The sequence below is a fragment of the Equus asinus genome, chromosome 15 (assembly GCF_041296235.1).
Source record: "Equus asinus isolate D_3611 breed Donkey chromosome 15, EquAss-T2T_v2, whole genome shotgun sequence".
NCBI lineage: Eukaryota > Metazoa > Chordata > Mammalia > Perissodactyla > Equidae > Equus > Equus asinus.
The window spans coordinates 29,983,674-30,228,554 of NC_091804.1; the positions used below are offsets into that span (position 1 = coordinate 29,983,674).

Here is a 244,881-nt window from a genome sequence, read left to right on the forward strand (position 1 = left end):
GAAATCCAAGACCAAGATGTTAGCGGGTTGGGTTTCTCCTGAGGCCTCTCTCCTCACCTTGCAGACGGCTGCCTTCTTGCTGTGTCCTCACACGGCCTTTCCTCTGTGTGCACACACTTCTGGTATCTCTTCCTCTTCTTAAAAGGGCATCAGTCCTACAGGATCAGGGTCCCACCTTTATGACCCAATTTAACCTTAATTACCTCCTTCAAGGCCTTATCTCCAAATACAGTCACATGGGGGGAGGGGTTAGGGTTACAACCTATGAAATGTTTTTTGGTGGGGGGACAAAATTCAGTCCATTAAACTACTCAGCAACTAAAAGGAAGGAATTAATGATAAGCAAGAGAAGGCAGATACAAAATGTATACACTATATGATTCCAACTATATGAAGTGCCAGAAAAGTCAAAATGAACGTATAGTGACAGAAAGCACATCTGTGGTACCTGGGACTGGGGGAGCTTTTGTGGGGCAATCAGTGGGGGCATTGACTGCCAAGGGGCATGAGGCAGCTTTCTGGGCGGATGAAAATGTTGTATCTTGGTTGGGGTGGTGACTGCAAGCTTGTATGCATGCGTATGCATTTGCCAAAACTCATTGATCTGTACGCTGAAAATGGGTGTGTTTTATTGTATGTAAATTATACATCAATAAAATAAAATTTTAAAACCCTAACTCAAAGGGTTAAGAATAAGGTTCGAGTTGGGTCGTTGCTGGGCGTAGATGAGCTAATGCCTGCAAAGTGGTTGGATGGGAGCCTGGCACAGAATGAGTGTGCAAGTAAATGGTCACCACGGAAACCTGAAAACAAGACTTTTGCTCAATAAGTGGGGCAAGAGAGAGAAATAAACGCAGAGGGTGCACACAGGGAGGGGGAGGGGTGAGGGGAGAGGAAGAGCAGATGGGCAGGGGATGTGAACTTGGCTTCCTGGGCTCCAGCGAGGAGCCCTCACCTCACGTCAGCATCTTCTAGGCCCAGGGACCAGCCCCTGCAGCTTAGCCGGCTCAGTCCCCATCCTGGTTTTCTCCATTCATCCATTCACTGAACGCACACACTGGATGACCACCCAGTGCAACAAAAGACATCATGAGCTGCTTCCGTTTGCTGTGTGCATTTTACGTGCACGACACTGCTCGGGGCTTAACTTTTTAGGTTGAAGCAAATGAAAGAGCGGATATTCGACAGTTTTCACCCACAGAAGCAGCAGCTTATTATGGTTCAACCTAATACGCGATGGCTTTCATCCTCATGACAAGTCTACAGAGGAGACATTATTTTTCTACTTTTTGTGGCTGAGAAGACTGATGTTCAGGAAGGTGAACCAACCAGCCCAAGGCCACACAGCTGTAAGTGGCAGGATTTGAATCCACATGTTACATGTTCCTTGCCCTTAAAGAGTCAGTCTAGTGGGGAAACAAACACATTGAATGTGTCTCTCTGGGTCTCCCCCCGGTGTCCCCTGAGTCCCCAGAAAGGCTGCCCTCAGCTCTTCAGACTGTGGATACGAGAGTCCTCGCCGAGGATCCTGCCACCCCTGCACACGGCTCCCGTGCCCACAAGGACGTCTTAGCCCTGCCGGCCTGCTTCTCCCTGGGCCTTGAGGGGCTCGTTGTACGGGCCGTGCTGGCTGGCCCTGGTCCGGCCTGTATTTGTCCTTCTCTGTTGCCCCAGGAGTCGGCCTCATTCTGCCCATCATGCCCTCCCTCTAGGCCAGCCCCTCACCAGCCTTGCCCTCCTTAGAGCTTCCCTCCAAGTTCAGGTTTGTCTTTAATTCACAGCTCGTCAGCAGATCAAAGAAGATGGAGATGCCCTGTGTCCACAAGACCCTCAGGCAACCCCTCCTCACACTCCACGAGGTGTCTCCCTTGGCAGGAGGCATGGGACTCCCCCTTGGTTGCTCTTTGTGAAGCAGGAGAGGGGCTGGGACCTGGCTGCAGACCCCCCATCCATAACTGGGCCAGAGATTCAGCTGGTGGCGGGTGGGGGGTCTGAGGCTGAGAGGCTGGGAAGCAGCATTGGCCCCTCCTCCAGAGCCTGAGCAGGACAAGGACAGTTAATTCCTCTGGTGTTATCAGCTGGGCACAGGCGCTGGTTGCATAGCAACCCAGATTGCTCTCTGTCTCCAGTGCTCCAAAAAAAAAAAAAAAAAAAATCAGCATTTTCTCCAACTCCACATCAATGAGATGGAAATGGGCCTGGGGCAGCCCAGACTCCCTGCCCCCAGGAGGGGCTCATTTGCAGGAAACCCCCACCTATACCCATTGGTGGGGTTTCCACTCTTAAGGTCTGCACTGCCTCTTGGCTCCCACATGCCAGGCGGAGGGGAGGAATTCACCAGTCACCCTATGGCTGGAGGAATTCACCAGTCACCCTATGGCTGCAGTGTGGAGCCTGGTCAGCAACTAGGGCTGAGTTTCTGCAGAGGAACCCTGGGCAGGCCTGGGGTACGGGTGACACGGCATGAACTGGGGGAGGCCCAGCTGGTCCTGGCAATGGAACTGATTTATCCATTCATTAAGAAATATTTATTAAGCAGCTTCTGAGTGACATAACCCTGAACTCTCCAGATTTGGTGGGTTAAAGATGGCTGCGAAATCTTTGCTGCTCCCACCATGGAGAGGTGCAGCCTATTTCTCTTCCTCTTAAATCAGGGTGGGCTCTGTTGCCTGTTTGACCAGGAGAATGTGACAGCAGTGACACTGTGCAACTCTGAGACTGGGTGCCAAGAGATTAGTAGCTTGTGCTTTTGACACTTGAAATGCTGCTTCTTGGAACTCAACCACCATGATGTGAGGAAGCCCAAGCAGCCACGTGGAAAGGCCCCCATGAAGTCTGTATCATTTGCCAGCCCCGTGAGAAAGCTGTACAACGCCGTGTGAAGCAGAAGAGTCATCCAGCCAACCCTGACCAATCCTTGACCCGCAGAATCACAAGCAAATAAACTATTCTCGCTTTAAGCTAGTAAGTTTGGGGTAGCTTGTTAAGCAGTAATAACCAATAACCAGGAGAGCTTACTTTTTCATTTGTAGACTCTTGGATATCAACATACATGGTTTAAGTACCCAATGTAGGCTAGGCCCTGTGCTAAGCTCCAAGACAAAATGCCACTCAGGAGAGCTGAAGTCTAAAATGCTGATGAGCTGGGGGCATCAGGAGGTGGCACAGAGGCAGGAGAATGGAACTAAGAGCTTGAAGACAGGAGCAAATAATGAAATATAAGCAATTTACAACTAAAAGGGTGAAGAGAGGAGGTGGGGAAGGAACCTCAGTTCCTGACTAGAGCACACAGTTTTGAATTCAGGTAGTAACTCTGCTTATTTAGAAATGGGTGCTTGGACCATAATGCAGAAGATTCTGAGGTTGAATTTGAGCTCCAGGGTAAAGAGAGCTGTAATTGATTAGTGATGTCTGCAGTGGGTGAGGCAAGGAGAATAAAGGCACATGTGTCATACATGTGCCTCCTGACCCACAATGTCTGCTGGCCTCTGTGACTAATTTTCTGGGCCACTTGTATGTGGAGAAAGGCTGGAAAAGAGGTTGTTCAGGCAGGTCTCAAGGGAGCTGGAGCAGAGAGGCCCCGAAGTGTGCGTTCACACCTTGAGACCTGGAGCTATAGACCTCCATAGAAACCAGGGGGTTTGTGTTTAGTTTAATTTTTGTTTGGTTTTATTTTGTTTTGATCATGTCTCCTAGTCAATTCAGTTCAGAATTGTCCCATTGTCTCACTTGTATGCTTGGGCCAGATTTTCTTGACCCCATTGCACATCAAAACCACCCGGCTTTTTTGTTCTAGTACTGATCACCGGCAATAGGCATAGGTGGGGCAAAGATAGGGTGTGTAGAGGGCCTGGGACGGAATGGGAGAAGATGAGGCTGCAGAACTGGGTTCTCAAAGTGTGGTCCACGGACCAGCAGCATCAGCAACTGGCAACCAGGGAACTTGTTAGAAATGCAAATTCTTGGGCCTCACCCCAAATGCACTGAATCAGAAACTACAGGGGTGGGGCCAGAACTGTATTTTAACAAGTCCTTCAGGCGGTGCTGACGCTCAAGTTTGGGAAGCACTGGGTTAGGAGGAGCGGAAGGAAGCAGCCATGGAGGGTCCGATGTGTGGCAGGGAGGCATTCCAGGCAGTTGGCAGGTCTAGGACTCCCGCTTGCTGCCTCCTTCCTGGAGACCCCTGGACAAGAGCTCAGCGGGGAGGCGGGGCTGCCCTTTCCCTCCATCTCTTTCGGGAGCTCCCTACTCTAATGTCTGTCCTTACCTCTCCCACTCAAGGACACTCTCTCCATATGTTACAGCATCAGTCACAGTGACACAATCGTGGGTAATTGTGGGCAATTCCCTTGTTCATGTGCCCATGTTGCATACAAGTGTCACATCCACCATGGCTGCAAATCCCCAAGTCTTGATTTCTGGGAGAGATGGCCAACTTTTTGTGTGTAATGACTGGAGAGGGCTCTGCTGAGCACGGATGGATTTGCTGATGGGGCAGTTATGGAGAAGGAATCCTCTGGAAGCATCCTCCACACCACCCTGGTCTTTGTCTAACTCACACTCCCAGCGTCGCTGGGATGCTTCTTCTTCCATGAAGCCCTCCCTGCTTGCCACTCCCCCCGCATCTGGAGTATGCTCCCTCCCCATCACTGTGAACCCACGGCCCCCTCCTCCTTCCCCATTATAGTACCTCTCATGCTGTTCTCTAATCGCTTGTTTAACTGTCTCTTTCTCCACCACGAGGCAGGGGCCTTGCCCATCTTACTCACCATGACATCCCCAGCACCCTGCCCAACTTCACCGCCATTCCAGCAGCTCGTCCTTCCAGTATCCTTCCAGTATCATACCGAGGGCTTTACAGCACTGTGTCCTTTAAACCCGATAACTGCCCTATGAGATGGGCACTACTGTGTTCATCCCCATTTGACAGATGAGGAGACTGAGGCACAGGAACTAAAATACACTGCCCAAAGCCACATGGCTGACGAGGCACGGCAGCCTGCTTCCAATTGATGAACACATTTTGTTTTTGTGAATACTGCTGTTATCTTTGTTGTTGTTCCAGGGAACCAGGCAGGGAGGGAAAATGAGAAATTTTCCTCAGCGTCTTCATCGCCCCTGGAGTCTGCAGCCCCCTCCTCCATTGGCCTGAAGTCCTGGCTCTGAGTCCTTCACTCCGAGGGACGCTGAGGAAGGACCTGGCAGAGCTGAGTCTTGTCTGGGACCAGGGGCCATTACGTTTTGGGGACAAGGAGCTAGTGTCTCTGCTGTGACTCGGCTGCGGTCTGGGCATCTCAAGGGAACGGTCCCTGCAGGCCCTGGCTGGCAGCTCCCGGCCTAAGGCCTCTCAGCCCCCCTCACTCGGCTGTAGCCATTAGTGCCGCAAATTAGCATCGTAATTGCCTTTTAACTATTCATAGCTGTGAGAGAGCCAGGCTGGCCCCGCCTCTCCCACCCTCCCCGCTCGGAGAGCGCTTTGGCCCCCCTCTCTGGCCTGGAACACCCCCTGCCCCGCCTCCCAAGAAGGCTCTTCACAACTTGAGCCTCAGTTTCTCCATCCTGTAAGTGAGGGTGATGATCCCAACCTCAAAGTCTTGATGACCCATGTAAAATGCCTGGCACGGCTCCCGGCACACAGCCAGCGCTTGCTGTTGTTGCATTGTTGCATTGCTATTGTTGCGTTGTTGCATTGCTGTTGTTGCATTGTTGCATTGCTGTTGTTGTATTGTTGTTGTGTTTGGAGACCCAGGCAGGGCAAGCAGATGCCTGTGAGCAGCAGGGCCAGGGCCAGCGCTTTGGTCCTCTGGACTCTGAGCTCAGGGCTCTTCCTGTCCCATGATGTCAGTCCTTGAATTTACCTTTCCCTGCCAACGACGACTAGATGGTTTGTAATCGCATGAGCAGCCAGCAAACGAGACCTTGCCTAAAGACGTTCAACTTTCTCATCGTAATTAGAGGGTTTTTACTATAAACCAATCAGGGCTCAATTAAGAGAGGAGATTGACTCCGACTGTGTTGCAGCTCCTGGGTCTTCCAGTTTGTCTGTTATAAATGTGAAGATGAAGCAGAGTGATGAAGGGGATGGATGCTGAAGCCCAGCCGCCTGGGTTCAAACCCAGCTCTGCCACTCCCCACAGTGTGACCCTGGACCAGTTGCTTAACCTCTCTGTGCTTCAGTTTCCCGCTCCGCAAAATGAGGATGAAGATAGCCATGCCTTTCCCATACGGTTGTTGTGAGGTATAAATCTGTCAATATGTGTGCGCTGGCTAGAATGGTGCTGAGACACAGTAAGTACTAGGTGTTTGTTCTTTTTACTTATTAGGCATCTTTGACTACTTGCTTGTGTGGCTTCTAAACTGCATTTTGGGAGGGACTTTCCGCAGTGATCATCGGCAAGATGCTCTTAGGCTGGTCACCACCACATGGACCAGGGACAAAGTGCTTTCTTGCCCTTGCTTTCCTCCTGAATCTGAGTCAGGCCAGGAGGGGAAACCCCCAGCCTGGCCCCATCTACAGAGGGGAAAATAGAGGCTCAGGAAGGTTAAGTGACTTTCCCAAAGTCACACAGATTGTAAATGGGGGAGCCTGGTCTTGAATGCAATCAATCCTCCAGTGCTGGGAGCCAAGTGGCCATGCCCTTCAGCAGGCCCTGCATCTTCTCAGACCTCCTAGCAGCCCTTGTCACCAGCATCTCCATGTCTGATGCAAACACTGTACCCTTCCTCCAGGTGAGAGGCAAGAGGTCAGGCGGTGGTTAAAATGCAAAGAAGCTGAGGTTGATGTGAGAGTTAAATGAACTAATATTTATAGTGACCAGCTCAGTGCAAGGCTTGTGATAAGCACTCAACAAGTACTCTCTATTATTAGAACTACTGCTATTATTTAGCTCAGAAACTCAGCTCTGAATGACCGCTCCACCACTTCCAGGCCTGGGTTTTCAATCCCCTGCACCATTGTGCGCTGTGTCCTGGCTTTGAACACGTGTGTCCTGCTGTGAGGAGGATGTCCCCTCTCGAGTTACTTTGCAGCTCTGGGCAGGCAGAGAGGAGAGCCCCAGGGTAGCACCAGTGCATCTTTACACCCCAAACACTTCCAATCTCCCTCTCGCAGGGGTAAGCAGGCGCCTTGCCTGGCTGTGGGGCTCCCGTGGTGTTTTTCCTTATAGGTATTTTACATTGGTCTTCCATTTGTGGTAGTGATAAAATTTCCCTTTTAAATAAACGCAAAAATAGTAAATAGTAATAGTTGAAATTCAGGAAAGTAGTTGACAATAGTAAAATAGTTGTGTCAATTTAAAGAAAAATACTAAGTAAATAACTAACAGTGTGGGTGGCACACAGATACGGTGTAAATTATGATGGGGATTTGTAAATGATTAAAGTAGGGAGTGTTGCCTCAATCCAGACGGTGAGAAGGTTGAGCTTTCAGAGAGAGACCGGAGGAGATAAGGGGGCTGTCGGGGGCCCTCAGGAGCCATGTAAGCCAGGACTGGGGTCAGCCAGGCCACTGCCTTCTTCCCCTGTGCGTCCTCTTGTCAAAGATAAACCAAGCCAGACAGTGTTTGAAAGTGGTCAGGACACATGTTAACCAGTAACACACCGGGGAAAGAGTCCGGCGTGAACTGAACTCCGCTTCAGTTCGCATGGAGGCGACTGGGAGTTATTTACTTATTTATTTTTATTGGGGTCACACTGGTTTATAACATTACATAAATTTCAGGTGTACATCATTATATGTCGACTTCTATATAGCCTACATCGTGTTCACCACCAAAGTCGAGTTGCCATCTGTCACCTTTCAAATGTGCCCCTTTACCCCTTTTGCCCTCCCCCCATCCCCTTCCCCTTTGGTAACGACCAATCTGTTCTCCTTATCCACGTGTTTGTTTGTTTAACTTCCACAGACGAGTGAAATTATATGGTAATTGTATTTGTCTGACTTATTTCACTTCGCATAAGGCCCTCAAGATCCATGCACGTTGTCACAAATGGCAAGATTTCATCATTTTTATGGCTGAGTAGTAATCCATTGTATATATATACACCACATCTTTATCCATTTATCTGTTGATGGGCACTTAGGTTATTTCCATATCTTGGGTGTTGTAAATACATCTTTTCCAGTGAGTGTTTTTGTGCCCTTTGGATAAATAGCCAGAAGTGGAATAGCTGGATCATATGGTAGTTCTATTGTTAATGTTTTGAGGAATCTCCATACTGTTCCCCACTTTACATTCCACCAGCAGTGTATGAGGGTTCCCTTTTCCACACATCCTCTCCAACACTTGTAAAGGGAGAATGAGGGGCTCTGGAGGGGGGTGAGTGTGGCCTCAGTAGAGTCAGGGAAGTGAAAGTTATAAAAAGTGACAAGGGGGGCTGGTCTCTGTGAACCCATCTGGGTTTGCTCCCACCCTCCCACAGAGGCTGGGGGACAGGGGCTCTGTCCTAAGGTGTTGGCTGGAAGAAACAGTCAGTTCCTTTGCAGCTCTGAGTTTTCTCAGGCAGGCACGTTACGGGGGGCCTAGGGTTGTCCCAGGGATGCAGCCTTGAGCCGTAGAAACTGTGTTAGTGTTTGCTCGTCTTTATAGGCCAAGTCTGAAACCTAACCAAGAACGGGGCTAGCACCATCTGTGCTGTGCTTGGGGTATGTGGGAGCAGGCACTGTCTCCAGCTCCCGCTTGTCCTCACTCAGTTTCCACTGTGTTTGTTGAAGTTCCCCTGGGAGCCCAGAGAGTGAGAATGGGGGTAGGGGTAGAGAGGGTGGAGGTCATCCCCTGAGATGACCTTCAGAGTGTTTTAAATAATATAATGATGCCCACTACTATGAGGGCTCACTGTGTTAAGAACCATCCACAAGGGCCAGCCCAATGGGTAGTGGTTAAGTTCGGTGTGCTCTGCTTTGGCGGCCCAGGTTCACAGGTTCAGATCCCAGGCATGGACCTATACCACTCATCAGCCATGCTGTGGCAGCAACCCACATATAAAGTGGAGGAAGACTGGCACAGATGTTAGCTCAGGGCTAATCTTCCTCAGCAAAAAAAAAACAAAAACAAAGACAAAACCACCTACACATCATTTAATCCTCCAAACAACTCTGTGAGGCAAATAATATTACCCATGTTTCACAGATGGGGAAACTGAGGCTCAGAGAGGTGAAGTGACTTGTCCAGGGGCACACAGTGGATATGCAGTGGAGCTGATTTGAACTCAGATCTTCCTAATCCCCGAGTGTTTTTACTTGGCTGGCAGAGAGCCAAAGGATACTGTGGTGGCTTTAAAACTAGCCAGCAAATGCTTCCACTGCAGACATAGAGTTTAATCCCCTCCCTTTGGATATGGCTGGCGGGGGTGGGATCACAGGGGGGCCACACCCTTGGGGTAAATCAGAGGCTCTCTTGAGCACTGTCCACAGGAAACATACTGCAAGCCACCAATGTGAGCCACATATACCATTTCACATTTTCTAGCAGCCGTATTTTTAAAAAGAAACGGGACAGGTGAAATGAATTTTAAGAATATATTTTATTTAACATAATGTATCCAAAATATCATTTCAACAGGTAATCAATATAAAAAGTTATTAATGAGCTATGTTACATTCTTTTCTTCATACTGGGTCTTTGAAATTCAGTCTGCATTTTATACTTGCCTCACATCTCAAGCGGGATTCACCACACTTGGCCAGTGGCTGCTGGAGGGGACAGCATGGCCCTACAGGGCCAGATGCTCAGAGCCTAGGCCGGATTTGGGGTGGGGGCCTCAGGAGCCAGGTCAGAGTCCACACTAAGCACCCACATTCCCTGGGGGGACCTGCCAAGAGGATGCCCTTTTCACTCTGTCCACCATCTCTGGCATCACGACTGGCTCCCTCGAGCAGTCACCTCTCATTCATTCATTCAGAAGAACCTAAGACATGCCAGGCACTCCGCTGGGTACCTGAGAAAGGAGTAGTGAACAAGAAAGAGGCAGCCCCTGCTTTTATGAAGGTTTAAATAAATGTCTAATTACAAAATGTGATCCACGCCTTGAAAGATAAGGGAAGGAACAGGGTAACACAGAGAATAACAGAGGAGTGGGAATTCCACTTCTGACCGGATGAGCAGGTAGGATGGTGAAGTCTCCCAGGTCGTGATCTTAGGCTGACACTGAAGGAGTCAGCCATGCCAAGAGTAGGTCAACAGCTTTCCAGGCGGAGGGAACAGCACGCGCAAAGACTCGGACAGGAAAGCCACCGGCTTGTCTGAGGAACAGAAGGGAGGACAGTGAAGGCGTGGGGCACCTTAAAGGGCACCCTGGTAGGGATGAGGATGGAGCAGTGGCACGGCCAGATCACACAGGGTCTTAAGGCCATGGTTAATAAAACGGGATTTTATTCAACCCTGAGGGTTAGACAGGATGGCCCAACCCCACTACCCCATAAGACACTGCGTCCGGAAATACTGGACTTTGGGCCCAGTCTGGCAGGGTCCTGGAGCCTTTGGGGCCCCGAGAGGGACACTCTATTGCAGAGCAGCCCAGGCTGCGCCCCCTTCTCTGGCCGCAGTACCTTCACCCCTCTACCTTCCCGCTCCCCACCTCTCCCAGCGCGGGGAGGGAGGGGACGCTAATGGTGGCCCCGCCATCCAGTCCTCGCCCCTTCCCGCCATTGTTTGGTCACAGTGCTCTCATTTTCTCGGCAATAGGCAATTTTCTGCTCAGCTCCGCGAGGCCGGCCAACGCAGAATGGGGCTGGTCCCCGCCGGCCTTCGCGCCTTCCCCGGGCCCAGCCCACCGCTGTCGCCCCTCCATCACCGGCCTTCTCAGCCGCTGGCGGAGGCGGACACCCCGGAAGCACGCGCTCAGGCCCTGACCCCCGAACCCAGACTAGAGCCGAGACCCCCAACCTCCTGCAGTTCCCGATCCCCGGCGAGCGCCCACCCAGCGCAGGCGCAGAGAGTGGAGCACCAGGGAGGTGGATGCTGGGGGTACCCGGACTCGCGGGCTCGGTACCGGCCCTTTGTTCTCCCCGGGCCCCGGGGAATGCCAACGGGTCGGCCACCAGCCGCGAGCCCCCGTCCCCAGCCCCCTTTTCAAGCCTGGGGGACGCGGGGGGTGGGGGTGGGGGCGGCGGGAGGGGGCGGCGGGGGGAGGGCGCCGGGTTTGAGTTGAGTTCTGCTTAGTCCTACGCCAAGCCTCACTCCCTGCCCAGGGCTCACCTGCTCCGTCCATTCCTTCCACATTTAAGATCCAGGAGGTATTCTCAGACACTCTGCGAGCCCCAGAGCAGGGGCCCCAAACCCAGCTTGTGGAGTCTGGGAAGGCCTCCTGGAAGAGGCGAGTCCACGAGGCCTGAAGCCGGTGTGGGCGGGGTTAGGGATTGGAGGGCTTTGGATTCCATTCAAAGGACCTGGGGCCGGACCTGAAGGCAGCATCTCCGAGGGAGACTGGGGGTGGGGAGGGTCCTGATCACATTTGTGTGGGCGGGAGGGGAGGGGAGGGGAGGTGAGACCGGAGGCAAGGGGACCAGGGTGGAGACTACTGCTGTTGTCTGGTGGGAGAGGATGTTGTGACGTGGGAGGGGTGAGTCTGGGGGACAGAGAGAAAAAGACTTGAAGAGCTGTTTAGGAAGTAAAATCCACAGCACTAGTGGCTGGTTAGGTTCGAGGAGAGGGGAGGAGTTGAGGACACCTGGAGATTGTGACTTTGATGGCGGCCCTGTGGAAGGTGGCACCAGTCCTGAGGAGCAGGGAAGGAGCAGAGCATTGCCGCGTTCAGCAGAACCTTCCGCATCCTTCCCCGGCCCACGGTTCTTGGCAGCAGTGACCACCTGCAGCTGTGTTTGGACTTGTCTGTTGGTTTCTCATCCATCTCCTCCCCTAGACTTCGCACTCCTTGGGGACAGGGGCTTGGTCCTGCCCTCTGCGGTATCCCCAGGTCCTGGAGCAGCACGGGCTGATGCTTGTTGAATGAACGAATGGGGCAGTGCAGGGACCAGGCCTTGCAGGTTTATCACTGCATCCCAGGCCCAGCGCTCAACGGCAGTTCTTTCTGTAAATGCATGGATGAATGGATGGTCCTTTCAAAACCTGGCAGAGTCAGAATGTGAGAAGTGGCACCATGAGACACCATCGGGATAGTAGATAACTAAAGCCAGTGGTTATGAGCGCCTCCTTCACCCCAGGGCTGTGCCCCCTGCTGTAATGAGTTGTCTCATTGAGTCCTCCTATCAACCCTCTGAAGCAAGGATTATTGGTGGCCCCATTACACGGATGAGGAAACTGAGGCTCAGAGAGGTGGAGTAATGTGCAAAGTCACATAGCTAGTAAGTGGCAGGGCCAGGATCTGAACTGAAGCAGTCGGCTCAGAGGCCACACTATTACCAAGTCACCGCTGAGTAGGTGAATGCTGTGGCTTACTGGAAAGGGTCAAAAGCATTCTCACAGCCACGTGCAAGGCTCCCCCCAGCTAAGATGATCCCTTCTGGAGGAATAACAGGCCTCATGTGGCCCCCAGTCAGCCCAGAAAGGCAGGACAGGTCTGAGTGAACAGAAACACTGGCACCCAGTCAGCCGGCCGTGGCCTCCACTGGGACCACCACTTTACTACATGTGTGTTACAACACGTAATCTTCACAGCAAACTCAGGGGAACCCCATTGTTATCATGATTCCCATTTTCCAGAAGGAGAAAGTGAGGTGTAGTGAGGTGAACCAGCTTACCTAAGGGCGCGCAGCTGTTACGTGGGAGAGCCAGCATCCAAACCCAGGCAGACTGACTGCAGGTTCTGTATTTCCTCTGTGCTGACCAGTGGGAGACCTGGTGCTGCCAGGCCTGTGCAGCCAACCATTCTCTGTACCAAGTGATGGCTGCCAGATGTGGCTGGGGCAGTGTTTACTCTGTAGCCATCCTGCCTCTGCTCCGTGAAGGGGCAGCCCCTGGGAGCATCATCAACCCAGCTGAGGCTGAACCGAGACAGCAATCTGCGTCTTCCATCCCCTGTCACTGGACATCCTGTATTCAGTCACCCACATATTCATTTCTTCTAATCATTCTCTTCTTGACTGTGATAAAGTCATTTTTATAGTGCTGAGAACGTGCATTTCATTTGAATGAAGCCTGCTGGAGTCTTGTTGGAGAATCAGGCTGATAAAGGAAGACGTGTTTCAATGGTCCCCTTCCTTTTAACTGATTGTTCTCCAGGGCACTGTTGTGATCTCATTCAGAGCCTGTGTGTGTGTGGCTATCTGCACACCCACTCCAGAATTCTGGGATGCTGAGGAAGGCTGCCTGGAAGCCTGTCTGTAGAAAGGGCACCAGGGTTTTTAGACCCAGCGAGGGTCCCTATGTCCAAACTTGGAACTCAAGCCTCAGAACCACCCATCTTCAAGGACTGTATGAGTTTTGTATGAGTTCGGACAATGAGTATTTCAACAGCAAACAGTGGGAACGGAAAACGAGAGGGTTCTCCCCAGATGAACTGCTCTGAGTAAACCCTTGTGACCTTAATTCAACTGATAGAGGTGGAGGTGATGGGGAGGAAGCTAAATTAGGACCAGTTCAATTTCCTTCTTGGCCAACTGGATGTGGATTTGAAACTGACCACATTTGATTTAAGGAAATAAGAGATGTGACCACTCTGACTCCCCAAATTGTGGAGTTAATTCAACTTATTTCGTGGATGTTAAATGGGGTGGCACAAGTACCTCTGGTCCTAGGGAGACCTCTTTTAAGTTCTTCTATCTGTTAAGCTGATTCCTTTGTTATAAGAGCTGGAATCTCCAAGAGGCCAGATGTGCTGGGCCTCACAACCAATGATGCAATGGACAGCCTGTGGCTGAAGGGGGAGCCCTTCTAAAGCACCAGCTTGGGCCACAGCTGCCATGTCTAGGGGCAGCAAGTCACCAGCTCCTATCGCTCTGCCAGGGCACCCTTCCTCATCTCCTCTAGAGTTACCTCCTCCCCTCTCCCCGCAAGGAGGGTCTTCAACACGGAGTTCCCCAGAGCAAGGGATGATCTCAGGTATGTGATTGTGCATGTGTGTGCAAACCCATGTGTGCTGCTATGTGGGTGGGCTCTTGTGTGCATGCATTTTTATGCCCTGTTATGGATGGGCATGTGTGTGTGCATATGTGGTCTAGACTCTGTCTTCATGTTTGTGCATGTCTCTGCATATGCGTGCAGAGTTGTATACATGTATACCTGTGTGATCACAGGAGGTGGGACCCTTTGATGATGGGACGAACTTCCCATCACCTCACCTGCTCCCACAGCCAGAAGGCTTGTGTGTTGGCTAAGGACTGACCTTCTGTAGGAAGGACTTACCTACTGGATGGCCCAAGAGGTCCCAGTCACAGCCTGGGGTCAGCTACTTCTCTGTCACAGAATTCTCCTGCATGGTCAAACCACTGAGAAGGATGTCATTCCCACACCAGGAGGAAACAGTGACAACCTCAGTTTACCTTTTTGAAGGGAGAGTGCAGCCCAGCATGACCCCAGACTGTCCAGGATTCTAGTGTGTGGATGGGGTGGTATCCCCCAGGACACCCTCTTCTTTTCTCTCCTCCACCAGCGGGAGAGGGGATCCATCATGCAAGAGGCCAGCAGTTTTCACCCGGCTCTGCTAAGACTTTAGGAGAGTCATTTCGCCACTCTGAGCCTCAGTTCTCATATAAGATAGAAGACCATACAAGGTTGTTGAGAACTACATGAAATTAAATTCTGTACAAGATGAAAAAATGCCCTCTGACTGAGTGTTCCTGAGGGCATGGGACATGTTCTTCTTATCTTTGTCCCCTACTGCTTTGTAGGGGGCCTGATGAATGGCAAACTCTTAGTTCATGTTTCCTGGAGGCATGAATGAGTGGAGGAGTGAAGAATAATGTCTGCAACACGGTGGGAACACAAAGTTTGATTTAATTTTCATGTGCTCTAAGGCTGAATTTCTCAATTGTATTCCCCAGAGTATTACTGTTCCTTGAAGGATCGATAGGAAAAAGTCACGGTGAAGGACTATTCTATAGTTAAATAATTTTGGAATATGGGGGCCCTTGGAGCTTCCCAATATTAGTTATTCAGTACACTTTTACTGAGCATCTACTGTATGTCTGGCACTGTTCTGGGTGTGGGGGACAAATAGAGCTGTCAATAAAAAAGACAAAAATCTTGTGTTCATGTCGCTTCCATTCTAGTGCATATTAGCATCTCATATTAGGCTCTCAGAGGTTCAACGTAAAGAAACCTGATAAACTTTGTTTCATCCAACATTCTCCATATTTATTTAATTATGGAATCTCTGCCCCGCTTTTTTCTGAAATGAAAATTTAATCCTGCATCGTTTCTCATTAGCTGTCCTGCTCCCAACTCAAAGCCCCCCTCAGAAGGTCTGTGGAATATAGTAACTAAAATAACCAGTTCTTGAGTCAGAATACCTGGCTTCTGAATCACATCCCCACCACTTACTAGCTATACGGCCCTAGGTAAGCCTCATTTCCTCCATGTGTAAAATGGTGATAATAGCAAGGACTAAACGAGATAATGCAGCATCTCCAACGGTCAGCAATGTGCCTGGTATGTAGTAATTATTCTTTTAAATAACATTTGTCACTCCAGCTTTCCTCAAAATCTACAGGATAATGGCCAAGTCCCCTACATGGTACTCAATGCCCTGCTCACCTCCCAGAATCATCTGAAATCTTTCTCCCTCCTACGATCTGGTCTTTCAGAACCACTTGCCAACCTCCATGGTTTCCAAACAGCCCCCATTTGGTTCATACCTTTGCTTACATGCTGCTGCTTCTTCCTAAAATGTTCTTGTCCGTCCTGCCCACCTGGAAGACACAGCTTCCAGACTCATCCCTGGCATCACCTCCTCCATTAAATTTGTACTCACTGCTTGACCCTCCAGCCTCAATGGATCCACTAGCTGGTTACAGTTGCATGAGTTACCCAGGAAAGTTCAGTGGAAGAGTCACCCAGTCAACAGAATCCCGAAAGTGTTATTTTATGTGACATTAAATTTTGGGGGTGGTTTATTATGCAGCGATAGACAGCTAATGCAAGTTCCTTGCAACAACTGGCTTCAATTCATCTTCATCTTGACCGTTGTCATGTAGAGGAGTACATAGGTATCCCCAGAACCACTGACGAAGCCAGGAGAAGTGAATACCCTGGATTATCCCCACTCCAGATTATATATGGTATAAATGGGGGCTGTCTCCTAAATCATCAATGGAAGAACCGTAGGAAGAACGAGAACCGTCTGAGAGTGTACCCACCAGCAGATCAATGGCAGATACCATGAGCTGTCCAGGGTTCTGACTCTCTTGTTCTAGGGGAACCCAGTACCATTCTCTGTACCTGGCCCCTCCTCCCCGAGGGCCACCCTACTCAACCCCTACCTTAGTTTTGACAGCATATGTTCAAATCAAATTTAGGTGGAACGTTTGCATCTTCACCTTCCCTTCTCCCTTCCATCCTCCCTCTCAGGAATCATCTGACCGTTATAATAAAAATCCAGCTTTATGTAAATACCCTAACCTCCAAGTAATAAATGCCATTATCTTAGCCTGTCTGAGCAACCACAGGCTTTTAAACATCCATTTGAAGATCTTTGAAAGCTCTCTCGAGGCTCTTGCTCATAATTCACTAAGTGGGAATTGGTAATAACTGTGTTAATAGCTGGGCCCAGCAATTCACAGGAGGTGTGTCTATTTGTGTGTTGGTGGTGGGGGTGGGGGATGCGCTGGGAAGAGGATGCCCTTTCTTCCATGCTGATCGGTTACTTATTTTTAAGAGTCCCCCTGGGTGCTCACAGTCCTTTGATGAGCTACTAATGAAAGAGTCAGACCTGACAATTAATTTCCCCAGAGTTATTATTTGTTGTTTTGGCAACAATTCTCTGAAAAGCCTTGATACTTACCTGGCTTCCCAATGGTTGAGGGGAGCCATGAGTTGAGAGGAGAAATGGATTGTACTTGTTCATCCAACAGTCATGTATTGAGCACCTACTGAATGCCAGGCACTGCATTAGATCAAGACACATCCCTTGCCTTCAGGGATCCCTCAGTCTGGTGTGAGGGGTGGGAAGACAAGCAAGTGAATAGGGAGTTACCATACAATGTAACACACACTATTGAGGGGATGATGCAGGGAGCTATGGGAATACAGGGGCCACATAACCCAGATTTAAGGAGTCGGGGAAGGCTGCCAGGAGGAAGAGTCCTTAATGACCACCTACAGTTAGTGAGATAATAAGAAAATAGGGAAAGAGAACACTCTAGGAAGAAGGATCAGCATGTTCAAAGACTCTGAGAAAGAACATCTATAAAATTCTGGTGAGAAGCTGGAGTACTAAGAATTCTCAGCCACTGCTGGTGGGAGTGTAAATTGGTACATTTCAGAAAAGAGTTGGGCATTATCTAGCAAAGTTGGAGATATGCAAGTCCTGTTGCCCAGCAATTCCATTTCTTTCTAGAGAAACTTGTATACACAACATTAGGAGACATATACACAATGATCATGGCAGCATGGTTGTAATAGTCAATGACTGGAAACGACCCAAATACGCAATGAGTAGAATGATTAATTGTGGTGTAATCATACAACAGAATACTATACAGCAATGAAAATGAATGAACTATAGCTACACATAGCAACCTGAATAAATCTATTTTATATTGACCCCAAAGAATACATACATCGTGAATCCATTTATATTAAGTTCAAAGTAGGCAAAACTAAAATGTTGTTTTTGGATGCATACAAAGGTGGTAAAGCCAGAAAAGCAAGGAGGGAAATGATTGACCATAGCAGGTGGGACAGTGATTTATTCTAGGGAGCAATGGGGGCGTGATTGGAGAGGATCACATAGGGAGTTCCAGGCAAGGTTCTATTTCTTGATTTGAGTGGTAGTTACATAGATGTTTACTTTAGAATTATTAAATAATTGTGCACATTTATATCATGAATTTTTCTAGATGTGTGGTATATTTCATAATTTTTTTTAAAAGCGGGGAAAATGAGAGCATCACTGTAGCCTCAGTCCCTGGGTCTTTACTGTGGTCACGTCCATGAGAAGCCTGGCATGCCGATGGGAGGGCTTGAGGTGGCCCTCAGGGACTGGAGCAGCATCCTGCTTTGTTGTGTGTGTCCCATAGGCAACTCTCATAATGGTGGTGCCAGGGTCTTCCTGGGACCTGAAGTCCTTGGGAGTCCCGTTAAATCATCATCATAAAATATAGCATGGCTAAGTCTCCAGAGAATCTCAGGTGGACTTGGGTGTGAGTTTCACAGGTTTGAAAGGAGCCAGGTGATGCTCTGGGAGAAGCTGAGAAGGTGTAGGACATTGTTTTGTCTTCACCAGCAATTTCCCAGGATGGGTTAGGATCTGAAGGTGCAATCTGGCCATGAAATCCAACTTCAGGGACCTGGGTCTTTCCTGTGTGGGCTCTGAGGTGGGTGCACTAGAATGGACATCACCATGAGAAGACGGTGTGGTGCTGGGTGACTTGGAATCCTTTATGTAAATGGACCTTGATGCAGAGTGGGGGAAGGAGATGGGTGTCTCAAAGTGGGCAAAGCTGGAGGGGATCTAAGTGATCTGTGGAGTACAGCCCTTAATACTATGTGTTTCTTGATTAAGTCTACAGTCAACTTTAAAATAATTCACTTATAAGAGTAATACATTCTTTTGGAGCAAGTTATACTCTCTCTCTCTCTCTCTCTCTCTGTATACATATATATATATACATATATAAAATATATATATATATATTTTAAGATCGACCCTGAGTTAACATCTGTTGCCAATCTTCATTTTTTTCCTTCTTCTCCCCAAAGCCCCTCAGTACATAGTTGTATATCCTACTTGTAGGTCCTTCTAGTTGTGGCATGTAGGATGATGCCTCAGCATGGCCTGACGAGCGGTGCTAGGTCTGCGCCCAGGATCCGAAATGGCAAGACCCTGGGCTGCTGAACCAGAGTGCGTGAACTTAACCACTGGGCCACGGGGCCGGCCCCACAAGTCATACAATATGGAAGTGAATAAAGAAAGTATTAGAGTTTCCCCAACCCCCTCATAATGTCATCCTGTGAGGAAATCAATTAATAGCTCATATATTTTCTTCCACTTGTCATGCCAAGCTTATACACATATATAAACACAGTCTGGGGCTTTCTTCTTTTTCTTCTTCAAAAATGGAATCATATTACATCATTACTCTGTAACTTGACATTCCACATTACAATGTATCATGAACATCACTCAAGATGAGTCTTTCCAGATCTAATAGATTTTTTTCAATAACTGTAGAATATTCCTCAGTTTGGATGTAGCATAATTTACTCAGTCAGTCCCTTGTTGATAGACTTTTAAGTAATTTTCTCTTTTGCTACTAACAATAATGTTCAATAAGTATCCATTGCTTATATCCACATGTCTTGATACACTTTTTCAAAGCCAAACTGCTGAGTGAAAAAAAGGCACTTTTTGATTTTAAAAGTTCCTGACAGATTACTTTCTGTCAATGTTGTAGTCATTCACACTTTCACCAATGACATAGGGGAATTCTCATTTCTCCACTCCCTTTCTGATCCTGGCTGTTATCAATTCACAGGGTCTCCTTCCTCCATTATGATGAGCAAAAGAAGAAAAACAGAGAAATCAAAACAAAGAAACACTACCATAAAAACACCTGTATCGTTATGTTGATTTGCACTTACCTGGTCGTTGTTAAGGTTGATTATCTTCTCAAATGTTTGTTCATCATTTGTATTTTCTTCTAAAAGAAATGCTTGTTCATATCACTTATCCATCTTTGTATCAGGTGGTTTCTCTTTTTATTATTTATTTGCAGAAGATCTTTGCATATTAAGAGTATTAACCTGTTGTCTATCTCATGATCTTTCATTTATAAAGATAGACAAGTGATAACACAGGAGAACTGAGTTGCCAAAGGACGCTAGAATGCAAGTGTCAGAGCTGGACAGTCACACTTCTAGATTCCCTGTACAGGGTTTCATCCCTGGCCCTCTCCATAGCTTAGACCCTTGTGGTAATGGGAATTGCTAGAACAAACTTTCTCAGAATGTGATCTTCCTTCATCAGAGTCATCTGTTGCATCATCAAAATTCGGATTCTGGGGTTGTACCCGAAACCTATTGAATCAGAATCTCTAGAAGTGGAACCAATTAATCTGTTAAGAATCTGCAAAGCTTTTTATATTTGTCTTTTATTCGCTAAAGTTAGAGAACCCTTACCCTTAAAGCTCAAAGTCCTTGCATAGGCACAAAGGGCACTGTCCGGGAAGACAGGGCTGGAGATGTCAATGGGAAAATGGCATAGTAATTCTCTCCCACTCCCCACGCACACCAGCTAGAGAGAGAGCCCTTGAGGCTGAAGCGTTGAAACAGAGCTATCACCAGAGACCTGTTGGCCTCTTGCTGCCCTTAAGCCAAAAGCAAGCTTCGGTGGCAATAGAGGTGAATCTAATATATCACTTTCTGGCTGGTATAAAGGTGTAAATGTCAATTTCTCCTCGTTTTTGTGAAGATTTGACAAAGCACTTAGAACAGCACCCATTTTAATCAACAAACCAGCCAGAAAGATCACAGGGCGGCAAGTGTGCCATATCCTTTCTGAGCTTTGGGTGGATTTGAAAATTGCACTTTTAATTAAAATTGGCATTTCTGAAGCCCGAGTTGGAGCTGGCTGTTTTGCTGGGGAATTGCAGACTGAGAGGCAAATAATCTGAGAGGGAGGTTTAAACGAGCAAAGAGGAAGGCTTGTGTATGAACAAGAGGCGCTTGTTTAAATAATGAAGTGGAGAAAACATAATGTAAAAATGCCTTTGTGTTTAGTTAGGTCTCCTCAGAGACCCGCGTAATTGTAGCTGAGCTGTCCGAGGTGCTGACGGCTGGATGAGAGGCGTGCTTGCCAGAAGTAAATGCCTGGTCCACACTTCTCAGTCCATCAAGTTTGGCTTCTTTCATCAGTTTCTTTCCAGTCAATGACAAACACACTGCCAGATGTTATACTACAGTATCATTCATACAACCCGCAAAAGTTACTGATCACTTGCTACATGTAGGGGTGGTGTTCTGAAGAACGAAAAAAAAGTCAACCCAGAATCTTTGGATCCTGCTCTGTAGATGTTGCAGTGAACCCCAAAGTTGACGTTATTCCAAGTTTTGAGGATTTTGTGAGCCAAAAGTTTAAAAACAATCAAGGACAATTCCAAGTAAAAACATTTAAGAACATCAATTATCACCTACTCTCTCCGTCTTTTAATAATTAAAAAAAACAGGAAATTTTAAAACTGAAAAAGTAGGAAGGCCATAATTTCAGTATAAAAAGTAGTTATTTAAAATGGCTTTATAAAAACTCACTTCATTGCCCTTATTTTTCACATTTCACTAAGATCCACAGAAAATTTCATCATCTGATGGCATCAGTTTCAAAACTGGCATTTGGGAGTGATTGATCCATCATGTAGGCCTTCAGAAAATAAATAGAATCTCTCTATAAACATCTTAATCGGAGGTCATCTAACTTCTTGTACACATCTGACCTCCATGGTCAGCCTGTTGGAAAGTCTTGTTAGAAAGTTCTTCCTCTTTCCATAGTTCTAGTGCCTTCGATATGGATGGGGAGAGTGTCTCTGGAAGTGGGGGTGAGGGGATGGAATTAATACTTGTTGAGACTCTACTCTGTGCCAGACCTGTGACTGTAACAGGTGCTCTACTTTCTTTGTCCCATATAATCACTCTCATTTTGTGAGCCGGGCATCATTAGCATCCCAATTTGGGGATGGGAAATGTGTTACATGTAAGAATTTAATTTATAATAAAATAACTTTCAAAGATCAATTTAGAGGGGAACAGTTAGTCAATAAATGGGAAAAGGTAATTGATTAGAAAAATCCATTTCAACCTTCACGTCAGAGTAATCATCAAATAAACTCCAACGAATTACTTAAATATAAATAGTACAACATAAAAAGGATTTTTAAAACAGAAAACATGAAATTGAAAAGTTATATCTCAGAAGGAAAATGGATTTTCAAAGCTTAGAAATAATTGAAAAAAACAGAAAGCCAGACAATTTTAATTTCCAGGATGGAAGGAATCTATTACACTTTTAAACCACATTTTGCAAAAGTCGATAATTTAATAGTGGATATTTAAGACTGAGAAGTGAAACCCATCCATAGTGATTACTTCTGCAGTAGAGGAGTTGACTGGGGCTCTTATAGGGAAAACGTTCTCTATTTTCATCTGGGTGAAAATTAATTGAGCTGGAAATATACTTGAGATTATTACACCTTACTCTGTATTAGTTATATCTTGATTTAGAAAAAAACAGAAGAAAGTGAAATCCAATTTAAAGGCAATACCCCTGCTTTGGACTGCTTAGGAGAGGGATGTGAAGTCCCTATGGTAGTTAAGCCTCTTGAGACCATTGTGCTTTGTGTCAGTTCAGGGCAGACAATATTGACTTGATGACAATTCATATGAAAAATATTTGAAGCTTCTAGTTGACCACAAACTCAGGAATTTCAACCATGTAATTCAGCTAGTATCAAGAGAATGCACAACCCAAGGTTTTAGTGGTAAAGCATAATGGCCCTCCCCACACAAAAGAGAAGTAACAGACACCTAGCTTAGTGACCATTACCCCACCAGACTAGCTAATTTTAAGTAAATTAATGAAACTGACTTATTGTCTTACATAGCAAAGCACAAGGAGGGATGCAATCTAGCCTAGACTTTGGAGTAATACTGGCATGGATTTGAATCCCAAATCTACCAACTACATGTTGTGTGACTTTAGGAAAATAACCTCACTTCTCTGAGCTCAGTCTCTTCATCTATATAATGGGAATACTAATAGTACAAGCACTGAAAGGCTGTTGTAAGTGTTAATGAGGTACTGTACGTAATACACTTAATGTAGTGCCTGACATAATAACCCCCTTCGGTGTTAGTTATTATTAGTGGTATTATTAACCACGAGTTCCAGGGCAGGACTCTCCTTGTACATTATCCCCATGGGATTCCTGAGGAAGCTCCTTTTTTGAGGAGCTGGAGAAGTTGTACAATCATTTGCCAAGAGAACCAAGTTGCCTAGAACACCCTCATCATCACTGCTGACCTAGAGATACCCCAGAGCCCACATGGTCTCATTTCACTGCATGAGCTGCTGAAATCAATGTTCAAGGCAGCTAGCAAGGCGGGGAAGGGGGCTGTGCAGGAGCGAGAAGATGAAGAAATCGAGAAGCCAGCACAGCAGCGACAGGAGCTCATTGACTCCTTCTCCCCAAGGGCCAGCTCAACCAGCTGGGGAGGCTTGTCATTAACTCTCTTTATTGTCTACATTTTCCGCCTCACTGGCTCATCGGAGAAGGGAAATGGGACTGGCTTTAAGTCACTCCTTGCATGGACATTGCTTCATTGGCTTCTGGAACTGGGAGGAGCTGGAATCACTGAAAACATTGACTGCCCAGGAGGCATTCAAATGTGTGAGATGAGAAACTGAGTGTGACATAACTTGGTGTTTGTCCTTGGAACTCATCCTAAAAGGATCATCGTAGTTTCTGCTCAACCATACGTTCTTCTGAGCCCAGAGTCTCCTACCACCACCACTTGGAGGGTCAGCCTGCTTCGTTCTGGCTAGACTCATATAGCTCACCACTTGAATTTATTTTTTTTAATGTGTCTTTGTGGCATTTTTCCACAAGGACAAGGGTAGGGGGCATGTGGCATGGACTTTGCATGTAGACACTGATGTGCTGCTTACTAGCCATGAGAACTTAGACTCTCTGAGGCTCAGTCTCCTGGTTTGTAAAATGGGGATAATTACACCTGCCTTGAAGTGCTGGGTGAAGATGAATAGTATTATTCTCCATATTGAGCATTTACCAGATCCTAAGTGCTTGAACACTGGTTATCCCAATCCACTCCTCAGAACAACCCAATAAGGCAGATATTATTATCATTCTCATTATAAGGATGAGGAAACTGAGCCACAGAGAGGTTAAGCAACTTGTCAAAAGTAACACATCTTCCTGCACAACCTCCCCCAGGTAACTCATTCATTCCCAAGGCTTTCAATATCATTTATAGACAATGCTTCCTATATTTCTTTTTCAAGCCATATCCTTGCTTCTGAGGTTTGGCTTTGCATCTCCACTGGCCTACTTGACTGCCAACTTGGAGGTTAAACAGATCTCTTAAATGTAACTATCTCCAGAAAAATGAGGACACTGAAGTGACTTGCCCAAGGTCAAACAACTAGGAAGTCATTGAGCCAGAATCAAAAACTGGGTCTCTGTCTGCAAAGCTTGTACTCTTTGGCATACGTTATTTATCTATGAATTTATTCTCTCTTCAAAATATCCCTCTTCAATCTCTGGCCTACCCCCTAAGTCAGATTTACAAGACCTTACCCCTGGACCACTGTGATATTCACTATACTAACTACTCTCTCCTCCAAGCTAAGGAGGTGTTAGGCAATAGCCTCATAGGGTGTTAAGAAAGATCTTATCCATAAGGACACAGAGGAGCCCCAAAGAGGACGTATCTGAGAAAGTCGTGGGGAGGAAAAGCTGTGAAGACATCTTCTCTCCTTCTATCAAACATTACACCCCCATATTCTGTGGCCCAGAAATTATGTCCCTGAGAATTCCAATGTGTGTGAGATATTAGGGAGGATCTCTGAGCTTCCCCCAAAGAGTTAGAGTGTGGTAACTCTCATTTATCCAGGCTACTCAAAGCTTCTGCCATCTTCCATTCACCTACTCACCTCTTGCCCAGGGTTAAGCTCCCCTATAGCAGATGATCTGTCATCTCCTTCTTCAGTTTCATCCTCAGTGTGCAGCACAGGCTCAGGCACTCAGATGGGGCTATGCTACAAGGCAGTGAAGCCCTTCTTGACTTGCCAAATAAAATTAGATGGAGAAAACTCACACTTAGTCAATAACATGTGCCATGTGTCTGCCCTGTTTGAAATTGTGGGGCCTCTGTGATTTCCCTCTATAGCCTAGAGGGAAGAGGTGTTTTGCTCAGCATCACTGAGGGTTCACAGCAAAGCTGAAGCTTGACCTTGGATGTAGGCTGTTTTCTGAATATTTCTTTCATGTTGGATCAGCCAAATGCACACTGAGCTTTCCTGAGATAACTTTATATTTGACAATATCAAAGGTACAAACATCCATCTACATCATGTGCATGCGTTTGAGTTTCCTTGGAAATTAGCCACAGTGTGACTACGGGCAGCATGTCAGACTTCAGGGCCTTCCACGATCCACTCCATCTCTGCCTCAGAACATATGGAACCCCCATGCGCTGGCTGATTCCAGCCCAGGAAAATCTAAAAGAGCTCATTTAAGTTAAAAGATAGAACCCAAGACTCTCCTTTTGCAAACATGGGAATTCACAAGCTAGTAAGTTAAAGAGAGGCCAGCCCTGGATTAAAAGTTCAAAGAGACACTGGGCACACAAAGTGGATAGAGGAGGGTCAGGAGGGGGCGGAAAGAATGGGAAGCTAATTGTGGATCTAATTCCTCCCTGGCCACAGGCATTGCCATCTGATGGCAGTGTGACTTCAGGCTACTTATTAAAACTCCAAATTCTGTCTCCTCATTTGTAATATGCAGGATATGATAGCACTGATATCACAAGTTTGGTGGGTGGTTTAAATGAGTTGTAGCATAATAAGAACTTAGCACGGAGCTTGGCACAGTAAACTCTTACTTTATTATTGTTACTGCCGCTTCTATCAAGTTCCTTCTTTGGCCTCTATTGGTGTGGAAAATCTAATTGCCCCAAGCCCTTCTTGCCCAAGATCAGAAGGACTTCTAGGCTCACTCTGTCTTGGCCAAATAGTGCTTTCTTCGACCACTGGGCAAGTTGAAAAGTACAGACCCAGAAATAACACATGATTACTTACAAAAGAATTCTCCTTCCCATTTCCCTCGCCATTCTCTCCCTTTCCCTCATCCCTCTCGGGTTTTCTCCCTTTCCTCCCACCTTCCCTCACTCCCTCCTTCCCTTCCTTCCAGCTATAGGCAGAAAGCCTCACGATGCGCTGTCCTTGGTGCTGACTCACTTCCCCCTCCTTGTTCAGCTGGGGAAGGAAACAGGGTATGCAAATAAAAGATCTGTAAAGCCACACAGCTGGCTGAAAGCGGAAGCTGGGGACATTCTCCAAGCTAAGTTCTGTGCCTTTAGTGTGGTCAGGGTTGCCACAGTGCCCCCAGAAAATGCCTAGAGATGCTGACCTGGACCAGAGATGGCAGCCTGGATGTTGCCCCTCCCCACAGCCATTGACTTCAGAGCTCAGGGCACAGACAGCTAGTGCCTTATCTGGCTACCCAAGCGACTGCTATTGGCACAGTGATGGCTCCACTGGGACCATGAAGCTGGAGCCCAAGCAGGATACACAGGCCAGAGATAAGGCCAAGAACAGATTCCCTTTGGCGCTCAGGTGCTGTTCATCAGAAATCAACAGCCCCACAGCCCTGGATGGTGACAGGCACAGGGTGATAACAATGCCATGTGATCAGCAGCCTTGGAAGACAGGCTGTCACTGGTTCCAAGAGATAAGGGAACAATGAGCAACCCCTCCACCTAGGGAGAGGCCTGCACAGAGCCTACAGGCCAAAGCAGCAGGAACTGAAGCTTGTCTTTGACCCCTGCACCTCGAGAGGGGCCCCTCCTCCCAGTAGGCCGCCAGCATTCCCTCCAGTCACCCAGGGACCCCTGACCCCCATTATGCACCCGCTCTTCTGACCCTTGTTCTCTGTAATTAATCATGTTATCTCTAGAACACAGGTGTTAACGGATGATAACAGACAAGAAGTTTCCTTCCCACCTCACTGCCCATAGAGGCTGCTGAGGGACTGGAGTAAGGGGTGGTCAGACCTTCCTCCAGATGGTTTATCCAGGCCATGGACTCCACGTTAACAACTGCGTTTCATGATCAGACCCTTCAAGTCAGCCTCAGAGGAAAACCTGAGGACTTGAGGAACCAGGAGGGTGGGCAGGGAGGGTCTGCAAGCATTATTTTCTGGTGTCTTCCTATCCCACCCGCTATGGAGCAAAGCTACTGACCCCACACTTGGGTCCTAGTTTTGGGATAAGTTCTGCTGCCCCTAGCTCAGCTCTACCCTTCCCCTGCTCCTGCACACCCATTTCCCTACCATAGTCACAATAGCCATGAAGGGGGAGTCAGGATGCCCAGGTTCTAACCCTTTCCCTGGCCCAATTTTGATGCGTGATCTTGGGGTCACAAGCAACGCACTCAGTGTCTGGCCTCAGTTTCTTCACCTGTAAATTGGGGTTGCTAATATGTGACTATCAGATCTGCCAGGTGGCATGAAATTCCAGTGAGATAAATATATGTGTGGAGGAGGGAGAGCTGAGGTTTACCGCCCCCCATGAAACAGGCCCATGGAGCAGAGCTGGGTCTTGACCTGGGTGTCAGCTCTGCCTGACTCCACAGCGGGTGAGCTCACCCTCCTCCCGTTTCCCTTTCATGTTCTTCCTGCTGCTCTTCTCCCATGCCTGTGCTGTGATTTCTCATTGGTCCAGCCTCTAGGCTTACCTCAGTGAAGCCCTCCTGTTGTCTTTCCTTCCATTTCTGTCACTCAGTTGCTTTTCTGCTCATTGTTTGTGTGCATCTCTAAACCTCACTCTGCTTCTTCATTTGTTGCCGCTGGGGATGTATGCAAAGGATTACTTATCCAGCCCATATTTTAATACTGTTATGGATGACTTTGATGTTGCTGTGGATGACCATCCAACATCATGGAGTTGACCTCTCAACTCCAGTGGCCTCCACTACCCTAACCCCTTCTCTTTGTACCCATGGATACATTCTGGGCTTTGTTATCACTCCTTACCTGCCTGTCTTTGAAATATTAGACTTTCCGATGATATCCTCCTATGTTCTCAGTTCTCTAACTCCACTCTGCTGTCTCTTTAACATCACTAAGATCTCCAGTTCCTTACCACCTCTGCTTCCTACCAACATACCTGCCCCTTGCTTGCTCTCTTCCCTTTCTACCTGGCCAAGAGTCCCTAATCCATCATATCAAACATCCTCCTGCCAATAGCTCTTTTGTCCTTCTACTGCCCTCATTTGCTCACTCACTCACTCATATATTCAATACATCTTTATTGAGCATATACTATGTGCCAAGCACAGTGTGAAGTCCTAAAGAAACTATGGTAAGCAAAACAAACATTAGTTCTCCTCTAGAGTGCCAAAATTTAATCCAATCCAATTCACTCTTGGCTCTTATATTTGGAGTGCTGAGCATACCTGCAAATTTCTGGATTCCAATGTTCTCAGGACCCTCATTGTTGCCAGAAGTCCTTCTACATGTTCTCTACATTCCTTCTTCCATTCCCCGGTGACTGTCTCCAATATCACCTCATTCTTAAGCTTCTTCTGTGAAAACTTTCCTGAATCTCTCTGATCTGATGACCTTGCTTTCCACATCTCTGCAAAAACAGAGGCCACTAGGTCTACTAATTCTGAACACTGTGTGTGGCAAAAGAGCAGAGGAGGCCATCCCCCACAACACGTGGGTTCTAGTCTTTCCTCTGATGTGGTCTTACTGGACAATCTCAGATGAGTCTCAGTATTCCCCACATCTTTTAAATGGGTGCTGCATTGGGTCCATGGTTGTAGGTATTTCAGTGTCCCAACACCTTTAGAAATGTTATTGAAGATATAGACTCTCATCCCAGAGGAGTACCTTTGCACATACATTATTTCAACAATTTCAAGAAGTCTATGGCCTCCCTGAAGCCCAATTAAGAGCCTGTGGATTGGATGAACTTCACGGACCTTTCCAACTTTTTGGCCTAAGAATTGCTGCTCTTACATTGCCTTCAACTCACACACCAACCTCGTCCCACATCAGGGTGCAGAGGGCAAAGGGCAGAGTTCAAGGGCTCAACTGGAGGAACAGAGATAAGCATGAAGATGGGGCCAGTATTGTTCATTTTCTCCAATGGGCAAAATAGCATAAAAGAATCTCTCTTCCTTCGTCACTTCCCAAGAGTACTGAATTGGAAAATTGGGTGTATTGTCTATTGCTGGGTAAAAAGAAAAATTACCTCAAACTTAGCAGCTTGAAACTAAAATAAATATTTATCATCTCTCATAGTGTCTGTGAGTTAAGAATTGAGGATTGGTTTAGCCAGGTGGTTCTGGTTTGAGTCTCTCAGGAAGTTGCAGTCAAGACATCAGCTGTCACCTGAGGGCTTGACTTGGACTGAGGATCTACTTCCAAGGAGACTCCTTCACCTGGACAGCAAATTGGTTCTGGCTGTTGGCGAAAGGCCTCAATCCCTCCCTCTACGGGCCTTTCCCTAGGGCAGCCTGAGTGTCCTCGCAACATGGTGACTGGCTTCCTCAGAGTGAGTGATCCAAGAGAGTGAAGGGGAAACTGCAATGTCTGTTCTCACCTAGCTCCAGGAGTCCCATGTCATCATTTCCACAGTAGCCCAATTGTTATATGTGTCAGCCCTATCCACCATGAAAAGGAACTGACAAGGGGATGAATTCCAGGAGGTGAGTATCATGGGGGCCATCTTGGAGGCTGCCTGCCGCAGTGGGAGCTGTCCCCAAGGGGGAACCACGAGGCTTGTTCAGAATTTGGGAGTTTCCAGGTCATATCTGCCTGTGCTTTGGGGGACGTCTGTTAGCCTTTAGTTGTTCATTTCCCTTTGCACTCAAGCTCCATAAGGCTAACTAGCAAGTATATTTCTCTTTTTTTACAAATCTAAGTGTGTAAGTTACCACTACGTCGGGGGTTATGATAACAGCCACCCCACTGCAGCAGTTACTATGTGCCAGGCATGTCCTAAGAGCTTTACGTATATTAACTCATTTAACCATCAAAATGTCCTTTAAGGCAGAAGTCACCATTGCCCCAATTTTGCAGGTGAGAAAACTGCGGCACACAAAAGCAAAGTAAATTCCCCAAGGCCACACAGCTAGCAGGTGCCAAAGCAAGGGCTTGAACCCCCACCATCCAGGGAGTACAAGCTCCACCTGCAGAAGGGGTAGTGGATGGCATGGTGTGTGGGAGTTTCCCTTTCTCCTGGGAGCATTTAGAGAGGGTCAGTGACCGGGAGCTAGAGAACACCAACATGTCAGGGCAGCTGTCAAGGCGGAGTTGGGAAGGGGCAAATTAAGAGGCAGGAGAAGGAGCTGGAGATGCGTGTATACTGGGAATCAGATGTGGGAAGACAGAGTTGGGCCAAAAGCTACACAGCCTACCAAGTGGTTGAGGAGAAAGAGGATGACATTACAGGCCCTGTATGGAGACGTTTGGGAGAGTGGTGTGTGGCAGCCAGATTGCAGCCGGTTGGGACTGGATGGGAAATGGCAGCAAGTGTCTTAGCAAGTCTTCTCTTAGGAGAAGCCAGCAGGGAAGGAAGGGGCCTCGAGGCAGTGTGGTGACGGCTAGGGAGACAGAGAAGGGCCATCCCGGCAATACCTGAAGGGTCCCAGACAGATCCCAGCCTGAGCCCCCGGCCTCCTGCCCAGGCCAAGCCGAGCAGAATCTGCCTGGCAAAGGCTTATTCTCAGTTCCAGAAGGAAACCCCCATCCCAGTGAGTGCCAAGTGAGGCCTGAAGACACAAATATTTGCTCGGCTTCTGCCCTTCTTGTTCAAATAGGGCATTTGCTCTGGGTATGGAGGCTGGCTGCTGGATTAAAGAAGTGGGAACTCAGTGAGGGTGGGGGCGTGAAGGAGGAGCAATTGCTCTCGGGGCCACTAATCATTTCCCCTGGGCTCCTCGGAGCTACTGGAATGCATTAGCTCGTCAAAGCAGCTAAATAACACCCAGCTCCTTTACAAGACATCTGTTCAAACAAAGCCAACCTTTCCCCTCACCATCAGTCTCCATTGCACCCCCGCGCCTGCCCTGCTCTGTCTGACTGTGGCTGAATCAGTCCAGTCGGGTTGTGTGTTACTGCCTCTCTGCGCCCCAGGCTGTAAGATGCAAGAGGCGGTGTTGTTATGTTAACACCATGTGTTACTCTGTGGCTGGGCCCTGTGTGGGTTTCTTCTGGCCAGTATGTAAGAGTCTGTGTGTGCTGCTGTGGATTGCTATTGTGTGTGTGTGTTTACGACATTGTCTTGCTGTGCAGCGGTACTGTGTGGTGTGTGCCTGCGTCACCAAAAGACTCTAAAGTGCTTCTTTCCATGCTGTGACAATTCATGTGCTGTGTGTTATTGTGAGATGGTGTGCTACTGTGTGTGATTTGATGGTTCATGTGAGACGCCCCCTCTGTGTGTGTGTTGGGGGGGCACACACTGTAAAATTGTCACTGAGTTTGCATGCGGCTATTTATGTTTCTGGTCACATAGAAAGGCACTTGAACAATGGTATGGCTGTGTGTAGCTCTGTGAGCTGGGTCCTGTGCTACATACGGCAAAGTCATGTGGGACACTGTATTTTAGTAGGATGCCTTCTTGTGATTGCTGGTGTGAACAGAAGGAGCTAAATCTCTGATTTCCCTTCCCAGTGGACCAGGGACCCCGAGCAGCATCTGGCCAGATGTGGCGGATGTGACTGGATGGCAGATGGGGCAGGGCACCACTTCTCATCAATTGTTGGATGGAAGCCCAAGCCCTAAAGCCTAGGAAGGACCGGTCAAGGCAGAGGCAGCACCCAAGAGGCAGCCAACCCAGCCGCTGGATGAGAGAGGGACCCTGGAGAGAAGCGAGGTGGTCAGATATTGGCAAGCAAGCCCAGGGTCAGGTAGGGGCAAGGGCAGGGCCTGGAGATCCCCGAACTGACCAGCAAGTCCCTGCTGCCACCGCGATGTAGCGGGTTAGACCAGCAGCTTCCACCTGCATCAGGAGCACTTGGGATGCTTGTTCCAGTGCAGAGTCTTAGGTCCACAACCGAAGATTCTGACTTAGTAGGACTGGGGCAGGAGCTTGATGTTGGCATTTTAAACAAGAATCCAGAGTAATCAAGGAACCGCAGTTTAAGAAACATTAGATTTCAGACACCAACTAGGAAAAGAGGCTGAGAACATGAGGCACAGTAAGGATCTAGAGGTGAAGAGGAGGAAAGCAAAAAATGGGGAAAAAGGAGAAAGGGGAGGAGCGATGGAGTAGGGTGAGGGAGCAGGTGTCTCGGTGCGGTGCCCGTATCTCCCGTGTCATTCCAGTTTGCGCTGAGTCCTGGGGGCTCCTCCCCTGAGCTGTGCCTGGGAGTTAACCCTCCACACTGAGCAGCCCTCAGCCAATGACGGATGGGAGTGGAGGGTCAATGCCCCGTCATTCCTTCCTCAGGTGGTAAGTTGTGCACTGTCCCGCAGAGGTCCCCCGTGGGACTGAACCCCAGTTGCCCTCAGCAAAACCTGCTTAATAACCGCCCCCTCCCATTTATTTTTTGACTCTCTTCCCTTCCCTGTCTCACTTGTTCTCCAACTTCCTGGAATCCCCCGCCATCTAAACTACTAGCACCCACATCCTTGTTTTAGGGTTGGCTTCTCGGGGATCCCAACCTAAGATGAGTGAGGAGAGGAAACCCCAAAGCTCCTCATCCTGAAGAATCAAGGGGTGCTGGATGGAGCTGACCAGGGAGAAGAACAACTGGGGGAGGGGAGTCCTCCCATTGGCTGTTTGAGACCCTCCCCTGCTTTGGTGGGGTGGCTACTGAAGGCTGCTCACACCTCGCAAGGAATAAGTCGTGGAAGTTCTCTCAACATACCTCTGCACCTCAGTGTGCCTCCTCTCTGGTCTTTGAGGTGCCTGATCAATTTGATTGACCCTCGGAAGTCTCCACTTCTAAAATGTTGTTCTTGAGGCCACAGGTTGTGGCCCCCAGGCCTGGCAGCCAGCAGTTCCACTCAGAGGCACCTTCCAGGGCCACCTTCTTAGCCCCTGGCCTGGGGAACAGCACTAGGGCTGGGCAGGATCTGGCGAGACCTCCAGCAGCTCCAGTTCTCGAGGCCTCCTTCCAGCTCCATCTGGACGGAATTCCTCCGCTCAGACTGTTTGGAAGCGGTGTCTGCACTGTCGGATGCTGATGCTCTTTTGTCAGCCCAGCCTGCCTCCCTTGGGCAGCCCCTCCATCTGCTTTGGCAATTTCCTGCAGGAACGTACACGTGAAAAAAGACCCCTTTATGATGGGACCCAGCTGCCCAAAGGACAGCCCCTGTGAGTAGAGAGTTTGGTCTTTGTTCTGGGGTCCTTTCACTGACAGTCTCTGAAAAGTGCCCAGCATTTCTCAGTATGTACAGCACCATTCCAGCCTTTCACCCCAGCTCTGGAAAGTGGGAGCTCTGGGCCTGATCCATGGGTTTATGGGTCTTCACTAGAACAGCAAATGTTTCATTGTGAACGCCACCTTGATGAATGGATGGCTGCCCAGGGCACTATGGTGAGAAGGATTCTGAAGCTGCATCTGAACTCGGAAGAAGGTTGTGGAGTGGCTTGGTGATGGCCTGGAGTCTGGAGTGGGGAATGGTAGCAGACTGTTGGTGCCCTGCTCCACATTCCCTCGGCCACCTCCAAGCTCCTCTCCAGCCTCAGTGGACAGTTCTAGGGCCCTCTGGCAGCTTCTCATCTCTAGTGCCTGGTTTACTCTTCTCAGCCTGAAGGCTTTCTCTAGTGTCACCGGAGTTAGCCCAGCCCACTCACAGGGCAGCCCAGAAGTGCTGGGGGTTACGGAGACGGGTGGCAACCCTCAACCTGTGAGGCCAGGAGTCAGCGGATCAATACTCCAGGCCCCCTGTCTCTTGGTGGGACAATTCTGAGGCACATTCTCCACGAATCCTTGGAAGGTCTCCAATGGGACTGAGCCCCGGTGGCCCACAGCGGCACCTCTCTCATTAGCACACCTGTCCTTCACCGGCTTTCACCCTCACCTGCTTCCTGGGATCACCGCACAGATAAACCGCCTGCACCCAAGTCCATACTTTGGGAGAACTCAAACTTAGTCAAGACTGACAGCAAACGTGTCCATCCCCCGATCTCTAATGGGGCCATGAAAACAGCACTGAGAGGCATCAACTCTTTGCTGGCACCAGGAGCTGGGGCTGGGGGAGGGGACAGAGGCAAATGGGTCGGTGCCACAGCCTTGGAGAGGCCCAGCCTGTTGCGGCTGCTGGACACCTAAGGAAGCCTCACCAGTGCCGTCCTAAGTAACAGAAAACAGGGGAGTGTGGAGAAGGAAGATTTGCCTCTGCAGGAAGAGGCCAGGGAAGGCTTTCCGGAGGAGGTGACATGTGAGCTCAGCCTTAAAGACGGACATTACTTCTTCATGTGCAGGACATAATCAGCTTTCCTTCCAGGAGGACTGTCTTCTCCTACTTCCCGGACTAGGTCACATCCCCCTGGCATTGGCTGCTATACCTGAACTTCTCCATCGTAGCACTCCAGGGCACGTCTGGCTACCCCACTAGACCACAAGAGCCATGAGGGCAAGGACAAGGCCTGGGTTTGCTGACTTATCAGTCTCTGGCGTGAAGGGCACCTCCTCTCCCTCCCCGCCTAGGCCCTAGGCCTGACTTCATTGCGTCTTACCTGGTGACTGTACCCGCCGCCTCACTGGCCTCGCTTCCTCCTCAAAGCCACCCTGCACAACCACTGGTGCCAGCTCCTGCTCCCCCAGCTCCCAGTGGCTATAGTCCTCCTCCCCCACCCCCGGGCAAGGAACCAACTCAGATGTAAAGGGGTGGGAGACCCCACTCCCACCAGTGGGACCAGCTGGGATTATTTCTACTGCCTGAATTGTTCACAGGCCCCAGGCAAGTTCTGGACATCTACCCACTGAGCCACAGCCTTGCCCCGAGAGTGCCCCAGTGTACAAGTTAGTAAACTGAGGCAGAGCTCGCTCCTTTTAATTCTGCAGAACCCTCAGATTTCTTCTCCTCCAGGAAGCCTTCCCAACCCCATCCCCTTGGGCCAAGTTGGGTGTCTCCTTGGTATGCCCTCAGTCCCCTGTGCTTCCCTCTAGCATAGCCCCCACCATGCAGTGTATTTCATTCATTCATTCATTCATTTGCCAGATATTTACTGAGCCCCTATTATATGAGAGACATTGTTCTGGGAGGTGGGATACAACAGAGAAAACATTCCTGCCTCACGGAGCTTCATTCCAGTGGGCGAGACGGATATTAGACACTATAAATCATTTGAGTATGCACTAGGTCAGGTGGTGACAGGGGCCATGGAGAAGAAGAAAGCCAAGACAAGTAATAGGAAGTATGGGTGCCTGTGGCAATCTTCAAGGGGCGGGCCAGGGAGGGCGACACCAAGAAGGTGGTATTTGAGGAAAGATTGAAGGAGGAGAGGGAGTGAGTTACGTGGATACTGGAGGAGAGGCTGCCCAGCGAAGGAATAGCCAGTGCAAATTCCTGATACAGAAGAGAACTGGCGTGACAAGTGGCAGCTGTTACTCTGAATGAGATGGGAGCCACCACGGTTTGGGCAGTGGAGGACAGGATCTGACGAAGTTGTAGCAGCCTCATCCAGGCTTCCGTGTTGAGAAGGGGAGACTGCATGAGGGACAAGGGCAGAAGCAGACAGCCAGGATAGGTGGCTTTTGCAATAATCCAGCTAAGAGATGCTGCTGGCTTGGACTGGGGGCTAGTAACATGCATTGACCTACCTCTACCTCGTTGAGCAGGAAGACTGGCTTTCTCAGTTTGCCCGCCAGGACCCTACAAGGTCTGGATCTCTGCTCACAAGCCCAGTCAGCCCAGCCCTCTCCAGGCCCCCTCTTTGCCCCTAGGCAAAGGAGGTAGCCCCTTTGCCCCCCAGCCCTGGACCGCCCCATATGGTGGGGTCACAGCTCTGCCACTCCTCACAGACCCCTGCTGTCATCCTCACCCCGGGGTGGACTCCTAGGGCTCCGAGCCCCAGTCCATCAGTCCCCTCCGACCTGAGGTGCTGGCTCTGCACCAAGCCAGCTCCCCAATCCCAGCGTCCCCTCTTTAGCAGCACAAGCTGCTTGGCCCTCCCTTAGGTACCAAAGGCCCTGTTCCCTGTCCAGGTCTGTCCCCAGTTCCAGCCACCGAAGTACTTGCAGTTTTTCAAACGCACCAGGACTTTTCCATCTCTGGACTTTGCTAGAATGCCCTTCCCCCACCTCTTCACCTGGACCACTCCTTATAGCCCCTCAGGACTCAATTCAGGTGTCACCTGTTCCAGGAACACTTCCGAGAGTGCCCTCAAGCTAGGACATCCCTTTCCCCCATTCTGGTCACGAGACTCTTTGGGGGATGACCTCTCCCTGACATTACTCTACACCTAAGCTACCTAAGGTGACCCTGGCTCTGTGACCTTGCTCCAGAACAGTCAATAGCTCCCTGATGCCTGATGTTTAGAATGCAATGTGACCTCATCCCAACTCACAGCTCTATCTTCCGGCCTTGCTTTTTCCATTCCCTCCATTCCCTCCACACTTGACATCCCCATTCCAAGACCTTGTCCTGAGCTTTCCCAGGTCAGTGGATAAGAAGTGGCCCAGGGGCCAGCCCAGTGGCACAGCGGTTAAGTTTGCACGTTCTGCTTCTTGGTGGCCTGGGCTTCGCTGGTTTGGATCCCGGGTGCGGACGTGGCACCACTTGGCATGCCATGCTGTGGTAGGCATCCCACATATAAAGTAGAGACTGGCACAGATGTTAGCTCAGGGCTAGGCTTCCTCAGCAAAAAGAGGAGGACTGGCGGGGCTGGCCCTGTGGCCGAGTGGTTAAGTTCGCGTGCTCCGCTGCAGGCGGCCCAGTGTTTTGTTGGTTCAGATCCTGGGCGCGGACATGACACTGCTCATCAAGCCACGCTGGGGCGGTGTCCCACATGCCACAACTAGAAGGACCCACAACAAAGAATATACAACTATGTACCGGGGGGCTTTGGGGAGAAAAAGGAAAAAATAAAAAAATCTTTAAAAAAAAAAAAAAAAAGAGGAGGACTGGCAGTAGTTAGCTGAGGGCTAATCTTCCTCAAAAAAAAAAAAAAAAAGAGAAAAAAATAAAAAGAAGTGGCCCAGCATGCTCCCAGTGCCCCCTCAGCATGTACCCAGCACAGAGAGGGGTGGGCTGGACTTTGAGATGCTGGGGGTTGAGAACTGAGACACATGAATGGGAGTGAGATGAGGCTCAAGCCCCCAACTTTTGGTGCGGAAAGGACTCCCTTCTGGGAGCTCTGGCTTCCATTGGGTAAACTCACCCCTGTATCCTATGGGCTTCTGTCTGGCTCTACTTTTAGGTTCTGCATTTGCTTATAATACCAGAGGTGTCACTTAACCCTGAGTGTTCATATCCAACCCAGGAGAGTGAATAAAGCACGACCAGTACATAGCACCATCTCCTCCTACACCAGGGCAGACATCACTAATTAATCAGACAATCCTTCCCACTGAGGATACACTTAGCCTCAGAATGCAGGGCTCCTGCAAGGTGCTGCCAAATGATTGGGAAATCCATTTGCATCTGAGCAAATGTCTTTGGGCCCGGGTGATTGCAATGATAATGATGATGGTGGTGATGATGATGGTGAGGGTGTCGGTGATGATGATGATCCTATTTACAGATGTACCTTGTGGTTTGAGGCTTGCAAAGTGCTATCCGCCACATTACCTCCCTAGCTCACCCCTACAATCTTCAAAGGTAGGTAACTGTATTATTCAGGGCTCTTTAGGTCGTAAGTTACAGAGGATTTTTTTCTTCAATGTGCCATAAAAAAGCCCCATAGAAAATGCTGATGTCTAGGCATGGGTCATGTCTCTGTCCTTTGGGTCCGCAGGGTTGGCCCCACCCATATCAGACGTACTGAGGAGGGTTATTATGAAATGGGGAGGGAGGCAGGTGATTCTCCAACGGAGTGGATTCTGGATGTTTCAAAAAGCAGGGGCTGGCCCAGTGGCCGAATGGTTAAGTTCGCACACTCTGCTGCAGGCAGCCCAGTGTTTCGTTGGTTCGAATCCTGGGTGCAGACATGGCACCGCTCATCAAACCACGCTGAAGCAGCGTCCCATATGCCACAACTAGAAGGACCCACAACGAAGAATATACAACTATGTACTGGGGGGGCTTTGGGGAGAAAAAGGAAAAAAATAAAATCTTTTAAAAAAAAGGAACAACAAAAAGCACAAGTCCACAGGAGGATAATTGCTTCCCCTGGCCTATTTTCCAGAGGAGGAAAGTGGTTGCTCAGAGATGGCAGATGCCTTGCCCAAAGTCACACAGCCAGCAGGTGGAAAAGCCAGGACGAAAAGCCAGGGTCCTAAAATTCTGAGTCCAGGATAGTTTTCTCTTCGCCAGGGCCACCTCTCTCAGAAGCAAAGGCAAAATGGCCCTTGCTACCATCAAGAGAGCCCCCAAGACAGCGCTCTTAGGCCATCTCTGGTACTGCTGGCCAGGACCGCATGGTCTTTGTATCAAAGCAGGCAGAAGGGGCCTCTAGTGCTGCCACAGTCCCTCCGCAACTGGCCTGGGCATGGATTCAGAGGAGACAGTGGAGGCAGGACAAGCAGAGACACTCCCCTGCCAGCAGGCCCAGGACAGGCGGGAGCTGATCTGCATCCTCCATCCAGGCGACAGCAGGAGGCCAAATAGGCAATTAATTACTGCCTGGCGGCCGCTGGCTCCCCTTCCCCTCTGCTCAGCCGAGTGTGTAATGGAAATGGGACCAAAACAGACTCCCTTGCCCAGAGGGACCTGGCACGCTCAGCAGAGGATGAGCTCCGGGGGAGCCGGGGAAGGGGCTGAGACTCAGAGGTGAGTTTATTACAACAATGAGCTTCTCCTGCCACCCCACCGCTCACCTGTCCCTGACTCCCCGCTGCAGGACCCCGCTTCTTCTCAGGACACTGCTGAGAAGTGGTCCTTTCCTGGCAGTCTGAGTATAGGAGTACTGGTGATGTTAATCTTAGATCATATTAATGAGAGTGTATTAGGCAGTGTCCTACATATTTTATAAGCATTATCTCTTTCAACCCTCAAGTCAGTTGTTTGATGTAATTTTTCTTCCCTATTTACAGATGAGAAGGGTTGAGGCCCAGAGGGGTGAAATGACCTTTCAGGGGATGGAATAACGCAGTGGTTGGAGCACAGGCTCTGGAATCAGACAGACCCACTTATGTCCCTTACTACTCATTTGGCCTAGGCAAGTTCCTTAACTTTTCTGTGCTTCAGTTTCCTGCCCTACGAAGTGCTGATGGTGGGCATACCCACTGCCCACGGTTGCTGGGACAGTGGTCGACATGAAGCGTTCAATAAACGGTAGCGACGTGGCTTTAGAGGTAGGCGCTGTTATATCCTTGTTCTACAACAACGTTAAAATAGTAAATGCATTTGATGCATGAAGTGGATCATAATACATACTGTTTGCATCCCACGCACGTGACAAACATTACAAGTAACTAAGGAACTTTTCATTCACAAAATTTCAGGCACATTTGAATCTTCTCCGTCTGCCTTCTCTATCTCTCACCAGCCAACACCTCAGCTGGGTGTCATTTCCTGCGCTTTGTATTGAGAACATAATGGGTATTTTCATTTGTTCCCAGAAGAGCCATGTAAATTCTGAGGGTGAATTTGCTTTTATAAAACTTAGACACACATCCCTGCTAGAGGTTCTTAGAAATCCCCCAACCTAGTTGAAAAATCGCTGCCCCGGCGTAGCTGAGATGGGCTCCCTGGACATCCAGGTGAGCACCTGGCAACTTTAGTGCGCTAAAGGGGAGAAAAGAGAAAAACCCAGTCCAGATCAGCAGCGTACAAAAAACAAGTCACTCACGACTGAAGTGAGCCAGGGATCACCCCGTCCCCACTCACGGCTTGCTGGAGGTGTCTGGGCCGCCCCCAGCCTCTGAGCCCTGGAGAAGAGGGCCTGGGCTAATTCATTCCTGCACCACCGGCACCTTGCAAGGGGCCCAGCACAGAGCAGGGGGTTGGGGAACGCTGAAGAAAGGAAGGAACGAAAGAATGGATGACATATCTATTGGGGAGAAGCTGTAAAGTGTAAAGAAAAAAGGGAAAGAGAAATAACTAGAGAGTGCTGTCTATGCTCATTTGCTTTAGAATGCTGAATAATCTCTACATTCTGATGTGAAAGGTCTCCAAAAATAAATAAGTACAAAAAACCATACGGCACAACAGGCTACTTTTTGTGTAAAAAAAAAAAAAAAGGAAGCGGACAATGAGAAAATATATATGTATTTGTTCATATATTTGCACTTGCTGTATGGGCAAATGGAAGGCTACTTAAGAAACTAGCCACTGCGGTTAAGGGAGAATCAGAAGGTGGGGGGTGGGAAACGGGAGTTAGACGGAGACTTTTCACCATGTGCATTTTAAAATGTCTGAACCATGTGAAATAAAACATAAATCAAGAAAAGAAAAATGAGAAAATATAGGAAATTTCTGCTCCAAGAAAATATCGAATAAGAGCGGCCCCCTTGCTTGACGCCAGTGGAGGGGAAGGAATGCTTAGTTGATTCCTAGCTACCGCTCAGCTTCTCACGTCTTAGTTTAATTAAGGGATTGGAGATCCCCTAACCTATTGATCTTAGACCTGAAAGCATTAGGTGAGTTCCCAGGAGCCCTGAGCTTTCTGAAATGGTTCCCCTAAACTCCACGTCTCTCTTGTCGCAGCCTCTGCTCCCTCCCAGGATGGCAGAGGGTAGAGTTGGTCATGGCTACTGGGGCGAGAGAGGCAGGAAGGAACTCTTGGAGGGGTCGGAGGCCATCCTGGAGAAGGGGAAAGGGAAGAGGAGAAGCTCAAAGGCCTGAATACAAGAGGCTGAGGAGGCAAAAAGAACAAAGCCTTGTCCCTGCCTTCGCTGTCCCTCCTGATAGCCACCTGCTGAGAAACAGTGAAACATCCAGGACCTTGGAGAGAGACTCTACCAACCATGGAATCGGGGTACAGGCAGTCATGTGGGGCACCCTCTCCTGGATCTCTAGGGGCAGGGAGCACCTTGCTGATACCACGGTTATATTTACAGCAGCCAAATGTAGTAAGGATGCTTTCATGCAGCATCGAGCACTGAGGGCCCCGGGGGTGCTGAGCCCCAGCACCATGAGCTGGGAGAATGGGGGTGGTCTGCAGCACCTGAGGTACGAGTTCATTCTGGAGCCAAAGAGAGGAGGCCAGTGGCTTGGTCTGGCTGGCCCAACTCTGAGAGGCTTGAATGCTATCCAGGCACACGGATTGCTCCCTGTCTGTGGGATCCAGACTCAGAGACTCCAGAGAGAGAACCTCCGGCCTCAAATAGGCCTGTGGCCTTCGGATTTCTGACATTGAGGGACACCCTCTATTTGAGGCCCTTTGGTAAGCACATTCCTTTGGCTTTTACATCTTTGCAGGGAGGAGGCCTCCAAACCTTTCAGCGGCCTTCACATCGCAGAGAAAGTAGCCTAGGCTGTGAGTTTCTAAGAGGAAAACCCCAGCCTTGGCCTGCAGCTGCAAGGATCCAGGCCAGAGGGAGGTCTCCCGAAGGCTGCAGAGAGCCCCATCCTTTGAGCCCAACCCTGGGGCCTGGTCATCCTCCTGGCTGAGGTGACAGGCCAAGGCTGGGCATGGTCTCCTGTGTGAGCAAATGCTCTTTTCAGAACAGGATTTGTTCATTCTCAAAACAGACCCATATCTCACGGGCTCCAGCCTCACACACCCACCTGTGAGTGCCATATCCTCCTGGACTGAACATAGTATAAACTTGTGGTAATAATAATAATTATCATATTAACAACAATATTAATGCCATGTACTGAGTGCTTACTAAAAGGCACAGGACATCATGTGCATTATCACATTCAGTCCTCACATTGACCCTACGAGGAAGGTAGGCACTTGATTCCAGCTGGCTGGGACTTTTCATGCTTAAGACAGACAGCTGGGCCCACTCTGGTGACAGCTATGACATGGGGGGCTTGGGGGCTGTTGCAGTCGTGTTTCCCTCAACATGGACAAAGTCAGTCCCAGCAGAAGCAAACCACGATGTCAAGCTGGGAGAAGCAGAAATGCAACACGGAGAGGGGTCCCTGGTCCCAGCTGTCCTGAGGCCACGCTACTTCCTGCCCTTCCCATGATGACCTGAGCCCGTGGCATCCTCCCAGGAATGTCCCTCTGGACCTCAGCCAGCGAGTTAGGTTGGGGATAAATGAGATAATACATTTAATGAGACTGTACATTTAGCACATTAGATGGAAAAAATAAGTCCTCAATAAGTGTAGCATGTAGCTATTATCACTATTATTAAGAGAGCCCAGGCTCAGCTCATATATACACCCTGAGAGGCAGTCTGGGGTGGGGCAGAAGGGCAAGTTCTGTTTTCTATACGTCACTGTGAGCTAAGGGTCCTAGAAACCCTGTGGACAAGACAGGCTTGGGAGGCCAGGGGGAGGGGAAGGCGTTATGGTAGGGACAATGCAGTCTGGACAATGGTCCCGGGCCTGGAATGAGGAGACAGGTCCTCGGGAGTATAGGGTAGCTTGGGGACTCAGACCCGTGTCCCCCAGTCCAGGCCCTTGGGGGCTGGGGCTTGGCATCCCCACCTGATCCTGGCTGTCAGCACAGTGCTTTGTCCAGAGACCTGTGGAGAGCCTCCTCCACAGCAGGCTCTGTGCTGAGCTCCAGGATACAAGGACGAGTAAGATACAGACCACGCCTGCACGGACCTGCAACACGCCAGAGCAAAGCAGAGGGTGGCAGAGATACTTAGGAGGGGAATACTCCAGACTTGGGGAATCAAAGAGGGATTCCTGGAGGAGGTGACATCTAAGCAGTGACCTAAGAAGGCGTAATAATACAGGCTAACATCCATGAAGGATGTACTACATGCAAGATCTTTTTGATGCTTTATCTCCCTTAATGTAATTCTCTCTGCCACCCTGGGAGGAAGCTCTGATTATCCCTATTGAACAGATGAGGAGACTCAGGCTCTATTAGGTGAAGCGAGTCTCCTGGTCACACGGCTACAAAGTGGTGGCGATTGGATTTGAACTCGGCTCTGCCTGCCTTTAGGTGTGTGTTCTGAAGCACAGAGATGAGAGTAAGTGGGAGCGGGGGTGGGAAGCAGGTCACTCCCTGTAACAGGAACAGAGATCCAGTTGAACTGCTGGAGAGGAGGCTGCTGAGGCCACCCGGGGTCAAGGCACGCAGGGCCTTGTAGGCTGTGAGTCGGGGCGGGGAGTTCCAACTTCACTATGAGGGCAGTTGGATGACTGAGAAGCCCAGACCTGGCTTTAGAACTCCACCATGCAAGCATCATGCCCACATAAGCGGCCTTCAATGGCTGGGGACAGCAGCACACAGACCTGCGGCCCCACCTGCCTCTCACGGCCCCCTGGGGTCGGGCCTGGAGAGAAGGAGCCAAAGGATTGGGTTTCCGGCCACTTTGCTCAGATCCTCTTCATCTTGAGTGAGGAGCAAGCTGGGGCTTGTCAGCCAATCTCCAGCCCACTCTAAATGAGCTGTAATGACTCCTGATTGCTCCTTTGTCGCTGGGCTGGCTTGCAGCTCCACTTCCATCTGAGGCCATGGGGAGGGGAAAAGGGGGCCTTGTAGACCAACGCATGATGCTGGTTTCCTATTTTAGCACGAATGCGTGTAGTAGGGGGCTGGGCACCCCCTGAGCTCTCAGAGATCCGAGTGTCAGGCACAGATGAGTGGGGGTGAGTGTGGAGGGAATAGAACCAGTTCCCGTGGTGGGCAGGACTTTACAGTTTCCAAGGCATCTCTCTGACCATGGGGCAGGATCATATCCTTATTTGACTAATGAGTAACCGAGGCTCGGAGAAGGGTTAGGGTACAATCACAGAGAGCACATAATGGAAACAAGTGAGGTTTCACTGTTAATTCAGTCGACAAACATTTATTGAGGACCTACTATGTGTCAGGCACTGTTCTGGGCGTTAAATATAAACCCGGAGCATGTCCACCTGTGACAACAATAACGATCGCTAGTTCTTAATGAGCATTTCCAAGGCGCCCAGTGCTTCGCTACCTGCTTTTCATGTCCCGTCTCACGAGTCCTCCCACTAACGCTGTGAGGTAGAGTGGAGCAGTGCTGGGATGCGCCGGGAAGTGTCTTTCTGTCTCCATCCTGAAGTGGCCTATGCCGAAGTCGGCTCCTGAAGAGGGGCATTTGGAGAGAACAGGGACTGAGGGGCCAAGGAGACAAGAGAAAGGGTCCAAAGGGAAAGGGTCACCTCAAGATGGATGACCACAGGGGGCGCTCTAGGAGGTCTGATCAAAGAACTCACATCCCGCAGAGCCTGGGTGAGCTGACTAGAATAGAACAGAGACAGACAGACAGACACACACACACACACACATACAGCTTGTGTTGTATCGAAGACCCTACCTGAACACAGAGTAAAAACTTCCACATCTTCCTTTGGACTCCATGTGCAGCTCCGCACACAGTTTAGTAATGAACGTCCCACCCCTTCCTCCCACCGCCAGGACATAGTTCTAGGACAATCATTTTTATCCCCATTTAACAGACGGGTAAACTGAAGCTGAAAGACCCTGAGCCACCTGCCCAGGAGTGGCGGCGTTGACTCCAGAGCTGAGCTCTGAACCAACATCCCCCTCAGGCTGTCCCTGGACCCATTGGTCGTCATAGCAGCCTGGGTGCCCTCAGTGACTGGCAGGCAGTGGGTGGAACGGCCTCTGCCCCTCACTGTAAAGCAGCAAGCCCCTCCCCCTCCCTCCTTCCTCCTTCCTCCTTCCTCCCTTCCTCCCCACGGCCCAGCTCCGCTCAGAGCTATTAACCAGGTCACGCTGGCTTGTCCCAGTCCAATAGTTCTCTTAATTGCCTTTTTATAGCACGTCGTACAACTGTTCATTACGCTGTCATATTTCCCCTCGAAGGCAGCAGTGGGGGAGCCAAATGGCGGATGGGGACCCGTGCAGGTGGCAGGGGCTGTGTGTGGGGCACCAATGTGCGAAGCTTATTTGCTACTCGGTCAGAATGAATTAAACGTGTGCTTCTCACACTTGAGCAATACACAAGCCACTTTTAAGGGGGAAAAAATCACAGCCCCCTCCCAACAACTGACAAATTATCTTTATTACAATTTTTACCGAAATACATAGAAACATAAGGCTGGGTATAAACTCTCATCCTTTTAGCTCTGTACAACTGGAAAAGCTAAGACAACGGACTGTTATTATACAAACAAAGCTACGAAATCAGAAATTTCAAAATGACACGATTTATTTAGTGTGATGGATGATGTGTTGCTGAAACCAAATCGCCACTTGCACAGTGCGCATGGTTCTGTCTGCTTCCACACTTAGCCCCCTCTGTTCTTTTGTCAGCAGCCCCATGACAATGAAAGCAGTACTCAGTCATCCAGGGGATCTAGAGGCTCCTGGGAGAGTTTTCAGATATAAAATAATATAATATAAAATGAACCAGTTCTGGGTGGGAGCTCACACACCCAGGTTAGGAAAGCATCAAGGTCCCAGGAGCCTTTCTCAGCTGTGCGGGGCTAAGCCATCCTGTGGGGAAGAGCCATGTGCTCTTGGGGCTGGGAAACCCAAGGACGCAGGGCCTGGCCCTCCGAGGCCAGACCTCACCCAGACTTCAGCGAAATCCACAAGCTCTTCTGAGAGCTTGCCCTGAGCTACTATATGCCTGCCCTGTGCCCCCCCTCGCCCCACCACCTCTCTGTCCCAAAGGAGTTGCCCTTGTAGTTGGGAGGAAGATGAGGGCGGCCAGAGTGGACATATACACCGGTCAGTGCAGGGAGAATGCCCGAGAGCAGACATGGAGATGGGTTTGGCCAGTGGCAGCCAGATCTGGATTGTAGCCCCTCCCTGGAGCCCACAGGCCCAAGCCTTTCCTGGCTGACTCACCTAGAGTGCTGAGATTATAAGTCCGGCTCTGATCTTGGGTTTGAATCCTGGATCTGCCACTACCTGGCTGTGAGACTTTGGGCAAGTTACTTAACCTCTCTGTTCTCCAGGGTCCTCATCTGTAAATGGACATGAAACCAGCCCAAGCTCCCAGGGATGCTGTAAGGCTATAATGACAGAACACACACAAAGCACTTATCCTAGAACCTGGCGTAGAATAAGCATTAGTTAAATGTTAATGTGGATATCTTGCCTGACTCCAGCTCTCAGCAGATTTGGAAGAGAAAGAAACTTCCAGATTAGGCTTTTAGGCTAGCGGCCATGGAGTCATGGTAGATGGCCTTTAGGGGATTTGAAACCTCGCGTTTTCTTGTGTGTGTTTCCAGAGAGAGAGGATCAGATGTCTAAAGGGGTCATGACCTAGAAAAATCTTCATCCTCTCAGCTGGTGCTGGTCACGGGCTGGCAGAGGCACTCAGTGTCTTAGTGGGCCCAAAAGCCATAACGAGGTCCCACAGACCGGGTCACTGACGCATGGGCCCTTATCTTCTCACAGTTCTGGAGGCTGGAAGTCCCAGACCAAGGTCTGGCAGAGTCAGTTTCTGGTGAGGACTCTTGCTGGCCTGCAGATGGCTGCCTTCTCGCTGTGTCCCCACAGGGTGGAGAGAGTGAGTCCAGAGTCTCTTCTCACAAGGTCACCAACCCTATCTGAGCAGGGCCCCACCCTGATGACCTCACTTAACCCTAATTAGTTCCTTAGAGGCCCTATCTCCAAATGAGTCATATTGGGGGTTAGGGCTTCACCGTAATGAATTTTGGGGGGACGTAATTTGATCTATAGCACTCAGTGAGGCAGACTGTTCTAGATCTGTGTGAGGGAAGGTTTTGACCAGCAAAGGCTAACCCTTCAGGCTTCTACCTAAAGCAAGGCTCACCCCCAGCTCCCTTAGCCTCAGTAACCCCACACCTCCCAGCCCCCATCACTGTCCCTCCAAACGCCCCCTTTGCTCTTCTGGTGCCCACCCAACAGCACCCCCCTACTCCAGTCCCGTAGTCCCTGCCTGCAGCCTCCTCAGATGACAGTTAACTACCCTCAGGATCGTAGGGATTTAAGGGGACAATCCCCAGAGTGCTTTCACAAGTGCCTGGCACACGAGAGCACTACTGAAGGTTAGTTCTGCACCAACAGGTTTGAGGGTCCAGGAGGTCAGACGCGCAGCCCCCTTGCACTCCTGGGGTCCAGGGTCTGTGTCGCAGGGCTCCCTGGAGTCAGAGCCTCCATCATGGCTGTCTCTCTCAATTGTTCTCACTGGTGACCCACAGATTCCTAAGGGGCATGGAGTGGTCTTGCAAGGAGTCCCTGAATCCGGGGGGCACACCCTAAGCCCTCTCTGAACAAAAGTCACATCTCGCACGTGTTTGTATGACTGCTTTCAACTATGCAGCAGGTGCCATGAGCGTCAAGGATGGATCCATTTAGAAGAGCTACAGATCTCAGAAGTCAGGGCTGGGTTTCAGCCATTGTGGAGGTATGTTGCCTCAACCAATCACGCTCAAAGTTCAAGGGGGAAAAACGATTTTGTGACTTCAATTTAATTCAACCCCATGGCTATTTATGGAGTGTCTACTGTGTGCTGGGGACCCACTGGGAAACAAGGTCACCATGCTCCCTGCTCCCCAGCATAATAGGGGGCTGTGTTCTCAGAAAAGGGCAGGAACCATTCGTCTAACCCATCAAGTCTGGTCCAGGTTTCCTCCTTCAGTTCCTGGCAACTTCCGCTGGTTTCAAAAGCTGCAGAGGGAAGGCCTGGGTCCCCATGCCCCCTGCTCCCTTGGCCCTTAGAGCCATCCACACAGAAGGTGTGAACCTGGAAACCCAGAAGTCATGAAATCCAGCCTTTCTTGCCCTGAGGCAGGACTCCCCGGACAATGTCTCTGGTAGGACATCCAACCTCTGCCTGCATACCTCCAGAGATGGGATGCTCACGACTGCCGCAAGGAAAACTGCTAATATTTACAGAGCCATTAGTGTATTTTAATACGTTTTATTCTGAGCTAGCAGAGGAGCACCTACAGACTCCCACCGAAGGCAGAAGAATCAGGGTCTTTGTTCCAAGCACGTTCCATACACACTTGGAGGCCTCAGCCTTGCTGCCCCCTCCCTTCCCTCATGCCCATGGACACAGCATCAGGAAATTGGGTTCTGGTTTGGGGCACGGTGGGCATGGCTTTCTCCAGCTTAGGGAAACCTCACCAAGGCCCCAGCTGGAGCGGGACAGGGTGATGTATAGAGCCAGCGTCTGTCCCCTCAGCAGGAAAAGGCTCACAGACAGGACTTGCTCTGGAAAAGGAAGGGGAGGGGGGTCTGTCTGTGATCATTCAGCCCAGAAATGATGCTCATGATGTCGGCTTTCCAGGCCATTAATTCAAGGGCTCCATGACCCACCCCACCCCACCCCCGTTGCTGCCTGCTCTGGGAGATAAGCCCAGTTCTATTTAACCCTATTTATTCCCCCAAAGTGGCCTCCATCTCCATTAGCCAGGCATTTAACCCCTTGGGTACTAAAGGCATCAAAAATAGAGAGATTGATCTTGTGTTGGGAGTGGGGCGTGCATTTCACCTGGGTCCAGGCTGCAGGACTGATCCAGAATGCAGTCCTTGATTCTTGGGGCTTGGCGGGAGTCCTGGGGGCCCCTTACTTGCTCCCTCTTGGGCAGAACAGGCCCCTCAAGATAGTGGGAACTTGTGTGGTCCCGGGAGGAGAGCCCCTGCCACCATTCCCAGTTAGACAGCACAGACAGACAGCTCCTGCTCCTTCACCACACACCCTCCCAACCCCCATCTTCTTGTCACAAGATCTGGGTTCTGGCACTGGCCAAGAGGAAATCTGTGGCACCTCTGCCTCCTTTGTGCCCTGCTGGCTGGGGCCTCTGCCTGGCATGTCCTGCTCTGTCTCCCGGCTGCCCTCTTCTAGCACATTCCTTTTTACGTCTCCTAGGCCCCTTCCCTCCTTTTGTCCTCTCCTCTTTTCCCCTTCAGTGATCATGTAGGGGTGTTCTTGCATTCGGGGGTAACCGACTACTGGGCTCAGTATAAATCTGTGTGTGTGCGTTCCTGTGTGTGTGTGTCTGTCAGTGTGTGTATGACTGTCTGTGAGTGCCTGTCTGTGTACTGCTGTGTGTCTGAGCCAGTTATCCAGGTGACTCTGCCCATGGGGATGGATCCACAGTGTCACTCCGAGTTTCTTTGTGTGGCAGGCACTCTTGGTACAAATCTTGTGCATGTCTATCTGTGTGCCAGCCTGTCCTTGACCTGTGTGTGTTGCTCTGTCAATCTGTGTAAATCTGCCAATGTTCTTGAATCTGTGTGTTGGCCCTCATTTCTCTGTGCATCTGTCAGTTGGCTTGTCATTCTCTGTGTGTGAGTGTACATGTGTGTGTGTGTGTGTGTGTGTGTGTGTGTGTTGTGTTTCAACTCAGGGGGCCAAGCTGCTGCAAATTCCTCTCATGAGGGTGCCCCTAGAGGAGCTGTTAGGAGAATGTGGATGTTGATGGCTTCCTGAGAGCACAGCCCAGCTCATTATCAGCTACGGAGGTTGTCCAGATTGCCTCCTGGGGCGGCCTGCCAGGTCGCCTGCCCCCTGCCTTACTCCTGACCTTCATTCCTTTCCCTTCAGGTCAGCTCAGGGCTGCAAGGGGTGAGGACAGGGAGCTGGGGCAAAGACAGAATAGTGGACATTCCAACTCATACTGACTCTTAGACCCAATCACAGGCTTTTCCTTGTACACTCACTTTTCCCTAAACGAGAAATGGCCACTGGGTGTAGCAATAACAACAACAACAATAATAAAACAATTGCTACCACGTACTGGGCACTTAGTATGTGCTAAGTATTTTATATACAAGATCTCATTGAATCCTCTCAGGAACTCTGAGGCCGTTATTATTATTTTCACATTTTAGTGATGAGAAAGTGCAAGCTAAGAGAAATTAGGTAAGTAGTGCAATGTCACACAGCTAGTACACGATAGAGTAAGATTTTCCCATAAGGGAAGGGCTGCTTGGGAGCTAGCCACACTGGCCTTCCGCCTGGGAAGAGGTATTTATTGCAAACAGCAAGAAAGTGGGGAAGCAGACGCCTTCCTCCTCCAAATGCCGGCATCTAACAAAGCCGGAAGGACTGGGGTCTGATTTTGAATTTTATCTCTTTTGACAGTGAGGTGGCCAAATACCAAACCACAACCAGGGAGGGGGGTGGAAGGACAACACGAGGTCATGGAGGGGAAGGCACAGGAGGAGCATGAGGATTCCCGGGTCCTAGCCTGGCTCTGCCCCGGACTCTGTGTGACCTTGAGCAGGACACTTCACTGCTGGCCCCAGGTTTGCTTGTCTGTATGATAAGGATAAAAGTGAGGCTCTGTGGGGATGTTTTAGGGCTGGTTTAAGCATCACAGGAAGGAGGACTGGACTGAATGCTCTCTGAAGTGCCCCCCAGACCCAAGAATCAGGGTGGGGAGCATAGATAGGGATCATGCTTGGGTCATCTTGGTGATTCCAGTGACAACCAGAAGAGAGTCACATGCATAGTCAGGCTGTGAGAAGGTTCGCCCGAATGAATGAATAAATAAATGACCTCATTTCTCATAAATGAAAGAACTACCCAGCCCACCTTGGGTCCTACAGCCCTGAACATCACAGGGGAAAAGGAAAGAGAGGGTAAGTACTTTGAACTCTCCTAAAACCCAAACGTGAATTGGCAATGACCAACCGATACATGTCTGTCATTGATTCACCTGTCAAAGAGAGCATCCCTGGCCATCTTCGGGTCTGGGCGTGTATGGGGTAGAGGGGAGCACCAGGGAACCCTAGTTTCTGCCCAGATCATCTGACATGGAACCAAAGAACTCCACCAGGAACAGAAGGGGTGGAGTGAGGACTGAGAGGTGGAGATCTTTGTCTTTAGGAATCTGTAGGGAAAAGGATCTCTCTCCCCAGCATCTGGGAATTGGGGTGGAGGAGAGTCTCTGGGATGGGCGACCAGTTCTATTTCAAAGCCTCTTTGGAGGAGACAGTCTCTGTGTTTGGGAAGGAAGGACCTCTGTCCTGTCTTTGTTCCAGGTCATATCATGACTTGGAGGGTCTGTGTTTGGGGGAGGGTTCTGTGGAGAGGTTTTCTTGTCTTAGTGGTTCCGGCGGGGGAGTTGGGTGGGGGAGGTTCTTCAGGTAGGGGGAGAGCTTCTGTCTTGGTTTCCACTAGGCAGCCTCTTGGGGAAATTTACGGGGGTACCTGGGGAGAGATTAGGAGCATCTCTGTCCAACTTGGGGGAGGTTTCCTATCTGGAGAAGAGCTCCCTGGAGACAGCGATGGCTGGAGGTGGGGAGAGGGGGGTAGCAAGAAAGCCTGTCTTGTTCTGGCAGCTCCAACTGGCTGGTCAAAGCCCTCAGGCCGCCCTACTTGTGCGCTGACGTGAGCTAATCCAGAAATACTGCAGGGGAGGGGGAGAGACAGGGGCTTGGGAAGGGGAAGCCTGGGGACCCCTTTCTTTTCGTGTCCTTTAGTTTATCCCCACTCCCAGTCACAGCCGCTAGTCCTCCTTTACCTAGGCTGGGACGGTCAGGTCACCAACACTGCTGTTTACTCTTTAGGAGTCCCGGCGGGAGCCCAGCTGGGAACACAGGCAGGGACCCATCCGGAGCAGCGGACCCGCACGCAGACACAGCTACAAAAGGACTCACACAAGCAAAAACGCAGGCAACCCCTTCGCGAACGTATATACACACAATGCAGCACACAAGCTCTGTGTACACACAGGCTCAAATGCGCACAAAACTACACATTCACAGAATAAACACGGTTACCAAATCTCGCCCTCGGAATCCACTCAGCTCCAGCCGGTAGCGATATCGGATACAGTATTAGTCTTTGTCTCTGTCTCTCACTCACGCGCACACACGCGCACCCCTCTCGACAGAAACAGGCTAGGTTTTCACGGCCCCCGCGGTCGCTGGGCGAGCAGGGCCCGAGCGCACCGCGCGCCCCCGCGCCCTGGGCCTGCTGCGAGCCCTTCTTTCCCGGGCGCCGGACATCAGCTGCGCCCCTCTGCGGGATGGGCATTCGCAAACCCGCCATGAGGCTGTCAAGAGGGACCCTCACAAAGTCCTGCCTCCTTCCAGACGCCCCAAACGAAAAAAAAGCGAAAAGCCAACCTTTCGCCTCCTTTCCGCACACATTTGGAGAGCGGTTGGTGGCGAGCTTCCATCGCGGCGTCCCTGGACAGGCTGGGACAGCCCCAGTGACCGAAGCGGGGGTTGAGCGTTCTTGAGAGCGGTCCATGACGGATACTCCTGCCTTCAAGGGGGGCTTGAGGCCAGGTTTAAGTGCAAGTGATGGGTACCACGGAGACAGATCGACGTCCAAACGGCCCGCGCCGCCGGAGACAGGTAACTGCCCTGCTGCCCTTCTGGGCGTCTAGACCGGTCTTTGGCCAGAGGATGGGGCCAAAAGGCTCCCGGACGCTCGAGGGGGTAGTCGGGGACGTGGGACCGGGAAAATCAGCACGCTAGGGCCCCCTCCCTCCCTCCCTGCGGCGGGGAGGTGGGAAGGGCCAGGATCCGAGCTTAGCGCCTCCCCCAGAAATGCAGCACTTCAGCCCCCACCCCCGGCCTCCGAGCCCCCTCCTTCGCGTGCTCCCTCTGGCTGCCTTCCCTCGGGCGCCCTTCTCCTACCCCCATCTAAATTCTCCTGAGTCCCTTTGTGCCCCCTTTCTCTTCTCCTTGCCCCCTCCTGACATCCCCTGCTTCGGGTGTTTCCCCCTCTCCAACACCCCCACCCGCCGGATTTCGAGGAGCGGGAGCGCATTGGGCTGCGCAAGGGTGGGGGCGCCGCGCCAGCTTCGCGTAGCTGCTCTGACGCCGCCGCCGCCCTCCGCAGCCCAGCCCGCGCCCCGCGGCAGCTCCGCAGTGCACTCGCCGCCGCCGCTCCGCCAGCCCCGCTGCCCGCCCGCCGGGTCGGCTCGGAGCGAGGCTCGAACGCCAGCCGAGGGGGTCATGAGCCAGAGCGCCCCGGGGCGCCGCCGGGAAAGCGAGCGAAGATAGCGGCCTCGCGCCCACCCGGCCCTCGCCGCCTTGCCGCGCGTCCCCCGCGTCCCCAGCCCCTGGTGTCCTTTCCTCAGGCCCCGCCGCCGCCATGGCCACCCTGCTCCGCAGCAAGCTGTCCAACGTGGCCACGTCCGTGTCCAACAAGTCCCAGGCCAAGGTGAGCGGCATGTTCGCCAGGATGGGTTTTCAGGCGGCCACTGACGAGGAGGCGGTGGGTTTCGCGCACTGCGACGACCTCGACTTTGAGCACCGTCAGGGTCTGCAGATGGACATCCTGAAAACCGAGGGCGAGCCCTGCGGGGACGAGGGCGCCGAACCGCCCGTCGAGGGAGACATCCGTTACCAGCGCGGCGGTGGCGCGCCCTTGCCACCCTCGGGCTCCAAGGACCAGGCCGTGGGGGCTGGTGGCGAGTTCGGGGGCCACGACAAGCCCAAGATCACGGCGTGGGAGGCGGGCTGGAACGTGACCAACGCTATCCAGGTGAGCGCGGGATTCCCAGCTCGGTCAGCCCCCCCCACTCCCTCCAGCTGTGCGCACCAGACTCGACCCCTAGCCGAGTCGCCACCTGCCTCTTCTCCCCGCAATCTCGGCCCCGAGACCCGCTCCTGTACCCGGGATCTTCCCCCATCCCTCTTCTCTCTCAGCCCCGAGCGGGGATCTACCCCCACACCCCCACCCCGCCCCGCCCCGGCGGCGTCTCCCCTCCCGCCCTGATCCGCTCCTGCTTCCGCGGCCCCAGCCGCAGGACAGCTTGACTGAGGTTCGGTCGGAGACACTTGCCCTGAGACCCTGCAAAAGCGAGGGAAACAGGAGGAGGAGAGCGGGGAGGGGTGAGGGAGAAAGAAAATCAGGATCGGAAGGGACGGTAACGCCTGGGACTCCGGAATGGATTCACAGCTGCATTTTCGGGAGGAAAGGAGAGGGGGAAATCGCTGATGTGGGAGTCTCCTCCCGTCACACACGCATAGACACGGGCACAGGGACAAAGGCAGGCACGCATGCCCACAGCCCCGCTCCCGGACGAACAAACGCACGGCACAGGTGCACATGACATGCCTCTATATATAGACCCACCGCAGGGTTATCCTCAAACGCACCTTCACACACTCCTACGCCTCCCACACACAGAAGCACATACCTGTACATACCAAGCACACACACAAACCCGTGTGAACATACACTCACACAAGCACGGACTCAGGCGGACAGGATGCAGCCGGCTCTCTCAGGGGCAGCCCTGTTGGGGACACACAGGTGTACACAAGCATACGCACACACATGTGTGCCCACACAAGCACATATGGTCTGTGGTAACTCAGCGCTATCTGCACAGACTCACCCTTCTGGCCCGAAATCCCGGCTACACTGCAAAGAGGCGACCAGCTTCTCCGCGTGTGACCTGGCGAAGCTGCCCATAGATGCAGTGAACGGCCTCTGGTCGCCAGGCCCGCTACTCCTTCACCCCTACTCTCAAACCCCCACTCCCCACCAGGCGGCGCCGGACTCCGCCGGGAGCGGGTTCGGAGCTGGTGCAACGACCCCAGGAGCTGGCGAAGGAGGGTAGGCCGCGGCTCACCGGGCAGAGGAGGCCTCCCCGCTAGGCGTCCCCGGGCCCCACGGCTTGGCCTCTCGGCGTCCCCAGAGCGCAAGGTCGTTGGCGCTCAGAACGTGGGTTTCCCGGCAGCGGGAGATCACAGCGGGGTTGCTCGGCGACCCGGGCTCTGCAGGCTGCGCGGGGCTTTGCGCACTAAGTGGCTCGGCCCGAGGCGCCTCCCGCTCCAGGGCCCCGGGGGGCTGCCCTGCGAAACAAGGGACGGGGGACCGCGCCCGCCGCGGTTGCCGCCCGCGCCTTCTCCCTGGGCGTCTTTGAAGGTCCCGTTCCATAGGCCCGGAGGGAGGCCAGGGCGGGAGGTGGGAGGCTTGCAGGCTTCGGGAGCCCTGGATTTCGTTAGCTTTTCTTCCCCATGTGGATTCTAAACCTTCCCTCCCCAGCTCTGCCCTCCCGATCCCGCGGCTTCGGGTTTACGCTTGCACGCAGCACCCGCGCCTCCCCCCCGTAGGCCCCTTATCCTGCTGGCCTCTACCACTCCCACTTAGCCCCCTTCCTTAGGGCTCGGCCTCTCCGACCCAACTCCGGCCTTGCCCTGAGACTCCCTACCTTCAACCCCGCCTCCCCCACACCTCCCGCGCCTCGGGCCTCGCCCCCCAGAGCCCTTCGAGAGCATCCCTACGTTCCCTCTGTTCTTGACTCCCTGCGGCTTCGCCCCACACTCAGCCGCGCTTCCTCCCTGCCCTATCTCCTTTCCCTCCCACTGCCGCCTTTAACGTGTCCTTCTCTGGTTCGGCCCTTAGGCGCCCGCATTTCCCTCCTTAGCTTTCCTGCACCCCATTCCAGCCCCACCTTAATCCTGTGCCTCCTCTTCCTAATGGCTCAGGCCCGGCTCTCTACCTCGATCAGCGCCCTTTTCCGGCCACGCCCCCTCCAGCCCGCTCTTATCTCGTCAGTGCGTCCCGCGACTGATTCGTCTCCGGGAACCACCCTCAAGTATCTCCACATACCCCTTCTCTCCGTGTGTCTTGACCCCTCACTCAGCCCTCTCCCCACCTCCCATTAGCGCACCTGTCCTTCTCAGTCCCGTCCTTAAACACCTCTCTCTCCATTTCCGACTCAACAGCCAGGCTCCCCATTAGACTGCTCGACACCCCCATTCCAGCCTACCCTTAACCTCTCCTCCCTGTGGGTTAGGCCCAGTTCTCATCCTCCTTAGCGCCCCCTTCTGGCTATAGCCTTAAGCCACGCACGCCCCGAGGTCCCCTCTTTCGAGGCCTCATCTGCTGAGCGCCCCCGTCTGGTTGCCTCTCCGCTCCGCAGGGCATGTTCGTGCTGGGACTGCCCTACGCCATCCTGCACGGCGGCTACCTGGGGTTGTTCCTCATCATCTTCGCCGCCGTGGTGTGCTGCTACACCGGCAAGATCCTCATCGCATGCCTGTATGAGGAGAACGAGGATGGCGAGGTTGTGCGCGTGCGGGACTCCTACGTGGCCATCGCCAACGCGTGCTGCGCTCCTCGCTTCCCTACGCTGGGCGGCCGCGTGGTGAACGTGGCACAGATCATTGAGCTCGTGATGACTTGCATCCTGTACGTGGTGGTGAGTGGCAACCTCATGTATAACAGCTTCCCAGGGCTGCCCGTGTCACAGAAGTCCTGGTCCATTATTGCCACGGCCGTGCTGCTGCCCTGCGCCTTTCTTAAGAACCTCAAGGCCGTGTCCAAGTTTAGCCTGCTGTGCACTTTGGCTCACTTTGTCATCAACATCCTGGTCATCGCCTACTGCCTATCGCGGGCACGCGACTGGGCCTGGGAGAAGGTCAAGTTCTATATCGACGTTAAGAAGTTTCCCATCTCCATTGGCATCATCGTGTTCAGCTACACGTCGCAGATCTTCCTGCCTTCGCTGGAGGGCAACATGCAGCAGCCCAGCGAGTTCCACTGCATGATGAACTGGACGCACATCGCTGCCTGCGTGCTCAAAGGCCTCTTCGCGCTCGTCGCCTACCTCACCTGGGCCGACGAGACCAAGGAGGTCATCACGGATAACCTGCCCGGTTCCATCCGCGCCGTGGTCAACATCTTCCTCGTGGCTAAGGCGCTGTTGTCCTACCCGCTGCCCTTCTTCGCTGCTGTCGAGGTGCTGGAGAAGTCGCTCTTCCAGGAAGGCAGCCGTGCCTTCTTCCCCGCCTGCTACGGAGGCGACGGGCGCCTCAAATCCTGGGGGCTGACGCTGCGCTGCGCGCTCGTGGTCTTCACGCTGCTCATGGCTATCTATGTGCCGCACTTCGCGCTGCTCATGGGCCTCACGGGCAGCCTCACGGGCGCCGGCCTGTGCTTCCTGCTGCCCAGCCTCTTCCACCTGCGCCTGCTCTGGCGCAAGCTGCTGTGGCACCAAGTCTTCTTCGACGTCGCCATCTTCGTCATCGGCGGCATCTGCAGCGTGTCCGGTTTCGTGCACTCGCTCGAGGGCCTCATTGAGGCCTACCGAACCAACGCGGAGGACTAGGGCGCGAGGGCGAGCCCCCGCCGGGCTCGCGCGCTCTCCCCACCCCATCCCACCCCCACCAGCCCCGCGAGCCCAGACGCCGCGCTTGGGAAGCCAAGCTTTAAACATCTCTGGTTCCTAGTTTCTGATTATTGGGGATGGGGGGGTGGGGGTGGGAGGGGATAGGGATCCACAATCCATAGCGTCTGCGTTTCTGTTGTCCTTTCTTTTCCACAACACCCTGGTTTCAGGGGGAGGCAGGGGCGCATTTGTGGGCAGGGTTTTCTGTCCTTCCAGGAGGGACCCCGAGGGACCCTAACACTTTGGTCCCAGTCATCAAGGGGGGTGGGAAGGGAGGGAGAGGGGGCACAGCTCGCAGGTCCAGAAACTTCACCTTGGGGGGGACATTTCACAGCCATTCAGTGCTAGGAATCTGCAGCGTCCAGCCATTTCCAGCAAGAGTGCTTTCCATTCCGGAGACATTTCAACCCTGCAGCGGGAAAGGCGGGCCGGGAAATCCGTTTCGGGTGGGCGATTTCCTTTGGCGAAGCGGAGAAGGGAGAAGCCATGGCGGGGCCGGCTTGCCGCCGGTTTTCAGAAATCCAAACTCATCTTGTGCAGTTTATCAGGTTGTCGAACTGTTCTACTGTGCGTGTGGTGTGCTCGTGGTGAATAAGATGAAATGTATATCAGAAAAAAAAATCTATCTCTAATTTAGAGTGCGGTGCATAATTACATCCGCAAATAAAGAAGAAACAAAGGCGCCCTCGGCTTCTTATCAGTTCTGCATTTCGAGTCCAGCGCGTTGGGCGTGGGGGAATCGGCTGGCGCCTAACCCGGTGAGGCAGGTGGGGGTGGAGGAGCGGCTGTAGTTATAGGATCCCAGGAGAGCTCGAGCGAGAGTAGGATGGTCTCCACCAAGAGGAGGTTCTCCAGGTGTTTGCGGGATGCAGGGGAAGGAGCATGTCGTGCGCTGAGTGGTTCCGTGTGTCCTCAGCACCCCCAGCCACCAGGACAAGGCTTGCTCCGAATCTCTCGCCGGGGTTGGATCCATCTGGGAATTCGATGAGCGCTCTCGCCCTCCAATGCTAAAAAAAGGAAGCAAAAAATAGCTTTTATAGACAAAAGTCCTACACCTTTTGTTCAACAAATGTTTAAAGACAGCCCATCAGAGCTGGGACTGCGCTGGGTGCTGGCAGCAACAACCTCAGCCCCATTCTCCTGGAGCTTCCAGTCTAGTGGAGGAGAGACAGGCAATAAACAAGGACACAGAAATCCACATGGACTGCTCACTGGGAAGAGAGCTATAAAGGAAGTCGACCCCAGGGCCAGGCGCCAACTGACCTCGCCGGCATCTCTTACACTGGAGACACCCCTCAAGTCCAAGCTGGGGCATACACAGCCACAGCCAAGAGATCTGACTGTTTAGAATCAAAAGCCGCAGTCATTTGGGTCCCAGTCTCCCCTTTTCTTGAGCAGCCTGTTTGAGAATGTGTTTGCCTGAATTACCCACAGGATCCGGTCCTTTTTTGTGCAGATCCAACTCCAGGGGCAGCACTTGCATTGCCTCCAGGAGCTCCAGTCCTGGGGATGGTTGGAAAGGGTCGTGGTCAGACTTTCCAGACAGGGATCCGGGAGGGAGGGAAGGCAGGGCAGTTCCCAGGGTCCTCTCTCACTGCCAGAGAAGCCACGCGGGAGGTTCTTGGTCCCCATCATGAACACGGAGGCCTCGTTTGGAACGCTTTCTGCACGTACTATCGGTGCAAGGGAAAGAACCGGGAGAATGCCTAAGTATGGTGTCCATTTCTCCCTACTTGCTGCGCCCTGTGTGCGCGTGCGAGAGAGCAAGAGCGCCAGAGCGCCTATGTGAAGTTATGCATGTGGGCTCAGGGGTAGGCTGAACCTGTATCTTGTGAGAACCCTGATGAATGTGTGTGTGCGTGTGTGTGCAGATCATCCGTGAGGGTGTGACTGCGACACAAGTGACCTCCCACCACACTGGTTCTGCAGCCACCAAACAGGAGTGAGAGCAGAAGGGGAATAAGAGCCCGTCCCCTCGGCTGCCTGAAGCTCTAGTGATTTAAACGGCCATTAGAGATGTCTGTTGTCATCCGCCTAATCCCCCTTTGTCACAATTGCTGCGCATTCAGGATCCGGAGCTGACCGGAGGATCCTCAGTCCCCAGTCCCCATGCGCTCTCTGATGTCTCCCATCATTGGGGAACTAACAGTTCCTCCTCTCCTGCCCCGCCTCCCACTGTGGGTCAACCGACCCTGGGGTGCGCTCTGAGTTAGAGCATGGTCTGCAGCCCTCAGAAAAAGCCCAGACTTGTGCAGTGGAAGGGAAGGTGGGAGCATCATGCTGCACCAACTCTGTCCTTCCCGTCTTTAAAAGGACAGATGAGACGCCAGGCAGGCTCCAAACAGTGGCTGCCACCTACGCAGACTTGCCGGGAGCTGCTCCACTGTGTCCTGGCTCCTGGCTTTGTGCTCAGCTTGCAGGAGCCCGGATCCCCAGCCGTGGGTCCTGAGGGTGGCAGTATGGGAGATCCAGCCTCCTAGACCACCCCGGGAAACCCTGCACGATCGTCATTAGGACACCCCTCCCCAGACTCGCATCCAGGCTGCCAGGAGAAATAAGGAGCAAGAGTAGATGGGACACATCTCTGCACCACCACTACCGCAACCCCAAAGTGCATGGGTAGAAGTTGAAAGGAAAAACTCCTAAACTCTCCTGAGATCCACGGTGAGCTCACTGTCCGAGTCAGAAAAAGCCCATAGGCTCCGCAAGGTTCATTCGGGGGTCAAACTGAGGAGGAGAGGGGACTCCTCCTCAGGCCTCCAGGGTTCCCATCAGTTCCCTTCAGTGCTTACTGCGGAGTCTGATAAGCTATCCCCTCCAGCATCCGCAGCAGCTGTGCACTGGTGTACCCAGCCCAGTGCCTTGGGATGCCGGCCAGAACCACCGAGACCCTTGTCCCCAGGAGGAACCTAGGAGTCGTGGCCATGGGTCCCAAGACTGTCCTGCCTCGCCCCCCCCAGCGGTGAGAGCTCAAGCTGCCGGCCCTCAAAGAAGGTTTCCATCTTGCGAATTTGGGTAAACTCTTTCGTGCACATCCCAGGTTCCTAAATACTTCTTGCATCCCTTCCATCCCCAACCCCCTGCCCTACCCAGTTAATTATTGCTTATCTGTAGTGCTTTATTTTCAGGTCCTCCATATTTCAAAAGTGGGCTTTTGATTGTTTTTTCCCAAAAACATAGAAGGATGTTATATTATTGGACATGTTTTGTTAAATGATATGTCCTACCCTAGAGACTAAGTTCCCCACTTAAGGACGTTGCGGGGAGGAAGGGAGCCAAACAGGATCCATGGGGACCAGTCAGGAAGCGGAGAGGATCCAGGCTTTTCTAGTGGTGGGGAGGGACGATCTCAAGGACAAGGGCCAGAGAGAGGCTTCAGTCAAGGAAGGGACATGCGGGCTGAAAGACTCTGCTCTTACAGCCAGTGAGGGTGTAGTGGGGAACACAAGCCTGGACATCCAGAGATTCAGGGCTTTGATCCCAGGAACAAGCCTTGGGTGTCCTTCCCACTGCTTTTTATTTTTCCCCTTTAACATTATGAAAAATTTCAAACATAAATAAAGGTGAAAGAATTCTACACTGAACACCCATACACCCACCACCTAGACTGAACAACTAACGTTTTATGATGCTGGATTATCTATCCCATATTTATCCATCCATCCATTCAAGAATCCACATTTTTAAAAAAATGCATTTCAAAGTTGCAGACATCAGTATATTTCCCTCCCAAATACTTAGGCATGCAGGATCCGTTACAGCGACATTCAGAGAGCACATAACTAGGAGCAGTGTGATGCTCAGCTGTATTGTGTCTGAGGCAAAAGGAAATCTCAGCAATACCAATCTTGTCCTTACTCCAAATTTTATTACTTTGTTCATCATGTTATTTTGAACACCCTAGTTCACTTTTGAATTTTGATTTTTTAAAATATTCCATGAAATCTTATCTTATTTATTGAATTGTTTTGCACCCCCTTAAATTTTGCTCTCTAATCAAATACCTCTCTTGGTTCATGCTAATCCAACGCCTGGGTGTGAAGTAGGGTTTGGGAGATAAGTGCTACTCCCTAAAGGTTTGGATTAAGTCTTTTCAAGAATCTGGCTATAAGTGATTCCACAGTGATGCTGTGGGTGCCACCTCTGCCCATTGTGTGGAGCAGGTGAGGAGAAGCCTTTGGGCAGGGAAATACCCAGCAGGACGATCCAGCAGTGTAGAGGGTCTAGCCATATAGGGGGGTGGGGGGAGCTTTACACTTCCAGCAGCTCCCAGCAACCCTCTGGGAGTGGGATGGAAACAGGGTAAAGAGATTGAGGATGCTGCAGAGGGGATGTGTCTAGGCTGGGGGAGGAGGTATAGCCCAAAGGGAGAGTGCAAAGGAATTATTGGTATTACCTGGTAGCTGGCACAAGTTCTGGCAGGTACTCAGGATTTCTTTATCAAATATTTATTAAGCACCCACTATAGGCCCCACACTAGACTAAGGACTGTTCTAAGCCCTGAGGACACAGCAGTAAAGAAGACAGACATGGCCTCTGTGGTAGCGGTCAATGCGCCACCCTATGTCCTTAGATGCACCTGAGTTCACCTGAGAGTGAACCACGATCAGTGCCTGCATCTCTCTCTCTTCTCCTCTGCCTGAGCGCTTTCTAGGACACCTTGGGAGCACAACTCGGGATTGTTGTGGAGTTAACACCTCCCAACACTCAGTCAATCAGCAATAAGTGCATTTCTCCTGTCCTGTGAGGGGATTATTTAGGCCTATTCCACAAGGTATCTCAGAGAGCCTTCAACAGGCTTCAACCTCATGTCCACAAACTCATCAAAGCACCTTTTATTTTGCTTTTTTCCTCTTTCTTGTCTCTCTTTCCCTGCTTCCTCAGTTGTACCTCCTGGGATCACCTCCTAAATAAATTAACTGTACCTGAGTCCTTGTCTCAGGGTCTGCTTTTCAGGAAAGCTGAACTAAGACAGCTCCTGTATTCACAGTGCTTATAATTTAGTACCGTGGTCCCCAAATACATATCCTTAGACAGGTGCCAGGCTAGGTGAATCAGAATCAAATGGGGAGCTTGTTCCCACCTCCACCCCTAGATTCAGATTGTTTTAAGTTCCTGGTGGGCCATTGGTTTGGGATCACTAATACAGAAAAGGTTAGGTCAATGGGTGGATGGATGAACGAATAGATGGATGGGTCAGTGGGTACATGCTTTGATGATCAATGATTAAATGGATGAGCCAATGAACAGGTGGATCAGGGGATGAAGGAAAGAATGGATATATAGATGAATGGATCAGTGGATAATGAATGGATGAAAAGAAGGATCCATGGGTAGATCAGTGGGTGAAAGGAAGAAAAGAAGTAAAGATAAATGGGTCCATGGCAACAATCTTTAAGGATAGTAAACTCCACGCGAGCAGGGACATTGTCTATGTTCTCCCTACTGTATCTCCACTATCTAACACAGGACCTGACACACAGAATGCACTCAATATATTTTGTTCAATAAGTAAATGAATAAATTAATGTATTTTCAAGAACACCATCAATACATAAATAGTATTGAAGTCACAAGAAAGCATGAGGTCACCCAGAGGAATGGCCAAAAATAAGAAGAACGCTGGGCCAAGGACCTTGGGGAATAGCAATATTTCAAGGTCAGGCAAAGGAGGGGAAGGAAAAGGAGGAGGGGTCAAGACTGATAAAGAATGTCAGAGAGGTAGGAGAAGAATAAAGATAACGATATCCTGGAATTGAGGAAGAAGAACAGGTTTCAAGAAGCAGGAAGTGAGAACTTGTTTCCTTTTTCTGGACAAATAGCATCTTAACTCAAGCCAGGCATAGAGACTGGGTATCTTTTTGTCTCTAAATCTGAGTGTGGAGTAGAAGCATACCTAGAATAGCTTTTCAAAGAAAAGTGAGATGAGGACTGGGAAATTTCTGATGGAACCTCCACTCTAAAGAAGGATGTATAAAGAGGAGGAGTCCAAGAACACAAGCAGGTAAGGCAGACCAAGGGAAGCTGAAGTGAGAGGAAGCTGAAGAGCAGGTCAATGAAGGTGAGGACTGGAAGGAGCCCACCTTAGGCTGAGTTTCCCCAGCAATAGACCCTGATATAAAGATTTGAATGCAAGTAGTTCACATGGAAACTGACAGCAGGAAGCACCTGGAGCACAGTGGAGAAGTGAGAGAGGGAAGGGAAGGGAAAAGAAGAAGGCAAGCCAACTAAGGGAACTTTGTGGACAGGTAAGCTCCTGTGGGTAATTGGAGCTTAATCCCTCTGAGACCTCTGGGAGGCACCTGAGGGGCAAGAAAGCTGGGATATTTATCCCTACATTTCCATCAGTTATGGGTGGAGGGATGATCACAGGAGCAACTCCCCAGCATTTCCAGGCTGCCCTGTGCCAACCCCAACATGCTCCTGCAGCCAGAGACAGCCCTCATACAGCGAGCTGCAGGTGCTTACAGTGAGAAGCCAGTGAGGCGGTGTGCATGGGCCCTGGGAGTATCTAGGAGAATATAGGCAGAGCTCCAACGGGATCTGCTACAGGGACCTTGGGGTGGGTCTTGGAGATTAAATGAGAACAATGTCCTTTGGCCCAAATCTCAAGCTCAAGGGACTCCCGATTTTAGTTGAGGATCAAGAGGACCCTCAACTAAAGTGTTGATCTGGACTGAACTCTCTTTTCCCAAGACCAGATAAATCTAAGGGATGGAGGACATGTGTCAGGGGAAGGAGCCACAAATCTAGAAGCTGCCCGAGCCCTTGTGAAATTCTTGAAAGGGCTGCTAATCTCCCAGACCCTATTACCTATTTTTCTCTTTTGGGCTTTGTCATTTTAGCAGGGATCTCAGCTGGAGCAAATGCCTTATCCCGAGGGCTGAGTGGAGGACACAGCGCTAACTTACCCACCACATTCTCACTAACCAAGGCTCTCACTCACCTGTGGTGAAGGGAACCTGCCCCTTGGCAAGCACCTTATGGGACACTCTGCTCTGTCCCCCAGTGAAGGAAGACCAAGGTGACACTTGATCTGGGTCTTGAAGAATGAGTAGGATTCTAGAGGCAGATGATGTAGGGCAGACCATCTCAGGCTGTGTCAGCAACATTACTAAAAGGCCACAGCATGCCCTATGTCCAGTGATCCTATCAGTGGGCTGGCAGAATCTGGAGACCCTGTGCTAAATTCTTTGCCTCTGGCCTGAATCTGATGCTTGTCTCCTTGGCTACATGATATCTCTTCCTTTTCCCTGGCAGTTGGCCCAAGGAACCCTGAGCCAGGCTGAGCACAAGGCTTTGGTCAGCCACCATGAGTCACAGCTCAACAGCTCAATAGCTCAATTTGATGCTGGTCCCCGTCACATCATCCTGGCCATGCCAGGCTGACTGGGTGGCACATGGTTTCCTTGGAACAGTTTTCTGATGGCTCCATTGACTTGGGTCCTGCCATGCAGACTCCCTCAGGAACAAAAGTGTGTGCATCACCTGATCACCTAAATCTGTGTGTGTTAGGACAGAGACCAACGTGCGAGTGGCTTAAACAAAATAGAAATTGTACTTCCTTCTTACATAAAAATCAGAGCTGGGAAGAGGACCTGGTCCATGCTGTGAATCACCTGGGGATTTTGTTAAAATGCAATTTCCTGAATCACTAGGTCTCAGTGGGGTTGGAGAGTCTGCCTTTCTAACAAGTTCCCTGGTGATGCCGAGGCTGCTGGGCTGCAAAGCACACTTGGAGTTCCAAGGCCCTGAAGCGCCGATTCTCGACTTTGCTTTCTAATAGAATCCTGAGGGGAGATTCTAAGGCTCCCCATGCCCAGGCCTCACCCCATATGATGAAATCAGAATCTCAGGGTGGGACCTGGGCATCAGTACTTTTTAAAGCTCCCCACACAGCAGTCACTGGTTTATAGCAATGTTCAAATTGTGCTGGGCAGGAACTTATGGATTCTCTGTCTTGGCAATGGAGTAATTTCTCAGAGCTCTCTGCTTCTCCTTTCTGGGGAGAGCTCCCTTGTCCATTCTTCTCATCGGCTCTTGGCTTTGCCCTTTGAGTGGTCCCTCTTATCCATTACCCTCCTGAGTATCTTGGAGGGTATCCCCTGTTTGGGGCTGCACAGCTTTCACACCCAGCTTCCTCTTGGTGCAGGTTTGGGATCCTAGGGTTATGTCAGGGGCCAAATACATACAGAATTTTGGAGTCCAGGCTTGTGTTTTCTTGGCAATATGATTCTCTCACATGTGATCTTATTTGGAAATAGGGTTGTTGCAGATATACAGATGTAATTAGTAAGGATGAGGTCATACTGACATAGGGTGGGTCCTTAATCCAATATGACTAGTGTCCTTATAAGAAAAGAGATACAGAGGGACACACACACAGGGAGACTGCCACTTGACAATGGAGGCAGAGAATGGAGTGATGTGTCTAAAAGCCAAGGATTGCTGGCAACACCAGAAGCTAAGAGAAAGGCAGGGAACAGACTTTCCCCGAGAGCCTTCAGAGAGAGCATGGAATTGCTGACCCTTGATTTTTGACTTCTAGCATCTAGGACTATGAGAAGATAAATTTCTGTTGTTTTCAGCCATTCTAGTTTGTGGTACTTTGCTACGGCAGAACTAGGAAACAGATACAGTGGGCTTCTGATCTATTTTCTTCTAGTAATTTCCATGGGCAAATAATCACAGCCATAGAATTTGTCTGGTACTACATTATCCAACAGAATAGCTACTAGCCACATATGGTTATTTAAATGAAGGATAAATTAAAATTAAATAAAACTAAAAATTCAGTTCCTCATTTGCACTACTTACATTTCAAGTGCTCAATGGCCACACGTGGTTAGTGGCTACTGCATAAGATATTGCAGATTGTAGAAAATTTCTATCAAGGCAGAAAACACCACGGGACAGCATTTTTCTAGTCTATTAGTGAGTTTTCTCCTGCAATAATGCTGCACAGCAACTGCGGAATTTCAGTGGATTACAAGAACAAACAGTTTTCTTGCTCACGGGTCGGTGGGGCAGTTCAACTGTAGGTTGCAGGTCAGATGGACTTGGCTCCGGGCCACAGTTTGGGTTTGGGTTTGCTCCATGTGTCCTCTCATCCTCTTTAGACTCGGGGCATGTTCTTCTCATGACTAACAGCAGGAGTGCAAGAGCGTGGTCTAAACCACAAAGCACATTTAAAGCCTCGGCTCAGATCTCATTTGGTTAATTGTCCATTGGCTAAAAGCAAATCACATGACCAAGCCCGATATCACTGTCTACAGTGAGAGGGCCTACAAAGTTACACAGAAGATGGTCTGGATGTATAATCCTATAACAAAGGAGTGAAGAACTGACAACAATAATCCAATCTACCTCACCTATACATAGAGCTTATTTTTTCCTCAAAAGATAATACATTCACATGGTTGAAAAAACAAAAGTATGAAAAGGCATGCAGTGAAAATATCTCCGACATCTGACCCACCCACTTCAACCCCTCTCTTTAGGGGTAAACCGTTATATTAGTTTCTTGTCTATCTGCATGAAAATACAAGCAAAAACATATATTCGTCCCCTCCCACTTTCTTAAAGGGAGTTCATTATACACTGTAATGCCTTCACTTACATCTTTTAAAAATATATCTTGGGAAATTTTTCCATGTTAATACACATAGATATAGTTCTTAAACTTACAATCACTAGTATTTACTGGTGTCTGTATTCTTTGTCCCTGCTTTCTCAGCTTAATGATGGCTACCTTCCGATGTCTGAGACAACGGGCTTGTGTTGGAAAGCAACACTTTTAATCTGATTTTACCACTAGGGGGCTCCCAGTCTGGCCTGGAAGTGTTCACAGAAGTTCCTAAAGGTTTGGGGTCTCATCTCTTGCTAAGGATGTTTATTTAGAGCTACCTTTTATAATTAATTTGCTTTTATCTTTCAAAGTGTTCCAGAGCTGGGCGGGTAGAGTCAAGGCAGCTGCTCTAATTCTTGTTCTCCCCTTAGTTAGGGGAAAGGGGGAAATGGGCAGGGGAGAGCATGCCCAATCCTTTTAGAGCTAAAACTGGGAGAGAGGGTGTCACATCACCTCCATTCCTATCCCCATTGGCCAGAACTTAGTCACATGATCACGTCAAGCTAGAAGACCATACGTGGGAGTTATACCACTAAAAGGAAGAAAGAATATACATATTGAGGAACAATTAGTCCTTTTCTTGGCGTGTGAAGTCTCAGTGAGAGGGCACAGTCTGCGGAAGTTAATAAACATATATATTTTTTAAACTTTATATTGTATTATAAAATATAACATGCATACAAAAAAGTGCACAAATCATAAGCAGACAGCTTGATGAATTTTCACAAAGTCAGCACGCCTGCGTAGCGAGCTCCCTGGTCAATAAATTGAGCACTGTTAGCACCCCAGAGTTTGCTTGACAGCAAGGGTAAGAGCGACGTACCCACGTGGAGGCGGAGCCAAGGGCGGCTGAAGGTGAGTTACCCGGAAATAGGGCGTGGCCAGGCGAGAAGGCGGGGCTCCGCTGAGGGCAGTGCCCGGCTCTAGAGCCCAGGGAGGGGTGGGGCTTGAGGGTACTACGCATTCAGGGCGGGGCTTACTCGCCCGGCGTCCCGGCTGGAGAGAAGGGGCGTGGTCAGATCAGGTGTTGAGGGCCAGGTTAAGCAGGGGGAAGACTTCGCGGCCAAGATAGCCAGGGCCTAGTGGTCCCCAAGGCGGCCTGGGCCACGAGGGGCGAGTCAGGTGGATTGGCTGGCGGTACCTAGCGAGGGGAGGAGGCTTGGAGCGCCCCCCTGGAACGCGTCGGGGCGGGGCTTCTTGCCGTCTGGGCGGGCGCCGCGGCGAGGGGCGGGGCTTCTTGCCGTCTGGGCGGGCGCCGCGGCGAGGGGCGGGGCTTCTTGCCGTCTGGGCGGACGCTGCGGCGAAGGGCGGGGCTTCTTGCCGTCTGGGCGGACGCTGTGGCGAGGGGCGGGGCCACCGCGCGCGCTCCAAAATGGCGGCGGCCAGTGTGGCCGGGCCGGCGGCTAACGTGTTCCCGTTCCGCGACGTCCGCGCCGCGCCGGATCCGGTGCTGGAGGCGGGCCCTGTGGCACACGGACCACTGCCGGTGCCGCTGGTGCTGGACAATGGGTCGTTCCAGGCCCGTGCCGGCTGGGCGTGCCCCGGGCCAGACCCGGGCCCCGAGCCGCGCCTGCAGTTTCGCGCCGTGTGCGCCCGCGGGCGGGGCGGGGCTCGCGGAGGGGCGGGCCCGCAGGTGGGCAACGCGCTGGGCAGCCTGGAGCCGCTGCGCTGGATGCTGCGCTCGCCCTTCGACCGCAACGTGCCGGTCAACCTGGAGCTGCAGGAGCTGCTGCTTGACTACAGTTTCCAGCACCTGGGTGTCTCCTCGCAGGTGAAGGGCGGGTGGGTTGGGCGGGAGGGGAGGGGTCAGGTCGTGTCTCCGCTCACTCCGCTCTCCAAGGGAGAATAGTCAATCCGGGAGCTCTGATTGTTATTTAGTCATTCATTCATTCAGTCGATCAAATATTTAGTGCCTAACGTGTGTAAGCCCTGTGCTAGGGGCTTAGGGTATAGCAGCGAACAAAACAACGCCCCTTTTCTCTTGGAGCACACATTCGGACATATTGTGCGTGTTTGTTAATAATTTCACTTATTGACAAATGTGTATTGAGCACCTACTCCGTGTCAGGCATTTCTAGGCATTTGGAATACATTCGTGAATGTGACACAAAATTTCCTGTATTTATGGGGCTGGCCCCGTGGCCAAGTGGTTACGTTCACGCACACTGCATGGGCCGCCCGGGTTGGGGGGTTCAGATCCCTGGCGCAGACCTACCTGCACGCTCATCAAGCCATGCTGTGGCAGCATCCCGCATACAAAATAGAGACAGATGGACACAGGTGTTAGCTCAGCGACAATCTTCCTCACCAAAGAAGTAAATCTTTTCCTGTACTTATGGAGCTGGTATGGAAACACATTCTAGTATGAAAAGGCAGACAATAAACAATAGAATTAAGTAGTAGATTCTATGTCATGATAGAAGGAGAGGAGAGGGTTACATTTTTTTGTAAGATGATCAGGGTAGGACTTTGGGAGAAGATGATGTATGAGCAAGAACAAAGGAGATGACTGAGGGAGCAAGGCATATGACTGACTGAGGGAATAGTATTCCAGAGAGAGGGAACAGCCAGTGAAAAGGCCCTGAGGCAGGAGTGTGCCCTAATCTTAATTGAGGGCTGCCAGAGTGAGGGGAAGAGTGGTGAGTGGAAGAGGAAGTCAGAGAGGTAGTGAGGGAGCAAGTCACATGCCTCACGGCTTTTACTCTGAGCGAAATGGGGAGCCATTGCAGGGTGTTGAACAGAGAAGGGATGTAACATGTTTCAGAAGGATCGCCATAGCTGCTGAATGGAGAACAGACTGGTGTGTGTCACAGGGTAGCAATAGGGAGACTAGTTAGGAGGCTCTTGCTCTTAGGTGAGGGGTGACAGTGACTTAGGTGAGGTGGGGATGGGAGCATGTGGTAAGAGGCAGGCAGATTCTGGAGATGTTCGAAGATGGAGCCAGTGTGATATGCTGACACTTTGTATGGGCTTGACTTCATAGCCTTCGATCGACCCACTTTCGTATTTTCCAGAACAACTTCCAGTAGATGAGCTGAATGTTTTAGGGTTGTTTCTGATCAGCTTTTTGATTGGAGACCAAAAGCGAATTCAGCCTTTGCAGTAAGGATTTTGGTTTCTTTTATGCTTTAAAAAGAGTATTCTTTTATCACCACCCATTTACTCTTTTCTTTCAAAGTAGGGCTGTGTTGATCATCCCATAGTTTTGACAGAAGCCGTGTGCAACCCCCTGTATTCCCGACAAATGATGTCCGAGCTTCTTTTTGAGTGCTACGGGATTCCTAAGGTTGCCTACGGAATAGACAGCCTCTTCAGCTTCTACCACAATAAGCCAAAGAACTTGACTTCCAGTGGCCTCATCATTTCATCTGGGTACCAGTGTACACACATTTTACCCATCTTAGAAGGGAGGTGAGTTTCACTTACGGTGTTTGAGTGCTGTTTTGAGAAGCATTCAGGAAACATTTATTGGGTGCTTGCTTTAGATGTGGAGTGGAAGGAGCAAGGACTGGACCACGCAGTGGCCTCTGGGCTGAGCTCTGACCCACCTTACTGTGTGACTCTGGCAGGTCACTTCACCTTCTATCCTTTGTAACCTCCTGGACTGAGTTGGGGTAGATGGTCTCTGAGGTCCAGATCCATAATTCTAGAATTCTATGCTTCTGATTTATGGTAAGATAGCTAATACTACCTGCTGGTGGTAGGTGCTCAATAAAAATGTTTTGAGTAAATTATTTGATTAAGTTTAATTTAGATCATCTTTGTGTTCTGAAGTCACTTTTTAAAAAAACATTATTTTATTGAAGAGATAATGACTTACAACATTGTGCAAATGTCAGGTGTACATTATTCTATTTCACTTTCTGTATAGACTGCATCATGTTCACTGCCAATAGTCTAGTTTCTATCTGTCACCATACACATGTGCCTCTTTACTCCTTTCACCCTCCCCCAACCCCTTCTCTACTGGTAACCACCGATCTGTTCTCCTTATTTATGTGTGTGTTTATCTTCCACATATGAGTAAAATCATATCGTGTTTGTCTTTCTCTGTCTGACTTCATTTAGCATAATACCCTCAAGGTTCTGGAGTCACTTTTTTATTAAGAGATTATTTTTTTATTTAAAGCTCTTTAATCATGATCATTTAGACCTTTCTTTTCAGATAAAAGTGCTTGGCACATAATAGGTAGTTATTAAATATTTCTGAGTTGAATGTAAAGTGAAGGTAATTTCTGTCGTGTTTAAAATCTGTTCTGATTTTATAGTTGGGTTTTTGTTGTCTCATAAGAGACTAGGCCAGGGGCCGGCCCTATGGCGCAGCGGTTAAGTTCGCACGTTCTGCTTCTGTGGCCTGGGGTTCGCCAGTTCAGATCCCAGGTGCGGACATGGCACCGCTTGGCAAGCCATGCTGTGGTAGGCATCCCACATATAAAATAGAGGAAGATGGGCACCGATGTTAGCTCAGGGCCAGGCTTCCTCAGGAAAAAGAGGAGGATTGGCAGCAGTTAGCTCAGGGCTAATCTTCCTCAAAAAAGAAAAAAGAAAGACTAGGCCAGCACTGTGCTCTCCTGAGAAGCTTTCTCACTGCGTAAGGAGGGTGTGTAAGTAGGGAAAGGAGCCCCGGTTTTGGAGTTGAGTGCCTGGGTTTGCGGCCCTGCTAAGGATGAGGTGCTTAACCTCTTCACTTAGTTTCCTAACATGTAAAATTGACAAGAAGCGATTTCTCAGGGTTACCCTGAGGATGAAATGAGACAATGTGGGTGATGGCACTTTTTAAACTGTAAAGCAGTCTGAGTGTTTAAGTCAAAATAAATGACATTGAATTTATTGAGACCCATAGTGGTAATTTCTCTTGAAGTTTCTACAAAAATTTATGAAGAAAAAATTAATTCTTAGACATTACCAGACACTCCTGATGTGCAGTTTTCTGTTTTATGTAAATAGAATATGCAGAAATTAAAAATAACATTATGTCTGGGGCTGGCCTGGTGGCATAGTGGTTAAGTTCGTGTGCTCCGCTTTGGTGGCCCAGGGTTTGCAGGTTTGGATCCAGATGTGGACCTGCACACTGCTCATCAAGCCATGCTGTAGCAGCATCCCACATACAAAAATAGAGGAAGATTGGCATGGATGTTAGCTCAGCGACAGTCTTCCTCAAGCAAAAAGAGGAAGTTGGCAACAGATGTTAGCTCAGGGCCAATCTTCCTCACCAAAAAAAAAAAAATAATAACATTATGTTATTTTTATATTATGTTGAGAGGAAATTATTTTACATGAAGGCTAAGAAATGATCAGATAGGAGCATATCCTGTTCTGTGCTGGCATCTGCTGGTGAGGTGTGATATAGCAGTGATATTTCAATATACACAGCAAGTTCCTAATTCTTTGCTAACTTTCTTACATTAAGATGTAAGGTTACATTGGTTTTCTTCCCCTTCAGTGCATGTGAAAGGGACCTGCTACTCTTAGATTACAGCAAGCCACTATGTGTGTGGTTACTTAGTGTGTTTGTGTCAGTAGAAGTCGAGTGTCTAGGAGTGAGGTTCTCAAAATCTGGCCTACACTAGAGTTTCCTGGAAAGCTTGTTAAAATGAAGATTTCCAGGCCCACCCCAGAGCAAATGAGTCCTGGGAATTAGCATGTTTAACAACTCCCCCAGCTAATTCTAGAATTCTTGGTCCCAGGACTACAGTTTGAGAAATGCATGGTGAGTCACATAAGGGTCTGACTTCAGAGTGCATGTTCTTCCCATTGACCATTGTTTCCTTCTGAGACTCTCGTTAGAAATTAGATCGCCATGTGTCTGTCTGGATGTGGACTAGGAATTCCTGCACTGGGTAAGAGATGGGACCAGGGGACTTGAAAGTCCCTTCCTGCTGTAAGGTTTTATGTTCCCCTAGCTGGTCTGTTTCTTCCTTGTTCATCTACATTAAATTATCCTTTATCCCCCCAAGATGCTCCATAGTCTCTTCTCCATGTCGCCAAAAATTTCAATGCTGTTTTCCATTCCTTGGTTGTAGGTTAGATGCTAAAAACTGCAAACGCATCAATCTGGGAGGAAGCCAAGCAGCTGGCTACCTCCAGCGTCTCCTCCAGCTGAAGTATCCTGGGCACCTGGCAGCCATCACTCTCAGCCGCATGGAGGAGATCCTGCATGAGCACAGCTACATAGCTGAGGATTACGTGGAAGGTAATGAAGAGGATGTTTGCTTGCAGCTTTTGGATGTTGTCTTCCTTTGGGGTAGTCTTTAAATTGTTCCCAGGATGACTCTTTTGCTCAATTTTTTACTGTTAATTACTTTTTAGCATCCCCTTCCCCTTTTGATGTATACTTTCTTAACAAACTATTCAATAAACTGATAAATTACATGTGTAGGTTCTTTTTCCAAATTGTTTTGGCTGTTCTGATTCCTTGTCCTTTCAGTATAAATGTTAGGATCAGCTTGTCCATATCTTACAAAAAAGTTCTCTTGGGATTTTGATTGAAAGTACGTTAAATCTATAGATAAGATTGGCTATAAAACAATATTCTAAATATAAATCCAGATATAATACTAAATCTAGATTGGGGAGAACTGACATTTTTTGCTATGTTAAGTGTTCCAATCCATGAACATAGTGTGTCTTTCCATTTATCTAGGTCTTTATTGATTTCTTTCATCAGCATTTTGTAGTTTTCAGCATATAGATTTAATACATGTTCTGTTAGACTTATGCCTAAGTATTTCTTTCTTTGTTTTTTTCATTTCGGTTTCCACTTACTCATTGCTGGTGTATAGAAATGCAATCAATTTTTACATATTGATCTTGTATCCTGTGACCTTGCTAAACTTATTAGTTCTAGTTTTTTTGGATTCCTTGGGAACTTCTGTGTAGGCATAGAGACAGTTTTATTTCTTCCTTTCCAATCTGTTTGCCTTCCATTTCTTTTTCTTGCCTTATTTCACTGGCTCAGACTTCCAGTACAGTGTTGAATAGAGTGGTAAGAGTGAGCATCCTTGCTTTGTTCCCAGTTCCTGATCTTGGGGTGGTGGGCGGAAGCATTTAATCTTACACTATTAAGTATATGATGTTAGCTGGAGGTTTTTGCAGCTGCCCTTTATCAAGTTGAGGAAATTCCCTTCTGTTCCTGGTTTTGCTGAGCATTTTTATTGTGAGTGTATTTTGAATTTTGTGAAATGCTTTTTCTTCAATTGATGTGATCCTACAGTGTTTCTGTGTTGGACTGTTCATATGGGAGATTATAATGATTACTTTGTGAATAGTGAGCTAGCCTTGATTTTTGGGTGGTAAACCCTACTTGTTCATGTGTATGTTTTTTTATATGTTGTTGGATTCAATTTGGTAATATTTTATGGAGTTTTTTGATCTGTATTCGTGAGGGATATTATCTGTAGTTTTCTTGTATTGTCTGTCTGCTTTTGGTATCAGGGTGATAGTGGTCTTGTTAATTGAGCTGGAAAGTGTTCCCTCTTCTTGAACCTTCTGGAAGAGATTGTGTAAATAATTGATATTATTTTCTTAAATGTTTGATCTAGTGGACCCATTTGAACCTGGGGATTTCTTTTTCTGAAAGCTTTTAACTATGAATTTAGTTTCTTTAATAGACAGGTAATCTCATTGTTTTCTTCTTTTTATTATTTCCTTCCTTCTACTTTAGGTTTATTTTCCTCTTTTTTTCTAGTTTCTTAAGATAGAAGCTTAGACTATTACAAGACCATTCTTATTTTTTTAATTTTTTTTTTTAAAGATTTTATTTTTTCCTTTTTCTCCCCAAAGGCCCCGGGTACATAGTTGTATATTCTTCGTTGTGGGTTCTTCTAGTTGTGGTATGTGGGACGCTGCCTCAGCGTGGTTTGATGAGCAGTGCCATGTCCACGCCCAGGATTCGAACCAACGAAACACTGGGCCGCCTGCAGTGGAGCACGCGAACTTAACCACTCGGCCACGGGGCCAGCCCCGACCATTCTTATTTTTAATATAAGCATTTAATGCTGTGAAATCTACATTCCACAGGTTTTGGTGTTATATTTTCATTTTTATTGAGTTCAAATATTTTATGATTTCCCTCAAGACTTCTTTTTTGAGACATTGATTATTTAGAAATGTGTTGTTTTCCCCTTTTTTGTTTTGTTTTTTGGTGCGGGAGGAGATTCTGAGGAAGATTGTCCCTGAGCTAACATCTGTGCCAATGTTCCTCTATTTTATATGTGGGTTGCTGCCACAGCATGGCTGGCAAGTGGTGTAGGTCCATGCCTGGGAACCAAACCTGGGCCATTGAAACCAAGCATGCTGAACTTAACCACTAGGCCAAGGGCCAACCCAAGAAATGTGTGGTTTTATATTCAAGTGTTTGGAGATTTTCCTGTTATCTTTCTGTGACTTATTTCTAGTTTAGTTCCATTATGGTCAAAGAACTTCCTTTGTCTGATATCAGTTAAACTTGTGAAGGTTTGTTTTATGACCCCGGTTTACACTGCTTTGGCGAGTGTTCCATATACACTTGAAAAGAATGTGTGCTCCGCTGTTGTTGGGCGGAGCGTTCTGTGATGTCACTTAGGCCCCTTTGGCTGATGGTGGTGCTCAGCTCTATGCCCTGTTCATTCTACGTCCGCTAGCTCTGCTGATTATGAACAGTGTTGAAGTCTTGAGGGATAATTGCGAATTTTCCTATTTCTCCTTTCATTTCTGTCAGTTTTCGCTTTCAAGTATTTGAAGCTCTTTTGTTAGGTACGTATTTAGGCGTCTTATGTCTTCTTGGCAAACTGACCTTTTGTCATTCTCTAGTGTCCCTTTTCATCTTGTGCAGTTTGCTTTGAAGTCTGCATGGACATTAATGAAGCCTCTCCCCCTTGATTGGTGCTTGCGTGGTAGGTCTTTCCAGCCTTTCATTTTTAATCTACCTCTATCATTGTATTCAAAGGGAATTTCTTAATAGTTGGGGCTTTGGACTTTTTTTTTTAATTCATTCTGTCAGTCTCCTTCTTTTAATTGGTATGTTAAGACCATTTAAAATTAATTTAATTAGTCATATGTTTGGCTTTAGGGCCACCATTTTGTTATTTGTTCTCTCTTGTTCCTTCTCTTTGTTGTTGCTGTTTCCCTCTCGCCCTCTTTTGGGTTATTTGAACATTTAAAATTTCCTTTTGGTGTTCCATTTTAATTTATCTGTTGTCTTTTCCTGTCCCTTTCTGTGTGATGGTTTTAGTGGTTGCTCCAGAGATTCCAGTACACAGACCTTCACAGTCTCCTTAGAAGTCTGCTGCAGTCTGCTGCTCGCTCTTTTACTTTCTCCTGTGCAAGTGGAGTGTGGGGATCTTCGCGTTCCGGAGGCTCCCTTATCCTTCCTCCTTTATGTTGGAGTTGTCTTAGGAATCACATCTACTTACGTTGGAAACCCATCAGACATTGTTATGGTTTTTACTTTCAATTGTCAAACATTTTAAAGAACTTAAGAGGAGGTTGGTCTATTACGTTTAACCAGATTTCCATCATTTCTGTTGCTCTTCCTTCATTCCCGACGTTCCAGATTTCCTTCTGGTGTGTTTCTGTCTGAAGCTCTTTATTTAGCAGTTCTTTCAGAAGAGGTCTGTGGCTTGGTGTCCAGGTTTTATAGCTGCATTTCGTTGACTGGGTGATTGATCAGAGACCGGGTGGAGTGTGCGTTCTCCATCTACCCAGATCTGGAACCCTGCTATTGACCATCTAATTTCTGTGCTCATGGGGTTTCCGTTTCATAACTTCCAAAATTATTTCTTGGAAGAACTGCAGAAATGGCGGTGCCCTGATTATTATGAAAACAACGTCCACAAGATGCAGCTCCCATTTTCCAGCAAGCTCCTCGGCAGCACTCTGACCTCCGAGGAGAAGCAGGAGAGGCGGCAGCAGCAACTGCGGCGGCTGCAGGAGCTCAACGCCCGTCGGCGCGAGGAGAAGCTGCAGCTCGATCAGGAGCGGCTGGACAGACTGCTCTACGTGCAGGTCAGAGCAGGTCCCGGGATGGGGCCCCAGCCTGACTCAACAGGGCAGTCCCAGAAAAGTTTCTTCCTGTATGTTCTTCCTCAACCGTGAGATGCATTGACCGTCTAGGTCACCCTTGGGGTCAAGAAGGAGTCTGGGGGGATCATCAGTATTGAGAATGGTATAACAGCAGGTGTTTCTGCAAGAGCTGTGGGCTCTGGCTTTATTGATTTGTTTTGGCCTTATAGTCTCCTTTATTTTATTTTTAACTTCCTAACTTAAGTGCTGCAAAGTGCACAAATCTTAAGTGTGTAGCTTGATGGATTTTCACAACGTGAAACCCGCTGTGTATCCGCCATCCAGATCAAGAAATAGAACATCCCCAGCATCCCCAGAGCCGCCCTCAGTCTCCTCTTAGTGACTTTCACATCTCTTCCTCCGAAAGGTGACAACGTTTCTGAAGTCTGTCACCATAGATTAGTGTTGCCTGATCAGGTGGTGCAGAAACCATGGTACGATGGCAGCCTAGAGACGGCAGGGGAGCAGGCCGGCGGTGCGTAACTGGTGGAGGTGTGATTTTGTGGAGGGGCAGGCTAGGGAGCTGTGTAGTTTTTCTCTGTTAGACTTAGCTACTTCTCTCTCCTCCCTGTTTGCGATTGCACTGATGCCTTTGGGGATGAATTCTGACTGCTCTGGTTTCAGGAACTTCTAGAGGATGGCCATATGGATCAGTTTCACAAAGCTCTCATAGAGCTGAACATGGACTCCCCGGAGGAGCTGCAGTCCTACATCCAAAAGCTCAGCTCTGCAGTGGAGCAAGCGAAGCAGAAGATCCTTCAAGCAGAAGTCAACCTGGAGGTGGATGTGGTGGACAGCAAACCAGAGGTACTGAGGGCCTTGGAGGGAGGTCCCATGTGGTCATTTAGAGATCACAGCCATTCCTGAGGGCGAGAGGAGTGTCTTGAGAGGGCTGACATCAAAGGGGCTGTGACCAGGCTCGGGGAAGAGAGCAGTGTGGTGGGTGATGTCCGTGGGCACGGGGGCAGGGACAGTGATAGCACTGACCTTGTGCCAACTGAAGTTCTCACCTGAGGGATTTCACCCTGTGGACCCCTGGCCCCCCAGGAGGGGGAAGTGTGCCCGTAGAGTAGGAAGAACACATACACAGCAATCATGTGGCCCCATCTTGAACCTAAACCTGCCCCTCTGATGGTTGTTTGGCAGTTAGTCATACACTCTCTTTAACTTTCTTCTGATGTTTTATTAAAAATGTTGTTACTTCCTTTCCATCTTGATGTTCCCTAAGGACAGGGATCGTGCTTCATACATAGTTGATGATTTTTTTACAGCAACTAGTAGACATGCTCATTAACGTATTTGTAGGTTGATTTAAGGTCAGCCTTTTGTTAGTTACTAAAACTAACTCTTGAATAAGCTCTTTGATCTCCTCTCTCTCTCCTTTTTATTTCCCTGCCAGTGGACTGTTAAGAAGTGTTGATGTGGCCAAAAGGGCAGGTGGCAGGGCTGAGAAAGGGCCATGGGTACTCCCCGCCCTCGCCCTGGGCCCTGCATGGTGAAGGGGCTGTCTTCGGGTCATGCTTTGGCCAGAAGTCACTGGGTTGGCTCTCCCATCTTTAGCACTGGAAAAAAGCGTTAATTAGTATACGCATTGTTCCTGAATTTGTCATCTCTAGAGTTCTAAAACAAAGGAGCTTGGTCATTGCCTTGGGACACTTCTAGGGCAGGATTAACTCATCAGCTTATTGGTTTTTTGTTTTCAAATCAACTTTCTTTAAATTCTAAAACCTCTACTTGTAGAAAGAAGCAGTTGTGTGGGACAATCCAGTGTGGTGCTTGCCAGTGCCTTCAGAGCTCTCCTTGGCTCAGCAGGAAGCCTGCTTCTGCAGTGACCATCTCTCAGCTGGAGGCCCGCTCTCCAGTTCCAGCTCGGCCTTGCTTTCTCCACCTCTCTCTGACGGGCTGTAGACTGCACGTGAAAAGCAGCCGGCCATGCGCGTGCATGTTTGACAGAGCAGATCCTGAGTCAGGCTTCCTAGATACAGCGTGCTGGATCACTGAGATCTTGGGTAGAAGGCGCCTTTTCTCCCATCTTCCTCTCCTACAGCATCCCAGATCAACTTCAGTAGAACTCGTGTGCCTTTTCTAGTTTGCTTCTCCCAGTTTTCAGGTCTGTGTTTCAGCTTTGAGCTGTTTAGTGGGATCCAGATCCATATCATCTTTGCTGTTTATTCATCCATATTTAGTTTTTATCATGCTTAACATGTCTGTCAACAGGACATCAGCATCTTTATCCCAGACGTGTGTGACTAAGCCACAAGCACGTGAGGGATTTCAGATTTAAAAAGAAAAAACCAAACGACTGTGAAATATGATTCCTGAGCAGTTGGGGAACTAGTTTTCCTTTTTTGTTCATTTTTCTCCATTTATTACATGCCGTGATTCAGCCACTCCTCCATTCAGCAGATGCTTATTAAGCCCCTACTTTGTTCTGTGCTCTGAGGATACTGTTCACATCTCTCTGGGCTCGGGGGGATTTTGAAATGTTGGACTTGAAAAGATTTCTCTACATACAACAAATGTGATGAAATGATCTGTCCCCAGAGTTCTGAGGGTCAGTCAGCATTTGCTGAATGTGATAGTGGTTAAAGTCAGTTACGGTAACGTTCATGGCATAAATTTGACCACGGCGTTGGCTGGCCAGTTCTACCTTTCAGGACGTGTTTGTAGTATTTTCCAACAATATAATCCATTCAGAGTGGAAAGAATAGATTTATGCGGACTAATATTCAAATTGAAATGCCATCCAGGCAGTAATTGCCGAAGTGAATTAATCCAGCGAAATTTTTATCTTAAGAGTGTTTTCTAAAATCCATTTTTCCTACAGACCAGTCCATTTCAGCCCTGGCTGTGCTGCAGGTGTTGCGATGAGGATGTGGTAAGGGAGTAGGCTTTGTCGGCATTCCTAATGGAGTACTGAAACTGGAAGATGTTGGCTTTCCATCGCTACAAGCATGGCGTAGCCGGGGGAGGAGGAGGACACAGTTTTGGAGCAGCGTCATTTGTTGTAAAACACCATGAGCCAAACATAGAAAGTCCCCTTGCCTGACTAGCCAAGATGGGAGCCGGCCTCTGCTTGTGCTTATGCTGCTCAAGACTGTTCCAGGGAACCATGCTGCGTCTTCTCTGATGTGCTTTGGCAAACCGTTGTTCTGTTCGGTTCCAAAAGAACAGTCATATTTGTGTTCCTGAGTGCTGCGCAATACACATGGAGACCCTGGCGAACCCTGGAGGGCGAGAAGCCAGCCGGGGTAGAGAAATATGTTCTCTGCCGATGCCCCTTGTCTGCATTATACTTACTAACTTTCCTTCTCTCTGTGAATCATATGAATTGGGATAAGTAAAATATCTTTTTATCATTTTTAGTGAAGCTAAGAAGGTATCTTATTTTTAAGGTGACATGCTTTTCAGTATAGCAAGATGAAGGTGAAAGATGTTATTTTTGTTGCAGCTAAAGAAGCCTTTTGAAAACCAAACATTTTAGAAGCTTCTCTATTCCACGGAAGTTTGAGGGGCTGTCCCAGGGGCCCAGCGCTCGGTGCTAGGCGTGGGATGCCGGGGACTAGCGGTACAGAGGCGGTTGGGATACAGTGCCTGCCCTCCTCAGGACCTCCAAAAAACAGAGCTGTGGAACCATACTGACCTGACGGCAGTAAAGCTTATCAGGTGTGGGGGCGGCGGCGGGAGGGGGGGGTGGGGGGGGGCGGCGGACTGCAGGTGGAGTTTTGAGACAGGATTGGGATATTTGACCTGGGCCCTGAATTAATTGATTATTAATTGATTATTGATTTCACGAGGAGGGAAGGACGTTTTAGATGGAAGAACCACATGTGCAGGGAGCATGCACATTTGTTTAGTCGCGTGTGGGAGATGAAGGGGGAAGGGAGGCAAGGGCCGGCCTATAAAGATCCTTATCAGTCAGCCTGGATGTGATCCTTCAGACAGAACCTTCAGAGTATGCTGAGCAAGGAGAGTTTATTTTAGGGAAATAGCTGGTGGCAGTTAGGATGATGGGTTTAGGGAGAGGCAAGACTGGAGGTGGGAAGACAGGATCGAAAGGTAGTAGTCCAGAAGAGAGCAGATGGGACCTGGGATTTGTCAGTAGCCACGGGAATGGAGGGCGGAGGAGGAGATGTAAATGTCAGGGTCCAAAGATCTTGGTGCCATTTAGGGGTAGAAGTGACAGGAGCGGCATTACTGATGATAATAGGACATGTGATGTGCCAGACCCTGTGCTGAGCACTTCTGCAAGTGTTGTCTTGATGAGTTTCCGCAGTTCAGTAAGTACTGTCATCATTCCCATTTTATAGATAAGGAGACTGAAATTCAGGGGAGTGAAGGAATTTGCTCAAAGTTGCACAGCTAGAGGTAGTGTCGCTGAGAGTCAGACACAAGCAGTCTGGTTCCAGATTCACCCTGGTCACACTGAGGCTGTACTGAAAGGTAGTGGGTGGAGGGCAGTGACCAAGGTCATGAGCTGGGTTCTGAGCACCTTATCTTTAAAGTCTCTGGGGGGCATCAGGTGGAACTTTCCAGGACCGAGCTGTGGAAGGACCTAGAATCACATGAGGAGTGAGAAGAGAATACGTGGGGACGGCCACCACTTAGGGGTTAGGTGGCAGGGAAAAAGCCAGAGAAAGATTGAAACAGAGCAGTCAGAAAAGAGAGAAACCAGAAAAGTTGACGGGAGAGTTTTAAGAACATGGTGGTGGGCTTGACCTAGGATAGTTCTCATCCTTTGAGACAAGGAAGGAAGAAGGGACTAGAACAAAGATCAGGAGGTGGAATAGAGAATGCATAGGTAAGTTGGTACTTTGAAGCCCCAGAGGTGATCTGCTTAGGACCGCTGGGTGGGGATTAGAAGGGGGGCTGCGGAGAAGAGTGGAGGGAAAGCTCTCAGACAGCTGCTGTGGGGAAAGCAGAAGGAAGCCGAAGAGGAACTGAAGGATTGCCTGGTAGCAGTCTGGGGCGTTCTCCACTCCTGCCCGCCTCGAAGCACATTGTACCCATCTGTTGCTGTGTGAAAACCACCCCACACTTAGTGGCATATTGTGCTCGTGAATTTGATGGGCCGGGAGTTCAGACAGTATGGCGGGGCTCTGTGCTCCATGATGCCTGGGCCGCTGCTGGGAAGACTTGGACCACTGGGAACTGGACTCAGCAGGGACTGTTGACCTGAGCACTCGCACATGGGCTCTCCATGTGCCTTGGGCTTCCCAGCACGGCTTCCAGGAGGGAGCTCCCCGAGAGAGAGTAGCCAAGAGCAAATGTTGAGGGGTGTTGCCTTATTTTAAGAGTGAGTTTGAATGCTAGTTTACCTTTGCAGCCTATATGAATAGGTTCTAGAGAAGTCTATTCACAAGCTCTGGATTCTATTGGTGATTTACATACTTCATAGGTTCTGAGAACAAAGAGAGGCTCAGAGGACACACTCGGCATAGGGTCTTCTCGCAGGCCTGCTTGGCTGTTGATGTTGAGTCTGCTTGAATCTTCCCAAGATTCCATCCCGTAAGACAGTCCTTTCAGCCACAGCTGTTGTCGGTAGAACATTCTCCCATGGGCTGCAATGGAATATTTCTTCCTGTAACTTCTCCCCTTTGAATCCAGAAGGTAGAACTCATCTGCCTTTCACATGGCAAAAGGACAGATGGCTGACGATGTCATCCAGAACCACCGCCCTCCACCCCACCACTCAACTTCTTTTGTCCAGGTCAAAATTTAGATGTGCCCTAAGCCCTCTGCTGAGGGAATGGTGCCAGCTTGCTCGCTTCCACCAGGTTCATTGTTGTTGACAAGGAAAGCCTGTTCTGCAGGGCTCCACAGATAGGAAGCCTTCTGCCACCTTGGAGCTTTTAGTCATGTCCTCAGCCCGGTGGACCTGCTGTCAAGGGGCTAATTGGTCAGCTAATTAATCAGCCCATTGGTGTTGGCACGTATGTTTATTAATCATTAAGAGGTTATTTAATTTTGCTGGTAGCCTGAGCCACTTTGTAGGACGCCAGCTATCACCCTCTCGCGTGGAGTCCTCTGTGTGGTGGTGTGACTGACACAGGTGGCCCGCTGGACCCCGGGCTTGAGCTGGCCCCATCGGAGGCTCCAGAGAGGAGGGGGGCGTTGATGAGCTTGTCTGAGAGGGAAAGGTAGGGGGAAGAGCACAGCCTGTTCTGTTTAGTCTTTTAATCCTGTGGTCATGCATGGGTTTTTTTTAATGGCTTAGAAAATTTTTCATAGTTTTTTTAAACTTTCAGGACGTTGGGCGAGATCCCAATTCTTTTTCATGACACTGAACTAATAGGACTAAGGCTCACTGGAGTTACAGGAGCCGTATTTTATGTTGCTTCTTCTGTCCTTAGACCCCTGACCTGGAGCAGCTGGAGCCATCTCTAGAAGATGTGGAAAGCATCAATGATTTCGAACCCTTGTTTTCAGAGGAGACGCCCGAAGTGGAGAAGCCGGTCACCACTGTCCAGGTTGGACTCCTGTAGCCCAGGCCCTGCTTATGCTTTAAGGCTGTTGACATAAATGACTAGTTTGGTCTAGTCTGCTCCTTTAGGAATATTAGAAGGAAAAAAATCCCAGTTGTATTTTCTAGGAAGGGGGATACCAGTATTTGAAAGATCTGAAGTCAGGGTTTTTTCCCAGTGATTGATTGGGGTTCCAGCACCAAGACCTGTAGATCTGTGAGAAACACTCTTCTTGCTGGAAACGTTTGGGCAAGTAATTGTGGACTTGAGACCTGAAGACCAGCTTTAGTGGTTTCCTTTAAATTTAAGCCAATGTCATTATGCTTAATGCTCATTTGGGTCTACGTTTCTGTCATTACAATGGCAACCAGGTAGACCGGCCTGGGTCTGAGACACGCCTGGGAGAAAGCTTTCTTGGCCGTGGGGACAGGGCTGCTGAGCAAGGCATTGGGTGGGAGACTGGTCTTCCACTACTGGCCTTTCGGTTGCTGCTCTTCATGAAGTCCTGTTCCCTGCAACACAGGGACCATTTCACGATGCAAATTTGTAGTTACTTATGGTTCAGAGGTTGGAAAAAAGGTAGAAAATGGAAGTATCAAATCAGGAGTGTTGGGGGGAGGTTACTCTGGCATGTACGAAGGACAGAAGCTATATTGGAATAAGAAATGCGGTTTGAGGGAACTGGGATGTTTGTCATTATGGCCTAAAAATATCTTCTAAACCTTGGGTTTTTAAAGCCCGTGTTTAACTTGGCAGCGTATCATCAGCTGTTTGTTGGGACAGAAAGAATTCGAGCTCCGGAAATTATCTTCCAGCCGTCGCTCATAGGAGAAGAGCAGGCTGGGATAGCAGAGACCCTTCAGTACATTCTGGACAGGTGAGACGGGACCTTCTTTCCTCCTGTTTTCCTGAACCGGTTCCTCAGATTTTGCATTGGTTGGTAGATCTGGTGGTTGGGCATTTGGAAATCTGTCCTCTCGCTCCTTTTCCTTGACTCGCTGTGCCAGATAGTCTTCTTTATCTCTCGCTAGGCCTGGCACAGAGTTGGGGCTCTGTCATTCTTTTCTGAACATGTAAATACTCAGTTGACTTGAGGAGCTCTAAGAATTTCTTTTAAGTGTGAGCAACATGATAATGTATGTGCATTGGCTTTCATATAAACCTTCACATTATTGAAGACTAGTGATTCTAAATCACCCTAAAACTATGCAGAACCTATCAGTTTTTTCCCCTCCTTGCAGACATTTTATTTAGAGTTTGCATTTTTATAAGAACGTGCCTCTCCCCTCCCGTTTATACAGGCATTTTCCTGCCGTGTGAGTTTTCACAAGACACAAAGGAAAAGGGGAAGGTTTTTTAACACTTTTTGTGTACCTGTTTTCTATTTTGTACTGAAAGCTTGCATTTCCACCTCTGCATTCTTGTCTAATATTCAAGTTGGAGGGAGTATACCAGAAGGAATTGTTTCTCTCCTAGGTACCCAAAGGACGTTCAGGAAATGCTGGTTCAGAACGTTTTCCTCACTGGCGGGAACATGATGTATCCAGGAATGAAGGTTAGAATCGAAAAGGAGCTGTTGGAGATGAGACCCTTTCAGTCTTCTTTTCAGGTACTGATAATTCATGTAACCAGCTGTTTTGAAAATAGCGTTGATTATTTGTTTTCTGATTGCAAAAGTAATTCAGTGTGAGAAAAATTACTTTATTGCTCCATTCTCCAGAGATACCCACTGTTAACATTTTAATGGCTTTCCTTCTGGTCTTTAATCTATATTGAATTTTTCAAGCAGAATGGGAATCATATCTCATATATTTCTGTTTTCTTTTTTTAATTGAAAAAGGAAGACATGCATATAATAAAATTCAGAGACTACAAAAAGGTGTACAATGAGAAGTCATTCTTTTCACACAGTCCTTACTCTACAGGGAAAGCTTTTCTTTCAGATTTTCTACACATAAGCTTGTAGATTGCCTTGTAACCTGAATTTCCTTAACCTGTCATGAACATTTCCCATGTCGTCCTTCTTCTAACATATTATGTTTTTATGACTGTATGGTGTGGATGCCCCATTATTTATCCACTGAATCCCTGCTCACCAGGAAACACGGTCTGAGCTCCCATAGTGGACCAGGCACTTTGGGGATACTGAGATGTCCTAGACGTAGCCCCTGACTATAAGGAACTTGCTGTCTGTCGGGGCAGCAGTCAAGTAAATAGGCCGTGGTAATCTGGAGCATGATGGGCCTGCAGGCATGGGCACCTCACCTGTCAGTCTTGGAGGTCAGGAAAGGCTCCATGGAACTGCATCTCGTAAGGATGAGGAGGTGTTTGTTGTCTAGGCAGTGTGGAGTGGGGTGGGATGGAAAGAGCATTCCACACAGGGCCTAGCATGAGCAAAGGCCCAAGAGCCGAAAGCTTGTTGGCGGGGAGTGAGCAGTAGGTGAGTGTGGCTGGAGCTTATGGTTGTTGAAGAGGAGTGGAGGGGTGCCGTGGAGAGGTCAGCAGGGCCCGCATGATGCAGAGCCTGTGTGTCCTGCTGAGAGGCTTCACCTGGATCCCCAATGCTGCGTGATGTATCCTACATTCAGGGTGTGGTCTCTGAGCTGTGGTCCTGACTCCGTCACCGCCATTACTGAATTTTGCCTCAGTTTTCTCAGTGGTATGAAGGGCATAATCATGGCGCCTGTTACCAGGATTCAGTGTGCTAGTGCACAGCAAGTGCTCAGCACAGGGCTGCACAGAATAAGCACTCACACGTTAGCTATTGTGTTGGGGGTCCCTAGGACCAGCCCAGGTTCCATGGTTCACTAGGACTCAGCATGTAATCATACTCATGACTCTGATTTGAAAGGAGACAAAGCAAACTCAGTAAAGAAAAAAGGTGCGTGAGGCGAAGTCTGGGGGCAGCCAGGTGGGAGCTTCCAGAGTGCTCTCCCAGCAGAGTCGCACAGAACGTGCTTGATGCTCAGCAGCGAGTTGTCACAGCACATGTGACATGTTGCCAACCAGGGAAGCTTGTTGGAGATTCAGTGCCCAGGGTTTTTATTGGGGCCGATCATGTGGGCTCCCCCACCTGGCACATACCTACATTCCAGGCTCACAGAAGGAAGCAGGTGTTCAGGATAAACCACATTGTTTGCTCAAACAAGCGCAGGGAACCACTTCTGTCAGTTAATGGGGGCAACCCTCCTGAGATCTCAGTTCCCAGATGCCAGCTGAGGACCAGCCTCGTAAGCAGGCCTTCCTAAGGAGTAGCATCAGGCCTGCTAGAGTAACGCTTTCTGCCCAGCGGTTGTTATCCTTAGGCCGTGCAGGACCAGGACGGAGTCTAAGCTGGGGAATCATGTGATCCAGTTTGCACTTTAGGAAGATATTTTTGACGCTGGTGTGGAAAATGGAGTATAGGAGAAATACTGGAAGCAAGAGAGCAGTTGGGGCCAGCTCCCCGGCCTTTAGGATGAAGTCCTCACTCCTCAGCACTCACCACGGTGTACTAGAAAGGTCTCTTGAGCTCTGACCTTGGGTAACTCTCCCTTATTCCTCATTATCTCATCACTGCCCCCTCCTCCCTGTACTTCAGCCAGTGTACTCTTCCTTTCCCAAATATGCCATGTTTTCTTGCCTCGGGGCTTGCCCTTTGCATGGACTACTCTTCCCAGCTCCCTCACGGCTGGCTGAGTCGTCACTTCCCCCAGAAGCCTTCCGTATCCTTAGCAACATTCCTTACTAGCCCTGCCTCCATTAGGGAAGGGCCTGCCTGTCTTGTGAGTTGTTGTGTTCCAAGCCCTTGGCACAGTGTTGCTTGGCAGCTACACGAGAAACCCGAAGGCAGTGGCAGAGGGAGAGGAAAGAGGGCATCGGTGTGAGAGAGTAAGGGAGTAAAATGGTCAGAACTGGGTCATAGATTGGATTGGAGCAGAGCAGTGGGTCCTAAGACAACTCCCCAGGCCTAGGTTGGGCATCTGGTTGGATAAACATGACATTCACTGGAAATAGGAGAGGAAGACCAGGCTTGAGGGGGAGGATAAGGAGTCCCGTGGCTGAGTGGAGTTTCTGGTGGGAGACCCAGGAAGAGCTGAGTCATGGCTAGCTGATGAGCGAGTGGGAGAAGGCGGAAGGGTCCGCTGGGGTCCCCCAGCAGAAATGTGCCCGTGGGTGCGGTTTGGAAGAGTAAACGGAGGCCACGCCTAAGCCTAAATAACCCCAGCGATTAAAGGCAGTTGGAGGATGGGGGCGCCCGTGAAGGAGGTTAAGAAAGAGGCCGTGGGAGGGGTGGGAGGAGCACAGGAGGGATCAGCAGCGCTGGAGCCTCAGGATCAGCATGGGTGCACGCTCGTGGTGTTGACTTGTGATGACAGCATTGAGAACAGAGCTATAGGACTTTCTAGATCTATTTGTTGATAATCCCAAGCCTTTCCCGTGAATTACTTTGTGAGCATTGGTTGTAGAAATGCTGCTGCTGGGTCTCTCTTCCCGGCTCTGTCTTAGCTGTTTCCGGCTCATGTGGCAGAGCCCCAGCTTCCGTCTCTTCCACCTTTCCTGCTCCTTGTCACATTGCTGATGTATTGAGTGTGTGTCATGCTATAATTAGCCCCTGATGTTCGAATTTTAGATGACGTGTACAGCAGTGGCTCAAACGTGAACCATATGAGGCCCTAAGATGTGCACAACTTTTACACACTTTCTTCAAAAAATTGTTTCTGTTGTTTCTTCTTATTTAAACAACAAAACATTTAAACACATTCCTAAAATATCAATTTAAACAAACCAAAATGAAGATGGAAAAAAAATGATTGTAGTTCAGCCACTGTGAGCAACATTGTATATATACTTTCAGGTCATTTTTTTCTCACGTGTATGATTTTAACCAAAAAGAGAGATTGTTTATAGCTTATTTTGTAACCTGTATTTTTTTTTACTTTTCAAATTATTGCGGCAGTTTTTCTATATCAGTGGGTACATTTCCAAAGCATCCTTTTTTGTGGTTGTATAGTATTCCATTGTTATATTCCACATATCTTATTGCAGTTTTTACTGGTAATAACGATAGCTGCCATTTACTGAACACTTACCCTGGGCCAGGAGTATACCAAGTGCCTTCCACTCATTCTCTCACTGACTCTTTCTAAGCCAGAGCACCAGGGTCTCCTGCTATCCCAGTTTTGTTGATGATCCCTTCTCACAAGTCCCTTGCCTGTATCAGCCCAGGCGGTCAGTCTCTTGAACTCGTGGGTTTATCTGCTTCATCCTACTCCATCTGTGTATGCTGATTCTGCTTTGTATCGCCTGCTCTTTATTTCAGACAGTTCTGAAACCACCATTCCAAGCTGTAACTCCTCTGGGGGTAGAGGGAGGTGAGAGGGAGGGGGGAAGTCAGGCAGCCTGATTTGAAAACAGAAAACAGGGAGCCTGATTTGAACTACAGAGAGCCCTCCCCGAATGCTCGTGAAGCTTGGCTGAGGGGCACGCACAGCGCTGCTGGCCTCAGCCTCGCTCCGTTAGTGAGCAGTGTAAATGGAGCCTGGGGAGCCTCATGGAGAACGCCCCAGGTCGTCCTCTCAGCTCTCATTCCTCCTGAGGCTCGTTTGCCACCATGGCCAGAGCTGCCTCGCATCAGCATCTGCCTCCCTCTGCTCGCAGAGAGAGGCTCGGGGCCAGAAAGGCCTTTCCCCCAGGTCGAGTGCCAGCTCTGCTTCCCCTCTCATCAGACAGCTTGGGGATGACAGCATTGGAGCAGGAGGCGGGGCACCTGGTCCCTCTCTGACCCAGAGTCCAGGTCTTGTGTTCATAAAAAAGCTGACGGGCTGGCCCTCTGGCCGAGTGGTTAAAGTTCGTGCACTCTGCTTCGGCGGAGGCTGGCCCTGTGGCCGAGTGGTTAAAGTTCCGTGCACTCTGCTTCGGCGGCCCTGCGTTCACGGCTTCAGATCCTGGGTGCAAACCTACTCCATTCATCAGCCATGCTGTGGAGGCATCCCACGTAAAAAGTAAAAGACGATTGGCACAGATGTTAGCTCAGGGCTAATCTTCCTCAAGCAAAAAAAGAAGAGGATTGGCAATGGATGTTAGCTCAGGGCGAACTTCCTCACAGAAAACAGAAAACAGCTGACAGCGTTTATTCTCTGGGGTCCAGTCTGGTGTGCTTTGCATTCTCGGGCTCTTTTGGAGAATCAGGGGGTGTTTCAGCTCAGCTTTGTGTGGGGGTGCAGAGATAGTCCTGCACTGTCTTGGAATTAGTCGGGGCCCTCTTCTGTGTGTTTCTGGGGATAAAATGGGGGTGTGGGCTGGTGCTGTAGCTGGGCCTGCTGACCATTCCCTCCTCGAGCCTGGTGGGGGGAGTCCTTCTGGTGAACGTTCTCTTTGTGTTTCAGGTTCAGCTTGCCTCTAACCCCGTGCTGGACGCCTGGTACGGTGCTCGTGACTGGGCCTTGGACCACCTCGAGGACAGTGAAGTCTGGATCACCAGGAAAGAGTATGAAGAAAAAGGAGGAGAGTACTTCAAGGAGCACTGCGCTTCCAACATCTACGTCCCCATCCGCCTGCCCAAGCAGGCTTCTCGCTCCTCAGAAGCCCCGGCATCCGGCAAAGGCTCGGGGGCCAGTGGAGGCGGTGCTGGCGAGTAGGCGTAACGGAGGGGTCCCCTCCAGGGCCCTTGGGCCCCGTCAGCCAGTGTGGCAGGACAGTGACTGTGCTAGCTGGGTCCTCCCTGAGTCTGCCGGTGACATTGGGCTGCAAGATGGATTTCTCCTGGGGAGAACAGTTAGGGACACTGGGAGTTACCCTTTAGAACTGTGTTCATTTGGGGCTTCTGCAGTGCAGAAACTTTAAGTGGCCTTCTGGCATCTTTGTTGAACCATGGGAGAGCTGTGGCATCCACTTTCTTCACCAGTGAATGAAGACAGTGGAGGACAGAGGTGTACAAAAGGCACAAGGCTGTTTTCTTACTGCATTTTGACTCCATTCTTTAAAAGAAAAAATCCTTTAAGATTTATATTATCAGTGTAGGTATTCTTCTCACTTTATTCAGAAATTGTGTGAATGCCCAGCAGGTGGAGGTCTTTCACATAAATACATAAAAAAGGTACTGTTTATGTAACAAAAGCAATCACCCACGAAATCTCGGGAGCTGGAAATACTCCCCTCCTCCTATTATTTCCTCTTACACATAAGGAAAAAGGGCCCAAAGAGGGTAACCAGATCGTGCACAGTCACTCTGTTAGGGGCCTGCTTGGTGCCCACTTCTGAAAGGGCAGAAATGAGGCCTTGGCTCAACTTTTGTTCATACTTTATTTGCTGGAAATGTTTTCCACCATACGAGGGCTTCCTGCATATTTTTTATTTCTATCCCTGTGAGTTTGTTGGCTGCTTCACTTCTTCAGGCCTTCTGAAGAAGACAGGGGTTGGAGAAGGTGACTCCTGTAGCCTTTCCAGTTTTGCCATAACCTCACATTCGCTGTACCTTTGCAGCTTCCTCTGAAATGGACAGATAACCCCTCTGTGACAGAGATTGCTTTGGTGAGAATTTTAACTCTCAAACACACCCAGTAATTGAGCCCAGAACTCCCCTGAGCTCCTAGTGTCCTTGTCACAGGATCCAGACATTTAAATCCTGTGGAGCCTCTGGCCCATGCCTCTGATGAGGCCCCCTCAGAGCCTGTCTGCTCATCCAGTTTACCAGGGGTGCTCGCCTGGATCTCCAGCTCTCAAGGGCTTTGACGCCGAAGACCAGGAGGGGGCAGTGGTGGTGGTGGAGAAGGCAGAAGACCCAAGCCAACGCAAGATCTCCCAAGGCCTTGCCAGTGAGCCATTGGCCGTCTGTGGCTGGGCCCAAGGCCTGATGAGATGCTGATAAAGGATGATGTGAAGAAGAAGGCAGGACCGACCTCCTTGTGAAAGATGTTTTCATTTCACATTTCCAGTGGGAGGAACCCTGCTAACTGCTGTTAGGGCTGGGGGCCTTTCTCCCACAGTCAGCCGTTACACAGCCTGAACAGCAGGGCTGAGGTCAGAAGACTGCTGTAGAGGTCCCGCCCTGATGGGGAAGGACCCTGGGTTGGGCAAGTAAGCCGGGACACATCACAGTCAAACAAGCGTTAAGCTGGACCTAGTCAGGGTTCCTGTAGACCAGAACTCAGGGGGACGTTTGGGCTGTGGTGAGAGACAGGCCGAGGGGCTGATCCTTGAGCGCTCTGGCTTCATCTAACCCCTCACATTCAGTATGCCGTGACCTCTCGTGACCACCTTAGCATGCGCAGTTCTCCTCGGGGAATCTGTCCATCCTTCCCCAACACGCTAGGCAGGAATTTGCTACCCTTGGGTTCCCTGGGGCCCTCGCACAGCCACTAACAGAGTGCTCACCACAGTGCCTTGGGCTTTATCTCTGCCCCAGGATGATCGCTTCTAAACTGGAAAGCTTTCCCCAAGGGCAGGACGGGTGTTTCATTCAGCGTGGAGTATCCACAGCACAGTGCTGGACTCCGGATTTTTAATGAATGACTGAATCTGTGAACAAAGGAAATTTGGGAATAGTTTGTCTACTCTGTTGAGAGGAACAAATGAGAAGTCCACACTGAGGACTTCCTCTCCACCAGAGCACCCTACTCATGGAGACGTCTTACTGTCCCCACCCTTACCCTGCCACGATCTTTCCTGGAGAGAAGGTGGATGTGCCTAGCTGAGTGTTCTAGAGACAGCTGTGAAGGGTGGCCTCCCGTCACCCAGCTTAGGGCTCTTGTCTGGGGTTGCAGCAGGAGGAGACAGCCCAGGGGAGGGCGAGTGTCCTGTGGGTCTTCAGGACCCCCCAGGAATGGGTTTGACTCAGGATAGCTCTGAAGGTGGGGTGGCCACCTGGAGTGAGCGGGGCCCCTCTCTGTGACTAAGACGTGGTGGAGGTGTCCTACTGCCCAGTGGGGCTGCCTCTGCCTCCTGCTGGCACTGCTGGAAAGAAACTCTTTTGCCAAAGGAACAAACAAAGGAGGCAAAAAGGTAATAAAGAAGTTAAGAGTGAAATAAGTGGTAAAATATGGGAAGAGAAGGCTAAAGCAAGAAATGGAGAAACCAAATTCATACAAATACAATGTGCACAGATTATGCCCACCCAAGGGACTGAGTAAGATGAAGTCTGTTACTGCAGAGCTTTGTGACTAAGTCATTACAGGAAATTAGAAAATGGTGGAGGATTGCAGGGTGTTGGCAGAGGCTGGCTGTTTACTAAGCACACTCCTTTCCTCCGGGGCACACGGCTGCACTGCCTTCCCAGCCTCCTCTGCAGTTAGCCATGCGGCCATTTGAGTTCTGCCAGTGGAATATGGGCAGGAGAGGTGAGCACCATTTCCAGGGCTGGCCTCTATAAACCTCCCGTAAAAGCTCCTCTTCCCTCTTTCCCTGACCACTGGCTGAATGGAGAGCAGTCTGAGGCCCAAGAGGAGCTCAGAGCCACAAAACGGAAGGAGCAGAGGCCCTGCAAATTCTTCCCCATGAGGAATAGGTTCTTAGTGTTGAGCTGCTGAGATCTTTGGCCTTACCTGTTACAGCAGCTAGCATTGTTCTAACCTAAACTCTTCTAACCTAAACTGTAGGTTACACACAGGAACTTCATTAGCTTTGTGTGAATTGGGGACTTGTTAGGGAGGAAAAGTTAAAAATAATATGAAATAAGGAGAACCCTGTCACAGATAGTTATCCCGTTGTTTAGGAAATGGGAACTATAATTCCTTTTATCCTGTAGGAGGGATTAACTGAGAAAATGAATGAAATGACCTATGGATTTCAGGAAACATGGCAGACTAAGCTGACCCAGGACACGCCCCCCCCCCACGTGCTACAAAGTTCTGCAAAAAGTTGAGATAAAGTATAAATTAAAAAGTTGTAATGCTGACCTTGAAAGAGAAAATCATGGATATCATAGAAATCAGAAGTGAATACAAAAATCAAAGTTTGGTAACCACAAGTGGGCACTGAGGCAAGCCTTAGATTTCAGACAGAAATAAGCCTAATGGGCAGAGAGGGACCGGAGATGTCGCCCTGGGTCCTCATAAAACGCAGAAACGGGAATAAACTCCCTGAATAAATAATAGTAATGTGGCAACGGTAACCTCAGAAAGACTAGAAATAGTGTGTATAATCCAAAGATGAAAGGAGAGAAAGCCAAATCCAGGAGTAGAAGGAAAGTTAGGGGAGGGAGGGAAGAGTCTAGTTAATGAAAAGTAGGAAATAAAGTGGTATAGATGAGTTCAAGTATGTTAATAGTCATAATTAAGGTACATAGGTTAAAACTGGCCTGTCAAAAGAACAACAAGGAAAAGAGATTGGATTTAAAAGAATATATAGCTGTATACTATTTGCAAAAGATGCACTGAAAACGTGATACAAAGGCAGAAGGTAAAAGGATGGAAGATAAACCAGGCAGACATAGCAAATGCCTTAGCTGCTGTAGCAGGAGTGACGTCAGGCAGGTAGTCTGTAAAGCGAAAAGTATTGTTAGAGGAAAAGAGAATCTTCACTTGTAATCAACAATTGACAAGAGGATATAACAAGCCTGAACCTTACCTGTATGCCCCAGATAAAATAGCCTCAAATGTATAAAGCACAAATTGATGGAATCATAAAGTGACATTGTCAAATGAAAAGTGCTGTCGGAGGCAGCTGAGTATTTAGGATCCCGGACGATGATGAGACCCAGGAAGAGGGTGGGCCTGGTACTTCCAGGCTCGGGGAAGAGTCCAATCCTTGGGCAGAGCAAAGGGGAGCTTTAGGCTGGTCAGCCATCTCTGGGCTCCTCGCCTCTCCCTCGGCCCTCCCAAGGACTGGGCTCCCCGAAATCCTGGAATGGGGCTTGATGCTCCCCATTCTACCCTGAGAATGACTGTGCTCAGGCGGAAGGGAAGATCCTGAGCTGGAAGCCACAACCTTTCTTCCTCTAGCAACAGGTTTACTTCCTCTTTTCCTTCTCTCCTGTAGCCTCTGCTGGCTCCTTGGGCCTCGGAACCGCGTGGGTCACTCCTGCAGTAGAAGCAGGCATCTGCACAGGCTGTTGGATGAAACCCAGAAGGAAAAGTAGAGGCACATAACTCCCTCACGTGCCTTCTGGTAACGTTGGGATTTCTGGGACTCCAGCCTCCCCCATCCCACTTCATTCTTTCCTTTGCTTCGCCTCAGTCAGCCTCCTGGCAACCCTTGGCAGCTGGGGCTGCCCCAGGATTTCCTCTTGCCCAGGAATCTCCGGGGCATAGGTGCCCACCCCAATAGCTCTGCCCTCCGGCCTTACATTGCTCCTCTGCTTGGTGGCCAGAAGCCTCATCTTGGGGAGCAGCCAAGATCAGAGAGGCTAGTGTGGGCATCACAACTCGACTAAGACGGCTGAGCCCTGGAAATCCCACGGACACTCTGACCTACACACCGGTGTGTTCCCTTTCTTCCGTAATGTCCTCTCCTTTACTCTCCACTTCACCTTAGGTTTTTGAGCACCCACCATGTCCCAGGCACTCTTCTCTCTGCCCCTCGCCCTTCAGTGTGCTTCTTCCTTTCCCAGGCCCAGGGAGCCCCATGGAATCTGGTTGTTGCAGTGGCTCAGGAGACGTTTCCCATAGCACACGTTTCCACTGACCAAAGTCACCATGAGGTCAAGATGAGTCTATGCTATAGGGAAAATCAGGGTGGTGTAGTGGGTTCAAGTCTGTCCCCCCAAAATATGTCCAGCTCCTAATCCCATACCTGTGAATGTGACCTCATTTGGAAATAGGCTCTTTACAAATGTAATTAAGTTAAGGATCTCGAGATGAGATCACTCTGGATTTAGGGTGGGCCCTAAATTCAATGACTTGTGTCTTTATAAGAGAAAGGAGAGGGAGATTTGACACCCATGGAAGAAGGCCGTGTGAAGACAGAGGCAGAGACTGGAGTGATGCTGTCACAAGCCAAGGAATGCCAGGAGCCCCCAGAAGCTGGAAGAGGCAAGGAAGGATCCTCTTTTAGAGGCCATATTCCCTGATGACACCTTGTTTGGTATCCAAACTATGAGAGAATAAATTTCTGCTGTAGGCACCAAGTTTGTGGTAATTTGTTGGAGCCACCCTAGGAAAGTGACCCTGATGGCCAGGTCGAGTCTGGGAATGAATCCGAGTATGGGTGGGAAGTTGTTAAGCCATAAAGAAGCAAATAACTTGCCCATATGATGGAAGAGTCCTAGCAATGGAATGTAGGTAACAACAATGGTTTACCCCCAGGTAAGCTGGCGCTGGCAGTGAAGGAGGAGGGGGGAGGGGCTTGGAACGTGCACGGGACCAGAGCGGACGCTCTTGCAGAGGCACCGCGTGTAGGGTGAGGGAGGCACCTAGGACGCCAGAGGTGGTGGAAAAGGAGGCACGGGAAGGGCTGGGATAGGACACAACTACAGCAACAGAGGATCGATCGGAGGAAGCCTGGCAGCCCAAAGGTGCCCAGTGCTGAAGCATCTGTCTTTCACTAGAGCACCAGGAGGGGGAGCACTGGAGACACGTGGAAAACCACCCAGACCCTCTCGCTGGCCCTCTCCTTATCCGCGTCCTGCTAATAGTTGTCGGTAAATTTAACATGCTCAACTATGAACATTAACAAAATAAAACTGCAGCGTCCTTATAGGGGTACCACAAAAAAAGACCAAAACCTTCAAATTCAAACTTTTTACCAGATAAAACATACCGAAAAATAAAAAAGCCAGTACAGGCGGAAGAAAACTGTAATGCAACGTTCCAACATGAGTTAGACAAGCGCGTGCAGATGTAAGGGGGCCACAAAACATGAGAAAGTTTGAGTAGAGATGACCAAACAACAGAGAGAGGTGAAATGGGAACTGATGGGCCTCGGGAAAGAAATGTAATAAAAGGGAAAAATTATCTCAGAAGTCTAAATTCAGGCTGCACAAGGGAGAAGATATTCAACTGAAAAGAAATAAAGATAAAAATGAGAGACAATAAGAGGAACTTGTAGATGAGGAGAAGAGGCAAAGGAAATCTAATCAAATTGAATAGAGTTGAAGGAAATTCAATGCCATTGAATTTTATATTGAGGCATTGAGGAAGAAAACAATGAAACAAAATTAGTATTTAAAGCAGTCACTCAATAAAACTTTCCTCCCTCTGAAAACAAAATGTCCTGAATACAGATGCTGTAAAGACTCACTGTGTGCGTGCTTGGGAAAATTGACTCAAGCGTCAACCCTGAGAAAGATCCTAAGAAAATTATTCTGTCAACTCTAAGAGAGGGCCTGGTGAAAAAAGAAATCCTCTGGGCCTCCAAGCAAAAAGACAAATGGCTTACACAATAAAGAAGAATTAGAAGGCATCAGACTTTGCAACAGCAACATACAATACTAGAGAATTGATAAAAGGAAATTGAGTCAATAGAAAAGAAAAATGGTTGGATATTCAAGGATGTGACTGTGGTTGACCTGCAAGCTGGACCTGGGCAATCAGAGGCTCCTCACCCCGTATCCTGTCTTTGTAATGAACCCTCTGCCCACTGTTCCCATAGCCAGAGCCGTTTCCAAGGACGCAGCCCTGAGAGAGGAAGATGTCATTGTCGCCATCTGGATGGCGTATGTGGCTGACCCCAGTTAAGACCTCTGTATAAAGTGTGAAGATTCTCTTGGGCGGGTGAACCTACGCGTCTTGCGGCGCCCAAGACAAGCCTTGTAAGTTCCCTTGCTTATTAAACCTGCCACCTGCCAACCTGGAGTGCCCTGCCTCTTGCTTTGGTCTCTGTCTGCCCTCTGTGAATTTCACCCAGGGAACTCCCGAGGTTGTGAACCAACAGTAAAATAAACAAATAAGCTTGTTATTGTTTAGAAAACAACATAATTTAAGAATTACTAGAAAAAGACCAAGAAAATTTTAAAACTACTGGAAAGAATAGAAAAAGCACAAATACACAAAATAATAAGGAATTATCAAAACAAGGAAAAAAATAACTACTTTGCACAACTCTTTGCAAATACATTTGAGAAGCTAGATGAAATCGTCAATTTTTAAGGAAAATGTAATTTGCCAAAACCGACCCTAACAGAGAAAATTTAAACAGACCTATTTCCATAGAGGAATTGCAGAAAGTTGTCACATAGCTGCCCCGGCAAGAAATCTCCAGGTCCAGTTAAGTTCACAGATTTCTATTAGCCCTTAAAGACTGGATACTTCCAATGTTCCTTAAACTTTTTTGAAGCATCGAAAACAAGAGAAATCGTCTAAATTATTATGTAGTGAGTATAAAATTATCAAAATCAGATAGATTGCACACATACACAAACAGATCTACAGACCAATCTCACTTAAAAATATCAATGGGGGTGTCTGGCCCCATGGCACAGAGGTTAAGTTCCCACGTTCTGCTTGGGCGGCTGGGGTTCGCAGGTTCAGATCCCGGGAGTGGACATGGCACTGCTTGGCAAGCCATGCTCTGGTAGGTGTCCCATGTATAAAGTAGAGGAAGATGGGTACGGATGTTAGCTCAGGGCCAGTCTTCTTCAGCAAAAAGAGGAGGATTGGCAGCAGATGTTACCTCAGGGCTAATCTTCCTCAAAAAAAAAAAAAAATCAATGGAGAAAATGCAAGTAAATTATTTACAAACAGAATCCACCAGCGCATTAAAAAATAATACATGGTGACCAAAAGGATTTTATTCCAGGAATGCAAGTGTATCCGTCAAATACCAGAAATCTCAGAGGCTTAACACAGGGTTGGTTTATTAACACACGTGTCCAGTGAGCGTCAGTATGTGCGTGAAGGCTGGGGGGTTTGTGTTGTTGCACATAATCGCTGCTCGCCATCTTACGATCCTGCCATCTCAACACAAAGCGCGGAAAGAAAACCTCAGGAGTGAAGTCCTGGCTCCGAAATGCTTCCACCCGGAAGCGATGCGTATCACGCCTACTCAGATCCCATTGGCCAAACCAATCATTTAGCCCCGTGTAATTTCTCAGTATTCCGTTTCACCGCCTCTAGCTCCTTATGCCTCTGTGCGTTATTTTTTTGGTGGTTGCTCTAAGGATTGCAATATACATCCTTAACCTATTACAGTCTGCGGTGGATTAATTCTACCACACTTCCCATACCAAGAATGTTACCACATTTAACTCTGTCCACCTTTGTGTTATTGGTGTCGTGTGTTTTACTTATGTTATAAATCCCATAATACGTTGTTAATATTTTTTATTTAGTCAATAATCTTTTGGAGAAATGGATGTTTTTTCCCATTTACCTACACATGGATGCATGGGAACAGGGAAATGGGGGTGGGAGGAGGACACTTCCTAGGAGGCCATTCTCAACTTGCACATTCTTCTCAGGAATGCTTAACAGGATGGGGTGGGGGCTTCCCCTTCTGGCTGGCGCCTAGCTAGACAGCCTTTGGGAAACGTTCCAGAGGAAATGCAGTGGGATTCTCCCGGCAGCCAATCCTTAATCTGGACGACAAGAACTGGGAGATGAATTCAGCTGCTTGGCACTTTCCAGCCTGTGTAATGTTTTGGTGGACACCTGGCTGGGAGTGGGCTCCATCTTACTCTGCCAGCCCTTTCCCAGCCGGAGCAACCACCTGGAGATTGCCCTGGAGTCAGGTTGACGGGCATTCCCCAGCTTGGAATTCCACTTCTGGAAACTCTAGCTTTGGTTGTCGGGGGAGGAGCTTTACCTGCTGGTCATTCCCCAGCTTGGGACACTTCAGCAGTAGTTTGGACTGGGTTTCATCCTAAGTGTTGTTAACTCTGTGAGGCTTTGTAATTGGACCAGCCATGTCTCTGCTCTGATTACTATTCCAAGAGTATGAACTAAGTCCTTTGGTTGACAGTGATTCTGTCAGCCTTTGCTATAGGCATTTCTTTAGGCATTGTGAGAAGGTACACCCAAATGCTAAAATATGCAAATAGGAATCTGAATAAAATTGACCAGAATATTTACGAAGGCCCGCAAGGGGGAGGGTAATCTGCCCTCTTTTTCTTGGCAGCTTTTCCCACATTCTGGGTCTGGCAATAGGAAAGCACTTACAAGATTACTGAGTCACACTGGGAAATCTGGGGGCCTACCAATCACACCCAGTTAATCCCAGCACCCCCTCTGTGTGCGCTAAACAGAGGGTTCTGGGAACAGGGTGAGCAAAAGATCCTTTGGTGCCACCTAGCGGCTCGCTGAGGAGCACCAAAGGTAACAGATCGAAAATCTTCCAAAGGTTCTTTTCTGAATTCGGGGCTGATTTTGGAGAAGGACCACATTTCAAAGAGCTTCCAGAGGAGCCTGAATGGATGAGGAGGAAGAGCAGAGGTGTGTCTGGGAACATGAAGTACTGGGCTTGGGTCCTTGTGGACTCTGGAAGCAGAATCTTAGAACTTCTCTTTGACATCTTCTGAGTTTGAGCTCTCAGGCCTTCTTTTTGCTCCCTGCGGTTTCATGGGATTCCAGGGCTTGGCTTGGAGAATGGAGGTCCTCCTGCTTGACAGTTTCTAAAGACAAGAATCTCAGAAAGAAAAGATGTTTCCTCTTCTCCTGCAAGTTTGGAAAAGCAGATGCTCTCCTGAGAGCCGCAGAGCAGCCGTTTCAAAGAGCCTGTTCTGAGCAAACGTGGGCCTCCCGTTCCTGTTCTGATTCTGCTTGCAAATGGTATATGTAACAAAGGACTCTTTTAAGTAATCTGGGTTTCAGAGACATGTAATCACGTACTATAAAAAAAAATCTTTAAAGAAAATTGCTATGTTTAAAATTTGTTTAAATCTTTTAAAAAACATGGGTAGCCGTGCTTACTTTTATGTTGCCCTAGTAATACCATTTCATTTGACATCTCTGGTTTTAAAAATGAAGGCACACCTATTTGTAAGTTGTCTGTATTGGCCAGAAGAACTTAGTGATTTCCTTCTTCTTTCTCCTATGACTATGATTTAAATTAGCAATACGTGCTTTGTATTTTCAGCTTTGGAATTGTGTATATGTCATACACAATTATAAAACAAGCCAATTTCAATCAAAATAAGAGCACAATCCTTAAAAATCAAAAGCAAACTGAAACACATGAACCTAATTATATAGCAAGTTGGTGACTTACACAGAGGGGTCTTCTTTTGTCTTTAATTAGGTGACTTTATTTTCAGTGAGTTTTTTCACAGTATTGGGGGAAAAGAGGGTAGTTGAATGTACATCTTTAGTGGGATATATTCTAAGAACAAAAAAGAACTGCAAAGCTTACTGTTTTCAGTAATTACGTTGTTAGTAAGAGCATTGGTATGGTTATTCTGAAGATATAAATATATGTATATATATGCAAATAATTATGTTAATGTTGTCAGGAACCAAGATTTTCAGCATACGATACAAACTATAAAAACATGAAATCAAAACTTAAAGTTCTGAAGTCCTAAATTTGAATCACAAACATCAGTAGGAGCACATGATGTATTTTTTCTCTAAAAGCATTAATTTCTTAGCTGAAATGTGATCTAGAAATAGTGAAAAGCCCAGTATCAAGGCACACCCCTCGCTGGCTACTCAAATACCATTTCTCATTGAAAGGAACCAAGGCTCCTTGGAGAAATGGCTGATTGCAGTTCTGGGGCAGGAAATACACAAGACGAGCCTGGAACATCTTGTTGCATCAGAGAGCAAGGAAGCTGCCAAAGCCCCCTGGGGACTCCTGGGATCACGTCAAAAGAAGGCAGGAGCCAACTTGAAGTGGCTCCCACTGGCCAAGGAATGGGATAATTTGAGCTTCAGAAAGAATAAAAATGAAATTGAGTATTAAAATCCGTGAATCCATCATTGGTTATCTTTGAGGAATCAGCTCATAATTTTGAAAACTGATAGAAAGAAAGAAGCAAGCGTTGATCCTGCCTTTCCTGTACCAACTGTACCCCATGGTAACCAAATAGATGGAAAGGGAATTTTTCTTTGTAGAGGATTTCCAGCTAATGCAGGAAGAAGGAAGGATAGAATATCACCATTTTCTAACTCCTGATAATGGCAAGAGACAACGATCATCAACGACAGCTGAAAACCACTTGGTGGAAAGCTGACTGGGACCTCTACAACGGATGGATATTATGAGGCTTCTGATGTGACACAATGTAATGTATTGAACATCATCCACAAAGTATTTTTACAAAAAAAATTTAGCCTGAATCTGATCAAGCCTCCAGATTTACCTGCCAGTTTACTAGAAATACTGGGGACAGAGAAACCTTGTATAAATTAGAGTCCCAACAGGAAGCAGATGGCACACTCAGACTGGGAAAATTAGAAGAGGATTTACTTATAAAGGCGGAGACAGAGTGGACAGGATAGTGCAGGATCCTGGGATGAATGGCAGAGAAACTTTACGGTTAGGAGGAAAAGATTCCTAAAACCTGGAAGGGGAGAGAATTATGTGGAGCAGCTGTCTTTTGAGAAACAGTCGCCTTTAGTCAAGAAGCACAGCCAACTCAAGGGGGCCTTGCAGGGAAGGGAGCCAGGGAGATAAACTCTGACCTCATTCTCTTCCCTCCCTCCCATTCCTACCATGGCTCCCTATTGGCCAAACCCAACTGAAGCCAGAGGGCAAGAGAGCCTGGCTGATGTAGTCCACATAGTCTTTGCCTCCTGGGGCAAAGAGCAGGATGGAGAAGGGTGGAAGGAGGACCTGAATGGGGCAATGAGTAAAATTTGTCACACACATGGTAAACAATACGATGGGATACAATCAGCAAAATCCAGAAAACTCTCCAGGACAAACAACCTTCTTTTTTTTTTTTTTTTTTTCTTCCATCAAATAAATTGCAAAGGGGAAAAAAAAGAGGCAGGGTAGGGGAGCCTATAAATTAAACCACCTTTTTTTCACCCAACAAATAAATTGCGAAGGGGACCTATAAATTAAAAGACATTTGAAACGTAACATAGTTACAAAGCGTGGACCTTGTTTGGATCCTGATTTTAATAAATCAACTGTTGAAAAAAATAAACTACTGCAAAAGTCTGGGAAATCTGCACACTCTCTGGATATTTGATTATATGAAAGAATTATTGATAGGTTTTTATTTTTAGATGTGAGGTGTGTATGCCGAGACAGAGAGAGAGAGAGAGAATGCTTATAGAGATACATACTGAAGTATTTGCAGATGAAGTGATATGTCTGGGATTTGCTCCAAAATAATCAAGTAGGGTTGAGAGGAGTGGGAAGGGAGTATAGACGAAACAAGAGTGGCCGTGTGTTGGTTATCATGAATGTGGGGGGGTAGGTACAGAGGGGTGCATTACACTTCTCTCTACTTTTGTATGTGTTTGAAGTTTTCCATTAAAAATACCTCAAAAAGTAACAGTACTCTTATCCAGCCTTGTTTTGTTTGTCATATGGCAGTATGTCCTGGATATCGTTCAATATCATTGCATATGGAGCTGCTTCTTTCTCACCTTTTTAAATGTATGTGCGTGTCTGTCTGTCACAAACATGATAAACAACACCATGAATGGAATCAGCAAATCCATGATAGACATGTACTTTTTACACCAATAGTAGCATACAACACACAGTGTGACAGCATATCTTGGAGATCAGTACAAAGACAGCCTCCGCCTTCTTTTATCCTGTCTTTCTTTTTCTGTGGTGTTTAATGGATGACACATTCAAGAGATTCTGAAAAACCACCCTCCAACACTTTGCTGTTTTATACTAAGAAATGTGATAAGAACTGCAAACATTTTCCCCAATGGGTTTGTCATTTGACTTTATTAAGGTGTTTTTCCATGCAGAATTTTTTATGAACTCAAATCAAGCAATCTTTTTAAATTGCTTTTGGGTTTCATGTCATACTTAGAAAGGCCTTATTCACTCTGACATAATGAAAAAAAACATATGTTTTCTTTTCATATGTCTAGTTATTTTTAACCTTTTGATGTTAAAAAAAAAAAACCCTACCTAATGGCATAAAATATAAATGTACAACCTAATAACGTGTAAAATGAGCACCTGGGTAATCACAATGATCAAGAAACAGAACATTGGCCCCCAGTATGCTCTTTCCTGATCAAAATTTGCTCCTTTTCCATTAAAACCACTAGGAAACCACTACACTGCCTTCTTGAGTCTTCCTTTCTGTGCTCTTTATGGTTTTACCAGCTAATTGTGCATCCCTAAACATTGTCTTTAACATTCATCCGTGTTGCGTGTACCATGGTTCATTCATTCTCATTGCTGTGTTGTGTCGTGTGCATGTACCATAATTTATGTATCCAGTTGGAATTTATCTTGGCGTAGGTCTGTGGTAGGGCCCTGGTCGAATTTCTTTTCAGATGACTAGCCAATTGCATTAACAATATTTATTGAGTAATCTCTCTTTTCTCCACTAATTTAAATGCCACCTTTATTATTTATTAAATGACCTTCTATCTTTTGGCCTACTTCCAGACTCACTCATCTATTCCCTTCATCTCTCTCTTTTTTTTTTAAGATTTTATTGTTTTCCTTTTTCTCCCCAAAGCCCCCCCGGTACGTAGTTGTATATTCTTCATTGTGGGTCCTTCTAGTTGTGGCATGTAAGCCCCCTGGTACGTAGTTGTATATTCTTCGCTGTGGGTCCTTCTAGTTGTGGCATGTGGGACGCCGCCTCAGCGCGGTTTGATGAGCAGTGCCATGTCCACGCCCAGGATTCGAACCAACGAAACACTGGGCCGCCTGCAGCAGAGCACGCAAACTTAACCACTCGGCCACGGGGCCGGCCCCTCTCTGTCTATTCTTGAATTCACAGTGAACTATTACTCTCACCTTAAAATACACTTTAAGCTGTGACAGAATTTGTCTCCCCAGATTTCTTTCTCTTTTTCTTTTTCAGGACTTTTCTTGATTTTCCTGCGAATCCAGGGAATCAGCTTATCAAGTTCCAAAATAATTCTGTTGGCATATTTATTTGCATCCCATTAAAATTATAGATAGAAAGATGAAAGATGGTATCTTTTCTTTCTTGAATCTTCTAGCCAAAAATGGGAATGTGCCTTTTTCCTTTATTCAGATCTCCATGTCACATAATAGACTTCAAAAGTTTTATTCATCTATATCTCTTACACATTTTTGTGGAGTAACTCATTCATTTAAACATATGAATAGTATTCCATTATGCTTCATGGCATGATTTATTTAATCATTCCTCTTTTGAAGGGTATTTGAATAAATCTGTTTCCAAATTTATTCTATTATAAATAGTGCTGCAGTAAATATGCCTACACATGCATGTATTTGGGAAGGATACACTACTATAAATGACATTGTCGGACCAAAGGATTTTTAAAATGTTGACAGATCTTATCAAATTACTGTCTGAAAATAGTCATTCATTTCTTCACGCTTTGTCCAATCCTGCATATTTGTAATTTTAAAATCTTTTTGTAGTAATCAGTACATTATATCTTACTCTGGTTTTAGCGACTACTTCCTTGATTTCTGATCATTTCTATTTCTCCTTTTTTTTTGATGGAGAGGATTGGCCCCAAGCTAACATCTGTTGCCAATCTTCCTCATTTTACTTGAGGAAGATTGTCCTTGAGCTAACATCTGTGCCAGTCTTGCATATTTTATTTGTGGGACGTCACAACAGCATGGCTTGATGAGCAATGTGTAGGTCTGTGCCTGGGATCTGAACTCACAAACCCCAGGCTGCCAAAGCAGAGCATGTGAACTTAACCACTATGCCTCCAGGCCAGTCCATGATCATTTATATTTCCTTTGAGCATTCCCCATTCATATCCTTTGGCTAGTATAATAGGATGTACATATTTTGCATATGAATTCTGTATATGTTATTTTGTGTGTGTACTTTTATTAAATTATGAAACATTTAAGTCTTCTTTAATGTCTCACATTACCATTTTATTATTTTCTTCATAAAGGTATTATGCAGGTTTATTCCTAGACACATTATAGCTGTTATTGCTATTGTAAATGGCATTTTTTAAAATGATGTTTTCTAGATGTTTGTTGCTGGTTTATCGGAACATCGTTGATTTTTATCATTGTTTACGGTTGTCGTGTCTAACAACCTGGAAGAACTCTCTTATTAGTTCTATTACCTCAATGGGGAATCTGCTGGATATTTTTTTTTTTTTTAAAGATTTTATTTTTTCCTTTTTCTCCCCAAAGCCCCCCGGTACACAGTTGTGTGTTCTTCGTTGTGGGTTCTTCTAGTTGTGGTATGTGGGACGCTGCCTCAGCGTGGTCTGATGAGCAGTGCCATGTCCGCGCCCAGGATTCGAACTAACGAAACACTGGGCCGCCTGCAGCGGAGCGCGCGAACTTAACCACTCGGCCACGGGGCCAGCCCCTGTTGGATATTTTTATGTATAAAATCGTAGACATTTTTTGTGTCATGTGGTCAACAGGTAATTAAGCAAGGCTTGTGATGCAGAATCCAGAAAGTGGAGAAGGGGAGACGGAACCTCGGAGACTGAAAGAAAGCGGAGGGAGTAGGAGGGAAAAGAGGCTGTTGGAGGAGACAGCGGAGCTGGGCGAGACTCTGGAGATGCGAATCAGCGGACGGGGGGAACAGACGGGTTGAAAGTGTTTCTGGGCACTTTGTGTGTCTGCATTTCCCTTTGTGGTGTTTGACCAAACAAAGGTTGAGTTACTTCGTAACATTTTGGGGGGCTGGACTGTGCTTCTACGACGGCAATAGGACTTTGGGACTGGACCACGTGGATCCCAGCTTATACCTGCTACAAACATGCACAGACCAACCGCAAGCCTGTGGGTCCAGAGCGAGAGAACGAGAGAAAAACGAAAACATGAAAATACTGCGTTAATATAATAGAACACAAAACAAAAATAGTGCAAAGAGGTAACATAATGCCATTCTAATATAAAGAGAAAAATCAGGGAATTAAAGAACAGAGTGTATCATGAAAAGATAAGAAAGAATATGGTGATAAAATTGTAAAATGCATCAAAATAAAGTTAAACTCTATAATGTCCTTGATATTAAGTAGAGGATCATAGCAAGAAAGTTAAATTATTATTATTAATAATATTGTATCCTTCTAGACAGAAAGATCTGAGCTGGAATTGACAAGCTGTGTGAACTTGGGCAAAGAAAGGCAATCCCTGAGATGGAGAGGTCAGTGAAGAAGGCAAATCCGAGATGAAACCGTGGGCTAGTGAAAACAAGATGAAACTATGCCCACTGGCTTATGACGATGGGAAGTCTAGGCCCTGTTCCCAAATCAGACCCCCCTCCCTCTTTTGTCCCATACAGGCGGCCTCCAGGCTCCCTCTCCTCCATGCAGCTCACCCATGGCCCAGGGGCCTCTCCTGGCCTCCATTCCTGCTTCTCACCCCGACCAGGCTCTTCCTGGATGGCCAGGATCCCTCAGAGCAGTTGGAGGAGGGGGCCAGGGCAGACTGCCTTTCCCAAGATGGCCATAGGAACATCTCCCATCCCATATGCTCTTCTGACAATGTGACTTTTTTTAAATGGAGGTTGCACTGGTTTATAGCATTATATAAATTTCAGGTGTACATCATTATATTTTGACTTCTGTAGAGACTACATCATGTTCGCCACCAAAAGGCTAGTTGCCCTGTGTCACCGTACACATGTGCCCCTTTACTCCTTTCGCCCTCGCCCTCACCTCCTTCCCTCTGGTAACCACCAATCTGTTCTCCGTTTCTATGTGTTTATCTTTCACAGGTGAGTGAAGTCATATGGTAACTGTCTCTGTCCCTCTGACTTATGTCACTCAGCATCACACCCTCAAGGTCCATTCATGTTGTTGCAAATGACAGTGTGACTGTTATGGAACACATTGTGTCCCCCGAAATTCATATGTTGAAGCCCCAGCCCCCGTACTCAGAATGTGACCGTATTGGAGATGGGGGTCTTTAAAGAGGTGATTAAGTTAAACCAAGGCTGTTAGGCGGACCCTAATCCGATCTGACTAGTGTGCTTATAAGAAGAGGAAATCCGGACACACAGACACAGGGGTGTGCAATCACGGAGGAAAGACCGCGTGAGGGCACAGCAAGAGGACAGCCAGCTGCAAGCCAAGGAGAGAGGGCTTGGGAAGAAACCTGCTGACCACCGATCTTGGACTTTTAACCTCCAGAACTATGGGAAATCAGTTCCTATTGTTTGAGCCACCCAGTCTGTGGTATTTTGTTATGGAAGCCTTAGCAAACTAGTACAGTGACCTTGACATTCCTCCCATCCAGTGGGGGTCTATGTCCCGTCCCCTGGAAGCTGGGTGGAGACATTCATGCTTGAACCCAGCCGCCATGCCCTGAGGAAGCCCAAGCTAGCCCACGTGGAGAGACCCTATGGAGATTCTCCTGCTGACGTCCTAGCTGAGGTCCCAGCCGACAGGAGCATCAATCACCAGACACGTGAGTGAAGACGCTTCCAGATGATCCCAGCTCCCAGCTGTGGAATCTCCCCCAGACACGTGGAACAGAGAAGAGCTGTCCCTGCCACACCCTGTGAGACCCACAGAATTCAAGAGCATGATAAAATTGTTTACTGCATTAAGGTTTTGGGTAGTTTGTTACATAGCAACAGTGACTCCCAAAGGCTCTTCCAGAGCAGCTACCCCCAGCCTGCCTCTCGCGGGAAAGTGTAGACGCCTCTCCCCAGCCCGCTCCCCAACTTTGATAGAGAGCTATTGCTGCCACCTGGTGGCCGGTAGAAACAATGCAAGACCCAGGATTCTCAGGAAGCTTATTCACATTCATTCATTCCACAAACATTCATTAACCTTGATGGTGGTGGGTCAAGTGTAGTTTTAAAAAAGTATATTCTAACATTACCATTTTGTATGCTTTTATCTTTGGTCATGACGTATCACTTACAAGTCCACAATTCCTTATACTGTCTCCCAAGGTCCAAAATTCTCTGAAAACTGAGAGATACTTTTTATCAGTTTACAAAAGCTCAGTAGCAAAACCTAATCTGAACTGACATAAGCCTATTTATGTATTTATTATATATATTTATCGTGTATTGATATATATTGTATATATTAATTTCACAGTAGAAATACTAATGTTTGATTATGGGGTGCTGCTCTAAACCCCTCTAGGGATGTTATATAATAGAAAGCAGTGGTTCTCAAATGTGGTCCCCAGACTGGCAGCACCAGCATCACCTGGGAACCTGTGAGAAATGCACATTCTCAGGCCCCGCCCCAGACCTATTGCATCAAAAAACTCTGGGATGGGGCCCAGCCATCTGTGCTTTCAGGAGCCCTCCTGATCCCATGTCTCCTCCTCCTCCGTGCTTCTGATTCATGCTCGAGTACGAGAATCACTGATGCAGAGCACATGCACCATATCGCATTTAGAAAATCCAAAAGTTCTGAATTCCAAAGCTTATTTGGCCCCCTGGTTTCAGATAAAGAATTTCTTGCAGACCTGTATTTGGAAATTTCAAGTAACATTAAAGGAAGCCATGAGATTTTTGTTTAAAAAAGGGGGCAGAGGTTGCTTGTCGGAATGGGGAAAGGGTGGATTAATAATAATAAAATTCCATCATATTAAAATACCCCTAATTCATTGACAGCCATTCCCTATCGGCAGGCATTTAGGATGTTGCCAGTCTTTTGCTATTTTATAGATAAAGACTTTCCTTAGACATATCTTTTCCTAGGCAGGTGGGAGGTTTTCCCCAGGCCAGTTAGTCCTAAATGCATAGTTGCTGAGTTGTAGGACATGCAGACCCAAATTTCTTAACTAATGCCAGACTTCTCTCCTAAGTGATTGTGCCAGTGCTTGGGCCCCCATGCCAAGGGTTCCTGTTTCATGGTCCTAGCTGGTCCCAGTATCGGCAGACCCTTTATTGCCTTTCTGATGGCTGTCACCTTTTCTCTCCTGGATGTTTTATTTGCATTTCCCTAATCATTCGGAAGTTGAGCCTGTCTTCAGCCCATTTGTTGCTTGAGGGTAAACATTTTGCCTTCTCACCTCAGGCTTTGCCTCTTTATCTTCCAAGCCTAGATTTCTAGAATTCCATAAGACCTTTCCTCTCTCACCCAGGGCAGTAACCCATGAACAGGGCTCCGGCTTTCCAGCTACTACCTGGGCTGTGGATGTTATAGCCTCTATTTTGCAGCTCAGGACTGATGACCCACTTTTGTTTGCTCTGGGTTGCGTCTGCCCTTCCTGTGAGGCAGAGAGTGGCAATAGCTAGATGGGTGCAAGGCTGAGAGCAAGAGCAGCAGCAACAACAAACGAACATCGAGGGGAACAAAACCTAAACCCCAGCTTATACTTTCCAGAATATGATCTTGCTGCATTGTTGAGCACTGTTCATCGAGGCGCTGGTGTCTGCCAGGACGGGTAATATGTTCTCCCTCAACCCTTCCAACAGCCGCGTAAAGAAGGATCGCTTCATTCATTAGACAGATCCTTCCTGTGCACCAAGCTTTGTTAGGCCCTGGAAATTCAGTGGCAAACAAACCAGACCTGGTCTCAAGCAGTGGCGCTTACCATCTACATTAGTTTGTTCGGGCTGCCATGATGAAAGACCACAAACTAGGGGGTTAACCAACAGAAACTTATTTTCTCACTGTTCTGGAGGTTAGACGTCTGAGACCGAGGTGTCAGCAGGGTTGGTTTCTTCCAAGCTCTCCATTCTCGGCTTGTAGATGGCTGTCTTCCTCTAATGTCCTCACGTGGTCTCCTCCTCTCAAAGGACACCAGTCATTTTGGATGAAGGCCCACCTATATGACCTCAGTTTACCTTAATTGCCCCTTTAAAGGCCCTATCTCCAAATATTGTCACACTCTGACGTACTGGGGGTTAGGACTGCAACATATGAATTGGGGAGCAGGGTAGGGACACAGTTCAGCCCATAATACCGTCTAATGGGAGAAGCAGACATTAATCCAACAGTCAGCACTGCATGTAAAATTATGGCTGTGGGCCCCAGGGCCGTGAGAGCCAACACCAGGGGGTTTGACTTCTAGGAAGCCTTCCCTGAGGAAGTGACATTTGGGCTGAGACCTGAAAGAAGGGTGAGGGCTAAGTAGAGAAAGAGGGAATAGCAGGCCGGGCAGAGGGAACAGGATGTGCCTGGAGAGGCTAGTACCCAGCACAGCGTTGGAGGGACCGAAAGGCAGCTAGAGGTGCAGGTGGTTGGTTGTGAAGCCTTGCACCAGATAAAAATCTCCCGGGCACCCCTTAAAAATTACGGATCCCGGGCCTCCCAGGCCTCCTGGGTCAGAATCTCCGAGGGGACAGGCTCAGGAATCTGCATTCCCTCCCACTCCCCAAATTGTTTTATTTTGAAAAATATCAAACTCCAGAGAAATTGAAAGAAAAGTACAAGGCACCCTTGACTATCCTTCTCCTGGATGTACTGATTGATTTTTAACTTGATTAACATTTTGGCACATTTATGCTTTTCTTTGTCCCTGCTTCGCCCTCTTTTTAACATGCCTCTCCTAAGAAAAAGAGTAGGACCTGTTCCTCCATAATCACAACACCATCATCATCTCTCAGAATATTAATATCAATTCAGTAACGTCACCTAATATATAAACAATAGTTAAGTTCTCCGTGGTGTCCAAAATTTCTTTTATAGCCATTTACCTTTTGAATCTAGGATCCAATCGAGGTCCACGCATCACGTATTTTTCGTTAAGTCCCTTTAATGTCTTTTGATCTAGAATACCTCCTCACCTTTAAAAAAAATGATGTTAACTTTTAAAAAGAGAGTCCAGGCTCGTGGAATGCCCCACATTCTAGATTTGTCTAAATTTTCCTCATGATTAAAATCAGGTTAAGTATTTTTGGCAAGAAGATGACATGGAAGTTGTCAAGTGCATCATGTTGCGTCACATGGGGGCACACAATGTTAGGTTGTCATCTTGATGATGCTGGGTTTGATCCCTCGCTTCGGGTGGAGGCTGCTGGATCTCTCTTGTAAAGGTACGCTTTCGTCTTTCGAATTAGTAAATAACCCAGTGTGATATTTTGAGCCATGTGAATATTCTGCTCCCTAACAATTTTTCCCTCACAGGCTCTAGCCTTTGTTAATGACCCTTGCTTCCACGATCAATTATCATATTGGTGACTGAAAGATCAAATCTGCATTTTTAATAAGTGTCCCACGTGACTCTTCCACTCAGGGAATTTGGGAAACCCTGTTTAAGTCATGATAGGGGAAACAGGAGAACGAGGCATTGCTATCAAGGCGGCTGGAGGCACTAGCTGAGGCATACGGCTCATTAGAATCGGTTAAAATGCATATCCCTAGGCCCCATCCTACACCAAAGAGTGAGAAAGGGGTGCAATGGACAGGCCTGGGAAGCAGCATTTTTGACACTTCCTCCCTCCCCTTCTTTCAGATGATTCTGTGCTCCTGGAATTTTTAGAAACAATCTTAGGTGATGATTCTTAGACTGGCTGCATTTTCAACTCACCTGGAGAGATTTCTGATCTGTATGTTTAAAAGTAAGAGTCCCACCTCCAGAATCAGATTCAAACCGTCTGGGGTGGAGCCTGGGCATTGCCACTTTCTGAAGCTCCCCTAGCCATTCCAATGTGCTGCCGAGCTGCAGAGCCGCTGGGCTGAGGGGTTCTCTCTAACTTGAGCATAAAGACGAAAACCCGCCTGCCCCCACTCCTAGCTATCCTTAACTCACAGCATCGCAGGACTGAGCTTACCTGCTGCCTGAACACGTCTGGTGCTCCCTTCATACCACTTTGAGGCTCCCACTGTGTGCAAATGGCTCTGACTGTGCTCCTCAGGGAGCTAAAAAAGAAGTCAAAGAAAGGTCACTTCCCTCAAAAGTGCAGGGACGTGGGAAAAAATACACACACAAAGATATGCAAGTATTGTACAATCGGTGTTTTTTTTTTTTTAAAGATTTCATTTTTTCCTTTTTCTTCCCAAAGCCCCCCGGGACATAGTTGTGTATTCTTCGTTGTGGGTCCTTCTAGTTGTGGCATGTGGGACACTGCCTCAGCCTGGTTTGATGAGCAGTGCCATGTCCGCGCCCAGGATTCGAACCAACGAAACACTGGGCCGCCGGCAGCAGAGTGCGAGAACTTAACCACTCGGCCACGGGGCCAGCCCCTACAATTGGCATTTTGCAAACAGGAAACCGACCCTCTGGAAGGGGGAATGACTGCCCAGCGAGTTCGTGGCAGAGCCAGGGCTCTCACCCAGGATGCCTGTCTTGCACTGGGCTCCTTTTCCCTTGAGCCCTCGCTGCACCTCCTGCGCGTCCTGCACTTCTGTTGGTTGGGCCTGGCCTGGGGCCAACATCTTCACCAGCAGCATCACCCACCTATCAAGGCTCACTCTGGGCAGGCATTGGACTAAATGTTTGTTGAATGAATAAACACAGCCAGCCCAGCACCTGCCCACCAGCTGGCATTAAGAACCAGTGGATCAAATAACTGCTAAAATGAATTCTTTTGAGGCTGGATTAGCTCATTTTTTCACAGACTCAGGAGTCTCGGAAGACTTTCTTCTTTTGGAGGCCCTGCCTCACATTGTAGCAACTGTATAATTCACCCAGTGCTCCCTTCTATATAATTTATGTGTAACTATGAGTTGGTTTGAGTTGCAGTTGACTAGTCGACCTAAAGTTATGTAGATATTTTAATTCTATATTTGTAAACACCAATGTTTCAGATTTTATCTGTTGAAGGCAATCCATTTATTTTTAGGTCCTCAGACATTTTCCATGCTCTATCATTATGTTCACTGAGTTGGACTCTACCCCAATGTCTAGTGGACCCTAGATGACCTGGAAATAAAAGGAGGGACTGTCTTGCTTGAGGACAGGAAAGAGAGGTCTGCGGGACATGGTCAGTGTTGCTTTCAAGGACCAGAGTACAGTTTAACTTTTATTTGGTAAAAACTTTATTGAGATATAATTCACATACCGTACAATTCACCCATTTAAATTATCCAATTCAACGGTTTTTAATATATTCGTAGTGGTGTGACTATCACCACAATCAACTTTAGAACACTTCTGTCATCCCAGAAAGAAACCGGCTATATGTCAATTGTATTTCAATTTAAAAAATATATCAGTCACTTTCCATTTGCCCCCAATGATCCGCTCCCCACTCTAGCCAATCACTAATCTACTTTCTGTCTCTATAGACTTGCCTATTCTGGACATTTCATACAAAGAGAATCACATAATCTGTGACCTTCTGTGTCTGGTCTCTTTCACATAGCATGATGTTTTCACGGTTCATCCATGTTGTGGCCTGTGTCAGTCCTTCATTCCTTTTGATTGCCAGGTAATATTCCATTGTGTGGATACACCAGATTTTATTCATCCATTCATCATTTGATGGATATTTGGGTTGTCTCCACTTTTTGTCTATTATGAATAACGCTGCTGTGAACATCTGTATACACATTTGTGTGGATGTAGGTTTTTATTTCTCTTGGGTATAGATCTAGGAGCGGAACCCCTGGGTCATCTAGTAGCTCTATGGTTAACCTTTTGAGGAACTGCCTGACTGTTTCTCAAAGTGGCCACACCATTTTACATTCCCACCAGCAATGTATGAGACTCCTAATTTCTCCACGTCCTCGCCAATACTCGTTATTACCTGACTTTTGGATTATAGCCATCCTAGTGCATTTGAAATACAATGCATCTCATTGTGATTTTGATTTGCGTTTCCTTGATGGCTAATGATGTTGAGTATCTTCCCATGTACTTATCGGCAATTCATATATCTTCTTTGGAGAAATATCTATTCAGATTCCTTCCATTTTTTTTTTTAAAGATTTTATTTTTTCCTTTTTCTCCCCAAAGCCCCCCGGTACATAGTTGTGTATTCTTCGTTGTGGGTTCTTCTAGTTGTGGCATGTGGGACACTGCCTCAGCGTGATCTGATGAGCAGTGCCATGTCCACGCCCAGGATTCGAACTAACGAAACACTGGGCCGCCTGCAGCGGAGCGCGCGAACTTAACCACACGGCCACGGGGCCAGCCCCGATTCCTTCCATTTTTTAAATCGTTATTTGCCTTTTTATTTTTTAATTTGTATTTATTTATTTTTTGCTGAGGAAGATTAGCCCTGACCTAACACCTATACGAATCTTCCTCCACTTTATATGTGGGTCACCATGGCAGCATGGCTGACGAGTGGTGGAGGTCCTCGCCTGGCATCCGAACCCGCAAACCCCAGGCCACCAAAGTGGAGTGTGCTGAACTTAACCACTACGCCATGGGGCCAGCTCTTGCCTTTTTATTATTGAGTTGTAAGAGTTCCTTATATATTCTAGATAAAATCCCTTATCAGATACATGATTTGCAAAGATTCCCTCCCATTCTGTGGGTTATCATATTTGTTTGCTGGGGCTGCCATGACAAAATGCCACAGACTGGGTGGCTTACACAACAGAAATTTGTTTTTCACAGCTCTGGAGGCTAGAAGTTCAAGATCAAGACGTCTGCAGCTGTGGTTTCTCCCGAGGCCTCTCTCTTTGTCTTGTAGACGGCCATCTTCTCCATGTCTTCATGTGGCCTTTCTTCTGTGCAAGCATTCCTGGTGTCTCTTCTTCTTATACGGACACTGGACATATTGGCTTAGGGCCCCGCCCTAAGGGCCTCTGTTTAACTTAATTATTACTTTAAAGATCTTATCTCCACATACAGTCACATTCTGAGGTGCTGGGAGGTGGGACTTCAATGTGTGAATTTGGGGTGAACACAATTCAGCCCGTAAGAGTTAAATTTCACTTTCTTGATGGCGTCCTTTGAAGCACAAAAGTGTTTTGCATTTTTTTTTGTTTGTTTGAGGAAGATTGGCCCTGAGCTAACATCCGTGCCCTTCTTCCTCTATTTTTTATTTGGGATGCCTGCCACAGCATGGCTTGACAAGTGGTACTTAGGTCAGCACCCGGGATCTGAACCGGCAAACCCTGGGCTGCCAAAGCGGAACGTGCACACTTAACTGCTGTGCCACTGGGTCAGCCCCAAAAGTTTTTAATTTTAATGAGATCCAACTTATCTATTTTCCCCTTTGTCACTTGGACTTTAGGTACCCTAAGAAACTATTACTTAATCCAAGGTCATAATTTAAGTCTACTTTTTCTTCTGAGAGTTTCTCAGTTTTAGCTCTTACATTTTGCTGTGATTCGTTCTGGGTTAATTTTTGTATCTGGTGTGAGGTAGGGGTCCAACCTCACACATTTGCATGGAGAAATCCAGGTGTCCCAGCACCACGTGTGGAAAGACTATTCTTTCCCCCTTAAAATGTCTTGTCCCTTTAAAATGTCACTCCTATTGAAAATCAGTTGGTCATAAATGTAAGGGTTTATATCCGGACTCTCAGTTTTATTCCATTGACCTGTATGCCTATCCTTATATTCATGCTGCACTGTCTTGATTAGGTAGCTCTTCAGTAGGTTTTGAAATCAGGAAGCAGGAGTTGTCTGCCTTGTTTTGGTTATACTTGAACTCTTGCTATCCAACCCCATGAGTGACGCGAGTGAACAGCACAGCGGGAGGATTCCGGCCTGTACTCAAGGTTTCACGTCAGGAACACAGGCTCCAAGTTCTACTCAGGGCTTGGAGAGAGCATTCCCGCCCTCTCAGCCCACAGCTCTTCATGATAAATCAATGGAAACATTCTGCGGAGAACAATGATCCCCTTGGGTTATTTTAAACATCACTTTAAGTTTTTCCCACCTGCTCTGCTCTCTAATGCTCTTACTGAAACAGCGTTGCTCACAACTGGATTATTAATGAACTGAGAGGGAGCCAGGGGGCAAATGATGGGGGCGGGGCTTTCAGAGGACTTGGGGGACCTGGAGACCTGGAATAAACCCAATCCAGAGGTTTTTACTTCTCCAAGAAAGATTACTGAGTTTCTTTAGCAAACAGGAAATCACAAAACTCAGGTTATACCGTCAGCCTCAGAAGAACATTGCTAGTGAGTAAGGACCCAGAGGAGTTCTCCGAACAAGACTGCTGGGAACTGAATTAACTGGGTACCACCCCAAACCCCCCTAAACTTAAACCTTGTCTGTGCCCCCTCTGGCTGGCCTTTGGGTGCCTAGGGCTCTAATCTGGAGGCTGATGAAGCTCAGGAAACAAGGCCCTTTGTGGAGAAGAGAACTCTATTGTTCTAAAGCCAGTGTTCAGCCAGTGTGGATTCCAGAGAATGTTTCGGGATGGATTTTTTCCCTTTGTTTGTTAACTTTCTCTCCCCTTCCTGGGGCGGGGGAGGCTAGGGCCCTCTCGACCGCAACTCAAAGATACTTCAATCCATTGTCCTGTAAAGAAAAGATGGTGCTCAGCGTGCAGGGGCCTTCCGGCCCCGGAAAGAGCCTTAAGTTAGATGACAGAAGCCACCGGGTGTGTTTTGCTTTTCATTCTCAGCATTAAAATCTCAGAGAGGCAGCTCCTTTCTAGATCGTGCACATCCCAACCAGCGACAGACGTCAGCGGAGGTAAGACCACTTCCTTCCTCCTTCGCTTCACCTCCTTTTCTTCCAGAAAGAGGAAATGATGCGTGCCCACGTCGCAGGCCACGGCCCCCATGCTCCCACTGGTCTCGCTCGGGCAGCCCGTCCCCCAGCTGGGGGACATGCCCCCACAGACCTATCCCCAGGGCAAGGCCCGGTCGGGCTCCTTGGCGTCTTAGGAAGTTTCTGAAGAACTCAGGCTGCGCATGCCTTCAAGGTAGGAGACTTGAGTTCACTGGTACTCATTTTGTGTGACCTTGGGCAGGTTACTGCTCCTCTCTGGGCTCCATGATGCCCTTCCGTCAAATAGGGGCAAGAATAGAGTCCTGGGCTTCCCCCTTTCCATTGCGGGGTGGGAGGAAGGAAAACTATTCCGAAGCCACATCCCATCCGCCTTCAGCTTCCAGCTGCTCAAAGGAGGGCCCCCGCCCCTAGAGCGCCGGGACCCTTCCAGGAGCTCCCTCGCCTGCCAGATAGGGCTGAGCGCGCCCAACCCTTCCCGCGACTCAGGCCCCGCCTTCGGGGAGGAGCCGAAGGGCGGCGCGGAGGCTGGCGGCGGAGTACTGCCGGCTTCTGTCGCCGCCCGGGCAGCTGCGGCGCGGGGACAGACAGACGGAGCCAGGGCCGGGAGCCGCCCGGGGCAGGGCTCGGCGGAGCAGGTGAGTTCCTCCGCGGCGCCGCCTTCCTCCCTGCGGCTTAAAGGGCGGGGAGAAGGATTGCGGCGGGAACGTAGTCCTGGCCTCTGAGAGTCTAGCTGGGGCGTGTGGGGCGCTTTGGCCAAGGGCCGGCGGCTTAAGATAATGGGGCGGGGTGGGGGGCGAGTACTGGACAGGCGGGCGCCTGGAGCGCAGGGCCAAGGAGTCGGACTGGGGTGGGGGCATTCTCCCGGGTCTTGCGCACCAGTGGCGAGGCCAGGGTAGGGGGCGCTTTGGCAGGTTGTTTGCTGGGGCCGCCGTGGCCGATCTTGGGGCGGGCAGGGGGCTTCCTCAGCTGGATCTGGACTCTTTGGCCGCCGTCTGCCGGGGGGCGCAATGACGGGCAACAGGAGCCACAAATGGCACCAAACAGCCCCGGCGCCCAGCCTCTGGGCTGGGCATGGGGGCGCCGCCCCCTCGCGTAGCGGTGCTTGGTCCCCGCAGGCAGCGGCAGGGCGCAGGGAGCGCTCCTGCCCGGGCGGGAAAGGTCCCCAGGGCAGGTGCCCCCGAGTGCAGACCCGCCTGGCGGCGGAATCCAGCTGACCGCGCCAGCAGGCCCCTGGGAGACCCCGCGCGTGGTTGTTCCAGGGGAGAGGTGCGCCCGGCCTCTCCAAAGGGCCGCGCTCTGCCGGCTGCTGGGTCCCTCGCTTCGGGAGCATTGCTCTCCTCGCGAGTCCCGCGTATTGACTCCGGCCGGAGGCGCTCACCTGAGCGCCTAGGATGGGCAGAAACTGTGCAGCCCTCCCCCACCCCCCGGAGAGGTCGCGCAGAGGGGTCTCCCCAAGGTCACCCGGAGCGCCCAGGCTGAGCTTCCCAGACCACTGCGAGTGGAGAGCAGGGAGGGGGAGGCGCACGCTGCCCGCCTCCCTCCCTCATGCGGATCCCTCCCTCCTTCTCCCCTAGTCCGGACCTGGATTCACTGGAGATGCTGATGATGCAGCTCCCAGCCAAGGGCGGATAACTGAGCCTAGGCGAGCTTTGAATCAGGTCCTCCGGGGAGGGCCGCGCGCAAAGCCTGAGACCTGGTGCTCCCTGGCTCCTCCGGAGCAGAGGGAGAGAGACGCGGCTGCATAAGCGCTTCTCAGAACCGAAAGCCGAGCTGCTTGCGCGCCCATGTGATTGGATCCCACATAATGGGCGCCTGTTCTTGCTGTCAGTAGCGCCCACCAGCTCCCCGCGGCCCCGGGCACCAGGTGCCGCCTCTGAATCGCCCTCTGTGGAGGACCTGGGGCCCTGAGGTACCAGGCGCCCTTTCCTGCACGGCTCTCTTGGGAAGGGGCCTGTGGTTAGCGCCTCTCTCCGCGGGGCACTTTCCTGTGTGCCCTGCCATTTCCTGCGGCTGATGAAGCACCGGAGAAAACCCCTCCATCCGGGAGGCCTCCTTCTAGGCTGGTAATAAAGCTTCTTAGCTCTGCCAGTGCCTAGCTGTCTGTTTGCCGAGGGCAAAGCACTTGGGCTCCCGGAGTCTCGGTTGCCTCTAGGCAATGGGACTGATAATCGGGCTGCGGGGAGGATCTCTGAGAGGACCCGTGTGAAGTGCTTGGTGCAGCGGGGCACAGCAGCATGCGTGCTCCTAAGCTGGTGCCTGTCATGCTGGTTTTGAGTGGGGCGCGCCTCTTCTTTTAGGCAGGAGCAGAAGTGGAGCCCTCGTGGGTGGTTCTGCAGGGACTGGGGTAGTTTCCACATCTTCCTCCCTCAGCTCTGTCATAAAGAGCCAGCTTGCAGGCGGCTGGTGGGCGCTGGTGAATCCTTTCAGCTTGCTGCCTGCTCACAGGGCCTTCCCACACAAATCCCCCGACCCCTTCTCCCCCCCTGCCATCTTCTCAGCCCTAGTCCCCAGGACTTGGGGGGCAAGATGTCCACCAGGCCACTCTGGACCTTCAACCTCGCACCTGCCTGTGGAGTGAAGGGTACCCAACAGTGTCCTCCCTGGAGCCTTCCTCACTCCTGTCCTGGCCCCAGCTCTTCCTAGCCTCTGAAATGTCTTCCTTCAGGAAGACCCCTCCATCCCTTCCTGCCCCTCTTTTTACCCCTCTTTTGGTCTCCTCCCACTCTGACATTCTTTGGCCTGCTCTGTGGCTCAGCTATCAGGGCTCCTTGCATCCTGGTGTGCCCCGAATTTTCCCTGGCATGGTAGGACATGGCAGGCAAGGTCCAATGCATGCTCAGACTTCCCTCCTCTGGAAATTGATGCTAGAGTGGAGGTTAAATTCTAATCTAGCTGTTAAGTCTTTTTGGGAGCCTGAGCCACAGGGCTAAGAGGATGCTGACCCAGAAAGGCAGGTTTTTCCCCAAGGCAAGAACCTTTCTGCAGAGCCCATTTAGATTTGGGAAACTAGGGCCCCAGGTTCTTCTCAAAACCAGCTCCATCCCCAGAGTGAACCAACAGAGGCTGCAGCCAGTCTGGTTTCGCAGATCGCACAAGGCACATACGTGGATTCCTGTGCTGTCTTGGACCTTCAGGAATTCCATCCAATCCTGCCCCCTCCCCTAATCTAGCTGCCCACTCCCACCCCACCTGCACCCAGGACTTGAAGCATTTGGTGTATAGTGGGTCCCAGCTGGCATTCTTCCAGGAGAGACCAGGACGAACTTCTTTATCCTGAGCACATCTTAGAGTCTCGCCTTCAAGGAGGGCTTGAACAAGCCTGCCTCTTACAGAAAGCTACAAAGGAGAGCACAGGAGCCAGACTGGTACAAATTACAGCTCTGTGCTCAAACGCTCTGTGACCTGGGTGAATATTTACTCTCACTGAGTCCTGGTTTTCTCCTCTGTTCGATGGGAATAACAGTAATGCCTCCTGCATGGGGCTGTGAGGATTCCATGAGACCATAATGCGCACACAGGGCTTCATACAGCACCTGCTGTGGGCAGGAATGCAGGAAGTGATTAGCGGCACCAGCACCACCATTTCCTCCTTCTGTGGGCTCTCTGAGGTCCCACCCCTCCATTCTGGGTGAGTCAGACCTCTTCTGCCTCTAGCTAGCAGGACAGCCTGGAGGGCCTGACTCCTGGGAATTCGAGTCCAGTGTGGGCCTGTCCCCAGAAGTCTGTGACTTACCCTTTGTCAGCTGGCCACCATTTTTCAGGATTCATTGATTCATTCAACAGACGTTTACTGCACTCTAGACCTTGTGCTTAGCAAGAGATTTCAAGATGAATAAGGCTGCCCTCAGGGTTCTCAGTCTATGGGAGAGAGGCAGGCCTGGAACCAGTGAGGATGCTCTGGGATATCAGCTTCTCTGGCAAGCAGAGGGCTGAAGAGCAGAGAGGTGGATGAACAGGTGCAGTCAGGCCAACCAGCCCAGGTTTCGTTCCTGAACCTGCCTCCTCGGAGCTGGGTGGTGACGGACAGATGCCTTACTTCTCAGGCAGATAAGTCACCTACGTCGGGGGGGGGAGGTGATGTGAGGGGAAAAGTGAGATGAGGTGGGTAAAAAAACTCAGCTTAGGGCCTTCTAGATATTCATTAGTGCTTGCAAGTGTTAGTTGCTATTATTATTAGTCTATGATGACCAAGAACAGGTGGGCAAAATTTGCTGTGGGAGCACATTTGAGCCCTTCAGAGACAATTTTCCAGGTGGCGGGCAATGGAGGGGCGGGCAGCCGAGCAGAGAGAACAGCTTGTGCAAAGGCACAGAGGCTTGAAAGTGCTCGCTGTCTTTCAGAGCAGTGGGCAGGAGTTGCAGATGGAGCACCGTCAGCACAGGGCCTGACAGAGGCAGGGGCAGCAGGCAAGGCCAAGGAGGGAGGCCGAGGCCAGGCTGCCAGGGGCCCCGAATGATTAAACACTCGCTGACCCGAAGCAGACCCCCAGGAAGACTGTCTGATTGTGGCGAGAAATTCCAGGATTACCATCTGCATGGGAAGAAGGGCTGGCCTGGGCTCCTTTGCCAAGATGTGAACTCTCCCTTCCGTTTCCTTCCACCCAGGAAGCACGGGGTCCCCTCCTCCTCCCTGAATGCTTTTCCTGCTGTTGCACCTGTTTCTCTCTTCCTGGGACTCAGTTTCTCACTTGAGGGAGGGGATGTGGGTGGAGGAAGTGTCATGATCTGGCTCCCTTATTGATTATAATATTGTACCAGGTGCTTTTCTGGATGCTGGTCACTGTCCAAGGTCTTTGCTGGCGTGGCCACTGAATCCTCATACCAACCCTTGGAGCGGATGCATTTATCCCCATTGCACAGGGAGGAAAACTGAGGTACAGGGGGTGAGGTGATTTGCTAAAGGCCATGCAGCTCATAAGTGGTAGGAACTCCTGTCTGGGGGGTCTCCAAAGTTGCTATGCGCTATCCTGTACCACCTCACTCATGCTTTTTATCAATGTCTAAAGCCAACTGCAGAATATCTGGCTCCTTTCACTGTGTACCCTTGGATGCTGGGCAGTAGGCACCTTGGAGATGGGTCACAGTGGGGTGGGCTCTGGGTACCTGGGGACTGCCCCATTCTCTGCCTGGCCTGATTTTTGGGAAGGGCCTGTGTACAGGCACATGGCAGGGGGGCTGCTCTGGGAGGTCTCAGAGTTCAGGTCAACATTCCTCTGCCTGCTAGTGTCCCACAAACGTACCTTGACGCAGACAGTGTGCAGCTTGATTGATGTCGCAGGTGGTGGTTGAGCTGCACCGTGACCCCAGGAAGGAATGAGTCTTTTAGGATGGCTGGTCAGAGCACCATGTGACCACATACCCTACCTGTTTATAGAAGACATCAAAACAAAGGCTCGAATTTCCTTTTCCATGGGAGGCAAAATTTAGGGTCAGGGTTCAAATCCTAGCTCTGCCGTCCACTGGTTTTTGGGCCTTGGGCAATTTCTTCACTTTCTTGAGCTTCAATTTCTTCATCTGGAAATACAGATCATGTATACCTTAAATATATATACCATTCAGAATTGTCATAATGATTTGTAATCATACATAAAATACAACTATCCAAGTTGTAGATAATATTGGTGTAATACCCACATTTTCCTCTATGGTACTTATCATAATTATGATTATATGGTTATTTGTGGTCATTACTCTTTTAGTCTGCGTCACCCACTTGACCTGTGGTTCTCAACTGGGGGCAGTTTGACCCCCCAGGGGACATTTGGGCAATGTCTGGAGACATTTTTGGTTGTCACAACTGGGGAAGTGCAGAGGGGGAGGGGAGCTACTGGTATCTAGTGGTTAGAGGCCAGGACTGCTGCTAAATATCTTAGAACGCACAGGAACACGCCTCCTCCCCCCCGAAAAGAAGGATCCAATCTCAAATGTCAATAGCGCTGATGTTGAGAAAGCTTACACTGTACCATAAGCGCCGTAAGGTCAGTGTCTGTGTCTCATTCATTCAGCTCTGTGCCCCGGTTGCCCAGCATGATGCCTGGTACACGGGAGACAATCAATATGCATTAACGGGATGAATGAGGACTTGGAAGGCCTTATGTCCCCCAGAGTCCCAGAGGTTTGGCTTGTGGGACATTTTGAATGGGCAGAAGAGATTCAGATGAACCTGAATGATGAACAGCCAATTGGTAATTCAGGCCAAAGAAATTCAGACCAAGCTATTTTCCTTCCCAAGCAGGTGCTCGGGGGCCCAGATTATCTGAACTGCTGCTGCAGCTGCCACCGCATCTTGCTCCTGTAGATACAGGACTCACCTTTATCTGGACGAGCAGGCTGGGGCAGGGGAATGTAGGTGCTGACAAGAAATGCCCTGTCAGCTGGGCCCTTGGGATTTGCCAAGCTGGGGCGCAGCTGCTGTCAGCTTCCTGTTTTTTCCCTTTCTGTTGGAATGAAGGAAACCCACTGAATGGCTGTTTTTCCACTGACATTTTCAGCAATGTGATAGGCCTTGGATTAATGAGGTCAAGCTCCAGTGTGAAATCTGCACGATAACTTGACGCTTGGCCAACAGGAAGACGTCGCGTGTTTTCTTTGAGCCGTTTGATGGCTTTGGCCGGCTTTGGGCAGGGAAACGGGGGGGTCACAGCTCTGTGCAAAAGAAGGGAGCGTTTTACGCCCTGGAGTTACAGAGGCTGGAGTCGTCTCCTTTTCAATATTGGGAAGGTTTATTTTAATGTGGACTTTGAAATAAATAACTCCTTAAAGCAAAGGTTCGCCATGAGCCCTAGGCTGGCTGCTGAGCACGGATCTGGCTTATTGGAAGGAGTGCAATGTTTTTCTGGGGCTCTCTGGGAGTTTGAAGGAAAAGATTGGCCCCAAATGGTATATGGACAGGTTAGAGGTGCACATGGGTTAGAACTTAATTCAGATGAGGGAAGAGAAATTGGGTATATGTCTCAAACTTGCTCCCCAGTCATCTTGGGCTTCCTGTTAAAATGCAGACTCCGATTGAGTAGGTCTGGGGCCTGAGCATCCGCATTTCTAACAAGCTCCCAGGGGGAGCCATTCAGCTGGTCTGTGAACTGCACTTTGAGTCACAAGGGTCTGGGAAACCCCAAGTCTAAAGATAAGGGGTCCATGGCATAACCCACTCAAGCACAAAAGCAAGTGCAGTGTGTCGTGCCTGTTTGCACAGCCATCTGTTTTGCTGGCCGGCTTGCAGATCACACATTGCCTGCACCCCTTCTCTGTGTGCCCAGGCCTGGGCCCAAACACGAAAGAAAGGCTGCTGGCTCCCAAAGAGCAACTCAAACAGCCGGAACAGAGTGTGAGGGGCTTGTAGTGCTTCCAGAAACGTGCATCCAGGAACACATGGTTCCTGGGTGACCTGGTCACCTGGGGCTTGTTAAACGTACAGATCCCTGGGCCCTAGCCCAGCCCACCTGCATCAGAACCAGCCAAGGTGGAGCCCAGGGAATCTGTATTTTTTAAATGTGTGTCTGGGGCAGGGTAGGGGGGGCCCGGCCTGGTGGCGCAGCGGTTAAGTGTGCACGTTCCACTTCAGTGGCCTGGGGTTTGCCGGTTCGGATCCTGGGTACGGACATGGCACCGCTTGGCAGGCCATGCTGTGGCAGGCGTCCCGCATATAAAGTAGAGGAAGATGGGCATGGATGTTAGCTCAGGGCCAGTCTTCCTCAGCAAAAAGAGGAGGCTTGGCGGCAGATGTTAGCTCAGGGCTAATCTTCCTCCAAAAAAAAAAAAAGTGTGCCAGGTGATTCTGATTCACAGGCAGGCTGGCAGAGGGGAAGCTGGGAGGAAGAATTGGCAGCATGTGGAAGTTAATTGCTCAGCAGGACTGATGGAAGGTTGTAGAGTTGTGTACTGCCCGATGGCACCCAGCTGCAGGAGGGGCCGCTCCACTTGCCAAGCTCTGCACCCTGCAGGGTTGCATCTGCCTGGAAGGAATCACATCTTTTTCTTTTTTTTTTTCCTGCTTTATCTCCCCAAACCCCCCCATACATAGTTGTATATCTTAGTTGCAGGTCCTTCTAGTTGTGGGATGTGGGACGCCGTCTCAACGTGGCCTGACGAGCGGTGCCATGTCCGCGCCCAGGATCTGAACCCTGGGCCGCCGCAGCAGAGCGCGCGAACTTAACCACTCGGCCATGGAGCCAGCCCCTCACATCTTTTTCTTAATATTAATAATGATCGTGGGGCTGGCCCTGTGGCTGAGTTGCTAAGTTTGTGTGCTCCGCTTGGCGGCCCAGGGTTTCCCCAGTTTGGATCCTGGGCGTGGACCTAGTACCGCTCATCAAGCCATGCTGAGGCAGTATCCCACATAGCAGAGCCAGAAAGACCTACAGCTAGAATATACAACTATGTACTGGGGGGCTTTGGAGAGAAGAAGCAGACGGAAAAAAAAAGATTGACAACAGATGTTAGCTCAGGTGTCAATCTTAAAAAAAAGATTGTTAACATTTGGTACTTATCGTGAGTCAAGCACTGTCTGTTTAGTTCTTTTAGTCCTCCTAGCAACTCGAAGAGGTGGCGTTATTACTACCATTATTTTACTGCTGAGGAAAGTGACGCACAGAGAGGGTCAATGACTTGCCCTACATCACACAGCCAGTAAGTGGCAGAGCAGCATTTGAACCCAGGACATTTGGCTTTAAAGTCCTTGCACTTAATCATTACACTCTCTGGCTTTTCTTTGGACAAAAATGTTGTTGCTCCATGGGGCTATCCCTACTCTGACGGAGTGCCTTTTTCTAATTCTCTCCCAGATAGCGGGAAGGTTGGCAGTGACCTTGACTGGCTCTGGAGTCAGACCTGGGTTTGTTTCCTGCCTCTACCATTTACTGCAACCTTGAGCAAGTTGTTTGCTTAACTTTGCTGAGCCTCAATTTCCCCATGTGTGAAACAGAAATAATAACAGTGTGAGATGATATGATTAACCATTTTGCCTCTGCTTGTGACGTAGGATGTACTTGATACATGTTAACTATTACTATTACATTAGTGTCAGCAAAGTCAACCCCTAGGAGTCGTATAGACAGCTTCAGAGCAGAGGGGATAGGTGAGCAGGGCCCTCTGTCATTCACGTCCCTGGGGACTTGGTCAGTGGTTTGGTTCACCCAGGTTACTTGTGTCTATTATTTACCTAGGCATCCCCAGCCTTTGCTTCTTGGCACTGGTTAGAGCCCCAGCGGCCATGCCAGCCTAGTGAGTTCTCAGAATTTCTTGGCTCCCAGAATGGTTCAGTCTCGATCAGAACTGGGTGATTTCCTATCATCCAAGAGCAAGTAAAAGGCACACATTCTCACACTTACTCTCTGCCGGGCTCTTGGCCCTTCTTGCCGACTCTCCATATCTCCAGGCTCCGTTCTGGAACCCTTCAGTCATCATCAGCCCTCCCATGGTCTGGGCAGAGAGCAGACACTGCCTTGGAGACATTGCCTATTGCCTTTTAAAGAAATAGGGAAGATTTTCTCCAAAATTTCTTTAGTTTTCTTCTTTTACAGATAAAATCAAGCTTTGGTTTTCTTATTGCTGTATTTTATGCTTTTGAATTACAGAAAGAATACAAACTCATTATTATAATTCAAACAGTACAGAAATGTGGAAAATGGAAGGTGAAATTTCCCCAACCATCATCCCCAGCTACTCATTCCTTTTTACAGAAGAAATCCCTGAACGTTTTATGAATCTTTCCATAAATTTATTAAACATATACAAATCCATTCATTTACATGTTTAGCATTTTTTCTTAACTCATCTACACAACACTCTTCTGAAACTTCCTTTTTCAGCTAATTTATCTGAGCACATGTCAACACATAGAGATATATCTCGGGCTTTGTCTGGTATTCCAGTAATAAAAATTTACCGTAATTTATTTTCTTGTTCCTTGCTGACAGTTAAGATTGTTACTAGTTTTTTCCTACCACAAATATATGATGCTGCAGCATCCTTGCTGGTACAGCGTCTATCTTTGTACACTGGTATGATTTTATCCATAAGGAAAATTCCATGCAATTTCAACTATGACAGACATTGTCAAATTGTTCTTCCAAGAGGCCCAACCAATTTCTATTCCCCCAACAGTGTGTTGAATGCCTCTTTTCCCAGCCCCTTCTCCAACACTGCGTAATAAGACACTTCATTTTTTGCCAGTCTGAGAGGAATAAAATGGAAAGAATGTTTCTGAGCCAGGTCCCACGGTAATTCAGATCTTATGACCTTTCAGACTGTGCCTACCTAAAGATTGTTAAATATTCAAGAACTACTTTTTACCCGGCCTTATGCTTGGAATTAGAGATGCGAAATTAAATTAAAGCAGTTTCTGCCCTCAGGTTGATCCCCGTCTCCTGGAGGAAGCAAACGCATGGACAAATAAAATGAGAGCAAGGCAGTGTGGTTCAGGTGTGCTAGAGAAGTGCATCAGCCAAGCTGACTTTTGTTTGATAAACTCTATCTTCATGAGTATCACAAATGAATTTGTAAAATACAGTACACACAGTGTCCTGGGGAGAGAGGAAGACTTGAAATCCTCAAAACCCGACTTGATTAGAAGCAGAAAAATCCTGCCGCTTCCCCCTAGTGGGGGCAGCAGGAGAGCTGGGCAGTTAGGAGCAGGTAAGTAATTTTGAAATAGTCTCCTTGGTGGTTTCCATGTTTACTAACGGGGTTTGTTTGAGGGAGGCTGTGAAACCCAGCTGAGTTTGCAGCTGGCACTGATTCTGGATCACTCGTACCCGGACAAATTTGTATGTTAGGCCAGAAAGAGCGAGAACAAAGGAGCAGAAAGCTGGCTTTAAAAACCCACAACCTTCGAGCTCATAGAGGTTGGACGTGGGTGGCATGAATAGGCTGTTACCCCAGGGGTTACAAGGAGTAACTCTGAACAGTGCCCATTGTAAAGTGGATGCCCAGAATGGGTGTTCAATGAATGAGTAAGCATCAAAGATGTTTCTGTCTGTAAAGGGGCCTCCTACTCAAAAAGGAAAGATCCATTTAGAAAGGGGTGTGAGTACCTGATCTACCCACCTGTGGGGAGCAACGCCTTAGCTATAGATTTTCTTTGGGTCATCTGCCCCAGATGTCTCTTTGTTCGCTTGAGATAGCTTAAGAACAACACAAGGCAAGAAACAGTTGAGAATATCTGAAACAGCACTGTGGAATGAACCTAACCAACGAATTGCCTAAGCAGGGATATATAGAGCCAACTACAAAGCGTGCAGAGTTGTAAAAAGGCTGTGAAGCCAGGGGCAATCCTCACCCATCCTTCCACGGAAGGCATGGCAGGAACCAGGTGAGGTGTGTCCTGGGTCTGACCCCCAGTGTCCACTCTCTTCCCCCATCAGCGAGGTCTATTTTGTCTGGTTTGATGCTGCCACTCTGGTTCCAAGCCAAAGGACCACTCCCTGTGACAGAACTGATGGAACAATCTCAGCGAATTTTCCGTCTCTTGGTCTTCCACCCTCCTGTCCACCCTCTCCCATTTATCAAATACCCACTGCGTGCTGGGTGGCTCCATGGGGGGATGTACAGGTGAATATCATATATCCCGTGTCTTTCAAGAGCATGTAGTCCAAAGGAAGAGGTGGATCTGAAATTAACAATTACTGTGGAGTGCTGAGCGCCACAATGGAGATGTGGTCAAATGCCTTGGAACTAGAGGAGAAAGAAACCCATTTGGCACAGGGCAGATAAAGAACAATTCAGAAACAATATTGTGTAAATATAACAAGGCAGGTCAAGTGCTGAGTGCGGTGCCTGGAAAGCACTTAAGAGATGATAGACATTATTATTACAGCACTTGCGCTAGCTCTCAAAGAACAAGGGAGAGTTTGCCAGGTGGACAGAAAGAAGGGTATTGCCACCCTATGGAACAGCAGGAATAAAGGTGAGGAGGTGAGTGTGCTGTCTTGAAAAGTACGCGGGCTTTGTAGCAGAGAAATCTGGATTCAGATCCTAGTTCTGCCACTTACTAGTTGTGACTTTGGGCATGTCAAGATGAGCCTCCATTTCCTAATCTATCTAGTGAGGGTAATGGTGCCTGTTTTTAAAGGCTCATTGTGGGGGTTGAAGTGGATTTATGTGTAGTACCTGGCATCCAATGGAGTCTCAGCAAACAGTAGGTACCGTTGTGGATGTGTGACTCCATCAGACCCATTCAATGTAGCAGGACAATTGAGTGTTTAGCGGGTTGCGGGGTGGGGAGGGAGGATGGCCAGAGAGGAAGCTAAAATGTCAAGACCGGATGCCGGATGGTCTGGACTGAAGACTTGACTCTGTGGGCAATGGGGAGGCAGTAAATGCTTCCGTCCTAGAGAAATACAGGATCAGGCTTGGTTTCAGAGTGCAAACTCTGCCAGTGGTGCGGATGGTGGGTTCGAAGGTAAGAAATGGAGGCAAGGAAACCACTTTGGGAAATGCTGCTTCCACGTTCTTGTCTTGGCAGCTCACGGCTCACAGCAGCCTACTAAAAGCTCTAAGTCCTGTAGTCAGTGCTGCCTGGAGGGGCAGATTAGGGCCATGGTTAAGAGCACGGGCTTCAGTATCAAGGCCAATGTGGATTTGAATCCTAGCCCTGTTGCTTCCTGGTTGTGTGCCCTTGGGCAATTACTTAACCCCACTGAGTTTCAGTTTCCCCTTCTGTAAAATGAAGATTAATAGTACCTTTCTCATAGGCTTGTTGTGAGGATTAAATGAGATAGTATAAATAAAGCACTTAGCTTAGCTCTAGGAATTCAATAAAAGTTGATAGTTATAATTTTAAAAATTACATATTTGACCATGGACCCGTTTTTCCATGGAACACCTATTAACCTCCCCCAGAGCCACTAACGTTCTACGAAAAAACATCCTGCTTTAGACATTCTGGAGAAGCAGCAGCACTTTCTGCTCCAAGAAATAGTAAGGAGGGTTGCCAAGTTCTAACACAGTGGTTCTCGGATGCACATTAGACCCACCTGGGAGCTTTTAAAAATTTCAATGCCTGGCTGCACCCCAGACCAATTAAACTAGAATCTCTCAAGGCGGGACTTGGGCATCCGAATTTTTTTTAACTTTTAATGGTTTATTAAGATAAAACAAATACAGCGTAGTACACAAGGCCTAAGTGAATGACTTTTTCACAAACTCAACATGCTCATGTAAACCATATCCTGCTCAAAAACCAGAATATTACAGTACTCCAGAAGCCCCTCTTATGTCACTTTCCAGTCACCCCCCCCCCCAAGGCCACTCCCCTTATTGACAGGTTAGTTTTGCCTGTTGAATTTTATGTAAGTGGAATCATATAGTGTATTCTTTTGTGTGTTTGGTTTATTTTGGTTAACATCGTGAGAGTTATCCATACTGTCAAGTGTAATTGTATATTGTCCATTCTCATTGCTGTACAATGTTCCATTTTTATATCATATTTTTTTTCCAGAGTACTGTTGGTGGGCATTTTGGATAGTTTATGCTTTGGGACTATTACAAATAGTACTATTGACATTCTTGTAAAGGCCTTTTGGTGAATGTCTATGGAAATTTCTGTTGGGTATTTTCCTAGGAGTGAAATTGCTGGGTGATAGGGCATTGTATGTTCAGAGTTAGAAGGTATTGCCGAGTGGTTTTTAAAAGTGGTTGTACCAATTTATATTTCCACTCAGTGTATACGAATTCTTGCCGACAGTTGATATTTTCTATCTTTCAAAAAAAATTTTTGGCCATTCTGACAGATAGATAGGAATCTTGCTCTGTGATCTTAATATAGGTTCCCAGCATCTCCAGGCGATTCCAAACGTAGCCAAGGTTGAGAATGTCTTTCCTTTGAAAAAGCAAAACATGCATTAATGGAACTGGAGAAAGAGATGTTATAATGCGGAGCACCTCCCCGTTGACTCTCTTTGACGTCTGTACCCAGAGTTTTTTATAGACCTGATCTGTCTAATCAGCCAGTGGAGGATGTTTTTTGCCATGGAAGGAGAATATGGAGGCGGATGAAACCTGACAGCCTGCGCCTCATCCTTGTATGCTTTATGTGCACCAAGGGGCGCCATCAGGAGTGAGCTGGGAGCTAACCTGAGGAACCAAGAAGCTCTGGAAAGAGGCCGCAGCAGGACTTCAATCTCTTCTTCCAAGTTAAGACCTGAAAGAGCAGGGAGGACGTGAGACGTGACCAGTAGTCTATATGGATGTCGACAGATGAAAAGAGCTGGTCTTTGGGACCAGAATTTGAGACTTTATGTTGTGCTTTTGCTCTCCAAAGCTTGCCCAACATCCGGCACTTTGAAGATGCTCAAAACAGTGGTCACCAAAGTCAATATTACAACTTAACTGTCCCTGGTGAAAGGAGCAGCTCACCTGGCAGCAGAGGAGGGTGGGGATTTAGCTGATCTGATTAAAAGTTTTAGTTCTCTTCTTTGTAGTTTCTGTGTTGTGGCCGATATTTCCTATTTGTTCATTTATTTTCCTTCACACCTTTGAGCAGAGTTATAATAGCTGCTTTAACATCCTCATCTGTTAACTCCAACATCTGAGTCATCTTGGGGTAGATCTCTATTGATTGCCTTTCCTCTTGAATTGGGGTTACATCTTGCTGTTTGTTTGTTTAAAAAAATTCTTTTCTAGTGATTTTGATTGCATCCTGAACATTGTGAATGAGACTTGAAGAGACTCTTGATTCTATTATGTTCCTCAGAACAGTGATGATTTTTTGTTTGTTTTATTGGGCAGATAACTTGACCAAACTCAGACTCTAAACTCAGTTTCTCTGGGGTTGGCAAGAGCTGAAATCCTCCTTCAGTTCTTTTAGGCTTAGTTGGGCTGTATGTCATCATTCAGGGAGATTTGGGCAGAATTTATACTGAGAATTTGGGGCTGCTGATCTGTGGCTATTTTCTGGGACATCTCTCCTCACTTTCCCCTTGTAGTTACCTGAACTCTGTCCTCTCGTTCCTCAAACAGTAAAAGCAAAGCTTTCTGTCCAGGTTGTAGCCACCAAGTACATTGACTGGGGCCTGCCCTGGGCTAAAAAAGCTATAAAAAAAAAAAAAAAGAAAGTCACCTGATGCCATTTCTTTCTTTGAAGCGTTGACCAGTCAAGTTTCTGTCTGCTTATGATTGGACAAATCTAGGGCCTTCCAATAGGTTAGCGTGTGTGTATGTAGAGTTTATCATAGTTATGTGCTGTAGGGTAGATCCAGTAAGAGCTATTCTGCCATTACTAGAAGCAGAATCTTTCTTTTTTTTTCCCCTTTTTATTTATTTGTTTTTAATATTCTTTTTTTTGAGGAAGATTAGCCCAGAGCTAACATCTGCTGCCAATCCTCTTCTTTTTTGCTGAGGAAGACTGGCCCTGAGCTAACATCCATGCCCATCTTCCTCTACTTTATATGTGGGACGCCTACCACAGCATGGCGTGCCATGTGGTGCCATGTCCGCACCTGGGATCTGAACCGGCGAACCCTGGGCCACCGAAGCGGAACATGCAGACTTAACCGATGCGCCACCGGGCCGGCCCCAGAACCTTTCTGATCAATAGTTTTGTTCATTAAACGGCCCTCAGAGCCCCCCTACTTTACTGGCTAGCACATAGTGGACGGCAATAAATATTTATTTATTGACTAAATGAATGAGGCTGTAAATTAAAAGTGGAAGTGAATTAGGGGAGAAAATTGCCAGAAGAAAACCCTGAAACTAGTTACTCGTTGATGACATCAGGTATAAAATAGAGAAGGTGTTCAGTAATTTGCTGGAGAAAATGGGTTGAAATAATGTTAGGGCCCCAGATATCTGAGTGTAGACCAGGATGGCGAACCTGGTAAACCTGAGATTTCAACACGAGGAGGGAAATTCAATTGAGAGAGTAACGTTACTTTAATGGAGTTGAATTTATGGCTTATGGAGACTTTACCATGTTCAATGGAAGTCAAGCTGGCCAGAGGGAAAGCAGAGGTATGCTTGATGTTCTGTCCACCCCAGAGGGGCCGAGAGGCGGGAATCAAAGCGAAGGAACTTTGGCTGGCGATCAAAGAGGGGAGAAACCGAAGTAATGTAAACGCGATTTACTACAGCTTGCTTCTCTCTGCATGAGAGGTGACCTGGAAGGTCACAGATGCAGTCCCGAGGGACTTCAAAGCCTGTGTATTGGACGGAAACCTCATTTACCAAAATGCAGGGCCTCTATGAAGTTTAGGATGAGATACATTTCCTGTGCAGACCTCCAAAAGTAACGACAGCTCCAACAGTCAGGGAAGTTATGACTTTTATCAGTTATCCTCACTCTGCGTAGATTTCATTTATTCTCCTTCAAGGATGGCTCTTCTTGTTACCAGTCATGCTTCCGTGGGTCATCTTCCCTGTCTGACATTTTTTCTTTCATTTTCAAGGAGGGGAGATATTAAAAATATTTAACCATCATGGCACAGGCACAGACCAATCAGAAGAGAGGCTAGCCACACACAACTGGAATTTCAGCCCTACTTACAAGTTCCTTAACTTCTCTGAGACTCAGTTTTCCCCTCTTTGAAATGGGGACAATACCTACATTGCAGAGTTGATGCAATGATTCCAAGAGATGTTACAGGTAAAGAGCTTGACATGGGGAAGGCGTGCTGTGCACAGAAGCTGCCATTAGTACCCTGGATTCTTTATCGCTTGGTGCATTTCATCTACCTATTTTATAGGTTCTGTGATGCCTCTCTCGAGTTTCATTAAGCATATGTTTTGCTGTATACTAACTTCAGCAGGTATCTGTCCTATTAGAAGTTGGTCTGTCTGGTTCCTTAATCAAAATGTCCTCTTATCTCCCTGATCACTAATACTGTGAATTTTCTGAAGTCTTCTTGTATGTCATGAGGAAGATCTTTTAAAGCACTTATGGTTCTTGTAGAGTTTTTCCTAGTTCCTTCTTCTTCTCCTCTTACGTACATAGACTTCGGAATTAAGCAGACCTGGGTTCAAATCTCAGCTCCCCCGCTGCCCAGCGGTGCAGTTCGTTGCCGTCCCTTCTCTGCATTGCTCCAGCGCTTCCTCTCCTCATTCCTTCTTCCTCCAGTGTGGGGCTTTCTCCATCAAGTCCAGCTCTCTGCTTTTCATTGTCCTTGTTTCCTTGGACTTACTCTCTAAACCTCCATGAACAAACCATATGAAAGGTTTCTAAAATTCCCATCCCAGCAACTTCCTAATTGGCTAAGAAAACCCCTGGCTAAAGAGGAGGAGACAGCTTGCTGGGGAGACCTTTGAGGTTTCTGAAGTGGAGAGAGGGGTCTTGTTAGCAGGCGGACCACAGGCTCCTTCCTCCTTTATGTTGAGGATGGGGCTCAAGATGCTTGGAAGAGACGAGAGAGTGATCTCTGGATCTGGATGGGGAAGGGTGTCGGCTGGTGGCTGTACCTCTGCCCCTCCCCCTTCAAGAATGGACCCCCTCCAGTTACCAGCACAATGCTTATCTCCCTGCTCTCCAGGGACAGGGTTGCAAGAGGTGGCAGTCAGCGGCAGAGGCTGCCATCCTTCTCTTGAGTTGGCTCAGCACACTGCTTCCTAGAACCTGGATCCAGTCAACCTACGGGGATGGAGTACAGTTCTTCATTCTACTCCCTAGGTCAAGTTATTGGAGAAATTCCTACTAGAACCTAAGATATTCTTGATTCTTGTCTACCATTGAGGTCATGGTGATTTTGTTTTGTTGTCTGGATGATGTACTGGGATTTGAGGGGCCTTTCTACTCAATCTGATAACTTTCTAGATGTTTGTGTTTGAGACTAAAGGATTTTGAACAACGGGGCAAAGGCAAGTATTGAAATCCAAGTTCAGGCAAGCATGATGTAGAACAGTTGCATGCTCAGTGTGCAGCCAGCCACTTCCTGCTCCTTTCTCCACGGCAGACATTACTAATCGATCATACACTTATTCCTCCTGTTATCACACATGACCTCATAACCCCTCCCCTCACAGTGCTCCAAGTAGCCACCACCAACCTAAGAGCTGGCACAACAGAGGGAAGTTTGGCCAAGGATGTCATGCTGAGAGATGGAGGCAGAGGAGACAGAGGCCACTCCAGGCTTAGCCAGTGTGAATGGTCATCCCCTGTTCAATAAATGTGTAACCAAGAGGGCATTCTGTGGCTACAGGTGGCCTTCTTTGGAAAACGATCCCTCCAGCTGCAAAGGGAATTTTTATCTCCCTGCAAAGGGAGGGGGTGGACCACACTCCCTCAAGCCTGGAGAAAGTGTGTGTAATTTGACTCCCATTTCCCTGTGCTTAGCTGTTACATAAGCTTCTTTAGAAGACTGTGACTGTGACTGACTCATGTATTCGTCGACATCATGTCAGCTTTGTGTGTGCCCCATCCTTGGCACCTTCATTCTGTCCCCTGCAGCCTCCCCCACACTGGCATTCTTACCCACAAGTGCGTGGGCCTCTCTGTGGGTTCAGGTTCACGGGGAGAAGCTGGGCATGGAAGACTGGTGTGTTCATGGTTTTTCCTTCACCTGTTCAAGCTGTGGCTTCCTTTGAAGTTTTCTTGGAGTTGAGCCTGAGAAAGCTGTCTCAACTTCGCAGGCAGAACGAATCCAAAACATCTTCAATTAATATCTACATGGGGTGGTCCTTCCAGGCTGTCTAGCCTGGTGGTTACCAAGTGCTCAGCAGCAAAGATGATTGATAGATGCTTGCTCCTAATACAGATGATCTGTCTGCCAGGCCAGGACTGGGGCTCATGGCCAGTCCCACTTACTACCCTACATGGACCTTTTCTTTCAGCAGGCTCATGAGTGGCCATGGAGTTCCTGTTGATGGGGACCCCAGCATCGTGTCATGGCTGGCTTTGTTGAATTGTCAACTTTAGACAGATTTTCCTCATGCCAGCCTGATCCCACTTCTTCATTTTGCCTGTCCATGATCCTAAGTCTGCCCTCTAGAGGCTCAGAACAAAGCTAATCATTTCCCTCTTGGCTTTTGCTAAGGCCTCGTCTTATACTGCCAATATGGCTCACTCAGTTCAGACAGAGGTCAGCTGGGCTGTTGTCATCCCGATGCTGGACATCATTCTCTTCCTGAGAGCTCAAGATGCATTCGTTGCTCGATCACTCTTTGTTCATATTGAACTTGTGGTTCTTGAATCCTGCCGCCCTCCCCTGCCCTGACATGCGCCCCTCCCCTCCCCCCAAAGTCCTGTCAAATTGGGTCATAGTAAATGGGTGTCAGGAGACAGCGACAAGCCAGGACCAAGCCCAGGGCCACCACTGAGAAGTCTGAATGAAGGAGCACATCTGGGAGAGGCAGTTAAGGAGCAGGCCCTTGGGAACCGGAGTCCCACAACAGATTCAAAACCAAAATGTCTGTCTAGGATGACTGTGCCTGTAGTCTAGAAGGTCCATCTCAGCAAGGACAGGACAGTCAGTCCACGAAAATCCCATGAGGATGGAGTTGAGGGTGACAAGGCTAATTTCTAATTCAGATATTTGGAGCACCAAAGGCCCCAGAAGTCTCTTTGCTTGTAAGGAAAGTATCTTTAAGGTGGGGGTGGGGGCGGGGAGGGGGGAAATGACGCCGTTATTCAAAGAAGTGTGTTGTGGGAGGGTGGGGGTGTGCTTCCTCCAGGAGAGAAAGTGGGTCCCAAGTGAGTTGCAAGGAGGAGGGCAAGCCAGAGCTGTTTTGTTTTCCTCTTTCCCTCGTGCTCAGGGGTACAGGAAGCGTGAGGAGAAAGCACTCACGGCCTTCCTCCAGGCGGCTGCCAATATTGTGTGGAGAAGAATAGCTAAAGAACAAGAAAAAAATCTTAACATTTTCTTTCAACAGTGTGAACTTTGAGACACTGTCTGACTCATGTTTTAAAGTCTCTTCAATTTGAATTCACCTTCCTCCGTGTTGTTTTTCTCAAGGCACTGGGCTCGAGTCCAAAGATGTGTCAACCAGCTGCTCCCCTGGGACCGAGGAGTCACAAGGCCTAGGCCCCCGTCTCCCATCGCAGGGGGTGGGGCTGCTGCGGGAACCTGGCTTTGGGCTTCCCACCCTTCCTCAAAGCTGGCCCTCAGCTTGGGCCTGAGGGGCCACACGTGGCCATTGTGGAGGGAGGTGGAGGTATCTGGTAATATGCCCAGCAAGAGGCCACTCATCTTGCTTCAGGCAACAGTTCCTTCTGGGGTCCCCATTTTTGCATCCCTAAAAGCAGGACTGCTGTCTGTTAGGGTACTGTTGGCTACAAGTAACAAAATTCAATTCAACTGGATTAAATAATACAGAGGATTTTGTCAGTTTGGAGAGCTAAGTCCAGAGCCCCTAACTTAAAGGACCCTGTTTCTATCTTCTGACTCCCAGGTATTGGCTTCATCCATAGACCGGCTTCCTGCATGGCTGGTGGCAAGGTAGCTTCCCGCAGCAACTGGGGTCCATGCTTCCAGTTCACATGCAGTGGGAAGAGAGAGCTTCTGATTGGGCCAACTTAGGACACTGTGCCTACCCGCAACCAGTTGTTGTGGCTGGGCTTAGGCCATGGCCGACAGGGTCTGGCCAATCAGGGCCCAGCACAGAGTGATAATGCGACAACTACGAAGACCACCACCAAACTCTGTCTTTCAATGGCCTCATGCCTTTCTTCCTCTTCTGGTTTCCCCAGAGGCGTATTCAGTCCCCAAACAGCACTCCTGTAAGTCTTTTCATTTTGAGGGGGAGGCGTTGTGTAGTGCCTCCTGCCCATCCCCCCCCCAAGTTCCAGCACACTTCCACCCCTTTCCCCTCAAGGTTCAGCCCTCTGGAGCAGAGCCCCTGCTGCCCTAGAGGTACACTGACTCAGTTTCTCCCTTCACTTGCAGCAAAGGTTAGTGGATGCAGCAAGAGGAATGAAGTTCAGGCTTTGTCAGACAGCAGCCAGAGGCTCACCTGTCAGCCTGTTCCTGCCTCACTGAGGGTCCAGTGCTTGGCCTTGGACTTCTGCTGCCCACAATCAGCCTGTTTTGGTTCTTCTACCCAGACCCAACACAGCCATTTGTTGGAAACATGAAGTACCCTGCCCTATTTCCCCTCACTTCTGATTTCTCTTCTCACATCACACATGCCTCCTGGATAACCTCACCCCACCTGGTCTCTGCAGACCCTCACACACCACCTGGCCAACCCCACCACTCCATTGACTTGTGGTCCCATGTGCCCAGTTTTCTGCAGGATAGTCCATCTGGATGTTCCCATAACACACTGGGCTCTCTGTCTCCGTGGAGCTGATTTTCCTCCAGCTGAGGTCCTCTTTGGGAATCCCCTTTAAGTGTTGAGGATGCCGTTGCTCTCCTGAGTCCTGGCAGTTTGGGCTGGGTCCCCATCACTATCTAGGACTAGCCATGAAAGTACGGACAGGGGCACAGGGGCCCGTCCTCAATGGAGCCAGGACTTGTGTGGGCCACCCCAGCACCCAGGCCAGCACCCTGTCTAGGGGGCTGCCCAGCTGCTGTGTTAGCAGCACCACGGCGGTCCTTTAATTAGACCAAGCAGGGTTTTCTCGGTCGGGGGTGGGAGGAGGTGTGTGGGTCTATTGGGGGAAACTAGGTCACCTGAAAACCAGCGGTCAGGAGGGAGCTGTCCTGGAGCCCCAGCTCCAGGGAACCCAGAAGGGCGGGGGGGCGGGGCTGGCAGGGAGAGCAAAGTCAGAGAAAATGTGCTCTGGCCCCTTTTATTGGCCCTTGGGAGGTATTGTCCTCACCTTTCTCCAGAGAACTGGGCAACTGCCCTTAATTCCTTCGCCCCGAGCTAACTGCCAGAGCCAGGGGGCCCAGCAGGGAGTACCTTCTGTCTGCCTGGGACCCACCACCCGGGGGCCTGGGGTTCCAGTTACTGCTCAGTCCCTGCATCCTTGGAGCCTGTCACCCACTCCCTTGTGCCTCTGTTTTGTCATCCATCCAATGGGCAGGGACCATGTCTTTTGCCCTGCTTTATCCCCAGCCCTTAGCACAGTGCCAGCATGTGATAGATGCCCAATAAATATTCGTCAGATGAAATACTGAGCTCATATGAGCTCTTCTCTTATAAGATTGTTGTCATTGCGGATCGGTGACCAGGTGGGTTTCCCAAGGGTCAGTCACTTACAATTTTTGCCAACACTAAGTACCATCATCATTTAATTTTTTTTCTTTGCTACCACCTTGCTAGTTTTCCACTGAATAGATTTCTTTAAGGAAATTTTATATCACTAATTTAAATAAACAATAACTGAAAACAAATCCACAGAAAACACAATATTATTCCATTTTATCCTAGATACAATTGCTTGCCCAAGGCTGTGAGCCTGAGGTCTGCTCTCTCTTTGTTTACAAGGGAGATGACATGGTTCTAAAGATGTTAGAGGTCTGTTAGCACCGAACTGACACTTTTTTTTTTTCTGGAGAAAATCTGACAAGTTAAAAAGGAAGTGAAAAGAATATAAATTGCTCTCTCTCAGTCCATGTTATATTAAGCCTTGTCCTGTACTTTTGAAAATTCCCTTGGAGTAGATTCTCTTTCCACACTTAGGGAAGTACTTGGCTGAAATGATGGCTGGGGAAGTTCTTTGAAAAGGATTAAGTGCTTTAGCAGGATAAGCGATTGGTATGATTATTCTTATCTTCAGTCTTAGCGTGTTTTTGATGCCTCCCGTTTAGTAGGTGACCAGGAGATACTTAATAACAAAGAAATGAGTGATTGTCTGTGTACAGAATCTTGGGGGTGAAAGAAATCTTATGGAATACTCAGACTGACCTGACACCAGTGGAAATTTTATTCTCCAGTGAGTGATGGAGCATCTGCCACCTCCTGAGACAGCTGCTGGACCACAAGCCCCTTGTTGAATTGCTTGTTGGACAGCTCTGGAAGCTGGGTGTCTGTTCTCCAGGTACACAGCACTGCTTCCCTGTACCTTGGTCATGTTCTGCCCTGGGGAGATGCACAGACTATCTTCTCTGTTTTGTACGGGTTGGACCTCTGGGTCTTTGGAGACTGCTGTCTCATTCTGCATAGGTCAGGGCTTGCAAACTCAAATGACTACAAAAGCCAGCGAGTGATGCCAATTAGTGAAGGAGATCAAGTGGGAGTAATGGGGTATAGTGGCGACTATGATAAATTAGAGGGTATGTGCCCCGTCTGAGGGGGACAGTCCTACTCCATACCTGCTGATTGTTGCCGTGTGAACCCAGCATGGCCAGGTACTGAGATGTTCCAAGAAAAGCTGAAAATCTGATTTTGGATATAATATCTTCAACTTTTAAATGTTAGTGAATTACAATATTGTAAAACATGGTATGGACCACAGGGGGCTTTCTGGTTAAGTCTGGCCCACAGCCACAAGTTGCTCACCACTGCCCCCAAGACTTTTGTTCCCTTTGGTCTGGACAGCCCCATCGTCTTCAAGCCGTGTTTGTGTGTGTTGCTTCCCAGAATTCCCTCCATAGTGGTCAGCCCCTCTGCATGCCTTTGAAAATTGTCAAGCTCCCTCTCAGCCCGTGTCTGCCCTTCTCACCTGATGAACTCTTGCTCATCCTTTAAGATTCAGTTCAGTTATCCCCTACTCTGGAGAGTTTTTTCTGATAACCCCAGGCAGACTGGCTCTTCCATTTTCCAGCTGTGTCATGTTGGGTAAGTTACTTAATCTCTCTGTGCCTGTTTCCTTATCTGTGGAATGAGGATGATAATAGCGTCTACCTCATTAGGTTGTCAGGAAGATTAAATGAATTTATAGATAGATTGACAGACACACAGACTGGGATTTCCTAGAAGGCAGAACTGGTCCCTGATCCATTTCTGAATCGGGGCTTGTCACAGAGCAGGTGTTCACTAAATGTTGGTTTCTTGAGGAAGTGTGGAGAAGTAAATATGTGGTCCTCTCACTCCCTGTGAGGTTTGACCATCATGATGATACTGTATGGTTGTAAATTCAACTCTTCTGAACTCCTTACTTTTATTTTTTCTTTTCTTTTCTTTTCTTTTTTTGAGGTAGATTAGCCTTGAGCTAACATCTGCCATCAATCCTGCTCTCTTTGCTGAGGAAGATTGGTCCTGAGCTAACATCCATGCCCATCTCCCTCTATTTTTTATGTGGGATGTTGCCACAGCATGGCTTGATAAGTGGTGTGTAGGTCCATCCCTGGGATCCAAACTGGCGAACCCTGGGCCACTGAAGTGGAGCATGTGAACTTAACTGCTATGCCACTGGGCTGGTCCCAAACTCCTTGCTTTTAAAAAGGCAACCAAAATATGTATCTAAATGACTAAAATGAAGAACAGTGACAGCAACAAATGCTGGCAGAGAAACTGGATCACTCATACATTGCTGGTGGGAATGAAAAATGGTATAGCCACTCTGGAAAACAGTTTGACAGTTTCTTATAAAACTAAACATGTAATTACTGTACAACCCAGCAATTGTACTTTGGGATGTTTACTCCAGAGAAATGAAAACATGTTCACACAAAAACCTGCACTTGAATGTCACAGCCCCAAACTGGAAACAGCCCAGATGTTCTTTAATGAGTGAACAGTTGCACAAACCAGGGCACATGCATACAATGGAATACAACTCAGCAACAAAAAAGAATGGGCTATTGATACCTGGAACAACTTGGATGAATCTAAGGGAATGATGCTGAGTGAAAAAAGCCAATCCTCAAAAGTCACCTACTGTCTGATCCTATTCATATAACATGTTTGAAGTGACAAAATTCTAGCGATGGGGAGCAGATTAATGATTACCAAGGGCAAGGATGGGAGAGCATTGGGAGAGGGGTTAGGGATCTTGTGTGACGGCACTGTTTGGATCTTGACTGTAGTGGTGGATACATGAACCTACACCTGTGATGAAATTCTGTAAAACTAAACACACACAAATGAGTGTGTGTAAAACTCGGGAAATCTGACTAGATTGATGGGTTGTATCAATGTCAGGTTCCTGATTGCCTTATTCTACTGTCGTTTTGCAAGATGTTAGCGTTGGGATAAACTAGGTAAAGATTGCACCAATCTTGCCATATTATTTGTTACTACCACATATGAATCTGCAATTATCTCAAAATAAAAATTTTAATTAATTTAAAAAGTGTTGCAAGGTATTCAACACAAAAGGCAACCAAAAGCAGTTAGCTTGCTCCCTGCTGAGCCTTCCCATTGGCTTATGTTTACCCTTGAAATCGGGTCCACTTAGACCCTGGGATCTTTGCCCTCTGAGCATTGCCAAGCCACCTCCTTCCCCATTCCGCCTGTCTACCCTCCAGTCTCAGAGCTGGAAGAGCCCTGAAGAAGAATCGGACCCACCCTGAGCTCCCGAGGGTGCAGGCTAAGGCTGAACCCTGGTCTTTAGCTTCCCGAGAGAGGGTGCTCTGGGGGTGGGGGTGAAGCAGGGAACCCCGCAGATCAACAATCACTTCCTGAAGCCCAGGGCTCTCCTCATTCCCTTTGTGGAAGTGGCATTTCCACGTCACCCAGAGGAAGACCTGCACAGTCTTTCTCTGTTGCCCAACAACCTGCAGTTATCCACCAGCCTTGCCCGTGGCTTTCTGGATGTGCCGTATTGACATGTTCCTGCTCTTCTTCCTTCCGGCTTGTTTCTCTTTGCTCTTAGGTGTATAACTTTTTTTTTTGGTCAGCTCTTCTTAGTCCTTGAACATTCTGTAAATTCTGGGAGGTGGATACAACATTTTACAGGTGGGAAAATAGCCTTAGGGGGTATCAAATGATTGTTCCCCGACCCTGTCGCTCTGCGTCTGAGAGCTCATGGGGTTTGTGCTGACATGAAGACAGGGGCCACTTGGCTTCAGACTGAAATTTTGTTGACCTCATATTGTCTAAGAATCGATGAGAGCAAGAGGCGTGATTTTTGTTTTTAGAGCCGTCTATACAGGAAAACTTCAACTAAGATTTTCTAGGTTCCAGCGGTTCAGCACTTATCAAACTTTTTGGTCTTAGGACCCCTTAATACTCTTAAAATTAAAGATCTCAAAGAGCTTTTGTTTCTGTGGATTGTATCTGTCAATATTTACCATATTATAAATTAATACTGAGAAATTAAAAATATAGTATTAATTCCTTTAAAAATAATAATAAACCCCTTATATATCATAACAATTATAACAATATAACAATAAACCTCTTATATGTTATAACAATATAACCACAAAAAAGTAATGGTAATGATGTGACATGATGGAGCTGCTAGCTAACGTTACAGTGGTAATCATATTGCAATATATAAGTGTATCAAATCAATACATTTTATACCTTAAACATACATAATGTTATAGGTCAGTTATATTTCAATAAAAAAAGAAAAAATACAATAGGGAAAAAAAGTGTTTTGAACCTGGAGCGTGGTGACATAATCAGATCGGAGTTTGGAGCCTGACAAGCCTGTCCCTCTGTGTCTCTCTCCCGTCACAGGCCCCACCATGAGGCCCCAGCCCCGCAGGAGCCCCGATGCTCCCCTGGCCCCCGGCGCACCGTGCTAGCCCCCAGCCAGGGCGCGGCGAGGCGCGGAGGCCATGGCCAGCCACGTGGACCTGCTGACGGAGCTGCAGCTGCTGGAGAAGGTGCCGACACTGGAGCGGCTGCGAGCCGCCCAGAAGCGCCGGGCCCAGCAGCTGAAGAAGTGGGCACAGTATGAGCAGGACCTGCAGCACCGCAAGCGCAAGCACGAGCGGAAGCGCAGCACGGGCGGCCGGCGAAAGAAGGTGTCCTTCGAGGCCAGCGTGGCCCTGCTGGAGGCCTCCCTTAGGAACGACGCCGAGGAAGGTAGGCCACTCCCGTTCCTTGTTGGCTGGTGGCCGCCTTGGCCTCGGTGCCTCCTGCTCAGGGTTTGGACTCCAGGTTCTGTGCAGTGGAGGTGTGAGCTGGGCGTTGGCCCTCTCCCAGGTGGTGCGGCCCCACCCGTCTTAGGAAGTACATCTTCCTAGGAAGGCTCTGAATTCTTAGACTTTGTTTTTGGAAACAAGAATTCCAGCCTTTGGCTAATGAACACGGTACTAATTTTCCTTTGCTCCCAGAAATATTTACTGACAACTGACTTCTTGAGCATCACTATTCCAGATATCATGGTGACAAATTGGCTCTGGGTTCTCTCCTCTAAGGAGCTCAGTACTCATAGGATCTTGCATTTCTTGAGCCCTCCTCTGTGCTGCAGAACTCTGTCTGCTGGTCTCTTTCCTTTGGGCTTCACTGCGGATGTAGATGGTGTAGGGGGGGTGCCAGCAAGGTGGGCAACGTGGACTCCTCGGGTCTAAAACACTTTGTCAACTATTCCCTGTGTGACCCTGGCAAGTGGACAAGTTGCTTGTGCTCCCTGTACCTTCATGTCCACCTCTGTAAAATGGGGACAGTGTCCACCTCGAGGGCTTAGGTAACACCTGTGGGTTCTTGGACGTGGTCCCTCATACTGTGTAAGTGATTAGTATGTTGTATTTTATTATGTTATTACTATATTCTATTTCATAATGGTTATGTAATGAATATATATAAAATTATATTTATACAGAGATTGTCCATAAAATCTGGAAACAGTGACGAATATACACAATGTTGTCTAGAACGTTTTCACTCTATAAAGCTAATGAATAAATAAATGTAAACACAGATACGCACTCGTATAATCTGTTTCCAGACTTTATGGATATACCGTGTACTTGTTATATTTGATTTAATTATATTATTATTTTGTGTCCCATGATCCAGATATCACGATACCCAAAGAGGCAGGTATAATAACACCCATTTTACAGATGAGGAAACTGAGACGCAGAGAGGTTCAGAACCTTAACCAAAGGAGCAGAGCTGGGATCAGAACCCCCAGGATATAGGCTCTTGTCACTGGCCTCATGGCCTTGTAAGTTTGCTTCCCATGGTGAAAATGGGTGGAGGATCTGTGATTTGGCCAATGCCCTCTTCTCTGAGCATGCTCTGAGGGCTCATGGCTATTCACTGTGCAGCTGAGATTTGTGCAAGCGTCCTGTGTTCCTCCCAGCAGCCTCTAGTCCCTCCCTGTATGTGAATCCTTTCTGGCTGTCTCTGGAGGGACCTACCCGTGTTTCCTGGGTCCCTCTGGCCTCCTGCCTCTGCACACCCTGCTGACACCTGGTGCTAAAGTAGTCATTGAAAGAACTGAGGAGTGTGGCACTTACCACACTGGAGGGTGTGGGGTTTTATGTACGTTGCTCCTCGGGTTCTGGAACTCCCTGAGGAGTCCGTGACTGCCCTGATTACAGAGTGCTCTGGGAAATGAGCAGAGAGGCATTCCTGGAACCACTCAGCTGGAAACAGCTCCGCTGAGAGCCTGGGGGGAGCAGCCCTGTAAGAGAGGCATGAAATCTCAGGCTCGGGACAGGGCCCTGTGAGGCTCCTTCCCCCATGCCATTTGCCCCGTGACGTGGCAGGCCCATCCCACTCCGTGGGCGGCACATCATGATGTCTAATTTTGGTCGTGGGCGGTGGTTCATCAGCAATGCTTTCCCCACTCATCTTTTACTCCCTTCTTCCCTGACAAAGCCCCATTTCCCACTCCTTGGAGGGGCTTTTCAGAGACTCTGTGAGGTGGTTGTGCTGCTTCGGAACATCTGGCTGGCTCCCCAGAACGTCTGCACCTTCCCCCAGCATCCGTCCACGCCCTAAAGTACTCCCATGTGTACCAGTTAGAAAGAGCACTGGGCTTGGGTCCAAGGACCAGGGCCCCTCTGCCCAGCGTGTGACCTTGAACAGCTTGTTTGACCTCCCTGGAGCTAGTTTCTTACTCTGTAAAATGGGGTTTTGAACCCTTGCTATCAAGGGAGTGTGACAAGAATTAGACAAGATCCTACATGTGACAGCCGTTACCCTGAACCCTGGCACCAGTGCTGCGATCATTTTAACTCACTTTTTCTGGTTTTGTTTTTTTACAGACTTAAATGTTTTTAAGAACCCAAATATACACAAACACATTATTCTTGTAAAAATCAAACAACACAGAAGTGTACAGAGTAAAAAGCTCCTCCTCCTCTTCCTTCCTTCCTTCTTTCTTTCCCTCCTTCCCTCCTTTCTTCCTTCTGTATTACTACTGCTGTTAGTTTGATGTATTTCCTTCCAGGCATTTTTCTCATTTACTATGTATTTGTGGACTTGGAGAAATATCGAGCTAGTTGGGATTTTTTGTTTTTTAGTTTTTATGTAAGTGATGACATACTGGATATGTTGTTCTGCAATTTTCTTTTTCTCACCCAACAAAATATCTTGGAGGTGTCTTCATGCCCATTCATGTGCTGTGGAATAATAGATCTGCATCATTCTTTTTAACTGCTGTGTGCTATTCTGTAGTGTGGATTCCCCAGAATTTCTGAACCGCTTCCTTATTGATAGGCGTTTGGGTTTTTTCAGTGGTTTTGCGTTTGCCACAGTGACTGTTTTGTGCACACATGCAAATGTTTATCCGGGACAGATGTAGAAAAATGAAGAGCCAGATCCAAGGGTATGTGTATTAAATATGAATGAGAGAAGGGCTAGACCCCATGGGCTGGTCCCCTGGCTCTGGGGACAGCCAAGTGAGGGTGGAGGGACACAGCACTGTGCCCTGTGGTAGGCTCTGGGGGTGGGGTGAGAGGTACCCCTGGGCTCTACAGGTGTCTGGCTTTTGGGGATGTGCGAGGCTGCCATCAGTCTGCAAGCGATCTCACCGGGCCACACTCAGCTTCTTGGCAGCATGACAGAACCCGCTGCTCCCAGCTGGTTGGGGCGGCTTCTGTGTGCTGGCGGCGCTGGTGTTGGGGAGGCTGCTGGGGTGTTAGCTCACAGTGGGCTGAGAACATGGGGTGGCAGCTCCCCCGCTCCCCTGAGCTCACAGCAGTGGCTGAGTCAACCTCCTCCACCTGCCAGGGCGATGTGAGTCGTTCCCGGAGGAAGGCAGCACTGGGGAACTCATTGAATTTTCTTCTCTGGCTCTGCGTCGCCTTCAGGCAAATGCCCGGGCACCAGGGACCCTCCTTGGCCTTGGACCTGCCTGAGCCCCACACTCACGTTCCCACTGCCCAGTATTACCCTGTGCGCCAGCCAGCTCCAGCTCCAGCTCCTCTCGTACGCCCTGCATTCTCTTACCTCCCCCATTGCATATGCAGTTCTTTCTATCTGGAACATTCATCCCCTGACCAACGCCTATAACCCTTCAGATTTGGGTCCTCTGTGACCTTCTGTGTGGAGCCGTCTCTGAGCCTTTTCTGCACCCCTACCCCCGTCACTAGTTAGAACAGTTACTCAGTCGCAGCTGACATTTACTGAGAGGCTGTGCTGAGCTCAGACTTGGGCTGGTTCTCCAGGTTTCAAATTCCAGCTCTGCCATGTACTAGCTGTGCAACCTCAGGAAAGTCACGTAACTTCCCCATGCCTCAGTTTCCCCATCTGTAACAATGAGGATGCTATAATACACCTCCCTCAGAAAGTTGTTATGAGGTTAAACGGAGTTGACAGAAGTTGAAGTGGTATGGTAAGAAGTATCTCAGTGATAGAAATTGTTGTTATTCTGATTTATCTATTATTCTGCACTTATGTAATCTATCACTAGTGTCTATTCTGATTGTCGTCCTTGTTACTATTTATCGAGTGCTTACTTTGTATCAAGCAGCCTGCTTTATGGGCATTATCTCACTTAATCCTCACAGCAATCCTCGGAGGCAGAGTCAAACCCCACTTTTTAAAAAACAGCTCTGTTGAAAGTTTAATTTACATATCATAAAATTTGCCCACTTTAAGTATACAATTCAATAATTTTCAGTACATTTACAGAGTTGTGCATCCATCACCACAACCCAGTTTTAGAACGTTCCATCACTCCAAAAACTTCATGTCCATTTGTAGTCACTGCCAATTCCCACCCCACCCCCAACCCTAGGCAACCACTACGCTGTTTTCTGCCTCTATATATTTGCCTTTTCTGGACATTTCATTTACATGGACTTGGACAATATGTGATCTTTTGTGATTGGCCTCTTTCATTTAGAATAATGCTTTCCAGGTGTGTCCAGCTTGTGGCACATTATCAGGCCTCCCTCCCTTTTGACTGCCCTGTAGAGTTCCGCTATATGGATTGGCCGCATTTTGTTGATCCGTTCACCAGCTGATGAGCTTTTGGACTGTTTCCGTTTTGGGTTATGATGAATACTGCTGCTCAGAACATTTGAGTGCAAGTCTTTGTGTGGACATATGTTTTCATCTCTCTTGGGTAGTTTCCTAGGCCTAGAATTGCTGGGTCATATGGTAATTTATATTTCACTTTTAAAGAAAGTGCTAAACCATTTCCATTCTCAGACCTCATTTTACAGAGGAGGACGTTGAAGCTCTGAGAGGCTGTGTCACCTGCCAAGATCTCACGGGTTTTAAGTGTCAGGTCTGGGACTTGAACCCAGATTCGTTGTCTCCGAAGCACAGGCTTTAACTACCAGGCACCTCCTGCTTCTGGTTTTCCCTAGAAAACAAGAGAGGCACTCACTTGTGGTTCTGATCTGTGTCTTTGGGACTTAAGGAGCCTTGGGATTGGGGGTCTCTGGATAGGCTCTTCATCCCCAGCTATAACTTCTTTCCAAGGTCACCTGGCCAGCCTCTCTTGAAACCACCAAACATTCATCAGGGCTTCTGTTCTTCTCTCGAATGGGTAGGGTTTTCTGTATGGAAACTGTGGTCACAGGCAAAAAAGAGTTTGAGCAAGTCTTCAACTGTTATTCTCGTGGTAAAGGTTTTCAATTTTTTTTTAAAAAGCAGTGGAAACTTTTCTTTAAATGAAATGTTCTGCAGAAACCCAATATGTAAAACAGATGAAAGAGCTGTTCTGGCTGAGGTAGGCGGGGAGGGAGGTGCTGGAACCCCATCCACCCCCCGCCCCTGCAAACCTCTCCCAGACCCCCGGTGCCTCGGCAGACACCTGGGCTCTGAAAGTCACACTTAAACCATTGACTCATCTAAAGGAAACACAGCTCTGACTTTCACTTTGGATGATTTTGAAAAGGGAAGTTTCTTTTCTCCTAGTTATAAGAGTAATGCATGCTTGTCGTCGAAACTTTCAAAAGTACAGAAAAAAAGAAACATTAAGAAAAAAATTAAATCACTCATTCTCCTACTGAACAGCAACAACCATTGATAATATTTTTATATTGTTCTATCAGACAGGGTCCTGATAGGAAACAGATTGTGCTCTCAAATGGGGTAATTTGGAGAAAGTTTAATAAAGAGGCAATTTGCAGAGAGTTTGGGCCAACAGTCCTCAAACTTTTTGGTCTCAGGGCCCTTTTATATTCTTAAAAACTGAGAACCCCTAAGAGCTTTTGTTTAACTGGTTTCTATCTAACGATATTTACCGTATTAGAAATTAAAACTAAGGAATTAAAATAAAAGTGTGTTCATTCCTTAAAACATAACAATAAATGCATTATCTGTTGTGCTGGTTATCTGTTGCTGCATCACAGGTGAACTCAAAATTTGGCAGCTTAAAACAATAAACATTGACTGCCTCCTACACTTCCTGTGGGTCAAGCATCCAGGAGGGGCTTAGCTGGTGGTTCTGGCCCAGGATCTCTCATAAGGTTGTGGTCACCTCCGGGTTTAACTGGGGCTGGAAGCTCTCCTTCCAACATGGCTCGCTCACATGGCTCTTGGCTGGAGGCCTCAGTTTCTTGCCATGTGAGTCTCTCCACTGGGCTGCTTGAGTGTGCTCTCAACATGGCGGCTGGTTTCCTTCAGAGTGAGTGATCCAGGAGACAGAGCAAGGAGGAAACCACAGTGCCTTTATGACGTAGCCTTCTAAGGCCCATGCCATCACTCCAGCCATAATCTCTTTGTTAGAAGTGATTCACCAAGTCCAGCCCACACTGGAGAAGGGAATTAGGCTCCGCCTCTTGAAGGGAGGAAAATTTATGGATATGTTTTAAAACACCACACTTATTAACATAAATCTCTTTATGAAAAATGATATTTTTCAAACAAAGAAAGTAGTGAGGAAAGTAGCCTGGTTTAATACTTTTGCAAATCTTTTTAGGGTCTGGCTTAATAGAAGACAGCTGGATTCTCTTAGCTGCTTCTGCATTCAATCTGTTGTGATATGTTGTTTTGGTTGAAATAAATGAAGAAAATCTTACCTCACCCAGATACGTAGTTGGAAAAGCAAGGAAATATTTTGATTGCCTTTTCAGATTATTGTGGATAATCTCTGATACTACAATCAAACTCAACAGATGGTAGCTTCTTGAAGGTCAATTGCAATGTGGAATCTGAAACTCTATCAATTTTTAGCTTTTCTTACCCTGTCACATTAAAATCCATTGGTCTGTCTTGCATTTTGAATGGCTCTTTTACCCATGAATATTTTTTAAAATATAATGTATTGGTCTGTTAGGAAGTATTGGTTCACTTTTTTTTAGATATGACACCAAAAGCACAAGCAACAAAAGCAAAAATAAACAAGTGGACTACATCAAACTAAAAAGCTTCTGCACAGCAAAGGAAACAATCAACAAAATGAAGAGGCAACCTACAGAATGGGAGAAAATATTTGCAAACCGTATATCAGATAAGGGATTAATATCTAAAATATATAAGGAACTCATACAACTCAATAGCAAAAAAAACCCAAATAATCCAATTTAAAAATGAGCAGAGGACCTGAACAGACGTTTTCCCAAAGAAGACATACAAATGAGCGTCAGGTACGTGAAAAGATTCTCAACATGACTAATCATCAGGGACATGCAAATCAAAACCACAAGGAGATATCACCTCATATGTCTTAGAATGACTATTATGAAAAAGATAAGAGATGATAAGTGCTGGTAAGGATGTGGAGAAAAGGGAACCCTTGTGCCCTGTTGATAAGAATGTAAATTGGTACAGCCCCTATGGAAAACAGTATGGAGGTTCCTTAAAAAATGAAAAACAGACCTACCCTGTGATCCAGCAATCTCACTTCTGGGTATATATCCAAAGGAAATGAAATCGCTACCTTGTAGAGACACCTGCCCCACCATGTTCATTGCAACATTATTCATAATAGTCAAGATGTGGACAACCTAAATGTCCATCAACGGATGAATGGATAAAGAAAATGTAGTGTTTATATAAAATGGAATATTATTCAGCCATAAAAAGAAGGCAGTCCTGCCATTTGCAACAACGTGGATGAACCTTGAGGGCATTATGCTGAGCGAAATAAGTCAGAGAAAGACAAATGCTGCATGATTTCACTTATATGTGGAATCTAAAAAGGCCAAACTCACAGAAACGGAGTGGCATGGTGGTTGCTGGGGCCATGGGGGAAGGAGTGAGGGAAATTGGGAGACGTTGGTCAAAGGGAACAAACATCTAGTTATAAGATAAGTTCTAGGGCTCTAATGCATGGCATGGTGCCTATAGTTAATCATAATCTATTATTTATGCTAAAGTTGCTGAGAGAGTAGATCTTAAATGTTCTCACCACACACATGCAAAAAAGGAAATTATGTGAAGTGATAGAGGTGTTAGCTAACCTTATTGTGGCAATCATTTTGCAGTCTATACGTGTATCAAATCATCACGTTGTACACCTTAGACTTCCACAGTGGTTTATGTCAGTTATCTCTCAATGAAACTGTGGGAAAAAGAAACTATTGGTTCTTTGAGGTATGCAGATATTCTAAATGTTAACACATTCATTATGCAATATTTAAAAAATGATAATTTCAACACCAGTCTCACCAGAAAATTCTTCAAGTACTGGGAAACTGTAAGCTGATGGTGGTGATACAAGCTTTCCAAAATTCTAAGTTTTGCCTGAAAGTTCAACTTCTGTCATTGGCAACAAACCCTATCAGTGGTGAGAGGGTCTCTGTTCATTTTAGAGAAAAAGACGGATAACTGTTGTTTGTTAGTCATTCTTTAAGTGAAGATGGTGTTCCATGAGAGAAGGGGCTAACTGAGCACACAACTTAAAAATAAATATTTAAAAAATAAATAATATTCCATTGTCTGGATGTATCACCGTTTATTTATCCATTCTCCCACTGAAGGACATCTTGGTTCCTTCCAAGAAGCAAATTATTCATAATTTTGGCAATTATGAATGAAGCTGCTGAAAACATCTGTGTGCAGATTTTTGAGTGGACATAATTTTCCAACTTCTTTGGGTAAATACCAAGGAGCGTGGTTGCTGGATTGCATGGTAAGAGTATGTTTAGTTTGGTAAGAAACTGCCAAACTGTTTTCCAAAGTGGCCGTACCATTTTGCACTCCCACCAGCAATGGATGAGAGTTCCTATTGCTCTGCATCCTCACTGGAATTTGGTGTTGTCAGTGTTCTGGATTTCTGCCATTCTAAAAGGTGTGTAGTGATGTTTCATCGTTGTTTTGGTTTGCATTGCCCTGAGGACATATGATGTGGAGCATCTTTTCATATGCTTATTTGCCATCTGTATATCTTCTTTGGTTTGACTTTTTTTTTTTTTTTACTGTGCACGTGAAGTAGTGAATACAGTGATGACCGGTACAGCTTGGTGCCCCTGGGCTGCTTCTGCTAAAAGGGTGGTGGTTTTACTCACCATTGTTTTTGCACTATTAGGGTGAATGTCAACACAGTGAAAAAGGCAAATAACATCTTAGTGTTATTATGAAAATAGTTTTGACCTCCTGAATACCCTCAAAGAGTCTTGGGGACCACTTTGAGGACCACTGGTTTACAAGGACCAGCAAGGAATGGTGCAGGATTCTGGGGCTAGCTTACCACCCCGAGGTCTGAAGCGGCCAAGAGAAGGGGAATCTGTTGAAACCTAAGGAGGGTACTTTATGGAGAGGGCTGCCTAACAAGAGCAGTGGCTTCCTCCAGCTGGCCTCCAGTCTTCTGCCCATGCTTCCCATCACCAAACCCAACCAGAAAGCAGATGCGGTCCAAGCGGATCGGCTTCCCTTGGCATGGTGGGTCTGAGCAACAGATGAGGCATACCCACCCCAGTGGTCTTCAACTCTTCAAATCTAGGCACAAACACAGAGTGAGCGTGTGTATATTTAAAAAATAACTTTATCCTAACGTTCGTCTGTCAGTTCAACAAAATGAGGCATCTATTCTGTGCTTTGAAGGACCTAAGCAAAGTAATAGTATAAATAAGGACTGGGGTGGGAGGCCATGTGTAAGCTATGGTGTCAGGAAGAGCATCTCTAAGGAGGTGATTTGGGTTGAGCTCTGAATGTGAAGAAAGAGGCAGTCACATGGGAGTCTGGAGGAAATGTATACAGGGCCTGGGATGGAAGGAACGTGCTGCGTTTGATGCTAGAAAGGAGGTGGGAAGTAGAGAAGTGGTCTGGGGGATATCGACCCTTGAAGACTGTGGTAGGAAGTGTACATTTAATTTGGTTGAGATGAAAAGGTGGGTTTTGAGAGGGGAGTCACGTGATGTAATATAGATTGTGAGAAGCTTTTCCTGGCTGCTGAGTGGAGACTAGACTGTGTGAGTGTATGCTCCTGGGGGCATGAGTGGGGGCAGGGAGGCCTCGTCAGGAACTGTCACAGGAGCCTCGGTGGAGCCTGCAGAGGTGTCTGTGGAGGCGGAGAAAGGAGGAGGTAGAGCTGAAAGGGCTGTGTGTCAGGTGACGAAAGGAGGACTCAGTAATGATGCCTGGGTTTTGGCCTTGAGCACCCAGGTTGATGATGGTGCCACATTTTGAGCCAGGAAAGATGAGGGTGGGACGAGGTAGAGATTTGGAGAGAATCAAGAGTTCTGTAGGACTGTCCAAGTTGACATGCCTTTTTAATGTCCAAGTGGAGGGAGATCTTTAGGAGGCAGGTGAATAGGTGAGTCTGGAGCTCAGAGGAAACAGCGGGATGGATATAAAAATTGGGGAGTCATCGGCTTACAAATACAATCTCTTAAAGCCAGAGGACTGTATGAGATCATCTAGGAAGCAAGGTAGATAGAGCTAAGGAGGGGCCCCAAGAGAAAGCCCTGGGACACCGCAACACCGTGAGCGAAGAGGAAGAGAACAAAGGAGACCGAGAATCGTCTGCCAGGGTGGAAGAAAGAACCCTAGGACCGTGTGGCATGTCAGAAGCCTCGGTAGGGAGGTGTTTTTAGATGGAAGGCCTGTCAGCTGAGTCAAATGTTGCTTAAAGGTTGACTATTTTATCTTGTCTTTATATAGTCTTTGGAAAAGAGATTTTTAGTGACAACCTCATACACCCCTGTCTAAATGTACCATAATTTATGTAACCACTCTGCTATTATTGGATTTTGAGGTTGTTTCTAATTTTTCCTACTATTAATCATGCCGTGGTGATTTTCATTGTGTAAAAGTATTTGCCCACAGCTTTGGTTATTTACTTAGGGTGGATTCCTAGAGGTTCAGTAGATTCAGAGATAGAAATATGTTCAGGGCTTCCCTGTCAACTGCTCCTTTGGTCACAGAAAGGTTGCATCCGTTTACACCCCCACCAGGAGTGTGTACTGCTCTTGCCTCACCACTGCATTCCTCATCCATGCTGGATGATGACACTGAAAACACACCCTGGGTGATATATTTGATATCTGGAAAATAGTCTTGTTGTCTTAATTTGCATATAATTGAGAAGTTTAAGGTTGAATACCTATTCATAAGCTTACTGGTCATTCATTTCTTTCTTTCTCCGAGTTGTTTATGTTTTTGTCCTTTCTTTCTACTAGTTTGCTTCTTTTCTTATTAATTTCAGTAATTATGTATGTTTGTGTGTGAGAGAGGAGAGAGGGGGAGGAAAGAAAGGGAAAGAACGAAAACAGAGAAGGAGATATCAACTCTTTGATGTCATATATGGTGCAGATATTTTCTGCTTTGTGAGTGTGTGTGTCTGCTTTAACATTTCGTTTATAGTAGATGTTTTTTATGCCCTGGAGTTCTCTATTTTTATTTAGTCAAACCTAATAATATTTGCTTTTTTTCCATTATTTTATTCTTTTCTTTTATTCCTCTAAAACAGGGATCAGGGGTCAGAAAACTATGGCTGGAAGGCCAAATCTTCCCACCACCTATTTTTGTAAATAAAGTCTTATTGGAATGCAGCCACACCTGTTCATTTACATCTTGTGTCTGGCTGCATTTACATCTTGTGTCTGGCTGCATTTACATCTTGTGTCTGGCTGCATTTACATACTGCTTTCATGCTAACAGCATAGTTGGGTAGTTGCAACAGAGACCATATAGCCAGCAAAGATGAAAATATTTCTCTCTGGCCCTTTGCAGAAAAAATTTGCCCACTCCTGCTCTAATGTGTTTCTTCACCTAGCAATGTATATTAACCTATATGTTCTTCTAGATGTCTGTGGCCTTACTTATTATAAATTAAATATGTAATCCTTCTGGAATTCGCTTCAGTATAAAGTAGTAATGAAATGTATCTCTATTTTGTTTCCAAAAAGTGATCAACTGTCTCGGCCCCTTCCCTGCCCTGTGAGTTTGCGATGCCACCTCTTATGTAGAGCCTCACCTGTGAGGAAGGGGAACTTTCCCAGCTGTTTATTCTGCTCCAACAATGCGCGTCTGTGCCAGTTACACGCTGTTTTGACCCTTACAGGATTTATGTTGTGGCTTAATATATGACAGAACAATCCTGCCTCCTGGTACTTTTCTTTTGCAAAATGTTCTGGGTTATTTTCAGCTGTTCACATAATACTTAAGACCTTTTGGTCAAGTTTTTCCTCCAAAGCTCGAAAGAAGTTTCCTCTAAAATTGATTAATATTATTTCAGTTTTACAAGATGAAAAGAGTTCTGGAGATGGATGATGATGATGGTTGCACGACAGTATGAATATGTTTAACACCACCGCACTGAACACTTAAAAATGATTGGGATGGTAACTTTTATGTTATGTGTATTTTACCACAATAAAAAAATGAAAAAACAAAACCCCCCAAATTTAGCCAGGGACTGGAAAGAGGGGAGAAAGGGAACAAAGTTTCAGCTGGGGAAGATGAGAAAAGCCCTGGAGATGGATGGCGGAGATGGTCACACAACAATATGAATCCGCTGAGTGCCACTGAACTGTACATTAAAAAGTGGTTAAAATGGTAAATTTTGTGTTATGTATGATTTACCATAATTTAAAAAATTAATTTGGTAAGCTGATATCTTTGGCATAATGAGTTTTCTAAGCAGGCAAATGACACATGTCTGTCTCTTTTGGGCAAGGGTTCTTTTATGTCCTTTAGGAAAGCTATAAGGTTTTTTTTTTCAACCATATAAGTCCTGTTTATTTCTTGAAAGGAGAGCTTTCAGTTTTTGTATTTTAATTTTGTAGCAAGCCATTTTACTGAAATCTCCTTAGTCTCAGTTGTTCAGTAGCTTCTTTGGGGGTTTTCTGTGTAGAAAATAGCATTATTTGCAGATGGTAAAGTTGTCTCTTCATTCTGGTGTTTCATTGAGTCTGCGATGCCCATATCCTATCCTCCCATTTCTTCTCTCCTGGCTAACTACTCCTGTTCCTTTTATTGACTTTTATGAGATGCGACTTTGAGATTTGTGAGCATGCTCTCCTTTGTCTGTATCTGTCCCAAAGTCTTATCTGACTCACGTTAGGATGAATGGAATGGTCAGTGTCCTCAGTCTGGTTGAGTCTGTCTGTTAGTATAGCCCCAAATTCTATTGGCTTTTTGGGAAGCCACTCTTGACTCATATTGAGCTCATAAGAAACTAAAACCCCAAGTCAGTTTCCCATAACTGAAGTTATATCTTCCCCATCCTGTCCTTATGTAACTGAGTTTTAAAAAAACTATCTGTTGAAGTATATTCTTCATACTGATGAGGGCAAAACTGGTTGCATTTTCATATGTTGAGCACACCCGGTAACCAGCACCCACTCACATCAAGAGACAGACCATCCCCAGCACCCCAGAAGCCTTCACGGACACACAGCTGATTTTCAACATTGAAGGCGAGTCTCTAAATTTATCTTGTTGAGTTTTGAGCCCATTATGCACCTGCTCAAATAATTTTCATTTCTTGAATGATAATTAAGGCTTCTGGGGCTGGCCCTGTGGCCAAGTGGTTAAGTTCGCGTGCTCTGCTTCAGCGGCCCGAGGTTCACTGGTTTGGATCCTGGGCGCGGACCTACATACCACTCATCAAGCCATGCTATGATGGCATCCTGCATAGAAGAAGTAGAATGACTTACAACGAGGATATACAACTATGTACTGGGCTTTGGGGAGAAAAAAAAAAAAGACTTTGTTACCAGTGACATGAAATCCAGCTCAAACTAACATAAGCACGTGTGGATGGCGGGGGCTACCAGAACACGTCTCTGAGTAGATGACTGTCAGAAGCTTGGAGTTTATGTCCTGTCCTTTTAGTAACCCCAGCAGGAAGAATTTTTCTTCCCAACAGTGTCCTAGGTTGAACAGGCCCAGAATCGAATCTCACTGGCTAAGATTGGCTGTATACCTACCTCTGAGCCAATCACAGTGGCTAGAGCAGGGATGCAGTGCTATGATGGGTCTGATCTGAGTCACATGCCGACCCCTGGAGTCAGCTCTTCCCAAAACACGTGGACTGACACTTGAAGATCTGTTGTACCTACCCCGAGGAAAATTGGGATGCTGTTACCAGAAGGAAGGAAAATGGATGCTGGCCAGGCCATGATTAAATATGTCCATCTCAAATGAAATATTCATCAGCAATTTCTACTCTGTGTCATTCACAAACACAATGAGTATTTGCCTTCTAGACCAGAGAGGTCCCATGGAACTTTTCCTGATGATGGAAATGTGCTGTCCAATATGGTAGCTACTAGTCACATGTGGCTATTGAGGACTTAAAATGTCACCAGGATGTCTGAGGAACTCAAGTTTTGCTTTTATTTAATTTAAAATAATTTAAATAGTCAAATGTGGCTAGGCTACAGGCTCCTGTATCAGACAACACAGTCCTGGACCATTATTCAAATCTCTGATAAAAAGGTTGCAAAGGTCACAGCCAAAGATGGAGCCTGGGGGCACAACCCCAGAAAGCTCCTCCATATTAATGTATCCAAGTCAATCATTGCCCACTGGGGATAGTTGTTCAACTGCAGTGAACTTAACTAGACTGTTACTTGTAGTTGATGTGTGGGAACAATAGAAGGTCTCTACTGTAACAAAAGAGCCTTCCTTTCCTACAAAAACTTGGAAGAAGATTTCTCTCTGAGGGTTAAGTTATAATAAAATATATAATGAATTAGAGTAAAGATTTGTGCACAGACGTTCACAGAACATAGTCTGGGCATCTTCAGACCTGCACTGGTGGTTCAGTGGTGAACAACAGACTGCGCCAGGCCATGCTGGAGCGCCTAGCAAAGTCCCTTTGAAGACAGTGCTTAAGAGTCAAAAGTGTTATTATAAAGAGAACCTTGTCAAAAACAGATGCCTAGTAAAGGAGGCTAGGAGATCATTTATGAGCAATGTTATCTAAATACTGTCCAGGGGAGAGGACAACATGACCAACAACTTTGAAGCTTATCATCCCATTGTTAGGGACAATCTGATTATAAAAAAAGGAGACTTCAACCAATCATGATGGAATGCCGTTAATGATGATCATGTACCTCCTTGCAACCTTCTGATTACGATTTGGCTTCCCAGCCAGGTCTGCCTACAGACACAGAATGAGTCGACCATGCTGAAATGAATTTCTGGCATGCAAGACAGTTCTCTTTCTCATGTGAACCTGGCACAGTGGTGTTATGCAGTAGCCTCATATACTAGTATGAGACTACTCTTGGGAGAAGAAACTTGTGGTAGGCTGGTAAACTGTGGTCAATCACTAAGGTGATGCCATCCTGGGGGATTCAGCCGATAGGAACTCTCCTGGAAACTTCTCAAACCCCAAACACCGTGACACTCAACCAGCATTTCCCCTGGGTGTTGATGAGGAGATATGTGAGAGGCTTGTCAAATGCTCACTGGAGTCCAGACAGTCCCTATCTGGGACTATTTCTCAGTCTAGTGATGCTGATGAAGAGATGGATGAGGTATTTCTGGCATGATTTATTCTTGCTTTGCTTCGAGGGGCCACTGTTTCCTTTCTAATGGAGTGAGAAAATGGTCAGTATTTCTGTCAGAGAAACTCAGAAGCTCTTTAAACGCGCAAACCCTAAGCCCTTCTCTCAACAATCATTGAAGCCAAAGTCGTCAGACCACCATGTGGAGGGAGACTGGGGTTTGAAAAACAGGAGAATGTTCCAGAGTCTGCTCAGAGTATTGCATTGCGCAGCACATCCATCCCGTGTTTGTGCCTAGCAGCAGTGCTGGTGCACCCATCCCATTGTGTGTCCGCCATATTTGATTGAGGAAGTTGTGTCCAGAGCAGAGGTGAGGACTAAGAAAGGAGAGATATGAAACCTGCTGAGCTGGGGAGAGGGAAATGGGACCTTTGTCGTTTACATAGGTAAAGCTAAATGAAGCCCAAGTCTTGATGAAGGAGTTGGGATTCCCAAGCCTTCAAGAGAAACCCTAGGATTCAGGCTTTTTTGCTTAAGGATCTCGAATCCCCTGGACACCACAGAGGTAGGAATGGCCGTCCTCCAGGTGAGTCATCGTCAAGAACAACGCTGAATCAGTTGCCTATTGTTGCATCACGAGCCACCCTGAAACACTTAGTGGCTTAAAACAACAACTTATTCTTTCTCAATGATTCTTTGGATTGACCAGGCAGTTCCGCTGGTCTTGCCTGGGCTCACTCAGGAGGCTGCAGTTGGCTGCCAAGTCAGCCAGTGTTTGGGCTCAGCTGCTGTGCCTGGGCTTCTCTCTGCGTGTGGTCTCTCATACTGGGCCTCACCCAGCATGGTGGGCTCAGCGTTCCAAGAAGGCAGGCTCCAATGCACAAGCATTTATCAAACTTTTGCCTGCATCCTGTTTGCTGATGTCTCATTGGCCAAAGTGAGTCGCATAGCCAAGCTCAGAGTCCCTGTCGGAGGAGTCTACACAAGTGCATGAGTTCTGAAAGGTGTGATTCATGGGAGGCCGTTATTGTTACTATCTACCACGCATTCTAGACTTTGCTTTGCTCTCAACTAGAATTCTAGCAACTCAGTGTGATAACCCTGGGCATGTGGTGTTGATCAAACACTGTGATTGGCTGTTGCAATCCCTGGAATGTCTGGGACGTACTGAGTAGACCAAACACTGTTACTGGAGTCCTTTATCCAGGAACCCCAGACCCTGGGTTGAGCATGTCAAGTGTGTGGTTGGTATTGACTCTAAAACCGTGTAGCAGTCAGAACTCAGCGCTGGGTAATGGTGCTTATGCTTATTAATTTTATTGCTTATTAGCTGCATAGCTATGAGAGTGATTTATGTGATTTCATAATATTATGTTGAACCCTCAGTAATTGGGGTTAAAGTCTGGATCAATGTTGAAACAGAAACAGGAACAGAAAAATAATCATCAGCCAGATGGAACGAATTATTAGTTCACAAATGCAGTGTGCTCAATAGATAAAATCTTTCAAAATATTGATGGCATACGGGAAACTGAATCAAAAGGGGCCCTTGGTGGGAAGGTGGAAAAACTTTGCAGAGAGGTGGTAGACCTTGGAAGTTAAGAACAGACAAAACTAAATTTTAATCTTCATATTGTGACCTTGGGTGAGTTACTTAATATCTTTGTGCTCGAATTCCTCATCTGTAAAGTGGTGAGAATAATGCCTGTGGGGGTAGGGGCTGTGAAGATTCACAGAGATAAAGGCTGGACAGTGAACAGAGTCATTGTAGCTATTACTGTTATCTACCACTGGCCTCAGTTACAATGGGCAAGAGGCAAGGTTAACATTTTTCTTTTTCTTTCTAATCCTTCTCCTGCTCGCCTCTACTGCCATATCTACCACCATTTTCTTTGTCTCCATTTATTCATTGCCGGCCTTCTATCAGTCATTCACAAAAGAGTAATTTGATTGTAGCCATTTACACTTTAGTGTAAAAGAGTTAAAAAACTTTTCTTTTTATAGCAATTTTCATTGTAAACCAGTGGAAATTAAAGGCTTTGGCCACCCTACATAATGTAACACTTGAAGCCTGCTTGCATTAGGGAGCCCTTTCAGAGTCCCTAAAACAGAAGGACCTGCCCCCTGAAGAACTTCCGTCAAACTATTGACTGAAACTGTAGAAGTCAAAGTGCTCAGGATTTCCTGGTTTTCCTGTGTCATCTCTTAAAGCAGCCACAAATATCCGTTTTGCTTAGCTTGAGCCATTTGAATGCTTAAAACCCATCTATAATTGCAAAAGCTCTGTGGAGGGACCCTAATTAGCTTTTATAAATTGCTTTCTCTAACCTTTCAGAGTTAATGTGATCTGTTCCCTTGTTATTTTAAAAAAAAACAAAAACACCAAAACCCTAGATTATTTCACAAAACTTCTCCCAACTTTCTTGGCACCTAACATTTTGTCAAGGACATGGTGGCCAACCCTCCTCTGAATGGGCTAGGTTTCTACACAGTCATTTCTTCCGGCTCATGACTTTCTTCTCCATTTGCTGCCCACGGATGCTGAAAATAACTTGGGTTCTGGCAAGCTTGGGATAAGATTCCTTGTGATTTAATCAGATCCATAATGAAGCTCTCCAGCTAGGAGAGAGCATCCCAAAGTGCACGGATGGTTGGGGCAGGGCCCTGGCGAGGCAGAGGGGCCTCTTGTCTCAGCATCACACTTAGAACTGGGGAGCTGCTACTGGGCCATGCCACCCAACCCATCAGGGTCTTCCTGCATGGCTGAGACTCCTGGCTCTGCCTGGCAGTGTTCCATGCCTTGTACTCTGTGGGCTCTGCCTTCCCCCTTCCTGTAGCCCAGACCAAAGGCCTCAAAAATAATAAGCAGGAAACATTCCATCTCTAAACATCAGCTGCTGGGTCCAGGAAGACACAATTTCCTGCAGAGGTAGGTATATATAGACCAGGACAAATTTGTCCCAACCAAAGCCAAGATTTGCTTGACTGTTCCAAAGTGGTATTAAATTGGAAGATAATAAATAACTCTGGGTAATACAAGGGTGAGAGAGAAGCTGAGGAATGGCAGAGTCATTTGGTGATGAGTGATCATCTGAATGGATGTCAGGGAGTTGGGTGGTGAAGGAGCAGGTAAGGTAAGGAGGTGTAGCTGGAGAGAGAGAGGGATTTGCTGAGCAGTGAGGGAGTAGCTGGAGAGAGAAGGAGTATCTGAGCAGTGAGGGAGTAGCTGGAGAGAGAGGGAGTAGCTGAGCAGTGGGGAGTAGCTGAGCAGTGAGGGAGTATCTGGAAACAGAGGGAGTAGCTGAGTGATGAGGGAGTAGCTGGGCAAGGAGAGAGTAGCTGGAGACTGGAAAAGTAACTGGATATTTAAGGTAAAGTACAAAGTGGAAGTTACTGAAGTGGGATGATAGAAGACTCCCACACCTGGGGTAGGGGCCATTCTGCCCTCCTCCACTTGCCTCCATTTTGTCGCTTTCTTAGGTCTTGGTGGTGAGAAACAAAATCTAAGTCTGTATCAGTTAGCTGGAATCTGGGCTGTTGTAAACTAGTGGAGTGAAGCTCTCTGGAATTGAGGCTGAGGTTGTGGCAGTGGTGGGTGGGTGCAATGTGGCTGGGTGAGTTTCTTTAGGGAGGGGCTCTCTCTCTTCTCTCAGCCCCTGAATGGATGGGTGAGGTTGTCTGCCAGAGGCCCTAGCAGAACTCACAGCTGAGCACCCCCCACCACTGCCCCATCATCACCTTCATCATCCTCTCTACCAATTTTCACTGGACAGCTAAGTGCCAGGCAAGGTACTAGAAGTCTTTCCATGCATTATCTCCTTGCATCCTTTTGACAAGTCTATAAAATAAGTACTATTGGTAGCTCCATTTTATGGGTGGATAAACTGAGTCTTAGAAATTTGTGGTAACTTGTAGGAGGTAGAGCCCGGAGTGTCTGACTTCAAAGCTTGCACTCTAAGCCTTGTGCTGCAGTCATGGACTACGCACGCCCACGTGAAGCCTGCATCCCTTTTCAAAAGCCCAGTCTTACCCACTCACCATCTAACAGCACTTAGCAAGGTCTGGGCCAGGAGTGAGGACTCAGGGAAAGCGTCTTGCTTGAGCAAGGAGCCTGAGAAACAAGCCAGGTGCCCATGGCCCCCAACTGCGGGGGGGTGCAGCCACCTAGCAGCCACGTTCCAAACCCATTCCCAAGGAGACCTGTCAGAAACAGGCACAGTTTAGAGCCATGCTTCCCAGGGCGCACCCACCACCGGCAATCAGACCTCATTTGCACTGAGACATTTATAGTCGGTGGTGAATTTCCATCATCTGCATAGGATGAGGCATAGGAAGAGAAAGCTCCTGGGTTTGGGAAGTTTGTCCTTCTCTTTTCCGTCCTTTCCATCACGTCTTGGGACAGATGCCGTGTCAAGGGTCACGCCCAGCTGATGTTTTCATGTTTTCGACACAAGGTGCTGAGAAGACATTATATGGCAATAATTTCAGGCTGTAGAAAGTTTTTGTAATTCAAAAAAAGATTTACATTTGGGCCCTGGAGAGCCTGACTGTTCTTATTTCATGGAAGCAATGCAGTCCCATTGTCATCTGTGACGTGCTGCCTTATTTAATAAGCTGTGGGCTCCGAGATAAGCCATTCACTCCGGGAGGCTCCTGGTTGATGAAACTGTTTTTCACTAAAAGAAGCTTAAGGTTAAGCACTAATTAATGGAGGGGTTGGATTTTCTACAGATGGATCAGTAGGTAGGTTTGGGGACATGTCAAATGCACCGTCTTTGTCTTTGCAGCTGAAAATATATTCATAAAGCCCACACAACTCTGTGGATTTCTTAAAACTCCATTTTTGGCAAGTATATTCTGGTCTTGGTGTGCTCTGGCTAATAAACAGCTTCTGACTCATGGCACTCAGTGGCTGATCATCGCATTGACCCAGGTGTCTCCCAGGGCACAGCTGGTGAGGGCCAGAATCGCTCAAGTCATTTGAGCTGGTCGGTCTTTCCTGGTGGCCATGGCTTGGGGACCACAGTCAAGTACTGGGCACTGTCTTAGCTCAGGCTGCCATAGCAAAATACCATAGACTCGGTGGCTTAAACAACAAAAATTAATTTTCTCATAGTTCTGGAGGCTAGAAGTCCAAGATCAAGGTGACAGCATGGTCGGTTTCTGATGAGGAGCTTCCTTCTCGCTTGTAGACAGCTGCCCTCTCGCTGTGTCCTAACACGGCAGGGAGAGAGAGAGCGAGCAAGCTCTCAGGTGTGTCTTCTTACAAGGGCACTGATCCCATCATGAGGGCCTCACCCTCATGACCTCATCTAACCCTAATTATCTCCCCAAGGCGCCACCTCCAAATACAAGCATGCTACGGGTTAGGACTTCAAAATATGACTTTCGGGGGACACGATTTAGTCCATAGCAGGCACTTTCTGTTGTCAGGCTGCTGGGGTTGCCTGCAATGCTGGAGAAGCTGGTGGGGATTCTCCGGGGGCGGGACACAAAGGCCACCTAAGGCTGAGGGCTGGCCATGTTGAAGGAAAGTTCATTGCTGATCAGAAGAGCGCTGGGGTCCCTAGACTCTGGCGGACTCAGGATGTATCATTTTGAGGGAAAAATCTTGGTCTTTGAAAACTTTCTGGTGGCAAAGAAAGAAAAAGGAGGCAGAGGGAAGGACCAGAGAGCTTGTTGATTGGGTAAATGAATGGGCCTGGCGGTTGACACACTCTTTGAGTCGTAGACTCGGGGAGGGGGATATGATTCAGATTTGCAAAACCACAAAGAGGGCAGTGGGCTTGTAGACCAAGTCCATGAAGTTACCGAGAGAGGCGTCCGGGACCTCAAAGCTAGTGGAGGAGAGCTGTGTCATTACAGAGGTGTTCTGATTCTCTGTTGCCTTATTAAAAACCCCTCCAAAACTTAGTGGCTTAAAACAACCACCATTTTATTGTCATCTCTCATGGGTCAGGAATTCAGACAGAGCACACCAGGGAAACTGCTCTGCTTCATAATGTTGGGGCCTCAGCTAGGACGACTTACATACTGGGGGCCGGGACATCTTGGAGCCAGCTGGGCGGCTCTCTCTCCATGTAGCCTGAGGGCCTCTCCATGTGCCCTCTCCAGCATGGTGGCCTTGGCCTAGTCAGACTTCTTACATGGTGGCTCAGGGCTTCATGAGCAAATGTTCCAGGATCCAGGAAGCAGAAGCTGCCCGTATCTTGAGACCTGGAACAGTTACAAAGCCCACCCAGATTTAAGGGGAAGGGATGAAGACATCACTTCCGGATGGCAGGGGTTTGAAGGTCACAATTTGTGGCCATCTTTAACGTACAACAGGAGAATAACTGCTGTGCAATTTTGAAGTTTATCTCTTACTCACATAACAGTCCAACACGGGTATTTGTGGTTTCCTAGGGCTGGAGTTGTGGGTGGGGAATTGGGAGTGACTCCTAATGAGTATGGAGTTTCATTTTGGAGCACTGAAATGTTCTAAAATGGATTGTGGCGATGGGCGCACGACTCCAGAAGGCCCTCCTAGGTGACTCTGCTCCACACAGTGATCCCATACCCAGGTTCCTTCCATCTTATGGCTCTTATGTGCTATCCAGTAGAAATATAATACAAGACACGTATGGAATTTTAAATGTCCTCGTAGCCACGTTTAAAAAGGTAAAAATAAACAAGTGAAATTAATTTTAATAACATGTTTTATTTAGCCCACTATATCCAAAATATCATTTCAACGTGGAGTCGTATCACATGTCAATTGAGATTAGCCACATTTCGAGTGTCCGTGGCCCCATGTGGCTTGTAGCCGCCATATTGGGCAGGACAGCTCTTGACCTTGGGTCCCGTCCGTTCAGGCCAGGGATGGAGAATGCGTGGAGATTCCAAGGGAGGGTTATACAGGCCAGACGTGCAAGTGGCATAGGTCACTTCTGCCTACACTCCATTGACCAGGACCAAGACTGTGGTCCTGCCTTACAAGGGAGACTGGGAGAGAGAGTCTAGCCTTGTGCCACGGAGGATAAGGAAACAGGGTATGGCAAACACAGCAGATTCTGTCCCAGCAGTCAAGAATTTTTTGAGCACCTACTGTGTGCTCAGTGGCCTGGTTGGCAGGCTTTGCCTAGGGTTAGAGGAAGGGGGAGGAAGCTTTGTTTTATATATTGGTTTTTCTGGTTTCCCTTGACTGATAGTCCATATGCCTTAAAGTGGCCTCCAGGATCTTCACGCCAACTTGCTTCCCAGTGCTCCTCGACCCGTGGACCCCTGCAGATCTCAGCTGCATTCTCTTGCTCATGCCCTACTTCCCACTGGGAATGCCCATGTCCTCTTCCGGGCCAGTGACCGTTTCCTTTGATTCTCTGCCCTTCCTTGGCCCTCCCTCGGAATCTTACTCTCCCCTGTGTTTCCCCCGGCCCTGCCGTACAGGCAGCATGGGGAAAGAGACATGCAATTCGGAAGCATTCAGTCCTAGAGTCCAGCCACGGTTCTACTATTCACCTGCTGTGTGACTCTGGACAAGTCACTCAATCTCTCTGAGTCCCAGCCTCCTCCTCTGTAAATGGAATAATCAGAGCTACTGTAGGATGTTGGCCTCTGCCTGTCCTGGTGCTGCTCAGCTGCACATAGAAACCCAACTGGTGTTTGAGCCAGTCCTGACCTGTGCAAAGTGTAGAAGAGGGCCACACCCTTACCCACTGAGGAGGATGGACTGGGTCTTGCTGCCTTGGTCCTGGTCAGTGAAATGCCCGGGGTGGACCAAGACTCCTTTGTACCTCCAATGTGATGGCTCACCTGGAGGGCTAGGCTGTGCCTCAGTTTCACCAACCGGCTCTTAAGGAGATTGCCCAGAAGAACCTCAGCCTGGTTCTGATGGGGACCTTGCTCTTCTGTAAGTTTCTTCCCTGGGGATGGGATTTCCCTCCATCCCCAACCTTCCCCACCCCCCTAAACCAGCCTGCATCATCCCCTGCTTTCTACCTGAGAACCAGGTCAGGGGCCTCTGGCCTGCTTAGTTCCTCTTCTGCTTCAGGACTCCCTCTGGCCTTATCACCAGCTGGATGGGCCCTGGGAGGCTGATGCCAGCCCTGATCAAGGAGGAAAGGCCTCAGCCAGCCCACACTGTGTCGGCCCCCAGCATTGTTGCCTCCCACACCTGGCTTCCTGCCCTCTCCTAGGGGCAGGCCGTGCTGGCAGGCTGCCTGAGGCACCCAGAGAAGTTGTGGGGAGTGGACAATGAATGTCAGGTGACCAGTGGCCCTGAGCCAAGGTCCCCATTCCTTCTGTTCAGTGGCAACAAGAGCCATGTTGGCTCTGGAGTGTTGAACTGGGCCGGGAGCAGTGAAGATAGAAACTGTAAGGCAGAGGATGCTATGCCCGTTTTACAGAAGAGGAAACTGAGGCACAGAGAGATTCAGAGACTTGCTGGGGTTTCACAGTGCCAAAGTGCTAAGTGGAATTTTTATTCTGGGTCGAATGAATGTCAAATCTTTGCTCTAACTACTGCACAATCCTACACCTTAAAAATGAAAAGATAGACATGAAGACAAATATGTAGAGACTATAGGTGGTACCTAGGGGTAAAGGGTGCGGCCCCTGTGATTCAGAAGTAAAATCAACAGAAAACTTTGTCCAGAAAACTCCTGGCATGATGGATGAGGTTGCTCACCCCAAGAAGCCCTGAAGGAGTGCTGGGGTCAGGGCAGGAATAAGCGAGTGCGTGAGGAAAGATGATGTGTTGATGAAGAAAGGTGCTCGGGAGGGTGTGAATGGCCACGAGGGTGGCTTTGGCCCCCCACAGACTGGGGAACGGGGCAGGGTCTGGGGGCTCTTGGGTCTCCTTCCTTGCTCTCCTGCCCCCTCCAGATTCCATGACATGTGGCCTTCGGAGCCCATCTGCGGCTCTGCGCTGCTTCCTGGCTCACCCAACCCCCCGCCTGTCCCCAATTCAGCCTCCCAAGTGTTCTGGTGTTCAAAAGAGGCTGTGTGGGTGGTGGGCGAGAATGTCTGGTCGCGGAAGGAGTTGACTTCAGTGTCAACAGATGCAGCAAGCTTTCATCAGTCCCCTGGGGCTTGGGGACTGCTGTGGCTCCAGGTCCTGAAGCAGAGGGCATTTCTGGGCTCTTCTGGCTGAGGACTGAGCCTCCTGACCACAGTGACCCCTGGAAGGCTGGGAGTCACCTCTCGTGTCCTCACAAACCGCAGCACAGAATACCAAAGGAGTGGAAATGGAGAAGTTCCCAGAGACAGCTTCCTGGTCCTGGTCTGACCACAGAGACCTGACACGCCTCTTACTTCCCCTCCTGTCTGTAGAGTGTGAACTCGGCTGGTTTCATTCTGCTTTGAACTCGGCTGGTTTCGTTCTGCTTCGGCCCAGGGGTCCCTGTGGACAAGTTCAGCTCCCTGGGTGCCTGTGAGCTCCTGCAGAGGGGGCCCCTCTCCGCTAGGCAAGGGCGAGGGGCACGGGCTCCCCATGCTTCCATTTCTGCCTCCCCCCAGCCCTGGCGCACACCCCTGCCCCATGGACTCCAGCAGAGATGATGGGAAGAGTCAGGCCCTTTCCAGGTGCAGATTCTGACTCCTCTACATGTTCTCTCTGTGACCCTGGGCCCATTGCTTTTCCTGTCTGCGCCTCAGTTTTGACCTCTAGACAGTGGCTGTAACAGTAATAGCCACCTCAACAAACTTGCGAGAATTAAATGAAATTGTATATCTAAGTGTACTTAGAACAGTAGTTAGCATGTAGTAAATTCTCAATAAAGGTTAATTCCCATCTTTTCCGTGGGGTGGTACGAGATGAGATGAGGATGTTTATTTAACAAAAACTTACCTAAAGAACCAGCAATTCCACTCCAAGGTCTCTGCCCAAGAGATTGGAAAACAGATGTCCACACAACAACTTGTGCATGAGCGTTCATAGCAGCATTATTCATAATAGCCCCAAAGTGGAAACAACCCACATGTCCATCCAGTGATGAATGGACAAACAAAATGTGGCATCTGCATACAATGGAATATTCTGCCATAGAAAGAAAACAAGCCTGAATACAGCTACACATGGATGAACCTTGAAACTCTGCTAAGTGAAAGAAGCCAGACACAAAAGGCCACATATCATATGATCCCTTTTGTATGAAATGTTCGTAACAGGCAAATCTATAGAGACGGGAAGTACATTAGTGGTTACCTAGGGCTTGGGGTGGTGGTGGGGAGTGGCTGCTAATGGGGATGGAGTTTCTTTTGGGGGTGATAACATGTTCTACAATTGATTATGGTGAGGATTCTACAACTCTGTAGATATGGTTAAAAAACCCCACCTCATTGAATTGTATACTTTAAATGGGTATGTATGATTTGTGAATTATACCTCAATAAAGCTACTTAAAAATGAAAAGTTGGGAAGAAAAAAAGACACTTACCAGCTCTTGCTATGTGCTTCATAAATATTCACCCATTGAATCCTCATAGCAACCATATGAGAGGTATTGTTATTGCCCTGTTTCTGCAGTTTGGAAACAGAAGCGCAGAGAGGTGAAGTCACTTGGCCAAAGTCACACAGCTAGGTAGTGACAGACCTGGGAACTGAATGCAGGCTTTCTGGCTTGTGCCCTAATCGCCACACTAAGCTGCCCCCCTTTTGCAGCAAGCAGAGGTCAAACTGTGTGGATGACAGAGCAGGTCATGGGACCTCCTCAGCCTGGAAAGACCTCCAGGGTCCCCCACACCTTTCACAAGGGACCTTCCAGGACGCGGGTGGGCTGTGGCCCGGGAGCACTGCTGGGGGCTCTTGGCTCCGCTCGTTTTGTTTTTGCTGTTGTGCTTTCTCAGTGGGAAGGCGTGCAGATTGCACTGAGGGTTTTGGGGGGAGACAGGAGAGGAGTCTAACACTGCAGCACCTGGTCAGGGCGCCCCGATGGACGTCTCGTGGTTCCCTCCCGCACTCTCCCAGCCTTCTCCATCAGCTCTCGCTTTCATTGTCGCCCCTCCCACCCACAGCCTCTTAAAATCTCCCAATTGTCCACAGAAAGCGCACCTGTACTCTCAGGTGCAAAACCCCCCTCAGCAAGATGGAGACTTGGCCACACTGCAGCCACGGCCCCCAGGGGTCCCAGGTGACCCTCCCCCAAAAAGGTCCAGCGTCAGCCAGGTTCCCTCGGCTTAAGAAGCCCTCCAACCCCCTGGAGCGCCAGACTCCTTGTTACTGTCTCCTTTGGACACGTCCATGAAGCTCGCCCTCATTGCATCCCCACTAGTCAGGCCCCTGAGCCTTAGGGTATCCACAGGACACGGGCAACCAACCAGGTCTTGCAGTGTGACCACGTTGAGCACCGACCCCAGGGTGCTCACCATGCTGACCTGATTCAGAGTCACATCAGGATGCAAGGCTCGGCGAGGGCCCAGTAGCCTGGTGGGCCACCGAGGGTGCACTGTCAGATTTTCCCATGAGTCAAGAGGTGGAGTAGCAGTGATGGAGAGCAAGCACTTGGAGCCAGCCAGGCCTGGGGTCCTGCCTCTGCTGTGCCCTTCGGCAAGTCACTCCATCTCTCTGAGCCTCAGTTTCACCATTTGTAAGGTAGGAACGCTGACAGGATGCTTGAGGTTTAAACAAGGAAATGTATGTAATGCACATGGGCACACTTCCTGGCACAAAGCAAACCCTTGCTAAACAGAATCTTCTATTGCTCTTAGGAAATCCCCAGGATATATCTGGGCCGTGGCTGATGGCTTCTGTTGAAGGCCACGTCTGAGCTCGGCCCCTCAGCCTGGGACTTCTGGTTAGCACCCAAGCTGCCGCTTTTGCTTTCTGTTTGGACTTTGTTTGGGGCTGATTCTTTCCATTCTCATTGATGAACTCGGCAGGTTCTGCTGGGCCCTGCCCATGACCTGGACTCACAGCCCCGGAGGCTTCAATTCCAAACCAGCCATGACACACAGCCATACCCTCCCCACCAAGCCCCTCCCTACCAGGTGTGACTTCTAGCCCACCCTGGACCTCTGAGCCTGGCATTATGGAGTAGCCAGGGGACTGGCATCTCCAGAGAGAAGCACAGTGCCCATTGGGGTAGGCTGGGCAGTTGGAGTAAGACCCGAACCCAGGGACCAGGGTGCAGAGGGCAGGGGGCCTAAATTACCAACAGAGAGCCAGGCTTTGAGATGCAGATAAGGAGTGGGTGTTTCCAGGTGACTTGGAAGGACTGACAGTCTCTGACCCAGTTTGGGAGTTCCCAGATCCTCTTGGAGTTGGAGCTGCAGAAATCCATTTGCAGACCGTCTCATTCCACTTAATTAGCATGGCCTCCTTCTGGCTGGGAAAACACCATTAAATGGGCTGGGTTAGCCTGAAATCATGCCGGTGGCCTCAGTCCCAGTCCCACGGGGCTGTCTGTCCCCCAAGCTCTGTCCCCTTAGCCAGGCTGGCATTCACAATGGCCTCAGTTTCCGATTGGGAGCGTGGGACAAATCCTGCCTTTGTCCCAGCCCAGGGAAACACCTGGCTCCAGCACGGCAAGTGTGAGACGGCCCTGGGGCCGGGGTGCGAGGGGACCGGACGGAGGAGAAGTAGCAGCTTCACCCCAGCAGGTTGCCTCTCTACGCCCTTCCGCCTGCGCCCTGCCCTGCCGAGCGCTGCATCCTTCATATGCGTCAGCTGTTCATCCAAGCCTTGCAGCGTGTGCTCAGCTTCACAGATAAGGACGCCGAGGCTCGGCGAGGGTGCCACTTTCCCCTAGCTGAGGTTCACACAGCTAGAATCCAGCGCCTGTATTCTCACCTCCAGGTCTCCTGGCTTCTGGTGCAGCCTCAGCCTGCCCCTGCACAGCCTGGCTCTGTGTTGAGGGCAGCACTTGCTACCTGTGTTCTAAAAGCGTGTGAGCTTTGATTCCTGCTCCTGGTTTGGAGGGAGAGTGATCACACAGGCTGTGGGGTCAGGGGAGCTCCCAAATCCCGGGCAGGTGTGCAGCAGGAGGAGGGCCACCCGTGGGCTCTACCGCTTACTGGCTAGGTGAACTTCAGCAGGGAACTTGCTCTCTCTGAGCTTCTTTCCCTGTCTGTAAAATGGGGACGGCAGCCTGTGTCTCTGGGTTGTGGAGAGAATGAAAGAGGATGACGTCCAGAGCACTCTGCACTTAGCAGGTGTCCCACAAATGCTGGCACATCTGTCACCAGCACTCTTGTGGTTAGCTTCTCGGAACCTGGCACAAAGGAGGGCTGCGTGCTTTCCCCTCACATCCTAGACGGCTGGGGTGTGAGACAAAGCACGTCTTTTACCCACAGAGAGGCCCAGCTCGGCCGCAGGGGGCAGCCTGGGGTGGAGGGTGGGCCTTCCCAACCTGGAATCCCCTCTCCCTGGTTATGTCAGGAATTGGGGCAGAAGCTGTGAAGTTAAAGCCTCTTGCAGTCTGGAAATTGCTCTTTTGTTCTTTTAATTGAAGTGAAATTCGCATAACAAAATTAGCTATTTTGAAGTGTACAATTCAGTGGCATTTAGTGCATTCAGAATGTTGCAACCATCACCTGTACCAAGTTCCAGAACATTTTCGTCACCCCAGAAGGAAACCCTGTACCCATTAGCAGTCACTCCTCAGTTCCTCCTCTGCCCAGCCCCTGGAAGCCACCCATTTGCTTTCTGTCTCTGGATTTGCCTATTCTGAACATTTCCCATAAATGGAACAATAGCATATGTGACTTTTTGTGTCTGGCTTCATTGGCTTAGTATGATGTTTTCAAGGTTCATCCGTGTTGCAGCATCTTTCAGAACCATCACTCCTTTCATGGTCGGATAATAGTCCACTGTATGGATATGCCACATTTTGTTTACCTGTTCGTCATGACGATCAGTTTTTAAAAACTTCTGTTTTTAAAAGGGACTTGAGAGGGCAAGGCTGGGCCCAGAGGGACACACACACACACACACACACACGCATACACACACACACAGACACACACGCATACACACGGGCTGCAGCCGGCTGCCGTAGTGATGGTCAAAGGGCACTGCGGTAGGGGCTCCTCTGGCCTTGTCAGCGCGTTAATGCTCAAACTTCAAGCTGGCGCTGATGGAGGTGACGGAGGAGTGGTTCCAGGGGGTGAGGATGGTTAAAGATCTCCCAGTTACGGAAGATCAGCTTCCTGTGCAGTCCAACCCGGGAGTCCCTCAAGTGACCCAGGGCTCAGGAATGAGACATCTGGGCTCAAATCCTGGCTCCACTGCTTATAGGTGACCTTGGCAAATCACTCAACCTATTCATGTGCCTCAGTTTCTCTTTGGTTAAATGGAAATAATAATACCTACTTAAAGGTTTGTACCGAGGACAAAATGGAGCCTTGCTTTAGCACAGTGCCCAGCACAGAGGAAGGTTCCAGAACATATTAGCTATCAGCCATCAACATGCTTCGATTAGATCAGTGGGTGTTTAGCTGACAAGTTGCAGTCTCGTGGCCATGCTGAGCCTATGACTGGACCTTGTCCCTGCCGTGCGCCCTCATGGCATGGTTCCATGCATTTGAGCGCCTGTGTCCCTGTGACCCCCCACCAAGGCAAGGGCTGAGTCCGGTTTGCCTCAGCCCAGTGTATACGCCTGGCACAGCCCATATGAATGGCCACATGCCCTCGCCACTCCTGCCTTTTATCGCAGGAGTCCAAGGCCCCGCCCCCAGTGGACGGAGCTCACGCCTTTTTATTTTGAGATAATTTTAGATTCACGTGCTGATTAAAAAAATAATAGATCTTTTCTACCTTTCGCCTGGTTTACCCCAATGGTAACTTCTTACAAAATGTAATATAATGTCACAATGAGGAAATTGACATTGATACAATTCGCCACCCCTATGCAGTTTTCATACACTCCTGGGTGTGTGTATGTGTGTATTTAACTCTATGCAATTTTTTCTATCACAGATGTCAATTTGTGTGACCACTGCCACAGTCAAGATACAGAATTTAAAAATATTGATGACATGTTGATAATATGTTGGATATAGTAGATTAAATAAAATATGTGATTAAGATTTCAGGGCCGGCCCAGTGGCGCCGTGGTTAAGTGCGCACGTTCCGCTTCAGTGGCCTGGGTTCGCCAGTTCAGATCCCGGGTGTGGACACGGCAGCACTTGGTAAGCCATGCTGTGGCAGGCGTCCCACATATAAAGTAGAGGAAGATGAGCATGGATGTTAGCTCAGGGCCAGTCTTCCTCAGCAAAAAGAGGAGGTTTGGCAGCAGATGTTAGCTCAGGGCTAATCTTCCTCAAAAAAAAAAAGTTTTCACCTGTTTCTTTTCTAATATTGCTACCAGAAAATTTAAAATTAATGTATATGGCCCACATTATATTTCTCTTGGACTAGTGCTGGTCTAGAACATTACCATCACTCCAGAAAGTTCCCTCATGCCCCTTCCCAGTTGGTCCTCTGCTCACTTCCGGGCAAGTACTGTTCTGATGTGGGTTTTTTAAACTGTTGGTTTTTCTTTGTTTTTGTTTTGTGTTTTTTGAGGTGAAATTCACATAACATAAACTTAACAATTTTCAAGTGGACAAGTGAGTGGCGTTTAGTGCATTCACCATGTTGCATAACCACTACCTCCATCTAGTTGCAAAACATTTTCATCACCCCAAAAGGAAACTCTGTGCCCGTGAAGCAGTGGCACCTCATTCTCCCCTCCCTCCAGGTGGTCACAATCTGCTATCTGTCTCTCTGGGTTTACCTATTTGGAAATTTCGTATAAATGGGGTCACACATAGGTAGCCTCTTGAGTCTGCCTTCTTTTCCTTAGCATAATGCTTTCAAGGTTCGTCCGTATCGTAGCCCGTGTCAGCACTTCATTCCTTTTCATGACCTAATGTACATACACGCTCGCGTCGTTTCCACCTTTTGGCTCTTTTTGGGCTATTGTGAACAGTGCTGCTGCGAACATGGATGCACATACATGCGTTTGAGTTCCTGCTTCCAATTATTTGGGGTACAAACCTAGGAGTGGAATTGCTGGGTCATGTGGTCACTCTGTGTTTAACTTTTTGGGGAACTGCCAGACTGTTTTCCACAGCAGCTGCACCATTTTACATTCCCACTAGGGCTCCAGTTTCTCCACATCCTCATCAACACTTGTTATTGTCTGCTTTTTGATTTTAGCCATCCTAGTGGGTGTGAAGTGTGTGGGTAATTTTGCTTGTTCTAGAGCATCATGCAGGTGGAATCACAGAGCGTGGACTCACGTGTGTGGGGATTCTTCCATTCAGCTTGTACATGAGGATATTTCAGCTGTGTGGTTTGAGTGCCTGAAAAATTGTGTCATGGCCCATGGAATATCTTAAAGGGAGAGTAAAATTCTTTAAGGCAAAGGTAGCAGGTCACTCCCACCCCACCCCCAAATCTCCTGCTATGAAGGAACAGGCAGGGTGCTTTGGTAGGGGACAAAGGACTGTGACATAGATAGGGAGGTCAGTCAGGGAGGGTCTCTCCAAGGAGGTGACTTTTAGGAGACCTGAAGGATGAGAAGGAGACAGCCATGCAGAAAGATAGAGGAGGCTGGGCTAGAAGAGAGCATTCTAGGCAGCAATAATAGCATAAGCAAGGGCCCTGGGGCAGGGAAAGTCTCTGGTGGTTCAACACTAAGTTGGAAAGGGTGTGAAACCTGTGGGAAGGCATGAGGGATGTCGCTGCTAGCTGTTGGGCCATGGTGCAGGGGCCACAACCTCATGCCAGCTGCGAATGTGCCCCAGGAGAGGAAAGGCCGGGCACTATGCCAGCCTTCTTGCTGCCTTCCCAGCTCCAAGGGGCAGCTCCTGCAAGGTATTGTGGCTCATCCCAGTGTCCTGCAGCCTCTCAAACTGGAGGGCAGGGAGGTGGGGGGTGAGGAGGGGTGCAGTCAGGGGCAGCTGAGTCTGAAATTCTGGGACATAGGCTTGTAATACTCACAGTGACTCTTTCACAGGCCCCAGAAGCCTGAGTCCCACTGCCTTGCGTGCACCCTCATCTTCCCAGGCCTGTGGGACATGGGGGGCGGGGGCAGTGCAGGGCTCAGCCTGGGGCCCTCCCCTCCCTGGAGAGCTTGGCACTAAAGCTCCAAGCCCACATCCACGCCCTGGCCAGCCTCCTGGAACTTTGAGAACAAAGTGTCCTGCACACCGAGTCCTGGCCCAGGACCTGAGTGCGCCTAAGCCCCATAGGTAGGAGGAAACCTGACCCTAGCCCCAAGTTACATAAGGACATCTTTGGAATTTAGCTTCTTTTGAAATGAAATGGGAAAACTACACCCAAGCAAGCAGGTATGAGGAGTTGAATAGGAGGGAGACTCTCTCAGGGTCACCTCGGGGTCAGCCTGCATTCTGAGTGCTGGTTTACTCATTCAACAAACATCATTGGCACCTATTTTGTGCCAGGCCTTGTGGTGGGGGTACAAGAACAGATATCCAATAAATGTTTGTGGGAAGGAGAGAAGAGGAGGGAAGAGAGTGAGGAAGGAAGGAAGGGAGGGCGGGAGGGAGGAAGAGAGAGAGGGAAGTAGGAAGGAAGGAAGGAAGGAAGATGGATGGACAGAGATGCCCTCACGGAGCTCACAGCCCATAGTCATGTGACTAAATATGTACAATCTAGCTTAGTGCTGGTCAATGAAAAAAATAATGTGAGCCACATAATTTTAATTTTCTAGTAGCCGCCTTAAAGTAGAAAAGAAACAGGTGAGATTAATTTGTCTAGTATATTTTCTTTAATTCAATATATCCTTTCAACAGTAATCAGTACAAAAAATTATTAATGAGACATTTTCCATCTTTTTCTAGAACTAAATCTTCAAAGTCCAGTGGGCATTTTACGCTCACAGTGCATCTCAGTCGGGATTATGCACATTTCGAGTGCTCCACAACCCCACATGGCCCCGGGCACCTTACGGGCCACTGCAAAGGGTGACAGGTCCTCTGGTTGACGTCACACTCTGCTGAGGGCACTTAATTCAGGGTCAGGGGAGGCTTAACTGAGATGGTGCATCAGTTATGTATTCATTCGCTCTTTTAATGTTCAACCACCTGCACTGGTGTGAGGCCTGGGCAGGGATTTGGCTGGTGGGAGGAAGGGAAGAATATTCCAGAAGGAGAGGAGGGCAGAGCTGGTGTCTGTCTTGTTCACTGCTGTGTGCCCACACCTGGCACAGAGTTGGTACCTGGTGAATACTTGTGGATGGGGGAGAAGTTGGGTATCTCTAGAGCACAGGAGAACCAAGAAGGAATGGTGAGACAGGAGGCTGGAGCGTTGGAATCCCCAGGAGGGCTTGCTAAACCATAGATTGCTGGGCACACCCCCAGAGTTCCTGACTCCGTAGGTCTGTGGTAGAGCTGCAGGATTTACATTTCTAACAAATCCCCAGGTGATGCTGCTGCTACTAGGCCCACACTGTGAGAACCACTGGGCTAGCTGTCAGACAGGGTGAAGTCCATGGGGAGCCATGAGAGGTTTTTGAGCAGGAGAGAAGCACATTCAGGTCTGTGATTTAGGAAACTGTAGGTGGCTGATGGGAGCAGAGGATTGCAGTCCCCTCCCCGACCTCTCTCCAGCCAGGTCAGGGGTACCCTTAGTTCAGGAGGGTGCCTGAGATCTGGTCCCATCCTCATGCAGTACAGAAGCCTGGGTTGTGCCTCTGGAACAAGAAAGAGACCCAGGTGTTGTGTTTTCAGCCCTGTGGGTGGAAACAGAAACCCTTAGTCAGCTGTAGGGTTCAGTGAAGAATTTCCCTTGTGAACGGAAATTTGACTGACTGGGGTGGGGGGAGCTCTGGTTCTGGGGTGTCTAGGAGGCCTGGGCCCTTCAGCCCTCATGATGCCCAACTCAGAGCTGTGTCTTCAGGCTTGAACCCTCTACCTCTGGTTGAATCTCTTCTCTAGTGTATTAGTTATCTATGCTGCAACTCAGCACGCATAGCAACATAGCATCTCAAAACACTAACAGACATTTATTATCTCACAGTTTCTGGGGCTCAGGAATCTGAGGGTAGCTGGGTGGTTCCGGCTCAGGGTTTCCCATGAGGTTGTAGTTAATATGTCACTAGGGCTTCGTCATCTGAGGACTTGACCGGGGCTCGAGGCTCTGATTCCACGGTGGCTGCCTCATCTGGCTGTTGGCAGGAGGCCTCAGTTCCCGCCTGTGGTCGCTCCACAGGGCTGTTTAAGTGTCTGCACGACATGGCAGCTGCCTTCCCCCAGAGTGAGTGATCCAAGGAGCAAGACGGGAGTCATAAGATCTTTTATGACCCAGCCTTGGAAGTCCTACTCCATTCTGCGGTGACACACGTCAGTCGGTCCTATTCAGTGTGGGAGGCAACTACACGAGAGTGTGAGTCCTAGGAGGTGAGGGCGCGTGGGCAGCATCTCCGGCACTGGCTGCCACAGCCAGGCTGCCCTTTGGTTCTGTCTTGTGGTCTGCCACAGCGTCTCCAAAGATGCCCACTTCCTGCAGCTGCCATTTGATGTCTTGGAGCTTGAAGACTGGGCTGCACATTCCTGCGGGAGCCCTGCTGGGAGGGGGAGAACTGACTAGCTAAATAATATTTATTATTATTATTATATCAGCACTTTATAATGTACCTCTCAGAAAACCTTATAAGGTTAAAACTCCTATTTTACAGATGAGGGCTCTGAGGCTCAGGTAGAAGAGATGATGTCCCTGGGATCACATCACTGGGAAAGGGTGGGGTCTGAATTCTCAGCCACTACACCTGTGTTATGGCGCCAGGTGCAATGCTTGGGCAGATTGCCTGTCCCCTGACGGTACATTTTGGTGGCCTCTCTCCGGGGTGGAATGATTGTAGCAAAGGTCAGCCTTTCATCCCTCTGGCTCAGAGTCCGGCACTGGGTGTACTGGCAGGACAGGAAGCACGAAGGCTCCAGGCTGTGGATCCCCAGCTCTTGGGACCTGGGGTCAGGTTTAGCTCTGAGACATGCATTGAAATCCTCCTGGCAGAGTAAGCACGGACTCTCTTACCAGCTGAGTGCTTTGGGGCAAGTTAGTTAAACTCACTGTGCCTCAGTATCCCCACTTGGAAAATAGGAGCGATTAAAGAGGCTGCCTCGATGCTGCCCGGGGCTGTTGCAAGGATTAAATGAGCTAATTCCTGCACAGTGCTAGGCACACAGTAAGTGCTCAGTAAATGTGAGCTCTTGCTGTCACCTGCTTGTTAGATGCCAATGTATCTGCTCTCTGTTCCCCCATCTAGCTGAATCCTTGGGACAGGGGAGTTGAGGACAGTCCATTTTCCTCTATTGCTGGGAGCATCAGCAAATGATCCCCAAGTCCCAGGACTGAAGACAGTTCCAGCAAATGACTCCCAGGTCCTCTATTAAGTGTGCCTCCAGCAGCCTGCCCTGGCCCTCCCTGAGCCAGACTTTGCTAAGAACAGTGGGTTCCTGAAGCCCTGGAAAACCTGCACCTCGCTCCCCTCCCGGCCCAGCCAGCTCCTCTCTGATAAGAGGGTGGATTTTTCCATTTCCTGCAGCAGAAACGCTGTTTCCCCTCTACCCACTCGGCCACCCCGGTTTCTGTTCCTGAGCAGGCAGAAGATGGTATCTCGACATCACAGGAGATGGTGCAGCTGGAGGGGAGAGTCCGAAGGACAGGGGCCCCCGGGCAGCTGGCCTAGTGGCTGGCAGCACATCCTATTAGGGGACAGACATCTCTGTTCTGATGTGACAGGGAGCCGAGTTTGTATCAGAAATGACAAAACCAAACACCGGCAAACAAAACCCACAGCCGGCAAACAGGAAGCAGGGTCCGGATAAAAATACCATCCTTTTTGCAGCTGCAGTCTCCATCACGCAGGTTGCAGAAGGTCATGCTCTTGGCAGGAAACACCGCTGCTCTCAGAGGGGAGAGGTGGCTGAGTTGGGGCTGGGGGTAGAGACAGAGGGGGCAAAGCTGAATGACGGCAGGCTCTCGGGGTTTTGTGCCCCCATCATTCCTCAGCAGGTGAAGACTTTGAGCCTGATCTGCCCACCCACGTCCCTCCTGGCCCTGATCCCATCATCCACCTTGGAAGTACATCGATTTCTTCCTCTCCTGCCATGAGACCATGAGACTTTTATTCTAAGAGTGAAACGACGTGTGGTTTCCAACATGCTTTGTTAGCCAAAAAGCGCTGCACCGGAGATCAGCACACTTTTTCTATAAAGGGCCAGATAAGAAATACTGTAGGCTGTGCGGGCCATATGGTCTCTGTTTCCTTGGAGAAAACAGCCAGAGGCAATATGAAAAAAAAGAGCGGGTGTCCCAATTAAACTTCATTGATGGACACTGATAGTTGACTTTCATATCATTTTCCTGTGCTACGAAATATTATTCTTCTTTGATTTTTTCCCCCCAACCGTTAAAAAAATATAGAAACCATTCTTAACTCTCAAGCAGTTCAAAATTGCAAGATTTGGCCATTGAATCATAGTTTGCTGACCCCTGCATGATATAGACAAAGGGGTTATTATTATTGTTGCCGTTTAACTTCCTACCCAACACAGGAATCCCAGCTTCAGCATTTCCTTCAAGGGGTCAGTCAGCTGGAGACCTCATTTCTGCCCTAGAAACTCGTCGCAGAAAGATGGTTCCTACCACTTGGCTATCATTCTGTGGAGGGTTTTTGTTTTTATTGAAACTAGAAAATTCTGATTAGGAAGATAGTACCTACATGTTTTTAAATGGTTGGAAAATTCTGGCAAGCATAAAAGAAAAATCACTGATAACCACAGTTAATATCTTGATTTTTTTCCAGTAAGAAGTGTGTGCATGTGTGGAATGCATTTTTCCTTTCCAATGGAGATTGTATTGAGTGTATAGTTTTGATCTCTTGTTTTTCCATTCTATGTTATATATCAAGCATTTTTCCCATGTCATTAAAAATTCCTGAAAGACGCCAGCTGCAGAATATTCCATTATATGGATGTTCCATAATTTACCTAATCAGTCTCCAATTGTTTAGATATTTGGGTTGCTTCCAGTGTTTCTTAATTATAAACAATGTATATAAACCATGCCGCTGTGAACATCCTTGTCCATAAATCTTTGTCCCCCTCTGATCTTTTCTTTAGGGCGTCTGTGTGCTGAATTTTTCCCCTAGGAAAAATTGTGTTTCTGTCTTATATACTGACAGTTTTTGTTTTACTGAATTTTGCTTTACTGATTATGCAATTCATAAAGTTTCCTAACTGATAATGACTTCAGTCTCCCCGCCACCCCCTCCCCCACTGGCCCCAGGCAACCAGTGATCTGCTTTCTGTTTCTGATTTCATTTGGAAGTATCCTTTTGTTTAATCAACCTAAAGTTGATTATCTCCTCTTTTTGCCCTGAATTCCATTCTGCCTGGTAGTAATGTGGCCGCCTCCGCTTTCTTTGTGTTTGCTGTGTTATATTTGCGACTTCCTTTATTTTTAGTCTCTGTTATTTTGTTGGGATGTCTCTGTTGTAAGCAGCACGATTGAATTTTTTTTCTTTTTTTTTGGCAACCAAATCTTTCCTGCTTTATAGGGGAGGAGACATTATTTCGTTTATTATTAGCGTAGATGTTTGGGTTTTGGTCAACTTGTTTCATGTTTTGTGGCGTTTATGTTTCTGTGTTATTTCTTTAGTTTTGTGACTTTGATGAATACTGTGTTTATTTGCTTTTATCTTTTCCATTGTTACGGAAGATGTAAATCTCTATTTCAATTTCTCAGGTAGTTACCTTTAAAATTTTCAAAAATCTTGTTTAATTTCCTCCGCCAGACAGGTGGAAGCCCGGAGTGGGATTTGCTCCTGTCCTGTGTAACACAGTGCTGAGGGAGAGAAGCAAGATGCAGCATCTTTAGGAGAAAATTAAGAGCCAGGCAGACAGGCATGGGGGTGGGGGGTGTTAAGAGACAGCAGAGTGGGACCAGGGAAACCAGACAGAAGGTTCAAAGTGGGCAGGTGGGAGCCGGAGGAATTTCCTCTTTCATAGGCAACTTGTTTTCTCTACCTGAATATTGATAGGAATGGATTTGATTCTTGGTTATATTTGAGTGAAGATCTCTTGTCACTACTTATGCCTGAAACACCAATTGTGCCCCAAATCAACCAGCCTAGAATTGAGTCTCAACTCTTATTAGCTAAGTGATCTTGAGCAAATCTTATGAGTTCTCCGCTGAATATGAGTTGATAATAGCACCTAAGTCCTGGGGTTGTTGTGGGGATTAACTGGGGTGAGACATGTAACGTCTTGGCATGGTGCCTCACACTTAGAAAATATTCAATAAATGTTAGAGGTTATTGTGATGTCTGTGAAGCCATTTTAATGTTTGTCTATGCAGCTCCTGCCTGGAGGGCCGGGAATATTTTTATCTATTACTTGCCTGGAGTTATGAAATAATTGGGCTATTTAAAACAATTGAGGAGAGATAAGTGGAAAAGGAAGTGAGATGAGAGAGACAGGGTTGGGGGAGCAACAGGAATCCAATAAGCAGAGTTCAGGGCGTCTGGGGAGAGAGGGGCACTGGGATGAGAGTAGCTACCTTGGAGAGTTCCTGGGCGGCCAGGCTCTGCAGGGCAGAAGGGAGGTCAGGTTCCTGGGTCTGCAGGGAAGCTGCAGAGGGAGGTGCTGGAAGAATTCTAGAAGCAAAATTAGTGAACAGGGACCTGGCACAGCTGGGGTCTGATGTGTTCATGAATGGAGTGGGGAAGCTCCAGGGTTGTGTTGCTGGACCAGTGTACCCTTGCTTTGAGTCCCTGAGGTAAAGCTCTGTGTTGAGGGTGGGGATGGGAAAGCAAGATACCTGTAGTGGGCGGAGCTTAACAGAAGGGGAGGGAAAGAGCCAGGGAGAGGGAGATAGGGAAGTGTACACAGGCACAGTCTTTGCAGCTTTGTGGAGAAACCTTACAGACCCACGTCTTCTTCACATTAGATGAGTTCAATGCAATTCTCCCTCCCTTTGAGGAAATCTAGTACATGAATGCTGGCTCATACATTAGGAAGTGATTCCTTCCCCCAACCGCATGTCTCAGAAAGAGGATTAACTGTATCTTACTTTGTACATAGGCTTCTCTGTACATAGGTTTCTTTCTGTTTTATTTATTTGTTTATTATTAAGACTTTACTTTTTTTTTAAGAACATTTGTAGGTTCACAGCAAAATTGAGGAAAGGTACAGAAATTTCCCATACTCCCCCTGGCCCCATACACATGTAGCCTCCCCCATTATCAATATCCCCCACCAGAGCAGTACATTTGTTACCATTGATGAACCTCCATTGACACATCATAATCACCTGAAGTCCACAGTTTACACTAAGTTTCACTTTTGGTGTTAGACGTTCTGTGGGTTTGGACAAATGTATAATGACATGTGTCCATCATTATGGTATCATTCAGGATATCAGAGTATTTCCAGTGCTTTCAAAATCCTCTGTGCTTTACCTACTCATTCCTCGTCCCTTTCCAATTCCTGGCGACTGCTGATCTTTTCACTGTCTCCATAGGTTTTGCCTTTTCCAGAATAGCATTATAGTTGGAATCGTACAGTATGTAGCCTTTTCACTTTGGCTTCTTTCACTTAGTAGTATGCACTTAAAGTTCTTCCATGCCTTTTCATGGCTTGATAGCTCATTTCTTTTCTTTTTTTTTTTTTTAAAGATTTTATTTTTTCCTTTTTCTCCCCAAAGCCCCCCGGTACATAGTTGTATATTCTTCGTTGTGGGTCCTTCTAGTTGTGGCATGTGGGACGCTGCCTCAGCGTGGTTTGATGAGCAGTGCCATGTCCGCGCCCAGGATTCGAACCAACGAACCACTGGGCCGCCTGCAGCGGAGCGCGCGAGCTTAACCACTCGGCCACGGGGCCAGCCCCGACAGCTCATTTCTTTTAAACACTGAATAATATTCCATTGTGTGTACTTCAGTTTACCCATTTGCCTACTGAAGGACATCTTGGTCACTTCCAAGTTTTGGTGATTGTGAATAAAGCTACTAGCAACATCATGGGCAGATTTTTGTGTGGACATAGGTTTTCAGCTCCTTTGGGTAAATACCAAGGAGCATGATTTCTGGATTGTGTGGTAAGAGTGTGTGTAGTTTTGTAAGAAACCACCAAAAGTGGCTGTACCATTTTGCATTCCTACCAGCAATGGCTAAGAGTTGACTATACTTATGTGGGTCTATTTCTGGGCTCTCCATTCTGTTCCATTGATCTGTTTGTCTGTTCTGTCACCAATATCACACTGTCTTGATTGCTGTAGCTTTATGATAAGTCTTGAAATCAGGTGGCGTCAGTCCTCCAGTTTTGTTCTTCTCCTCCAATATTGTGTTGGCTATTCTGGGTCTTTTGCCTCTCCATGTAAACTTTAGAATCATTTTGTCAATATTCATAAAATAATTTGCCAAGATTTTGATCGGGATTGCATCAAACCTGAAGAACTGACATCTTTTTTTCACCCTTGTCTGCTATCTTTTGGTTTTATTTTTATTTATTTTTTATTGTGGTAACATTGGTTTATAAGGAACTGACACCTTGACAATATTGAGTCTTCCTATCCATGAACATAGAATATCTCTCCATTTATTTAATTTTTCTTGGATTTCATCCATCTGAGTTTTGTAGTTTTCCTCTTATAGGTCTTGTACATATTTTGTTGATTCTCTCAAGAAATATTTGTTAAGCTCTTATTTTAGGCGGTGGATATCCAGATAAGAAGACAGACAAGATTTACTTTCTCATGCACTTATATTCTAAAGGGTCTGCAAACACTTTTCCTGCACACACCCTAATACTATATATAAATTACCCATGTGCAGAGGCACCTGGGTAGCTGATGCAAGTCTCTGTCAACTCCTCCTGCCCAGCCCAGCCGCAAGTCCCGGGCTTAGAGGTCCTGGAAAGGAGAAGATTGTAGCTACATGCCTGGTGTGCCCTTGGCCAACTTGTTCCAGTGGTGCTGAGGGTGTCAGAGATGCTAAGAGAGAAACTGGCCTCTTCGTATAAGCCAAGGGATGAAGATTCTCTCTGAGATGGAAAAGTCTGTGGTCCAGCCTGGGGGCATTGTTGTCCAGAGGAAGAAGCGTAGAATAGCCCAAGAGAGGATGCTTCGGCCAGTTCCGAGGCTTGAGTGGAGGCCAGGCAGGCTTTGTTTACTCCTGCAGTCATTAGATATTGACCTATGTCACATAACAATATCACAGTAGCTACAAAGTTTGTGGTTCCTACTCCCCTCCACCTTCAGAGCGTATAGTCTAGTGAAGACAGGGACAAATGCCTGCACAACTACATTATAGTGTTGGGTGTTCTTGGGGAGGGAACAGAAAGTGCATGAGAAGGGCACCTCACACAGCCTAGGGGCACCGGTGGAGGCTTCACAGAGGCAGTGACATTTAAGCTGAGACCTGGAGGCTAAGTAAGAATTAACTGGGTGAAATGAAGGCAGAGTAGGACAGGCAGAGGGAACAGCACATGGGAAGGTTCAGAGATGCAAGAGAGAGGGTGGTGCATGGGTGGTCCTGAAAGGGTCCCTGGTGGTTGGGGGTATGATGCCAGGAGAGGTGGGCAGAGGCCAGATCATGTAGGACCCAGAAGGGGCCAAGTGGCCAGTAGCCTGCCCCTTCCTTCCCCATCCATTAAGTAAGGATTGAGCACCTCCTGTGTACTGGGTACTGTCCTAGGCACTGTGGGTACGGTAACGAATGGGACAGATGCTGTACTGACCTCACAGAACTCCCAGGCTGCCAGGGGAATGGGTTCTCAGCAGGATGCTCAAGCCAGTTCTGGGCCTCTTCCTCTTCTTCTTTTTAAGCTGAGATATCATTCACATACCACAAAATTCACCCTTTAAAAGTGTGCAATTTGTGGTCTTTATATGTTTACAAAGTTGTGCAACCATTACCACTATCTAATTCTAGAAAATTTTCATCACCCTGAAAGGAAACCCTGTACCCATTAACAGTCACACCTCAGTCCCCACCCCCCTCAGCCTCTGGCAACCACTAATCTTCTATCTTTATGGATTTGCCTATTCTGGACACTTCTTAGAAATGGAATCATACACTATGTGTCCTTTTATGTCTGGCTTCTTTCACTTAGCATGATGTTTTGAAGGTTCTTCCATGTTGTAGCATGTATCAGCACTTCATTCCTTTTTATGGCAGTATAATATTCCACTGTATGAATACACCACATTTTATTTATCCATTCACCTGTGGATGGACATTTGGGTTGTTTCTGCTTTGGGGCTGTTATAAATAATGCTGCTATAAACATGTGTGTACGAGTTTTTGTGTGGACGTACATGTTCATTCCTCTTCGGTATATACCTAGGAGTGGAATCACTGGGTCATTTGGTAACTCTGTATTTACTTTCTGAGGAACTGCCAGACTGTTTTCCATGGAAGCTGCACCCTTTTACATTCCTACCAGCAGTGTACGAGGGCTCCAGTATCTCCACATCCTCGCCAGTACTTGTTATTGTCTGACCCTTCCTCTTCTCGAATGGGCCCTGGAGGGAGGCTGCCTGGCAAAGAGCAAGGCCTGGCTTCTGGGGCCTGGACCTGGGGATGAGGCTTTGAGCAAAGCCCAGGTCTTCCTTGCCCACCCTCCACCACGGCTGAGTCATCACCCGGGATCCTAGGGTGAAGTACCTGGCAGTGGGACAGGCTGCACTAGCCACTGCAGAAGCCACCATTAGACTTGACTGAGTCTCCACCTTCAACCCCAGGCAACTGGGCTCCCATGGAAGTGCTATTTCTGGCCATTTCTTCTCCAGGAAGAAGCAGTGGTGGGTGGAAAGGTTGAAATTGCTCAGTGGAGTGACTTTGGAATCAGTGCATTGAGGCCCCGGGCCAACCTTGACTCGAGAGGAGAGCAAAGAGGCTGATTTCTGAGAGTGCTGGCTCTTCTGGCATTGTCAAAGCAGAGGGCTGGGCTCCCTGCAGGCCTGACAGCACCCTGAGGAGCGGGGAGAGGAATCCTGGGCCAGAGGTGCTGGTTTGACCAGGCTGCAGGTGCGGGACCCTGTGAGACTCTGGCCAGAGCAGACCTGGGATCTGAGGAAGGGGAGGAAATGGGGTCAGCGTGGGCAGGATTTTCCATGGAGGAGGTGCAGCCCACTGGGTGGGGGGCAGCAGCTGGAGGCAGGCCGCCAGGTGCTTGGAATCGGGGAGTGGGGCAGCGTCTGCCTAGCATGGAGATGTGGCCGGAAGACACACAAAGGAAGTGGTGGAGCTCAGACTCCAGACTCAGCCCCAGAGCCGCCACTCAGTCGCTCTGGGGCCTCGGTCCTCATCTGCAAACCACACTAACAAGAGGTTGTCGCAATGACTGTTAGCTATCGTTGTTTTTATTATCATGGGATGTTCTAGAACACTGAACTATCCGCAGTATTCTTGACCTTCCTTCTCGCTTTTTGCCGTCTCTATGGCTCTCTTCATGCTAACATCTGTGTCCATCCCATGCTTCTCTCTGCAGCCCATGTTTCCTTCCCTGGGTCCTTGTTTGGCACAATTTTGGCAAAGTGGTTAAGTGTTCAGCTTAGGTTGGAGGCAACCAGGCCTGGATTAAAACCCCAGCTCTGCCTTTCCCAGACACGTGCCCTTGGGCAAGTCATTTCCCCTGTTCAAGCCTCAGCTTCAGTTTTCCCATCTGTAAATTGGGGCAATAATAGCAGGCAGTTAATTCATAACAGCAGGTCATTAGTCCTCATCACTGGATTAGGGGACTACTGAATTTGATGACACAAAGTGCTTAAGACAATGTCTGGTCCACAGTTGGTGCCAGATTGTAGAAAGAACGACCAAAGTTTGGGCAGAAGGAGTGAGCACTGGGATCCTGAGCAGGAGGGCAATGATGGATGTCCCGTGTCCCCTGGGAGTGGGCCGGAGGACTCCCATGGTCACTGCCAGGCCTGGCTGCATTGCCACTGGAGGCTCACAGAGGGGTATTTGCTGCTTCATTTCTGTACAGAATCCATCCTTGTTGCTTTCCAGTCCTGAGTCACACTCCTGTGGTGTGTCTGTGGGACTATGCACATGTCCCCAGAAGGAGCGCATGTCCCCACAATCCTGTGGCCCCAGGAACAAGCAGCTCTGTGGGCCCCCAGACCATTCTCCTCTTCCTCCTCCCTTCCTTCCTTTGTTCATTCACACAATAGATATTTCTTTTATTTTTATTTTTTAATAAAATTTGTTTATATTCAAAGTGTATAACATGATGTTTTGATATATATAAATATGTGTATATATTGAAATGATTAGTACAGTCAAGCTAATTAACATATCCATCTCTTCACGAGTTACTGTTTTTTGGAGATGTTGGTCAAAGGGTGTGCAGTTGCCCTTATGTAGGATGAATAAGTCTAGAGATCTAATGTACAGTGTGGTGACTAGAGTTAGTAATAATCCTGTACTGAGTACTAGAAATGTGTTAAGAGAGTAGATTTCAGGTGCTCTGGCTACAGTAGATATTTCTTGAGCCCCTGCCATGAACCAGGCTCCATTGACTAGGGACACCAGTCATTGAGACTGCCTGCCCTCATGGAGCCCGAAAAACTAAACAAATAACTATATAATTAATATATGCTAACTAATCACTCTGGAATTACAGACGGCAATAAGCGCCACTGGGAAGCAGAAATGCAGAACTGCAGGAATGCGGGGTCCTGTAGGAGAGAATAACTCGGGCAACTCGATTGAGATTGGGGTGGTCAGGGTGGGCCTCTCAGAGGAGGTGACATTTCAGCTGGAATCTGAAGGATGAAGAGGAGTTTGCTGGCCCAAGAGTAGGAAGAAAGAGGGCTCCAGGTGCAGGAAATTGGGATGCAAAGGTCTTGAGAAGCCCAGTTTTCGTTTTGTTTTGTTTTAGGAAATGAAAGAAGCCAGTGTGACTGAATTGGTAAGGGATTCTGGGAGGCGGTGGCATGGTGGGGTGAAGTGGGGGTGGGGAGGGGCAGAGACTAGCTCATGCAGCGCCTTGGAGGCAGTGGGAGGATAAGGCCTCATTGCTGGATGCTGGGCAGGAAAGGAGCAAGATGCCAAAGGAGGAGGGCTTGGTGAGTGGGTATCCCACGAATGTGACTGTGCAAATCACGTGGCCAGGTGGCAGCAGCTCAGCCCCAGGGTGCCCCCGGGCAGATGTAGATTGCCCAGAGTCCACCTCTGGTGGGCAGACACCTCTGTCTTGCTGTCCCTGTTTCCCCAGGGCAGAAGCAGGGACCACACCTGTGGTTGCACATCACTGACCAGCTGGAGATCAGGCAGTCTGCCCTGTGGGGCAGCGTGGGTCACAGCAAAGAAGGCATAAGCTTGTCAGTGGTGATTTCTCCCTGCAAAGGCAGCCACCACCAGCTTCCTGCCAACATGGGCTCGTTCAGCCTCACTCGCTACAGCTGGAGATGGAGGGGACCAGATGGCCCAGCTTGGCCCAGATTCCAGCCAGATTGCCAGGGAGGTGTGGGTGGAGCGACAGGGTTGGCGCTGGAGTGGGAATGTAGGAGAGGAGGGCGGGAGCCACCTCTTTGCCATCTCAGTGGGGCCTTGCCGGTATGGGGGGTGGTGGGGACATCGACTGCAACCTCACTGTGGTCCTTGAACCAGCAGATGCTCACAGTTCCCCAGAGAGAGACCTCTGTCTTGTATAACCAGGTCCAGGGCTCTTAAGAGATGCAAGATGTCGATGGTTGTATCGCCTGCACCCAGCTCAGGGCGGGACCAGACAGGAGCTCAGTGGTTATTTTTATTTTTATTTTTAAAATAAGTGATAGTAGGAGCTCTCAGGTATTGTCTTACTTAATCCTCACAGCAACCCCACAAAAGAGGCGCTGCTGTGATCCCCATTTTACAGATGAGGACACCAAGGCACAGAGAGGAGGAATAACTTGTCTAAAGCTACAGCTAAACAAATGTGTGCGAATAGGCGGGTCACTCTGAGAAACTGTTGGGCAAGCCTAGGAGTTGGGGCTTTGGGGGCAAGGAGCAGACCTGAGTGTGGGCAACCAGGAGAAGTGGTGGACACGCCTGGCTGGAGTAGGGAGCGTGCCCCTTTTTCTTTGTGCTCCCTGAGCCCCAGTCAATCTCTTAGACCTGCTCCCGTAAGCCAGCTTCCTCCATTGTGCAAGGGGCTCAGAGAGCAAGAGATAACCTTGGAGAGGAAAGGAGACAAGACTGCTGGGTACTGCTGATCAGGCTGCACACTGCACAACTCCAGGGCAAGCCATTCACATAGACTATGATGAGAACAGTGCCTCCTGGAATTGTGCAAGATGGCAGCCCTGTAGGCGGGACCTTGAAGACCAGGGTCTGCAAACCTTTTCTGTATAGGGCCAGATAGTAAATATTTTCCGCTGTGCAGGCCATACAGTCTTTGCTGTGACTACTCAGCTCTGCTGTTGTAGGGTGAAATCAGTCATAGGCAATATGTAAATGAGTGAAGGTGATGTTTCCAATGTAACTTAATTACAGAAACAGGCTGTCTGCCAGATTTCACCCGTGGGCCATAGTTTGCTGACCCCAGTGAAGGTCACAAAAGGATTGTGAACTTCATTCTAAGAGCAACGTGGAGCCACGAGAGGGTTTTAATTAGGGAGTGAGAGGAGGCGAATTTACATTTACCGTGGCCCTGAAGGATCTGACGGTGGCCCCCAGAGCTGCGATATTTCTTCTGTCCTGTTTGTGGGTCCCCAAGCCCTCTGTCTGCAAGAAGGGGCTGGGCCTGGGCCCTGAGGGCCTCTGATGCTTACGGAGGCAGAGGTCACTGCTGTCTGCTCTCCCATCACCCTCCTCCCACGCCAGCTCTCAACCAGGTTCACTCACTCAGCAGGGCTCCGGCCGTGCTGGTCCCCGTTCCTGGCCCCGGCGGCCGAGTGGAGCGGCCCTGTGGTCCACAGCCGGGCTGTGAAAGCTGAGGGTCCCATCTCCTGCACTTGGTAGTGTGTGACTGTGAACTGTGCTTCCCTGACCTTCCGTCTCCTCTCCTCCATAAGGGGAGTAATCCAGACGTGAGCCCATGAAAGGAAGTGGTTCTGCACTGACCTGGGCACGTAGGAAGGGCCCAGTAAGAAGACACTGTTGGTGTAACAATCATTTTTCTCGCCAAACCCCAGAGGCAGGCAAGCCTGGCTGTGCACTGGGTCTTGGGCTGTGTCCAGAGCCAGGCTCCCAGCTAGAGGAGAAGCAGAACCTCCCAGGGGGCCTTGGCTCCTGAATATTAAGGACTCCTTAGAGGTGGGGATGATTTGTCCCACCTCTGGGGCTGAAAATAACTGCCCGCCATTGGAGTAATTACATGTTCTGAGCTCCCACACAGCACGGAGAACACCCCAATAATTACTGCACACAAACACTGCTTTTGGCAGCTGATGCTTAATTTCTGCCTCACAGAGTGTCTCCTGGACATGAAACCTGGTCCACCACCCACCCCCATGAGATTTGAACCCTCGCCTCTTGTAAGCAGAACCTTCCGGAAACCCATCCTGCCCTGGGGCATAATGGCAGCTTCTACTCTCCCAAAGGCCATCTGCCAGGGCCGGGCATCCCCACTGGCCCTTGGACAGGCTGGGCCTCAGTGACCAGTGGCTCCACCATCATCCCCTCACACGGCCCTGAGGCTGAGACCAGCTCCCAGGTCACCCGCGGCTCTGCAGGAAGGCCCTCCAGGCGGTACTGCACACTGCAGACACGAGCCCTCTGGGGTCAGCATCAGAGGGTGGTTGGCTTTGCTCAGAGATGGAGAGGCTGTGTCCTTGCACAGAGCTATGGGCTGTTGATTAGGTGAAGGTCCTGGAAGGGTTTTTGAGGACTTACTGTGTGCTAGGTCTTAGGGAAAGAGTAGTAAGTGTCAGGTCACGGTCTTGCCCTCTTGGGGCTTACTGTCCAGTGGGCAGACAGATCTGGAGCTCATAGTTACCCAAATAGTTATGTAATTATAGTTGCAATAAGGCTATAAATGAGATGTATAGGAGCTGTGGGTGTGCATAACCCGGAGCATGCCCTCTTCTGGGGAGTTTGAACTGAGACCCAAAGGATGAGGAGCGAGGCAGGTGTGTGTGTGTGTGTGTGTGTGTTTTAGAGATGGATGCAAGGATAGATGGATGTATGGATGGGTGGAGGTATGGGTGGATGGTGGATGAATGATGGATGGATGGATGGGTGGATGTATGGGTGGATGGTGGATGAATGATGGATGGATGGATGCATGCAGGCGTGGATGATGGTGGATACATGGATGATGGATGGATGCATGGGTGGATCCACTGATGGATGGTTGAGTCTTTCAGGTCATGGGAACAGGCTCTGGAAAAGCTCAGAGGCCAGAGGAAGTATGGTGCCTCTGTAGCTGACCAAAGACCATTGCGGAAGGTGTTTGGAGTTTAAGTAATGAGACTGGGGAGGCAGGCAGGTGGGATCACTGTGTACAGCTGGGCAAGTTGTGCACTATACTGCTCCAGGGGTGCCAGTCTTATGGACCACGGTGTGAATGGTGCCCCTGGAATTGTACAAGATGGGGGCCTCTAGGCAGGGGGCACCTCATGCAGACCTTGCCTCCATAGTAAGGGTTTTGGGCTTTGTTCCCAGACCAGTGGGCAGCCATGGAAAGGTTTTAGCAGTTGGTGATGGGGCTAATTTCCATCTCTAATGCCCCGAAGCAGCGCTGTCCCGTAGAACTTTCTGTGAAGATGGAAATGTTCTATTTCTGCATTTTCTAATATGGCAGCCACATGTGGCTGTTGAGCACTTGAAATGTGGCCAGAGCGACTGAGGAAGTGAATTTTGGATTTTTATGAATTTAAATTTAAAAAGCCCTAGTAGCCAGCTGTGGCTAGTGGTTCCATATGGACAGGGCAGCTCCAGAGGATCTGACCGTATCCAGTACAAACTCCTGTCACTCCTAATCCCCAGCAGCAATGAGTGCGTCTTGAGAATGTCTACTGGAGATGTCACCTCTTGCTGGGAGGCCGGGTGGAGGCCTCAACCTCCCCTTCACAGGAGCCTCTGTTCACGCTCGGGCCGAGGGTGCCACTGGAGCTGTGGGACTGGGAGCTGGGCCTGATGAGGATGGAGCCGAGGGGCCTTCCCTGTCCCCACTGCCCCTGGCTCCCCTGGGGTTGCTGACTGGGTCTTCGTCCTGTGGAACAGGTGGCCTTCTTCCCGCCCTTCACAGCCCAGTCCTAGTTTGTTCCCCAACAGCAGAGGCAAATTGATGAGGAAGCCACCTTGGCCCTGCCCCAGTGCATAGGTGGTGGGTGGTGTGGAGATGGTGTCCAAGTGGACATTAGGGAACGTGGACTTTGGGTCATGTTTCAGGGGGAGCCCAACTTGGTGGGGTGGGAGGGGGCACACAGGGGCTGGGGCTGGTCTGCTCCTCCCACTCGCAGACCCAGGCCTCCATCCCTGGCTTTATCAGCACCCTGAGGGCCTCACACACAAGCCAGCTTATATGTCCAAGTTCATCCACTAGCCCCGCCGACAGCCACCCCTTGGTCACCCCTTCAGCCTAGAGGCACACTCACCCATTGGCTGCCCGGTCCACCCTTGGGAAGCTGGATCCAGGGAAGAGGCCTGTGCAGGCCTTGCAAGCAGGCTCGGAGCCACTGGACAGGGCAGGGAAGGAGGGGCCAGAAGCGGAAGCATGGGCTCTGCTGGACTCATCCCATTGGCACCCTGGACTCCTCACTTCATAGGAGAGATGGAGCTAGAGGCTGGCCAGAGATGGGCCTCCTAAGCTCAGGGGCCAGGGCAGGAGTCGCAGCTGCCAAGACCAGGAAGGGGCCTGCAGGGCTTGTGGGCTAGGCATTTGATGTTGGTCTCACCCTACCCAGACTCTGAGCCACATGAGGGCAGAGCCTGGTGTCTCTTGCTCATTGGTGTATCCCTGCATCTTTCCCCATGCTGGCAGGGACCTCGGGGAGAGTGGGTCTTGCCTGGGCCCCCCACATACCTGCACACCCGGTGTGTGATAGGACACTCACTCCTGTCCCCTCTGTTGCAGTACGCTACTTCCTGAAGAATAAGGTCAGCCCTGATTTGTGCAATGAGGATGGACTCACAGCCCTGCACCAGGTAAGGCTGGGCTTACTGGGGTCCCCGCTCCCTGCTCCCCACCTGTACAGGTGCCCCATCCCCCTGCATTTTCCTGCCCAGAACCCTCAGGGAAGAGGGGGGGAAGGGGAGCTGCAGCTGCCCCATCTGAAAGGCTCTTGTCTGCTTTGGAGATGTATGTGTCTGTTACAAACACCCACAGAGCCCCTGTGCACACGCGCGTGGCGCACACCCAGCCTCCGAGGACAGGGAGCCTCTGTCCACTGCATCCTGACTGCCAGCAAAGGCTTGATAAACAAAGCAAGTTTGTTTGGAGCTTGACAGTTTATGAAGCCCGTTCGTTCACACCCGCCAAGGCATCCATGCACCCCAGCGACAAGGGTGATTGATGGGGGTCATGTGACCTGCCTAAGGTCACACAGCCATGAACTATGGCCATGAACTATGGGCCACACATCTTTTCCAGGGCAGTGTGATGGTCCCAGCCCTCGTGGCTGGAGAGGGGCTGCTGGCTGTCATCTTTCTCTTGGATGCTGCAACAGCCTCCTAACTGGTCCCCAGCATTCTGTTGGCCCTGCCTGCCATGACTCATTCTCCTTGCAGTGGCCACAGGGATGCTCCAGTTAAACCTCTACTGGCGGTACTCAAAGCACTCTGGGGTCTTTCCATAAGGCCCCTCGAGGCCTGGCCCCTGCTGAGCCCTCCATGCTTCCTGGTTCTTCAGGTGCACAGCTTTCAATTCCTTGTACACACTGTGTCCCCACCACACTTCCCCCCTGTACCTGGGTACATCCACTGGAGCCCCAGTTGACAGCCAGAGCCTGGGAGCTGTGCTGTGACATTCTTACCCTTTTCTCTTGAGTACCCCCTTTGTTAGGCATTTAAGCCGTTAGCATGATCATTTGATGTTGTCCCTCCTGCCCGGACCTGAGCCACGCCAGAGCACAGCCCGTGTCTCTTGCTCATTGGGGTATCCCAGCATCATTCTCCATGCTGGCATACAGTAGGTGCTTAATATGTGCATGCTGATTTAATGAATGAACACACTGAAGCCTCCTTGTGCCCTAGCCCGAGTTTCTGAGCAGGTGGACTTGAATGCAGCCTGGTGGGTGGGAGGACAGCTGCCAGAACCCTGGGCTGGTGTGAGCCCCTCCATCTCCCCGTGAGGGCAGGAAGGGTGGACAGAGGCTGGCCTCTGCCCTGCCCGTAAGGCCGAGAGGCAAGTCTCCACCCTCAGCCCGCAGCCCAGTAGCACCTTGTGTGTCCTCTTGGCTTCTCCTCTTGTCCCGTAGGGCTTCAGGTGTCCACAAATTCTAGCTGTGTGATCTTGGATGAGTTAATTAAACTCTCTGTGCCTCGCTTTCCTCATCTGTAAAAGAGGAATAACAAGTACCCATCTCCTTGCATTGTTGGGAGGATTAGACAAATACACATTAAAAATGCTTCAAGCATCACTTAATGCAGATAAATGTTAGGTATTAGTATTATTAAAATTTGTCACATGTTCACTTCTCTGCAAAGCTACTTCCCTTATGTGAAGTGTGGGTTGATCCTCACAACAACCCTCTGAAATATTATTATCCCCACAGACAACCCTGCGCCCAGCCCCCATCCCAGCTCTTGCTCGGGTGGGGTCTCTCAGGTGCGGGCTGGTCCAGCCCAGGGATACCCCTCTTGCAAAACTGCAATTCTGGGTACACAATCCCCTCCTCCTTCAACTTGGGGCTCCCCACAACCCATCCTCATGTTTTCTGCAGCCCCTAAGTGTGGGATCTCTGGCCCTCCTGTCCCCTGACCTCAGGGGCTGGGCTGCTCCTCCTCCTGTGGACGGGGCTCGCCAGACCCATCTCCCGGCGACGGCCTGGGGCCCCTCCCCTGTCCTCGCTGCCTCACTCCGGCGCCTTTGGCGCCCTCTGCCGGCCATGCCGTGTCCCTGCATGGTTCTCCTGACACCCGCGGCAGCCTTGCCTGAGGGGCTGGGGTCTCCCGGGCCCCGCCTGTCCTGTCCGGAGAGAGACCCTCAGACCCAGCCAGCCCCACACCCGCTGGCGCAGAAAGAGAACCTGGGTCTCGCACCATCTGTGCAAACGGCTGCTCCTTCCCACGTGTCCTTCAGGCGCCGAGCCCTGGCTCTGCTGGAGTGGGGTGGGGGCTAGGGTGCCGCCCCTTCCCAGTCCCGCACCCCCCTGAGACCATGGGCTCCCGCAAGCGCCCTGCTCCTTCTGCTGACATCCAGCCACTTCTCCCCATGCCCACAGTCACTTGTGTAGGCCAGGCCACCATCATCTCTTAATTGGGTGATTTCAACATAGCTTCTCACCGTCCCCTCCCAAAAAAGCGGCACACATGCAGTCTGTTCGCCACATGCAAGCAGAACAGGGAGTAAAGAGCGAGCAAGTGTGATATTGCTGCTGCTCTGACTATAACCTCAGCGTCCCAGCTGCCCTGAGGGTCGAGCCCTTCCATGCATGGGCGGTGCTGAGTACAGGGCCCCGACTGCCTCTCCATCCCGCACCCTGGAAAGTGGCTCCCTGTCTTCTTCCTCCTCTGTCCTCGCCTCTCCCGGTTCATGGCCCTGGCTTCAGCCCCCTCTGTCCCCTTGGAATCTTTCACTCTGTCCCTGGAGTTTGGGGGCTCCACTGGCTGCGGGAGCCCTGCCAGCCTCTCTGGGGGGCTAGGCTACTTGGGGCTTCCCCAAGAACTGAGCTCCTGGGTCAGAAATACCTAAGTCAGAGGTTTCAAACCATCATCTAGGGCCACATGTTGGAGGCCACCGCTGGGAAAGGGGACCTCTCCCAACTCCCTCACCCTCACCGACACACACCCCTGCTCCAAACCGAGCAGCCCTGCTTGGATTTATTAGTTATCTAAGTTAGAGTTTTCCATACAATTTTGTTTGAAGAAAGCCTTCTGGAATTAAAAAGAAAATGTCTTAAAGCTTCATTCAAAATTTCATCCCGTTCTACCAATATTTGCAAACATTTTATAGCTGACTTTATTTTTATATTATCTTTATATTTTTGTCTTGTCTATTATTTACTTACTCCAAAGAAACAGGCTCAGAAAGGTTAAGTGGCTTGCCCGAGATCACACAGCATGTAAGTCATGGAGTTGGGTTCAAACTCAGGCAGTTCAGCCCCACTGTCCTTTTCGTGGTCTCTCAAGGGGAACCTGGTATGTCCCCACCGGGGCCCTGGGCCCTGCCTGGAGCTGACCCTGCCTGTGTCCCTCTCTCGCAGTGCTGCATCGACAACTTTGAGGAAATTGTTAAGCTGCTCCTTTCCCACGGTGCCAATGTGAACGCCAAGGACAATGAGCTGTGGACGCCCCTGCATGCCGCGGCCACCTGCGGCCACATCAACCTGGTGAAGATCCTCGTTCAGTAGTACGTGCCCTTCTCTCACCTGAGAACAGTCTCTGCTCCACCTCTTGATTTTTCCCAAGTTCCTTTTTTTTCTTTCTCTCTATGTCTGTTTCTCCTTCACTCTTGGTCTCTCCTTGTCTTTTGCACTCCATGTCTCTCTTCATTCTCTCTCTCTCTTCATTCTCTTTTTGTTCCTAAATATGATTGTGGTCAAATACACGTGACATACAATTTACCATCCTTGCATTACAGGAATAAATCCCATCTGGTCATGGTGGATGATCCTTTTAATATACTGCTGAATTTGGTTTGCTAGTATTTTGTTGAGGATTTTTGCATCCGTGTTCATAAGGGATATTGAGCTGTACTTTCCTTTTCTTGTGTCTTTGTCTGGCTTTGTATCAGGGTATCATTCTCTTTTTTTAAAATCTCTTTTTCTCTCTCTGTCTCCATGAGTCCATGAATCTCTATATTCATCTCCTCCACTCTCTTTGTGTATTGTTGCCTTTAAAAAAAAATTGTATTGAGGTCATATTGGCTTTTAATATTGTTGCCATTTTTGTTTTCCTTGCTATCAAAAAAAAAAAGCAAAAACAAAAAAAACAAGCCTACTTTCTTGGCTCTGCCTCCCAAATCTTGTCCACATGCTTTTCTTTGGGTAGAACCTTTTTGGGGGCACCATGGATCAATATCTTCCCAGGAGTGAGACCATTTCTCTCTATATGGCTCTGACTGTTTTTTCCATCCTGAAATTCTTTCTAATCTGCTCAGGGGCTATAAATACACAGAAAAGGCAACATTCAATTTCAGGTGTACTCTTAAATTCCTCTAAGAATTGGTGGGCACTTTAGGTGGGCAAGGCCCCGAGCTGAGCACTAGGCATTCAGGGATGCAAAAGTCCTGAGGAACGAGGCAGAAAATCAGGTGATTTTAGGACATAGACGAGACAGAGTGCTTCTGGTGGGTTTGGGTCCCGGGAGGCCAAGGGGAGTGTCTAAGTGCAAGGAGTCAGGAAGAGTGGCCGTGAGCAGGTGACATTTTGCAGAGATCTTGGCAGAGCAATAAAAGTCCATCGGGTGACTGCTGGGGCCAAAGGGTGGATGGAGATGATAGTACTGCTACCCTGGCTCAGAGAGGTGGATTAGCTTGCCCAAGGGCACACAGGAGCTCGGAGAGGTCACAGTAGAGGGCTGTTAGGTCCAAGGACTAACTGGTGGCCCATGCCCGCACCTCTGATGAGAACCTGGGTGTGGCTAAGTCTGCCAAGAGCATGAAGCGGCGATGGTCCAGTTAGTGATGGTGTGAGAGGAAAAGAGAGTGGTACCAGCCTAGTGCAGTGGATCCCTAACACAGATCTGTACCAGAATCACTGGTGCATGGGTTTAAAATACCGGATCCTGAGCCCCACCCTCCAAGAGACTGTTTCGGGAGGTCTGGAGTGGAGCCCAGGAAGCTGCGTTTTATTTCAGTGGTTCCCGGGTAATCCTGCTGCAGGGCATCCCAGGACCGCGCTCGGGAACCGCTGGCCCAAAAGGCAAATTCCTCCCAGGAGCCCCAAGGCTCTGTCCTGCCCCTGTCCTTTCGGCCCTTTGGGCAGGGACTTGGAGAAGGAGGTGGGGGATAACCAAGGATGTTTCTACATGTGGACACAGACTGAAATAGAATGTGGAGAAGTGAAAAGAGCTGGCACACCAGAAACCTGGCTTTGAGTCTTGATCCTCACACATCCTAGCTGTGTGACATTGGGCAAGTGACTGAACCTGTCTGAGTCTTTGCTTCCCCTTGAGTGGGATCAGGCCAACAATAATGACCCAAGAGGACTATTATGAGGATAAGTAAGATGGTGTGTGTAAAGAGCTTAGATCAAGCCTGGCTCTAAGCAGATGCCTCGTAAGTGGTGCTGCTGCCGTTAATGTTGTTTTTGTGATCGTCACCAAGGAGGACTTTGACATCTGTCCTGCTGGTTCACCAGAACAGGAAGCTGGGGGAGATCTGCTGGGACAGCTCTCCTGGGGCCCCTGGGATCCTGAAGCCACTGTCCTTGCTGGGATGTCCTGTGGTGGGGTTGTGGTGCTGGGGTGCACAGGGGGGTTGTGAGGGAGAGGCTGGAGGGCAGGGGCAGTCAGACCCACCCTGGCCACACCTCCCTGGCCCTCACCCCGGCGCTTTCTCTGCAGTGGGGCCGACTTGCTCGCCGTCAACTCTGATGGGAACATGCCGTATGATCTCTGCGAAGATGAGCCCACCCTGGATGTCATCGAGACGTGCATGGCATACCAGGGTAAGGGCAGGACGACATCCCATGAAGTGGGCTCAGCGCCGAGGTGTGGTCTCTTAAGCAGCACAGGTGAACCAGTTAGCTGGCCCTGCGCCTGCCTGCCTCACGCTCAGTGCTCAGAATCAGGATGGGTCCTCATTATTGTTTTCCGTGTGATTAACAAGATGAGGCCACGGAAGGACCCTGGGAAACGTGTGGTGCAGAAGGGAGGTATTGTTCTCATCCGTGTCACCCACACACGCGGGCAGCCTCAGCTGGCCTCCTCTCCTCTTTGTCAGCTGTGACAATTCGATTCAATAAACAGTCACAATAAAGATATATTCCCATTTGGGAAAATAATCAGAAGTCAAGAACATTTGCGGCTGCCTGCTCTGTGCCAGGCACCACGCTGGCTGCCAGGGGCCCAAATAAACAAGATGTGGGCTTTTCTCAGCTCACAAATGGGCTTCAGAGAGGAAACAAATGTAGCAATCAGAGAGACCTGCCCGCCCCCACCACCCCACAGACATGCTTCTGAAGCGTGTCCTCAGGAAGACATCTCAAACCCAGACCGTCGGCTGCAGCCGGAGCTCCTGCCGGGTCCTGCCCTTGGGTTTTCTCCCAGGTCACTGCAGTAGCTGCCGATTCAGTCTCTCCGTTTCCGGACACCCAGGCTTTTTCTAATTCATCTTCCACAGAGGTTCTTAACCATTTCTGTGCCAATCTCGTGAATCTATAGACCCCTTCTCACAATAATGTTTTTAAACGCAGTTATCAAAATCATAGGATTATAAAGGAAACCAATTATATTAAAATACAGCTACCAAAATATTTTTAAATGTGTTATATAGAAACTTTTAAATTCATGAAACAGTTAGACAACATGATATGAAAATACCTGTAGTTTCTGTTGGTGATAAAGACACAGGCATTGCTAATTCAACTGTGAATTTTGCCTCTATTCTAATGGAAGGAAATGCTGCATTTCATTGAAAGCTTAGAGAAAATAAACGTGATTCTTTTCTCTCCTTTCAAGTTTACAGAGCTCTCCTGAATTCTATACACGAATACTTGATCTGATGGACCTTTCTCAGAGCATGTTACTCTCTTCTTAAATACCATTAGTAGCTGCCATTAACACAGACTTTTTGGCCAGAGATTCAGGTTTTAAGTGTCTTTCTGGGTCCCTCCACCTCAGCTGACTCCACTCTGCATTTGAAAGTTATATGTTCATTAATTCAGCGATTTCTGTAGCAAAAACTCATTGAGTCTGTGCCTGGTGCTACAGACACAGCTGTGGATGAGACGAAGGAAGATGAAGGAAACAGATAGAGACCCTGGTCAGATAGGGCACTCAGGGGAGGCCAGCTGGGGAGGTGATCCTAAAGATAGGGTGGTCAGGGGAGGTGATCCTAAATATGGGGTGGTCAGGGGAGGTGATCCTAAAGATAGGATGGTCAGGGGAGGTGATCCTAAAGGTGGGGTGGTCAGGGAAGGCCAGCGGGGGAGGTGATCCAGGCCAGACCAAAAGGATGAGAAGGAGCCAGCAATCTGAGCAGTTAGAGGCAGGTAGGTGGATGGTAGGGATTTCCAGGTAGGAGAACAGCATACATACCATAACTGATGTTGTACAGGGCCTGCTGGGTGTCAGGCAGGAATGGCCCTTGTTCTCTGAGCCAGTGCAGGGTGCTTGTGTTCCTACGGCTCGGGAATAATGATCTATGGGCGTGTCTGTTTACCGCCTTGACTAGCGGACGCTGGGGAGCGGGAGCCTTGCCTCCCCCATCTGCCTCCTTTCCCCTCTTGGGGCCTGGGCCTGGGAGTGCTGAATAAATCCCCCCTTCCCCACTGCAGGCATCACCCAAGAGAAAATCAACGAGATGCGGGCGGCTCCTGAGCAGCAGATGATTGCGGACATCCACTGTATGATTGCAGCAGGCCAGGACCTTGACTGGATAGATGCCCAGGGTGCCACACTGGTAAAGAGATGGGCTGCACTGGTTTGGGCTAGGGGGTCAGGACCAGAACCAAGACCATCTAGGGCTGAAGTGGGTCAGCACCTGAGAGAGGCAAAACCTATACAGCTGGGGCCTGTCCGTGGCCTTGGACCCCCTCCAGCCCCCTTAGGGGCCAGGGTTGCCCCTAGAACATGAAGGGGTAGCAGAGCGGGGCTGAGCTGCTTTAAGAGTCTGGCCGCTCAGCTGGGGCTGGGAGTTAGGAGCCCTGGGGGGAAGCTTGGCTCTGTTGTTCACCTGTTCTGTCTCCAATTTCCTCCTTTACCTCAAGCTCCGGGTGTCCATCTTGAGCTCATTATTTCCCTCTCTTCCAGTGATGTCCCCCGCTTAAGGACTGGTGTCACCATTCATCCACTCACCCATGCTGTCTTGCTTTGCACCTTCCTTTCCTCTGCCTCCGTGTCTCCTCTCCCACTTCCCTGCCTGGCCTCATCAGCAATCCCCATATTGCTGCAACAGCCTCTCCTCTGGGTTCCCTGACTTCAGAGTCCAGACACCCCCAGTCATCCATCCATCCATTGTCCATCCATCCATCCAGTCAAAACCCACCTCCTCTGTGCCATGTGTTTTTCTAGACCCTGGAGATATAGAACAATGGAACCTTCTTCTCTCTCAAATCTGCCTGGTTAGCTCCACTCACCCTTTCAGCTCAAGGGTCAGTGATGTGGGAAACCTTGACCTCTCTCCATAGATTATCAGAGCACAATGCAGCCAAACATTGGGGAGAGTCTGCTTCTGCAGCCTCTAAACTGAAAATGAGAGCGTGGCCTTGGAAGCCCAAGGCCCCCCCCCCCCCCCCCCCCACCGCTTGCTGATGGCTGGACCCTGCCCTAGGCTTGGGGTCCATGCCAGTCATGAGCCCTCAGAGGTCTCAGAATCCTGAGCTCCCCAGGTAGGGCTCAGAGGTGCCAAGTTTTCCTGTAGTTCCTCAGGCCTGACCTCTTGGCTCAGGTGTGGTAACTGGGCTTCTCCCACCCTCTGCCTCATGCCTTTTTCTATTACCTGGGTCCCTCCTCAGATCACCTTCTCCTCCCAGCGCTCAAGGATGAAGTCAGGTAGTAGGATTGGATGCCGCAGTATGAAGTCAAGGCCAGGCTGAACCAGAGCATTGCCCACCCTGCCTGGGGCTCCTTTGGGTCTGTGGCTGGGCCCTCCAAACACACAGATCTTCTCCTCTTGGGCTCGGCTGGCCTCAGGGTGGCCACACCCACATGGGCCGGGCATGTACCAGGTCTCAGGTCTTCCCAGTAAAGTGGGGATACTAACAGAACAGGTCTTGTATGGTGCCAGGTAGAAGAGTTGGGGGCTCAACATGAGGCTTTCCCTTATTGGATGTATTGGTTATCTATTGCTGTATAACAAACTACCCCCAAACTAACAGAACCTTCCTCACTGGGTTGCTGGAGGGACCAAATGAGATTCTGCGTGGAGGTGCTTAGCACAGAGTCTGTAAACTCTCAGTAGATGTTAGTGATTAATATCATTATTACCATTAACAATAGCACTCTCCCAGTCATACCTTTTTATTCCCAGCCAAGTATTAGACCCCACAGTTTTGTAATGTCTGGCTGGCCAGCCAGGTGCACTCTCTACAAGTGGCAAGCATCAGACATTTATAAATCAAATAATTATACTAATTTTCATGTATACCTGTACGAGATCATACCCTGGGTTTATTCTGCAAATTAAAAAATAAGGGAAAACCTCCATTTGCTAGAACCTTACAGCAACCTTACCCCAGGAGGTGGCAGCGTCTGGCCATCTGGGCTGAGTTCTGAAGGGCCACTTCCTGGGGCCATGCCTTCTCTGTCCCACTGGCTGGGGCACTACTGCCCCAGATCTCAGTCCCCTGGAGCCCTCTGGTTTTCTCTGGTTTCCTCCCAGCTGGGCTTCTGCTGGCTTCCTTGGGCTCTCATCTCTGTCTCCCACCTTAGCTTGGCAGTGGGTTTCTCTTTGCCTCATCTACTTCTTGCTCCTTCGTCTGGTCCCATGGTGCACCTTGTCATCATTTACTGCTCTCTGAGAATATTAACCACTTACTGATTGTTCCTCATGTGCTAAGTATTTTATATATTTTCTGGGAGATCGAGCAAGTGGGACAACTAATGTCTGCAAAGTGGCACCCATCAGTGGGGGTCTTGTATGGTGCCAGGTAGAAGAGTTGGGGGCTCAACATGAGGCTTTCCCTTATTGGATGTATTGGTTATCTATTGCTGTATAACAAACTACCCCCAAACTTAGCATCTTAAAATAACAATAAATATTTGTTATCTCACAAAGTTTTTGTGGGTCAAGGAATTGGGAACAGTTTAACTGGGTGCTCTGGCTTAGGGTCTTTCATAAGGTTGCAGTCAAGATGTCAGCACAGGACTGTAGTCATCTGAAGACTTGACTGTGGCTGGAAGTTCCACTTTCAAGATGGCGCACTCACACGGCTGGCAAGTTAGTGCTGGCTGTTGGCAGGAGACTTCAGTTTCTCACCTCCTTAGAACCTCTCCTTCAGGCTGCTTAAGGGTCCTCACTACATGGTGGCTGCTTCCCCCTGGAGTGATTGATCCAAGAGACCATAAGGTAGAAGCAGCAATGCCCTTTATGGCCTCATCTCAGAAATGGCACACTACCATTTCACAATAGCCTCTTTGTTAGAAAAGAGTCACTTGTTCTGGCCCACATTCAAGGGGAAAGGAATTAAGCTCCATCTTTTAAAGGGAAGCATGTTAAAGAACTTGTAGACGTATTTTAAAACCACCATATTGGACCTTTGAGACCCCTTCTATAGGGCTCGGTGCATAGTAGGGACTCAGTAAATGCTGTTGTCTTAACCAGAGGGGCTCCAAGACCAACCACAGGGAGAAGAGCTCTCCTCCCTGCCTTACCTTCTAGGTTCATATTGCACACTTAATAATCCTCTGCGATGTGGCTGGTGTTTTTGCCTCATTCTGTTCCATTCTACTAGCCCCAAGAATGATCTGAGACTTGGGTTGGGGTCAGAGAGGGCTATCCCCCACTCCAAATGAGGGGGGCTACCCCCCTCCAAATGTAGGACCATCTCCAATAGGGGATGCTCACTTCTTTCCTCTCCTTCAGCTGCACATAGCTGGAGCCAATGGATACCTACGGGCAGCTGAGCTCCTCCTGGACCATGGAGTGCGCGTGGATGTGAAGGACTGGGATGGCTGGGAGCCCCTGCATGCAGCTGCCTTCTGGGGACAGGTAGTTGTCACCCATAGGGCTGTGAAGGAGGCCAGCACAGGGTCAACCTGCTGTTCTTTGGGCCAGTAGTTGATTCGAAAGAATGCGAGACCCACTTAAGCTGTTGACTACAGCTAGCATGGGGAATATGAAAAGGCCTAGGGAGTTTGCAAAAGTGTTTGACAAGTGGTGTCCTAACAAGATAATAATCAAATCTGCCAAATTAGAAAATTCCCAGTGTTTCTGCTTTGTGTAGTTGCTCAATTTGTTTCCCAGATATAAAACTCTGATTGCAGCTTTTGCAGTCCCTCCTTAGATACTTGACAGCTCTAGAGTTACAAGTGACTCCTTCTTCTGTCTCTTGACCTGGCCCAGTCATGCTGGAGGAGGTGTCAAGCCCATTGCATTTGCCAGGATTCCTGGCTCTAGGGTCCAGAGCCTTCCCTGGAAATCAACTTTGCCCCATAATTCTTTGGGTCACATCCTAGGAGGCCTTGGGCATTCTCTCCACGTCCTAGGCTTTCTGAGTCCTGAGCAGGGGGAACGTGGTTTTCTTCCTGTGTTTCAGATGCAGATGGCAGAGCTATTGGTGTCCCATGGAGCCAGTCTTAGTGCTAGGACATCCATGGATGAGATGCCAATAGGTAAGTCCAACACAACACTTGGTAGACACATAAGCACTCACCAACTTTTTGGTGGGTACAGGGATAAATTAATGAATATACAGGATAGATGGTGGATTGGTGTGTGGATGGGTGGATGGATGAATGAATAGATTAATGGATGATAGACTAAAAGACAGATGAATGGATGGACAAATGGATAGTTGGATACATGTGTGGATAAGTGGATGAAAATATGGATGTATGTGTGGAAATATGGATGGATGGATGAATAAGTGGATGAGTGGGTAGAGGATGAATCTATGGATGGATGGCTGGCTCAGTGAATAGGTTGATAGATGTATGAAGGGATTAGGTGGATTGAGTGGGTGGGGATATATGATTTCAGCATCTTTGCATAATTTCTTGTTGGGTTACATGGGGTACCTGCTTGTTTCTCTTCATACTTCTCGTATCAGTGGAGAGCTGATGACTCTTCTTGGAAACTATCAAAAGTGTATGAATCCTTTGGTCGTAGCTGGGAACCTTAGGAGTTGTGATTGTGCATGGAACCTGGGCTTCCTGTTTGTATTCTCCTCTAAGCATTGGGTTGTAGCCCAGGAAATAAGGCTGGCATTGTCTTCTCCCCTCCCTGCATGCCCCCAAAAGGTTCTGGGTGTTTTCAGTGGGTTGGGGTGGCAGCTCCCGTGCACTGCTGCCACAGTGGACTCCTCTGCCCCTTCAGACCTGTGTGAAGAGGAGGAGTTCAAGGTCCTGCTGCTGGAGCTAAAGCACAAGCATGACGTGATCATGAAGTCACAGCTGAGGCACAAGTCATCCTTGAGTCGGAGGACGTCCAGTGCAGGCAGCCGTGGGTGAGTCACAGGGAGGGCTGCCAGGGGTCCCATGCATGCTCCTGCCTGGGGTGCCCAGGCACAGCCCTCCAGCACCCCCTCTCTCCCCTCAGGAAGGTGGTGCGTCGAGCCAGCCTGTCGGACAGGACCAACCTGTACAGGAAGGAATATGAGGGCGAGGCCATACTGTGGCAGCAGCGGAGTGCATCTGAAGACCAGCGGACCTCGACATACAATGGGGACATCAGGGAGACCAGGACAGACCAGGAGAATAAGGACCCAGTGAGTGGCCTCACGTTCTGCCCCAGTGTCAGCCACTGCCTTGCAAGGAGGACAGGGCCCCAGCCTGGTCTTGCCTCAGAGGGAGGTTAGCTGGGCAGTGCCCTTAAACCAGCTGGATCCCATCTGATGGTGGTGGCTCCTGTAGCTAATGAGGCTAGCCTAGGGTGTGTTTGAGTCAGAGCCAAGAGCTTTGGCAGACAGTAGGGTCTCCTAATCCACAGAGAGCAAGTGGCTGCCATGTGCCTGCTTGTGCTCCAGCAGATCTAGACCTGGGCTTCCCAGGAGGGAGGCTCACTCCGGGAGCTAAGGGTACTCAGACTTTCTTGGGGAAAATATAACAATATGTTGAGAATTGTGTTTACCAGAACACATCTGGTTGGAAGAAAGCTTTTGAAAACCTGAGTAGGGTGCTGGTAGGACCTCTAAGAAGTCTGCTCCAGCAGGAGCCAGGGGTCTGGGCATTAAACTGCTTTCCTGAGGGGATGTTGCGTTAGTTTCCTAGGACTAATTACTGCAAGCTTGGTGGCTTAACATGTCAGAGATTTATTCTCTCATACTTCCAGAGGCCAGAGGTCTGAAAATCAAGGTGTCACCAGGGTTGCTTCCTTCTGGGGGCTGTGAAGGGGAGTCTGTTCCATGCCGCTCTTCCGGTTTCTGGTCGCCCAGGCCTTCCTTGGCTTTTGCTAGCATGACTCCATTCTCTGCCTCTGACTTCCCATGGCCTTCTTCCTGGGTGTCTGTGTCTGTTTTCTCATCTTAGAAAGACAACAATCATTGGGTTAGGACCCACTCCAATCCAGTATGACCTCATCTTAATTTAACCAATTACACCTGCAGAGACCCTGCTTCCAAATAAGGTTACATTCAGAGATGTGGAGTGGACATGAATTTGGTGGGGGACACTATTTGACCCACTCAGGTCCAGGCATGGCTGCTGTCTTGCTGAGTGGGGCAAGCAAGTTTGGGGCCATTGCAGAATTGGTGGGGACAAGAAGGGAGAGGCTGACCACACCCGCCGTGGTCTGCCTTTTTGGTTCTTCCATCACTCAATGAGCAGCTGGAAACGTTTCTAGAGAGCATTGCTTTGGAGGGATGCAAAGGGATTATCTGCCCAGCGTGCCCGCATGGCTCAGTGGGACCCTGCTTCCCCATGTGAACAGGGAGGTCACAAGTGGGCTTGTCTCACCAGCAGGAGTGACAGTGGCTTCGGAAGGGAATCCCCTTGAAAGCCGCTGTCTGGGATGGAGCGGGCACACTGAAGACTTTGTCCCGCCTAGTCCCTAAGCTTGGGGCTTGGGGAGAAAAGAGTTATAGAGTGAAATCAAACCACATTTCAGATGCCTCTCAGCTATGCTTTATTTATTTTTTTCTTTGTGGTTGAGGTGTAACTTATGTACAGTAAAGTACACAAATCTGAAATGAACTTTTCAATGAACTTTTACAAATAGAGTCAGTCCCGTTCATCTGAGCCGTCCTGGTGGGGTTGCTGTGTAGCTTGCGTTTTAAGTTTGTATTTCCCTGATGGTGGATGATGTTGAACACCTTTTCATGTGCTTATTGGCCATTTGGTTTTCTCTTTTGTGCACCATCTATTCTTTTGCCTTTTTTTTTTGTTGTTGTTTGGTTGTTTCTCTTTTCCTTAACCAATTTGTGGGAGAGACTGAGATTCTTAAAGAAATCTTCATGGAAGCAGCTCCTCCCCCTCCATGCCTGCTTTGTCCCTGTGTTTGTTCAGCTCTCACAGGCCCCAGGATGCTCCCAGAAGTGCTGCTTGATCTGGAGTCTCATAAATCATTAACCCTATAGGGAATGGGGTAGGGGGATGAGGCTGCCAGAAACTACCCTGAGTCAGGCCCGAGTTTGTTGTTGTTACTTTCTGGAGCTTTCTTACCAAGGCTGCAGTGTGTAGGGAGTTAGGTGAAGGCAAACAGATGGGCAGCTTTGCCTCTGGGGCTGGGGCTTCAGGCCTGGGGAGGAGAAGGGACGGTACAGAGATGGCATAGCCCGAAGCAGGCTGTCCTCACCCCAGGTACCCAGAAGTCCAGTTCCAGGGCAACTGTCAGGGTCCAGGGCCCCTGTCCCAGCCCCGGGGGAAACAATGAGATCACAGGACACAGCTACAAAGCTCCAAGTTCCTTCCTGTTTCTTCCCTGCTGCTTTCAAGGCTTTAGGTGCTGGCAAGGATGTGATGGTCTCTAAGGTAGGGAGAGATTCTCCAGGTGTGGTCCCTGGTCTAGCAGCATCAGCATCACCTGGGAACTTAGAAATGCAGAGTCTCAGGCTCTGTCCCAGATGTACTGGATCATGAACTCTGGGGCCAGGGCCCTCCAGGGGGTTCTGGTGTACGTTGGAATTTGAGAACCACTTATCTAAGGGAATATTTGCTCAGCTTGATGCTCAAGTCACGTTTCTGCCGAGATTCTGCCCTGTTGGCCCCTGGGGCTGGCTCTGGTACATGCTTTCGTCAGAGCTGACTCCAGGGTACTAGGCACAGCAGTGACGAGATAGCCCCATCTCTTCAAATAGCGCTTCACAATCTAAACTGTGCAAGAAAATTACCTGGGGAGGTGTTTTCATTTTTGTGTTTTTTTAAAATCCTGTTGTCCAGGCTGCAACCAGACTGATTAAATCAGAATCTCTGGGCTTGGGACCTAGGCATTGTATTTATGTATTTTTTTAAATTAATAGACTTGATTTTTTTTTTTCCTTTTTCTCCCCAAAGACCCCTGGTACATAGTTGTATATTCTTCATTGGGGGTCCTTCTAGTTGTGGCATGTGGGACGCTGCCTCAGCGTGGCTTGATGAGTAGTGCCATGTCTACGCCCAGGATTCGAACCAACGAAACACTGGGCAGCCTGCAGCGGAGCGTGTGAATTTAACCACTCGGCCACAGGGCCAGCACCTAGACTTGATTTTTTTGAGCAGTTTCATGTTTACAGAAAAATGAGTGGAAAGTACAGACAGTTCATATATATATATATATATATATATATATATATATACCCCACCCCCGATTGTGTCCCCCAGTTTCCACTATTATTAACATCTTGCATTAGTGTTGTACATATATTATCATTGATGAGCCAATATTGATACCTTATTATTAACTGAAGTCCATTAGGGTTCTGTGTTGTACATTCTCTGGCTTTTGAGAAATGTATAATGTCATGTAGCCATGGTTAAAGTGTCATACCGAATACTTTCACTGCCCCCAAAATCCCCAGTGCTCCACATATTCATCCCTCCCCCACCCTCTGGCAGCCACTGATCTTGTTACTGTCTCCACAGTTTTGGCTTTTCCAGATTGTCATAGAGTTGGACATACACAGTATGTAGCCTTGTCAGATTGGCGTTGTATATGTTTTGAACCCTCAGATGATTCCAGTGTGCATCCAAGGTTGAGAATCAGTGTCTTAGGTCCCTGCTACTCAGGCATGGGCAGAAACTTGTTAGAAATGCTGAAATTCAGGTCCCGACCCCGATCTAGTTAGTCAGAATACACATTTTAACCAGAGCCCCAGGAGACTCAGGTGCACATGAAAGTTTGAGAAGCACTGACTTAGACCATCAAGGATCTGTCCTTCCCTCCCACCCCCAACCATGTGGCCTCAGTCTGCCTGTATAGTTCAGAAGGAGCCATTAAAGAAAAAGAAGAAACAAACAAATGGAAGCTTGCTATGGCAAGTGCCCCCCACCTTACCATATTTTAACCTAATTTTGTATTTCTTGGAGCTCTTTCCCAGAAATAGAGATTCTTGGAATCACGAGTCAGCACATAAAGATTGTCTTCATTCTTCTTACCAGCTGCAGAACATTCCAGAACAAGTACTTGCCATAATTTCCCCACCTGCCTAACGATGACTTTCAGGCTTTGCTCCCCTTAGGGAGCATATCCCCTGAGCCTGCTGGGGCAAGGTGTACATTCTTTCTTAAAAAAAAATTTTTTTCTGATGATGTGATACTGTCCTCCGAAGAGGTTGTGGCAGTTTATGCCTACCCATTTCTCCACACCCTTACCAACAGTGAGTAATCACACACTTTTAAAATATTGGTCATGCTACTTTGTTGTTTTAGTTTTTATAACATTAATATTAGGGAGGTTGAATATTTTTCCTACGTTTATATGTGGTATATATATCTATATATATTTTTCTGTGAGCTGCATATTAATGTGTTTTGCCTTTTTTTTCTGTTGGGTGGTTGGGCTTTTTTAAATGGACTCTTAAGAACTCTTTATATATTTAGGAAATTGGTCCCTTTTCTGTCATATATGTTGCAAATATTTTTCCAGTCTCTTCATGCATCTTTTGACTTTGTTTATGGTGATTTTTGCTATGCTTTACATTTTTGTTATTGTCGGACGTATCTACCTTTTAGTTTATAGTTTCTAGGTAGCAGCTACTTTTAAGGGTCTTGTTATCCAGGGATTATGGGTATAAAGGATCTCTGGGTAAGACTCTCTGCCATTTGGAGTGGACATATGCTGGGAATACAGAGGAAGGATTACAAGTGACCAAAAACCCAACTAAAATTGGCTTTCACAAAAAAGGAATTTATTGGTTCATGTAACTAAAAAGTCTGGGACCAGCTGGATCCAGGGGCTCAAAGCACATCATCGGGACGCTCCCTCTGTCTTTCAGTCTTCCTTCAAGCCGCCTTCACCGTAAAGCAGACCCTTTGACATGGTGTCTCCCTGGTCCCCAGCTTACTTCATTCTTACTACCCACAGTTCCTGCAGAGACAGAACTTCTCTTTCCCAATCATTGTAGCAAAAGTTCCAGGGTTGACTTTCATTGAACCAATTTCGGTCAAGAACCCATCCCTAAACCAATTCCTATAGCGAGGATGTTGACCAGCCAGGCCTGGGGTCATGGTCCAGCCCTTGGAGCAAGATGGGAGTTGGTCAGCTCTACCAAAACACATAGATTGGTGATTTCCCCAAAGGAAAATGGAGGTCCTATTACCCAGGTAGGGAAAACAGATGAGGACAGGTCCAAACAATAATGCCCTCAGCAGAGGTACAAGTGGGGAGTGGGTTCAGATCCTCCAGCCAGCTGGTAATGTTGTCCTTCTCACTCTTAGAATCCCAGGTTGGAGAAGCCCGTACTGCTCTCTGAGTTTTCTACCAAGATCCCACGAAGTGAAATGGACATGCCTGTTGAGAATGGCCTCCGGGCTCCGGTCAGCACCTACCAGTATGCACTGTCCAACGGAGACGTCTGGAAAGTGCATGAGGTGCCCGATTACAACATGGCCTATGGCAGCCCTGGCGTGGCCGATGCCCCCCCGCCCTGGAGTGGCTACAAGGAACAGAGCCCCCAGACGCTTCTGGAGCTGAAGCGGCAGCGGGCTGCAGCCAAGCTGCTTAGCCACCCCTTCCTGAGTACCCACCTGGGCAGCAGCATGGCCAGGGTGGGCGAGAGCAGCAATGAAGGCAAGGCCCCCTTGATCGGAGGCAGAACTTCACCGTACAGCAGCAATGGGACCTCGGTGTATTACACGGTCACCAGCGGAGATCCCCCGCTCTTGAAGTTCAAGGCCCCCATAGAAGAGATGGAGGAGAAGGTCCATGGCTGCTGCCGCATCTCCTAGTCTCTGTGTGACAAGGAGAGAAATGCTTTGGGGAGGGGTCCCTGGAATCCAGTCCAGCCCAGCAGCTCTGGCTGGGGAGGCATCAGAGGGCAGCTGGGGGGCAGGTGGGCTCGGCTTTCCAGAGGAACCCCGACCCCACCTCTCACCCAGCTGCTCATAGCATCACCACTTCTCACGGTTCTGCTTCCTGCTGCATTGTCTGCCATCAGAAACAAGGCCCATCGTGGCTTCCTGACCCACCCTGCTGTCAGATTTTGGGAGGGCGGGCTGCATTTCCAGTTCTGTCATTGGTAAAGGCTTCTCTGGACCAGTACTTGCTTGTCACATGTCAACACACACTCACACACATGCTCAATCAACATGTGTAGGAATGACACAGCTGGGCTCATGGGAAGCAGGTGGGACTGAGAATTTGTGGGCTATGCCCAAGAGGATTGAAGTTACGTTTCAGAGTTTCATCACCACTGCCAACATGGCTTTAGCAAGGGAGGGGCCTGCTCAGCTGAGACCTGCCCAGAGTCATACCAGGGTCTGGGCCACCATCCACATCTGGCAGGAGCAGGGTGTCCTCTCTGTGTTCACAGGGAGCCATGCATCCATGGGGTCGATGAGATGGATACAGGCCTGCTCCCCACAGCCTTGCCCAGGTGAGGGGCCAGCTGTGTGACTACCCAGGGGCTGAGGTCGAAGACCAGGCTATTCCATTCCAAATCACATTTTGCTCTTGGGTGAAAATATCAACAAGTGGAGGGGGAGGGGGAGCAAAGTTAGTGTTTCCCAAAGTGCATTTGGTAAAAGAATTATTTTAGGCTGTAAAACTAGGCAAGAGGTAACTGAATTTGCTTTCTTTCATGGATAGCATCACAAGTGCTAGGTTTTACCAACGGGGGTTGGAAAAGTGAAGCTAAATGAGGTGCTTCAGTTGAAGGGCTTTTCTGAGGTGAGGGATGAGTTCGTGTTGTTAATTTCTACAAACATCTCTGTTAACCGCGACAGAGCGCAGCATCCTGGCTGATCTTTGTAAATATTCAGATGGCTTCAGGTTTTGCTCCAGCCAAACTCAGCCAGCCCCCTCAGACTGAGCCATCAGAATGAGCAGTGAGGGGCTGCTGGGGCCCACACCCCTCCCAGAGTGAATGCTCAGGACCCCGGCCCGGCTTGCCTTTTCTAGAGTGCTCAGTGCCACAAGTTTTCCAGTTGGCCCTTGTGAGTTTCCGCCTGGCCCAGGGGCTCCCAGCCTGCTCCCGGAGTGGTGACGTCACAAGGCTGCAAACCCAAGGTGCCCGTGGCCAACTCTCTGTGCTGCATTCAGGAGAGTGAATCCATGCAGTGGTGGGGCTGGAGTTGGGTCTCACTCCAGCTCTACAGTTTCATAGCCCCTGTCTCCCTGATGCTGGAGAGGGAGGACCATGAGGGGCAGGCTGCTTGTCCCCTCTCCACTGCATTCTCTCATGAGCCCCTTTGAAATTGTTGCCCATGAGTTGGGTGCTGTCCGAAGGCTCATCCAAAACCTGTTGGTGTAATTCACAAGCTGCAGGTTTGTTCCCTGCCCTGTGCGCCTTTCACTGGTCCTAAAACTACCTCCTTAGAGCTCTGAAGGGGCCCCTTAGGTCCAGATTCTGGGATTTGGGAGACAAATCTGGGTTCCCTTTAACCCTCTTCTTTCTGAGCCTTTGAGAAATTCTCTCCGAGGGGCACTTGGGCCAGGGGGCTGGGGCTGGAGGAGCCTCCATGTGCCGCCACCCTAGTAATGGGGCTGCTGTTTGTCAGTCCCAGTCCCCCACTGTGGCCCCCATGGCTCCCCTAGCCCAGAGGGGGAGCTGGATCCCAAGGGACCTGGCTGATGCTTTACCAGGGGCAGGGCAGTTGGGCTGGAGAGCAGGGACTCAGGGGAGTCATTGCGCCCCTGGTGGCTCCTGGATGCAGGGAGAGTCACAGCACCAGGCCACTCCCACCCCAACGCCCGGAACAGTCTAGGGTGGAGGGGCAGGTCAGGAGACTGCAGGCAGGTGGGCGTCATGCCTCCCACATCCCTGGGGTCTGGGGGCAGCCTCTGCATCATCTCAGCCTATGGCCGGAGCAGGACAGGGATGAAACAAAACATATGTACCTTTGGCTTTAAAACAGTGTTCAGATCAGACTGACACTGCAATTCTTCTTAAGCCAACTTAAGTAGCAAGCTGGGGAGTGCCGAGGGAAGCCACACACTCCTAGGAGAGAGCTGTGCAGGTTTTCAGATCTGTTTGCTCAGGGGCCAGAGACTGAAGGCACTTATTGCCCACTCTGAGCCCTCTGGATTCCCTGCTTCCCCCTTGCTTCCTGCCTCCTGGGCCATTCCTCTCCCACCCAGAGGACTGGGAATCCCGCCTGATTCCCTGGCAGGAGCCAACTGCAGACTCTTGGGCATTAGCTCGTGTTTTCAGTCGGGGATAAACCATTCCCTGTTAGAGCTTCAAGTACCTGGGGAAGTTTCCCTGTGGGTCTCTTGGGTGATGAGGGACAAGTTGGGGCCAGGGTCATTCATTTATTCACTCATGCAGTTTGTGGAGCAGTTGCAACACACCAGGCACTATGTTAGGTTTGGGGATAAAGGACGAACAAGACAGAGTGAGGAGACCGCTCTTTACAGTTTTCATCCCTTGAGGACCAGGGGTATCAGCAGCCCCATTCAATTCACCTGAGACAGTGACTGCATCCTGGTTCACATCCCTTTGCTTTTCAGCTCCTAAAATCCATAGAGTATGAATCCTTCTAGCTGGGAAACCACTGTCATGGCCACCCCTGGATAATGTTTGCCACTAAATGCACCTGTCGGATCTTGGGTTCCAGGCAGACAGCATCCCAAGTCCATCTGGGGCTTTTAGGGATATCCGCCTCAGGCCAGTATCTTTGGGACACTGTATAAAAGCAGTTTGAGGTCAGCATCTAGAAGAACAAGAAATCTGGAATTTGCTGCCAAATGCATCTCAGCTTCTTAAACTCATTGTCTCTGGCTCATTTTTGCTCATTTATTACGGAGTCCTTCTGCCCCACCCATGGATAATGGGAGGAAAAGGAGCTTCTCCTTTAACATTGAAGCCTTTCCTCATGAGTCCACCTCTCTTCCTGGCAGGTGTGGATCAAGGAGCCGGGAGAAAGCTGGCAAGGTCGACCAGCTGCCCAGCTCCCACTAGACCCAGGTCTGGGGGCAGTTCCTGACAGATTAAAGGAGGCTACCTCCAAAGCATGTGCCACATGGCTCACCATGAGCCCTGCCCTTGTTCCCACCCTATGCCCCAAACAATTGAAAATTGGTGTCTATCACTAGATAGTGAGTTTCCAGCCAGTAGCTCAGGGAAGGTGAATGAACCTCAGACCTGTACCTAATGTAATGAAGACTTCAGGATGTAATTCTCCATCAAATATGCGGCATTGATGAAACTGTTCTGCACTGTTTGATCAATTTCAATGGGCTTAGAAAAGTTAACAAGGGTGTGTCCCCTGTCCTACCCCACCCCAGTTTGCTGGCTTTGTAATAACATGAGACCATTTGGTTATTGGTGTCAGATACCTTTTGATCTTGAGCTCTCTCTCCCACTTGCTTTCCCAGAGCAGGATACTGGGGCACTTTCCAGAAGGGTGCTCCTTACAAGATGCCCAGAAGGACTGTATTTAACTCTTGCTATTGTAGCCTGGGGACAGCTACCCCTCCCCCAGGGCATATAAGAGCAATGGGTCATGTGGTCAGTGGATGACTCCACAGAAGTGACCTCCTTTGCCAGGAGCTGTAGCCCTCTCCTTGACAGGAGTCTCTTGTTGGCCAGTTGTTGGCCAGAGGGCCTGCTTCCCATGGGCATTGCAAGTGCCACAGTGCGGGGTCTGGCTCTGCGCACCCAGGAAAAGTCTGCAGACCCCCAGCCCTCCGCAATAATTCACCAGACCAGAAGCCACTGATGTACAGAGAACACTTAAGAAAAATGTATTTTATGTGAAAACAAAGTTACAACTCTGTATACTGTATCAGCAGCTTTGTGTAAAAATGGCAATCAAGAGAGTCTAATATATTTAAAACTTTTTTTAAAAAAAAATCCTCGCGGATCTTTGATATTGTATTGAAGTAACTTCCAGGTAGCTCCTCACCACGCGGCAGTGGTGGACCTTGTGTCTGAGACCATGGCTCAACCACATCCCAAAGGGGCATGCCCCTGGAGTTGCTTCCAGCTGCCAAGGCCTGTGACAGAATTCGCTGTTAAGAGTTTTTAATTAAGATTATTAAATTTCTTTTAATAACACCTGTTAGTGTGGCTGTGGTCATTGCTGTGAGCTCACTTGAATGATGCTGATTTGAATTAACAAAAAGGTGATGGTTGGGATAGGGGTGGAGAAGGGCTCCTGGTCCCTACCTCTACCATAGAGAGCTCTCCCAGGAGATCCCAGGAGCAGAGGGAGCTCTGAGAGCTCAGACATGGAGCAGATGTCTTTCTAGACTGGGAGATGGTGATACCTGATGAATTCAAGAAAAGATGAGTGGTTGGGAATGACCTTCACTCTGTTAAATGTTCCCTTTGGAATTAACATGGAGCCCTATAACAGCTCATATGTATGTATATATTTTCACACTTTCAAAGGTTTGTCTGATGACATATTTACATGTAACAGGGCTGCCCCTCTTTTCTGTTCTGTTCTTGGAGTGCACCAACTTGTCCCATCCTCTTCCCCCCACCCCACCCCAGTCCTTCTCATATAGCTTACAGTGGGGAAGTAAAATACTATATACTGCTTCACATTACTGTGACAATAGAGCAGGTGAGACCCTGGTTATTCTCACTTTTTATCTCGGGCAGACAAGCTATGTGGTTGCACAGCCCCAGACCGTGATAGTCCTTGTCTTTGTCATATGCAGAAGTCTGTTGGTGTCTTGGAAGAAGATGAAAAGGGTCCACTCTTGGACTCATGGATGCTGGATGCCAGAGCAGGGACACACGGAAAGGCCCACACTTGGGCTTGAAAAAGTTCACGAACAGGCTGGGATGGGGAGAGGATGGGAAAAACAGAACTATCTTTGCAGCAGCAGGCATTCATCCATTTTAAACATGTATTGGTTTCTAAATAATAATGGTAACCTCTCACGTTATGAAGCACTTTACAGTTGTACATATGCTTTCGCATTTACACAAAGAAAATGAAGCCTGAAAAGAGACTATTGGATTTAGCACTGTGGAACTCATGATGACCTTGACAAGAGGTTTTGGCAGAGCAGAGGAGGCATAGGATTGATTGGACAGGGTTCAAGGGAGAATGGGAGGAAAACTGGAGACAGCAAGTATAAACAACTTGTTTGAGGTTTTATGCTATCAAACTGAGCAGAGAAGTGGGGCGGAAGCTCTAGAGGAATGTAGGGGCAAGAAAGGGTGGTTTTAAGATGAAAAATATTTTCAGCATGTTTGTATGAACCAGTAAAGAAGGGAAATTGAAGATCCAGGAGAGAGGAGAGAATTGCTAGAGAGATATGGGTTAGTAGTAGAGGGGCTGGCAGCGAGGGCTAAATGGAAGGGACAGTTCATCCATAGTAGCAGAAGGCCCAGGACGTGGGCAGAGATGCAGATGGGCAGGTAGATGTGGTGGGAGCATGTGGACGTTCTTGCCTGACTGCTCCTATTTTCCCGAAGCAAGGAGAGAGGAAGAGGTAGAGTGAACGAGGGAAAGGTAGGCTAGCAGGCAACCCTAAGGGCCCACTTGAGAGGATGAATTTAAAGCACAACCACTCAGCAGGGTTGCGTTTTCTTTTGCCCAGCCCTGTGTGGCTGCCCGGGTGCAGGTGGAAAATAGGGGGAGAGTGCGGTTTAACCAGAATTAGGGTTTTGCCAGGCAAAAAAAGATGAAGTGAGACAAGAGAAAGCTACCTGAAGCTGTAATCAAAGGAGTGGCTATTAGGATGGACCAGTATTTTTGAACGAACGAACGAATGAATGATTAAATGCAGGGGATAAAGGCGACATGGCTGGCCAAACCCAAGCCCTGGGAGCCCCCGAGCAGCGCGGACAGTGTGCCCGGGAGTAGGAGGCAGCCTCTCTTGGCGGAGCCTGAATCTGAACGCGCGGGGCCTTTTAGGGCGGGCCAGCAGGGGGCGCGCTAGGATGGCGGGGCCGGGCTATCGGGCCTTTGTGCGGGCTCCGCTGCCTGCGCCAACGCCCCGGGCAACACGGACGCTCAGGCCCGGCAGGCTCTCTCTAGCACACCGAGAAGAGCTCGTTTCCCCGCAAAGTCGGAGCAAGAACAGCTACGTCGGAGGCAGCACAGTCACCAAATTTAAATCCCGCGAAGCAATCCCGGAGCGCGGGCGTGGCTCGGCCGCCGCCAGCAGCCAATGAGGAGGCGCGGGGCGGGGCAAGGCCGAGAGCCAGCCAATAGCACGTCAAGGGGCGGGGCCGTGGCTGCGTGCTCTGCGTCCAGCCTCCGCTGTGGCGGCAGCCAATGGGAGGGCCGGGGCGCGGGCCGGTTAGATTCAAAGGTGCCTATAAAGCGGGCTGCACGCGCGCGCCCGCCCGAGCCTGGTCCGGTCGGAGCGTCGCCATGGCTCTGCGGTCCGACGTCCTGGACGAGCTGCCGGCCGCCTGCTTGTCGCCGTGCGGGCCGCCCAACCTGGCCGAACTGTACAGCGAGGCGCGGCGCCTGGCGCTCGAGGAGCTGGTGGCGGGCGGCCCCGACGCCTTCTCGGCCTTCCTACGACGCGAGCGCCTGGGCCGCTTCCTGAACCCCGACGAGGTGCGCGCCATCCTGCGCGCGGCCGAGCCGCCCGGCCAGGAGGGCGCGGCGGCGGGGGCGGAGGACTCCTTCGGCTCGTCGCACGACTGCTCGTCGGGCACCTACTTCCCCGAGCAGTCGGACCTGGAGCCGCCGCTGCTGGAGCTGGGCTGGCCCGCCTTCTACCAGGGTGCCTACCGCGGCGCCACGCGCGTCGAGGCGCACTTTCAGCCCCGCGGCGCGGGCGCCGGCGGCCCCTATGGCTGCAAGGACGCGCTGCGCCAGCAGCTCCGCTCCGCGCGAGAGGTGAGCGGCCCGGCCCGATTCCTCGGGTCGCCTCGGCCCCCAGTCGGACAGAATTCTTCAAGAATGGGGAACTGAAGCCTGCCAGGAGCGCGAGCCGGGTGGTCCCTGGGGCCCCGACTCGTCCTGCTCTGCTTGTATTCCCTCGGGTCCCTAATTCCTCTGGCTGCTCCTTGTGTCAGGGGAGATTGGGAGAAGCCTCAGCCCCCAAGGATGCGAATTGTGCCCGCGGTCCATCTCCTAACATTCACATACCTTGGGAGAGGGGAGCAGAAATACTTCCAGTTCCAAATTTCAGTTAAAACCAAACCAGATTGCCAGTTTTTCTGGCCGTGTGCCAACACTAGATCCCACGTTCAGGGGTATCTTAGGAGATGCATTACCTAGGAAAAAATTCTTGAAAGATTGTCCTCAGATACAACTGTGGGCATTAGGAATCTATTTTTGCTAGTCATCTCCGAGTTTATGTTGTAGAAAGCAAATACATAGAGAGTGGCAAAGTGGGAGCCGTCCGTTTCCCTCCTGCCACAGACCGGAGGAGAAGTTGTTGCTTCTGTGAATGGGTGGGGCAGGGGGTTTGCTTTTCCATAGGCTGGGGGCGGCTCTAGTTAGTAGCAGCTTCCTAAAACGCAGATGCTCCTGCATTAGGTCATCTCTGTATTCACAGTGGGTTTTGATGCAGTTGGCGGCCTCTTAGTGTGACATGGTGTTGGGGTGCAAAGAGAAGTCTTGTCTCCCTGCCAGCCAGGATGACACTGCAGCTGAGTGCTGGGGACCTGGGGGTCAGGGAAGATAAATGCAGCAGGCAAGGTGGGTGGGGCAGGTAGGGTGGGGCGGCAGACACCTTAGTCCAGAGCTGTGGTCAGCTACCACCTTGCTTGCTGACTGGCACTGCCCAGCTTCCTGGCTGGCTGCCTGTGCCAGGGACATGGCAGGTGAACCCCAGGCCATGGTAAAACTTGGTTGAGGTACGTGAGTGTGGCTGACTGTGGGTTACAGTATCTGTGCATCAAGTCCAGCGTTCCTGATGCTGGTTGTTCTTTGCCTGATGGTGGGATGGCAGTGGGTAGGGGATACAGTGGGCTAGTGCCTTGCCTGTGGGAGTGTAGATGTGGGCTCCAGCTAGGCTCGTATCAGCCCTCCAGTGCTTTGGGTGTGCTCAGGGTCCTTTTGATGCAGCAGACACTTGTGGGTTCAGTGAGGAGATTACAAAAATAGAAAAAGGCACAATTGTGGGGTAGGTGTGCATTCCCAAAACTCACCTCCAGGAGAACTTGGGCACTTGGAACTTGAGAATAGTGAAAGGGGCTCCATGAAAGAGAGGGAGGGATTGCCCTGTCCTCTTGCTCAGCTCCAGTTCTTACTGGTAGTGAAGGGGCACTGGAGCTAAGGCCAGAGGGAAAACTGTCCGTAAACTCGTGCTGGCCTTAGAACGGGCTCCACACTGGCGCTCAGACTTCCTTTGCCCTGTGGGCATTTGGTAATACTGATTCCTGGGTGGAACCTCCTGCCCTCTTCTGTGTCCTAGCCCAGTTACACACTCGTACCTTCAAGATTCTGTATTTGGAACCTGGGTGATTTTAACTGAGAAAAGAGGCACGTTACCTTTAAATCTGATGAGGATTTTCAGCATCTCTGCCATATGCCAAATCGTGTGCTTATTCAGTGTCTACTGTGTATCAAGACTCTGTGCCGGGGGCTGGGGCCACAGGTGAAGGGCATGATTCTTACCTGCGCTTCAGAGTTGACAGGCTGCCAGTGGGAAGTGGTGAGGAGGTTGCTACAGGCAGTGGGGAGAGGCTGAAGAAAGAAAACCTCAGGAGTGATGGTGACCTGAGAGTTGAGTCCAGGAGGATGGGATGGGTGGGCCTTGCCAGGGCAGAGGACAGGGACCTGCCCAGAAGTGTGAAAGGACCTGGCATGTTTGGAGGCAGCCAAGTTCCTCACAGCTGGAGCAGAGCGTGTGTAAGGGTTAGTGGTAGGAGAGGAGGCTGAAGGGGGAGACTGGGGCCAGACCGTCGAAGGCTTTGCACACAACTTGAAGGAGCAGTGGGGAGTCATTGAAGGTTTAGAGGGAGGAGAGGAACACGATCAGATTGGTGTTCCTGAGCAGTAATTCTGGTGGGAGCATGAAGGAGGATGGGTTAGAGAGGGGTGAAACTGATGTCTGGGATGGTTGTAGGGAGGAGGCCACGGGGATCCACGTCCGAGAAGAGGGTGTGTGCTAAGGCAGTGCCGAGGGGTTGGGCAGGGTAAAGGTTTTGGGTAGAATTGACAGGCCTTGGTCACTAGATGGCCTGGAAGGGTAGTGGGAGGGGAGGGGAGGAGGAGAATAGGCAAGGCCAAGGAGGAGAAGGTATAGGAAGAGCTGAGGAGGATTGGGATATTTTAGTTTGGGTGGGCAGCAGTGCTACCCAATTCGAATACAGGAGGGAGAATAGGGTGAGGGTAGGGGTGGGGAGATGAGTTGAATTTGAGACGGGCTAAACTTGAGGTCTCAGAGACCAGCTCTTTTATTTAAAAAAACAAAAACCATAGTAATGCTTTCTCTGCCAGGCACCGTTCCAGGTCATCTCGAGGCAGGTGCAATTGTTATCTCTATTTTGGAGGTGATGGAACTGAGGCATAGAGAAGGAATGATGGAGCCAGGACTCAAAGTGAGGCACAGCATCTCTTAACCACTGCCAGCCACCCCGCTCTGCCTTGTGCCATGTGGAGATAAGGAGCCGTCTCCATCCTCGGGTGGACAGGCTTGTGGAGGAGACAGGTAACAGAGAGCTAATCTGGTGGCTGGTCAAGTGCTGCTGCTCCAGTTAGAGGTGTGTGTTTTGTACACAAGAGTGGCTGCAGCACTCTGGCCACTCCCTTTGAAGTCCAGTACCTGAGACAGGACCGTGACGGTGCAGGTCTCAGGCTGTTTGAGGACAAGATGGGAAGCCCTTCTGCGTCTGCATTCTCATGGCGAAAGCACTTGATGATATGTTTGAGCACTTTCAAGGGGTCCGTTTCTATGCTAAGCGCTTTACCTGGATGATCTCATTTAACCCTCCCAGCCCTAGGTGGGGGCCACAGTTAAGAAGAGACCAGGCACAGAGAGGTTAAGTAACGTGCCCAAGATCACACACTTAATGACTGTTCCACGTGGCCGGCCTGCCATGAAGAGTTGGTACTTTGGTAGTTTTCAGCAGGCTGAAGACTTTTAATGTTTTCTGAAGATTTGGACTTTTTATTCCCACATTACATATCCTATAAATGGGAAAATGACAGTGACAGTACTATATCTACCCTTTGCAGGAAGAAGACTGGAGTGGTTAGGGTACAGGCACAAGAAACCAAGGTCACTGGGTAAATGGTGGTGTCTAATCCTGGCCTTGCAGTCTGAACGGGTGGTTCTGAGATAGGTTTCACCCTCACCTGGGACTCATGCTGCTTCGTTGAGCTGTTAAGCCTTGAAGGGCCCCTTGTAGGGAACAGGTGTTCATTAGATACTGTGGAGACCTACCGTGTGCACCTTTGATTGTTCGGCTATGTGAGTTTTGGGGGAGGGGAGAGGTCCGAAGGAAGGTACTGAAATAGTTTGGATGATTCTGCCTGCCTTTCCCTCAGCAAGTACTTGTCCCAGAGTAGGTGTGACGGGCTGTGACTCTGCCACTGCCTCCCTGGGCTCAGTTTCTGTGCGCCTTTCAAAGTGTGGGCATTCTGCCCCGTTGAGGGAGGTACAGCGTTTAAAAAGCACACGATTCATGTACGGCATGGCTTCTGAATGCATGCTGACTGCTGACCTAGTGCTCGGTTGAGCTTCGTAAAGCGGGAGGAAACACTGCCTCTTTGGACGTTTTGAGAGCTCAGATGTTTGCTTCCGAAGGAATTTTCAGGGTAATTTTAAACCATACAGGATTTTTCCTTTCCACGCCTACTGCAGAATCTATCCATATACTACTGTATTTGTTGATGAATCATTCGGTTCTTTGTCTCGGTTGCCATGTGAATCAGTGTTTGGCTGGGCCGTGGCCCCCACAAGTCAGGTGGGAGTGGAGGCCTTGCCTGGAAGCGCAGCATGCCTTCATTTGGCAGTGTGCTTCTGCTGTGGCTGTTGGGCTGTTCCTGGTTTCTGAATGGGAGTTCATGGGCAAAGTCATCCTACCAGCAGGTTCCGCACTCCTCAGAGTCCTCGATCTTACCAGCTGCCTGTTTCCTTTGTGCTTTTGTTCTGAAGAGGCACTTTTGCTGTGACCTTATCCTTGGGCATCCATTTGATAACCTGAACGTTAGCAGAAGCGATGACTGCATTGACAAAGAGTCCTGCCAGGGGGAGTAGCCGCTGAGCAATTTGTCAAAGGCCCCTGGTGTGCCTGTGGATGTATCCGAATTAAGGCCCTCCTGATCTTGCTAGACTCTCCTGTGAGTTAGAGTAAAACCTGTGCAGTGGGATCAGTTCCTGTTCTGGATGGATGCCCATATCAACCCAGGGCAGGCTTTCTCAGCCTCGCCACTATTGGCATTCTTTGTCCTGGGGGCTGTCCTGTGCGTTATAGGATGCTGAGTAGTATCCCTCGCCTCCCTCCACTGGATGCCAGAAGCACCTGCCCCCTTGCAAATAGGCATGACATGCAAAAATGTCTCCCGGGGGAATGGGGAGTTATTGCTTAATGGTTACCGAGTTTCTTTTTTTTTTTTTAAAGATTTTATTTTTTTTCCTTTTTCTCCCTAAAGCCCTGGAGTACATAGTTGTGTATTCTTCGTTGTGGATCCTTCTAGTTGTGGCATGTGGGATACCGCCTCAGCATGGCTTGATGAGTGGTGCCACGTCTGCGCCCAGGATTCGAACCAACAAAACACTGGGCCACCTGCAGCGGAGCACGTGAACTTAACCACTCGGCCATGGGGCCAGCCCCTGGTTACAGAGTTTCTGTTTGTGGTGATGAAAAAGTTGTGGAAACGGTGATGGTCGCACACATTGTAAATGTAATTAATGCGGCTGAATTGTACACTTTAAAATGATTAAGATGGCAAATTTATGTTATGTATTTTATATTTTGCCACAATTAAAACAGAAGTCTCCAGACATTACCAAATGTCCCTCTGGGAGGCAAAATTGCCCCTGTTTGAGAACCACAGGCCTAGAAAAGTCTAACTGATGTATCATTTTAGGATGTTTCATACCAGACTAAATGTGGCTGCTTTTTATCCCTTCCTTTTGATTTTATGTGTCAGGTTAAGGATTTTAGAGTCATTAGCCATTTCATTTCCTTTTTTAAAAAAATTATGGTAAAATATACACAACAAAATTTACCACTGTAACTGTTTTTAAGTGTGCATTCAGAGGCATTAAGTACATTGACATTCTGCAACCATCACCACCATCCATCTCCAGAATATTTCCTTCTTCCCAATCTGAAACTCTGTACCCCTTAAACTCTAACTCTCCATTCTCTTTTCCTCCCCACCCCGGCACCCACCATTCCATTTTCTGTCTACCATTTCATTTCTTTATTCTTTTCACCTAGCATCCATCAGACAGTAGAGAAACTGCAGGATTGTTCTCTGGTTCATTTACGGATATAGGATAAATTCTCTCAGGAAAAAGTAGTGGCTTTTAAAAAATCCTGATGGAATTGATAGGTGATAGAACCTATGGATAGGAATTTGGCAACATTCAGCAAAATTTCGGTTGTATTTACTCATTGACCTAGCAATTCCATGTCTGTGTATCTCCTCCAAAGATGCACTGGTGAAAATATGAATGGGCATTGCACTGGGCTGTTTGCTGTGGCACTAATTATAATAGCGGAAGACTGGAGGGAGCTCAGCCAGCCTTCAGTCGAGGATTGGTGAGTAAACTGACCTGCCACACAGTGGAGCATCCTGCAGCTCTGAGAGGGGTGAGGACTAGCTCTGCCTTCTGTTACGAAGTGTCTAGACCTGCATTGACCAGTGTGGTAGCCATCACCACATGTGGCCATTCAAATTCATGTGACTTAAAATGGAATACGGTGAAAAATTGAGTTCCTCTGTCACACTAGTCATGTTTCAAGTATTCGCTTGCTGCTTGTGGCGAGTGTCTCCCATGTAGGACAGCACAGATAGAGAACATCTCCATCATCTCAGAAGGTTCTGTTGGACAGTACTTGTCTAGAGCGGTGTGTGTCATATGCTGCCTTTCATCTACGGGGGGCTGCAAATGTGTATACACAGACACAGACCTGTATACATAGTACACACACTTGTTTGTATTGAACAAGTATGTTTATATGTACTTATTTATATTTAAAAAAATGGAAGAATAAACCAGAAACTAACTGAAATTATTATCTTAATGGGCAGGGAGGAAGGGAAAGAAGAAAAAAGGAGGGAAGGGACAAGGATGGAAGCTAGGTGTCTCTGAATGTACCTTGCTTTGTAGATTGGATTTTGGAGCCAGGCAAATGTTTTACATAATTATAAAATAAAAATAACTCAGAATGATAACCCCTAGCCCCCACAAAAACCTCTTGATGCTTTTCCCTCCCTTTCTAAAAGCCCAGCCCGCCCATGTACTTCATGCTGGAACAGTGCAGAGGAAATGCAGCTGTGTGTGGTCAGTCCCTGTACCGCTGTGGCTCCCTGACCCCTGCCTTCCTCAGACAGGCATCGTGCCACTGTCTGCAGACTGCGGCTCCACCAGCACTTTAGTCTGATACTTAAATTGTTAATTTTATAACAGCCTGTGAAACTTGGAGAATACAACATGCACAAATAAATTTAGGTTTTGCTGTGGAAATTTACACTTTTTGTTTTTAAACCCTGAAGATGATATCAAGATAGTTATTTAAAGACTTTTAAAGAAATTCCAAGGAGATAATATCTGTTCTGTTAAAACATGTAATAACTGGGGAGGAAATATATCTTTTGCTTTTTTTAGCAAGAGGATCTCCAGAAGAAGTGGCAAGAGCCCAGAAGAACTGAAGGGAGTCGAGTGTGGGTGTTGTGTGGTCAGCAGGAGGAATTCAGCAAACAGCCCGTTGTTGGCCGCTGGACAGGTTGACGCATCTTTGAATGTGTGCACACCTTTGGTAGAATTGCAAGCGTGTTGCACACATGTCCTTGCTTTATGACTGGGTGGGAAGGGAGAGAAACAGGTGCAGTGGGAAGGGGTGGTTGACATGAGCTTCCTGCTTCAAGCAGAGGAAAAGCAGGAATGAGAACTGGAATGACTGGCCCTGAGTGGCCCCTTGAGGCTGCTCATGTGCCTGCTGAGGACCCAGAGCAGCCCACTGAGGGTGCATGAATCAGATTTCAGAGCTAGAAGGAGCCTTGTTTGAGGACACTGGGCTCAGGTAGAATGACTTGCCCAGAGATAGTGGCAGAACTGGGACTAAGAAGATGACTAGCTGCCATATGAGGGCTTTCTAGAGCTGTCTAGGGCTTTCCAGAAACTGTCAAGTGTTTACATGGATTCTCTCTTGACTGGACCCCCAAGCAAGATGGGTATACAAGATGGGTAGTATTTGTAAATTACAGAAGCCAACAGAACTTAAGTATCTTGCTTGAGGGTCTGGTGCTTGAAAGTGGAGGAGCCAGGTCCAAGTCCAGGTCTAATGTTACATCCTGTTAGAGTGGAATACAGTGAAAAATTCAGTTCCTCTGTCACACCAGCCGTATTTCAAGTATTCGCTGCCACTTGTGGCTCGTGGCTGCCATGTTGGACAGATGTAACATCTGTGCTTCCCAAGGTTTCCTGATTCTGTCCATTCTGGATTAGTCAGCAATACCTGCAGAGAGAAGGTGCCTGGTGTCCCAGGGCATTCCAGGTTTCCTTAATGTTTGTTCTGTGAATTGCTTTGTGTTACTAGGAATCATCCTCTGAGGTGGGTTTGGTCCCATGTACTTTGTGGAATACTCTACTGATCCTTTCAGGATTTACTCCAAGCTCTCAGTCATTTGAAGACTGAACGTTAGGCTTGTTTGGAATAATATTTAGTCTAACGCTTTTAAAATAGGTAGCCCTGGGTTCGCCCAGACCTGGGTTGAAATTCCAGCCCTTGCATTTGCTTAAGTCTGTCACTTTGAACAAGTTACCTAACTTCTCCAAAGAAGCTTTAGTTTTCTTATTTGTAAATTGGGGGTAAGAATTAATGGGGTTTTGAAATCTCTAGCTATCCCTTTAGAACTTTTGTGCAAGAAGGCAAGTGGAGATTCCAGTTCTATGTGAAAAGTAATGAAAACAGGGTCTGTGCCTTTCCCCAAAGACTGAGGATGCCCGCAGTGTGATCACTACTCTGTTCCTCTGTGGATCACTGAGTCCCTTAGTATAAATCAGCAAGGGACAGTTGGAGTGACTGAGGGGGTAAGGCTTGGGGTTTTGTCACCTGCAGTGGTGACAGACATGGCCCTGACACAGGTGTGGCTGCTCCGGATGTGGCTGGAGAAGCACAGGAACAGTGTGGGGCACCTGGCAGCAGATCAGCCATCCAGGCTTCTGACAGATGGATGTTTCCTCCTTAGGTATCATGTTGTGACCGATTTTCACTGAGTTGCAGATGGGCACTGACCCTAGACTAGACTCTCAGGAGCCACCACTTGCAGAGCTCTCTTGCCCTAAGAGAGTGGGCAGGCTCTATGCAGAATGGGCCGGGAGAAGGCAGTGTCCACAGTAAGCACATGGGCACTTGATGGGCATGGGATGCCTGCCTTCTGATGTGTTTCTCCTTTGTCCGCCCAACATTGTGCCTCAGGGAGTGGGAGCAATGACCAGTTTCTGCACCATCTTTCAAGTCCAGGTGTACTTGTAGGGCCCAGCAGCCTGCAGCGTGAACACCAGCATCTAGGAGATGTGTCTGGCCTTGGCAAGCAGACACTTGGCTGGCTATTGAATGAGTCCAGGCCATTGCTCAGCTCAGTGAAGAGACTGTCCCTTCAGAGATTGAAAAACCCCTGGCTCAGTCCAACTCTGCAGGGCTTGGTTGCATGGGGGAGAAGGGGGCTGAGGAGGGAGAGTTTAGGGGAGTGGGGCTGGGGTCTTGAAGGAAGGCAGGCCTTTCTGCTGATTGCTTCCATGCATAGGGCTGTTCCTCCTGCAGAAGTCTTTCATGAGTCCTGCTCTAGGAAGAGAGGAGGGGCTGTGGGTACAGGGGAGTCAGGAACAAAACTCCTCCATCGACCCTGTAAACACCCCGTGGCTGCTAGGGACCAGGGATCAAATCCAGATTATTTCAACGCACACAGGACAGGTTAAGTCTTTAAAACTAAACAATGAAACCAATAGCAAATTCAGTGCTTACTCACTACCTAAGAAGGATGTTGTTTGTACAGTTGTTTTGTTAAGCGCTGCATCAAAATTCAGTTTGGCGGGCGCCTTATGCTGTGGGCCCTGCTCCTGGGTCCCCACCCCAGCAACCCTCCAGCCCTCTCTAACCTGGCCAGCTGGTGGTTCTCTGGTCTCTGTCCCAGTGCACATCCATGGGCCTCATACACAGTGTTACCCCTGCTGTCTCCTCTCTCTCTCTTTGGACTGGGTTTCTTGAGGACAGAGGTCGACCCTAGATTTCTCTTCCTCTGGCTTCTCCTGTGCACGCTACTCGCATTCTTACACCTGTGTGTGCAGAACCCCTTTGTGAAGGTTTCACTGCCACTTCACAGTCAGTTTCGAGGTCTCTCTCTCAAGCTTGTTTCTTTTCCTGTTTGTGTGGACCTGAACCTGCCTCTACCTCTTCCCACCCCCCTTTCTTTCCTCCCCCAGCCTCTTGCTTGCAGTGGTAGCATTACTTGGCAGTCCATTACTTGGCTCTCCCACAGGCCCCCTTCCCTTCTCTGCAACCCTTGTTGCTTCCCGCTTGGCCTGTTGTTAAAACCTCTCTCACTGATTTTTCTTCCTTTGGTCTTTAGTCCTTCTAAATGTTTGCTGAACCTAAAAAGTGTCTAAGTGCTGCTGTGTCGCAGGCACTTGGGTGTGTGGGCTTGTGGAGGAGGTGGGGCCGCATCAGCATCTGCCCTGCTGGGTTCAACACTTTGAACTCATCGCTCTCCTTAAACCTCCTCCCCCGTTGCCTGTATGACACTGCTTCCTTGGTTGGCATTCCAGGCCTCCTATTGTCTTGCTCCTTCACCCGTCTCCCAGTCAGGTCCTGTTGTTTGCTTTCATGCGTGTTCCATGTTTCAGCCAAACTGGTGCATACCCCATCATTTCCTACCTCTTCCTCTGTCATCAGGTGGCTTCCTGCCTGAATGCCCTCCCCGTCTCTCCTCCCCTGTCCAGATCTTGTCCTTACTTGTGATTCAGCTCAAATGCTGTCACCTCTGGCAATCCTCTGCTCTTCTTTGGTAAACATTTAAGTACCTGTGGTGTGTCCACCACTGCAAGGGAGGAGCTTTACCGTCTCCCTCACTCCTCCCCTCCGTGTTCCCCTGATTTAATTGTCTCTTACATATCTATTGCTTCCCTGCATCCCATGTCCTTTCTCTGTGGATAAGTCAGGTTTACGTAAATTCTTTATAGCCATCTTTCTGCCTTGTTCAGGATTCGGTACACAGTAGACTGAAGAAGTGCTGGCTGTATAACTGAACCCCTTTTTCATACCTGAGCTAAACCCTTTCCACATTCTGTCTCATTTAATGCTTGAAACAGCCCTTTGATGTAGATCCATGTCTTCCAGAGGGGCAAACTGAGGCTCAGAGAGATTAAGCAACTTGCCAAGGGTCACACAGCTAGTAAGCCATAGCTGGGGTCTGTGCTCAGGCCTGTCTGCCTTTTAACCACTATGTTACATGACCTGAATGAATGGGATAGATACAATTCAAAGTAGGACGTGTAAAAACGCATTGGAGGATATAAAGTTCTGAAGATTCCACTAATTCAGAGAGTACTTTTGTTGTTCTTTAAATCACTATGTCTGGTGGATTTAGTTATACCCTTTACCAAGAATAGCTCACAGCTGGGGCTTCGTCAACATTGGGGAGGGGAGGGGGAAGGCAGCCAGAGAGAGAAATTGGTCTTTCCAGACTCGCTCACCGCAATGACTTCCCAGGAGCTGGTGTTTCAAGGTCCCTCATCCTGGGAGGTGGGACTCGGGGTGTTGGAGAAAGACAGCAAAATCGCCTCCTAGTCTTTGCATTTCTTCTTCAACCCCCACATGCTTAAGGGGTGGTGACTGTCAGGTATGGTCCTGAGTCCTCTGGGGCCACAGCGATGAATCGTTCCCGTTCAAGGCCCCATGTTCCCGAAGAAGAGGTGAGACCTATAAGTAAATTACCTGAACATTCAGAAGAAGTTACTGTGACTGTAAGAGACGCGTGTTTCTGCTGAGGTCGGGGGAGCTCCAGACTGCAGGAGGGCTCCCACCTTGGCTGCAGCAGCACTTCCCTTAGCGCACACCCCTGGCCCTCACTCGGTTTGCAGCAACTGGCTTCTAAGCCTAGATGCTTTGACACCCCCACAGCCCTGCCAGGAGTTGGCTGAGGACCACGATTTTAAATCCGCCGAGGAGTGAGGAGAGGCTTTGCAGCTAGAGCGGTCTCTCTTCAGCAAGGAAAGCTGGGAGCAGGCAGGTGTCTCCCTGTGTTGAACTGTCTGGATGGCTCAGTGTCTGGGCTGGAAAAGTGAATCAGTGAACAGATACTTAAGGGGTCTTTTGTAACAGTCCTTTAGTTCTCATTGCAAACCTATTTTGCAGCTAAGGAAACAGATTCGAAACCACTGTAATTTGCCCAAGGCCACATGGCTGAGGCAGCTGTTAACGTAGTCTAATGCCGTGTAGAGAATGGATCAGGAGGTGCGATGGAGCCACGTGGGTGGGGAGAAGGAAGGACAGGTCCAAGCATCAGGGCAGAATCCTTAGGACATATTTCCATGTTCTTACAAGGCCCTGCACTGTGGACAAATACCAAAGGGTTACTGAGACCACCTTTTATAGAGGGGAGGCTGGTGCTGAGGAAGCCGATTGGTTAGACCCTCACTAGCAGAGAGAGTAGAACGTGGAAATGTGGTTTGCAGCGTTAGAGGCAGAAGACGGGGAATCTGCTGGCCTGGGCTGATTAGTTTCAAGTCATGAGTTGATGGTGGATGGGGTGGGCCTTTCTAGATTGTAATAAAAATATCAGAGATTATGATCCAAAATCAGGCAATAATCAATATCACAGACTTGGAAAATGTTACACCTAGAAGGGGCCTCAGAGAGAAGCTAAGGTTTTATTGTTTCACAGACATAGAAAACTGAAGCTGGTGGGGAAGCAACGTGCTGACATGACAGTGTGTTAGGCATAGAACCTAGACAGCTTGCTGGTCTGAGCTGAGCCTGTAAGACGGGAGTTTTGGTAAAGGAAGAGAAGTTGAGTGGGACAGGTTCATAGGACTGCAGGGCAGTGGGTTAATCTGTATTTATGAGAAATATGTCAGCGTGGAGGTGAGTGGCTGAGAGGCGGTTGGAGGGTTAGTCGGGCCAAGTCAAGATGTATACGATTCAGTGGCCTGAGCGTCTTTGGAGACAGAGAGGAGTCTGTGTGTGCCGGGGGGGAAACTGATCCTGCAGAAGGAGAAGGAAGGATATCGTAGGCTGGGATCCTTTCCCAGCTCTGAGATGGGGTCCAGAGTCGGATGGTGAGCTGTAAGGTGGGGTTCTTGTGAGCTGACAGCTTGCGCTTCCCTCTGCCTCACCCTGCAGGTGATTGCTGTGGTGATGGATGTTTTCACCGACATCGACATCTTCAGAGACCTGCAGGAAATATGTCGGAAACAAGGAGTGGCTGTATACATCCTTCTGGACCAGGCCCTGCTCTCTCAGTTTTTGGATATGTGCATGGATCTGAAAGTTCATCCTGAACAGGAAAAGGTTTGTGTTACATTATTTCTGGTTTCAGGACAGTCAACACACGTGACAAGTCTGCATGGCGGTAGATGGTGGTATCTGCACTTACAAGAGAGGGGACTGAGGCCCTGAGCAAAGTAATTTGCCTGAAGTCTCACAGGAAAGAAACGACAGAAATCAGGATTCAAACCTCTGCCTCTCCCCCACGTCGTGCTGCCTCCTGAAAAGGAGCTCGACTGGTGACGGCAGAGGCTGCCTTGGAAGCCACGGCTCTCACAGTGGCTCTGTTAGGCTCCAGTTCTAATCGTAATGACCCCAAGTTATGGACTCCTGCTCTGTCCTTGGTAGCATCCTAGGCTCTCGACAAATGTTAAACAAGTTAATCCTCACAGCAGCCCTAGCAGGTCAGAGGAAACATTATACCCATGTTTTACTTAGATGGGGCAGTGGTGACACAGAGCCCAGTGTCTCCAACTAGAAGTAGTGGGGCTGGGGTTTGACTCCCATCCGTGGGCTCCCTCTAGCCCCAGTGTTCTTATCACTGTCACAGGCTGCTTCTCATTTCTCATTATTATAAAAGTAGACTTTTTAATATGCTTTGCTCTGCGCATGAAAGTAATTTGAACTTAAGTATTTTTTTAAACACTTTTTTTTTTTTTTAAAGATTAGTGCCTGAGCTAACATCTATTGCCAATGTTTTTTTTTTTCTTCTTCTTCTCCCCAAAGCCCCCTGGTATATAGTTGTATATTCTAGTTGTAAGTGCCTCTGGTTGTGAGAACTTAAGTATTTAAATGTAAGGTTACACAGCTTAGTTAGCTTGTTTTCTTTAGTGGAAAGAGGCAAGAAAAATGGTCATGTTTATTAACACTGTTCTTTTTTTAAAAATTAAGCAAATTCATCAACTTAGTTCATCACCTATGTGAGCCACACACTGTTCTAGGTATTGGAAATAAAGCAGTAAGCCAACTGAACAAAGACTTTGGGCTCTGGTGATATCGGGTACTGCATCGGGGACATAAACTTACTCCTGGTTATTATCAAGCAATTTGGTTTGCAAAATTTTGGCTATTTAACTTCTCTCGCAGAGTTCTTGTTAATTCTTTTCCCTAAAGAGGAAGTGAAAGATGGGGTTTAATTAGGTGGTTACTAATTTGTCACTAGTGCTACAAAGCAAATTCATCATGGAGGTAGGATTGGAGCCTGGAGACCAAGTGAAACGAGCCAGCCATGTGGCCCAGCAGTCAAAGGATGAGATCAGGTGGACGCGAGGAGAGCAAGAGTCAGGCATGGAAAAGCACATTATCATTTAGCCAAATATTCAGTCTGTGACTGCCCGTATAGAGCCAGGTGAAGAAATTGAAGGTGTCAGTGTTTAATTTCAAGGTGCTCTTTCTGTAATGAGGCCTGTCAGCAGCAGGAAAATCACAGAGTAGTTTTGGCTACAACTTTAATCAAGTCATTGGCTCTGATTCATGTACTCAGCAGAAATCCAGCAGTATTCACCGACTCAGTTGCCACTGTTGGTTGCTGCCTTCATGGGTGTCCAAATCCTCGAGGAGGGGTTGAAGGGTCTGTCCCTCTGGCCTCACCGGTTTCCTCAGCGTCTTAACTTCTCCCTGGGCAAGCACCATCTTCTCTCACCAGGACGTGTCTGTGCTGGTGAATCTGTACCCTCCCGAGGGGGGCCAACTTCCTCCCCCATGCCCTGGCCCTGCAGCTTGTTCAGAACGTTGGGTGTCCTGTCTGCAGGAACTTGCTCACACGTTTGTGCGCACATGCTGAAAAGTGCTTTGGCCACGATCCCAGAGGCCCACACAACGTTCAGATAAGTGCCAAAGGGAAAGACGCACAACACCACGCCTGAGTCTGCCCATGGTGATGTTTTTTTTTTTAAAGATTTTTTTTTTTTATTATTTTTTCCTTTTTCTCCCCAAAGCCCCCCGGTACATAGTTGTATATTCTTCATTGTGGGTCCTTCTAGTTGTGGCATGTGGGACGCTGCCTCAGCATGGCTTGATGAGCAGTGCCATGTCCGTGCCCAGGATTCGAACCAATGAAACACTGGGCCGCCTGCAGCGGAGCGCGCGAACTTAACCACTCGGCCACGGGCCCAGCCCCCATGGTGGTGTTTTTATGCTTGTTATGTGTTGATCCTTTGAAGCTCAGGAATCATTCCCTCCTCCAGGAAGCCCTCCCCCTCCCATATGTATGTACCTTTATGGAAGTTCCTAGTTTGTTTGTGATTTTCAATTTTCATGTTGAATAATTTAAGATTTACAAAGGAGTTAAAAAATAGTGTCAGGAATTTCTGAATACTCTTTGCCCAAATTCTCCAAATTTAACATCTTACAAACCTCAGTACAAATTTCAAAATCAGGAAATAAACTTGATATAATACTATTATGTATTCAACAGACCTTATAAACTTTGCTAATCATTCCACAAATGCCCTTTTTCTTGTCCAGGACCCAATGCAGGACCACACCCTCTAGTTGTCATGTCTCCTTAGCTTCCTCTCATCAGGACCTGTGCCTCTATCTTTCTCTGTCTTTTAGAGTCTTGATGCTGTTGAAGACTGTTACCCAGTTTTCTATAGAATTTGGGTTTGATGTTTCCTCACAGTTAAATTCAGTTTATGCATTTTGGTAAGAATACCACAGAAGTGATATTATGTCTTGCCATGTTTTTATTTTGAAATATGATAGGGCTGGCCCTATTAAACAAAAGAGAAGGAGACATATTAACCGCTTCTTTAAGCCTTTGTAAAAATGTCATTACTAGTGTTTCCTTTGATGATTTCATTGCCACATTTTGTTTCAAAATCATTTCTTAGATTTTGTTGTTTAGTATCCCCCCAAAAAGTCAGTCTTAGAGCATGGGCGCACATGAACCAAGGGTCTCAAAAATAAATGTAAGAGGAGCTGGCCCGGTGGTGCAGCGGTTAAGTGGGCACCTTATGCTTTGGAGGCCTGGGGTTTGTTGGTTCAGATCCCGGGTGCAGACAGGGCACCGCTTGGCAAGCCATGCTGTGGTAGGTGTCCCACATATAAAGTAGAGGAAGATGCGCATGGTTGTTAGCTCAGGGCCAGTCTTCCTCAGCAAAAAGAGGAGGATTGGCAGCAGATGTTAGCTCAGGGTTAATCTTCCTCAAAAAAGAAAAAAAGTAGGAAAAGGGCATGTGAGAAGATGGAGAAAATGTTGAAGCAGCATTCTTTGAGTCCTGAGAATCATCTGTACCAGGTGCATTGTTACACGGAATGGTGACCATGAGCCACTCATCTGCCGATAAGTTTGTCTGTTTGGTAAACTAAGAGGGCTTGTAAACTAAGCCCTCTTATCTGAATCATTTGCTCACTGGATCATTCATTTCTTTTTCTCCCACTCCGGCCCGCCAACAGCTGATGACAGTCCGGACTATTACAGGAAATATCTACTATGCGAGGTCAGGAACTAAAATTGTTGGGAAGGTTCATGAAAAGTTCACATTGATTGATGGCATTCGAGTGGCTACAGGCTCCTACAGGTAAGATTCTAACCTGTCCATGCTTATTAATCTAAACTTTTTAGAGGAACCATGCTATAAAGGTAAAAGCTTTTTTTCCCTCTCAATGCAAGCCTTTATGGCCAAGCATTCCAGTGAATGAATAGCTTATGAGTAAGTGAGTAGCTTACTCAGACCCTCTTCCTACAGGAGGTAGTCAGGTGAGCGCCCTCCTCTGCCCTGCGGTCCACACAGCTGAAGTGTGAGGTTGAAACTTGCCTGGAGACCCCAGCGTCCTAGATTCAAGACGAAAAACTAGTGATAGAGGTTTTGAAGATGGGCCAGGCCTACAGTGGACGAATTGGGGTTAACAGTGACAGGAGCAGTCTCGAGTCTTGTTCCTTGGGGACTTTGACCCCCCTGGTCCCTCCTCACTTGAAGGTAAGGGCATTTGCAGGCATTGGCATCAGTGTGGAGGGCAGAGCCGAAGCTGTCACCTGATACTGAAATCCTTCACCTTGCTTCAAGCCTTGTAATTTAGTGCCTTAGTCTAGAAAGTACTGATCCATGGATCTGACCCCACCTTTGAAGCCTGACTTTGGCAAAGGCGACTTAGGTAGAGAGCAGGGAAGTTGAATAGAGGGTGGAGATAATGAGTGGTTAACCCTCATCTCGGAGGTTAGGATAGGCCATTTGTACTTCTGTGGCTCCAATGGTAGTGTGTTTTGCCACCCCTGCCCTAGATTGTCTGTTGTTATGCATGGGGTGTGTCTCTAGAGTTTAAAAAAGAAAAACTCATTTTTGAAGAAATGCACATTGCTGAGTGATAATTGTATGTCAGCTGTGAGTAAAAGTGGACATGCAAAGATTTGTGGAGAATGAGGCGCTAAGATCAGGAAACTCCTGATGCCTTTCTTTTCAAACAGTACTCTCCCAGCTCAGAACACAGTGTGAACTCTTTCATAAGGAGTTTACAAATGACGGGAGGAAACCAGATTTTCACCCAAAGTAGGATTTATCTATATTAACCAAACGTAGCTCCAAATGGTTTTTGGTTATTCTAAAATATAAAAACTCCCCTCTACAGATGAAATAGGCTACCACTGGGGAGGAGGAGGGAGATGACAGCTTCCGTTTGTTGAGGATATTTTATAATCCTGGTGTTGGATAGGTGTCTTGTTGGCATTATCTCATTGAGGGTTTTCAAAGGAATTTTCCTTCTCAGGCTTTGAAGGCAGTTCTCAAGGCAGAATTTGCATTCGCCAGGATTCTTGGTTGCAAGAGACAGTTGATACCGTGTTTTATGATCTCTCATTTAAAACATCCTACTCTTAATATGCATTTCTATATCAATGGGGTGATTGCAAGTGCAGAAAGCTAACTTAAACTACTTTCTGCAGAATGGAATTCCTTGACTCATAACTTGGAAGTGTAGAAGGTCCAGTTGGTTTTCAGTTCATCTTGACCTAGAGGCCATACATATATCAGAACACCGTCTCCCAGTTCTGCTTTTCCCTGGTTGATCTTTGTTCTCAGTCAGGCTCTCCATTTGAAGACAAAGACCCAGGCTTACTTCTGTGGCCTTTAGTAGCTATCTTCCAAGGAGATAGATTTTCTTTCTCCTAGCACTGATATCAGTTCTTGAAAAATCACTTAGTCCCAGCTGGGTCACTTCCCCACCCTGGATAGGTCCTTGCATCTGAGGGGATAGGATACTCTGGCCAGCCTGGGTCATACGCCCACCCCTATTGTGATTGGAAAGGGCACATAAATGAAAATCTTCTTGGCTGAGTTAGTCATGGTTCTGTCACCGGTGGAGGGAAAAGGGATGCTGGACAGGCAGAGGCATGTGGTCACTAATCAGCTCATCATTAAAATAACAATACCATCTCCCTTTGTGAAAATGGCAGCTCTGGAGGCCGGAGCAGGGAGCACTGCACTGGCAATTCTTAAGGCCAGGGGCCTAATCTAGGGTCTCCCACTGTCCTCCCGTGGTGACATATATTAGCCTGTTTTCTCACTTCTAAAATGAGGGCACTGGCCTGAATATTTTAGAAGCCCTTTCTAATTTTTAAAAACTCTGAGACTGAGGATGCACAGGTTTTAGTGTGTTGGTTAAACAGTGGGCCTTTTTACTTTTTTATGTTACTTTATGATTATGTATACGTATGTTATCTACCTGTGTTAAGGCTGGTTGAATTCACACTAGATGCTGTCACCAAAGTTGTGACTCTTACGTAGCAGGATATCTGGGCTTTATTTCTCAGATCGACAATAAGTAAACTAAGGTTGCGCATCTTTACCAGCTTCTGTTTGTTTGTTTTTAATCCTTCAGTTTTACATGGACAGATGGCAAATTAAATAGCAGTAACTTGGTCATTCTGTCTGGCCAAGTGGTTGAACACTTCGATCTGGAATTCCGAATCTTATATGCACAGTCCAAGCCCATCAGCTCCAAGCTCCTCTCCCACTTCCGGATCAGTGGCAAGTTTGACCATCTAGTTGACCGGAAACCACTGTCCAAGGAGCTCACGTTGGGCAACCTGCTGCGGCTGCGGCTGGCCAGGCTCTCAAGCACCCCCAAGAAGGCCGAGCTGGAGTATGAGGTGCCTGCCGAGGGCAGGGCAGAGGCCAGGCGCCACGACTCCGAGTCCTCCACCGTCAGTGAGGAAGACTGCTTCAACAGCCATAAGGATGAAGCAGAGAGGGGACAGGTGACCGATGCTGCCACTCAGACAGAGCTAGGAGAGGGGATGCCAGCAGTGAGCCTGAGCGATGCAGGAACACAAACCAGCACCGCCACAGCCTGTGCTGGGACCCAAACCACAGTCACCACCAGGGTAGCGAGCTCCCAAACCATGGTTCAGTCCACGTCGACCACCACCCAGACTGATGTGGACGAGTATGTTCTCTTTTCTCAGGGCACCCAGTCTAAAGAGGAGTCACCGGTGTCCAAGATGTCTGTGTCGAGATCTTCCAGTTTGAAGTCGTCCTCCTCTCTGTCTTCCCAAGGCTCTGTGGCAAGCTCCATCGGCTCCCAGACTTCCGTCAGAGCCCCTGACTTCGTCCCTGCCAAGTACTGGGGCGCCCCTCACCTGGATCTGTGCTTAAGAGACTCATTTAGAAACTTGAATCAAGAGCGGCAGTTTCACTTTGCTGGTATCAGGTCCCGGCTCAACCACATGCTGGCCATGCTCTCGAGGAGAACATTCCTTACTGAAAACTACCTCAGTTTCAATCCTGGAACTTTTGCCAGAGCATCAGTTAATTTGCTGGCTGTTAGAGATATGCCACTTTATCCCTCCTATCAGTGACTGCTCAGCGTTGAGAGCCGCCTGGGTTCATCCGGGCTTGCAGTCGACAAGGTCCGAGCGTCCTGCTTTACGCATGTCTCCTGTCCCTGACTGCCTTTCTCCCACCTGACTTAGTCACCTGATTTCCTTTGGCTTCTATAACCTGCACCTCATTTTATATGCTTTTATTTTATTTTTGTCATGTATAAACCACGTATTGGTTTTACGGTTTAAACACTAAGGGTACAGTTTCTTTGCACAATTTTAATATTGATATCTTTTAAGGAGAAGGTTTAGGGGTTCTCAGGTTAATTCAGGTAAGAGAGAAAATATGTTTTGCATTTTTCTAGATTTGTGTGCTCTTCTGTTTTAGAGGTTTGAATCACTAATTTTTTTGATCAAAATCCTGCTTAGAAAAAACTGTTTCTTAATTGTCTGTCTCTTCTTTAGGATATCTGTGTTGTTAGCATTAAATAAATATAAACAACTTTTGTTTGGTGATTGCTCAAGTACTTTTTTGTTTTTTTGCTCCCTGGCATTTTTCTCTTTAACTCTAGGAGTGTGTCACCCAGTAGCTATTTATGCAGGGTTTTTTTTTATAGTGTTGCAGTGGGGAAGAAGGAAATGATCCAAACTGTAAAAGAGAAAATATCCAGATAAAAGTTAGACGACGTAGAGCAAGTGTCAGGGTCCTGCCTTCCTCAGCAACGTGAATATTGATGTGACTATCTCTGTGTTCGAATGAGGAGACTTGCCAGAAGTCACAGATCTTTTCATGTGCTCTGGCTTGTCTTTTTTCAAAGAAAATGCTTGAGCTGTTTAGACAAGGACTTTGGTTCTCTGCTTCTCTGCCAAAGAAGGCCTTAGTGTGCATTCCTGAATTCATCCCTGATGTTAAGCCGTGGCCCCATGGGCCTAATTTCATCAGATGGGTGTATTGACAATGATTTAGCAATCTAACATCCTGTATTAGGGGCAAAAGAGGACACTGACAATTATCCCAGATTCCTGGTCCAGTAGAAGGCAATGCAACTGGTTTCTACACCCTGCTAATCAGGATTGGTATGGTTGTGGAATCCTGTTTTTGTCTAGTCTCGTATGTGTGGACAGACAAAAGGAAGAGAGTTAAATGATAGTTTCCTCCTCTGATTTGGCCAGAGCAAAAGAGATCTGTAACAGGGGAGGGTGTTGTCTGCCACGTAGACACACGCTGATGCACCCGGATCATGAACACACCTGCAGGTTTTCACGCGTGCACCAGGATTCCCTTATGGTCACCAGGTTATTTGCTGGGTTAGTGCCATCATCTGGGCTGGGAAGCAGACTAGAGAACTGGTTCATGTCCGGTTGTAAACAACTCTGGCCTAAGCCTTAAATAAACATACTGTTATTTGAAACCATTTAAGGTTTAGATAATTTCTTATGTGCCAACTTTGATCCTCACAACAATGTTAGTGGTTAGACAGCTGTTATTTTTACCAATTTTCAGGTAAAGAAACTGAAGCTCAGAGTAAGTAGCATATTCAAGGTCACATGGCTGGTAAATACAGGTTTTCAGTTTCTAAGGTTAGCACTTTATTATATGATTCTTTCTCTACAGGGAGTATGGAGGCATTAGAACGCATACCTTGAGAAATGGTAGTTAATGCAATGATGAATTGAAAACAAAAATATAACCTCCTTACCAAACCTAGGTATGTTTGAAATGTCAACTCCATGTGTTCTGTGTAACTACTAATAGGCTTCATCAAAAGGGCTCTGTGTTCAGTTTGGGAAATGATGGATCAAATAAATTTAAACAGGATTCTTTACTGAAGGACTACTCAGACTTTTAAATGAGGTAATGATCACTCGCTGAGTGACTTTCTCAGAGGTACGTAGCCTATCACAAACTTTCCTGACCACAGAGTCCTCTTTTTGTGGAGTAGGACTCAAAACCATTATTCTTTGAAAGTTTTGCCAATGATTAGAAATAAAAACAAGAGGTATATGGAATCCTAAGAAAATGGCCCAGCCTCTCAGAGTAAGCAAAGCTTTTCTGGCGTTCAAGTGTGGAAATTTTATCATTCTAGGGTTTTATATCATTATAGTTTCTCCAGGTGAGACCTGAGAACCATCTGCACCAGTCAGATGGGGTCCTTGTTTAAAATGTTGATTATTGGCCCTACTCCCAGGGGAGGGGAGGATGAAAATGGCAGACTATTTGGTTCAAAAATATTTGTTACCCCTCCCTGGGAGAGAATTATATTTCCTTATCTGTCTAATATCAGAACTTGGCTGTTACAGACTTGGCTGTAAATATTTCAATATATATCTCTAAAAGATAAAAAAAACCCTCACTTTTAAAAAACATAACCATAATACCATGATCACGCTTAAACAGCTTTGAGAAAAATTTCTCCATATCATCAAATAGTCAGTGTTCAAATTCAGTTGTCTCATTGTTTTCTCCCTGATGATTTGTTTGGATTAGAGATCCATACAGTTTCAAGGTCAACCCAGTTAGACTGCAGAGTCAACATCCTCTTGAAAAAGTAGGCAGCTGGGTTGGGGAGTATCTATCTTTTACTTACGGGACTTAAAGTGACTAACAAGAAAACCTAAGGTACAAGATCATGTAACTGAAGGGTTACATGAAAGAAACCCAAAGGTCGGGGACACAAAATGGAGTCAGGAGCAAGGCTACAAATGCATGCTATGATGACCAGCACACTTAGTTTGGGTAGGCCACACATTTAGCTTTAAGCTTCTCAGTAGCCAAGGCAGAAAGAGGAACCCGGTCAGACCCACCACTCAGAATGTCCTTAAGATTAAAGTGAATCCAGGTACAGGAAGAGCACTTCCTGATACTAAGATCAGGTAAGAATTTCTCACAAGGACCCTCTCATAAAAATGATACTATGAGGGCTGGCCCGGTGGCAGAGCAGTTAAGTTTGCACATTCCGCTTCGGTGGCCTGGGGTTCACTGGTTCGGATCCCGGGTGTGGACATGGCACTGCTTGGCAAGCCAGCTGTGGCAGGCGTCCCACATATAAAGTAGAGGAAGATAGGCATGGATGTTAGCTCAGGGCCAGTCTTCCTCAGCAAAAAGAGGAGGATTGGTAGCAGATGTTAGCTCAGGGCTAATCTTCCTCAAAAAAAAAAAAAAGATACTGTGAAGCATTCTGACAGTAACAGCCTGCTAATAAATGGAATGACAGATACTCTGGGGCTTGCCCAGACACTGAACTCCACAAGGGCGTTTGTCTAAAGCTAACAATGAGCTGAAATGTATTCGGATGTATTCTATGAGCGTGGAATATGTACCTTACGTTGAATACGTTCAGATGAGCATTGTTACGCTAGGTTTACTGGTGCCACACACCTAGAAATAGCCCCAGTGTGCCTGGCAGATTTCCAGCTTATGCCTGTGAACCCCCTTTCAATCTCAGAAGTGTTCTAGATTGAACAATAAAGCATACAGTCATCCTATCTAGAAAGAACCTGGCAGACCTAAGGAGGCCCCCCTGCCAACTCGTCCAACTCCATAGATATGCGATGTTCCTCAGGCCGACATGATAGAGACTCCGTAACAGTCTCTTTCCTCGTAGATCTCTCCACACCGCTATACCCAAATCCTTGGAGCTAAGTAAACACTTTTGCTTATGCTAATACGTGTGTGAACTCAATCATTTGTGGGCAAGTCAACAAACCAGACAGGTTTACATATATTACAAGTTGCAGAGGGCTGTGCTTTAGACTCAGTGGAAAATCCAAGTATAGTGCAATTCAGCAAAAGCAATTCTGCAGAGGACTACCTCTTTCCAGGCTGGGGGATGGCTCCTTCATGGAGGAGACCCAAGGACAGTTAGGAGTTTTCCTAGGAAGCCAAGAGTTCTAGCACCTGAATATATGGATGGTGTGATGGACATCTGTTACTTCTGCTTCATTCATTCGACCTCTGATTATCTCACTCTCAGATTTCCCTCTGAGGAACCATTCTGTTCCCAACTCTCAGCCCGTGTTGTTCTGGTGAAGCTGACCACACCTGACTTGGGATCGAGTGTATGACCTAGGTTGAAGCCAGTCAGTACATCATATTCCTGGGCCCTGGTGATTTATTCAGAGATGGATACATGGCTGATCAGATACTTCTGCCAGGGGTTTTTGGAAAGAAGCTTGATGCTGAGAGGATGTGGTGGCTGAGCTGACATGGCCATCTAGTTACCACGTGACACCCAGGTCAGTAGAAGGCAGAATGATATGATCAGAAAGGAGCCCTGATTATGTTGTATATGACCCGAGGCAGCTGTGCCTCAAGTGATAACTGCTCTTGGACTTTTTGGATTACATGGGCCATTTTTGCTTAAGAGAGAATGGATGGGATTTTTGATCGCTTGTTACATAAAAGCCTTAACTGGTACAAAGATGAAAACCCCTAAATCCCATGCCTCCTAAACATGGCCAAGATGGTTAGACGGGAAATACTTCAAAGCAGAAAGTACCAGTTAACCGCCATAGGCACAGAAAAAGTTCCACAGTGTACCCATGAAACATGATTTTGAGGAATATTTTCTTTCTGGAAAACTTATTATCATTTGGAAGTTGCAAGATGTACCCCTATGTAACAAAATGATCAAACTTTCATGGAATTGTTGGCAATGAACCAAATAAAATCTGGATGCCATCTCAAGAAATAATGGCTTTTAGAGTAGTTATTTTAGGATATTCTTTCTGAAAATAGTTAATTGAGAAGGATTAGACAGTCTCTTGAGACCATTCCTAGTTTATGGCAATAAAACCACATCAACAACAGCTAGGTTATTACCTAGGTGTTTTTTCTAATGGAAGTCTGAAAGCAAAACAACCCATTAGGGACAGGTGGGCTTTGAGCACTTTCTGAGACAGATGAACTACGTCTCATCTAGGAGAGCTAAGCTTTAGTGGTTTTAATGGCCCATCTGGTCAAAAAACCACTGGCCTGGGAATTAGAAAGCCTGAGTTCTAGTTTCAGTTCTGATACTAAATTAGCTCATTGATCCTGAGTCCTTTTAACCTCCTGGGCCTCAATTTTTTCTTCTATAAAACAAAGAATTTAGGCTAGATGTTGACCAAAGTCTCCTCCAGATTTCAGATTGTGATGCGGTAATTTGCGCATGGCCAATCTACTGTCTCTTTGTAAAAAGGAAGACTTCTTCATAGGGTAATTTATAAAATACAGAAATAATAAAAAGTGGCGTTTATTTCATTTTCCCTTGTATTCACGTATAAACCGTGTTTTCTATACTTGAGCCCTTAGTGAAAATATAGACAAAAATAAAACAAGGAAAGGTCAATGTCATGAAGAACTAAACTAAGTATAAAGCACTGGGTTCACAAATGCATTACTCAATAGGCACTTTGTTATTGGGTATGAATATGTGATATGGTCCTTGTCCTCAAGAAGCTTCCAGTGTAATAGTGGTGGCAGATTAACTATAGTTCAACCAAATAAATGTTATCACAAAAGTGAGCACACATATTCTAAGTCTACAGAGGGAGAATGGTAAAGTTGGGTAGTGAATTTAGAGAAGTCTTGGAGCTTTATAAGGATATTTTAAAGGATGGATGGAGAATTCTAGGCAGAGATTATCCTGTATTGAGTGCTATTTTCATTACTGTGGAAATAAGTCAAAGGGGATATTTGAAAATGAACGTATGCATGTAAATTGTGCTTTCCCCCACTGGTAGAGTTGCTCTGAGTTAACAGGAGCTAACATCGATTGAATGCCTACTGTCTGACACTGTGTTAGGTACTTATGTTATCTCATTTAATACCACCTGTTTAAATCTCATTTAACAACTAAGATTAGATGACAGCTAGGACCTAGGAAATGGCAAAATTAGGATTCCAAGTCATGTCTACTTGTCTCCAAAGCCTTTGATCTATGACTATGCCATGTCTCTCAAAGAACGCAGAGTTTTCTTTACAACTCTGAAAATGCATAGATTCTGAAGCCTCTTACTTCCTTCCAATTAGTTGCCTATCCATAAACTATTTCCTTTACTTGCGTTTATTAGGTCTCATTTGGATTAGTGGAATCTTTTTGGGCGGAGCAAGCCGGCGGGCAGAGAAAAGAATTGTCTTTATTCTCTCTGAATATTTATGTAGGTTAACATTGGTTTATAACAGTATATAAATTCCAGTGTACATCATTATATTTCGACTTCCGCGTAGACTGTATCGCGTTCAACACCAAGTCTAGTCGCCATAGTGGAATCTTTCTTAATCCTGTTGATGGAAAGAATCATCTGTGGAATTTAAAATGCAGGCTCCCAGACCATGCCCCTGGAGATTCTAAAGATTGGATCAGGGCCTAGCATCTGTGTTTTTAGCAAGCATTTGAATCATGAGCAGTCAAACTGGAGGACACTGGGTTAGTGCCCTAGCTTAACCGATCAACCCATTTCTAAGTCTTATTCCAACCCATTTTCCCCCTCCGTTTCTCAGCATTACTCTCAAGGCCTCTGAAGGCTTCCATACCGTTTCCCATTGTTTTATTTACTGAAAATAATAAACACTACTATTTATGGAACATTTGGTTATTTACTATTCACCCTCGCCCCCGCCTTGGGCAGAAGCTCCATGAACGAAGGGGCTGAAACTGCAGGGCCTGGGCGCACAAT

At 48.4% G+C, this 244,881-nt stretch overlaps 4 protein-coding genes across 7 annotated transcripts; all 4 read left to right on the plus strand.

Moving 5' to 3' along the window:
* Positions 1 to 52,132: 52,132 nt before the first annotated feature.
* Positions 52,133 to 58,468, plus strand: SLC32A1 (solute carrier family 32 member 1). Of its 2 annotated transcripts, none has more exons than XM_014847195.3 (3): positions 52,133 to 52,271; positions 52,762 to 53,409; positions 55,802 to 58,468. In XM_014847195.3, exons 2-3 carry the CDS (start codon positions 53,017 to 53,019, stop codon positions 56,987 to 56,989), a joined length of 1,581 nt encoding a protein of 526 aa, XP_014702681.1. In that variant the 5' UTR covers positions 52,133 to 52,271; positions 52,762 to 53,016; the 3' UTR covers positions 56,990 to 58,468. The 2 variants fall into 2 exon arrangements, with proteins under 2 accessions (XP_014702681.1, XP_070342029.1); XM_070485928.1 differs by having other exon boundaries at positions 53,003 to 53,409.
* Positions 58,469 to 67,327: 8,859 nt separating this feature from the next.
* Positions 67,328 to 92,185, plus strand: ACTR5 (actin related protein 5). Its single transcript, XM_044748312.2, has 9 exons — positions 67,328 to 68,448; positions 69,859 to 70,088; positions 72,701 to 72,870; positions 76,444 to 76,661; positions 77,343 to 77,525; positions 83,072 to 83,188; positions 83,920 to 84,059; positions 84,659 to 84,791; positions 89,551 to 92,185. The coding sequence occupies exons 1-9, from the start codon at positions 68,050 to 68,052 to the stop codon at positions 89,800 to 89,802; spliced, it is 1,842 nt and encodes a 613-aa protein (XP_044604247.1). The 5' UTR covers positions 67,328 to 68,049; the 3' UTR covers positions 89,803 to 92,185.
* A 24,452-nt stretch (positions 92,186 to 116,637) lies between these two features.
* On the plus strand, positions 116,638 to 215,927 carry PPP1R16B (protein phosphatase 1 regulatory subunit 16B). Of its 3 annotated transcripts, none has more exons than XM_070485929.1 (11): positions 116,638 to 116,809; positions 142,995 to 143,345; positions 193,448 to 193,518; positions 196,737 to 196,882; positions 199,039 to 199,142; positions 200,973 to 201,097; positions 204,221 to 204,346; positions 204,894 to 204,969; positions 205,673 to 205,802; positions 205,895 to 206,063; positions 211,147 to 215,927. In XM_070485929.1, exons 2-11 carry the CDS (start codon positions 143,096 to 143,098, stop codon positions 211,654 to 211,656), a joined length of 1,707 nt encoding a protein of 568 aa, XP_070342030.1. In that variant the 5' UTR covers positions 116,638 to 116,809; positions 142,995 to 143,095; the 3' UTR covers positions 211,657 to 215,927. The 3 variants fall into 3 exon arrangements, with proteins under 3 accessions (XP_070342030.1, XP_014702682.1, XP_014702684.1); XM_014847196.3 differs by lacking the exon at positions 116,638 to 116,809 and adding an exon at positions 117,113 to 117,251; XM_014847198.3 differs by lacking the exon at positions 116,638 to 116,809 and adding an exon at positions 117,113 to 117,251 and having other exon boundaries at positions 205,899 to 206,063.
* A 2,214-nt stretch (positions 215,928 to 218,141) lies between these two features.
* Positions 218,142 to 238,745, plus strand: FAM83D (family with sequence similarity 83 member D). The gene is made up of 4 exons (XM_014847199.3): positions 218,142 to 218,685; positions 231,318 to 231,485; positions 234,861 to 234,985; positions 237,279 to 238,745. The coding sequence occupies exons 1-4, from the start codon at positions 218,209 to 218,211 to the stop codon at positions 238,255 to 238,257; spliced, it is 1,749 nt and encodes a 582-aa protein (XP_014702685.1). The 5' UTR covers positions 218,142 to 218,208; the 3' UTR covers positions 238,258 to 238,745.
* Positions 238,746 to 244,881: the final 6,136 nt, after the last annotated feature.

Coding starts and splice junctions, on each gene's coding strand:
- SLC32A1 (XM_070485928.1), top strand. CDS start 52,163: ATGACGGATACTCCTGCCTTCAAGGGGGGCTTGAGGCCAGGTTTAAGT. Junction 52,272..53,002: donor GCCCGCGCCGCCGGAGACAG/GTAACTGCCCTG, acceptor TCCTTTCCTCAG/GCCCCGCCGCCGCCATGGCC. Junction 53,410..55,801: donor ACGTGACCAACGCTATCCAG/GTGAGCGCGGGA, acceptor TCCGCTCCGCAG/GGCATGTTCGTGCTGGGACT.
- ACTR5 (XM_044748312.2), top strand. CDS start 68,050: ATGGCGGCGGCCAGTGTGGCCGGGCCGGCGGCTAACGTGTTCCCGTTC. Junction 68,449..69,858: donor ACCTGGGTGTCTCCTCGCAG/GTGAAGGGCGGG, acceptor CTTTCAAAGTAG/GGCTGTGTTGATCATCCCAT. Junction 72,871..76,443: donor AGCTGAGGATTACGTGGAAG/GTAATGAAGAGG, acceptor ATTTCTTGGAAG/AACTGCAGAAATGGCGGTGC.
- PPP1R16B (XM_070485929.1), top strand. CDS start 143,096: ATGGCCAGCCACGTGGACCTGCTGACGGAGCTGCAGCTGCTGGAGAAG. Junction 199,143..200,972: donor GACGTGCATGGCATACCAGG/GTAAGGGCAGGA, acceptor TCCCCACTGCAG/GCATCACCCAAGAGAAAATC. Junction 205,803..205,894: donor TCCAGTGCAGGCAGCCGTGG/GTGAGTCACAGG, acceptor CTCTCCCCTCAG/GAAGGTGGTGCGTCGAGCCA.
- FAM83D (XM_014847199.3), top strand. CDS start 218,209: ATGGCTCTGCGGTCCGACGTCCTGGACGAGCTGCCGGCCGCCTGCTTG. Junction 218,686..231,317: donor AGCTCCGCTCCGCGCGAGAG/GTGAGCGGCCCG, acceptor CTCACCCTGCAG/GTGATTGCTGTGGTGATGGA. Junction 234,986..237,278: donor GTGGCTACAGGCTCCTACAG/GTAAGATTCTAA, acceptor TTAATCCTTCAG/TTTTACATGGACAGATGGCA.